Below are 275,789 nucleotides of genomic sequence, written 5' to 3'. Positions count from 1 at the left end.
AATAATGTAAACTGAAGCTAAGTTACCAATTTCTTATTCAAAATCATAGTGTGTGGCAGCAAATTATAAATGTGGCAGATTTAGTACACTCAGGTTATGTTATGAGAAGCTATTTCATACCACAAGACAAGGCAAAAATGAGAAAAGAAAATCCAGCCTTGCATAGCATAAAGAATACATGTAAAACCTTGCTTATGATTGAGTAGAAATTCAGCATCACTATCAAATCATTTTGCCATTCTATAGCCAGTTTCTATTTTGAGAACAGATTCCTGTTACATCTACTCTAACCACTACCTTTCCTATGTGGCTAAGGACCTTAAGCATGACAATAGTACCAGAGCTATCTAAAAAAAGAGCCTTCTCTCCCTTTGTCTGCCATTTAAAAAATTATTAACAGGACTATTTAGTTATGTGTCAAATGCCACTCACAAACTACCACCCTGTCCTGTTGTGGAGCCACAGAGCTTGAGATCTCACGTTGAAGATGCAGAAGCTGGACCTTCTGAAACATATTTGCCTTCTTTTGTACAAGTTTTGATTTTACCACACAATTAACCATTTGTATTTATTAACAATTCAGGTCCAGTCATTCTCCATTGGTAAATACAGAGAAGCTAAATAAATGCCAGAAAGACTTCCCTCTTTCTGAAGCCTCTTATTGTTTCTGCCTCAAGATTAGCCCATTAGCCCTGATTGACAGACAGCTCCTGAGGTGCTTGGGTATTGTTTAACTCCTTCCTCCTGGTGAACACTACCTTAGTCAGAAAACAGAATTAAAAAAAAATACCAGCCAGAAAAAGAAGCTCCCTTCTAAGGAGACACACACAGATCTTGCCTATTTAAAATGCTTTGTTATCCTTCTCTCTAATATGTACAGAGTAAGCAGCCTCAGGAAAAGGCAGTAAAAAATAGAGAGAAATTTAAGAAGATTAAGATGGAATTTTTTTTTTGCTCTAAAAACATCCAGAGGTGATTTACTTTACTGAAAACATCCAGAAGTGATTTATCTTCAAAGTATATTAAATTCTGACTTGTTTTACCGTAAACATACTCAAGTGAAGAAAAAGAAGATTCCTAAAAACAATGATATTTTCACTCCCAATATCAACATAAATTATCACAGAACTATGAAACATATTTCCCAGTCCTTTTCTTAGAATGCCTTTTATCAGGGAAACTATTTTCAGTGCTTTTTATGGTTCTGTCTAGGTGACTGCAGCTTCTTTATGGCTTTAGTGGAAGTGCATTTTTTTCTGCTGTCTTCTTGGTTAAATATTCTCTACCCTGTGTGATCTCCTTTTGTGAGATCAAAAAAGAAATCAATATTCCATTGAAGATTGATCTTGTTTCATTTTTCCAGTCCAAAACCTTACTTTATGTTTTGTTTTACTCCTTGGATTTTGTTTTGTTTGCCCTAAAATTCTTCACATTTTAAAATAAAGCAGAGGATTCTAGTGGTTTTTTTCAGTTGCCTGTTTTGGGGCAGGATCTCTCACACCTATCTGTATAATTCAATTTGAATTATGCAGACATACAATTAATTACTTCCAAGTTGGTGCAGGATAAACTAATCAATAGACTGCAGCAGATTTTTTGCCAAACAGCATCAAGAGAACAGGTAAATCCATAATTCCCAAGCCACAAGTGGAATAAATGTCATCATTCATTTGTGAGTCTATGGGCATGTTTTGTTCTTATGTGAGCTCATTTGAAAAAAGTCATATATGATATACCTCTGCCTTAACACATTTCCTCTCATGGATGGAATAGCACATTTTGACCATCCATACATCAGTTATCCACTACCTTTATTGGTTTGTCTTATTCATTGGATAGCTGGCCAAGTGCAAGGGCCTCTCTAAGTCTGGTATTTCTGAAGAGAGTGCAGACAGCTTCAGGACACTGTAAATTATATAAATTTCAAATGAGTTGATAAATGCTTTTCCACTTTTTCTAAACTGAAATGCTGTATTTCTACATAGGCTAATATTTACACACTAATGAAGTCTGGGTTTAGCTAGAAACTCCAGTTTTCATAAGCATACAGTAAAATGACAGTAATCTGCTGCTGAATAATACTGCTTTTTGCAACTACCATTTCTACATTTCATAATCCCTGTGTAATCTCTCTTAAGCACAGACTTCATTCTTTAATGTATGTGCCCCAAATGAGGTGAAAGGATCCAAATCTCTGTTATTCCTGTAGACTGCATCAGACTACTATTTCATTAGAACATATAATAGACCTAAGCCAGCCCAGCCCTGTAACTCCTGTTGCAGTTACCAGAAATAGCCCCAGAGCATTAGCCAAATGTTATATGATACACTGAGAACTACGTTCCTACTCTACACCAATTCTGGAATAAAAATTCCAGAAAAAATCCATCTCTTCTCAGCAGGGCAGCATGGAATGAGAGCATCTGAGGGACTAAATATGTCACATGTTTTCCAGTGGGAAAAAAAACCCAACCAAAACTGTAGGAAATTATTGGGGACATTGTAAAATTGATGCAGGAGCTAAAATATCACCCAAGAGAGGAGGTCACTGCAGCATGGAAGTTGTCACACAGTAGCTACAGACACTTCTTAGGGTAGTTAATCCAGAATATTGTAAGGAGGCAAATGTTGTTATAGATCATGTGAATTAGCAGCATCCAGGAGACTATGGACAGTATTGCCAGATGCAATTCCCAGACTGCTCAGGTGATTGTGCTGCATCTGAGACTCAAGCCCTTTTCTTGACTAGAGATGGGCACTGGGAGCATCACTGAAGACTCTGTGCTGTGATGGTGGAGTAAGACCCTTGCATGAGAACCCTATTCTTTCCTTCTGGCTTGATGTTGTGACCAAAGTACCCACACCTTCTTTATTTGCTGTAGAACTACATTAGAGTTGTTTTTCAAGGGGGATTAAACATGGACTCTTCAGTGCAGCAACTGCTGAAGACCCTGTGAATGCATGTGGAAAGAGCTGTACTGGCAGGTGTGAGTTTACCTTTGTACTGCACCAGGTAAAGACTCTCCCAGAGGCCTGCCAGCATTCAAGTGGACAAGGGCTGTGGTGCTGTGCATCTGGACAAACCTGGTACAGACAAGAACAAGTGGGTGGGAGTGATCTGGAGGCAGTCTAGGAGAGTCCAATAGACATGGAGTTAAGATGACCGTCCCACACTTATTACTGGAAAACACCTCCAGCAAAATCAACTCCCTGTCCCTATCCTCTGTACTCTAAAGAAGTATGTCACACTTTGGCAGCTCAGCAACAGCTCCTTGTCCTACCTATTCTAGCTCTGACCAACCAGTTTTCACTTCTTATTGAGCAGCTTCAAGGTTGTCTAATCCTAATAGATGTTTGCTGTGGTTCTTCTTGCCCTGTTACTAATTTACAAGAAGGCATGAGATTCACTTGGCAGCACACATGTAAAAAGCTGGTGCTCAGAGACCTAACAGACTGACTATTCTGTTCCAAAGGAGGATGTGCAAAAGCTAGGCACATAAAGATGGATTTAAAGCCTTTGTCTGGCTAAGACCTGTGTGTTTATTCATCTTCTCATTCTGTAATGGAAGAATGCTGGCCAGATTAACAAAGTACAACATGACCTATTGCTGTGTTTTAACAGAGTGTTCTATATTTTTTCTTTTAATCTGCAAAAATTGAGTACTGAAAGGTTAAGAGAACACAGATTCCAGACCTAATCACAACATTTTCTTCTCACCATAGCATAAACTCTATTCTGTATCTATTCACTATTTGCAGAACAAAGACAGGATATCCTAGAAAAATCAATATTTTCTCAGTGATGCTGGTTGTCCTCAGCTTGCCTCCAGGTAACGCAATGAAAGGTTTTAAGAAGCTGTCAGTTAGCAGAATTGATAGCAAATGCTTTTGATCAGGTACCTTGTTTGGAAAGTGACTACAGTAAGGACTCCCATTTGGTAAATGCGGTCTGTTGACTTTATATTGAGTTACCATAAAATGGATTGTAAAAAGCCAATTTTACTGGAGCAAAATTACACAATCTTTCACAAGCCTAGCCTGCTGATGCACATTTTTTCTTTTCTTGTAACAGTCTGCTATAAGATATAATATGTACTACAAAACTTTATTGTTCTACCCATGCAATTAGAGAAATTTTATTGAAACACAGAATCATAAAAGAGAAGTCTCCCCTCATATTTTTTCTTTCAAAAGCTATAATCAATAACCTGTAGTTTGTGTCACATTGTAGGCACAAAATAGTGAGACAGAGGCTGGTAACTTTTCTGTCCACTTCACCCTAGGCCATGCCACTTCATAAGTGTTGACAGTTTCCTGGCTTTGGAAAGGCCAAAGCATGCATTCTCAAGGGGCTGAAAGGAAAATGCTCCACAAATGCCAAGCTGGAACTTGGCACCGTGGTCATTTGGCAGATGAACAGCACTGTACATAAACAAGTAGAGAGAGGGAGCTTAAATTCTAAATACCCTCTTGAGAAAAGATAAAAACCAGTTCCTAGGAACAGTGAACAGAAGCTGTCAGAAAAACTAAGATCATTGATTTTTGTCATGAATGACTTATGATTATGGCTGTGTGGTTGGGATGGGAATGGAAGATTATGCAGTACAAAGTACCATGTTCTCCAATCTCATGAGAGATTCCACTTACACTCATTAGATAAGGCACTGTGTCACATCTGTTAGATCTTAGGGCTTAAATTCTGTATTTTACTCATTAATCCAATTATCTTTGTGTATCACCACATCTTTAGATGACATTAATGTATCATCATCAATTAATACAAACTTTTGCTATTTCTGTGCATATCTGTGCAGAGGGAAATACACAGCCTGTAGAATAGCCACTGATTTTCCACCCAAATGATCTACTTCAAAATGAAGCTGACCAAGCTGCAGTTTTATTTCCATACCTCTCATACCTTTATATGCAACGCACAAAAACTAAGAATATATATGGTTCAGAGTTTAGACTGCCAGCTGGCTATCTGACAAAAGAGCAGATTAGGCAAGGTAGCAGGATCTCTGATCCAGCAGATGAACAGGCTGTATTCTGCCTTCTGCATATTAACACTGTTCAGATCTGAAGGGGATCTACTGTCACCCTTGTGCACTTCAGCTCTGCACTGCACAGCACTAAGGATATTCAGTAATCTGTTACCTTACCCCACACCCTTGATATGTTTCACAGTCACCATCCAATACCAATTCAGGGTTTCATAATGCACTCTTACAAAAGCTTTCAAAACCTTACTCTGCACTGAAACAGTAGGCATCCTTCTCAGAGACCAAAGTACAGCCTTGCTCTTTACCTCCGAAGGACTTTAGTCCATATCCAGTCCCATTCTCTTAAAATAAAACCAAAGATTAACAGAAGGTGGGAAACGAACCTTCAAATTCCTCAAATAAGCATATTCAGTTTTAAATACTAACACAAAATTACTACTGTGCAATGTAGCATTCTGCTCTCTTCTTTTTCCCATGTCTTTTGCAGCTTTCCTTTACAGTCCATGACTTTCTCTTTGTGGGCCTGAACTACACCCTCCACCAAAAAAATCTATGCTTGTATTCTGCTTTTTCCTGCACTTACTTGTGGTTTGAAAGAAATCCAGTTGTGCAGTTGGGCCCAGATCCAGGAAAACACATGAGCACATGATTTGTAAATATGAATAGTACCATTGTGCAGGATGCAGGCACTTTCCCACTATTTGCCATCAGTCTTTTTCCTGCTATTGCCTCTTTGTTCCCCATTAGTGCATGTGGTGCCTTTCTGGTTTTTCCAAGATTTTCTTGTAAATTCAAAACCAGGTACAGTCTATGTATATGATCATGCTCAGAATGGAGGGGAATGGAGTCTCAGATGAACTGAGACATGAAATGCACATGCAACTGTGTTTAAAATGAGGTGTCAGTTCTCAGCACTGCTTTCCATCTCAACCAATTAACATGTATAAAAAAAAACTGTTGGATATCCTACTTGTTAAACTTGAACTTCAGGAAGCTCCTTCTGGTAGCTCATTTAGTTAGGGAAATACCATTAGAGAAGAAGTAGCAAAGGTTTATGAGTTACAATATAGTTGTGACATTAAGCACTAAATATTCTAAAATAAAACTACTTAAAACTAAATAGTGTGGATTCTGTGATATTGTGAACATTTTCATATTCTTTCACCTATGAGCAGTAGTGTGTTTTTTGAGGTGAGATATCAATATGTTTCAAACAGTCCCATAAGTAAAAGAAACATTTACAGTTAGGTATTAACTGATACTGATCACTAACATGAATTATCCTGGAAATAATGTCATATATTCAAGTCATTTCAGTTATCATGCTTTGGCTTAGGAATACCTCTTGGAGAGTCCCACATGTTGAACCAGGCATTTATAAGAGCTGCTGCAATATTTACTCTAGAATGCCAGACATGAACTCTTTGCATATGTGCCCAACATGGTGAAAGTTCACACTGGGTGATTTCAGTGTGAAGGTGTAGCATGGCCTGCTGTACTTCTTATAGTATAAGTATAGCAGAAATGCCAGTGCTGGTCAAACACTTTCATAAACCCCAATGGGAGTTAACAGCATAACTCAGGGAGGTGTTCACAACCTTGCAGAGTCAAAGTGCTGGTATTACATAGCAGATTTCTCAGCTTTCTAAAATTAAAATCAGGAAAGAAATTTGAAAGTTGAAAGATCAATTTAAAAAAATAATTGTACTGCATTAGTGACTTGTAATGCATGCAACATCATCTGTCTGGTTCTCAGAGAAAGGAATAATGCTTTTGGTGAGAGATTTTGGTTCAGGAAGGCATACAAGGTCAAGAACAAGAAGTTGATATTACTGTAAAAGTATATTCAATGCTGTTATCTTGATAAAATTAATTTCTAGTTGCTCAAAAATCCCTTTAATTCGGTATTGCTGGGATATTTTGAAAACACAGATGATAAGCTTTTGTGTTAGAGCTCATTCAAGTTGAATCTTAAGTCAGCTAATGCTTTGGCACTAACAGCTCACTAAATGTTTCCAGGCAACAGAAAGAAAGTAGCAAAAGGTAAACAATTCAAATATGCTAAAGAGGAACAAACTGATACAAAAATAAAATCTTCTTCTGTATGAAACTCCTCACTTCTAAGCAATGTTTACTCCTTCTCTGTTTCATGCATTAAGAGGAAGTACAGAATCCCACAATTTAAGGGTCAGTGTTTTTCAGAGTTTTTTCACTGTGTTATTTCCTCAAAAGTTTCACTGATTATTTTCAACACTTCCGTGGAAAATTGCTTCAACGCATGAAAACCACCACAGTCTCTAAAGGCTTGATAAAGTCACTGAGGTTGACTGAATGTCTCCCAGTGCTTTACATATCTCTGTTGTGTGTGTTGGGGGTTAAGTGTTTCCCTACAACCATTCTTGTGAGGCCTGCATGCTGGGGTGTGGAGACTGTATTTTGTGCCTTGTGATACTTATATTTTTTACAGCTCTGGCAAACCAGAGGTGCTGAAATTGCAATTTGTGCCAGCTGACAGCAGTTGCTGACTAATGAATTCCCCTTGGGCCAGCAAGGGTCCAAAAGTGCTCTCCAGTATTTTTCTGATTGTCAGTGAGTTCTGCCATCAACTCTAACCCATCACCAGAAAACCCTTCTTCTCTAGACACCAGTAACCCATGCTCTCAACCTGCTGCCCTTAGGATAAACTGCAGAACACACAGGCACTTGCTCCAACACCTCTGATGCCCTGGCCTATAGGTGTGATGGCTTTAGAGGCACCACAGTTCTGGGCATGGAATGTCTCCTCACTACACAGCTACTTCAAAATTACTCTTAGCACAAAGCAAGTTAAAGATGCACATAAAATCATCTTTCTACCTACACCTCTTTTTTCATTGTACAGTTGAATAGTTTGCAGATTTTTCTTGCAAATGGTTCCCTCATTTAGAGACACAGACATCTCGGGTAACAATCATTAAGAAGTGTCTTATCATGCTGGAGAATGATAGGCTCTATAAGCCACCTCCCATATAAAATCCAGCCAGTGGTCATAAGTCATATTTTTTTCCACCTTATCAGTTGACCATTTCCTCTTTGTTGAAATAAGCACTGTTTGATTACTTGGAGTGGAAAAAGACCTGTTTGCTAGACAAGGTATCATGTTCTATGCTTGACAGCATGTATTGGATTACGTGGCAAGATTTTGATAGCAGGGGGGCTACAGGGATGGCTTTCTGCAAGAAACTGCTGGAAGCATCTCCTGTGTCCCATAGAACCAAGGCCAGCCAACTCCAAGATGGGCCTGCTGCTGGCCAGGGTCAGGTCCATTGGTGATGGCAGTAATGCCTCTAAGACAACAAATTTAAGGGGGAAAGTTACTGTGCAATTTTAGCCAGAGAGGGGACAGAGAATATGTGAGAGCAAGAGCCCTGCAGACACTGAGGTCAGTGGAAAAGGAGGGAGAGGAGGTGCTCCAGGTACCAGAGCAAAGATTCTCTTGCAGCCCATGGTGCAGCCCATGGTGAGGCAGCTCCCTCCATGGAGAACCCCATGCTGGAGCACGTGGATGCCCAAAAGAGACTGTGATGCCATGGAGAGACTGTTGGCTCCTGGCAGGAGTAGCAGAGACAATGTGTAATGAACGGATCACAATCCCCACTCCCCCTCCATCTGCACTGCTGGTAAGGTGGAGGTAGAGAAAATTGGAAGTGAAGCTGAGCCTTGCATGCAAGGATGAGTGGCAGCAAGGTTTTTGAAGATTTCTTATTACTCTACTATGATTTGATTGCCAATAAAGTAAATTAATTTCCCCCATCTGAGTCTGCTTTGACCCAGATGGTAATTGCTGAGATGTCTCCCTTTCCTTATCTTGACCCAAGAGACTTTGATTATATTTTCTGTTCCCTGTCCAGCTGAGGAGGGGAGTGACAGAGCCATTTTGATGGGCACCTGGCATCCAGGTAGGGTCAATCCACTATACAGCCCCTTCAACAGCAAGGGGTAGAATTCTTCCCTTTCCCTGTTGGTGACTCACTAGATGTCTTAGTTTAAAGCATTTCTCAACTGAACTTTATGGTCCATGCTGCATATTTGTAGATTTTTATCATAAAAAATAACTATGTAGTTCATTACTAGCTTGATAGGGCAACCATGATAATAATGTCATCAATTTGGGCTCACAGTGGGCTTGGTATGATCTTTCCCATCTTCAAGCACCCTGTAAACTTACTACACTAAAACAGGAAGGCATTTTTCAGGAGGCTGATTTTACATTTCAGTTCCTTTACAAAACAGATATGCTCTTGCTCAACTTAATGCACTTTGAAAAGGAGTTCAACCAAAAATGAGAGTCATGCTAATTATGGAACAAGGATACCCACATATAGAGTTTCTCAGAAATAGCCATTCATGAACAGCATTGTATAACCAAGTATGGGACAGATTTTTAAGTTTTTCTTGATAATCATGGTAAATACAGCTTTAAGAATCTAGGGGTTTTTTTACTTTGTGTCCCTTTCTAATTTTTTTAAATTGGATCAGCATAGCCTAGTTTTTGGTAATGGGGGGCTGAGGGGAGGCACAGAGGTGGCTTCTGTGAGAAGTTGCTGGAAGCTTCCACCATGTCTGGAAGAGCCAGTCCCTCATGGTTCCAAAGGCAGACATGCCACTGGCCAAAACTGGGCCAATTGGAAATGGTGGTAATGCCCCTGTGATAGCATATTTAAGACTCAATCAAAACAAAGGTTATGTTGCAGCTGTAATCTTCCAGACAGAGAAGAGCAGAGTGAGACTATGTGAGAACAACTCTGCAAACAACAAGGTTAGTGAAGAAGGAGGGGGAGGAGGTGCTCCAGGTGCCTGAGCCGACATTCCTCTGCAGCCCACAGTGAAGACCTGTGAGAAGAAAACAAAAGAAAAAAGAAACAAACTTCTGGAAACTGTGGCAAAAAATTTGCTTCAGTTAAATTGTTGAAAAAGCACAGGAGTATTTGTATCTCCAAGTTCTATCCAAAATTTTAGTAAAAGACACCCATTACCATGCAACTAGGAACACGAAGTCTTACCAAAAAATTAGGTCCACAAAAATTTTCCACATTCCTAATAACAGAAAAAGTGATAAAAATTTAATTATATAAGGACGTATTTATTCAGCATGCAATGGGAAAAAGTTTCTGGTCTCTTATGTTAGCTTGGTGACTCAGGCACCATGGCAGGATTTCCTTGCCTATAAAAATTCTTTAATTGGAGTGGATGATGAGGCATCTGTTGCCACTCCTTTGGACCCAGTACAGCTGTCTACGGAAAGACACGACTGTTTTCGTAAACAGACAATGGAAAAAATCTTTTTGACAGAGTACAAAAGGCCAACAAGCAGTGGAGCCAAATCCATTCCTGAGATCCCTGAAGAATATCAGTGCCATCATGGCAGAGTTTATTATAGCCTATAGGCTGGATGCTCTGCAGCAAATGGAAAGCACTGGAATAAGCTCACAAACCTGTTCCACAGGAATAGCTTGCTGTTGGGACATCCGGTTGTGGGTTAATGTTCTGCTTCTTCTAGCTAATGTTGCTAACTTTTTTCTTAGGAATACAATTGACTATTTTGCCTTGCTCCTTCTTTCCCTGGCCCTTCAGAAAAAATCTGGGTGCATGTCTAAGGAATAGGATTATATTGTTGCAGTGATATTGCAATATAGTTATTGTTTCTGGCAAAAATAGGAAGTAATTTTTAAAGAAAGATAAGTTCAATTGCATAACTTTTGTCCCTCTGTATGTGCAGAGAGTTGCATAGGAGAGAGAGCAGGACAGGCATCTTTGAAAGCACTAAGGAGCACAGAAATAATTTGACCATATGTTTAATGGCTGCTTATTGGTAATTTTTATTAAAGGTATGAAGCCTTTTAGCTTCCACACATTCATAGTCCAGTGATGGATAACTGAAACTAAGGAGGAAAATCTCCCCATGCAAGTGCATGCACACACCTCTACCCCCATGTACAAGCACAGAAGAGAGGAATAATTCTAAGGGAGGAGGAGACACAGTCACTGTAAGAGCTGCCTTCCATTACCTACAACACACTGCAGTACTGACCTTGCCAGGAACTGCAGCAACAGCCAATTTACCAGCTCAGGAATCACTCAAGTGTTATTTTGCCAAGGACTCTGAAGCATTTTAAGGAGAGGTAAAATTCTTCTCTTCTCTTGTGTTCAGAAGAGTCAAGAATTCACACACACAAACATTATGAGGCCAAGCAAGAGCAACTATGAAATCATCCCCCTGAGATGATCAAAGGTGTCTGTGTTAAAGATACATTGTATTTTTGTGTACTAAAATATGGAAGCGTATGCATTCTTGTGAAATCTTGCATTGAAATTGGCAATAAAAAAGGAAGGTGGGAGTGTTGTAAGACAGACACGTTTACAGACTGCTCTACATTAGCTTTTTTCTGAACATGACAGTGCTGTTTGGAAACTGTATTAAAATTATTTTGGTAAAAATTTATTCTCAAACTTTTATTGGAAAAATTTTATAATCACAAACTGCAGGAGATAATACATAATGTTCAGGATCCTGAAGTCATAATCCTAAGGATAAATAATTTTGAAAATTCCTGCGAAAGCCTAATTTTAGCCAAAGTTTCAATAAAAAGAGATCAACAGAGAGCAAAGTAGAAGACAAAAAACCAGATCCATGCATAGTTCTCCATCACTACTGTTGTAAGTAGACTGAGGGATTAGACTGCATGGGATTTCAAGCAGGAGAGGATCTCTACAATATTATTCTCCACAAGCCCTATTAGGAATTAATGATGCTTCAAGTAGGATTAGCTCTTACAAATTTTGTCCTACTGCTGCTGCTACACAACTGTGGCAACATCATGGCTTCTGCCCAGGCTGTGCTCTTAGGGGAAGAGATCTGCAGCAGAAACAGAGAGGCACCAATTCCTTGGGGAGATCTTACTGCTCTGCACATCACTCAACTCCATTAACCACATAACTGGGATTCCCAGGCTTTAATGTTCCCACAGAGCTCTCCATCATCCCTAAAGCTCTGAGAGGACAGCAAATGTCATCTGAACCTCATGAAAACTCCTGCTTTGTTTCCCTTCCTGTGGGATATTGCTTTTGGGGTACAATGATAAATATGCATTTGCATACAACTTTAACTGAGCCTATATTCATCCTGTCAGCAAAATATTGGGCTTATCAGAATAAACGAGTGGGAAAACACTGCAGAATTAATGGAAGCACTCAACCTTTTCTAATTATACACTGCATTAAACTTTTATGAGAGAAACCATATTAAGATGCTTTGCTATGAGTGCATTCTCAGACTAGCTGATTTAGTTTGGTCAGTTGAACTGATCAGGCAAACAAAAGTTTAACCCAACAAAGTAAAAATATTCATGCAAGGGTGGAATCCCTCATTAATCTCTGAACAGTACAGAAACCAAGCTGAAAACTCATTGCCCACTCCAAAAGGTAATAAAGAAATGGTTCTGTATCACAAAAAAAACCCAAGTCTACAGCAAAAGGTTGATCTAAGGCACTGTTTCCAAGTGTTTGTCTTTTGTTCATGTTATTTATCTGCCTTTGATGCATCAGCTGATGCTGGATTTTATTTATATTACGCTATTTATTTCTTCAGCTCCAACTCAGATGCATGTCCCTGCTGTGCAGTACAAATATTCACATAACAAAACATCATCTTTGTTTCAGAAAGCAATGAACTTAAGGGCTAAACAGACAAGATGAGAAAATTGGCAGGGAAAAGGAAAACTCAGAACACCCATTTCACATGGTGCAGTTGAGGCACAAGATTATGATGTTACCCTGGTAAATGGCAGCTACGTTTTGTTTCTCGCACACATAGGGATAGGGTTACATTTGACATGTACCCAGGGAGACATGGAACATACATGGCAGAAGGGAGGACTGAGGCCCAGTCTGCTGCACGCTGTTCAGAGGGGCTGACATTCTTTCTTTTACTCTTTACCAACACTAAATACTTTTCATAGAATTGTGGACTCACAGAATGGTTTCAGCTGAAAGGGTCCATAAAGATCCTTTAGTTCCAATCTCCCTGCCATGAGTAGGGACACCTTTCACTAGACCAAGTTGCTCAAAGCCCTGTCCAACCTGGCCTTCAACATTGTCAAGGATGGGACTGACACAAATTCTCTGGGCAACCTGTTCAGAGAGAAGTGCCTCACCTCCCTTACAGTAAAGAATTTCTTCCTAATATCTAGTCCAAACCTACCCTCTGTCAGTTTAAAGACATTTTCCCTTGTCCTATCACTATATACAGCTCTGCTGTAGGCCCCCTTTAGATACTGGAAGGCTGCCTCTCTTCTCCAGGCTGAACAACCCTGGCTCTCATCTCTCCTCCAGTCTTCACAAGAGAGGTGCTCCAGCCCTCTGATCATCTTAATGGACTTTTTCTGGACTCACTCCAGGAGGTCCACATTCTTCTTTTGTTGGGGACCTCTGGACTCCGCATTGCAGGTGGGGTCTCATGAGAGCAGAGCAGTGGGGCAGAATCCCCTCCCTCACCCAGCTGGCAGCACTGCTTTGGATGCAGCCTAGGATATAGTTGGCTTTTTGGGCTGTAAGAGCACATTTGCTGGCTTATGTCCAACCTCTGATCCACCAACACCCTCAAGTCCATCTTCTCAGGGCTGCTCTAAATCCATTCTCCATCCAGCCTGTACTTGTGTTTGGGATTGCCCCACCTCAAGTGCAGTACTTTGCATTTGGCCTCATTGAACTTCCTGAGGTTTGCATGGATCAGTTTCTCAAGCCTGTCAAGGTTCCTCTGGATAGCATCCCTTCCCTCCAGCATGTCAGCTATAGCACACAGCTTGGTGGCATCAGCAAACTTGCTGAGGCTGTGCTCAGTCTCACATTCCATGTCAGCAACAAGGATGTTAAACAGTGCCAGTCCCAATACTGACCTCTGAGGGACCCTGCTCAGGGTTTCATTTTTCCTAACCTTATCCCTGGCTCCTCAATCTCCCTTGTTCATCCCAGACTGCCTGTTCTTGCTTTCCTGCCCTGCAGGGTTTCTTTTTGTGTTTGACAATCAGGTGTTCTTGCCTGATTTCCTCTGTTTTGGGAGGCATATACCTTTGTACACTCATTATATACACACTCTAGACACAGTATGGAAGAAAACACTATTTATGACAGTGTAAATGTCATTTTTACAGTACAACATACATTATACTTACCTCAAAAAATTAGCCCAACAACCTCAGAGCAGTTTGATGCCTGCTTGGTATTTATTAAAAAAACAGTCTGTGGCTTTGCCTAGTAATTTGTAGGTGTTAATACCTGCTGGTTGCCTTTTGAGAAAGAGATAATTTCATGTTACTGATTTATGACAGACACTAACAGGTTGGTGGGTGGACAGCCACACCTCCAGGTCTTTGATTTCAGCTCTTAAGAAATAGGAGGTGCGTGCACTAGAAGAGAATATGGGCTAAGCTGACCTGACCTCCATAGCCAAATCTGGCACACAGGGAAGTGGCTTTGAGGTCAAGGGGTGTCCTGCTTTACCAGCATGTGTGGTCATGCTGGGCAGATCCTTTCCAAAGTTACCTTGCTCAGCAGCTATTGGAAGAAGACAGCAATTGCAAGTAAAGACTAGACCTGGATGGAAAACAGAACTCTGCCTAACAAAATATGGTGATATTTCAAGTTTGGAAGAAGCCCTTAAACATTTTCAAAATTCTACACAGGACAATTTTATTTAAAGAGAATAACCCCCACATTTCTGCTCCAGCATTTTTGCTCTTGGAGTTTTTTAATAGAAGGTAAGAAATAAATTGAAATAGATATATGATTCCAAACAACACCACAAAAATCAAACCAAACTTATTATTCTAAATGTGTCAAAACTCTTTTTTTCAAAATTAACATAGACAAAACTAGCCTTTTAAAGACTTCCAAAGTCAATATTATCCCTGATGTCTTGCCAGTCAGCTCTAATAAAAATACCTACTGTTGTATAATTCTCTGAGAATCACAAATAAGAGGCAGTACATATACACAATTAATAATAATAATAGCCTTTGTAGATAAATACAGATTTAATATTTTTTTATTTTTGAGCTAAGCTATAAATTCATAGCAATAAAACAAGAACTCCAGTAAAATAAAGCTTATCTCTGTATTGGGATGTGATTGACAGAATAAAATGGTTACACTAAATACTATGTTAAATGCTGCTAGTCTGAATGGAGACCTTTCACAACATGTTGTATGGAGTTTTCTGATTCCTACTGCATTTTTCTGGGGAAAATACTCATTTGTTGATAGCTTCACTGTATGTACTGCAGCAATAATTTTAAGGGACATATACTGAAGCATCCAATCATATTTTGGAAGAACATATTCAGGCCTACATCCCTAGAAATCCCAGATCAACATCTGATATATTTCTAAAGAGATACACACATTTTTAAAGAGAAATGGGGCAGTCAGTGCAGAAACTACGTAAAGAAGATCTTCAGCTGTAGCATGTAGAACCTCAGTCTTGATGACCGTGTTGTGTTTTTCTTTATTAATATTCTATCTTTTACTCATATATCATGACGGAAATTGCTTAAAATGAAAACAGCTGCTTCCTTTTTGCAAACTTTGTGGTATTAGGCACAGTCTGAATTTTGTTTTGCAACAGCATGTGTCATTCTGCTGAGGGCAAGCAATGATTAGCAATTCTTTCCTGCAAACTTTATCAACTAACTTTACAAACTTCTTTGTGTGGTTTAGGGCAGGTGGCCATGAAAAACCTATGAAAACAATTTGTTTGTGCCTCACAGAAATGTCTGATTTGCCTGAGTGTTCAATCTCTATGGCACACAGTGCTTCATGCTTCAGATTCAGTGTCTGTGATTACAGACATATGCTAACCTTGTTCAGGAACAAAGACAGCACTTTACCAGCTGATAAAGTGTAAATTTCTACTTCATGACCAATTCAGACTTTTCCAGTGCTATCTGAAAGCACAAGCACTCAGCTTGAATGCCACAGCTCTAGCAGAGTGGAATACAAAGCACTGAATTTGTATTTCAAAAATTTGAGCCTTGTAACTGGTCTGGTGAGTAGACTAAAATCCTCTACTTTTGAAGCCACCATCCTTAAAAAAGGAAAAAGATGATCTATCCATGAAAAGTGTCATGGAAAGCCAGTTACAACATACTACTAACATGATAATGCAATTCTTCTATGAACTGGAGTTAGTCCAAGCAATGAAGTGTGGATCCTAATGCTCCATTTGCAAGTCAAACTTTACCTGCCTTATGTCTGAAAATATCCTCAGCACAAGCTTTATGTGTGAAAGGTAACAAAAATACCATTCCTTTTCTTCCAAGGCTTGTAACATTTTCTCTTAGAATTAAAACAACAGCCATTGCTTTAGTTTTTTGGGGTTTTTTGTTGTTGTTGAATTTGCTCACTAGAAAGCACTCACAAGTTTAGAGTAAAGGTAGGGGTACACCACACCAAAGGAAAAATTTCTGAGCAGTTATGAGTTACTAAACTAAAAGCACAGAAAAAGGAGAGCCTGGTTTGTTTTATTCCTTTACTAGTCAAATAGCCATAGAAAAACACAGAAGGTACATTATGTATATAATTCAGTGCCTTTAACTCCTCGATTTTCTTCTATAGCTGAGGCACTCATTTTCCAGGGACAAAAAAGTGTCATTTTGTCACACAGAAAGCACCTCGGATATTAAGATATGTTCTGCCTGCATCAAGACAGCAAAAGTTTATCCCAATTTCACATGATGATATAATTAGAATGGGAAAAGTTTGAAAAAAGATTAATCCATCAAATTAAAGAGTTTTCATTAAATTCTGATGGTGTAATACCATTAACAGTGCACACTTCTGGCTTAATCATAGATAAAGATGTGATTTTCCTCTATATCCAAGTTCATAGTTTTAATTGAGTCAGTAAAACCTATTTTTATATACATAAAAGAATTTTATAAGTAAGTGTTATTTAAGTTAAAGTGTTATTTAAGGTAAAGTGTTATTTAAGGTACTTAAACCTGTACACTTTTAACATTTCTGTGACTCCAGTCCAGCCTTTAAGAACTTGCCAATGCCAGGAATCGGAGTTTACAAGAGAACAAAATGTACTTTATAGAGAAATTAGTAGTAAAAGCAGATGAACTTGTTCTGAAGAAGGTTTCAGTATGTGCCCTTTGAAAAATACATGCCCCACCATTTACAGCTACAGTGAGTCAGAACTGGGCAAGGCCACCTCCTCAGAGAAAAGAATGACTCACCAAAATGTGTTTAGACTGAGCACCCTGGTCCTGACTTCCTTATAATAAGAAACAACACTATGGAAGACATGGAGGTGGTCAGATGAAGAAACATTTGCTCCAGTGGGACCACTTTGTCCTAGCCCTTAATCATCTGTCTTAATTGCTAACTTCATCTTCATATATAGAGCTGTAAGATGAGGAATTCTGACCTCACTGAAAAAGCAGGCACTTTTAGGGGAAGATAGAAATGATTCAAATGCAAGTAAATAAAATACAGATAAAATTAAGGATAAAGTCCCTTGAAAAAAATTAACAGTTACTTGATAGTCTCAGAGATGGTCCAACTTAGAAAGAACAGAGCTTAATATGTGGCCAGTTTTGTAATTAGCAATCTTTTACTCTGTGTGTGATCCTTTGTTCTCAGACAGACTAGAAGCTCTCACTGTGCTGCAATCAGAGATGGCCAAGGCTGGTCCTACATTTCTGTCCCCAGCTCAGCAGAGACACACTCATGGCAAAGAGCCCTTCAAAAGCCTGAATTATCAAAGCACTCAAACATATAAAAGGAGTCCTTGGGGACTTAGCAGTATCATGGAGTAGGACTGACAGTGAAATAAAATGAAGAGATAATTCTAATACCCTACTCTGTGGAGCAATGTGCACTTATCTCTGTAAAATGAATACCCAAAAACCTCTGCCCTAGAAAGAGCTCTGGCACTGTAGGGTGGGGAGCTTGATGGAGGGACTGATGCCCAGGTGGGCCTTTGGCTAAATACTGTATTGCACAGAGCTGAGCTGTCTGTGGCATGGCACAGCTTTCTGAGTCAGCACAGGGGCTGCCTAGGAGAGCAGAAAAAAAAGGTTCACTCCTTCCCAAGACATCCCACCAGGGCAAACATGACCATCCTCAATGTAAGTGGATTTAAACAGTCTCTAGGAACAAAAAATGATCCAAGAATTTTTGTTCACACTTTTTATAAGCTTTCTGTCCCATTCTCTGTCTATAATGATCCAGCTGTTGGATTTAATTTTATTTTAAACAGTACATGGTAAGAGAGTATCTCACAATTGCATATGAATCTTTCTTCATACTAATTTTTTAATACTTTAGTCTTGGTGAAATCCCATTCATTCCAAACACTTCCCCCAAATATTTCTTTCTTTGGCCTTTACCAAAGGACTATGCTTCTTCTTGATAGAAATGATTTGACAGTAACCAGAGTGAAGTTAATGCTTTCATTGTATAGAAGGGAATAAAAGCAAAGTTGCCATTCAATTTAGTGGCAGAATACTAGTGAGAGGCTTCCATAAGCTCCTGAAACCATGTTCTACAATAAAATTCAATCAAATTTGATATGATCCTGGTCATCTTGAGAAATGCTGCATATTTCAAGCTGCCAGTCAGCCCCAGCTAAAACCCAAAACTGGCCTTTCAATGCGCTTGGGTTTTATATTTACAGGTTTTTTGGGGGTGGTCTGAGGTTTCTGTGGGGCTTTCTTTTTTTCCTGAAGCAGTCAAAATTATTTATATGTTGCTTTCAGAGTTGACAGGTAGTTTATTTCATTATTAGCATTAACCATAGTTCTTGAATTTCCTGTCATTTAACAGTAACCTAATTGATTACAAGAGAAGAAAAGAGAACACTGAGTGTCTCTGCAGGAGACTATGAAACTAATGACAGATATCTGCTGACTTTCAATACTTTTCTAAAGAGGTTCACACAGACAGTGCCTGAAGAGAGCAGAGGCTTGAACTGAAAGGTGTTTCTCAGCTTTTTTCCTAGTTAATCCCCTTGTTCAGAGGTCACCTGTGATACTTTTTAAAGTCACAATTAAAAATTTTGTAACATCTCAGTAAATATTTGAGTAGAAACTGAGCCAACTACAAAACTAAAAATCCAATTAAAACATTATTTTAAAAAAATCTACCTTCCAGAAATATATGTGACTTTACAATCCATGTGTATGTATCACAATTAAAATGTGCTTTGATGTCGGATATGAATGCTCATTGTACCTCTAGAAATCCATGTGATTCTTGATCCACTTTTTCCCTGCCCTCTATATGACAAATAGTGGGCATAAATCTAAGAAACTAACTGTACCAAATAATCTACTGTCTTGGAAGCTAAGAAGGAAAAGAAAACATCAGCCTGTTTATTCAAGTTTTCTCTAGAGAAACTAATAAGGAAGTTCTGCCACCTTGGAAAGGCTATTCTTCCTTACTGCTATGTGTAAATATGGCTTGATAAAAAATGTTCTGATATGGAAATCTCAAATATTAAAAAAAGAAAATCAACTGTTTATCTCTGAGAGTTCTGAGTTGAGAGGTGGAGGTGAGAAGCCTAGGAGAGCAAAGTATGTTGTTTTATTACAGAAAAAAAGGAAATGGTCTCAAGTTGTGCCATGGGAGGTTTAGATGGGATATTAGAAAAAAATTCTTCACTGGAAGGGCTGTCAAGCACTGGCACAGGCTGGCCAGGGAAGTCATAGAATCACTGTCCATGGGAGGAATGAAAAACCATCTAGTTGTGGCACTTAGGGACATGCTTCAGTGGTGAAGGTGACAGTGCTAAGAATAGTTGGACTGGATGATTTTAGAGGTCCTTTCCATCCTTAACAATTCTATGATTCTATATATTCTATTGAAGCTGGGTATTTTTTATTTTTAAAACAAAACATGTAAAAGATTCATATGGGAAAAGGCAAAAAGGAAAAAATGCTTTGTTGCCTTCATGGAAAAAAAAAGGGGTTCATAGAATAAACATGAGATTTTTAATTACAGAACTGTTTTATTTAAAAGGCAAGTATTTTTTGACATTCAAGTGCAGTCTGCTTTTAAAAAAGGTGTGTGTTTCAATTTGTGGGCTCAGCATTTTTGCCACTCTCAGAAGAGGATGAAGAGTTGATTCTAGACCTGTTTTTGAAGCAGAGTGCTGTGAGGCACATAACGTGACACATAAGGTGTCTTTATCACTGTTCGATTTAATGCCAGTGACTCACAGCAGGAAGCTGAGCAGGAAGCAAAGGCTTAAAGGCCAAGCTCCAGTCATCTTTGCCATGTATGCAGAACAAGAAGAGCTTCAACCAGAGAAAGCATTTTTGTACCATTTGAGATTCTCCTGAAATAGCACTGGGAAAAGCTCCAGGGGAGCCCATGAAATTACACAAGGGGCTCATCTGTTTGACAAGCATCATCTCTGCAATCTTTACCATAGCAAACAGAAAGACACCCTTAATAAAAGTAAAAATATATTTCCAAACAGAAGTGTCAAAAAGGTCCATCAAAAAAAAGATCATGCAACCTCAAACTTAGCAGATTTTTGATAGTTTTTTAAATGCCCATCTGCTGTCAGGGCATTTACAATCACAAGCTTTCGAGCTTTTCTTCACAAAGGAAGATTCTTTCTTCACAGTTCCCATGGCCAGGAGCTTGCTTTAATGAAAAATAAACGCTCCCAGGCTATATATAAACCAAGTGGATCTTACAGACTGAAACCTCAGCAGTCACCCTGGGGGTGCTTGCCTAATCCACACAGCTTGGTTCACTTCCACTGAAAACTGACACAGAGAGGAGAGAGTGTGCAATAAAGTCTCATCCCAGCATGGAGCTAGGGTTCCTGCACGGCTCCCAGAATTAGGAAGTGCTTCCTAATAGAAGAACTATTGCATCTGGTAACAAATCAGTTCAAATCTCAGTCTCCAAGGTGACAATTTAAGGGAAATGTGCCAAATTAGATGAGATGGTGATTTAAGATACAAACGGACAGCACTCAAAATTACTATTTCTTTGCAACATTTTTATGGACTGTGCTATATAGCTGTAATGTGGAGTCACTGTCTGGCAAAGTGACAGCCTTCTATCAAATTTGGGCAAGTAATTCCAACTCAACTCCCATTATAAACATCAGGATTAGAGTAATTGACTAGACACCACTAAAAAAACTGAAAACCAAGGGTGAACAAAAAAGGAACTAATAAATCATTAGGCTGTATCAATTAATTTCCATGCTCTTTTCTATACTTAGACCAAACTCCAGTCAGCTCCACTGAAGAAGGTAAGAAGACTGTACTGTAAACCTTAGGAGATGCACTAAAGCTGTGTGAAGAACTTAGAGTTCTTCATTGCCAAAACTTTCACTGAAATAATTTTTCTAAGCATCAGTTACTGTACTATTGCAGTGAAAAACACGCTGTTTAAAAACAAAACAAAGCACCTCTGTTTTTCCTTTGGGTGCATTGTATGCTGTTCTTCTTAATCCAGTAACCTGTATCTGTTATTGCTAAGCTTTGTGCATCATTAAGAAAGCTGTTTATGAAAATGGTGTTGTTCTGTTTTGGTAGAGAATGAGAGTTATTTCAAGACATGGAAATTTTATTCAATCACAATTTCAGCTATTGGTAACTGAAGCATTGCTTCTATGTGTCCATCTTCCACAACAGCTCAATAAAATTTCCAATTAAAACGTTACAGCTTATGCTCTCTCCATCTATCAAGCAGCCTTCACAATTATATTTGCCAATGCTAACTGGCCTCCTGAATCATCAACACTGTAAAATTCCACTTTCTTCTACAGGCTGTTAGTCAGCCCTGATAATTCTTTTTGCTTTCAAAGATACATCAAAATGTAATGAAAATGTGCAAACTTTTTTGATAAAAAGTAAAACTGTCTATTTTGTACAGCTCATCTTGTTACATTCTAAAACTGCAGCTTCTTGTCCTGAGGGTATGGATCAGGTATCTGGTATTACTAAAATTTAGCAAAGGACTGTCACAATTTACTGACAGTTACTGACCTGAATAATTTGCAAATGTCCAAAAAGAACTGCATCCAAAAAATCCTTATCTGAATTCAACAGAACCACAAAGATAAAAGTACAAGATAAATAAAAAGAAACATAATTAAAGGAAACTGAAGAGAAAAAATAAATTATTTTCTTCATTGTTTTGTAAACCTTTTTCCTAACATTATCACTCATTTCCCACACTTCCTTTCTGTGCAACTACATCAGTGCAGCTCTGTGCGTGGCAGCTCTGGTCCAGTTTGGATCAGCAGCAGTACCATGTGTCATATGGCTGTGGCTGAACACCACAGTATTTGCTTTTATCATACTGAGGAAAAGCAACTTGACCACTTCTACCCTTTACCTCAGATTTCTGCTCTCATCTTACTCTCCAGGAAAAAAAAAAAAAAAGTATTGACTGAGTATTTTTCATATAGGTCTTTAAAACCATATATGCTACCAAGTATTAGAGGTAGAAAAGGTAAGTGCAGGAATTGCATATATAGATGCAGGACAGGGAGGTTTGTGTCAGTCTAATTTCTGTGGCCATTTAGTGCCACATCTGAGGGGCCGAAAACACATCTGAAATCTGAACATTTGAGTTTTACCTATAGAAAGCTGCATTGTGCCAAGCAAAGAAAGTTAGTGATGATTACCTTTATTTAAGGGTTTTAGTTGGGTGTGTAGGTATAACATAGAAAATATTGACTACTAGGGTCAAAGGAGTGATAGAATTCAAAATCCAGTGAGAATTTTACTCAAGAAAAATGAAGCTTGAGTGTGACACTGATTATCTGTGAGGCAGAACACCCTTCTAAGGAACATTTTCTACTTGGTGGTGGTGCTTAAGCGTGGCAGACATCCCAGATAGCACTGTTGTAACACTACTGAGAAAGTATAAAGGTGAAAATAATTGACGCCACATTAAGATAATGTCTTTTAGCTACTCACTGACAATATGGGCTTGCAGATGGGGATAACCTGCTGGTTTCTTGAAGGATCACAAAAACTGCTGTACAAAAAATATAATCCAATTATCATCCTACACTGAGTCTATTAAGCTGTGCAGTTAGTCTAACATCTTTGCCTCTATTCCAAATAGAGGAATAGAGGAATTTATGGAAACCAAATTACTTAAGTTATTCATAGTTCTCAATAATGCAAATAAGAATAAAATTCCACTTTACATGTAAACACTGGTGAACATACATGTGAATACAGTGCTATGCTATACATAAGTATCTCTAATTACTACAGTTCAGACTCAAAGCGTAGTAATTCTTTTCCCACCGCCCACCAATTGCAAAAAGAGACATAAAGGGAACACATTTTGACCCTCCTGCCAACAAAACAGCAATAGATGCATACTGAAGTAGGAACAATGTGCTTCACTTTTCTGGTGGTGTGCCAGTAACACATCAGCTGTGCTATGGAACAAATTCTACAAAGCCTGAACATTAGCGCTGGGGAAAAAGAAAAGAGAAATTGATATTTAATAAGACAACAATGTGACTGCAATGTTCCATACCAAGTATTAAGTGCTCAGCACAAGTTCCTCTGAAGTCAACAGCAAAATTCTCATAACTAAATGTTATGAAATGGGGTACAATGAGGTACAGCTACTTCTAAGGCACAGTCCTCTTTCTGACTTGGTCCCTAGTGAAAGAGAATAAAATACTATATGAAAATGAAAAAATCCTGTATGAAATCAGTTTTGACATTAAATTGTACCTGTACACATCAAATAGCTGATATTGCTTTCATCATATTATGTCAATCTCTATGTTAATTGGGACTGATTTGTAAGTACTTGCTTAAACATCTTTATTCCAGCGCAATGCTTCTACAAAAATGCTTTGGTAGCCCAAAAATAACTCTAAGCAGGTTATCTTTACTGCTTTTTTTTTCCCCTACTTTTTTTTAATGCAAAACTGGCAGTTCTTCAGGACTCCATGCTGTTGCCTCTCATATTCTCATCATTTATTGAAAATCTGCCTGAAGGATGAATTCAAAAGCATGGCAGTAGCACTATTTATTTTCTAGCCCCTTTACTCTGCTAATAGACTTTCAGCAGTAGCAAATCTAAACAATTTATAGTAAATGGAGAATCCCAGCTCTTCCAAATAAAACATGTGACTGAAAGGAGGTAGTATAAATGGTTTACAACCCACTTGGGAGGGTGTGACTAATGAGAGACTGTACTACTGCCTGTAGCTGGATAGAACTAAAACAGTTTGCTTTACATCTCTGGACCAGAAACTGCTGGTCAGACTCATCACCAAATCTGATTTCTCTATGCAGATATTTCAGGGAATTTATCTATACATCTATCTACCTAGCTGGTTTAAGGAGATTTTTTTCCCCAGGTTATTCTATTTCTGCATCCAATGGCACACAACACTACACTTGTGTTTTGCCTGGAAAGGAGTCCCAAAGTTTCTAAAGTCAGGGAATAACTGATCAGGAGTGCTGATATTACTGTGTATAGACACAGGCCCTAAGCACTACCCTCCTACAGAAAATTTCACTTAGCTGGGGTTGTAGTGAATTATTTACATCCTGCTTTCTATTTTAGAATTCAGCTAATCCTGGGGAGAAATAAAACTCTGCCCACTCAAGCAAAACCCTCTGAACCCTCTTTTTTTTTTCCTTTTTTCTTATTATTTGTACTGCTCATAAGTTATCACAAAATAACAGAACACTCAGAATTCAAGGATCATCAAACCCAACCCTTAAGTGAAGAGCCCATAGAGGAATCAAACCCACCTTGGCATTTACCTGCACAATGCTCTAACCAGCTCAGGTAATCTCAGTGGCATATGAAAGTTTCCATACAACACCTATAAATTCCCCCTCTACCCCTATTCTCTGTGCTGTATTCTAAAGCTGTTGTTTTCTAATACCCAGTTTGAAATTTCCAGCAACTGGGATACTTTTCTCTTCTTTTGTATTCTACTGACCTCCCATGCATTTTTTTTTATTCAGCTAAGTAAATGGTGTCATTCCACAGATTCAAGGTCTCAACTGGGCCAAACAATCTTCCCACTTTCTAGTTACTAGGTTTTTTTTTTTTCCTTTCCATTTAATAAATGTGACACTGTTTGTATATTTCTTATACTGCCTTTTGCTTTTTCAGCGCTTTACATCAATCATTCCAACTTAATATTTTTCATGGAATTTGTAGCTATGGCAAACTCTTGTGAGGCATGTGAGACATTAGGCCTCTGCTTGTTTTTGAAATCACAGGTAGGAATGGGCTGCCTGGATAGCCAGTATCACTAATCTAAAGTGCATAAATACACCTGCATTTAAACATCATTTCACATTCTGTCAGAAACATGAAGAATGCCTTCACTTAGAAGTCTCAGGTTGTGCTCAAAATTTGCTCAGTTCACCTATTTTGAATACCTGATATCAGCAGACACGTAAACCAAAAGCAGGCTTGGAATCTACCATCCTTAGTAAACCTAAATAAATATTCCAGTTTTGCCTGAAAGAATGCCTCTCAGACACTATCTCCAAGGCTTTAAAATTCTGATTCAAATGGAGCACATTGTGGGGTTTTAGTTCATATTCACCCTTTCTCTGAAGAACATCTGCATACAGCATTGTCTAACAAATTGCTGCAAGCAGATTATTATATATCTTAAATTGCAAAGCATTTAAAATAACAAGTGTCTCTAAATAGCCTTTAGACTTTTTAGATAATAAGAGACAAATGAAGACATTTGTAGAATAGCCAGAATTTCAGCAGCAATTATGAAATATTAAAAACCAAATGAGTTATTAAGCAATAACTGTTCTTCTTCTTGATATCCCATTATCATATCCTTTTCCTTATGTAGTTCTGTTTCTTTCATTGCCAACCAGTATTTGCTATTTCAAACACATGAATGTGGGCAGGCAAAGTGGAGGTGTCCCACTACAGGTAAGGGAAAAGTCTGACTGTATAGCCCTTATAGTTACTGATGATGTGTCTGCTACTGATTATTTAACCATGATGTAAGCATTGATGAGTGATTCTACAGGCAATTAGAAGAAATTTCTGGATTGGTAGCTCTGGACCTAATGAGAGATTTCAGACTTCCCAGACATCAGCTGAGAATATCACACTGCTGTGAAGAACAGGTGTTGGAAATTCTTTAATTTTTTAGGAGATAACTCCTTGCCAAAAGTACTCAGTGGCAACTAGGAAAGATCCTCCTAGACTTGCCTTCAGGAATACAAAAGGAGAACGCGATTGTAGGTGGCTCTTTTGGCCACAGGGAGCAGGAAATGGTTGAATGCACGCCCAGCAATGGCTATGCAGTGGAGAGAGAAGGAATCATCATTTCTGGGACAGAATAAAATTTTTCTCCATAAATACATTTTGTCTTACAGAAATCTTGACCTTTTCTTGCAAAGATCATTTTAGGTTAACAAAAGTGGAAATTAAATGAACAAAAATAAATCACTCAAACCCAACTGCATATATCTCTATAGGATACACAGAGCATAGATATGTATTACAATGCTTAATAGCAGATTTTGAAAAAGGAAATTAATTTTTATAGTATAAAAAGTTACTCTGATGCTCAGGGTTTGCTAGAAATAAAAGCTCTGGCTGTCTTTGGAAGAAAAATATGAATATATAATATTTCTCATCTTTAATCTGTATTTGGTAAAAATATTTTTCGCTATAGATGAAAAAATCCATAATAAAATATTCTAGTAGGACAGTTGAAGCAGTAAGGTAATAATCTGTTCCTTTGTTCAGTTTAGATACATCTTAGATTACATATTAAAAACTTATTGTTCCGAAACTGCACTTAGAACAATCCATTAATAAAAAGAGCATTTATGGCAAATGCTGTCTATGTGCTGTTTAAATCATTATTCTTGTTTATAAGTGTACAGGCAATTATTTTTCCTATTTTATGAAGTGTGAAAGAAACAGTTGCTTCTCTTTTATTAACTCATAACTATGAGTTAAGAAAATCAGAATGAGACAGCTAATGGTAATATATTCCATGTTCAGCTCCTTGAGAATGCAAGTGTTACAGAAAGATTCCAATTTTTCACTTAACAGCCAAAGACAAACCCAAATCCAATAAAAAATACAACCAGATTACAACTTGTTCCAGATAATTACATAAACCCATCACTGTTGAATATTTTTTCATTGTTAATATACCGTCCAAGCTATAAATTTGGGCTATTTTTTTTATTCCTTTTGACTCACTAGTCTACTGAAAAATTCTAGACACCAAGAAAGATACTGCCTCTAGCCCTCCTGAAGACCCTTGTGATTATAGCAAAATTTTCTTCCTGTTTTGTTGACCAAATCAAGTTATTCGCAAGGTCAAATCACATTTTCCTTTCAGTTCAAAGTGTCAATACTTCAGGGTAATCCTGTAGATAGTTCTAATATGCCTTTAGACTACTGGATGAGTATTTTAGGTACTGAAGCTTATTTTGAGTGGGTACATTTTAAGGCAGTATAGCATATAATTGTCTTTGCTTTTTGTGATGACTGGCTGTAGAAATATTGGACACACTACCAGATAATATTTATTGGCATTTTTAAACAGTTACCTATGATTTTTTTTCAGATGATTTAATTCTATCCAGATCATCCAAGTTAAGTTTTAAGAGGATTTCTCATATAAAATCTGCAATGAAATCCTGTCTGACAGTTTTTATGAGTTTCCTTTCAGAAATTCCAAACCATGGAAACACACCTCTGCGAGCACAGATGAGGACATTGCTAGAAGCTAACAGTTTGTATTTTGCCTCCTCATGCTCAAAGATGAATCTGGCACTCATTAAATTATTCAAATGTATGATAAAAAAATATCCACATGCCAGGCACTAGAAAACCACTGACCTGAAACAGACTGAAAAAACAACTGAGGGAGTCTCAGAAAAAGGGATATGAAAGAAAAAACAAATTAGTAGTTCAAAACCAGTGAGTCATCAAGTCTAAACAGTGTATGTGAGAGTGCAGAAGCAGTTTATATATATTACTGAATTACCAGAGGGATTGTGCTCTGCTGTATTAAAAAAAATAAATCAATTGAAAGGTGGCAAAATGTCATATCATACCAAGTTACTTGAGTTTGCACTGTCAGAGAATATTGCTGGAAAGTGCCAAAAGACCTCAGAGCATCATGATAGTGTAATTGAGTACTTATTATGCACACTGAAGAGCATACACACTACAGAGAAATATATAAGCCACCTGTGAAGTTTAATTGTATCCAAAGAAACCTGCATATTACTACAGAAAGCAAGATAAAACTGCATTAAAACTGGAGACAATGCCTTCATGTTTATAAACAGTAAAGTCTTATCTGGTATATTCTGTGCAGCTCTGAACCTACTCTTTAAAAATATGTATTAGAACGAGAAATGTCTGACTATCGACAAAGAAAAATGATGGGATGCTTTAAGGATTTGTACCTTACATCAGGAAGAGGAATACTAAGTGACATCAAATATATAACACATATAATGAGTGGAACACTGAGCAGCTATTGTCTCTGACCTGTGACAGAATAAGGACATATACAATCAAACAAAAAGAAAGTAAACACCCAGCTGATTAATTGTATTTTTACCCAATATAAATAAAGAAATAACATCAAGGAATTTACTGCCAAAAGCTGCCAAATACCTACCAACGTACTGAAAATTTGCATTTTACCGAAGGTCGTGGCATAAGACTGATCCTAGAAAGGATCCTAGACAGGTCATCAAACTGGTAAACTTTACAGACTTGGCCAACCTCTAAATAGAAACCAGAAGCCTCAGTACTTCAGTCTGCCAAGCTCTTACAACTTTCCTTGAAGAACCAGGCCCTCTTCACTCATTTGATGAAGACCTAACTGACATTGTGCCTAAATCTAAATTACAACTCTTGTATTCATTAGAGGAAAAATCAAACTTGATTAACTCGCCAAAATTCTCAACTCTGTCTATAAGGCACACTCATGGTCTTGCCCTTTGATCCAAGCACAGAAGGATATAAGAAATGGAAGAGAAAGAAATGGTCACCAAGCAAAGTATGTGGGAGTTTAGAAGTTTTGGTCTGAAGAAAGATCTGGTTTAGGTGTACCACCATGCCTAAAGGCTATAGGATGAACTTAGTCAGCATTAAATATTCTTCACTACAAACACAGACAGTGGTCTGGTTACAAGGGTGAACATTCCTATTGTCTCACTATTGCAGCTGAAACCAACACAGTTTTATTCCTGCAAAGACTGAAGGATCAAGTTCTCAATAATTAAGTACTTACAAATATGATTATGAGAGCACCTACATCAACAGGAGAGGCTGTGAAGTGTAGAGGATGGTTTTACATTGCAGCTGGTATTGGGGGATTATAAAGGAGAAGCAAGGTCAAACTGAGAAGCTGTGCATCCTTTCATCCTGGACTAGTCCAATCCTCCAGCAACACTGTTTAAAGAATTATCACTCTCACTTCTTCAGATCATTTGTGTTTTGGTTTGGAATGACCTAAAGAAGCCCAATGGAAAATACTTCAGAAGCACTGAAACTTTGAACATTATTTTAATTCCCCAATGAAACTGATTGTAGTCATCAGTTTACAGTCACATCTATCTTGACATGCTTGTGCACCTCCTTCCAGCTGGCTGCTTGTTTAGTTTGTTTTCCCAGTGGTTTTAGTGTTAATTAACAGAACACTGAATTTCTATGGCCTGTGAATTAATTTGCTCTCTTCCCAGGTCTTCAATCAACCAGAGCCACCTCTCTTTTAAATGAGGAAGAGAGAGTAAACCAAAGACCTTCAGTGCTCAAGTGAAAAAAAAAAAAACCAAAAACCAAATCCAAAATAAAACCACCAAAATAATTCAAAACCAACACCATCTTCCTAGCGGCAGGCTGGAACTGGCAGCTTTAAGCTAGAACAGTAAGTAGCACACACCTGAGCCTATGCTCACACAGTAGAAGGGCAATCTCTTTCAGTGAGGAAATATATTTCAGCTTCAAACTCTCCAAGGATTGCTCCAAGCAAATCTTTATTTTCAACATTAAAAAACAAACCTCTTGATACTATCTTTTGAAACAGCACTTTTACTCAGTGCAGCCTGAAAAGACTATGAGAGAAAGTCTCTACAACAGCTCAAGAAGGGGAAGGAAGAAACAACCCTAAGGAAAAAAAACCCTCAGAGTAGAAAACTCCCTCATAGTAGAGCCATCAAAGAAGCGATAGCAGAAAAAGCTGGCAGGGAGAGAAGGAATTGACCCACCTACAGATGCAGAGCATTCATTATTACTGTTAAACCAAGAAAATTAAGTACCAGCCACTGAGTCATCAAGTCCTGTGGATTTTTAATTAAAAGGACTCATCAAGCCCTTTTCATTTTTTAGCACCTGTGGTGCTACCGGTCTTTGTTGGAGTCGGCCTTGAATTCCAGTGATGCAGGCAAGAGGGACATCTACCCACTATGGGTAGATCTTCAAGTATCTCTGTCACACTGGACACACTTCTTAATCACATGATGGTCTTTCATTCTTTAATTTCACTTTTCCCTTTGCATTTCACCCTTTTCTTTCAATCACCTTTACTAAAGGCTAAGATGAGGGTTCTCATATTCTCCACATAAATGATTACCACTCAAGTAGGCTGCAATCACTAACCAGTAAGGGAAAAGATCAGAAGAAAGAAAGAAGAGGGCACAGTGCTTGGTGTTGGATCTATTCCAGAGGAATCCTCCTGATTCAGACTGTTCTCAGTTTGAGAACTGCTCATTGCAGCATAAAGAAGTCACAACAAGAGGCCAGGCATAGATTTACAGGACACATTAAGTTCCCCTCTTTAGAGGTATTTTCCTTCCTTTTCACAATACATCTAGAAAATCAAGTTTTCTTCTTGTTACCTGGGACAGAAGGTACACTTTTTAATTAAGAGCATTTAACACATAAAAGTTAGGAATTGTGCACTCCTGTGTCAAACAGGGTCAAAATATTTTGTGACAATTAGCAAAGAACAGATGAAATCATACTGACAAAGATATTTTGTCTGTAATCAAAAACTAAAGTTTAGTTTTAGCAAAGTCTATTTTTTCCTTTGCCATTAGATGTTGAAGTGTGATTTTTTTTTTCCATGTTGGTATCATGGCCAGTTTTCAAACTTAATTTCTTCTAAAATGTATTCTGAATTTGTGAAAATTCAACAATTTGTGAAATGTGTTCTCAGTGTATCAGCCACTAAATACATAGATGCTATTACCTGCTATTTCATTAGGCACATCTTTCAAGACTGAAAGGAAAAGTGAACCTCACTGCAGGGCAGCAAGATGCATTCATGTAGAAATTGCTTTGTTCATGTGTTTCATCTTCTCACCTCAGGGAGTGACATCTTTGCCAAGACGGCTGCCATCACCCCTCCCATCTGCATCCTCTTTGATGATTCCCTGGAGAGATGACTGCCAGTTACACACAGCCTTTCCAGGAGAGGAGATATGCACTGCAATATGATCCCATGGTTTCACATGACAAATTTTAGTGTTATCACCTTAGTATCAGACTATGCAACCAGATAGCTGGATGAGTTGATCTCACTGAGAGTACTGTGAAGATCAAACTAAGGCTCCAGGAGAAATAATGAAGAACAGATGCACTCCTAAAACTATTTTCAATACTTTTTAAAAAAATAGCTATAAAATCATGACAATCAGAACCCATTACAACTGAGAAATACACAAGATCTCCTTCCAAAAAGTATCTTTTTTTAAAATTATTGATTTTCACATGTACTATTGATTTTCAGGTTTGAGCTTGAATATTGTTCTTATTTTGGATAACAAATTATTCAACTTATTTGGGATTGCTGATGTTGAAAAACTAGCTAATGGAATTCAAATAGCAGCTTTCTAAAAATTTGAAACAGAATGAGATCAGTTATGAATATTCTGCTATCAGATCTCAGATTTATTTTTTATTATTCTTAACACCTACATTCTGTCATTGCTGGTTTTTCTACTTTTCTCTGTATCTACCCATGACTCACTTGTCACTTGCAAATCTGAAGCATTTAATTTTAGACATTTGTCTTCTGAGAATCAGTCATAAATACTCTAAGAGCTGACAGCCTTTTAAGACAAAAATGTCACCTCCCTCCAGAGATGTTGAGCCTTTTTCTCCATCCTCTTATCTTCCTATTCTTCCACGTATTTCTGCAGAGGTAGTCTTAATTCACATCAGCCCCAATGAAGAATTAATTAGATCACTTCAAGGCTTAGCAAAGAATACCAGTTAACTAGGAGCAATGGATTCAAAATACTCATTTGGGCTGTAGTAATGTATTTTCAGCAAATACTATTTTAAGAGAATTTGCACCTCTTGCAGTAGAAATGAATAAATGTCAGACCAAAGAGAAAATATAAAATCAGTACTCCCAGTTTTACTTTTAGAAGACTTCCAAGCAGGAATTAAATGTATATGATGACTGCTCCAACCATTTCCATCATTTGTCTTGTATATAATTTTAATTTTTCTATGTTGTTTTCTTTTCACTGCTTTAAAATTGAGCTAGTGAATTCTTGTTTTGCTGTTATATCCAGGAAAAAACCTGCTGGGATATCACAGCTATTGTGGAGCTCTGCCAAACAAGTGAGCCCACACAAACTAGCATGGGTCAAATGTTATCATATCAAACAATCTTGACACCTTTTAAAAAGGTACATTTTAGTCATATTGCTTGTGAAAAATTGCACATGGAATTTCTTTTATGGTATATAAACATGGTCAGGCTGGGGCTGTCTAGAAGAAACAGAACTCCATGAAAATCAAGCCCAAATCCTATTCATTCTCACAGAATCACATAATCATCTATGTTGACTGGGAAAGACCTTTGAGTCCAATCTATGATCTAACACTACCTTGTCAACTAGACCACAGCAGTGACTGCCACATCCAGTCTTCAACACTTCCAGGGATTATGACTCCACTATCTCCCTGTGCAGCCCATTCCAATGCCCAATCACTCTTTCTTGAAGAACTTCTTCCTAATGCCCAGCCAAAACCTCCCCTGGTGCAGTTTAAGACTGTGTCCTCTTGTCCTGTCACTGGGTGCCTGAGAGAAGAGGCTGACCCCCTCTCCCCCTCCAGCTACAACCTCCTTTTAGGTAATTGTAGAGTGTGATAAGGTCTCTCCTGAGCCTCCTCCAGGCTAAACAACCCCAGCTGCTCCTCACAGGACTTGTGCTCCAGACCCTTCACTAGCTCCATTGCCCTTCTCTGGACACACTCCAGCACCTCAATGTCCTTCTGAAGTTTTGGGGCACAGAACGGGACACAATACTCAAGGTGCGGCCTCACCAGTGCTGAGTACAGGGGAAGAATCCCTGCCCTGCTCCTGCTGGCTGCACTATTACTGAGAGAGGCCAGCATAGCATTGGCCTTGTTGGCCATGTGGACACCCTGCAGGCTCATGTTCAGTCACTGTCAGCCAGTACCTTTCTGCCTGGCCACTGTCCAGCCACTCCATCCCAGTCTGTAGTGCTCCATGGGGTTCTTGTGACCAAAGTGCAGGACTCGGCACCTGACCTGTTAAACCTCAGTGTTGGATTCTGCCCATCTACCCAGCCTGCCCAGGTCCCTCTGCAGAGCCCTCCTCCAAAAGATCAACACTTGCATCCAATTTGGTGTCATCTGCTACTGGTAAACTCAATCCCTTCATCCAGATCATCAATAAACTAGCACATCACAGATTATCCCACCTGATATTATACACACAGGTTTTTCTCAAGAAAGCATCATTTTCTTAAGAAAGTCTCCACAATTTTACTTAATAATTAAGTAATAACAATGCTTTGAGACCATAAGAAAGCAGCTTTTTCTTTCAAGTGAATTACCTTAGAAAAACATAAACCTTGAGGGCCATGGAAGACAATAACAACAACATCTGAGGAACTGAGAGAATGGCATCAAAGTGCATCTGTTGAGGTGCTTTCCACTATTCCCAGATAGCTACAGATGTGAAGATACTGAATTCAAAGTGTTGACAAAGGAAGGCAGAGAGATGCAAAAGAGTGGGAACATGGAAATATGGGAAAGCCAATTGTGGGCCTAGACAGGAGTATATAAACAAGCAAAAGAACTCCAGACAACAGGAATGAAATGCCATTAATAAGGGTTAAAACCAAATTCAGAAAGAAAGGCAAGGAAAGAGAGACTGGGAAGGTCAGCAATTTGCCCTTTATGTTGAGAGTAGTGAGAATGCACAGGGTTCTAGGGATGGACATGAGCCAGCAGGCAACTTTCACATTAGGACTGGTGGGCAGCCCATCATGGGTGACAATGCAGTGGGCCTCTGCTACAGCCCTCTTGTTCAAAAAGTAGACAACAAAGTGTTCTTAATGTAACTGGATGTTAGCCTGTGTGAAAATCTATGATGCCTTCAAAGGTCCTGGGTGTGTAAAATCTTGCAACTAAAGTACACTGACACATCCATTTGAGTCACCAGTGGTGACTACATTATAGTTATAAAAGTGATGACTACCAAGCATAAAAATAGGCCTTTTGTTCTTGCGCAGTAGTCAGGCACACTAAAGGCAGACTCAGACCTACTCCAAATGTCTTTACAGCCTCATGGGTATCTTTCCACTCACTCCAGCAAGAGCTGAATAATAAATATTGCACCAAAGATTTGCAAGGCAGGCATATCTTGCAATATATTCATAACAGTGACATTTGACTGAGCTGCAATGGGCCATGAGTCATATACTGCTAGATGTAACAGTCTGACAACAAAAAATGCTACACACATAATAAGAAGAGGGGGTGGGATAGGAATGCTGTGCAGGATAAGTAAAAGTTATGTGCCTCCAAAAGCCACAGAAACTAAAAGATTATCTGGCCATAAATGCACTTGAAGGTCTAAAAGCAGTGACATTTTAAAGACTCAGTAAATCAAGAATGCAGGAATTGCCCATCCAGCCACTTGAGGTTAGTTATGTGATGCCTAACTATTCTAAAGTTAAGAAACAACAGCCTGATAAAAGCTTCTTGTTTTGCAATAGATTTGAGTACTATCTATAAGTCTGCTAAGTACAGTCTCAAACAGATTCAATTCTCTGCTGCCTATGGCCAAGCTCAGCTCTGTAACAATTCCTTAACCACAGACTCATGAATGTAATCATTAAACAAATTTTTTTAGTTACCAGAGCTAAACTACTCTGCCTCAGATTTCACAGTACCCAGGCAAGGTGAGCAGGGCAGAACAGACCCAGAGATGGCAGCCAAACTCAACCAAGAGTGCAGATCATCAGGAAAATTCCTGGTGAGGAGGCAGGTCTGAGATCAAGCCATGAAAGCCGCCTTTGGTTAGGGTGTTGATCAACAGAGCCCACGGCCAGCAAGGGCTGTGGGTGAGCTAGAAACTAGCAGTGATAAAGCTCAGACAGGGACTGAAGGCCTGGGCTAAGCTGAAATCAGGCTTCCTGGCCCATGGACAGAGGCCCAACGGTCAGGACAATTAAAGTCTAGTAGTATGATCTAGTAGATTCTAGATCATAGAATCATAGAACATCCTGAGCTGGAAAGGACCCATAAAGATCACTGAAGTCTAAGTCCTGTTAAGAGCCTTCACTAGCAGCAATCAACTGAATGATTCCCCATGCAGTTAAGAATTGTACATAATGAACAATAATAAATTAGTATCTGCTGGAAACTTTTTGGTCAAAGGACTAAAAATTATGAGTATCATTTCAGCTTTCATTTAGCAATGACAGATGTGGGACCAGCTGTTGTCATCTTACTACAGGGGTTCCATACTGTTGTCTCCTATCACAAAAGTTTCATACCTTCTTGGGGTCTCTCATGGGCTGCTCCTCCAAGCACTGCCTCTTTCTTACTCACAAAGACACCAACTAACTCCAGTTCCCTTCACAACCAGCCACCCCACTCTTTTATAGCACTCTTCTTCTCATTGGTTACAGCTGTGGCCTGTTAAAGTCGGGCCTGTTCCTAATCTTTGCTAATTGGCCCAGCTGCAACTCCTTAGGGGTGAGAATACTTTCTACACTATCTTCATTTTCTTATATTCTATCCCCCTACAATCAGTTTTGTGACTATTATGAATTAGGAAGGCAGCTGAGACACAATTTATGTTTTACAAAGGTTGTTTTCTTCTGGGTTTTTTTTTTGGGGGTGATGTGTATTATAAAACACCATAAAACATTATGAGCCACTACACACGAGAGAATTGCAGTTTTTACGACTGCCTCTTACATGCTTAAAGATAATCTTGAATATGTATCAATTTTTATTTTGCTATTTCAATTGTTCAAATATAGATGCTCCATAAAATGCTGACCCTGTTAAAATCAATTATGATCATTGTATTTCCTCTTTTTTAGAATTAGGTTTTCAGATTTTCATTCCTAAATACTTTACTGAAAATCAATGGTTAAAATAGGCAACTCTTTCTACGTTGACATCTGGCTCAAAGTTTCATTAAAATATTGTTAAAATGTTGGACAGATGGATTAACTGAGACCAAACATTACCCCATATAAATTAACCCTACAAGTATAATGAAAGCCCTCTTTCACACATGCTACTATAAAGCTTTTGTTAATAAGATTTCCCCTTCTTGGATACTCAAAATGAAGTATTGTTCCTTGCCATGTGGCTCGCATTAAATACAAGGAAACAAACAAAAACACAGTAAGTCTTTGACATTTTAATGACTGTGGATCAGCTACTCCTACCAGAAGCTGCTCTATTAGCTAATTACACTCACTGGTAAAAACATTAATTTCAGCTCTTGCCCTTTTCTGCTAACTTTGGGTTCAGATCTGGGTGCTGGAAAAGGTTATATGCATTACCAATAGCCCTTAAAGACCTCAGCTGAGATGAGAGTCCCTTTGGCATTTCATAATTAGAATATGAAAGAAAGTTTTGAATAAGATTGCTTACACAAGACAAAAATAGAGAAATGCTAAAAGTGAATGGACACCAGAGGATCTCCATTTTTGGATAAGGAATTTTCTTCCATGGGGGAAAAGGCTTTTATAGTATCCATGCTGGTGGTCTAGCTGGCTCCAAGGGCCAGTCAATAAAATTTTGCACAAGCACAAGCTTCCCATTAATCTCAACTTTTAGAATTCAGGTGGGTTACTAAATGATGCCAGCTCCTACTGCTACCAGAAGCATTTGCAGGTTTGCAGTAGTTCATAGGATCTTCTCACCATCTTAATTTGAAAAGCACAGATTTGCTATTGAATATAGATGAGACAGAAAATATCTTTTCAGTACAGTATTGTGTTAAATGTAAATTAGCTCTCTTTAGAAGGAGAGACATAGTGATCAGACTTAAGAATCACCATCTGACTGAAGATGATGCTGGCTGACATAGAGTGAGAATAATTAAAGTATATGAAAGTTAAGTGAAAGACTGATGTATATGGTGAGAACCAAGACACCATTGGACTACTGCCTACCACGATGTCAGGGTACTACTTTGTACTAGAAGAGATGTCCAGTGAAAAGAGGACAAACCCACAAAGCAAAGTTATTATCTAATTTTGAACATTCTCCTGAGATCAAGCCAACCATGGCTGGCACCTTTGCCTCTAGTCAGTCTCATATTATATGGAGGGAAAATAATAAACCTTTGTGAATGGACAAACTGAGCTTGAGCATCATGGACTTATGGCAACATATCACAGTTGAAGAACTGGAGTACCATTAAAATATTTCTTACACTAAAACACTATTAAAGGAAAATATTTTAAGGCCCTAGGTGATCCCACATAAATATTTGGAAAGATTACAGATTCCAAGAGAAAAAATACAAAGCCATGCAAGGACAATGATTTTCCTAAATGTCAATGTTGAGAAAACAAGGAGTAGATGTCATGTGAATCTGACAGTGATGAAGACAGCTGCACAGACACATGGCTGGGGCTCCTAAAGGCTCAGACTCTGGGTAATACACTAACAATTCTGATGAGGAAGTCTGCCCCCACCATTCTCTGTACTCACATATTCACCCTGATAGATACACACAAAGAGAAAAAGATCTATTAGCTGTCTCCTTGGTCTCTACCAAAAGATGATTTTGCCTGTTTTTTTTCCCTAAATAACTTACAGTATTTAAAATAAAACCAGTGGAACTGGAAAAGATTACATCTGTACTTTGGAAATGTATTGAAAAGATAAGCATACACCTCCAAGGAACACAATTACTTTCAGCACTGACCTGCTCTGCATGGAATATTACTTGGACATGATGAAGGAAATGAGCACAAGAAATGCAAGGTAGCTAAGAAACTGCCTCAACAGAACATAGTGATATGTACAGTAGAACTACTCATTTGAGGGGCAAGTCTTAAAGATCTTCAAGGATCCATTTGAGGATGAGTTTTTTCTTAATATTTTCAGTGATGACCTGGACACAAAAAATTACATGCATTAATTACTCTTTGCTGATGTAAAACTGTAAAGCAGCAACAGTCTTGGCTGAGGACCAGAATATCATACACAAAGAGCTCTATGACCCTGAGGACTGAAGTAATAGAAACTGGATTAAATTTTAATACCACAAAATACAGTGTTATGTACTTGAGGGCTGCTATAAATACAGACAACTGGAAGCAGTAGAGAAAAAGGATGGCCATCATAGGATACCCAAGACACCCATTTGATACACCTTTGAAAAAGACAACTGAAATCATATGATGCATAAGGAAAACTATTTCCAGCAAAGAAAAGAAAATATAAATGCTATTGTATAAAGCACTTTTAGTGTTGCAACACAAATACAGTCTATACTTCTGAACATCTATGTTAAAAAAAGATACAAAGTGCATCAGGTGCAGAGAATTCTTCAAAGATAATCTAAGGAATAGACAGCTTCTCTGTCTACCGAAGGAAGACTTAGAGACACTGACATACACTGAGAAAAATAAAATTAGGCCAATTACGATACCACATATGCATTGGGCTTGCAGGGCAAGATTTTAATAGTGGTAGGGCTACAAGGATGGCTCCTGTGAGAGTCAGCCAGAAGCTTTCTCCATGTCCAACAGAGCCAAGACCAGCCAACTCCAAGACAGACAGGCCACTGGCCAAGGCCGAGCCTGTCAGCAATGGTGGTAACACATATGGGATAACAGATTTAAGAAGGAAAGAAAACAATTCTGCAGAAAAAACAGCAGCCAGAGTGAGCAACAGCTCTGCAGATACCAAGGGCAGTGGAGAAGGAGGGGATGGAAGTGCTGCAGGTGGCAGATCTGAGTTTCCTCTGCAATCAGTGATGAAGGGCATGGTGAGGCAGCTGGGCCCCTAAAACCCATGGAGGTCCATGGTGAAAAAAAGATCCACTTGCAAGATTATGCAAAACTCCACATCAGAGCAAGGGGATGCCCAAAGGAGGCTGTGATCCCTTGGGAAGCAGGCTTTTGTCAGGACCTGTGGACTCATGGAGAGAGGAGGCCACACTTTGCTGGGAGGACTTGTAACCCTGTAGGGGACGCATGCTGGAGCAGTCTGCTCCTGAAGGACTGCACACTGTGGAAGGGATTAATGTTGGAGAAGTTCATGAAGAACTGCAGTCCATGGGAGGAACTCACATCGGAGATGATAAAAGAGGGCCTTCTCCTAGGAGGGATCTCACACCAGAGGAGGTAAAGAATGTGAGGAATAACCACATCCCCCATTCCTTGTCCCTCTGCACTGTTTTGGGGGGAGAAGTAAAGAAAATGGGGAGCGAAGGTGAGCCCGATAAGACAGGGGACGTTCAGGACCGTTATTTTAAGATTTAGTAAGATTTCTCATTATTCTACTCTAAATTTTGGCACTAAATTAATTTCCCCAGGAAAGTCTGTTTTGTCTTTGACAGTAATTAGCGACTGAGCTCTCCCTGCCCTTATCTTGACCCATGAGCTTTTCATTACATTTTCTTTCCCTGTCCAGCTGATCAGAGGAGTGGTAGAGCCCTTTGGTGGGCACCTGGCATCCAGTCAGAATCAAACCACAACATCAGATAGGAAAGCACCAGCAAGGAGAGGTTAATCTAGGCTAAAGAATACTGGCAAAAGGACAAATGGATTCATAATGGCCACAAATACTTAGGCCAGAATTAGGAAGAGGCTCCTTGTTTAATCAGTAAAATGCATTTTTGCAAGAGCCTTCCAACCAAAGTAGTGAGCACTAGAAATATCATCCACTTCAAAACGCATCTTAAGCTGTCCATGAAAGGGACTCTAATATGTTCTATGATATGATTTCTGAAAACAGCTGGAGGCGAAACCTAGTGACACAGAGATCATTTCACTCCTCCTCCTATTTTCCTATGACTGTTCAACAATCCATACATATGCTCATGTTCCACCTTACAGGAGAGATTATGGACCATGCTTGTCATCATAGCTGGTGTAGCCATGAAAGAAACACCTGTGTTGTTCTTACAGCTTCACTTGACTGGTCAGCTAAGGGAGGTAAAAGGGTACCTCTCACCAGATGACATTTAGCACTTGTTTCTTCCCCCACCCAGAAGTCTCAGCCTATTTCAAATCACCTTATTGAATCAACATACATCAATTACCATTTTCTATAGCTTGGTGACAAAAAACAAAATTACAGGAACACTTTGAAATAAATAAGTTTTGTGTGAAGGCAAACTCTTTCTAGCCCTGCACTTAGCTCACTGCACAGAAAGCTAGATGACATAAAAATGCTATCCCAACAGTAACAATTCATAATGACAACAAAATTAAATTACTGTCTTTGTAAATTCAAAGGTCATTTGCAAGGTTTCACTAGCACCTTTTACGATCTTTACTGATGAAAACAATCCAGCCTTTGCAACATCAGGAGAGAGGGAATGAAAAGGCAAATGAAATTAGTCTAATTTCTGTGTATTGCCAGAATATTCTTTACAAATAAAGTTATTTCAGTTTAACTTTTTTATGAGGAACCTGCTTTCTAACAGATAATCTGTTACAGATCCAGAATACACTTTTCATTAATCCAAATCTGTTCTGTGTGTTGTGGTTCTGCCTCTATCATGGGATCTGAGAGCATCTGTTATTCCCTGGGTCCAAGTGCATGTGCCTGGGTCCACACCAGCATAAGCATTACTCATTTTGTATGTATTGTTTCCAAGGAGGAAGACATTTAAGGGAATGGTCTGGAGGACAAACACAGAGTACTGCTCTCTCTCTCGGCACCAGAAACCTAAATGTGCTTAACCTGGCCTTCCAATTCAGGGACTATCTCCTAATCATGGGAAACTTAGTAGAATCAATGTTTGCAAATTGTGGATTATTATACTGCTATTTCTAACTCAGAAATGTAAAATTTCTGTCATATGCATTATTGCATATATTTATATATATATATAATACAAGGTATGCTAAAATGATTTTATTGATGTATTGTGGAAGTGAATTCAGAGAACTTTTGCATGACTGCCTTAGTATAGCTATATAAAAGGATCAAAGGAACACAAATATTTTTTGTCACAGTAAAAAGATGATAAGCACACAGGACTGTATCATTTCCCAAGACATACCAATAACCCAAATATCTAGAACTGGTGGGTTCTAAGAGCTGCTAACATTATGAGAGTCTAAAAATGCAATTCATCAGTATAGAGAGAGTTGCTGACACCTAGGATTCAGGGTGAGAAACCAAGTACCTATGAAATTCCTGTTACACTGTGAGCCATCATATAGCAGAAAGGAATGATGAGAGTGCAACAGTATGTTACCGACAGATTCTGAAAGACACAATTTCATAGACTGCTTTCAGATGACCAAATATAAATGGGCAAAGGTCATTCATATCAGAGATCCAAAGGCACCTGGACTGATCAAATAATTTATTTCATGTGCTGGTAGCAACAGAATCTGGTTTGCAGACAGAAAGGGACATTACCATATGGATCTTGACACTGTAAATGTCATCAAGGATTGAAAGGAAAATGGGAAGATAAAAAGCTCTAGAAAAAATGAAGTAAAAAGAAAAAGTGCATTTTACCTACTGTTATTGTAACAACACATATTTTCATCAGACTTTTAACCTTGCATAAGATTTATTTCCCAGCTGGTATGCACCAGATGTGTTGCAACAGCACAGTCCATGGGAAGAGGACCTGACTGCTGGCATACAAGACAAGTAAGCAAGATGATTTTTACTATGACTGGAGTCAACATTTATTTCTACAATTCAGAAGTGGTAAGGACTAGCACAAAATAGATAAGCAGTGATAGAAGTATCTAATTCCCCCCACTACTCTACTTTTGGGGAAGTATTTAGCTTAATAATTTATGAATATTCATCAATTCCTTAGATATTGACAAAAGCTTAGAGTATCCATGTCTCAGATAACCAAAATGTCAAAGCCTAAGGCTACATTGCAAGCAATTTTCATTGCCAATATTGAATTCAGGGACCACCATAAAGTTACTGCTGCAGAAAGAATAAAATTTTAGCACAGCTTTTTTTGAATATTGATAGTGACAGAATCTTTCAACTGTACATCATAATTCAGAGCTGCTCTAGTAGTATGAATTTAATTTAGCAAAAACTAGCCTCTGTGAGATGAATATCATATTTCAAATATGACAAGATATCATATTTTAAAACTGAACAAAGTCACAGCTTTCCTACTGATAGGGAGTTCAACATATAAGAAGTGAGCTGAATCACTCCTTGAGACATGTTTCTTTAGCATCAACTCCCACAGAATACTCCTGCAGTGCTTCCTCATTCCTGTATCTAACTCCATAAGCCAAAAGGACATCTCTTCCTAGAATAGTGGTCACCAGAAACTAAGACAGGAATTAGAAAGCGTTGGAGAGCCTGAGTAAAATTTGAATTTATGTAAATTCTATTCAAATACCATATGCTAGAAGAGAGCCGTGTGGATTTTTACAAACACAATCAAGTTCTGCAAGACACAAGTAAACAAAAGAGATCTGCTCTACACAAATACTGGTGGGAGACACAAATATATAAATCTTTTGGACAAATAGATAATCAATTATGAGATTTTTTTACGTTCCCAGTCCATCATAAATTTTTATTGAACACATGGTAACATAGATAATATAACATAGGTAATATAGATAACATAGGTAATATAAAATCCTGATGTCTGTAAGACAGAAACTGATTTCCTGCAATAAACTGACGGGCTAAGGTCTAGGACTTACCACTGTGAAAAACATTTAAGTAGTTCTTTCTTATCACCCAAATAATTTTGACCCAGTTTATGCACAAGTGTCACAACTGCAATGCTTAAAATGTAAGCATTTTAAATTACGTTTTCTTCATTCTCTCCCAACACTCAATAAAATGATAATTGCTTCCCAGTTTGTAAATAGATAAGAAATTGTCTAAGGTCAACATTTTACATGGTACTTTTTTGGAAAACAAATCATAAGGATATCCCTTAATTTTTTTTTAATTGTTGAAGGTTAAAAATACAATAGTGAATACAGACAGAACAACATTCCAAAAGGACAGAGTCTCTGATCTGTGGTAGAAATAGCAGTATAGGTTTCCACAGTAATGATTCAGTCATTATATGACAGTGAACTGCTACTCTGTTCACATTAGTGAATTATGGTGCAGTTAGAATCATTCAGTGACTGGATCTATCTTGGGGGACATTTATTTCATGGCGGGGCTATTACCACAATTTATATAGAAGACATACCTGCTTTTAGCTCATTCAGATAACAAAGCAGTCTTTAAACAGGTTTGTAACCGGAAACAATCATCCATTCTAACACCTAAACCTTTCATGGGAGGACTAAATACTGTATTGAATTGTTATTTTTAATGCTCTGATGAGAGTAATAAGATACCACCTCACAAACTCTAACTGGTTTGTCCTGTAAAGGGCATGCATTTGAGTAAGAATAGCAAAAAAACAGACTCACATTGATCCTGAGTTAAGGCTAAACAGCAGGAATCCAGTCGATTTGTAGGTGAAGTCAAGACTTAGATTTTCACTTGATTATGTAAGTATCTAGGGGTCTTACAGATGCTTTAGACACCCTGTTAGACTACTTGTTCTCTTCAGAGATACAACACATCTGTATGCAGACCAGTGTTCTCAAAAGAGGAACAACTTGGCTATGTTTGTGGTTGCAGAGTTACCTTAACTCAACCATCAGAGAGATTGTTTCATGAATCTTTTACTCCCTGCAGAAAAATTACTTACAGAAGTAAATGCAGACTCTCTTCTCACTCTTCTTCAGCACCTGTGCAAAAATGATCCTCCACTCCATTATTTTCTGTTCACAAATGATATTTTTCTACTTAGTAAATATCTGTTTAAAGGAATATTATTTAGGGAGTCTTACAGAGTACCAACCACTTGACTGGATCCACTGATTTGCCTCATGCATGCAGATATTTGATCAAAATTGCGTAAGCATTAGCTTTGAAACCCAAATAGCAAAGTCCCTTCTTTTGGAAGCCCTATATATTTTTAGTACTTTGCTATTTTAAGTTTTGCACATAAAGGAGCTACAGTTCCTGCTTGACCCCATTTGCTCTGCACAGATTGATGTGCTCTCCATGTCATATTACAGAGGATGTGTTATGCTGTTCAACAGCACCCTTATTCACATCCTGACTGCATCCAGTCCTGCTGTATAGCAGTACTGTGGGAACAGATTGCTTTCATCACAGTTTTGAGACTCAGAGGGAGCCAGTTTGGATTGCAATTTTATTTTTAATCATCCTACAAGGGATGTCTACAATCTAAGACACAACTCTCTCCAACATGATGCCAGTGTAAATAACTGGATTCTTCTTAATGATTACCTTATATAGCTTTAAAAGGCAAGCCATGATCCTGGAGAGATTCAGAGTCCTAGCACCCATTTTTTAAAAAAAAAAAAGGCATTCTTTTCAGTTCCCAACTTCTTTTTCTTGTAGTAACTACATAAAATCATGATGAATTTGGGAAACTGCTCCAAAAACAATATGGAAGTATCCACGTTCTGCTTGAATTCTGAATTCCTAGATAACCAGAGTAGTATGACTCAGAGGACTGGATAAACTTCCCAATCATCTGTTTCACAGAAGTACTTCAAGTACTTTTTAAACATTTTCAACTACAATTGTGTGATTATTTTAGCCCTTTGCACTTGCACTGTGAAATGCTCAAATTAAACAAGACCAATTAAGCACATTCTTTTTGTACAGGATAACACTTATCTCAAGTGGTGTAATTGGCACTTTGGTTATGTGTACACTATGTAATGCAGTGCAATGCAGAGATATCCAGCTTAACAGGAAAGAACACAATCATGGTAATTAGAACAAGAGTGCAACAATGTGGAAGGGAGGAGAACTTTGAGCAAAATTAACTTCTGGAACAAAAGCTTCTTTAGCATCCACACTTGGGTTCCTCTAAACAGCTTTAGAATATTTTTACCAACGGATAAATGAAAGTGCCATGCAGTAATTGTCTTTGATAGACAAGAAAAAAATATCTGCATCTCATTACTGAGTCCTACTACAGCAGATCCATTTTAATCAACTGATTCCAGTCTCATTTCCTAGACAGACAGTCACATCTTCCAGAATAAATGGCCACCTGATTACACAGTCTCTATGGCCTTATAGCTCTGTCCAGGTAGTTATTATCCTATCAAGGTTTCCATGACAACTTTCTTTGGTCACAATGGCCACTAAGTAAAGCCATTCATTTAAATGAACACATTTTTGTTCAAAGCAACATGTCATGAGCTATCACTTTCCATCTTATCCTATGTATTCTGAAGGATACTCACAAGGGATTCGCAAGACCTTTAGCCACATGTTGTATTCTCCACTGAATTAAGGCTCCCACAAAGTGAAATCCACTTTTCACTTGCGGAACAGTTCAGTGAAATCCAAAGATGTTGTCAGGACTGAATGGAGAGAGGAAATAAACGAATTGCATGGAAATAAGATCACACCAGCTACATTATATTAAAAAAAAAAGATACCTCTTTTTTTGAAAAAGCACATGGACTCATTCACCAGCTGTGCTGCATCCCTCTTGAGGCAATATCATACCGGCAGAAAGAAAACATCATCTTGGAGAAGGACTTCTGAGAAATGCAAGGAGTTAGCAATTAGCTACAAATTGCTTAATTAATAAAGAACCAAATTATTATGCTAACTAATCTTGTGATTATAGACTGATTTAAGCATTGCTGATAAGTATTATTATTATTAGTCAGCAATGCAGCCATATCCTACAGTATTTCATTTGCATTAGAAAAGATGAAACTGTAAGAGGTTAATACTTTTTCTGATTTATGGAAATTTAACTGCTTGCCTCCTGTTACTGTAAGTAGCCATGTGGTTAAATCACCTTTCCTTATTTTAAAGAAACAAAAATAGAGATTTTTTTTTTAATTATTTCAATTCTTAACATCTCTCACGACAAAACTCTCCATTTTGTTGACATCTTGGTTTTTGTCTTATACCACAACAAAACAGTTGGTTACCAATATCAAGTTATACTAAGATGATTAGAGTGCCATCAGCTGTGGGACGATGGCAATGGTTCTTTGCGCTTTATATCTGTTTCCAGGTGTATGTACACACCACAATAATTGCCTTCTTCAAATTATACTTCTGGTTTGTTTGATTTACTCTGGATTTTTACATATTTTTCCCTGAAAAATAAAGCAAAATCGAAACTATTTTACATAGAATGTTAAATGTTGCAAGAGGGAAGTTGAAAAGGAGAAAAAACATATTAGTCATATCACAAAGCAAAGCTTAAATATTAATGGTGTGAATATGAGAGAAGACAATGGCAACATTAAATAATAGCTTGTTACAAAGTACAAATCAAATTTTGTATAATTTTCTTATGACTCTAGCAGATGGTCACCTTTCACATAACTGACTGAGCACAGAACCTGCTTTGCACTGCAGTCCCTGCCTGCTCTATGGGATGCTCTACTGAGCACACCCTCAGCATTTGCTTGTGACACCAAGCTGTGTGCTGCAGTTAACAGGCTGGAAGGAAGGGATGGTATCCAGAGGGACCTTGGACGGGTTTGAAAAGTGGGCCCATGAGAGCCCCACGAAATTCAACTGGGCCAGCTGCAAGGTCCTGCACCTGGGTTGGGGCAATTCAAAGCACAAATACAGGCTGGGCAAAAATGGATTGAGAGTAGTCCTGAGGAAAAGGACTTGGGAGTGTTTGTTGACATGACCTTGTAAACATGTGCTAGCAGCCCAGAAATCCAATCACATTGTGGGCTTCATCAAAAGCACAGTGGCCAGCAGGTCAAGGGAGCTGATTCTGTCTGTTTTGTTCTTCTGAAATGCCATCTGGAGTGCTGCATCCAGCTCGGGGGTCCTCAACATAAGAAGGACATAGACCTGTTGGAGCAAGTCTAGAGGAAGTCCATGAAGATGATAAGAGGGCTGGAGCACCTTTCCAATGAAGACAGGCTGAGAGAGTTGGGGTTGCTCAGGTTAGAAAACAGAAGGTTCCAGGGAGGCCTTAGAACAGCCTCCAAGTACCTAAAAGGGGCCTAGGCCTAGAAGAGAGACAGAGACCTTACAGGCATGTTGTGACAGGACAAGGGGGAATGGCTTCAAACAGACAGAAAGTAGGTTTACATTTCATATTAGGAAGAAATTGTTAACTGTGAGGGTGATGATCACTGGCACAGGCTGCTTAGAAATGCTGTGGATGCCCCATGTCTGGAAGTGTTCAAGTCCAGGTTGGATGGGTTTTGAGTCACCTAGCCTTGTGGAAGGCATCCCTGCCCATGGCAGGGGGATTGGAACTAGGTGATCTTGAAGGTCCTTCCAATGCAAACCATTCTGTGATTTGTCGTAGACATCTTTTTGTGAAAATCCTTTCCTTAGGATTTTTTCCCTTCTGAGAAGCTGAGGCCTCAGAAACAATCTGTGAACAATGGTTATCTGCTGCTGTGGAATGCAACAGGTGCGTCTGTGATTGGCCCATCCTGGATGTTCACAATTAATGGGCAACCACAGCCCAGTTAGCTTGGACTCTCTGTCCGAGACACAAACCTCTGTTATTCATTCCTTTCTATTCTTAGATTAGCTAGCCTTCTGAAATGAAATTTTCCCTTCTATTCTTTTTAGTATAGTTATAATGTAATATATATATCATAAAATAATAAATCAAGCCTTCTGAAATATGGAGTCAGAACCACATCTCTTCTCTCATCCTGAAAACCCCTGTGAACACTGTCACAGTGATTATATGAAAAAAATACTGTTGACCTTTTTTTTAAGAACACTTAGACAGCAAATGCTTTTCTACAGGGTTTCTGAGATTTCCACAATTATATATAACCAAGGTGTTTGACAAAGATTGTAGCCTATTACATTCAATGGCTTAATGCCAGGTGGTTGGCTGAAAGCCACAGCACTTTGCACAACTGAACAAAGGGTCTTGCTAGAACCTTCCAGAAATACAGGTGCCTACATTCTTTCTTAGACAATTAAAGTAGTTACTGATCACAATGATCACATACAGTAACGAATATAAAATGTCTTAAAATATGTTAGAAATAACTATTTTAACTCAATGCATTTTTCTGAGAAGTCTTATGACATTTTGTAAACTTGAACATGCATGACTGACAACAGAAACTGAGTACCTAACAGATACCAATTTGAAAAAAATCAGTGGTGCTTAAGTGATATATTTAGCTGTTTAAGTGGGTAGGTGGCACTCTGAAGACACTGAGACTTTAAAAAGTTTTCATTAAAAAGGAGTGGGATTTAGAACATTTTTGTAACATCCAAGATTTTTCTTCTTTACTATTAATGCACTAAGGTCCAATTATAGTGAAAGCACAATTAGCAGTAATTCAACAAGAGTTTCCACAAATCCTTCTTGCAACATCTATCCCATTTGCTGATCTTCCTTTTCCTTAATTAGCTCCCTCTAGTTACACAGAATTATTTGACTGATAGAATCAATGTAAGAAGTTTCACTATTATTTTAAGCCAGCCTTGTCACTGTAACAAAACAAGACCAGAGTTTTAACTCCCATATAAATGAATGCATTTTCTGTGATGAGGTCCCTGCCTAGCTTCTTCCTTTTCTTTTTCAAATGAACTTTTACACCTGTTACCTCTTCTGATAGGCAACAAATTGGAGAGCAGATAAATAAAAAAAGAAAAATGAACAATTAAGGGAAAAAATAAGAAACTCTGCAGGAGAAAAGCAGTTATGTTATGTTGTGTTTTGTGGGACACTCCAAATGCTTTAAGCTATGTCCTACTGAACAATCCAAAACCTTAAGCATTTTTTTGCATTTAGATCTGTTGAAAACTGGGACTAGAAAAACAGGGGTTAAATGGCCAGGAAGCAGGTACAGCTGAGACCCTGCAACCCAACAGCCAGTGCTGATACCTTGGAATGAGCACACTATAAAAGAGAACAAGGCACCTAGTAAGAAAGCATGCAGTTTTTTTCATAGAGCAACAGCTTTCTGGCCTACTTCAGCCTTGTTTGCTTTGTTTTTGTGACCTGCAATGGTAAGAATTTTCATTGGGAGTTGTTTGTTTTCTTAATCTGTTGGCACATGTAATTTAATAAGAGGGTTTTATTCCCTTTTGCTCTGAGAAAAGTAGAATAAGGAGCTTGTCTTACAATAGCTGGTGTATTTATCTTTTTGCTGAGAAAGCACCAACTGCTGATTAGCAGAGGTACTAGCTAAGTTGTCTTCAGATTGAGTACTGCAAAGTATGTAAAAAAAGTCACATATAAGGGAGCTGACTGGAAAGATTTGGGTTACTTGGTAGAACCGAAACAATTTGTCTCTAAACAAAAGACAAAATGGTTTGTGCCCTGAGGTATCTTGTATGTGGTGTTCCCAAGCTTAAAACATATTTTTAAATACAACAGGTAATTATCAAATTGTTTTCTTGTGTAAGTACAGAATAACATGCAAAAGGAATGAAGAGACACACTGTCTCTTCATAATTTTTCACCAATGCAACATGAATATTCTTCTCCTGTTTGTTGAAGAAGGTGGCATTGATAAACTTAAGACAGTTGTTGGTCTCTAAACTGGGAAACATCTCTCTAGATATGGAGATTTGCATTTGTGTAGTCCTGCATGAGACTCTTAACAACTTTGGCTTTTTCTGTGATGGGGTTTGTTTTGTGTGGTTTTTGGGGGGTTTTTTGTTGTGGTTTTGGGGGTGGTTTTTTGTTGTTCTTAGCTGGGGCTCTTTTTTTAAGTTTTTTTCTTTTTTAAGAGTGTTAAAGATTTTTCTTTGAGGGAGGTATGTGGGTTTTTTTTTTTAATGCCATCTTAGCTAGCCAGTACTACTGAATGTTACCTGAGGAGTCCCCAGGAGGGGTGCCATAGGAGCTTGCAAGACAGAGGCAATGCCTGTGTATTTTTGTCAGTATACTATGAAAAAAAAGTGCTTAAAGCTTGGATTGTGCTGGTAACTAAGTTGGTGGCATACAAAGCCATCAGACTACTATAAGTAGGTGATCAAATGCAGTTTCATTATATTCAAGAATTTCCCTAAGAGCTGTGGGTAATTGTGGCTTGTGAAAAGTAGCATTTCTTAACAGAGACAAAGCTTAAACTTACAAATCTCAACAAGGAACAGTGATGATGCTAAAGACAATATCTTACTGTGAAAGAAGTACTCATTACCTTCTGGGGCTATTAAGTAGGCTCCCTGAAGTTGAGGAAGCATTCCAGGACCATCCTGTGGTGTGAAATGTCTTTCGGGCATACCGTATTTGCAGCGTCCCAGTGGAACCTATCCTTGGGTTACTGCACTAAGAGCAGATTCAGCTCTGTGAAAGGAGCAGAAAGCCCAAGACTACAGCATCAAGGGGAAATGCCAGGCTCTGCCATCTCCCAGCACCATCCCAGTGCGAGAAGGGCTGTTTCCCAATACTGAGCATAAGCCTGCCTTAGCCAGAGTCATTGTCTTTGCCTGTGCTGTAACCATAGGTGAGGGCTTCAGACAGATTTTCCTGCTGTGGTACTTGTTTATGGTAGCTTCTAGTAACAAGGCAGATAAAAGGTGAATGGGATGACAGAAAACAGAGTAGGATGTTTTCTCAGTGCTCCCTATGTTGTGCAATGCCATGGCACAGCAATTCCAGGTGAGCATCACAGCTGACTGGTTTCAGACTGGAAAGAGTAGAGCTGTGGCAGCTTCAGTGCTGCACCTGAATTAATTAGTCATGCTTATAGACAGAAAGGGTAACTTATTTGGGAACAGACTGTGCTAATGCTACACAGCCCTAGGCACTGAAGCTGTTAGCTGGGAATGGCACGGTGAGAATATGTGGTGTTTTGTGTTACTAGCTAGCAGAAGTTTACTGTATTGCTACACTAGAAGCCATATGGAGTGGAAACATCTGAGCAGGTCTGAGGGAAGAATTTTAAATATGAACACAAGTCTAAAGTTGATGTTATACTTTAGTACTGCATTAAAGACTTACATAAAACCCAGTTTTTGTTGCTTTTAATGCTTGTGGTTGCCAGGTGCCCAGAAAAATGCAAGCAGAAAGGTTTCTTACAGAAGTTGCTAAATATAATTGGATTGTTCACCCTAAACCATATACTCAATCCTCAAGTTTAGAGACTCACAGCGATAATAGCTACAAAAGTTATGATTTGCAAATGGTTTATTGGAAAATCTAGACTACTGCCCCTCAGGATGTTAAAACACAAAACTGGATTTACCCTGCCCCTGAAGAATTTTGCCTGTCAGTTATAGCCAGCAATTCTGTGTCTCTCAGATAATAGGAATATGATCAATTCTCCCAACTGAGCTGTTGAGTTCCTGACTCCCTCTATCCTATGCTGAAGTGACTCAGAGCCACGATTTTCTAGCTCCTCACCACATTGTTTGTCGGGGAGGAAGCCAAAGCATACGTACTAGATAAAACGTTAATACCATCAGTCAGAGCTTAGGGGATGCATATTATTTCATTATTCATATTGACTGTCACACTAATATCCAGTTACAGTAGAATGTGACTTGCTCTTGATGTGAGGAAACTGTCCCATGAAAACAGGGTCCTGAGTTCTGACACTGAAGACTGGGAGGTGGTGTGTACTAATACAATATGAAACACATGCCAGTCTTAGGAGTTACTAATGGTAAAACAATGTATGAAGGGTTTGTCTTGCTGGTAAACATGTTTATCAGGTGGTTCTTCTTGCATATCAGAATTATGAAACCTCACAAAGGGTACCTACAAAGTAGTCATTGATTTTAAATTACTTGCTATTAGATTATTTTCATTTTTATGTATCAGACTAAAAACTTTCTTTTTCCATTTATTACTTCCAGTGGCACCAACCTGACTTGATACTTTTTTTCCTCCTTACCTGTATGCAGTATTTTGTACGTATGCAGGCAAGAGTTTAAAGTGAGACTTATAGATGAAGAGAACCAGAATACCTATATATGACAAAAAAACATACCCTCCCACCCCCCCCCCCCCCCCCCTCAAAAATATAGTACCTAGATTGCCTGGTTCAATCTATCCTGGCCTCAACAGCTGACCAGAAACAAAACTGGATTAGACGTACTAACTCTGTGGTTTACTTTCACAAGGGAAAACGTTGTTTTTGATAGGAATTCACATTAGCAGCCCTTTTCTAGGAGTAGATTCTTACAGGAAAACTCCTAACTTCCTGGGATAATGCATTCAGATGAGCTGTGCATCACTGTGCTTCAAACATACATGGCTGTACTTCCAAGTAAGCCAGGCAACTTGTAACAGTACATCTATGGCCATCTGTAAAATTTAACTGATGCCTATGGCAAGTGGCCCTACATAAATTGCAGTTCTGTACAACCACAGGACTAATAAGTAATTTTAATGCAGAATAGCGTAGATGTTTTGTGTTCCAAGCACTCATAACTTATGCAATCAGAATGGTTTCCCTGTATTCAAATTAGAGCAGCAAGAAAGGGTTTGGCTTGCAGTAAAATACTACTGCCACCATAAAATCATAGTCTACTGGTAGCTGCCAGATCTAAATAATAGTTGTTCAAATGCTGGACTATAGCAGTATCAAGCTGTCAGTTTACTCTCTTGTCAAGAGCAGTTATTGCAAGGCTCCCTGAATTGATGCCTAAATAATATTAATTTATATTCTAAAATATTTATCTAACTTCAAGTCCTTCACAGAAAGACTACTGTGTTATCTTCACCCGTATTCCTTTTTAAACATTCACAGCACAAAGTATCCTGAAGCCTCCAGGCTGTCTCAGGAAATACATGTCCTGCAGTATCCTGATCAATTTTCTCCCAGTTATGACTTCCCCTCTGCACTGTATTTTTTCATTTACCCTGGTGTGTATGTAGCCTTCCTTGCAGAACTGCAAGGGGAGCTGGCAGGGATCCAGGACAACCTGTCAGCACAAGCAGCAGTGAGGTGATGAGTCAGCAGAGGCACTGTGTGTCTTTGTGCTCTGCTGCAGCACTGCTCGCTCCCAACCCTCCCGGAGACAAGTCTTGGCTTTGACCTTGAAAAGTGTCCACAGCTCCTGCTCATCCTTATTTTGATGAAAGGGAGGATGTGTCCTTCAGTGAACCTGAAAATGTGGAGCTGCCCTACAGAAGCTAATAACCCAAGGAACAAGAGGCTCTGTGTGATCTGAGGATTATGTGAGGCTTAACCTGAGAACAAGGCTGGCAGTTTTGTAAAGCAATTCAGTAAGAACCATCACATAAACTTCAGTGGTAAAACAATTTTAAAATAGAATAATTTCACTGCTTTTGTGCCACACTGCATTCAGTACATCCCCAACATGATAGCTGTACACAGAAAAATCCAGCAGCTGCTACATACACTGTGATTACATAGAATAAGACAAAATTATCTAGGATTGAGAAATAAGATGTCCACAATGAAAGGACATCAATGTGGCCACGCGTGTATTCAGGTATTTTTGTCTTCATTTTTTATACTGCTTTTTTAAAAAAAGAATTAAAATGGCTCCCTCTTGTGTCAAGAGAAAGGCAGTATCATTTTGGCCAAAATCTAGTCCTTGAGCAGAAATGAGATTTTATCTATATTTATACTGCAGAGGCTAGTTATCAGTACATTGTGGTGACTGAGGAGACTGAACACATGTATCCCTTGCTGCTTAGGTACCCTTTGAAGCTACCTAAAATAAGTCACATAAACAGTTACCTTTCAGCTGCACGTGATGGAGGGCAGGGAAAAATAGCTTGTGAACCATATGTATTGCATCCCATCTAATTTGCTAATGCAGTCTAGACTAGATAGATATCTTGTCTTGGAGATCCCTTTTCTTAGAGATCTTTAACATCTCAGCACAGAATATCTGGATCAGTGTAGCTTAGTTTACTTGTGGTGTTTTTCACAGGTGAGCAAATCTTCACCTTGCAAGGGGTGGGAGGAAAGCAATGAACTCTGACAGAAAGCTCTGAGCATGAAAGAGTCAGTAAATGGCAGTGAGGAAGGAAAAACCTGATTTCAACAACCTGCAAGTCTTCTTTCCTTCTTTCTAGTACCTGCTAGCTGATAAAGTTTATTGTTCTGGCTTTTGAATCATGAAAGCTTTTTCCACAATAATTCATATCCATAAAACTCTGAAAACTGAGAGGGTTGATTTTTGGGGTTTTTTTTGTTTTTTTTTTTTTTGCATAGCATGGAGCATACTGTGGTAACTTTGGATATTAAGCACTAATCTTGGAAATGAACATAGAAGAGGAAAAAGTCTTGCTAACCTCAAGAGGCAAATAAAACGTATCAGGAAATATGTGTGTGTATACACAGGAAGTATCTACAATGGTTTTAGAGAAAGCAGGTCTGAAAAGCTTTGTTTCAAGGAAGCATGCTTCAGTTCTGTAGTTTCTCACAAAATCTCTTCCTGTAGTTATAAATTAACAAAACAAAAACAATCTAAATAAAAAGAAATTAGGCCCACTTCAGAGTGGGATTAATCATACTGATGACTGGAGAGCTTGATGAAGCTACTTTGCAGATAATTATCTTGAGATAATCTCAGTTTATCCTGATTCAGAAGTCTGGTTGCACATGCACAGGAGGCTATGTTTTCTAGCTTGAAGGGGAGGCTTTAAAATACTATCTTATGAATTCTGCTGTAGCTATTTATCCTTTGTAAAAAGTCTTCCTTGTTACAGCCTTACAGGTTGTTACCAGAATGAATGAAAATATGACTACCAATATCAAATTATATATTTTCAAATCTCGGATTTGTATCCTCCTATAAGAGGAGTAAGATAATTTATTCTTGCTTCTCATACAGAAGGAGTTACCACTTGTTCACAGAGAGGAAAAAGTTACTATGGTGGACAGAATAATCATTCGGTATCTTAGCATTTCTTGTTTAAGGGCCTCTACAGTGGCACCCCACAATCCATTTCCACGTTTCAGAGAAGAACTGCTCAGGGTAGACTCAGGGTAGACTCAACTTCAGAGAAACTGAAAGGGTTTATTGACCCTAAAGCACATACTTAGGCTCCAAACTGCTGTTTGGAAAAGATCTCATCAGCTGCCACCTGGGACTAGGTACATCTAAACTAAAAAATACTTTTTATCTATCCAGCCATGCAAAGTTACTTTTCCAAACACAACCACTGTGACAATCTTAATGGAACTGAGCTACCTGCCTTATATTCCAAGCCTGAAAAGACAGGATGAGGTAACTGGGCATTTCATTACCTATTTCTTTTGAGGTACTTGTTGCAAAATTGTTTGGAAGGTACTTAAAAAAGATTGAGTTGCACTATATACATACACACATAAGAGTATTTTAAAAATCACATTTTATCTTAAGTATGGCTGAACACTGGTACTCTTAATTAATAATCTAGTGGCTGGGGTACCTGCCTGGGAAGTGTAAGAGACCAGGATTCTCAGATCGAGAGCATTTTGTATCCTCCTCCCTGGATTATGCACTTTTTTCTTTCCTGGGTTATTTCCAAACTGTGGGTTGTTCTAGAAGAGAGGTGCTCTTGGAGTCTTTAATAGCTTGTGTGGACAAAAGAATAAACAAAAAAAAATTGATTGATCAATAAAGCTCATGAGCTGTATGTTCAGTGGTAAAATCACTCCACGTCAGGCTTTAGACACCTAGCACTAGTAGTAAATCAGCGTAGGGGTATTTTTCTAGTCAGTTTGCATTCTTCCTAGTAAGTAAGATATGCCTTGTGAGGTATTGGCATATCTAAAATGGGGGCCACTACAAATTTATTTGATGCTTACTTTACTTCCGTTTCAATGCTGTAATGCAAAATATTGTGAGAGGCAGAAGTCAATCTCTTTAAAGGTAGAAAACTTTGAAAAGCTGCTGTTTTCTTCTTGACTCAAAGTAAAGGTAAATGCTTTCATGCTGACCTTATTTACTTGTTTTTCCTTTGGGTGACATTTCCCCTAGCCTCCACTACTGCTAAGGTTTTGTAGAGTAGAAATTATGAGCGAGACTCATAATTTAATTCTATGAAGCATTTCCCAAGGAAACCTCAGGCTAGTACTCTTGACACTTTTCAGAAAAAAAATTAGGTTTGCGGTTTCTTAGTAAGCTTTTGTGCCTCGTTTCTACTTAACCTCAGGCAATGAAATGTAAATTGTTAAACAAGGTTTGAATGTGAAATTTAATATTCCTTCCTTGTGTATGCAGGATTTTCCTAAGCAAGCAACAGGTATGCTGTTTCAAACAATAATTTTTCCAACTGAGAGAGGAGACTTTGATGCAGTCTTTGTTCTGCATCTACATCATAGCAAACCTCACTGTTTTATGTACAGGCAGTACTATCCATCAGTCAGGATCAAGTTTCCTGTGACTTGTGTGTAACTCTTAAAAAACGAGTGCTGTAGCCTGAGTTAACATCATCGAGCTTTCGTGTGAGTCATACAGCTGTCAGGTGGCTGAAACGCACTGCAGCTTATTCCTGGACCTAAGCTAACAACCTTTACCACAGCAAATATTTACAGCCTTAACAGACTGCAGGATAAAAAGATCTAATGGTATTTATTTATGCCATACACGCATCTTTCGCTCTGGTAGGCACAGTGAGTTCACCAATTTCTGTAGCTTAACTACATAATGTTTCTTTAAATAAACTCACTGCGATCTCGCTTACTGAAACAAAAAAAGTGAAGGTTTATATATAACCAGCTTCCCACTCCGCCTCCTGTGCCGCTGGTTTTCCAGGCCCTCTCCTATGCAGAGCACTTGAGCGGCGTAAGCGGATGTTGCATAATGTGATTATGGGCTGCTCTAAACTCAGGAACGTGTCCCACTTGTGGCATCTTACACACGGCTGCCTCCGCTCTTTCACTGAACACAAGCTGTGATGCTGTTTTCATATATATTCCTGGCAGCTGTCAATTGCCAAAGCAGAAGATTAGGGGATTGGGGCTTTTTTTTTTTTTAATTTGTACTGAAAACCTGTAATGCTTCCTCTCTCATGCCTTTAGCTCTGAAGGAGATGATTACATTTCAGGTCATCTCTTCCTCTGTGTGATCTCAATACACCACCCTAACTCATATTACAGGAATTTGAACGTATATGTAAGCAAGATTTTTAAAGATCAGCCTCGAAAGCCTATCTATGCGATATATCTACCGCTGAGGGAACATGGCGGTGAGTTCCCGACGTGTCTCCAGCACTAGCCGCATTCGCCACCCGGGGTGAACTGCGCCCCTTGTCGTGCCCAGTCCCTGCCCCCGGGGTCGCCGCTGTGGCGGCGGCGCCAGAGCCGGGGCTGCCGGCGGCCCCCGCCCCTCAGAGCCCCTCATGCTCCCGGCCCCTCACGGCCCCTGGCGGCCGCCGCGCGGGGCCGGGGCTGCGCAGGCGCGGGGGCGCGCGGGATGCGGGCGGCGGGAGCGCATGGCAGGTGGCGGGAAGCGGAGGCCGCGCGGCGCGGCGGAACCGGCCGGAGAGCAGGTGGGGCGGCGGGCGGCGGGCCTGCACCGCGCGGCTGCCTTGTGATGTCTGTCGGCCCTCTGTCTCCTTGCCCCTTGTTCTGTTTGGCTTGGTGGCTTTGGGGACAGACTCAGGGCCCCGCGTTCTCCTGCGCGGCAGCCCCTCCTCGGCGCGGGGACCGCCGCGCTCGGGGTGCGCCGGGCCCGCCGGCCGCCGCATCATCCCGGCGGGACCGCGCTGCGAACGGCGACACACGCCGCGACCCGGCTTAGCTGGCAGCGGCCCTGCTTCAGAGATGCTCTCTCTAGCAACAGGCTTTCTTTCTTGTTCTTATGTATTTATTTTATTTTTTATGTTCTTTTAAATGGGGGGTAGCGATTCCTACCAATTCATGGAGACTTATGTGGGAATGCGGTGGTTGAGGCTACTGCCCCAGTAGAGTGTGCCCGTGGATCGTTTCCTAGCCTGCTTCAGCTCACGTTACATAATTTTTAAAAGTAACTTCACCTCTAAGCCGCTTCTAAAATGCTGCACTGAAAACTGCAGTAGTCGTGACGTTGCATAGCACAGTAGTTAAAATAGTAGAGACCAGAGGAGTTTAGCTGTATTATTTAGTTTCACAAAATAGTATTTCTACTTTGAACTGTCTTTAAAACACACAAACATATTGTATGCTGCCCACAGTGTGATCGGAAATGGTCATTTTAGAGCAATGTAGAATTAGATTAAGCTTTAGGATTGCCTGCTCCTTTGCTTAATTAACTAACAGAAGTGCTTCTGTTGATTATATTGACCCATTAATATCAAAGTAGCAGTTTGCTGCTGCAGACATGTTTAGTACATTTGTCAGACTGCACTTTTAATGGGTTCTGTCCAAAACAGATGTTCTAGGCTGTATATATACTGCTTTAACTAATGAACACATCCTAATGGATCTAATCCTTCTTCTTCCATTAGTATAAAAGCTTTGTAGACTCCTTTGGTAGAGCTGAGAGAAAGCAACTAAATTAACTTTTGGGTTGTTTTTTTGTTGGTTTTTTTTTCCAATCTTCAGAGTGAAAAAAATGGAGCTGTCAAGAAGAGAAGATCAAACCAGGCAGATATTCCTGATAGTCTTTGCCAAGAAGCAGAAACATGCTATCAGCTTAGACTGCCTGAGGACTTCTACCAGTTTTGGAAGTTTTGTGAGGAGCTAGATCCTGAGAAACCAAGTGGTGAGGTTTTAAATTTTTTCTCTTCTAACTTTCACTTCTGAAAGCAGGCAAACTGGAGTTGGTCAGATGCATTTTAGTGATCCTGCAGTTTCTCACTTGAGATGGAGGGTATTTATGTGAGTGTGAACTAAAACACTGGGTATAATCACCAAGATGTACACTTCAAGCTTTCTAAAATGTAACTACTGAAGTTGTGCAATGCAAAGGGACTAAATGTGGTCTCAATCTGCCTTTCTTGCAAGTGCATTTAAAATGTTTAGTATGGAACTCAAGTTTCCTCATGTATCATGGTTTAATCCCAGTCACCAACTAAGCACCACACAGGCACTTGCTCACTCCCCCTTGGTGAGAGAGAATTGAAAGGGTGAAGGTGAGAAAACATGTGGGTTGAGCTGAAGACAGTGTAATAGGGAAAGCAAAAGCCACCAGCAAAGCAAAACAAGGAATTAATTCACCACCTCCCATGTGCAGGCAGGTGTTCAGCCATCTCCAAGAAAGCAGGTCTTTGTCATGCTGAGCATGATGCCATATGCTGTGGAATATCCCTTTGGTCACTTGGAATCAGCTGCCTCCTCTCTCAGCTTCTTGTGCACCCACAGCCTCCTCACTGGTGGGATGAGAGGTTGAAAAGACTTTAGTGTAAGCACTACTAAATCTGGATTTCAACCTCTTCAAGTTTATTACATAACAGAATGTGGCATCCCTGTGTGCTCTAGAAATGACAGTGTCTTTCAGAGTCATAGAATGGTTTGGGACCTTGGAAGGACCTTTAAAGGTGATCTAGTTGAACCCCCTGCACTGAGCAGTAACATCTTCAACAGAGCCAGGTTGCTCAGAGCTGGGTCCAGCCCAGCCTTAAATGTTTTTAGGTCATCCAGTGTGTCTCTGGGCACACTGTTCCAGTGTTTCACCACCTGCATCATAACACTTGTTTTTGTTTCTTGTGTTTAGTCTGAATCTACCCTGTTTTAGTTAAGAACCATTACCCCTTGTCCTCTTGCTACAGGCCCTGCTAAAATGTTTGTCCTCACCTTCAATACCTAAAGTACTGAAAGGCTGCTGTAAAGTCCCTGGAGCCTTTTGGTCTCCAGACTGAACAACCAAAGCCCTCTCAGCTCATCTTTATAGGAGAGGTGCTCTAGGCCTCTGATCATCTTCATGACCCTGTTCTGGACCCACTCCAACTGGTCCATGACCTTGCTGTGCTGACAGCCCTGGAGCTGGATGCAGCCCTGCAGCTGGGGTCTGAGCAGAGCAGAGGGGCAGAATCCCCTCCCTGGCCCTGCTGCCCACCCTGCTTTGGATGCAGCCCAGGACATGTTTGGCTCTCTGGGCTGGGGGTGCCTGTGGCTGGGTCATGTCCAGCCTTTCACCCACCAGCACCCCCACGTCCTTCTGGGCAGGGCTGCTCTCCATCTGTTCATCCCCAGCCTGTGTTGATACCAGGGGTTGCCCCAGCCCAGGTGCAGAACTTTCCAAGACCGCTTGGTCTTGTTAAATATGAAGAGATTCCCGTGGGCCCAGTTCTTGAGGTTGTCCAGGTCCCTTGGGATGGCATCCCATCCTTCAGGAGTGTCATCTGCACCCCTCAGCTTGGTCATCTGCAAAGTTGCTGAAGTTTGCTGATCCAGTCTTGTGTAATTGATAAAGATGAATATTAAACAATACTGGTTCCAGTTCAGAGCCCTGAGGGAGACCACTCATCACCAGTCTCCATCCTGACATTGGACTGTGGCTGGATGGCTACTTTTTATTAGAATTGTAATAACTCTTGAATGAAAACTATCTGAACAAAAAAAATCTTAGCTTTCCTTGTCTAGTGAATAGTGTTTGACTATGGGAATTTGAATTTATGGGAGCTTTCGATACCTGAGCAACACCAGAACTTCCCAGTCTAGACGTGCACCTGATTCATGGTTTGCTTTTCAGATGCACTTGTGTCAAGTGTTGGACTTAAGCTGGTTGGACCATATGATATTCTTGCTGGAAAACACAAAAAAGCAAAATCAACAGATGTGAACTTCAATCTTCATTGGAGATTCTTCTATGATCCCCCAGAATTTCAGACTATACTTGTTGGGGATAGCAGAACACAGTATCACATGGGATATTTCAGGTATTTTATTTCCTGTGTGCCCTTGTCTCACTACAACTATGCATAGCTTTTGTTCTCTTTTTCCATGAAACATAACTTGTGTGCTATCACCAAGCAAGAATCTTCCTTTTTTTGTAATAAGACATTAACACGTGGCTTTATCTTTTTAATAAAAAAGTTTGCAGTAACAGGAGTTGAAGACTAGATTTAAATATTTATTAATCTACCTCCTCCAGCCATCCAAAGCACCTTCACTCACTAATCTTTAACTTTTGCCATGATGCTGAGAAGAAAATCAAGTTACCAAAAGGAAATGTGTGGCTGCAAGCTCTTTTCAAGGCTTGCTGTAAGATTTTAGAGCTTTGGATCTAAGGGCATTTCTTGGTGGGGTTCTGAAGGAGATGGCAGCATAGTGGGGAGGCAAATTTAGTTTTACCTTGAAATAGGAGAAATGGACACAGCTGGACTATTTTGTGTGTGCTTTTTCATCAATAGGGATGTGCCAGATGAGCTGCCAGTGTGGGTTGGTGCAAATGAAGCAAAGAAGGGTTGTGTGATTTCACAAGTTGGTGATAATGTCTTTGCTGCAGTCAAGTAAGGTTCATATTTACTTTTATTTGCAAAGAACAGAATAGAGAGAAGTTGTTAATTTCGGAGGTGGGATGTAGAATAATGAAGCTAACTTATTATATGGCTGTCTTAAGAAACCCTCACTTATTTTCTGCCTCTGTTGGCAAGTTTTAAGATTCTCTTTAAAACCTTTGTAGGCTTTTTAACAATATTTTCCTTTCAAAACTAAAATAAATAAGTGTTAATTACGTCATTCCTTAAATATATTGGCTGAGACATCCAGTGGATATTTTATCCAATTTAGAGGCTGTGTTAAAATTATGTTGTAAGTAGAGAAAGGGCATCTCAAACAGTGGTGAAGGAAATCTGAGTCTGATAGTAGATAATAGCATCTGTCTCTTGTTCTTGTCTACATAAAAATACATTATTTTTGTATATAATCAATATCTACAAGAAATACCATTTCTGCCCTGTGGCAGGATAACACTGATGTGGATATGTAGTTCAGTCTGATTCATGGAACTTTACATGTTCCTGTGTCAGGAAGGTAAATAACTGACATCATCCCTGCTGGTTAAAAATGGAAAGCTCTCTAAGAACAGGCACGTGTCAGTCAGTGAAAGCAGACTGAAGAATGGCTTCTGCAAAAGAACCCTTGTGCACTGCAGAGTTAAATGAGGACATATGTTTTGAAAGTAGCATGGGGAAGCTCATAAATATGTATTTATGTGCATGACTTGGATGACAAATGGTGTATATGGCACAGAAACAGCAAACTGAATTCTTAAGATAGAAAGATGAACAGTTACTGAGGCTGGGAGAACCTTGAGCACCTGCAGATTGCATAATTGTAATGCAGGTACAGATAAGAAAAGCCCAAGTACTGGATATGCCAAACTATTTTCTTGCCTCTTCTTAAGAGGGTGGCATTTTCAAGTCTGTGTGTGATTAAACACAGGACTGCTAATCTTTGTTGTTAAGATCTAGACGCTTAACATTTAAAAGGCTATTAATTTTTTTTTTTTTTTGTTTTCTTGACATGTTTAATCTATTTGCAGATTATTTTTGTCAAAGAAACTTAAGGAAGTGGCTGATAAAAAGAAAAATGCTGTTTTGAGAGACATAGATGAAAAGCTAACAAGAACAGCAAAAGAACTGGGTTATTCTCTGGAACAAAAAACCCTGAAGATGAAACAGAGAGATAAGAAAGTATGACTTTCCTCATCTACTGGAGAGAACTAAGTTCTGTTAAATTTTTTTTCATTTACTTCCTGTTTGTGTTTTTCCATCCTTCTAGTCAGTAAGGATGCTACGTTAGGAATTTCCCAAGGTAATCAGCTCTCTATAAAGCTTCAAAAGAGGGAAGATTACTACAAGTGTGTTTCAAATAATAGGATATAATAAAAAACACTTTACTCTTGTAAATCATAGCTTGGCATTCAATTAAAAATGAAACAAGAACAAACCACCACCAAAAACAACTCAGTAAGCACAGTAGTCTAGAAACTGGAACAAATAGAGGCCATGGAGAAAACTGCTTTAAATGGAAGATTGTTCTAAATAGTTGGGTTGGATCTGTTAAAAACAGGACCATTAAGGATGATATAGATGATAATAACAGAGATTGTTTGTATACCTGTTAAAAATAATTATGGTAGGGGACTAAGTAAATGCAGTATAGTGCAACACAAGTGACTACAAGGGTTCCTAGAATTCAGAATTCCACTGAAATTGCATTTCCAGTTATTTCAAACTTCAGTACTTGAAATTAACTGCAATATAATTTGAAACTAAGTTGTTGTCCTGGAGCCAGGACACCATGTTAGGTTTGACCACCAGCAGTCAGATGTTAGTGTTTAATGAGGTGAGTTATTTTTAGGTCACAGTACTGTCTCATGGTGCTATGTTCCATTTTCTGTCTCTCTTCAGGTGGTGACCAAAGCATTTCATGGAGCAGGCCTAGTGGTTCCTGTAGACAAAAATGATGTTGGATACAGAGAACTTCCTGAAACAAATGGTAAACATGTTGTTTACTGTATCCCTCTGCTTTTTTTAAGTAAACAACCCTCAGTAAAAAACAAACTGCATTTATGTTTTCTACTTAAAAAATTTGGCTGATAGGAGTAAAACATAGAGGTCCTAACCATCACACTTGACCTCAAAGTATTGTCATTAAAGGAACCAGGTGAGACTCAATGAAAAGTGCTAAATCTGTGAAAATACCTCAAGTAGTAGTTTAGATTCTTTTCTTTTGTGTTATCAAAGCCATGCAGGAAGTAGAGCAAAAAGCTGATCTACATTCAGGGATGTGTGGGCTTATCTTTTATCCACCACCTTCTTCTAGTGTCATTTGAAGCAAAATCAGTTCCTTGATGAAATTTCATCACACAAGTGCTTGTCTGCCTTTGTGAGGAACTGAGAGAGATGGGCATGGGGTAAGAATGAGCTTCCAAGGAAAGGGGGGAAAGCTTCACCAGCAGTTCAGGGTATGCCCACTTACCTTACGTGTAAGCATGGCACATGGGTATAGTTTTGCCACAGAATACTTCTGTGCAATATTAAATTTATTTATTTAAACATCTAAATATCTGCTGTTGGTTTTTTGCAGCTAATCTTAAAAAAATTTGTAAGGCCATTGTTGATGCTCCGACTGATGAGGAGAGAGTGAAGGCCTTTGCACCCATTCAAGAAATGCTGACCTTTGTCCAGTTTGCTAATGATGAATGTGATTATGGAATGGGATATGAGCTGGGCATGGACCTGTTTTGCTATGGATCACATGTGAGTAAATTAATGCATAATTTTATACATGGGCTAGAAGTGTTGAATTCATTCCATGTTGAATTTAAAATTGTGTGTGCAAAGGCCCAATCCTGCAGTCCAGAAGTGGAGTGTGAAGGGCCTGATCCAAATACACTGAACAGCTGGAGTCCCTTGTCCCCAGCTACTTGTATAGGCACCCATATTCACCCTGATCAGGAAACAGCCTGATGCTTGTAGTAACCCCAGCTGGGAGAATGTGAACCCAGGTGAGCTGCCTGGCTGTACTGCATAGGGCACCTGCCACCTGGTGTCTCCTCCCTAGTTCTCTGCCAACAGAGAACATTGTCAGTGAGGGGATTGAATTAATAGCACTTATTGCACATAAAAATTATGCTTAATGATTTTTATTCTATATTAGCTACTGGCCTGCTGATGAAAAGGGTCACAGCTGTAATTAGTCAATGGCTAGAAAATAACACATGAAGTTTCAACGTCAACCTAATATGAATGGATCATCATAGAAACCCCTGCAAAACTAGGGTTTTTTTTTTGCTAGCTGCTCCTAGCAAAACTATTATTGGCTAAGTGGTGCTCCAGAGTATCATGGGAAGGATTAAGTTTTTCAGTACTAAATGTAGGCCCAAAAGAGCTGTGCCGATTACTGGTTAAAATACTTAGCCATTGAAATGCATGAAAACTGACTGCTCTTGCCATACACTGTTAAATTACTAATGTGTTTCTTAGACTTATGCCCTGCTCTCTTAAGTTCCATACAGCATCTGAAAATGTGTGGTATTTTTTTTCAAAATCCTGCTCATTTAGAGCCCTTCTTTCAGACTAGGCTGCTTCAGCTGCTTACATTTTTTTTACAACTGGAAGGGCAGTGAAGGAAACTGTTCCTCCCATTTTTCTGAGTAGGTGGAGGCAAATACTCATCTTCCAAGCTTTGTGCTTCTCAGCACATGAGACTAACCACTGACAAAGTCCTGCAGTGAAAAATTGTGTTTACAGTACAGTAATGCGTCTTGTCTGTTTTACACTGCAGCTTGGAACACCTGTAACTTTGCAACTGGTTTCTAGAATTAGAAACTTCCATCTTCTAGTTTAGTAAATAGAAGAAACAGTGGCTTCACACATAAGTTTTACTCAGTTACGTCCCTGCCTTTCTTGGAGCTCCTACTTGGAGCTGTTTTCCAGTTCTGACTGGAGCCTTCCTGGCCATTTGCTTACAGAGCCAGAGAAACACTGACACATTATCTGTAGCCCAAGACATAGAAAAGAACGTCAATCATCCCCTTTGTTTGAGAGATACAATGGACTTACGTGTACAATAATGATTGCAAATGCTAAATATGCTCTGATGTTTATACATTTGAAGTTCTTAAATGGTTACTGTAAGTACCACTGTAATCCTCAAACTGTGGGGTGGGATGAGACATGGGACTGTGACAGGATAGGGGACTTCACCTGCAGGCTCCAGTTTGGGATGCTGTGGTGAGTGGGATCACCATCTGCTCGATTTCTCTCTCACTGCGGCAGCTCGGGCACCCCCCTGCCCTTGCTGTGAGTGTCCCAGCTGTAGCATGAGGATGTGCTCGGGCAGTTTGGGAGGGGTTGAAGGGCGCGGTGTGAATGGGGCAGAGCCAGGAGCTGGGGCTGCTCCCGGAATTAACCAAGCCACTGAGGCCGAGGGCGGCTCTTGTTTTTGCTTCTCCCCTACAGTACTTCCACAAGACGGTGGGCCAGCTGCTGCCCCTGGCTTACACCCTGCTGAAGAGGAACCTCTTTGCCGAAATCATCGAGCAGCACCTGGGCAGCCGGCGGGAGGAGGACCTGGATCAGCTGGAGCCCTGAGCCGGGCGCGGGGGCTGCAGCTGGGGGTGGCCCTGCGCGCCCGGGGCCGGGCTTGTCCGTGTGTCTGTGGGGCTTTTTGTACTCGGTGGCGGTGTTCCCTCGCTCAGTAAAGGTTTTCTAAGGAACGCGCTGCTTCCCGCTGCTGGCTGCACGGCGGGCCCGGGATGGGGAGCGGGGCTGCGGGGCTGAGGAGCTGCCGCGGGCGGGGCGGTGGGACCGACACGCCTGCCTGGCCCTGCCCTGCAGGCCCCGGGAGCCAGGCCCGGGCCGGGGCTGCTGCTCCAGGGCTGCTCAGAGCAGCGCGCCGGTGACTCAGGGCACGGCGGGGCCGCTGGGGCTCGGTCAGCACCCCCCGTGCCATATGCGAACCAATCCCCACGTCCCTGCTCCAGGGCGTGGTTCTGCCCTTCTCCGTTTCTGCAGTTGTGTCCTACCCCTCAGGTAAAGCATTCCCTTACTGCAGCTCCTGCGTTGCTGGGGCTGGTTCAAGTGGGACGAAACTGATGGGATGAAGGAAATGCTAACTGACATTACAAGAGAAATTAGGAATTCAACTGCAGTTGCTACCTTGCTAATAAAATAAGAAGCCATCTCCAAGTGATTTTGTACAAGGTGCAAATTAATTGCTTTCAAGGTCCTTAGTTCCTAGCTGAGTTCTTGTTACTGCATTTGGAGGTTTATTCTCTGACGATTAAAATAACAGTCCAGAAATAATGGAAAATAACATTTGCTCTTACTCAACAGCCCTGCCACCATCCAGTGACTTGACTTCCATTGTAGCAATTCACATCAGTACTAATGACAGCAATATTAATTACTACTGCTAAAAATTATAGGCCAGTAGCACTATGCTAAAATGTAAGTCATTCCAACTCTTTTAAGCAAAGGATTGCCAGTTACATGTTACTTTATGGTAGAAGGGAGCAATGGAGATAAAATGTAGGTTAGAGTGCTGCAAAAGTATTGTGAGTTTCAAATACACAAGAAAATCACATACTACAGCTACTAATGTAAATTTGACAACATTACCCCTTTCATTCAGCATATTAATGTCAAGCACAGTCTTGCAGATACTCATTCACAGGCCTAGAGGTTTTTTTTAATACATAAAAAAAACAGGTACTTTCCATCTCATTCTTGTTTTTGTTTCAAGTACAGGAGCCCTTAATCTCAGGGCCCTGTAAATCACACAAGTACTAAAACAGTAGAATCGTGGAAAGGTTTGAGTTGGAGAGGACCTTAAAAATTCAACTTTTTAACTGTTACTTAAATATGAACTTAGATGTGCCAAAATGAGGACCTGAGACTGGACATCCATATTTATGTATTAACCCCTGATGGAGAAGGGGTTAATACATGAATAATGCAATGTGAGTAATAGTCCCTGATGGAGAAATCTGTTACAGCAGCTGTAACATGACTGATGTGCTGTGTAATAAACTGGGCCAGACTCTTTAGCAGAGCCTGCTACACTAAACCAAGGAGTAATGGTTTTAAATAAAAAAGATTCAGACTAGATAGGGAGAATGCATTTTTTATTATGAGAATGGTGAAATATTGAAGTGGTTGCCCAGAGGGGTGGTACCTACCCCTCCCTCCAAGTGTTCAGTGGATGGGCCTCTGAGCAATGTGTCTCATGGAAGGTGTCCCTGCCCATGACAGGAGCGTTGGAATGAGGTGATCTCTAAGGTCCCTTCCAGCCCAGGCCATTCTATGATGTGTACATCATCAGCAGATGCTTTTCAGACAATAAAAGGATCATCCACTTTTAACTTCAAATAAAAAAGATTTTGTTTTAATTCTATAATTAGCTAGGCAATGCAAATACTGCATTTCCTACACTCTATTCTTTTTGACAAATCTTACTAGTTTTGTATGTAAAATTCCTAGCTGTTAATTTTCTCAGGGAAAATAAATGCAAAAATTAAGACAAATCTTGTTTGTGAAAACAGTGAGAAAGTATAACAAAACAATAAATGGTCATACAGAAGTTTTTAATGCTTGATTAAATCATCACAGTAATGAGAATTTTTACTGTAATGATATGCAGTTCTACCACACTATTATAAATAAAAACATTAAGATCAATATTAAATACAGCTCTAGGCAACATCACAGATTAACAAAGAATGCATTCTTCATGAACCAGTATCTGAATGATTTAAAAAATAAAAAAATGCTGACACTTTCCCCCTCCCATCCACCACCTTTTTTTTTTTTAATTAGTAACTTGAGTAAGGCGCTGCAAGTTTCACGTTAGAAATTTTTTGTTGCACAGCACAGGCACACATACTTCATTAACAGAACCTCTACTGCATGTTTACCAGAAGACATTTTAAATGTCAACAGGGAAAGCTTAGCAGGATAAGAGTAAACAGAGATGCACAATTTATATGCAGCTCTGGGGATCCACACAGAAATGAAACACAGCAGGAGTGTGAACTGTATTTTAATTGAGACAGCAGTCTCTAGAATTAGGTGCAAGTTAATACAGTACACACAGCAATGTTTTACAATAACACCAAACAGGGCAGAGATTTCAAACTGATTTAGAGTGATTTTTGTATGTGTAGTGAGTTTGTATTCTTCCGCTACAGAAAAAGAAATCAGACAACAGAAATCAGTGTCACAGACAACTTCCAGAGCTGCCTTCTGTAAATGGGCCTAATCCTGCTCTTTGTGAAGCTTCCTCTTCTTCAGGCTTATGTAATGTAACAGAGCAAATTTTTAACAACTAGCACTGGCTTCACATGGAAGAGTACAGGTGGTTGTTGCCATGCTCCCATTTTTATGTAGCCCAATTCCCTGTTTCATTTCCAAACCTGTTTTTAATACAGGGCCTGATCACTGTGATCCCCCTGGCAAATTTCACTTTCTACTGGTTCCAGTTGCTGCTGGAACTGAGATGATAAAATGTAGATGGCAGTTTTTTAGTAAGAAAAAGAAGTTCAAATTCAACAGTGCACTTACTTAGGCACAGCCATTTTTGTGCAGCTCAGCCAAAAGTGCCACAATTTTGGTTCATTGTGTTACTGTACTTAAGATAAAATCATACTGAGTACTTCATGAATAAAGATGTTTGAGGTAACTGTGATGAATGCCTTAGATTTAAGATGTTAGACTTTTAGTGTTTATATTCTGGCCATTTTTGCAGTCTTGTGAGCATAATTGTTAAAAGAAAGAAATTTTATCCAACCTCATATTACAAAACATGATTTTTGTCAGCCAGATTTAATCTTTTTCCTTCCTAATTTAGGCTTATAGCATATTGCCATTTTTCCTCTGCATGCAGTTCTGGTGATGGTCTGATAAAATGAATAGGAAACAAAACAATGTACTGTGAAGAAGTTAGGGGTCTGTCAGTTCACCTCCAAGTGTGTGTGTGTTGCTGCTGAATTTTAAAGTCCTGCCAAAGTTTCAAGTACTGGATTCAATTCTGCCCTGCTGCTCAGGTGTGACTACATATAATTTACACCTTTATATACTTGGGAGAAGAGTCAAAAGCAATTTAATAGTTGCTTTCTCCTATTACTTTTAAAACCCTGCAGGTTTGGGTTTTTTTAAAATAAAACCCTACTATTACTGTTCCAGTTATCTGCCAGTAAAGAAAAAAGGAAATCCAAGGTAACGGCAGTGAGAGTTACATTTGAAAATGATCTTGCATGTATGTTGGATCATAAAGAAGCCATTTTCTTGAAACCCTTCATCTAGTTGTAAACATTTGCTAATCCTCCATTACTTGCAGAGGATTATGAATTATTCTATAAAATCACATTAAAAAGGTAATTAGTTATGTGAGATATTAACTGATTCATATTTAATAGATTTTTTAAATCCATACAAATATAAATAAAGAATGGTAAAACTTCAAGAAAAATAATATACATTTAGTGCAAATTATGAGTTACATTTCTTCCAACCATGTCAGCAGTGGAACGTCTTTTGTGGAGAAGAAAAAATAAAAATGACCATTCTCAAATTTTACAGGGGGGGAAAAGATCTCCAGTGTTGAAGCATGCATTTTTTTACCAGATACACGTATACAGAATTGTTCCAGCTCTTAAACTAGTAGAATAGCAGTATTTTTCCTTATACTGCACAACATTGGTATATATCATAGTGTGTTCAATAATACAAAAATTGCATAAGACCAGGTCACGTTATTGATATTTTCTGCAGCAAAACCAGTATTTTTCTTTAAAATACTGGTTTCACCTGGTTTTAGTTTTCTCATATCATGACAGCACAAGGGTTGAAAGAAGTCTTGTGTGGTTCTTGGAAAGTATTACCTGCTCAACCTGGTTTTGTTGCAGTGCATCTGCACTGCCCCAAGCATTTCGTGATGTACGAACTTAGACATTTAATGGCACAAGAAAAACCTCCCTTCTTGTGATCACACCTCAGTAACTCACAGTACATCTCAATATGAGAAACAACTGCTTCAAAAGGGCACACCAATTTTAAAGAGGCTTTGTTACGGCTCAGGAGAGAGAGAAATAAAGCTCTTCTGGAATGTAGAAAGGTGACGAGTAATAGTTAATACGTTTCATGAAGGGCAAGACCTTTCAGTCTCCACAAGATGGCTCAATTCAGAATGATCCCTCCAGAAACAGGGATTAATAACACATCTCTTCAATGCTGAAGTACCAGGCTGGGCTGGAGAATGGCACCGCTTTGCACGGCTCACCCACTGCACTATCATGGCAGACCTGATGTCTCGGGACGCATCCAGTGCAGGACAGCAGCTCTCCCTTCCCACACTCCCATCAGCTCCCCCAGACTGACTCCTGATTGCCAGCAGCACTGTTATGTAAAAACCCAGCTCGTCTCTGATTTTAGAAGTTTCCCCAGACTACAGTGTTGTGCTATTCAACAAATGAACCTCCTCTTCCGTTTCCTCTCTCTCCTCAGCTATGGGTTTCAGTTGAACATTATGGAGGCGGGGTCTTGGTTTGCCGTCTGGGCCATATGACGGAGGATATCTTTTTTTGTTATAATGCCAAGGAGGCGCCTGAAAAGGATAAATGGAAGACTGATATTAATCCAAGCAGGAAAATAATGAAGTAGAACAAATCTGTAGCCAAGTCCTTTTTGTTGACAGGAATAGAGCAAAAGTAAACAGCCTGATTTTCTTATTTAAACAGAAACATTTTATTTATCAAAATGTTGAGGAACCACCAGTTTGATAAAACACAGCAATGCTGAGACGCTGTATCAAATGGTCTCTGACAGCTGTAGTCCGTTTTAATGAAATACAAGTCATACAAGTAGAGCCCATTACAATTTTTATTTAACTTTTTGTTTCTACAAAAATCAAATTTTCATTAGCATATGCCAACAAAAAAGTAACAAAGAGGGACAAAGAAAAGAGAGGTATGAAAAAGAAATGACAGTGATCCCACTTCATAAGGGAGGCATGTTCCAACCTAGCCATCAGAAGTGATGAACTGCTTGATGGCCCCAAATCAAACTCCCCTTCCCTCCTTTTTTAAACCAGAAGGATCCTTCCAGTCTGACACACTGGCTCAGATTGAATGTATTCATAGGAGCACACTGTACTGGCCATGAAACTTTTGTAAAATAAACAACAGTTAATTAGTTTTTGGAGTTCATGGCTTTAGAAAAAAAACAAACTGTGAATAATAAAATTTTCATTTTCCAATTTAGATACTGTGCTCTTATGACACGGTCTTTTAAAACTATAACTGCTAAACATCAAATAGAGTGAGACTGTCCAAAAGGATAATATCACAAGAGAAGCAAAGAGCAGAATGGATGAGCTGCTGCCCTTGTTATTCTGGTTAGTACATTTCAATTTGTCTTATTAAAGGACGCATGAAATACTTGTGAAATATTAGCATAAAATGAGAACATAATTAGCATGTTTTGCACATAAGCAGCTAAACATGGTGGGTATGTTTAGTAGACATGGAACTAGCAACCCATGTCTAAATTAAGACAAAGTGTACCACCTATCTAAGGGGTTAGTTCACAACATCATGGTTAAAATCATATCTAGATTCTGAAGTCAACAGACTACATAGTAGCAGGCCACTTGGTGGCTGGTATCACTGCACATTTTGTAAAGGATTACACTCACTGCTGTAGGTAACAGTGGCAGAATCACAGACTTTACATAAAATCACAGGACTTTGCTAAAAAATATTTTCAAAAACTCATGTTAATAAAGGGGGATTACAGGGAAGATCTAATGATGCAATTAAAACATGCTTATCTCTTCTTCTCAAAAGATGTGATACTTTGCTATTTAACAGCTATTTAAAGCTGTCCAAATCAGAAAAAGAAATTGGCATATATGAAAATCTTAATTTGCATTAGTCAGGGAAAAAGTATTTCTAGCTGCATGCCTTCCCACCTGGGGAATTCAAGAGATCAACCAGCTGGATGGATGTGATCTCATCAACACAAGTATCAGAAAGTTTACTGTTTACTTTCCTTTAATGTTGTGACTAACAGTATGTTCACATTTACAGCTTCTTTTCTACAAAAGGATTTTGCACATGTTGTTTTATGTTCAATACAAATTTTGAGCACAAGAAGATTTCATGGTTCAGCCGATACCATAAAAGCCCTGAACAGTTCACAAGTTTCATGCTTCCTGACTTCTAATGTGTCTAATTATGAGATCTGATATATCTAATCACCAAGGGTTCGACGTGCTGCTTTAGTTGCTCGAGATGCTCTAATATGTTCTTCTTTGTGATGATCCCCAAGACAATCCTGCAACAGATTATGTTATGCTAATAACTGTGTGAAATCAAATGAAAAAAAAATTCTAATCATAATGGAAAAGGATTAGAGCAAACTGAAAAAGAAAAAAAAAAAAAAAGAAATGGTTGCAGGAAAGCTAATGAGATAATTAAATGAGAATTTATTTGAAAGTCAGTACCCTTTCCCAGATTTTGCTTTTTTTCCTTTTTCTCCCAAAATGCTGAACACAATTGGCTCTACAACCACCCCAGAGCAGTATGTTTCTTGTATCAGGTACACATCAGGGTAGCAAACTTTATCCCTTCATCCTAAATTCACATATTTTTGGGTTTTAAAGGTACTGAAACTAAAATCTACTTTGTATTTCCTTCATTTAATAGTTATTTCTCCTCAGAAATACAGATAATTACTGACATTTTAACAAGCCACAGTAGATGAACAAAGTATTAATTTTGTAAAGTCATAGCAACTGAGCTTCAAAGCTGCTTACAGAGCTGGGCTATCTCGTGGCCTTAGAAACAGACAAATTCAGACAAATTTCTTGTTCATGACAGGACAAATCAAGAGCAACTCCCTGGAATGGATATTCTGATACAAATTTGGAGGAGTAAGGCTCAGTCTTCTCTCTGTCATCTGCACCAATTTCTGTACAATCCAGTCTGGACTGGAATTAGTATGTTGATGCAAGTCTTTAAACAGGTATATTCAGTTTGCAGGAAATCTGCCAGCGAAAATATAAAGTAGTCCTTGATGTCCACAAGGGTATATGCCATCGCTAAACACCACTAGTACTAATATTTATGATCTGTTCTTCTTGTAATGGACAGTGTGCTTGTGGAATGCCACAAATTTGTAAACTGAAGTAGTATAAAATAAATATTAAAGCCATTCCTGCTACTTTATCATAAAATAGTTTAAAATTTATAGTAGAACTTGACATAGTTTTGCAGAATCAAGCTTTCTCTAGAGAAGATTTTAGCATCAATGTCAATGCTTGAGCACTCAACCACAACAGAAACTATGAAAAAAAAATCATAGTAATTATTTTTCAGTGAAGTTCTATTGATTTGAATTTCCCTCCCCAAACAAGAATAATTGCATGCCCAGACTAACTTCTAAATGTCAGATCATTATGTCCTTTTGAAAGGCTTCTGGAAACACTACTTGCCATTCCATACACAGATGCATGGAAGGAAAAAAAAACAAAACAAAACAAAAAACAGACAGGAGAACATTTAAATAAATTTGTTTTAAAATACATCTGAAAAAAACCCCCAACTTGGAAACCAATGAAATATTTAAATATTCGCTACATACAGCAGCAGTCCTTTTGCCCACAGAAAAACCAAGAAAGTCCCAGTCATTTCAGATTTCTTGTCCCAAGGACACTGATCAATCCTAAACATGTCAATGAGCAGACAACATTTCACTCCCTGGGTGCCTTAAAAGACATGCTAAAGGGAAAGCAAGATACTATGGTAGGAGCTTCGATGTTGCATGTCAAGTGTTTAATGCAAGAGATACAGAAAAGCAGAATGTTAAAGGAACAGCTGCACAGAAAAAGATCATGTAAAAAAAAATAAGGAGCAGTTTAGATAAGAGGCAATTACAATGAACATTTATTTTTCATGCTGGGAGCTGATTTATTTAGTAGATAATCACAGGACAATTCCCAACAGTCTCATTTACAAACATTCTAAACCTTAAAACTACTTTCCTGAAGTATTTTGAATTGTAGAAACAAAAGTTGCAGATTGAAGTTCCAGAACTAGGAGCAGTTTAGTTGTTAGTATTCCAAAAATCGAAAGCTTGCTGGTAATCGCCATCACTAGACTCCAGAAGAAGAGATACTGACTAGATCATTTTCTGCTTTACTTTTTATGAACCCAGTATTTGTAAATGTTCAGTAACTGCTGGTACATTGCATGTTGCCAGAACACAGATAACAACCAGGAAATACAGGCCTTAGACTCTGCAGAGCACAAGACTAAATTTCTGCAAGACAAGTTGTGTCTCCTCCACAAGCAAGTTGCACAGACCAAGCTTGCTGAATGGCAGTAAATTTTTAACAGAACATCCTAAAATGACTGAAATCATCTGCCTGCTTACTTGGAATACAAAGAAGGCATAAGAATTTCAGAGAGGTGCTACAGCACAGCACATTCTTAATGAACAGCTGGGGTCCTCAGTTGCAATACCAAACCTACCATGGGTTCAAATACCATGATCCTGCTGTATATCCTGGTTCCAATACTCTGATCCTGGAAGTAAAAATTACTGTATCTAAAAAAATGCACAGCATTGCTGCCACTTTACTCACCCATTGTGTGTTACAAGGCACTGCCTCAGACCCAGCTTGCGGAAAATGTCCACCACTATTTCCATTGGTGTGTGGTCTGTCACGGTGAAAGGGCTCATATCAAGGATGCTTCTGAGCTTCAAGGGTCGAGGGCTTTCTGCTGGAAGCGATGGGGTATGCTGGGCAAAACATACCCTGGAACTGCCAACAATCCCCTCCTGCTTCTTTCTAGCACTTTCTTTAAGAAAGACAGGGAAGGGGGAAAAACAGCAGAGGAAGAGGAATTTATATTCTTGCAGTAAGATGTTAATGCAGACATACAGCTCAATCAACACTACCAGGCTCTTGCATATATATTTCCACAGCCACTGCTTTATCCCCAAGGAAGTGGTTGTGCAAAAATCACAAAAGCCATTTGCCATTCCGTTTTAGTCATTATTCAACTAATTGTCTCACCCAAATAAGTAACTTTTATTTACTATAAAGAGGTGGAAAGGCTAAAAAAATAACTACTCAGCTCCTGAAGAAACTGCCAGGGAAAAGTCAATGTCAACTGACAGCCCCCTGAACTTTGTCCTAATACCCAACTTAAACCTCCCTCAGTACAACTTCAGGCCATTCCCTCAGGTCTTATCAGTGGGCACCACAGAGCAGAGATCAGTGCCTGCCCCTCCCCTTGCCCTCATGAGGAAGTTGCAGATTGCAATGAGGTCTCCCCTCAGCCTCCTCCAGACTGAACAGACCAAGTGACTTCAGCCACTTCTCATATGGCTTCCCCTCAAGGCCCTTCACCATCCTTGTGGCTCTCCTTTGGATGATCTCTAATGGCTTTATAACCCTCTGATAATCTGGCACCAAAATTTGCACACAGGACTTGAGGTGAGGCTGTCCCAGACCAGAGCAGACCAGGACAATCCCCTCCCTTGCCTGGCTGGAGATGCAGTGCCTGATGCACCCCAGGATACAGCTGCCCTCCAGGCTGCCAGGGCACAGTGACTCTTAAGACAGACACAACTCAAGACTAAGCAACTTTCACTGTATAATCTCAGCAGCTGAAATGAGTCTTACCTGTGAAAGCATTTTCTAAGATTGTTCTGCTATTCCCCCATTACTCAAGTAAATGCAAACTTTAACTAGTATGGTGTTGGTAATAATATCCAAGTTTTGTACATTCATATACATCCTACATAATGTAATACCATGGTATACACAGTAGTAAAACCACAGGCAAAAATCTGACTGAAGTAAACAGTGTTATGTTCACAAAACATGTTTTAAAAAAGTTTCTGTAGACTTCTGTCCCTTTCTCAAGTGTCTTTGTTGAAGAGATATGTATATATAAAAAAAGTCGTTTAAGATGCAACTTCCATCACTTATTTCATGCACTAAATGTTACAGTTTTGTAACATTTTCTTACATAACAGTGTGTTTCCTCCTTTGGTTATGATAGTAGCCTCAAAATGCACAGAATTTTTCTTGCCAGTGCACAAAGCATTATCACAAGTATCACACAAGCACCAATAATATTCACCCAGAAAGAGATGTTCCAAACAGGGCTCGTATGCTCATGTGCCCAGGGACTAATTTCCCATTACACAAACAGATTGGAAAACATAAACCTAAAATAATTAATATTGCCCTTATCTCTCCATAATACAACCTTGGTTGTTATAACAAAAGTAAAAACCACACTGTTAGAAAGAAATAGGATATACATTTAAAAATTACTTGGACAGTAATTCTCAGAGAATACTAATGGTCAAAATAAGAATTACTCAATTTTGAAGAATGTTACTATAGCATTACTCAAGGAAATGGGGTACTATCAAAAGCCTCAAAAAACTAAAAAATACCAGATTAGATAATGTTTTGACCTACATGAGTATGACAACTTTTGTTTTTACAAGAGACAAAGAGATGAGGATTATCTTCATTTCAGAGCCTGCTACTGAAGATATATTATCATACAGTTAAATCAACCTGAAGTGTAAAAACATACAGAGTAAATTCTATTTTAAATATAAAATAATAGAAACCAATTTAAATTGGTGTATATAATAATGCAGTACTGAAAGTTAATTACCTATTGCAATAGTTAAATCTCTTCTTAGAGCAAACCCCACAAGTCTCTGTGATTCCTTTGACATAATAACAGGAAAACCATTGTAGCTGGTTTCGTTGATCAAGGTTTCTATGTCTTCGACAGTCATATTGTCCTGGGTCAGAACTGCTAAAGGGGGGTCGCTCCGCCGAGGCCTCATCACGTCAGCAGCCAGTGTTGTGTGAGTGAACTCTTCCTTTGCATCCAAGAAAGGATACCCGTTCAGTCGGATGTGTGCTTCATAGATGCCTTCCCTACCAAAGGCATCTCCTACCCACTTACTGGTCATCACCGCAGCCATTAGGGGCACAATATATTCCAGCCCTCCTGTTAGCTCAAAGACAATAACTACCAGGGACACAGTCATCCTTGTCACACCACCTGCAAGGAAAATGATAGCCAGTAACATCTGAGTATCAGATAACAATGATTTTAGAATTTTGTGCCTTCCTGTTGGGAGCTACAAACATAACTTTGACATGAAAGGTCATCTGACAAACATCCTTCTGCGTAATACCAACAGAAGCAGACAGAGAAAATTAACACAGAACTTCAAGAAGTGAAAAACAGAGTTTTAGGGAAAATTCATAGAAAGGGAGGTAATAAAGGGAAAATATGTACAGTTATTTAATGTAAGCTAAGAATAAAACTGTGTGTATCTCCATACCACATCAGGGTTAAAAGTACTGTGAAATGCAAGGAAATCCAGTGATGTAAGAATTTGAAAAAAGAATGGAACTAATGCAAAAATGTCATAGGTAGCAAACCAACAGCTATGTTGTCCAAAGGATTAGGAATTTAATGCTGTTGCTTAATCATAAAAGCTAAACAGAATTATGAGCTGATGAAAAGAAATCTCTTTCTTGGACAACAGAAGACAGGGATTATACTTCTCTTTTGTTATTATTTAAAATAATTATTTTCTGCTAAGGTTTCTGATGCTATATCTTCATTTAATAAAAGAATATGAACTGTTTTTTCGATTCAATCAAGAGTGATTCAATTTGCACTATTAAAAACCAGAACAACCTAAACAACTCTCCAAAACCTAAATTTGTATCACTAGTTTGATTGCCCAAACATAATTTTCCTTAAAGAAAAGTTCTACTTCTTGCAGAATCTGTGCTAAGAGTTTTTAAGTTTAATTGCTAAGGCCACCAAGTTATAAATGAGGACAAGTTTAGGTCCCCAATTTAAGCCTCTTTCCATGAAGCTGATTTTCAATAATTAGACTTGATAAAAATATCTTACACACTTCTAAAACTTTTGTTTGGAAAATGAGTTTCAGGAACAATTTTTTGCAATTCATGTAGTTGTAGAAGCTGATCACACCACTTCCTTCTAATAGTTTTAACTGTACTTGACACTGTAAATGCTCTACTTCATACATTTAAACAAACTGATTTCTCTGACCAATGTAGTGATGACATCTCTTGATACCAAAAAGAGAAAGCATACACTACTAAAATTTTCCTATTTCTCATAAATTTAGATTTCACATTATTTATCAGATCACAAGGATTTCAGGGTCTTGTGTAGAGATGTGAAAGTATTATTCTGGAGAGAAGACCCTATAAACAGATGTTCCAAAACTGCACGAGTTTATGCCTCCTTTCATTTTTTAATAATTATTTTGCTATAAGAAGAAACCAGATACTTATTTGTTATATTTTATTTACCTAAGCATGCAGCAGCACCAACCATGGCATAAAGACCAGGTGTAATACAGTCAGCTCCAACTTCACACCACTCCTTGAAAATGAACCAGTCATGATGGTAGTAAGCCAGCTGCTCCACTGCAATTCCTACAATCCTTCCTGCTATTGCTCCAATTGCCATACTAGGTATGAACAACCCAGATGGAACCTGCAACAAAAACAAAACTGTTGTCATGCTGCTGGGAACATACCTGACACATGACTTAAAAAGTATTTTCTGTATTTTTTTTCTGAAAGAGATGCAAATACTCAAACTGTCAGGTTAAAACCATGTTAAGTGACCTTGGAAGGTTAGTAGACAGAATTCTATTGATATCTCTGACTGAGCTGATTAGGAGAAACCATTTTATGAGCATGTTTGTTTATATCTTACTGTATTTAAGAGAAAATCTACCACCAATACAGGACCAAGAACTAGACTCAGTGCCAAGAGCACAATTCTCTACCATGTGCATGTCCAGTGTGAGCTGTGCTAATCATACAGGGAAGAGTTCCTTATCATTTCCTGTCTCCCTTATTCCTTCACGTTCCTCAGAGTCAACATTCACTTACTAAACAGGACTGCCTTCCTAAACTGCTTCCTGACACTGCTATAAATTAACTAAGCAGGTGAGTTTTAAAGGAGGCTTTGTATTATTATTGCTGTTTCCTGTAGAAATGAGGAATGAGTATATAGAATGCTAAACACACCAAGAGAGAAAAGGCAAGATAATCCCCACCACAAAAAATAGGTAACACAATAGGTTAAAAAAGAAAGAAGCTCCTACTGTCAGTTTAGTTACTTAAAATGTTTTTCTGCTACTAACTAAAGCCTTGTCACACAACCATGGCTTAGTAAAATATTAGTGCAAACTTCCTTTTATCAGCAGTTTCATATAAAGAAACTGTTGTACATCCTTTCTTCTCCTTACGAAGCCAATCTTTCCAAAAAACATACTGGTACCTAAATGTCTCATTAAACTGTAAATGCCTGCTGCTTCTCCTCACAGCAGTTGTTAACAGCAAGATATTTTGTACTGTGACTGAGGTACAGACGTGACTACAAAAAAGGAGCCGAACTTTTACTTTGTCTAAATGCATCTCATCCCATCTTGTTGAAATAACTTAATTAAATATTGCATTCCTGCTGTAACAGGAATCATGTAATTTTTCTTGTACTGTCCAACTGTGAAATTTAAGTACTGTGGAATTCCAAACTATAGATTTTGGTGTGGCATTCAATAGCTGTTGCAGAAATGTATTTCAGAATTGTTGTTGTTGTTAGTATTATTATATTTTGTCTGTATTTATGGTTGCAAAGATTTCTAACAACAAATGAAGGAAAAGCAAACATAGCTTATAATTATTATTACTTTATATTTTGTCTATATTTGGGTGTGCAAAGATGATTTCTAACCAAGAAACCAAGGGAAAACTAACTTTGTGCTGGACACTCAGTAGCATGGGTTTTGAGAAAAAGTTTAATAATCCTTAATTCCTATACTGAATTACCTAATATTTTGGTGTTTACAGAGGTAATATTCAATGATATCATTTTAGTATTTTAGTCTAGTATTCAAATTGTGCATTTATACCACTACTGTTATTACTCATAATTAATTATGCATCTAAGCCCCTTCCTAACTGCTAAAATCAATTTTTTTTCCTGTGTGAAATTCTTCCTCAGTGAACAGTGCAACAGTACCCTGACAAAATCCCCTATTTCCAACATAAAAGTAACTAAATAAACTATTAAAACTGCCTCAGATCCTACTGTGCTAGCAGTACGCAACAGAAATTCAGTCTCCATGTGGAAATTGCATCCAAATTATTTCTGGTCCTTTGGTAATATAACTTTTTATGCACTAGCTCCTTCTCTTCTTTCCATCATATGTGGATAATGGTTACAAGTCTAACTGTAATTATGATTTTACAGGTCCATTTGTTTGCATAAGCCTGTGAATCACAAATCACCAAGGGGAGAGGAATCTTCCCAGAGAAGTAGCAAGGGAAAACAGCTACGTTTTTCCTCTTCTCAGCTTTCTTCTCTGGGACAAGCTCAAATTACACTCCAGAGGAAAAGATTTGTTCTGTGTCATGTGTGTCATCTTTGGAAGAAGCAAGGATTAGGATATGGGTACAACTTTCCACCTCTTTGGTAGTGCAGCTGTGTACCAGTCATGTTCTGAGGCAAAACTGTAACTGCTTCCCACCTGTTGATCAGCATTTAGACACAGTAATGAGTCTACTGATAAAAAGCAGTACAGTATAGGTGCAAAAGCATGAAAGAAAAAAACAAAACAAAACAAAACAAAAAATGCTGCCATATCAGCCTCCTGGTAATGCATCTCCACAGCAGTATTAGCAGCAGGAATCCCTTTGCCTCACTGGCAGCAGCTGGGTAGCTTTGCTTACCTCACAGGAAAGCAGAAAGCAGTTCCTATGGGGAAGATGTGTGTTTGCAGATGGCTACAGCTCCAGGAATAGACCTGGAGAGCCCAGAGGATCTCTTATAATTATTTAAATGACAGTGTAATATTATTTCTTCTCTCTTTTTTTCCTTCTATTTTGAATTTCTTTATTTTATAGAGATAAAGCCTAAAGCAAATAAATATCATTAAAGTAACATCTACTTCTCCAGATCCTGGCTGACATTCTAACTAACCACATGCTTTAAAGCTTCCAAGAAATTAATGTAGCCCAGCTCCATCAATGACAGCAACATAACTCCTTGCCTATTGGCAGAGTAATAAATATATTGTCACAGCTTCACAAAAATACTTCCACACATGCTGAAATTCTGAGAAAATGAACCCAACTCAAATGAAGTATAAGCTCTCCCATTCTGTAAAGCAGTGAATTCTATCTAGTATGCAGTGTGACCTTGTGGTGGTAACCCCATGTTAAAGTGCCAGATGCACATAAACATGTGAATGGTAAAGTAATGTCCCAGATATAAATGAAACCCAGTAAGCGAATACAAAACTAAACAGACTGAAGTGGTCACATCACACAACAGTGCCTGAATTATGGACCTAAGGAAGACTAGCTTTTGAAACACACACTCTAAGGTTCCTCTCACCCACCAACCAACATACAGAACATAACTTCAAATAACAACCTGCAACATCTTCTAAAATATTGAAACATGAGAAACACAACATGATGTTATTGTTCTGTCAGTTACAGAACAGTTGAGGTTGAAGATGACTGCCCAAGACTGTCTGCCCCTGCTCGAGCAGGGTCACCCTCAGCAGGTTGCTCAGGCTTGCAACCAGTCAAGATCTGCGTACTTCCAAGGCTGTTCTCTGCACAGCATATTCCAATGATCAAACACCCTTACAGAAAGAAAGTGTTTTCTTATGCATGCTGTTACATGGAACAGCAACTTACACTGAAAAGTTAAGGCAAATTGAAACACAAATCTTGCTTAGTGAACATTCTATGGGAAGTTTTCACTAAGACACATTTGATTATGGTGTACTTGCAAAAAAAATGAAGGGAGACTGACAAGACAGAAAATGATGAAGTCGTGACAGTTATACATTATCACTCAGAAAACAGCCACAGACTGGGGAGAAGCTGAAGCCACCTCCAAAACAGATCTATCAAACAACTGGGAAAAACAAAAATTATGCTGCTTGTAATGGAAATTAAATTTCCAGTACAGTCACATGAACAAAGCCCACTTTCTCATCACAGGACGCAGTACTGGAAAATACAGCAGAAGAAATCATCATGGTCTCCTTTTAACATCAGTAGTAATTAGATTTATGTGAACAATGAGGAGAGTGGACATAAGAATTACCACCAATGAGTAGTGTAAAGGGTCCAGTCTGTTCTTATTCCAAGTAACAGGAAGATTAGGGAATCTGAGTGGTTATGCTCAAACTTTGCTCTTGGAAATTTTAGAATCATCCCTTATTGCTGAATCAGGCCCATACAAACAGACATCCATCCACACACACACAGTTACTGCTCCCTACTGCATTTAGCACATTTCTATTCAGCTGAACAAAGGATTATTCTGAATCTAATTAAAGTTATTACTGTTTGCTACAGTACTTGCTTACTAGCTAAAAGGAAAAAGACCTCTTTTTAAAAGAAATAACATGAAAAAAAAAAAAAACAAAGCTTCTAGCTTTGAGAGATGGGAAATGAGAAAGGCAATAATTAAATGATGACAGCAGATAAGAGAGCTACCGCATTCACACTTACCTTGATACCAAAAGTGAAGACTGTCATGATAATTTTAAATATGAGTGCTAAACACAACTGCCATATAGCTGAATAGACTCCAGTGCCTGCTGGGCGGTCAGGAATATCATCTACAATTTTGCTTGCATTCATATCATTTCTGTAGTCACACAGCGAGGAGGATTCCAATGGCCCACAGTCTGTGAAGAGCTCCTTAATAAGCTCACTGGTGTTTAGCCTTGTATATGGATTAGGAAATGCAATCACAGCTGTTATTGCTGCAACAATAATAACCTCCAGGACAGGATACTTCCCAAATTTTGTAGATTTGCGTCGACGACACCATGCAATATTTGCTCGGATGAAAAATGCTCCCCAGAGCCCACCAAATACTCCCAGAAGAATAAAAGGAAGCAGTTCAAAAAGGTACCAAGGAGTGTGATATTCCACATAAAAAAGGACTAGGCGGCTATTACCAAAAGGATTGATGGACCTTAGAACAAATGCAGCTACTAAAGCAGCAAAAAATGATCTCCATAAAGTTTTCAGTGGGAAATAGTAACTGACCTGCAAAAGACAATACATGAGAATTATTAGTGATTCAATTAAAGACCTGGAAAGACAGGCTTCTGCATGTGTTAGAACACTGCTGCTCACATGGTATAAGCTGAAAAAGCTGCTCTGCTTTATGTCTCTTACTAGCCTTCATGAGAACCAGTGTGTACCAGCTGTACTCTCAGATTTCCTGCTAATATTTTCATCTCCTTTCAACCTCTATTGAAATGTTTATCACAGATCTGTTATTTTTAAGATGTATGATTAAAACTAACAAAAAAAAATTAAAAAGCCTCAAAACAGAACATGCACTTTCATTTTTAAGCCCCACATAGCCTGATTTGAATTTTAAGACAGTTTTCTTCTTCATTTTCTGGAAACAGAGGAAGTCCTCAAAATACCCTAACAACATAACAAAATTACACATGAAAGAAATATCTTCCCAACTTTTAATTCAGAGATTTTTAGGGCTTTAATTGTCTTTAAAAATACCAATGATAGAAATAACATTCTTACATATTTTGAAAATTACAGTTAAAGCTAATTTAGCATAACACATTTTTTGGAGAAGAGAATTTCCTTCCTTTGGAGGTAAGTTTTATAGTATATTTGCCCTTTTAATAATTATCATATTTTTGTTAATTATCATATAATTGTGTTTAGTGTCTGAAACTTTAGGTATTGGTTAAAAACTTGCTTTACAAAACTGTCCAATAAGTCTTGAAAGCCTTTTTCAAAAATTAAGAGCCCTGTATTTTTTTTCCAGAATAAACTCCTAGACTGAAAAGCTGCTGTGTCTCTATCTGTATGTAAACTGTAGTAATTAACAGACTCAGCCCTTTTCCAGAATAAAATAACTGAGAATAAAGTAAGGCTGACATTCATTTAAAAAAAAAAATATATATCTTCGGGAGTTTGCTGGTAACAGGACTCTTTGCTTTGAAATATGGGTCAAAAAATAATTTCCTTCTTTGGAGAGACTCCATAGCTTAAAGGAGTCTGAAATTATTTTAGGTAAGAGAGATTTTTTAAAACATTTATTCTTCAATGCCATCTCTTGACATACCTCCTCCAGACTGAAAAGGACTCCACCAATTGGGGCACCAAAGGCTACAGAAACTCCTGCTGCTGAGGCAGCTGACAATACCTGGAAAACGATAAAAGGTGAGGGGTTTGTCACAGTCTATGTTGTAAACATGAACAACAAAATCTCACTATAGCTATAAACCAACTTCACTGATGACAGAGCAGAGCAGAGGCATGGCAGAGCAGATCTTCACCCTGCAGCCCTGGCAAACTCCTGGCAAGCTCCTGACAAGAGCCATGGCCTGTGAGAAGGAGCCCAAGCAGGAGCAAGTTTCTTGCAAGCACTGCAGCCTGTGGGTGATCCAGGCTGGGCAGTCCTGAATGGCTGTACCCTGTGGAAAGGACCCATGCTGAAGGTATTTGTGAAGGACTGTCTCCCATGGGTGGGGACCCACATTGGAACAGAGAAAGAGTATCAAGAGGAAGGAGCAGCAGAGACACAGTATCCCCTTGTGCCACTTTGGGACAGAAGAGTTAGGAGTGAAACTGAGCCTTTCAAGAAGGGACAGTGGGGGCAAGATACATTTAGTTTTGTTTTCATTTCTCGCTAGTCTACTGTTGGCAGTCAAGTAACTTTCCTCAGGTCTGGTCTGTAATGGTAACTGGTGAGCAATCTCCCAGTCCTCATCTTGACGTCTGAGCTTTTCATCTGACTCTCTCCTGCTGTCCTGCCAACACAGAGGGGTGAGAGAACTGCTTGGCTGGCACCAAGTCTAACCCACCACACTCTCGTTAACAACAGTGAAGTGAAACAGGGCAGCAAACACTGCTGTCACCAGGAACACTTTGTTCATGGGTTCAGAGTACTCTGCTGTCCTCACCATTGAAGACACCCATCAATTACCAAAGTTCAGAGACAAGCACAGAATTTTAATAAAACCAAATGGTCTCTGAAGGGGAGACCATTCTGGAGTGGAGACCAAACTGACACTGCCATAGAAATTATTTACCTGTCAGAATGCTGGGGATAATACATTGTTTTTAACATAATAAATAACAATTGATAATCACTAAACATTGTCCAAGAGAACAAAGATCATCTTTTAAACAAATCAGTGTAAATGCACCAATATTCAATACCTTCTAGAAATGCTTTTTCAAGAACTTACCTCTCTTTTTTTAGCTTCATTTGTACTGTATTTTGGAAAGAGGTAGGAAAAAATATTCCCACAGCAGCAGGCAACATGTACCAAAGGACCCTCTTTTCCTAAACTTAAACCTGATGCAACAGCCAAGACTAAAGTAATTGTTTTTATCATCAAAGTCCACTTCCCCAAGTAACCTCTGATGATGAAGCCGCTCAAAATAGTTTTTATCTGGAAGAAATAAAAAACTGTATCTGTTACTGCATTCTTCAATTTTCAGAAAATAATTCATCCATTAATTTTAGCTGCAGAACTTCAAAGCCAGCTGTTTGGAATGACTAACTTTGTCACACTTTAAAACATGTATCATTCAGATTGCCACACCAGGTCTATCTGCTTGCCAGAAGCTTTTCATTTGCAACTTACTCTAAAACACTGGGTAATAACATACAACTACAGTTTCAATTACATTTAGTAGAAAATTATCGGCAGCAGCTTCTAAGACTGGATTAATCAGTTTGTGATGCAAATTATGTAAAAAGGCAGAAAATTTCTAAAGGAAAAATAAATCTGCAAAAACTATACTCAAGATCAATCTATTGTAGCAATATCCCAACTTGCACCAATATCACCCCTGTTTTCTCTTTGTGTTTTACCATCACTACATAAAAAACAACAGTAGATTTCTCCACATAAAGATGGAAAAGATCAGCCTATGTCCACCAGAAAAATCCGTGACTTGCCAAAGGTATTGTCGGCTGGCTAAGCAAACCAATGCCACCTCTTTAGCACTTTCTAGCCTTTTGCTTAATGTTGATTCTATTCGCCATGCGACACTTCAAAATAGGGCTGCAATTGATTTTCTTTTACTTGCACAAGGCCGTGGTTGTGAAGAATTTGAGGGCATGTGTTGCATGAATCTTTCTGATCATTCACAGTCCGTTCACTCCCAACTCTCTGAGTTGCGGAGGTTAACTGGGAACCTACAGGTAGAATTGGGCCTTGGTATTGATGGATGGCTCAAATTGTTAGGCCTGGGATCATGGTTACACTCTATTGTTAAGGTCACCATTATAGTGGGAATTATAGCTTTGTTAGTAGTATTAATTTTGCCGTGCTTTTGCATATGCCTACAGAACATGGTGCAAAAGACGGTATCTGCCGCATTCCATCAGACCATGCTTGTTCAACAGAAAAACGGGGGAAATGTGGCGAGCTTTGTGGACAGTTGGCTAGCTGAGAAAGGTCATGTCGACATAATACTGTTGGCTAAGTTAGAAGGAGACAAGTTTAGGATTTAGCAGTCAGTGTCCAATCACTGACAAGGGCATTGTGCCCTTGCTGCAACAACAGGATAGAGGAGAGGATCTTTTGCCAGGAATATGAGGATAGTTTCAGCAGAATAACCACAAGAATGTAGAAGTAGTAACAAAATAACCATAAGAGTATAGAAGTAGGTGTGGTTGACCGATAAGTAATTAACCAATAATGAGCTCAGCTTTACAATATGTATAAGCTTCATTAACACCAATATAAATATGCGTGAACTATCAATAAACTTTGAGACTTGCTGATCACGTATATTGTGTGCCGCATTTCTTCCGCCGATCCGACAATTACTGTGCTTAAAAATGCTATATTATAAGCCTGGCAAATATGCCCATGCAGAGTAAATAATATACAGCTACCATATCACAACATGTCCCTAAATAGGATGTACATAAACACTGGACAGCTGTGTCTAGAAAGTAAAGACAGCTAGATTTGAAAACAAATTTAAGATGAAATTTCTTCTGGAATAATGGCACAGAACTACTCCAGGCTTAAACAGAGGTGGATAAAAAATATTTATAGAAAAACTGAAGAAGTAAGACTGACCAGATTGATTTGACTTTGGATTTTTCTCTCCCATTCTGTGGATAGTAGCAGACAGCAATTGTGAACAGTGAGTTTTTGAGGATACTACACATTTCACATTGTGACTGTTCATTGGTTTGTGCTAGTTAAGGCAGCTGAAGGCATTGCAACAAAATATTGATTGCTCTATCAAATGACCAAAATTGTGTCAATGAATCACTGCCCTCTTATCACCATAGGGAGGGTGTGGACTAGGGGAGGTTAGGAAATCATTCTTCAGAACTATACTAATCCAAATGCTTCCTTAAAAAGTGGTCCCAACAGAAGCAAAATCTACTAACTCAGGTGATTCTTTTAAGTTTGGGGTATTTTCTCAGAAACAATTAGCAAAATTACCATGTTTTCAGTTTGAATACTTGTATTAATATATTTCTTCAAAGACACAGGGTGCTTCCTCTTGCCTTTCCCCTGACCCACTAAGGCAGCAGTAATCTACACATTATTATGAAACACCTATTTTATATATATATATGTATATATATATATATATTAGTTAGACCTCACCTCAGGTATCCCTGAGCCACAGGCGTAGGGAGCAAATACCTTCACGAGAGAAACTGCTAAGAAGGCAAAGCTCAAAGCCCAGAAAATGTACATGATGTAGTTCATTATGTATGAACCTGGACCCTAAAAGCAAAAACAAAATGTCAAAAAATAGGTTTGATATAAGAGCAAAATCACTACTTAAAATACTCCAGAAGCACTTCTGCTGCAAGTACATTAATACACATATTTTGAGACACAGTAATTATTGCCAAGAGAGAGTTTTGTTTGAAAAGCATGAAGCCATGACACTTGCACATTAGCACAGACTTATAAAAGGTAGAAAGTGTTCTAACATTTCCTCTTGAAAAGAAAAAATAAACATTGAACAGGTATGTTTTTAATAGCTAATAGTTGCTAAAATCTAGTAAAATATTGAGTAAATCTTCCTTATTTAAAAAATGTGATAGAAAAAATCAAGCAAATCTATTCTTAGTTATCAGAGAATACCATAAATGGATTTAATTTACATACAGCTATGATCAAGAATAGAAATTCTTGTGTTATCAACAGCTCTATATTCTCATAACTTCCTTACATTTGCAAAACTCCAAGCTCCCTTGTAATTCATGAAATACACATTTATTACACTATAATCTAGTAATCAATTCAAATGCTGAAAAATGGCACAGACAGTACAACTTAAATTCATGTTTAGAATCCTAACCTTAAGACCATTATTTTTTTCCCTATTCAGCCAAGCTGTTGAACAAGGCATTCAAAGAATACTCACTTCTGCTTGCCCAATTATTAGCTCTGCCCATGTTTTCCACTGCGGACATTTATCTCTCTCTTCAAATGTGGTCTCATTTGAACCCCAACAACACTGCTCATGGTTAAACCACAAAGCACTAAGGCAAATGCCTTCCTTCAAGTCAGTCATCCAGTCAGCAGCTATGTCAATTAATCCTGCCAATGCCCCTGTTGTAGAAACAGTTTTGTATTAATGTTCTGGTAAACAGAAATAACACACACAGCTAAAATGAAGGAATGTGCTCATATTAACTGAAGTATTAGGTATTAAGTTAATTAAACGAACATTTAATATACTACTGGTTTCTAGGATTATATCCTGTTTTTTGTTACGGTAAGACTAATATTTGCTGAAGAATTAAGTACTTTGTATATTTCCCAAGTTAAATAGTTAAATGAGAGGTTTTTTTTGCCTTTTTTTTCCCTATACCACAGTTCTCCAACAGTCCACTGAAACCAAGGAGTTAAGAGTAAAAAGAGAACTGTTACTTTTTTGTGATGAAGCAGTTTATACAGCATCAAGCCTGCTGGAAAGAGATGGGATTCACCTGTCTAAAAGGTGGAAAAGGATTCTAGCCTATGTGTTGGCAAGTCAAAAGCAGTACTTCAGTAGAACAGAATTTCAACCAAATTATTAAAACAGGTAAACATAAGATCTCCTTGTGACTGAACTCAAGGTTGTACCATTTAAGATCCACTAGACATGCAAGAGAAGGCATCTGAGACTGAAAAACCTACCAGTGTGCAAGACCAGAATTTGCTCACTTTGTTACTCAGAAACAGAATAAAGGAATTTTAATAAACAGCAGCTTAAGGGGTTGAAAACACTACACTGCATGTTCCCACTGACATTATCATAAACAATTTCCAGTGATTATACAGATTATACACTCCTGGTTTGTGCACCCAGAAGTATATAAACATGCTACAAACTTTGCATATATATTAATTTATATGTGATTTGTGAAAGTGATTATGTATATACCTAAGCAGTAATTATACTGTTACCATGCTTTTTAATAAGCATAGCCTTACTCCACAACTAACTTTCCTAACATTTAATCTAATATGTTTAAACATCTATTTGAAGTACTTATTTTGAAAAACTGGGCACAAAGTTTGTGACCATTTCTTACTGCAGGTTTTAGTCACTTCAAACTATACTAACAGAAAAAGCAGCAGCACTGCCTGACCACTGGGCCACAAACTATTGGATGGTTTTAGCTGTAAAATCCATTCTAAAATACATTAAGAATGAAAGAGAGAATTGAAGTATAAGTCAACAAACTCTACCTGTTAAAGTCAATATTTTCTGTGGAAAAACCTCTGTAAAGGTACAACATAAACATATAGCTAAAATTCACTAGTCCATAAACACATGCTTTACAAGGAAGTGTGCTTGCCAAAACTACACTTATACCAGGGCTACTTTTACAATCCACACTTCCACAAGAAATCCTACAGGTAAAAACCAAAATTTTACAGAAAAGGAAAACATAAATCTCAATCACAGAATTAAAGAACATTGATAGCTTAGTAGGTGGAAGTTCAATAACTTGAGAAATTCTCTCTAAATTCAGTGAGGATTTTGGTTCCCATCTGATCAGTACACCCTCACCTCAAAATGGTAAAGCTTGTCAATTGAGATAGTCAACTTTTTTCTTCCCTTATGGAACTGTTGTAGTAGACTGAACCAGCTCTTAGCTGGGTTGGTGGAGAACAAAGGAAAAACACAACAACTATACTTGCTGACAAATAAGAAAAGAATCCTTTGTGTTTTCATTTACCTGATGCCAAGCCAGTTAATGTGACTACCAACCATCCTGACCATGCATCGTACAAACTTTTTGTCATCTCCCATGCTGATTCTTTCTTCTTGCTGTTAATCTGCAAAGAGAAATCAGTATATAGAGTTGTAAGTATTTCAGTAATATGAATAATGAAACAAAAAGAAGTATGACACACAAATTGTGTGATGCAAGCAAAGAAACCCTCTCCTGAAATCACAAGTGTTCTCCTTGTATTTAGTGCTTCACATAGATAAATCAGCTTAGTTATTCAGACATCAAGCAACTGACAGAGAAACATATATTTGCTTAATTTAAAGAACTAAAATCCAGGAAATACATTATTAGGATAATTAAATACCTTCTGTGGCATACACCTAAACTGTGAATTGTAATATTATTTCCCTCCTATACATTAAATATTTTTGAACTTCAATTGAAGTGTTAGCATACTAATAATAAGCTATTTCATATGATTCAAATTCCAAAACTTCTACTTCAAATACAAACATCTTTATGTTTAGACTAAAAAACACATAAAAGTAAAATAAAATAAAAAACTGGATAATTACCCTAAAGTACTTCTAGACAACTATTATTGTACTGAAAAAGTTGCTATTCTTATTTTATCCTTATTTACTCTGCACACTTAGCTGCAGTGGCAGAGACACTTGTGTCAGTACAAAAGCAATATACGTCACATCACGCTTCACTTTTCTGTACAAGTACCATCAAAACCACTATTGTACTATTACAAATATATCTACACTGGAAAATAGCCTTTAATATAATAGCATGAAAAAAATGCACAACTTTAAAAAAGGTATTTGGGTGACAGGGACCTATTCCCACTCTATTAAATTACTGCTTTTTTTTTTGAAGTTATAATAATGCTGCAAGACTGCAGGTACCCAGCTAAGCAGTGCTTTTTAAACAGTATTCAAGTAGTTCTAGCTGATGTAACTATGTACATATTTAAAGGACGTGCATATATTTGTATGTGTTACTGAATCAGACCTTAACTCCAACATCCAACCAAAAAGGTTTTATTATTTATCTCAAGTACCCGTCTATGCCTTTCTCTGTCTTTGCACTTCTCTCGAACCCAGTCAATGGTATGGAAGTCATCGTATGTTCCTACTCCAGGAATTGGCTCATCCAGAAGGTCCAGTAAATGTGTTGAACTGTTGATATTTCCTCCATTTGTCATTGTATAATGAGTTCCTGCAGAAGAGAAACACAGGAATCAATTAATTCTGTGATAAATTAAGTATTCAAACTGTGTTCATAGCACAGAAATTTATGAAGAAGTAATTAAGACACTTTCCATACTAAGCATATTGTATTGTCATTTAGGTTCTCCCAGTGCTGCATGCTACTCCTCTTTACTGTCATTCAGCTGTAAGTTAAATCTGTGTATTAGTGACTTTGTGTTTCCAGTGGTTAAATAGCAATGTCCTAGTCAAATTATTGTTCTGTTTTGTGTGAAGACTCCAGAAAAACTTCAATAGAAGCAAGTGGAAAAAAAAGAGCAACTATGACACACATTTAACTTGAAGTTTATTTCAGTCTATGAACTACCAGAGGAAAACCTGTTTGTACAAAAACAAAGCAAGGATGATTAGCTAGAAAGTTCACAGTACCTTCGTTTGTAACCAGTAATTTCTAAATATACATTCTATTGATTACCAATCTCTCCTACACATCTAAACCAAACCTAAAATACATTATTAACCGATTGCAAATGCATCTAAAAAGCAACAAGAAACCAAACAAATACTTGTATTTTTTTTTATGTATTTTTTTCAGGTAAATTACAGAGCAGTCCTCGGTAATGAAATTGGAAACATTGTATAAAGAAAATATCTTCTGCTAATTTGCCATCACTAGGTAGTTTCTTCCCAGGCAGCTGGCAGAGCAACAGCCCCACGAATATTTACTGCACTGATCAGAGTAAGAAGAGCAAGAGGGGGGTACTGAGAAGTTTTCCATTTTCAAAAGTGATAAAATAAAGTTTTCACTTTTTTTAAGCTTTCAAATGTCATAAATTCTGTAATATATCAGCTTTTTTTCTTAGTCCTCACTTGTTTGACTAAGAACAAAATATTTTGCCCAACAATATACAGCACACCACAGTAATCTCTATTCATAAAGACATAGGCTCAAGTTGACCAAGATTTCTATCACTTCAGACAGACACCAGAACTCATTTCAGTGTAGACTGACACTGGGATTTTTAGAGAGGTGGGGGGTTTTTTAACCTGGGGTGGGTTTTTTGGGTTGTTTTTGTGGTTTGTTTGTTTGTTTCCAGGCTTCTTTAACTGAGCTTCTTGGTATTGTCATCAGAAATTTCCAACTAACCAAAAACCAAAACTGACAAACATCAAAGGACCTACCTGTAAACTTCCAAATGCTATAAATGCTGAATTCACCAGCCCAAGCCCTCATAATAACTCACAATTACATTTAAACATTTAAACAAAGTAAAATGTGTCTTTTCCCTTTACAAATGTGAACTCTAAGATCTAGAAGAAGCAGTGTGACACCTGGCATTACACTATGACCAAAGAGGTGCCTCAGTCATCCATTGCTTAAGAGGTCATGTTGATGCCTACTATAACATATTGTTTACTCAGACATTTTCTTAGTGGTGAAAGACAAAACAAGAAAATAATACAAAATTCATATTAAGACAAAACACAATTATAATTTTCAAGATACACAAACAACTATTATTACAAATTCTATAAAGATTAAAAGAAAAGCACAGAAAACAATGCAAATGTAGCAGACAGTTCCCCAGTAACACCAATATTGTTCTCTTACGTGAGCCTGGCTGCCATCTTTACCTTAATACCTTTTTCCCCAGTCTATGCCATACTAAATTCCCCCTCATCTATTTCCCATAGCTAAGCCCTGTAAATCTCTTCCCAAAGCTGCTGCTAGTCTCTCTTAAAGAGATGTAAAGAAGCATTACCTATGCTTCCATTAATAAAAGACTAACAACAATTTAAATCAGGTTTGCTAATAGAGGTGATTGTGAAAACCTTGCTTTAGGATAAGGAATTCAATTCCCTTGCCACTTCCAATTCTCCTAACTAGAAGTCTAAAATACATGTCTGGATAGCTGAAAAGGCAAGGTGATCTTGTGGAAGAGACACTAACAAAATTCACAGTGTGATAACTAGTTTAGCTCTCAGAATTAAGACAGTAACAGAATCCATTATTAAAATATTATTTTTGCATGAAATCAGCTTCCTCTGGCAAAGCAAGGGGACATAAATTAACCTCACCCACAGCTTAATTATTAATCTCCTACAAAGCTCCAATGTGATGACACAGTTTCCTGAACCTGAGTGAGTAGGGTTGGGCAAAAGCTTGTCTTTGCTCTGGAGGAGTTGATTTTATGCCCTGCTATAAATGAAGCAGCACCTAACTACAAGGAGCATGCAATCCTATGCCACAGAAGGCAAAGAAAAGTTGAGAGTTATAAATGAATCACAAACAGTAAAAGATTATTTTATGCATATCACAAGGTGCTAAATTGGAATTTCCACCAGGGGATTATCAGAGATGCTATCATCAGAGATGGCACTATACTAATTGCACCTGACCCACAGCAGAACTTGGAGCAGATTACAAATGATGATGGTCATTGTCTAGATACAGTAAAAATCACACTGAAACTATGTCACATTCCTACTTTGCCAACAGTTGCTGGCACACCAAATACCGGAATATAAGTGATTATTGTATGATGGGGAAGAGACACAGAAGAAGATATGAAGCTGAAGAGGAGGTTTTGTTGAATACAGAGCTGCCATGAGTGCCTGATGCAACAACTGAATAGCTGTAATCTCGTACCAAGTGATAAAACAGGCAGCAGTGAGCGTGGTAGAAAGGCTTCCTTAGAGGACCATGAAGAGAACACCTCTACAAAATCTGCTGCTTGGTATCTAAGATACAGAACTCTGAGATAACATTCTCCTGCTAGCATTATGATCTATGTAGTATACAACTATTCTAAAGTGGATGTTAGAGAAAGATACTTTTACTAAGACTCAACATTTTTCCAACCTCTCTACCCTTCCTTCTCTAGAATTTCACACAGCAAGATGCTCCTTCCAGCTATGAAGATAATGATTCTCATCAGCATAAATGCACAAATTCTCACTATTTACTCCCAGTTCCAAAGTCTCATTAAATGTATTTTCAATGCAATGTTAAAACCCTTACCAGAACACAAATATTTCATCACAACATTCTAACCATCAGGCAGGAAATCATCATTACCTAGATAAATTGTAGAAATATTTCCCCTTCCGTCCTCTCCCTCTCCCACTCCTGAAGTTTCAAGATGCTTTCACAGGCTACGTGCTTTTCACCACAACAGAAGCAGTTTTGGTCTTAAAAACCACAACAAGCACTTAGCATACCAGATGTATAGGTATAGCTTCTAGCTATGATAAGAGAACACTTCTAAAGTTCGTATGAGGACACCCAAGCCATTTTGGAGCTGTAAAGAAAGTAAAGCCTTTTTGTTACATATGAGTTTGCTTAAGTTTTTATGAGATTGGAAGGTAATGGTAAAAGTGGCATGCAGAACTTTAATTAGTACTGCTATTCCAAACTAACCCATGTTACTAGAGAGAGGGAAACAGTAGATTGATGTTTTCGGAGACTTAGTACAATTCGTAAGAATCCTTATAAAGCAAACATAGTCATAATACACTTTGCAAAAATAAGGCAAAACCACAGAATAGTTTAGGTTCAAAGACCTTAAAGATCATCTAGCTCTTGGGCAAAGACACCTTTCACTAGACAGGCTGCTCAAAGTCCCATCCAACCTGGCCCTGAACACTTTCAGACATGGGGCATCTACAGCTTATCTGATGGGCATCCTGTTCCAGTGCCTCACCACCATCACAGTAAAGAATTTCTTCCAGTATCTAATCTAAACCTCCTCTCCATTTGAAGCCTTTCCCCCTCATCCTGTCACTATGCACCCTTATAAATAGTCTTTCTCCATCCCTCTTGTAGGCTCCTTTCAGGTACTGGAAGGCAACAATTACATCACCTCAAAACCTCTCTCCAGGCTGAACAAACCCAACTCTCTCAGCCTTTCCCCATAGGAGAGGTGCTTGGTGTCCCTCTGCTGGACTTGCTCCAACAGGTCAGGGTCCTTCCTGTGCTGGGGAAGGACAGCATTCTGCTCCTCAAGAGGAGAGGAGCAGAATCCCTCCCTGGCCCTGCTGCCCACCCTGCTTTGGATGCAACCCATGTTTGGCTTTCCTGGCTGCAAGTGCACATGGCCAGGTCATGTCCAACTTCTCATCCACCAACACCCCATTGCACTTGGTCTTGTTAAACATCATAAGATTCCCATGGGCTCACTACTGGAGCTTGTCCAGGCCCCTCTGGATGGTATCCCATCCTTCAGGAGTGTCAACAGCACCTCTTCGCTTGGTGTCATCTACAGATTTGCCAAGCATCACTCAATCCCTTCACCTATGTCATTAATGAAGATATTAAATAACACCAGTTTCAATATGGACCCCTGAGGGATACCACTTGTCACTTATCTCCATCAAAACTCTGAGCCATTTATACCCCTACCCTCTGGATGTGACCATCCGAGTAATTTCTTATCCATCTAGTGGCCTGTTCATGAAATCCATCTCTGTCCAGTTTAGAAAGAAGGATGTTGTGGGGCCCCATATCAAAGGCTTTACAGAAGCCCAGATAAACGATATCTGTAACCCTTCCCTTTTTCACTGATGGAATCACTTTCCCATAGAAGGCCACTGGGTTAGTCAGGCAGGAACCTTGGTGAAGCTGTGTGGCTATCCTGAATCTCAACATGGAACTGCTGTGAGCTGTTGCAATCACAGACTGCAAGCTTATAGACAGTAGGCTTCTAGACAATAAAAGCAACATTCTTCTTCAGAAAAAGGAAACTCTTTTGGGGAGTCAGTCACTCTAAGTCTTAAATGAACTACCTTCTAGAAAGGCAGCTGACTTTTGTTATCCTTCCATGCATGTAATTCCAAGCCTTGAGCACAATCCTTTCTCAGCAATCAGCTCTGGTATTGCGGGAGAACTGTTTCAACTGAAGTTGTTAAAAAAAAATGTGCAACATTAAAAGAAAAAAAACTGTAATAAGTACTAAGGTTAGCAGTTAAACACTGTACTTTGGGACACCTGATGAGAATGAAGGACGAGAAAAATAAAAATGCTACACAAAAGAAACCAGAAGAAAAGTGGATTCCAACACAATAAAAAGCTTTTATGTCTGAAGAAGTGAAGGATTTTTTTATTCTTTTTTTTTTTTTAATTTTAATGAGAACATAAAAAATACAATCCAAAATTGCTTGAGAAGATACTATGTCTGACAAAAAACCAACAGTCCTTACCATGCTGCTCTCCTGCATTTCTCTTTGAACATGAAGTTATACTCAGTGGCTGTTGGGTCTCAAGACTGATCCAACTTCCTGCTTTGCCTAGCTAGTTTCTGCCAATGGAACCACTAAGTAAAAAAATTAGAGATTTTGCTATACTCACAGAAGCTGCTTTATATACCAGGATTCCTCCCTGTCTTTTGTCCCTCGTTAAGGCAAGAAATATCTCTTCTTTCCTATTTTATAGGTGTGCCTCATATGAGCGGTATTCAATCTGGATTGATACTGGAACTATGCTAAACATGACAGAAAGCTGATTTATGCAGGTTACACACAGCAATTTTGAGGCCGTGCACAGTATTTTTAAAAGCTGCCTCACCTCCTGCAGGAGTAATCCTATACAGCTTTGTCTTTCTGCAACACAGGAGATTTCTTTCGAATTTGAAAATAACCCTGGAACACATGCAGCTGATGAAAAATGTGTTTTTAAATGAAAAATACCTGGTAAGTTTATAGCTAATTTATTTCACACAAGAAAGGGGTTTAAAAACATGCATGCTGCTCCAGATTCATGCGTAACTGTTCAACAATCCTCCCCAACTCTTTCCTTGTAGGCTGTGTTCCTTCTTTTCTCATGAAAATAATGAGAAGAGAAACAGTGAGATTTAAGACAAATGCTACATCCTGCGTAGTCAAACGATGCACGACAGATTTTTCTGTGGTAATCCACCACGTGATTATCTGAACAATTAGCCAGTATCACCTAGAGAACAAATCCCCACAGCTACACCCCCGCAGGAGAATAAGGTACAGAACTGAGACATGAACAGGCTTCTCAAGAGGGGGGCTATCAGAGTTAACAAGGGACCATAATCTTATGATAAAGCTTAAGACCCCTTCTATATGCTACACAGCACATGATATCCATCTTCTGAAGGCACATCATAAAATACACCATTGTCTCAAACTGAGCCTATATTACCTTATTCCATTTTAAGAAATGAGACATGTCCCTCTTGGGACATAATTACACAGTAAGACTGAGCTGATCTAATTGACTGCTGGCACACAAAGAGTAGATCTTGCTACCCCTATTTCTCCCCGCTGTTCTTGGTCACACACTCCCACTCTCACCCTTGGATCAGCTCTGTCACCCTTGATCTGACTGCACAGTAAACCAACCCAACGTGCTGATCAAACTAAGCAGACAAACTAACAACAACAAAAAAAAATCTGCCATTATAAGGAACTGGAATCAAGTTTCTGTGCTGCTGGAGAAGAAACAGAGCCAGTGCATGGGCAAAAACTGAGAGAATAGATGGGGAGCAACAAGTTCAGCCCCTTCCACAGCAAGGAACTGTCAGACTAGTTATCCTGAAATACATAAACGCACCCTTGGGCTCTTGTTAGATTTTAATTATAACTTTCTGCTGGAAACAACTCAAAACTATAAATATTAATGTCCAGACATCATACAGTAACATCTATTTCACAGAGCTCAAAAATCCCTAAGGTTTAGAAACATTCCAGAGTTGTGAAAACAACAACAGATAAACAATGCCAATGCTGTATTCAATGGCAAAGCAATAACAGGACCTAATTTCTCAAAGGTATTTCTCTACAAGCTATGTAATTGCCAACTCTTACAGCAAGAATAGTTGGTGCTGCTCACCCATCCCTTTTTCTAAACAACGCACAACTACATAGCATTGCCTCAGCTGCTGTTCTTATGGCTGACAGCAGGGCAACATATCTCCTTTGGGCTACTCCCAGTAGCTGAAAGGAAGAAGGAAAAAAATAAACACACTTCTGGGAGTGAAAATGAAGTTAGTCAGATTACAATAAAGGCTGAATAAGCTCCCCCTGACATGACCATCCAAATCTGCTGAGTGTTAAAATCAGCAGGGGCTGTAGCTTTCCAGAGGCCAGGTTCTAATCCAAGGCTTTGCTTCACCCGTGTGTCCTTGGGCATTAGGTGCCAAGGGGAGTGGAGGCAGGGAAGCACCCTGTGTGCAAGGCAGGCTGGAAGGATCACTTACGCTTGTAACAAAGAAGATTTGTATACACGAGGCATGTGTGAGCGCCTCAGCTTCTTTCTGTCACCATATTCAGACCTCAAAGTATGAGGCTTTCAATTAAAAAGACAAGAAACAATCATCAGTTTATTTTAATTTGTCTGTAACCACTCAAAAAGAATCATTAAGCATTATTTCCTTTTCCTGGCTAGAAGCAATTTTTACATTTCAGATCAGAAGCACAGCACAAAATGCCAGTGTTATTCGCTACTGTTGATGATTACTGATCTTAAAGTCTTTGTAATCAATTCATACATTCCACTTGCAACTTTGAATTTTCAGCATGTCTCTTCAGTTAGCTCTTCTAACTGCATCAAAGGCTTTCAAACAAAAACTGGTCTCTGCATTACAATCAAAATGCATATAAAATTGACACAACTATATATACACAAACAAAAAAAAAATCAGCTGGAAAAAATCTAATAAATGGGAAATAGGAAGATATGGAACAAGTTTTGAGGAACAAGGATAAGTTGCACTATTTACCAAAGTACTGCATGATAATATCATCTGCTCCCAAATAGGTCTGGGTTTAAAAATAATCTTTTAAAAAGTAGGAGTGAAATCAAAGTTCAATACCAGCACCTCTGAGTTAAACCAAGACTTTTGAAGATTTGTGTGCACCACAAATGGACATAGGGGAAAAAAAAAACCAAAACCAAAAAAACCCTGGGCTTTGATTTTTCACTTTAGGTTTCTATGATGCAGAACCAAAAAAAAAAGATTTACTGCTATAGATTTCTTTTCTTTTGTAGTCATAAAGGCAGATGTACTATGTTTATTTAATTATGTCTATGATGAATAGTGACTTCAGATATGCAAGTGAAAAGCTATTGAGATCCTCCCACTACTAAATTTACAACTTATATTTAAGATGAATAATGAGGAAGGAGATGAGAAAAATAGAAGGTATAAAAATATATAAAGTTAGAAAAAGCAAGCATTACAAAAGGGAAGTTATCTATGATCTAACAATGACCAAGGCCATCAGAGTCAGAATGCCAAGAATTTAGATAATTAGATTTCAAAGTGCTGCTGCTGCATTTCCATAAGAGCAACTTACTTATATGTTGTTTTAGAGGGCAAAGACAGGATTCAGCAAAAATAAGAATTCTGTTAGTATGATTATCCCAATCAGAGCACATTCAGGCCCAAGGAGGGCATAATCTTGGTCTGTTTATTAGCTTTCTAATATCTCAAATAATTATTAATAATTATCCAAATAATTATTTGGAAATAATCAAAAATTATTTCCAAAATTGAGAAACATATTCACAGAGAACCTTACCAGTTATACAGCACATGCAAACAGATAACCTGTAACTACCTAAATGAACTGCATTTACATCTGACAGTACTTCATGTTAATCACCAAAGTCAAATATGCTAAACTCATAATTGAAAATCCTTATCCCTCTTTTATACAAGGAACCTAAAAACAAAGCACAGCAGAAATACAGTGCCATAATTACACTGAGTTTCTCCAAGTTAGGTTTTTTCTCCAAGTACTTAGAGAATGATAATAAACTTGACCACATTTTCTGTTGTGAGCATCTAATTAACCTAGAAAAATAATTTTTTAACTCTCACTCTGCAACTAATATAATTTCAGGGTCAAGCTCTAGCTCTGAGCATGTGTACACAACTTTCTTACCCATTTATTTCAAAGGTCACACTGGTATTGACTTATTACTAATTCTTAAACATAAGAGGACCTTAACCAGAAATGCAGCCTAAAATGCCAAAGTATAAGTTTTATCACTTAAGAGCATCTGAACTGGCTCAATATACATCTGACTCAAAGTCTTCCTAGGCTATTATTAAACGCTCTCTGCCCCACAGTTTACAGTAACAGGTGAGGCTCCAGGTGGCTGAGAGGTTTCCCCTGTTACTATCAGTATTTTCTAAGCAAGAGAAGTTGCACCTTCATGGCTGGGGACTAGTGTATGATAAATGAAATAGTGACTTATTTTATCTTCCAAAAAAATTAGGTTTACGAAAACTAAGCCATCAGTACATCTGGCATGTTTTAATACATGTAGTTTTCACATCTCCTGGCTACTGACTCTATCAGAGATTATTAGTGAAAGAAAATTTCATTAATTTTGCTTGAGGACTTCCAATTTCTTAAATCTAAGACATGTTTATGTATATGCAGAAAATAACTAGGAGTCAACAAAGCCTGCGCCTACTAAAGATAAAGTCTTGCTTGATCTGGTAACCTGGCCACTATACATGTTCTGCTGTTGCTCAGATTTCAAATTTTTAAAGTGGGGTAAAATTAATGCTTATTTAGGAATAATAAAAAGAGGGTCAGGGGTAAGAGAATCAGTGTGAGCATGAATGTGAATGACTGGAAGACAAGCAGGATACTGATCATTCTGAACTTTCAAAAGGGTCAAGGTAGTAAAAACAATACAAAGATAAATCTGAGGGCAACACAAGTAATTTATTTAGATATGTTGTAGTATATGGTTTGGTATATGAAAAATTCTTACAAAAATGTACATGCCAGTTAATTGGGATATATGCAATCCTACATCAGAACTTTTAAACCCTTTCTGAGAAGTAGTATTTTTAACTCTTATTTAGTAGAGAATGGAGCAGAAGTGAACTGTGTTCCTGAATTTTTATTTGTGTGTCAGGGAGGATAAGTAGGTCTGGAATGATGCATTTGGTATCACATAAAAAGAAATATTAGGACAGCACAAGTCAAAGAAGCTCCTGGTAAGAAGTATTCAATAATATCTGTTTAGCTTTCTTTTTTTTTTAGAGACAGTAGTGAGTAATCAACATAAAAGACAAATACAATTAATAAATACATTTTTTAAATTTTTTTCCATTTGATGCTTCATCGTGTACTTGCACAGGGGAAAAAATCATCTTAATGCAAGTTAACAGATCAGGCCTTTAATAATAATGTATTATAATACTTTGTATTTCATCTCACTGAACATTAATGAAGGTCGTTAATTAAACCTCAAAGACCCCGGCTGATTTAAACAGTCATTTCATAATTGCTGAGGTACAGCTACTTTGGGTGAGCCACTGCAGTCAATTAGTGCAACAAATGCTTTGATGTTACACAGCAATTTTGCATGATGTGAACATTACTCTGCAGGACATATGAGTTGTGAGTATGTGAATAAGGGGAAAAATCACCAGCCTCTAACAAGTCTGCTTTCTTGGAATATCTTTACCCATGATCTCTGAGCTTGTTATCACAATGCTGTGAAATCTACATGAGAGGAAAATAAAAATCTTGGTAGCACACAAAGTAATGTGAAGAATTTACTTTCAATTTCTGGTTTTGTCTGCTAGCATTTTGAGCTTTATTTTAATAGCTGAATCACAATAACAGAGCACTGTGACATTGTAAACCAGCAGGAAATACTCACAAATTTTAGTTACATCTATTCAAACAAACTGGTCTGGAGTCATCTTCTTATGAGACATATTGTTGTGGTTTGATAAGCACTTGAAAAATTCAGAATTGCAAAAGATTTTGGTAACACTATTCAGGTCTTGGATTTTTTTTAATCTAAACTCACTAGAGCAAGCCCAAAAAGCACAAGTAACATTTGTTTTGAAATACAGTATTAGAATATGGGAAGCACAAGCCCTAATAGAATTCCGTGGAACTGCAAAAATGACAAGTCACAACTGGGAATTGTTTTGCTGGCCCCCAGCAGCGTCACCACAATGGAACTACCTAGCTGAATCCTCCACAGCCTTCATTACAGTATTTGCAAACATTATGTTTAACAGCAATACTCCAGTGTGGCACACGCCACTTTGCACTGCAAATATCTACTTTTTGTATTGTAAAAATCAACTAAAACCTGTTATTTTCCATACAGCTGATCACATTTCCATGTCTAACTGTAACTGCAGAGTCTGAAAGTGTCATGTTAGGACTGTTTTGCAGTTCTCATATTTAAATCTATCACAAATCTAAACTCACAGAATGGTTGAGGTTGGAAGGGATCTCTGGAGGTTACCTTGTCCAAACCCCCTACTCAAGCAGGGCCACCTAGAGCTGTTTTCCCAGGACCATGTCCACATGGCTTTTGAATATCTCTGAGGAAGGAAATTTCACAATCTGACCTGTTACAGTGCTCAGTAAGAACCTGTTTGCAGATGTTCAGAGGACACCTCCCATGTTCGTGTTCGGTCTGTGCCCATTGCCTCTGGTCCTGTCACGGGGCACTGCTCAGAAATGCCTGTCTGCACCTTCCTTGCACCTTCCCTTCAGGTATTTATATTCAGCCTTGATAAGATCCCAAATTCACGTTTTGCAAATCTTTTAAGAAAACACTCGCCTCAATTTCTCAGAAGTGGTTCCAAAATCTGACTTAGGTAGTGTAAAATTTGCTTGTGTAAAATAAACTGCATTGTAACTTGTTGATGTTCTTAAGATATGCTGAAAAACATTCTAAGAACCATAAAAAGACAACAAATAACCTTCGATGTAAACTACTAAAAAACAGATAAATTGTCAGATAAAAATAAATGAAAATAAATTTATTTACAGAAATAAGAGTTTGCATGGACATGCAAACCAATAAATTACATGTAGAGAAAAAAATCATTTTATGTAAATCATCTCTCTATTCTCAGCCTACTCCTCTCTAATGCTTACGCCAGCAGCTATAAATGTTGATAACTTTCTAATTTTAGATTGCCCAATTTAAACAAAAGTAGGAATTCACTACATTTATTGTTTTAAATACCACATTGTGACCCTCCAATCCAAACAAGAAAACATACTTATATTCTCATAATTTGAAGGCATAACTTTTATTCCTGCTACACCTTCTCAGAACAAATTAAAATCTTTACAGAAGGTATAATGCTTTGAATTTACAGTGAGAAACGAAATATAAGCTCAAAAGAGGATTTTTTTTTTTCCCCCTGAACACTGATAACACTTTTCGTTCTAGATCTGCTTCCTTACAAGCAACAGTGTAAAGAACCTCCCTCTAAAGTACCAGTTCCTTATGAGTTCATCAATATTTGCTGAGCTGACACATGACCATTGCAGAGCTTTCCCTTGGCATAGCAAAGGCGGCAACAACCAGTCAAGTCTTAAAACCAGGTACGGAAACTTCAAGGCCAGACAAACACTGCTCCTATTCATGCTAGTGGAAGGCAGGTAAATATTCTATTTAGTAACCCTAGCTAATTTGGTCGTAGTCAAAGACAAGCACAGTTTTTGGAAGGTTTCTTTTTCTCCACGAGATGGCTTTATTGATTTAAAAAAACACACACACACACAAAAACCCGGGAGGGAGCGAAAGGCAAGCCTGCCACATATCGAAGATGGAGTCACAGGGCGATGAGATGCGAAGCAGGACTGATCTGCCCGCAGAGAAAACAATCCCTGACAACACAGGAACCAGCCAGAACTGAATTCTCCTCCCACAAAAGGCATCGGGCAGGCGAAAAAAAGCAGTTCGATAATTAGCAAGCCTTTACGTCCCCGTTTCAAACGCGGACAGCGCTCCTGCACGTACAGCTATGCAAACAAGTAACCCAAACGCCAACCCGGCATACCTCGTTTATGCAACTCCCGGAGCGGAATGCCGTCTCCTCCCCCTCCATCGTAGGGCAAATACGGATCGGAAGAGACATCCATGGACGTGACGAACGCGAGGCCCGCCTGCCGGCTCAGGAGGGCCGCGGCATTCCTCACGCAAGGGCGGCCGCGGGGGCCGCTGCCATGTTCGGCCGGGCCCGGCCTGCGCCGCCGCCGTGGCTCTGCAGCGCCGGGCTCTGCGGAGCGGGCTCGGCCCCGCCGCTGATGTCAGCGCGGGGCGGCCCCGCCACCTGCGCCTCCCGCCCGCCACACGGACGGACGGACGCGGCTCCGGCCGCACGGCACCGCCACGGCGCGCACGGAATGCCCGGAGGCAGAGGGCGGAAAGCGGCCGCTGCAGCTCACGGCAGAGCCAGCCCCGCCGGCAGAACGGCGGGAGGGAGGCGATCGCACAGGTGAACCCAAAGCTGCCACCCCGTCAACAGGTGAACGGTGGGGCCCGCCTCAGAAAAACAGGCGAACCTGCCGCGACAGAGCTGCCCGTAGTTCCTGCACCTTCCTGGAACCACGCCCGCTGACACTTCTAAACACCTATAATCGCATTTTATCTGGAAGGGAAGATTCATGCATTGCTAGGGGCTGGGGAGAAGCCTCCTTCCTAGGCATTTTATTTACTCTTTTCTAACATTAAAATTATTACCTCAAAGGAACAACAACGTTAACCTGCCAAAAGCCAACCCCTCTGAGCCACAGGATCAGCTCACCCCACTTTCATCAACCTCCTATGCCCCATTCACGCAGAACTTTCAGTCCTATAGCAGTGACTGACAGATTTGAACATGTGTCATCAAAAAAAATTAAACAAGAATTTAATTACATATCTAACAGAAAAGGAATAGTGTCTCAATTTTTTGTGTGTGTGTGATTATTCTGGTATTACAACTGTGTAACATCCATACTCACACTATAAAGCTTGGGGTGGGGGTGGAAGAAAATGTAATAAACACAAGTCCACACTTAGCTTGCATTACTCTACACATTGATAAAATGGTCTGAGTCCCTTAAAAGTCACAGGCTCAAAATAGGCAACAGCCCACATGAATCTAACCAAGGCATTCATGTGATGCATCATCAAGCCGTGGCTGTTACAGCACTGGCAAAGCCCAAGCACTTCAAACAGCCGGGATCTAAAGACAGGAAATCCTACACTGACTGCATGCTTCCATTTGAAACAGATACTATTACATATTGAATCCATATACTATTTTATGTTTAATGTTTGATCTTGTCCTGGTCCTATCTTGCAATTGCTGATAAGAGCAATTGATAAGAAAGCTATTTTATATGAGATTTCCATAGCTGGTCCAGTGGTAATGAAATACATACAGAACGTATGCATAGTTTCTTCCTTTTTTTCTCCTTCAGCAGGTAGCAAAGTTAAATATATTGCATGCTTACGTCACAAGGCCAGCTTCCACTTGATTCACACAGCAAATGAGGAATTAATTTTATTGTGTATGCCTTTGCACCTCTGTAAGTGTGAATCAGTTATTTTAGTTTTCAAATGTATTCGTTTCTTAAATAATTTTCCATATATATTCTTAGGGAAAAAATTTCTCTTATAAGCCAATGTTACAAGCCAATGTGTACTGCAAATGATCATTTTGAGGACAGACTAGGACATAAAGAAATGTTATGTTTACTTCATAGGCTTCTAAATATACTAAATGTTAAAAACTATGTCTCTGATACAAACATTGAGAAAATGCTGGCATCTCTATAGGTGGAAAAACAAGTGAGAAAACGGGGGGGAAATGAGCATATAGTAAAATACGTTTCAAAATTTCATAGACTACCTTATCTCCAAGACAAAGGGAACCTTTTAGAACCTCAGTTCTAAAAGACAGCTCCATTTGCTATCACCTATACAAACAAATGCTTTTTTAAGTGGCCTCCCACAAACTTTTTAACAAAAAACCCAGAATCTTTAGGATCTTGCACATGCAAATCTTTCAGAGCCATTATGCATTACCACCACTTATTTTTGCCTGTGAAAAGACAAACCTAAGCACCTGTTATAACTTCAAATTATTCCTATCCCTTATTTCCAGAGAAATACAACAGAAATCCCTGAACATTCTTAATTCCTTACCTCAACAGAACCTGGAAGTAGTCGGTAATCTTATTGTAAGGTTCTAAATAAAAAGTCATTCACAGCAGGAAGAAATACAACAGTTTCTGTAACCTGAAGCAAGAATTATTACAGAATGAACCGTTAGTGCATTTATTATATGTCAATTATATATGACAACACTATAAATTCAACTTCATACTTGAGAGAATATGAAATAAAGGATATAAAGGACTTGCATGAATAAAGTCTGGAAGATCATCTCTACTTTAGGAGTTTGATGTGGTTACTGAAATTCTGGAATGTCTTAAAACTGATAACAAAAATCAGTCACAGCAAAGAAATGGCTCACTTGTTGGCCTAAACCTGTTCATTGGACTAAGGCAAATGCAAAATTTCTGCCCAAGATTGAAATCCAGTTTGAGCTGGAAAAGGTGAAGGATATAACTTGTTCAAGAGTATATCTGATCAACTGTGGGTACGAGGGAAAGTCATAACAAGTCATCTGCAGTGAAAAATAGATGACTTAATATTTGCTACATGAAATTTCAAGAGTCCACCTAATACTAAAAAAGTATTCAGCTTTCAAAGGTCACTGCTTATAGACTGGCTGCCAAATACGGCCCTTTGTCTACTCTTAAAAGGCAGAGCAGTGATTTTCCCTTCTCAGTTACCAGCAGCTTGTGTTATCATTGTTCATACCCATCATCACTGTGTGTATTCCCTTTCCTACAATACCACGAAAGGTGATTTTAGTTTTTGTGTTGTTTTGGTTTTCTTAAGAAAGAAAGATACTATGCACACTAACATGATAAGCAGTCTTTTTCTTTGTAAATATCTAAACACTTATGCAATTTAATCTTTCCAAATTACTCTTTTTCTACCTTTTCTGAAAAAGTGCATAGCTTGAACTGACAACTTTATATTCCAAAGAGTGTGTCAGTTATTTCTGTTGTGAAGTTCTGCAAATTCCAAAATTATAGTCATTCAAATGGTGTCTCTAGCTAACTATGTATTTTGGGTATTACGGAGTACAAAGTATTATGAACACTTGTTGTAAGGCCTAAAGCAAGTTTAACAATACCCTTATTTTAAGTGGCTGAGAGCCCCTTCAAATTGCCAATTTGCTACATATAACAGCTCACATGTAAACAGCAGGTTTGTATAGCAGCTTGTTTTCCAAATGTCATTGCAGTGATTATAGCCTAGGTCTGAATCCCAGAAATCCTCCATGCCCAAATAACTTCACACCTCGGAGTGCTGCCATTGTTCTCTGCAGGCACATGCTGTGGTTAACCATAACTCAGATGCACCTGTCTTTGCAGAAGTCCATTGTTCTGAAAATACTGGAATGTACGCAGGTGACACGCCTTTAAGGCATACTAAGAATGACAAAAGGCACTTTTATCCTCTCTCCACACTTTGTCTTCTCCAGTTTAGGGAAAGAATCATATTCAAGGCAAAGTATCTGACAACATAAAAACAAGTCAGAGGTTATACAAATCAGTTACACCCAGGGAAATATGTTTTGAAGGGACAAAACAAGGCCAATGAAAAGAAGGGAAGTACCACAGAGGTATGACAGCCTGCTTACCCAAGCCTGCTGGAGGGAAGACCTTAATTCTGAAGCACTTCCCACCATTTCATATTAAAAGGGAAGCTAGGTTTAAAGAAGACAGCCAAGCACTGTGCTACATATAAAATGAACATGCTCTTGCTTCTCCCAATTACTTGCTTTGTTTTGGTGACAGACTGTGTAACTTTGTCGTACCAGATAATGAAAATCAAAATCATGTCTTTTATGAAATTACAAATACAAGTTTTGGAATGCTGAATGGTTTCATCAGCATAAAAACAGATGCCAAAAACATGACTGATAATTACAAATGTTAGTGTGACTGATGCAAAAGATTTTGGTGATTCTTAACTGTCATTTTCTTTCCTATTATTATTCAAAATTAAAGCTTCTCTTTCAGCAGAGCTAGAAGATAATGTTCTCCTAAAAAATGCTACATATAGAGCACTCACCAAAGTAGCTACCATCTTCAACCATTCTAAAATACCTTCTCTTGAAGGGGGAGAAAGCATCTGTTTACAACGGAGTGCCCAAAGTATACATAAAATGTCTCAAAACCCTCTGTCCCTCATCATTACTTTTCCTTCCAGCTTTAGTCTCCTACCAATTTCTCCCAATTTCTTCTTTCATTAACCCTTTTCTCAAACCATGCAGCCAAATTAAGCCCAGGTCTAACCCCTCTACCAGACTGACTTCTCTTAATGTTTATTATCTTGCAGTCCCTTCAGCTTTACTTTGTTCATTCTGCATAAAACCATACAACTTTCTCAGATGGGTCACACAGAGCCTTCTGTTAGAATATGAAAGATGATGAAAGGACAAGCACCGTTCTCTCAGTTCTAATTCCCAGACATGGTCCAGGATGATATAAAAAGAAGCAAGCACAGAAGATGGGGAGGAAAGGAAGAGAGTGAAAAGAAAGTACAGTTATACATAGCTTCAGATTGATACATAGTAAAAAACAAGGATAAATTATTTTGAAGCATTGTAAATTAGAGTCTTGAACTTCATTCCTTCATTGGCAGTGTACAGAATTCTGTCCTTGATCAGTGTATCAGGCTATATATAGAAGACTCTGTTACCATTACCATCTCATTAAAAGCCTCAATAAGGCAGACAGATAACAAAATGAAAAAGTTTAGATCAAATGTAATGTAAAAGCAGAAGAAAACAAATTTATAGCATGTGCTGTTGAGTAGTTTAAGGAAGATGGGGTTTAAGCAACACAGAAGTAAAAAAAAAACCCAGAATAATGTGCAAAGCAGCAATACACAGTAAGATTTTTCCCTATTTCCATTTTATTATACAGAAAAAAATAGCTTCTTAATCACACTTTCTTTTTTCGTAATCACTTTCCCACAAATTTGTTACTTAATTTTGCTCACAATCATTTCACCCACTAGAGAACATTTTAGTTCAGGTTCACACCTAATAAACTCACTTTTTACTGGCTGACCACAGGTTTTTGTATTATACTCCTAAAGTTTTGTATAACTTCCAATGGTGCTTTTATTCACTGTCCAGACACAGAAGGTGGTAACTGAAGTCAAACCCAACCAGCAAACAGAATGCAGTAGAACAGGTCATATAGCCAAAAGCATGTTGTGTAATCAATTCTGAGACTGACTTCCCCTCAGGGAAGTTGAACCCTCACTGCCAACCAGGGAAACAGCAGTAAAAGTTTCCCACTGCTATGCAAAACTTCAGGACAGGAGAAAAAATAGACTTAAAAAGGGGGAAATAACAACATAATGATGCAGCACTAACACCAAAAACCAAAAATAAACTGTGGGGGAGGAAGAAAAAAAGTTTGGTCCCTAAAGACTGGTTTGACATCTTGGCCCAAAACACCCGAAGGCAAGGCTAGACTCTTTCCACTTCTTTCTGGGCCTGCCTGTAACACTGCCTAATGTAACCCAGTGAGGCTGGAAGAAAAGACTTGACATCAACAGACTACACATAGCTACCAGGTGTGAGAGGTGTGTGTTAGTCTTTTTAGTCTTTGGGGTTTTGTTTTGTTTGGGGGGTTTTTGTTTGTTTTGTTGGGGTTTTTTTCTTGGTTTTGGGGCTTTTTTTTTGGCTGGTTGGTTGGTTTTTGGTTTGTTTTTTGGTGGTTTGTTTTTTTTTTTTAATTGATCTGTTTTATACTGACATCAGAAATATCTACTTCTCTGTATTAATCATGTGAGGAGGACTTATAAGAAAAGCAAGCTATTTTCTACAAACAAATTGCTCTCTCTGATTCTCTAAGAGCCTCTTAACTACCACTAAGTTTTTTTTTTCCTCTACTTTTTGTTTACAGGATAGGCTTTTACTAAGAAAAAAAGTACTGCTGCATTTTCACCTTTGCAAACGTGTTCTCACACCCCAGTTTGCTAAAGCTGTACTTACAATGCATCACCAGGAAGATTTGGCATCCTTCCCTGAAGTTCACTTCTCCCCTTTCCCAGACTAGCCAAAATTCTGCTGCAGAGATTGTTCTATTTTTTCTCATACCTAGATGCATACAAGGATTTAGTGTTATCTGCTCCATTGCCCTTATTCTGTTTTAGGGCTGTTCACTGTTGGCCACTATTTCCAATGTGGTGTTTGAAGCATATTGAGGGGATAAAATTCCTCCCTAGGCACAGCACTGTCCTGGCTCTGGCCCCACTCAGTGGGAGGGCCACGACACAACATTGCGTTATTCCATAGCACCTCACACCATGGCCAGGGCAGGGAAATGGGACTCGCTCTAATTCCCAAGAAGGGTATTCCTTTCCAGTTGGGAAAACATGGCTGCAGTAGGGTTCAGTATGGTCAGGTGCTGAGGTGAGAATTTTTGCATGTGACTCATTCTCTTTTTTTGTACACATTTGTTATTACTATTGTTGCCGTCACTGTTCGTTTTCTTATCCCATTGCTGTTTCCATTAAATTGTTCTTATCTTAAGCTGTGATTTTTGCCTCTTGTTCCTCCAATTCTCCTCTTCATCCACCCACAGAGGTGGCAGGAATGAGGGGGAAGGTGGAGCAAGCAGTATGGTTTGGAAGGTCTCAGTGGAGAACTAAACTGAGGAGTACCACTCCTAAATCACAACAGCCATATATATATATATATATATATATATATATATATATATGTTAAGCTTACCTTCTATCTTTGAGAATATTACATCTTCCTCATAAATAACAAGCTTTGTGAACATAGTCTCAACAGCAATTCTGTATGTTGTTAATATATAATATTACATTATGCCAGGCATATTTGAATTCCATTAAACTATGGGCTCAGTACTTAGTAGTGGTCAGAATAAATTTATTTCTAGGATATGACCATCCTCCAAATGTTGTGTGAAGTTCTGACCTCTCCCTTAAATTAGAGATATTAGAAAGGGGCAGTGAAGAAGATCCAAAGGATGGGATAGCTACAAGGCTGGATCAAGCAAATAAGAAGACCTCAACCTGAAAAAGACATAACTGAGGAGAAGATAAAGTAAGTAGCAATGGAAATATAATTTTCAACATCTGTTCTAATAGCAGTGACAGCACCACGTAATTCATGTGTTAATCCCTGTTAATTTCTACATGCGTATGGCCACTGCGTGATAGGCTTATCGGAGTATGTGTATTTGGCACAACAATCCTAGTTTCAGGTCACCCTGTCCTAGTTTCATATCAAACCTTTTCCTATCAACAGCAGTTTCACTTCAATAAGCTAATAATACCCCCTAAAAATTTTGTATCAGCAGAAATATTTTCTGCAGTTATGACTGTAGATGAAAACTAAAAAACACAAAAGAGAGCTTAAGCATTTATGCCACACGGGTAAGTGACAAGGAGATCCACGTGTCAGCCCATGCTATCACATGGGCCAGTGTTAACCTAAGTAAGACTGGCACTTATATCTGTTCTCAGCAGTATTTATACCTGGATTTAGGTTCAAAATAAAGAAAATAAGGTGGTGCTTTACATAAAACATAGCTAAGCTGTGAGAGCCTGCAAGGGATGGTTTGGGTGCTAAAGAATTGCATTTGTGAGAAAAGCTCCGTTCAAGAAAAATACACTGATAAAGACTAAAATTAAAATTCACCACTTAGACAAGAGGGGCCATCAGCTAGACAAAAACTGCTCTACAAGTACTGTGGTGCCTATCTCTTACCCTGTTATTACTCTTCCTTAAGCACTGACTTTTAACCCCTGCCAGACAGGATGCTAAGCCAGGTAGATTTGTGGTTTGACTCAGTACAGCTGTTCTCATGTTTCAGAGATATATCATGATAGACTCTTTCAGAATAATATTTCTGTTTAATCCAAGCACATGAAAAGCTTTCATTTTAAAATGTTGGTAAGCAAGAATATTCTCAAAGGCAGAAAACAAGACTACAGCGCAACATCAATTTGGGTAAAATCCTATCTGCCCTTCTTTGGCTGACTTGAGAGAACAAATCAAAACTAAAATGAATAAATGAAATATTATCAAATCTCTATAAAAATTGTCTATTTAGTTCCTAAAGATTTTATAGACATATTATACTGAATTATTTTATTTTAAATTTCAGACTCATCTTTCCACATATATGCCATCACAATTCCTCTGTTTTCATTCCTCCACTTGACACTATTCACACCATTTGTCTGGGAGAGGGACATACACATACTAACACTACACCAAGCTGTCAAGTTGGGAACAACTTCCTCAGCAGCATCTGCTGACAAAGCCAATGTGCTTTAAGCACTTCAGGAGAGCTGCAGAAGGAAGCCAACAAAATTACATAATATCAGAAAGAAGGAAAGAATGGATTATTAGTACTATAATTCATCTTCTTCCAAGCATCAGGCTCATGTGCTAAATAAATCTTTGGCAGGAAGGACCAGTGAGCCCACTCAAGGACTGTTAGTAGGGTTGACAAACAAGTCCTTGAAGAGCTGACCATGGTATTTCTGAGATATTGAAATGATAATTACTTGTTTTCAAACATATAAGAGAACACAGAACTACTTGGTTACTAAAACTCTACATACACATTGCTGTGTATCTCCATCCCTCAGAAAGCCTAATGCCTGAACTAACGCTATAACATCATTACAGGCTGTTCAACTACAACAATATCAAGTGAATTTACATTTTGGACAATAACTACAAAGAAAAACCCAACCGAACAAACATTAGAGTTCAGGAAATCACTAGCATAATAAACTCACTGAAAAACTCACTGAAATTCACTCATTCGACTAATGACATCCCATTAACTAAGATAAAACTTTTTTTTTCTTAAACTAAGAATCTTCCAGTCAGCTGGGGAAGAGAAGGAGTGGGGGGGAGAGAAGGGGTGTTGACAATAATTTTTAAATCCTTGAAGAAGAATTGTGTTAATTAGCACAGTTACCCATTTAAACATAATGTATAACAATTTCTGTTCCAGAGAGGTGGGCAAAATCAACTTCATGCATTACCATTAAAGTAGAAGAAATCATGGTTTGATACTATCAGATACGCTGTGTTTAGCTGCATTAATACTATGGAACATGGGCAAAATGTCTGTAGCCTAACTACAATCCAAGAGAAAAAAAGTAAATTATAACTAGTTACTGACAATTTTATTTCATTTCCTTGCATTCTATCAATTAGCTGAGCCTCATGCTTGTCCTTGTGATCACAGCAAGTCATGCTACCTCATGCTTTGATCTGTACGGCATCATTTGGGGGTGAAAATACTTCTTACAGCTCAATGGCAATGAGCTCCTTAATGCACATATTGCTAACTTGGAAAATATGCTGTATGCAACTTAGGAAAGTGATATGTCAAACTGTCATAATGACTGTTCAGTCAAGTCAGTTTTATAAGACATGGATGGAATGAATGGATAATAAAAACAATGTCAAAGGTGCAAAATTACTTCAAAGGCTCTTCTTCATATCAGCTGTGAACAATAGGAAGAATCCATTAAGTCAATTTCCACATATAAAGAATACAACAGGAACAGTAAGCTATTTTATTCTTCTCTTTGTATTCTTCCTTCTATTTATAAAGAGCAATAGCTAAAATAGAAACAAGTATACATGTGAAACAACATTCACATGTTGCTGGAAAAGATAACTAGCTCTTGCTCAAAAAATTATCCCCCGCTGTGGTACAAATGTCTTGATTAGACTGAACTGCCTGCTCTTGCTGAAAGTTGCGTTCCTCAAATAATGCCATAATATTAGTTCTATAACTACTATAAGATTTTTTGTGTTGGTATTTAAGGCACCAAAAATGGACTGTTTAGGTCTCTCTCTTTAGGCAAGGGACTCCAAATCATGGTTAAGGAGGTTTTAGGGGAGATAGAGAGTTTTACACTATGACCTGTTGGCATATTCTTTTCTTTTTCAGTGGCAATGAGATAGTAGCAAGGAGCAGAGTAGCGGCTGTAGCAGCAGCTTTTGAATTGCCAGTTTACAGGTTGTCATACTAAGGTTAAGTATTGCCAATTTTATGCTAACACCATATGTCAAATTGTAAACTGTCTCCACACTGAACTCACAATATAAGCAACTAAGCTCCTTCAGCTGAAACAGGAATCTCTATAGCTACCAAGAAGAATGCAAGCTCATTCAGGACTCAGATTCCCATAGACAGATCAAAGTACATCGAGATGTAAATACCAATGAGGTCATTTGTTTGCAAACCATTTTTACTGCAAATAAGGTTTCATCATCTAATTTCAGGAAGTGCCTTGAAAAAACTGCAGTCTGACAACAGTACAAAAACCCACCTTCTAGTGAGCTTGACCTTCACTTAAATAAAAAACAGTCAAAACTGATGCAGTCCTCTCTTATCACATAAACAGCCCCCAGTTCTGAAAAAAATTATGGAGACCTCTGGGATGACAGGATGACAGGCAGCATCTCTTCAAGGCAGGGCTTTGGTACAGGCCATCCAAGCCTCCACATGCATGGCCATCTAATTATTTAGCATGTTAAAATACACTACCCTCAAAGAATTCACAATTTCATAATACCCATTTGTTCTCCATAACACTGCCACTGAAAATCTGTAGGATTGCAAAGAAAACAGCTACCAGGAAGCATAACAGGCATAGTACATATATAATTACTATACATATATATGTATTTGGTTTACAATGTTACATCATCACAATTTCTGTATTTTCCTCATATGAGACACTGAGAGACAGGTCACATACATGCTTTCAGATCGCATTAAGAAAAGCAAGATTGCTGCACAGCATCAGTTTTAAGATCATGGTGATTACCCAACAGAGAACTATCCACAACCTTCCAAATAAGATGATTCTAAAAAGACAAATTGCTATAAACTAAATATTAAAGAAACCTAAGAGTCCAGGTGACAGGAGTTTCTGATTACTCATTTCAGTTAATGTTCATTTGCTTAATCCAATATAGTATCAAGGAATTTCCCACATTAGAAGTATATGAGGCTAGCTTTCTTTCCCAACATCATCCAATTTCCACATGCTTTCAACAGAAGGCATATTCACCACTGTGTAAGAGCTTCAATGGCTTTCTAAACCTCAGTTAAGTACTTAATGTGAGTGGTAATGTGAATAGCAGTACAGTGCAGCTTTATAGAATTGCTGTCCTGAGAGCCAAGGGACTGAGCAAGCCTAGTGAAATAAGCAGACTTTTTCTGTTAACTTACTAGCCTCTGAATGAGGGGGAAAGACTACAATTACTTTAGAAATTCCACATAGTTCTATGCAGCTTTTAATTTATCCACATTATTTCCCCAATTCATTTGAACTAGAGATATACTGTTGTCATTTTGCTAATGTTGCTAAGATACCAGGCTTATAAATTCTTCCAGTCCCACAGACTTAAACCACACTATATTTTTTAAATAGGTGATCCTGATTTTGGCAGGGTTCACCTGCTAAAGCACAGAGTTAGACCCGAGGCCTCTGCATTCACATCATGCTCTAGAGAGCTGCAGGGCTGAGAAGCATGTAATCTTCCAGTTACTGGGGGAGTCCTGCCCGTCCTCAGGAGGTGAGAAATGTTCCATGTTGTCCATGTTGAATCCATCTGTACTTGGACTTAATGGAACAAAAATATGGCTAAAGAATAAGAGTATTTAAATAATAGTAATAATAATGCTAAGCAAGAATTACAAAATGGGCACATGCAAGAAAGCCCTTGTTTTGTCTTGTCAATGAGATTTGCTGTATAAAAAAACACAGAAGAAAAAACACCTATCTCATTTGGACACCTAAGGAATGAGAAACACAGATGTTCACCTCCTGAATGGAAGTTTATGTGTAACATTTTTCTAAGTATGTTCTTACCACCCAAAAAAGTAAACTAACATCAGATTCTGATCTACCAGTAAGATATTTATTATGATTTGCTGTACAATAAAACATTTTCCTTGTATGGAGACACATAAATCACCATTCACTTAAAGAAAATTATAGGGCTTATTGCTGCCTCTTCCAAGGAGTCCAGAACTGGGGCAAGCAGGGAAGTCATTAGCAAAAAATTCAAGTTCCAGGAAAGAAAATATATTCATATTTATGTACCAACCCACATTCTGTTACTTCAGGGTTAGAACAAGATGAGAGCTGCTGGCACGTGCAGCAATGAGCACTGATTTTGACAATGCAAACAAAACAACCACCTCATCTGTTTGGACTCAATTTATGGATCTGATTTCACAACAAGTAAAGGGCAGAACAGTGGCTCTGAAACTATTTATTTTACTGTAAACTCATTTCTCCTTCATGCTTGAAGTGATGGAAATTATTTTTATGAGCAATAACTGGAATAGCTTCAGAATAGTTTTCAGTGTAGGTTGTAAATATTATGATAGACAAGCAAGGCACTCACTTTATTAGAAGTGCCAGATACTTAGAATAAAGAATTATATACAGAAGCTAGCTGTTCACCTAATAATTTCCCAGCTCTTAAGCACTGGACTTTAGCATGCTGGTGTTCTCCAAGTAATGCACCAGAAGGAATATGGAGATTGAAGGTGTGCTGGCTTGTGATACCTGTATTGGTATAGAAGTTAAACCACTGCACATTCAAGATATCTAATTAGAAAGAAGGAATACAAGTGAGAAGGATGCTTATAATGATATGGCACAACCATCTAGTACAGTGCCAATATCCAACTGCTAAGTGCAGCAAAGGCAAAACATATGGAGGAAAAGACACTGCAGAGAAGGAAAACAACTAAATGCTAATGGGAGAAAAGGAAAAGGCAGTAAAAAAGAAAAAATTCAGGAAGCAGAGGTTGATTTTAAACAAAGTTAGAGGAAGTGACCAGAGTCTACATTTTACCAAGTTTAGTATCTTTAACAGGAATTACTTTCTTTCCCTCCTTCAGTTCACCTCTTTGACTATTGCTAAATGAATGTTAATACTTTCACTGCCTGAACTGTTTTCTTAAACTAAAAAATAAGAGCTCCCCAGTTCTTTCTTCTTTGTATCACTTTGGTGCTTTTATAGTGTTCACTGTTGAAAATTTTTTTACAACTTTTTATCTAGTCAAAAATTCAGCTCACATTGTGCTTTCTGTTGCTTCTAACAACACTCCTACTTTTGGCTTTTGCCTATGCTTTACAGAGGTGAAGCTGAATGAATCAGAAGAGATTTATCTCTAGAAGTAATGATTAAAACAGCCTGTTAATTTTTGCATCAAAGAAACATTGGAGACATGGAGACTTCCAAAAACCCACTGCAGAGAAGAAGGACCAGGTACCTGCAGAATAGCCATCCTTTTACCTGAGAGCAAGTTTTCATTTGTCACAGCATGTTAATATCTGCCCTGTATGAGAAGTCATCCCACACAATGTAATTGTTAGGCAAGCAGACAGAAGAATGTTCAACCCCTTTCAGGTTGAAAGCCTCTCTCTGAAGGACAGATTAGCTTAACAGAAAGGGTCAGATTTGCTCATATAAAAGCAAAACAAAATAAAACCAACAAAAAAAACCCCACCACGACACATAAAAACACAACCCAGAGAAACTTTTAAGCTGAGATTAACTTACCAATGGATGCATCACCATCCAAGAGATTGTCATCTTCAGAGGTCTGAAAATCCATAATTACACCTGCTCCATCTAAAAGCTCCTCATCGCTGCTTGCACTAGTTATACTGTTGTAACTGTTTCGATAGTAGCCTCTATGAAACAGCTGCTCAGACTCCATTTAGCTGCTTTAGAACCTGTATGTATACACAAAAAAAAGTTATTTCCTATTTGAATAGTCAAAAAACACTAAGAAATTTATATCAAAATAAAACAAGAGTATTTCATGTTTTGGGGAAAATCTTTTATGGTGACAGTACTACTACAAGTTACAAAAAGGTAGCAGCAATACAGAACAAATATAACCAAACAGAAGAACAGAGAGTAAAGCAGGATATCTTACCTGTTATGACTAGAGAGAGCAAAGAAAGCAATGAGCACTTGGGCATAGCATATAGTGGAAAAGCTAATTAAGTAGAGTGCAGGCAGGACGTACATTGGTAAAGGAGAACAGTGAACAAACAGCTACATTAACAGCAGAAAAAGCATGTAAGGCTGTGCAGTTTTCTGCAGTCTAGTACCACAGGCACTTTTCTGCTCTCCAACGTCAGACATCCTGCTTCTCTTTCAAGCTCTACAATTAAAAGGTCAAGCACAGAAGCGAGTCAGCTGAGGGAACCACTTCCAGTGCAGAGACATGTCTATGGAAAAGGCAAAATAGGCCAGTAAAACCCCAGATTTTCAAGACATTTGCTGACAGCTGATCCAAGCAATCAGTGAATCTCCAGAATGTGCTCTGTTATCCCACAAAAACACCTTTCTGTATCTCAAAGGAAAAACAAAAAAGGCAGCTAAGGCTTGTTATTTTCCCAGAAGGGGGGTAGAGTGAAAACTTTAAAGTACTCTTCCAGATTACAAATTTGCTTTAAATAGTTCAAAATCAAAAACAACTAAAAAACCCCAACAACAAAGAACCCCACAAACACAATCAACACAAAAAACCACAAACCAATAAAAAACCAGAATGATTGATCTTAACAAAAAAGCTCTTTTTCAAACTAAGAATCCTGATTACTTAAAAAAAATCAGTGTAAAATTCAATTTTTCTGTTCAGTACTAACTACTAAGCTAAAAGGCAGTAATCTGTCCTCTAACTCTCATACATCTTCCAACAAACCCTACTAGAGTACAGCACTTAGTGAGAACACTATGCACCCATGAAGCAAAAAGAGATGTAATGAACATTATCAACACAAGCTTTACACATAAGAATACAGGAGGGAAAAGTGGTGACAGGAACCAAAGAGTAATTTGCTGAAAAATTCTGAAAATAATACAGAATTTTAAATGGTTTAACTGTTGAGAACTTTCAAAAGTAACTATTTGTTATAAAATAGTCAGACTATATACATATAATCTTATTTTTAAGTATCCTTATAGTATATTTAAGTATACTTATTTAAGTATTTTATCCATATTCCAAGAACAGAAAAATAAAATGACAGAGATACTTCCCATACCCATTCTTAAATTAAAATTTTAACTTGTATCCATATATGTATGGGAGTCTATGCCAGAACACCTGCCCAAAAGATGAAAGCAGAATTAAGCTTTCATCACTAAATTCTAAACCTCCCATATTAAATTATTTTAAAATCCTGCATATTTTTTAGTTATTAAATAAACCTGCCCTTCAGAAAGAAATTTTAACCTCAGAAATTACAAGACTTTTACAATAGTTCTAAAACAAAGGCCATGTTTCGGCAACTCTTTCTCTTAGTCTCACCAGCGTGAAAATTACATTTCCATTTTTACCACAGACTCATCATATCTAGCTTTCATTTATTTATTCTGTCTGCAACATGAAAATATTTAAGCAGGATGAGACCATCACTCATCTTCCAAACTCTGGGTTTGGAAAATGGGTGAATGAGTTGTGAGGAATTTCTCACTGTATTTTTTAGACCACTAGCAGATTATTTCTTAGCAAAAAGGCACCAAAAAATCTTAACACTTCAAGTTAAGCTCTAACCACAAAAATTCTTAAGAATACTCAGTTATTCACTTGAAATTTAGGGAATGGTTATGCTAACCTTTACAGAAATACACAGGCAGATCATTCTTTGTAGCACTCAAAAAACCCCATCAAAACCTTTTTTTCTTTACTGTGATGCACTGAGACAGCTTGCCCAGAGAAACTGTAGATGCCCCTTTCCAGGAAGTGTATAAGACCAGGTTGGATGGGCTTTGAGCAGCCTGTCTAGTAGAAGGTGTCCCTGCCCATGGCAGGAGGGCTCCAACTGGATGATCTTTAAGGTCCCTTTCAACCCAAACCTTTCTTTGATCCTTAGGAAAGGATCTTGGTTAATTTTTAGGTCATCTTTGGAAAAACAAAGTTAGGAAGAAACACTGCCAGTTAACTGAAGCTATTTGAGTTTTAATAACAAAAAAAAAAAAAAAAAAAAAAAAAAAAAAAAAAAAAAAAAATTGAGTTTACGTAGTAGATTCCCAGTGCCTTGAAATAGAAGACAAATATCCATAGGTAAAGCTTAGATTAGTTTCACTCACAGCTGCTTCCAAAATAAAACCAACATGCATGGAGGAAAGAGACCTACTCAAATATGAACAGAACACAGATAACCACAGGAAAAGATAATACTTGTAAAGCACAGTCTTAGCTTTAAAACTGCAACAAAACCTCTCAGTATTCATATTTATGTTCTACTGAATCTTAACAATCTTAGTTAAAAACAATAGAACAACAGCCTGAAAAGTTTCTTCAGTTTTATGACAAATACCAGGAGAGAATATCATCACTATAGACCTGATCTTCACAAAAGCAGAACCTATAATAAATACTCATTTTGATACTTCTTTTTATCTCCTTAGCTTTAAAAAAAAAAAAAAAAAAAAAGCCAACAAAACACCAACTAAAACCTGAGAGTCAAATTACCGGATGAATACCGAACTCGTGCTCCTGGTCATATGATGACAAACATTAAGGGCATTGACTTTAGTTGGTATAAATTATTCAAAACCACTGCATCTACACTCCCTAAAATGTCATAACCAGAAAGATTATGGCTACCCATATTGTGACAGCTGAAGAATTGCACCCACTGGCACAAAGATATCAGCCTACCTGATGGAAGGCATTGCTTCTTTCACACCCAGTCACTAATGGGAGTACTTTTTAATGGCATTTCACATTTACCAAGTTACTAATGTGAATACTTTAATAGCATTCAGCCAAACTGGCTGGATTAGCTGAAAACTCCAACTTAAGCTCACTAAACTAACCCCATTTATGGATACATAAGAAAAAACTGCTATCAGAGTTGAAGAGTAGTCTCCTGCACAGGTACACTAAGTAACAAACAGCTCCATGAGTGGTAAAGTCTTGGAGGGGTTTTCAGCCAACAGTTTAAAAAGAAGGAGAGAAAAGAAAAAGAAAAGCTAACCACATAACCCTTAGCATGAACCTGAACTAAGTATGAAAGCAAGTATGAATCAAAAGCTTCAGCTTCACAGGCAGGTAGGTACTGGTCCTTAGTCAAATCACAGTAAACAACTGTGTCCACGGCTGCTGCTTTGGAGCAAGCCTAAAATACATGAAAGATACAGTACTAATTTCTAAACCAATGGGTCAGTACCTACAGGTGTAAATATTCAGTCCAAGAAAGAAAAGATCAAGAGTTCCCTCGACAAAAAAAAAATAAAAATCTCTGGTGTCCCTTCTGTGATCGTATTCAGATGAGAAACAACATTGCAACTCGTTAAAACAAATGAAAGGTAAAACCCATCCTCCTCTTTTGAAGGGCAGGAACTATGACTGCAGTTTCCATTGTAGACAATGTAACATCTGTTTGTTGAATCTTAGGTAATTTTCTGTTTGATGAAAAGACACTACAGCAGTGTCTCTTTACAGTTTTTAAAGGCTTTTGCTCCTTTTTAATGTGGACTTGTGTTGAAGTCATCTGAGGGTTATACAATGGAGCAGAGCTTTTACACATCACCAGAAATTTCATTAATCATACTACTTTTCTTCAACTTACCAGAAAAATGTACTGAGCAGTCCCTAACTATGTGCACAGATTCCTAAACTCAGGGTTACACCTGAGTTGAGAATCTTTCAGACAATTTCGTTCAAGTTCAATATAGTTCAGGATTGTCAAATTGGAATGTGAAAAAGCACCACTATCCTCAGCTTTACTCCAAGCATCTTCTCAATAACAACAGCAACCACTGATTTTTAAGGTCTGTATTAAAATGTCTTTGGAGACACAATAAAGCCCATGAGATCAAGGAAAAAATCCTATAGAGCTCTCCAAAACACAGCACAGGCACAGGACCACTACTTGTGAAATCTTGTGGGGACCCCTGGTGGTTCTTGGTCTTTACTCTCCCTACTAACAAATTTCCAGCTTAAAAGGAATGAGAAAGACACCAGGTAAACAGGAACATATCCCTTGTACTCTGTCAGAAGTGACAACCCTTTGGTCACCAGAAACAAAAAAGGCTGGGCACTCCTCTTGGTTTGTGCAACTGTTGAATCCCAGAAGATAAGGGCTAATGTGTTATGTCTCAAACAGTGATAACTGGATGGCTGTGGAGCCAGCCAGGGATCGTTGGTAATAACAGACAATTGTTGGTACTGGCATGAGTAATAACAAGCTTGGCTGGAGAAGAGGCCATGCAGAGGTAGGGCAGCACTTCCCCGGGACAAACATCCTCGGTCTAGTTCCAAGAGAGACGCACAACACAGTACAGTGCAAGCACAGGAATGAGGCCAAGGTGTGGGCACGGATTGTAGAGAGGGATCAAGACTATCCCAGACCCCTGAAGCTCTCCAGCCCATTTCCAGAAAGGTCTGAAGAAATGGACTGCACACAATGGGTAATTTGCACAGAAAACAAGAAACCTACCTTCCTGGTGAGGAAACCTATCTATTCAAAAGTACCCCCAGCAAGCCCAGGAGTGCCCCCAGGACCTTGGACATCTCATCAGCTGTACTGATGCTGGACTAGTGATCTCTTTTTCTCTCTTCCCTTTCACCCTATCCCTTTATCCAAAACCCAGTGCCATGCACTTATACTAACATTGCAACTTTCATGCCGAGTGTGTAATGCACTAACAAAACTTTCTGATTGTTTGCAGACTCTCTGACTTTTGTTGTTCCTTTTGACTACGAGCATTTATCAATCTTGAGTGCTTCCTTCCCATTAAGGGAGACACATCACAGTAGCAGAGTGATAAAGTGACAGATGCAGTAAGTACAGCTATTTAAACCTCAAGGCCAGGAGTGCTGACAACAGACTTACTTGGCTTCTTGCTCTGGATCCTCTCAAGCAACAGTGTTAAGAGGTGAGGAGGGACTGATCTGTAATCAACACCTGGCTATGCTCATGGATGACATCCTTTGCTTGACTACACAGAAGCCACCTCATTTTTTTAAAAACAGCTCTCCCAGCCATTACTGGTGGCCATTGTGGTAATTTTCAAAGGATGAAATAAATATATAAATATTTTCAGAGAGACCTGTGAACGTCTGATGTTAATAAACAAGACTGTTAATAGCCCGTTCCAGCTTTTTAATAAAAACATATTCTAACTAAAGGAGACGGGGAAAAAATCAAAAGGTAGTTAAGATTAACAAATGGCACCAAAGCAAAGGATTTCCTAAATCAAGTGTGTTAGCAGTTCAGAATGCACAGTAAGTTGCCCTTACTTGAATATTCTTCTCTCCAGCTGTAAAACTTAGTTGAAACGTTGGCAAGGGCATTGCCAAAATTATCTGTATTTCATCAGGGTCTACAAATGGTAGACAAGTTTCTGGCAGGAGTGTCTGGAGAGAAAATTACTGCTCAATAGTGCTATCAAGTTAAAAACAAGACTCATGGTGGGTATTTTATGAGGAAAAAAAGAAATTGGTTTCATGTGAGATTTTTAATATTACCAACAAAAAAAAATCACCTATAGTTTACTAAAAGGCTTTCAGCTAACAGACTGCAAAGAAGGTGAGTTATCCTAAATGTATTGTTATATAACCACAGAGATGAGGTCAGTTCACTGAGTTCATAGATCAAATTTATTAAAAATAGTCCATCCTCTACCTATCCAAAGATAAACATTCTTTAAAATTTCTTAGGAATAAAAACTGAGATTTTTCTAACTGTGGTAATGACATAAGCACTTAGTGCACAGATTGTTAGGTCTTCTCAGATGTCTTAGAAGCTTTACTGCCTAAGTTAAAAGAATATTCGTGTCTCAGCACAAAACAAATGAAAACTGCTAAGTCTGTAAAAGTGACAGTAACACAAAATTGTCTGCAAGACTAGAAGCAAAAAAAGTCAAATAACAGTTAAAGAAATCTTCAATTTTCTTTCCTAGATATACTCTGGGAATCTGTAGATTCAGTTTTCAAAATCGGAAAATGAATGTGTTTGGAAGCATATGGAGAACAGATTTTTTTCCCATCATATACATGAGACAAATTAAAAGCGGAAAACTCAGGGGAAAAAGCTGCAGTAGATCAAAAACTGCAGATAACACATCAAAATCGAAGAAATCTGGCAGAGAACACTAATTTGGAGATAAAAGTGGAAGGAACTCAAACACAAACTTATCTTTCAGGAAAACAAGTACTTGAATTTAAACTGGCAGGATGTCAAAATATTAAATCACCCCAGTAGCTCTATCTGGAATTTAAACAAAGTACTGAAGTGAAATGCCATTTTTACTATTTCAATTACGAAACATTTCTTCGTTGTACTTATTGCAGTATGAACATGCTAAATACACATTTGAGTACTTCATCTGCTCTGAAATTTTTAGAGAAATTTATCAAAATATATCAAAAATAAGGAGAAAAAATAACAAAGGTTATTTAACCTTAAGTGAAGGTTATTTTTATCAAAGGGTCTGTGCTTCAGGACTGAAGTTAATTCACTTTTTCATTTACTAGTCCTCCTTAGCCCCAAAAAGTAAGCACAATCTAATCCTGTAACTAGAAAGCCTAAGGAAAATGCTCAACAAACAAAACAGCTGAATGCCTAGAAAGTTCAAGGGGAAAACACCTGACTATAGACTACACTCTTTGCAAGTTATTAAAAGTAACTGCTGGTACCCACTATGAAGTTATAAACTCTTTTCTTTACATTTCCATTAATATATACTCAAGACTACCTACTACATAATACAAACTAATAAGGGTACTCCAGATGTAAACAGATTTGTAACCACTTTAACAGTTTTGCCTAGAATTCTTTCTATTATGCATGAAGCCTATGAATTACTTAATCAACTTCCTTCTCCAATAATAAAAAATATCAGTTCATTAAGTATGTATTTATTTCATTAGTATTTATTAATTACTATCTCAACAATTTACATTTTTCAGTTTCTATGTTTCTAAAGCAGAGCACATTTTCCAGCAGAAAAAAAAAATCTGTTGACAGCCCTCTTATCACAGTCAATTTAAATGAGTATTGTTCTGTCTAGACTTTATTCTCCGAGCTGACTTTTCATAAACGCTTCCAAAAATCAAAAACAAGCTTCAAGTTAACTCTAAAAATTTGTAATTGTCAACTTTCTACTATTCTGAGCATCTTCAGTTTGCAAAGCTTGGCATATACACAAGCACAAAGTACTGTATTGCAGAGCCTCCTCATCCACAAGCACAGTAAAAAGCTGAGCTGACACCTGAACAGCTTTGGCAAGTCAGACAACACAGAACCTGCACTTTAAAGTTATGACATAAGGGAACAACTGCAACGAGGAGGGCAGAACAGGGAAATTGCTCACAGGCATTAAGCTGAAATCTTAGTTTTGGGAAAATAAGCAGGGAGAGTACAAAAACAGTTCCATGCACATGATCACTGCCACTGCTGACAACTTTTGGAGTTTATTGGGTTACTGCTGCTCTCAAGGTGCCAAAGCATGAAATTTAGGAACGTGCAAAATAGTCTGAGAATCAGGAAATTAACTCAAATTGGCACAATCACTTCTGGCACAAATCTCTTCAGCAGTCAAGCTTCTACTCTACTTTTTTAATTTATGACCAAGTTAAAAATACCCCTACTGCCAAATTATTATAAGACTTTACCCTGAAATCTTGATTTGTACAGTTACACCTATTCACATGCATATGAAGTCAGCTAATTAAGAGCAGGAAAAAACTATCTCAAAGTTCCTAGAATGCCTTTTGGCAATGATTGTGAACTTGGAACAGTTGTCTCAGCTTTAGTGCTCACACTCAAGGAATCCAACTCTGCTGTTCAAGGTAAGACACACACACACAGATCCCAAAGCAAAGTGTGTGTGAGGGGGAAAGCCAAACTGTATATTCAGTGAACAGGAGAAGATATATTACACAGCCACTTGTTCATAGAATAACCAGCACAGTGGGTTTTCACTAGCAAGTTACTCAAACATCAATTTGCTACAAATGTTTGTGTGCAAGAGACCACAACAGGAAATATAAACATGGTCATGAGCAAAACGATGACAAATTCATAAAATAAAATGGTTCAGGGCAATGCAGTCACAAAGAGCAAAGGCCAGCAGCTTCAAGTGTCTTTCCTGGTCAAGAATTTGGATAAGCTTGCTCTACTACAAGGGGAGAAGAGAGAGGAAGGGGGGGAATTTTACCCAGGATAACTTGAAAGTCTGCACACAGAGAGAACAGTGGAATAGTAAATGACTCAAAGAGCGCACTTTAAAAATTTGGGCAAAGAAAACCTTGGAATACAACAAGTAAAATCTGTTTCTAGAAACATTACAAATACACATTCTGTATAATATCTACCATTATCAGGCAAAGAATTTTTAGGACTGACATACCACATACCAATACTAAACAGAAGTAAAGGAGAAACAAGCTCCATTTTTCTGAACACCATGTAAATTCTGTTTTCACATGTGTTGCAGAGAGATGCAGAGTCATTGTGTTTCAAGCTATAAGTTTCAAACTACCTGTAGTTTTCCCAGAGCAGAAGTCCTTCCCACTCTGACAACTTTGCAGCAAGTTTACATCTGCTTGCCAGCCAAAGAGACAAGACATCAATTTTACAGTAGTTAGTGAAAGACTTATTTTAGCAAAAGCGATAGCGACAGCTGGTGGTTCTCTTTTATTATTCTTCACAAAGGTATATTTCCTATAATGCACAAATATTTTTTAAAATTTTACATTACAGCATATTGACATTTCCTTAAATAGAGAAACAGTTTTGATGACTATCTGCTTTCAAATCTGTCATACCAACACATCCTTCATTCAAATAGCTGTATCTGCAAAGAAGTATCTCTGTTGCTAAGGGATACTGAAAATAAAATCCTTCACAGGTCCACCAAAAAGAAAAGCATCTAAAAGCAAAAAGCATACATTCACCTGACAATTTCTTCCACAAACTCTGCAACAGAAGCTTTAGAGGTCCCACAACCTCAAAAATGAGGTGCATATCCTCACACCCAAATGACTACCATTTACCAGTATGTTGCCAAAAATATTTAAGTATCTATTCTAACATAGGTTAGACCCAGAAACATTTTATATTTGGTTGCAAGGCCCTATTTTACCTAATTTAGTACTTTAAAGTGTGACACAGCAAATTTACTACACTACACAGAACATAGTTTACTATCAGCACACGATTTTCCACTATCATATTCATAGCCATTCATTTCAAGTGAGAATTGATACACACTTGTTTCACAGCCATTTCCACGGTACTGGCTAGGTCAGGGAAGAATTTTGGTCAAGTAGGGAAGATAATATGAAAGAATGCACTCAATATTCAGTTTTAACCTCAGTGACCTGCACGCCCAAATAATTATGAGGCTCCAACAAGAGCCTATGACCTCTCTCCCTTGTCTAAGAGCGGCCCTACTAGCCAAACCCGTGAGCCAACATAAAGCGAGTAACTCATGCAGAATAATCCTGGGGAGGAGACCCTGGACACTGCCAGCCGCAGAGCCCCCCGCTTTCCCTATGCTGCCCGGAAGAACACCGGGATGGGGTGACACGGTGTAAACATGCTGTGTTTACACTGTGTAAACACACGGGGCATTCCCCCCCTCATCCCGGCCTTTCGGGAGAGGCACACGGACGAGGTGAGGGATACGCGAGGAGCCACCACGTCCGTCCTTCCCAGCCCCGGCCGGCCGGAGCCGCCCCGCTGGCGGGGGCGCAGCAGCCGCTGGGCGGGCGGGGGGTGCCCGCTCCCCTCCTCCCGCCGCCTCGGCCCCGCTCGCTCCCCTGCCGTGTCCCCGGGCCGCGGGGGAGCCCGAGCCTGCCCCGCCGCGCCGCTGCCCGTACCTGCGCGGGCGGCGCCGCCCGCTGATCCCCGGGGAGGCGCTGGCTCATCCTCCCTGCGAGCGCCAGCGGGACACGGGCGCAGCCCCCGGACCCGCGGCCGCTCCGCCGCCCGGCACCGCCCCTCGGCCCGGGGAGGGCGGGGATTGCCAGCGCGCAGAATCGGCGCCCGTCGGGCCCCCGGGGTCAGCATCGCCGTCACTGCTGATTCTGCTTCCCGCGGTCCGCCCGGCGCGGGTCCGTCCCCCGCTCCCGCCCTGCCGCGGAGGGGCGCGGCTTCCCCGAGGCCCGGGAGGGGCCCCTGCCGGGCACCCTCGCTGCGAGGGCGGGCTGAGGGCCCAGGGGGAGGCAGGACAGTCCCGCGCTTCAGAACGGGGTGGAGGCGGTTTCCCAGGTAAAGGAGGCAGAGAGAAGCCGGGTACATCCTTCGGCTTCGGGCTAAACCGCGCCGCCTCTAAATTCCAGGCGCTGCGAAGGCCCGAGAGCCTGAGGGTTTTACCTGCGGAGAAAATGCAGGTGTCGGGCTGAGCACGGAGCTCCTGGGTACTGCTAGCCGAGGTGCTAAGGCCCGTCTGGGGTCCACTTAACACACAGAGAATGCAAGTTCCACCAAAACGTGTCAAGTCAAGGGGTGGATTTTTTTTTTTTTCCCCCTAAGGAAAATGCCCGCTGGTCCGCTTATGTGCAAGGCTAACAAGCCCGCAGGGCGCCGTGCCCTGTGGCACTCGGACTGAGGAGGCGCGTTGTGAATCGCGAGGCTCTTTGCCCATAGGTGCTACTAAGGAGCGCTTTGGAGTCGAGAACGGAGGAGCCACAGGTGCAGCCCGACCCTCCCCGGTAAGCGCTGCGCTCAGCCCCGCCGCGGCACGCTTCCCCACGGAGCCCCGCCCCGGGGCTGTCCTGGGGCAGACACGTACCGCCGGAGCCGGGCTGTACGGCGCTGTGGGTTGCGGCTCCTTGGTGAAACACCCGTAGCTGTTTTGGGGGTTTCCCCCAAAAACGCTGACACCCGCGCGCGCCCCGCCCGTCACGTGACCGCGACCGCGCGTTACCAGGGTGAAGTGCCGCTAACGCGGGCAGGGCCGCGGCCCCGCCCCGGTGCGGGCTCGCCCAATGGGAGCCGAACTGCGGGGCGGGGCCGCCAATAGGGGCGGATGGGGGCGGGGCCTTGCCCGGCGCGAGGCCAGGTTGGGCAGTCGTGGCCGCGGCGGGCAGGTATGGCGGGGTGGGGCCGGCGGGCGCGGGGAAAGCAGAGGCGGGGCCGGGCCGGGCCGGGCCGGGCCGGGCTGGGCCGGGCCGCCCTGCCCTGCCGGGAGCCGGGCAGATAGCGGGTGACCTCTTCCAGCCACCCTGGGGCTGGCTGTTCTGGCCGCGCCTCTCGCCCCGGTGCTGGGCTTGCTCTGGCTGTGCGGGGGCGGCGGCCTGGCGGGGCCCGCTGCGGAGCGCGGCCCAGCCCGGCCCCGCCCGGCCCCTGCCCTGCCCCTCCCGGTACGAGAGGCCCGGGCCTGGCCGTGGGCTCCGGTCGGGCGGGCTGCCTCGGGATGTGACTTGCGCCTCTCTCCTGCGTGTCCAATGAACTGACTTGCTCCCCTGGGCTTGAAAAGACAACGCCCTGTCAGCGCTGATGTCCTTCTTCTGGACGCCTGTTTTTCCCGTGCCACATGGGAAAATAAGCGATCTAACTCATGGAAGATGATATACCCGCTTTGACTGAACTGTGACTTCTCGCCCAAAGGCTGGGTACTGCCCATTTATATTTGCACGGAGCAGCATGCAGAGGCAGCCCTAAGCTACGCCTAATGCAGCTGTTTGAACTGTAGAGCAACTCTGGTTATTTCATAGAGTAGGAAGAGAACTTCAGTAGAGTCATGCAGAGTTCAAATTGTATCCCATCTGCTGTGCTTTTACTCTTGCCTGAAAGAGAATATTGAAGTTAGTACCAAGACTTTCTTATGTTTAGAAGTGCAACTTTATATTAAACTATCTTTATGTACTGTAAGAAAATAAAAAACCAACCTTACCAAAACACTGCAGGCCTGTAATTTTAACTTTTTACTTTCCTGGTAGTTATGCTTAGTCTTAGTAAGCTTTGCATCTCCTCTTTTGCAGAACAGATTACTTTAGATCTCTCTCGTTTTGTCTTGCTATGCTTATCAGGCTTATTAATTTTGGTCTCCTTTCATGGTATAGGTCCTGTTAAGCAGCATCTGTGTCTAGTACATGGTAATTCTGTTTAAAAAAAAATCTCAAATTGAGGAGAGACCCTGATTGTGAGACGTGTGATGTGTGTGAAGTTTGGCTCTAAGCTACTAGGACCTCCTGATGGAAGGAAGCTGGATACAGCAAAGCAGAAATGCTATTAGTTCTTGCAAGTGAGGCTTAAGTGAAGAAAATTCTAGGACACTTTTGTCTTTTTCATCTTATAGAAACTTTCTCAGGGTATGGAAGCTCTTTTTGCTTTAAAAAATATAATCTTTTAGTCTACTGTGAATTTGCTCGGATATTTGTCACTTTGGTCTTTGTTTTGCCCTTTCACTGTGCTGTTCTGACACATCTGTATATTGCCATAGCTTCTGCTTGCAGCTCCCTAGTGTCCTGTTTTTACCAAAGTATTTTTTAATATGGAACCTTAAACACCATAAAAATTCAACTGAGTACTCCTTTTAATCTGAAAAGGTAGTCTGAATGGTCAGATAGTACATGGAAAATAGTGATGTGTGCCATTTTGTGATTATATGTTTTATATGCAATGTGAAAAGAGTCTTTCAGTCAGGCTTAAGGCCACACCTCTGTATTGAATAATGATTTGAAACATGATGGGGATCTGTTGAATTCAGGTCATTTTTGGCTTCATTATGGTGATAAAAAAAGCTGGATTTAGTGCTTCTTAAGAAACAATGCATGGGAATTCCCCTTGCCTCCATTGTGTTTCTTCCAAGTAAAGTTGAACTAAACATTTTTAATCAAGTGCTATAGCTCTATGATGTTTGTGTGCCAGCTCAATCAGAAGCCTTGGCACTGATTGCACTGGTTTATTTCAAGACAAAACAGATCCTTTTTAGTCAAAATTAAGGATGAAACAGGTTTTAGTTATGCAGCCCTTGTTGGCCCAAATGAGCCAACTGTACCAGAATAGAGTTGAGACTAAGAGTAGATGATTTACAGAAAATCAGCTGAAGAGACAAATGGATCGACATTTTGAGTTAGAGAAAAATACCATGATCAGGTTAAATCACTAAGTACACCTAATTAAACATGCTCATGTTTTTTTTGTGTTTTTTGGTTTGTTTTTCCAGTACTCAAGTAAGGATGCCTTAAGACGAGAACTATGGATAAATACATCAAAGTACGGAAGATTGGAGAAGGATCCTTCGGGAAAGCAATTCTTGTCAAAGCTAAAGAAAATGGCCAACAGTATGTCATCAAAGAAATAAACATCTCTAAGGTAAGTGATTGTTATTAATAAATTCCTGAGCCATTCTTTTTGTACTTCTGTTCTCACAAATCATTATTTTCCTTCTGAAGATGTCAAATAAGGAGAGAGAAGAATCAAGGAGAGAAGTTGCTGTTTTGGCTAACATGAAACACCCAAATATTGTCCTGTATAGGGAGTCATTTGAAGGTAAGATGAACTAATACTGTAAAACCTGAAGTAACGTGAGTGACTCTGTGCACTTCTTACTGCACATAGTCTAAAAGTCAGGGAGTTTTCTCTCTTTAATCAGTATTTTTCATACCTTTATTACTTACTTCAGTTATTTTCCATATTTTTTCAGAATTCCTATCCACATTTAAAAATAATTTTCCTGATTTTGTAATTCAGGAGAAAGGGGAACAAATAAACAAATATTCATGGCTATGCCTTATATAGTATTTGTTTTGGTTGATACTTAAATGAAAGATATTCTCTTGTTTCTCTGGAGCATAAGTCTCCTTGAATACAACTGGAATGCTTGTGTAGGTTAAATTTGTGTAGGTTAAATTACAGTCTAAATTTGGATATTGATAACCTAGCAAGAGCAGTTTTATGTCCAAGTCTATTGTCTTAGAGTGCAGTCTTCAGTAACTTCACCATATATTTGCTTTCAGAGCTGGGAAAATAGATGGGACTGTTTACTTCATCATGCAGTGAAGGAAGGAGAAATATAATTCTACATTGTCTTCACAGTGAATGTCTTGGGAAATGGGCAGAACAGAAAAAAGATTCCAAAAGCCTATTATAAAAGTTAAAATATTATTAAAGGTCCCTAAATATTATTTGAACTGCTGTTTAGAGATTTTGGTCTCTTCTTTCCTTCCTTTCTGCTGACTTTCTTATGTCTTTTGCCTGGGGCTTTCACTTTGTCTTTTCATTAAATTAGATTTTTGTGACATAATCATATTACACAGCCTCACTTCTGGTTTATAAATACACACTGCTTTCTTCCTTGTGGTAGAGGCTGTTCTTTAAGACTGCTTTTTTCTTACAAGGTAGATCCTGTAATCCATAATACACAAGAATTTGTGTTGCATCTTTATTGGCAGAACACATTGACTTTGAATACCTTGAATATAAAGTTCACAGAAGAAAATTATTTCAGCAATAGATATGCAAGAAATCTAGACTCTTAGAATCATGTTTTAAAATTACACTAATTAAAGATGATAATAAAATACCCAAACAGAGAACTTTAAGGATTTGATGTTTTGAAAGGCAGATTTCAGAAGCATTTTACGGGAGTGAAATTTAAGTGACTTAGATGATTCAATTTGTTTTAATTCAAAGGTTTTTAAGTGTTGTGACTAACTTTTTCATAAAATAGGAGTTCTTTTTCCTTTGACCAGCATGTGACTGATTTTCTGCAGTTATTCATCTCTTCTCAAAATCATGCCTAGTATGTGAGTAGTGTAGTTCTTATGCTTTTGGCAACTTGCAATTTGCTTCTGCCTAATCTGTTTTTTCATCAGTAACTGAGAAAACCATAACTTTGAATGAAATGTATTATGTTTGTTCATACCTCCTACTGGAAACTTGCATGGGATTTTTTTGAAGTCTCCTGAGATGTCATTCAAAAAAGAGAAAATAATTGTTTCCATCTCTCATTGTTTGCTGGAGGTTCTCTTATTGTTCTTCAGACTGAAATAAACTGCATGTCTAGTATGAAAGCTGATGGCTGTCATGTTCTGGCAAGTCCAGGTAAAATTCCAAGAAAGAAGAAGGCAAATACAGGCAACTTAAGATTCCTTTAGGGTAGGGAGATCTATAGGATGTTTGAAAAAAGTTTAAAGATTGGTTTTATATTGTGTTCATAAAATGACACCTTTAGTTTCATAGTGGTTTTGAGGACCATGTTGGAACATTGGTTCAGTACGTGTAATTCTTCTCCCTCCCTATCAAAATAGTCCAATGTTACCAAAATGGAAAAATTAGGTTTTGAAACTCAAAATAATAAACATACTTTTGCTTGAAGTTTGAAAAAAATAGACTAATAAATTATATCTAAAGCTGCATGTGAAAAAGTAAATTTTTTGTTGCTTTTTCTGTGACTGTGTAAAGATATTTAGAAAGTTATGTAAAGAAGAGTCTTGCTTTTGTCTTTTTGAAATACTTTGTCTTTTACTTTACAGAAAATGGTTGTCTGTACATAGTGATGGATTACTGTGAAGGAGGAGATCTATTTAAAAAGATAAATGCCCAGAAAGGAATCCTGTTCTCTGAAGATCAGGTAACAGCAAACTGCTGTTATAGTGTTTTGTTGCAGGATACTTTTTCATGAATTTGAAATTATTTTGGTTCATGTTATAAGTATGGTTGCTTAATCTAAAAGGAGATTCTCAAACAGTCATTCTTGTTGCTATTGGTCAATGTAGTATCATTAAAAAGCAAAATCAAACCAAAACACAGACAAAAAAAAACAACTGCACAAAGGAAAAAAAAAAAAAAAAACAGAAAGAAAATATGGTTGGAAGTCCGGAAGTCCTGGGTATGTTACTTGAGATTTTGTCTCTATGTGTAAGATGCTTTTAGAAGTTGGATCTCTTGTGAAGTAAACCAAATCTGAGACATGAAAAATACTGAAAGACAACATGAATATCCTTAAACCTCTGAAATAATTTTTAAAGTTTTTTAAGATGTAGTGGCATAGGATTTTTGTATTGTAATACTGATTTTCATGTGTCATAAGTATAAAATAATATACTTTCTAAGTATAATAATATGAAATATGGAAATATGGAGTTGGCATCATTTAAAAGTTCATTTTGCCAGTAATAAAAATTTAATATTCTGCTGATACACTTCCAATACATTTTGTTTTGCCACAAAACTGGTTATAAAGCAATTTTTAGTGAAGGAGAAGTGACATAGTTTGGAATAAATGAGAGGATTTTAAGTACAGATTTGATTAAATTAAGTAAAAATAAATTATGTAGGATTCAGGGTGGATTTTTTGTTAGGATTTATATGTTTCTTTGTTTATAAATTGTTTCTATGCTTTTGTGTCTGTGTCCAGTAGGATCTCAGTTTACCTGGGATTGGAAAGTCTTAGTAGTATATGAAGCATTTGGGAAATAATTTGTAAAACTTTTAATTTTCTAATTTGATTTCACTTTTTACAAGAAGGACTTCAAATGGAAAAGTGAAAATTATGTCTTGCATTATACTATAATTTTGTTGTGTATGTACTTCTAAGTAGTGAATATAAAACTACTACTCACATGGCAAAGTTTTTGTCATTAGTCACTTCTTAAATTGTGATTTTTGCAGATTTACCCAAAAAAGGGCATTGTGGCTTGTTCATAATCTTTAAGTTAGATGTTTGTTGCTTTTCTCATCAAAGTCTACTTTGTAACATTTTTCTTTTAAGACACACAGAATTACTATAAGTAAAATAATTTCTGAGAGCATCAGTAGGCTTCCTAGGACTCTTGGTGGATTAACTGAGTGCAAGAAGACTTGTATTGGCTACAGCAAAAGTGCAATCTTTTAATTTGCAAGTGTCACATCTTAGGCATTTTAGCCAATCAGATCCATGTTGCATTCCTCTGCTAGGTTTATAATAGGTAATTAAAATAGTAGTCTCAAGCTTAATAACAAATTTGGGTAATAAGCATTCTTCATTAAAAGGTTTGCCTTATAGTGACAGTACTATTAAGTTTTTAATTATTCTTTGGTATAAATGAAGTGGGTAAGAGAGGGAGGAGGGTAAAATCCAGTTATAATTAAAGTCTGATTTGATAATATCTTGTAAGAGGGAAGTTTTTAGATAAATGATGAAGTTGATGTTGCATTTTCTTTTATTAATAGATTCTGGATTGGTTTGTACAAATCTGTTTAGCACTAAAACACATACATGATAGAAAAATCTTGCATCGGGACATAAAGTCACAGGTATGTAGGTGGCTGTTTTTCAACTGAATTGTCTTTCAAAGTGATTGCATTCATATCTTCCTAGTTTGTGTATGGAAACATTTCTAATACTGGAAACATTTCTTCAGTCTGCTGGAGATTTCTGTATTTGTACAAACAGATGAGGCTATTAGATGAAGCTACAGGTGTTACTCATTTATTTATGTGTGGGGAAAGAGAAGATTATGTTTGATAGTGTGAAGTAGTGGTTTTTCATTTTAATAAAGTAGGAGTTATATAAGTCTGGTGTTCCATAGCAGTAAGTAACAATGACTTCAGGGGGATTAAATGGTAAAAAACTTTCTTCTTCTCAAAACATGTAGAGAACAAAAAGTGTGCAATTGTATGAATATTTTAATTAACAGACTTCTTAACATTTCTATGTCAAGAATATATTTTTAACCAAAGATGGAACAATACAGCTGGGAGATTTCGGAATTGCCAGAGTTCTGAACAGGTAACTCCTTTTTGATGCTGTTTTTCCTCTGACTTAATTTAAATTGCTTTGATTAAGGAAAACACAACCTGTGCACTTCATGTGAGTTAACCAGTTAACATCCATCCTTATTTTTCTCTCAGTACTGCAGAGCTGGCACGCACTTGCATAGGAACACCGTACTATTTGTCACCTGAAATATGTCAGAACAAGCCTTACAACAATAAAAGGTACTAGTAAGGATTTTATTAAACATCTTTAGTAAAAAGAAAAAAAGAAGCTTTTTTAGGAAATTAAAGCTGTTCTAGTCAAATGATGGTGAGCATCTATTAGCTTGTCTCTTACCCGAGTAGGTACTGAGCTTCACTGTAGAGGTTGTACCTCTACAGGTAGGTCTGAAGTAGAAAGCAATATCATGGAGAGATGACTTAGCTTAATGCTTCAAGCTCTAGATCTAGTTGTGTTCTTAATTGTGGCTCTACTTTTGCCTGTCTGCACATTGGTTGTACTGCCTTTGTATATGCACTACCAAGGTGAAACTCTCTTTAAGGATGAAACACAGCAATTTGATTATCTGCACACGTGATGTGCATACAAGGGTGGCTCAGCTCCAGCTACCTCGCTTACACCTTTTCTGCCCTGGCAGCAGCCTGTGCCTGGTACCAGTGTCCCCATTGTAATTAAATGGTAATAATTAAGTGTTAATAATTAAATGTTAATAAGTTACCCTTCCACAGTACCAAGCGATTGCATTCATTGCTGTGAGTGCCTTATCATTTCCATTATTTTCTTAAGAGATAAAAATTGTTACAATTACTTCCCTTTAATTTCTTCTACATGGGGTTTATTATCCAATGGTGTTCTAACCAAATCCTGTAATGAATGAGGGTAAGTTTAGTTGCTGCTAAACAGAATAAATTGACTTTGAGAATTTTTTTCAGTGTTTGCTGAATTAAGTGATGAGGGTTTTTTGGATTTTGTTTGTTTAATTACAAGACCTCAGGGAAATGTATATATTTAAACAAAAAAAAGCCTTTGTCCATTTTTGTCTGATTTCTGTGGCTGGCTGAGATGGTTCTAAATCAGAAATCAAAATAGCTTAATCTGATTTTCAAGATGGCCTTATTTTGGTTGATGAAATTAGTTTGGGGATTTTTGTTTCCTTAGGGTTTTGCAGGGTCAGAGAAGTCCGTAGAGGGGAGCTTGTGCGTACTCAAAAATCCACCCTTTTCCTCTTCGGAGATACAAGTTAACTGGCAATGTTAACCTAGAACTAAGTGTTAAAATAATGTATTCTCTTTGATTTAGTGATATCTGGGCCCTCGGTTGTGTTCTCTATGAAATGTGTACACTTAAACATGCGGTGAGTAGAAACTTTGTGTCTATAAAAGAATAGTGATTTCAAACAGGATTTATTTCTGATGTCATGCAGATTTATTTTAGTTGATGAAATGCTTTCATGGTAGCTGTTTGAAAGTTACCTTCAACATTTTCATCTCCACTTTCTGTGCCAAGCAACACTTCATTGATGTTTTGCTCCATGCCAGTCTCTCAGCTGTGTTGGCACTTTTGTTTTTAATGGATTGTATTAGCTGAAAAAATTGTTAGGTGTTATAATAAAGGATACTAGGAATAGTGGGGGCATTTGTAGGGTTTTTTGTTTGGTTGGTTTGGGGATTTTGTTGGTGGTGTTGTTGTTGTTGTTGTTTGGGATTTTTGGTTGGTTGGGTTAGGTTTTATTCCAAAAAAGCTTGAATTCATTGAAAGCTTCATTGAAAATCTGAATTTGTATTCTGCTTTTTTGCAGATGGATTAATGTATTTCTGTTTAGAACAGAAATAGTGCTTACAAAAAACTCCCAATGTGGAAGAGTTGCCTTTTTCCAGTTTTTTTTTTCTTCTATCTATGTGTGTTATAGTTTAAAGAGTATGTCTTCATCATCCATTTTTCAGTTATGAAGGGAAGAAAATGTTTGGGGTTTTTTCTGTCCTTTCCACAGATTTTTTTGTGGATTTTGTTTTGTTTGGAGCTTCTTAGTAGCTGTTTTTATTAAAAGAAAAAGATTGTAACAACATGAAAATGGAAAGAACTATTTTCAAGGGATAAGGATTTCATTTCATTTCAAGCTTTTGTAATTTCTTCTTGCTTGATCTTTTATGTGGCAGTACTGCTGACAGTGTTTAATTTCAGAGAGTTGATGTCAACAATTTGTTTTCTGTAAGCTGGGTAATACATATTGTTTTCTTTTTATTGTACAAAGGAATTGAAATGGTGCTATCTGTTACCTGAGCTTAAACTGAAGTCTGAGCATTCCCTTGGATTTCACTCTGAATGAGTGTGAATACCTCACATTCTCTAATTTGTAATGGGGGGTTGCTAAAAAAGGCAGAAGGCATGTTGTGGTTCAAAGCCTTTGGAAGGGGAGATCAAGCAGATAATTATTTTTTCCTTAGTTATATATCATTGTCAGTCTAGATCTGGAGGCAAGTAATTACTTGATAGCAACATTATGTCTCCATAGTATGAAGTACCTGTATTGTGATGTATTTTTAATTAGAATTTTAATTTGGATGCATGGCAACAGATTATTTTGAACTGCTGGTGTTGACCCTGGAAGTGTGTGTGTTGCCTTGAAAATGTGTGTGTTGAGGCAAAGGAAGGTGCACACTGTTAGCTTGGTTTCCTCATCATCTGTATGTGCAGCCTTGCATGAGGACAGGTGATAAGAGTAACTGTTCTGTTCCTTGTGTGATACAGTTTGAAGCCGGTAACATGAAGAACTTGGTCCTGAAGATAATCTCTGGGCCTTTTCCTCCTGTTTCTATGCATTACTCCTACGACCTACGTAATCTGCTGTCACAGCTATTTAAAAGGAATCCCAGGAATAGACCATCAGTAAACTCCATATTGGAGAAAAACTTTATAGCCAAACGGGTTGAAAAATTTCTCACACCAGAGGTATGGAGTCAGTTTGAATTCTAACTTTGCTAATAAAAACATCATAGGACTTTCCTTTTTCTTTATCTTAATGTTAGTATATTACATGGAAAACTAGAGTAATAGTTTTCCCTAGAATAGTTTTCTTATAGACAGGGTCAGTTGAGGAAAAACTAGTTTTACAATGGACTGTAAAGAAAAGTCTCAAATTATTAAGTGTTTTGTAGTTTCCATAAGTAAATCCAAAGTGATATTTTCTGAAGTGTATTGTTCTGTGTGTTTTTCTATAGCATGAGGAATCACTACTGAGATGATTTTTTAGATATGTATCTTTTCATAAAATGCTGCTGTCAATTATTTCAGCATTGTTGCTGTATAGAATCTCTTGAATTTATTTTTTTGTTTGTAATTTGGAATGGCCTGAGGGCCTGTTGTGGAAAATAATGCTAAGTAAAATAATCTTTGAATTTCTTGAGGTTTAAATGTATCATGTGTATGTACCCTCAAAGAAGTTGCTTCCTATTCTGTTTAAAATCTATTAATATAATTTTATATCTAATAATGTCATTTTAATATGAATCTAGTCAAAAGAGATCAAGATTAACAAATGAATAATAGTACTGATATGAGGTAAATAAATATAGAAGAGAAAGGACATGGAGGAAGTGCAGTATAAATAATTCTAATGGATTCTAACTCAAAACTAAAGAAATGTCTTGAAAAAGGCCATATATAATTTGAATTTCTGTGTTGAAATAAACTTTCAGCTTACTTCAGATTGAAGTCCCAAAGAAAGGTAAAATTCAGCAATCTTTACAGATAAGTTTGTTCTAACATTTACAACAGTAATAGTTTGATCTGGTCTTGTTTCCAGTAGCTGGAATGGATATGAAATTTTTATTTGGAGTTAGTCAGTCAAAGTATAATTAGTAATAGGCTGTGTCTATCTCCAGATGGTGATACTAATTTGTCCTAGATGGAGTATGAATACTTAGATGCAATTTTTCCAACTGTACTGCTGCTGTGTGTGACTTAGAAGTGTTATCTAATCTTTGAAACAACCAAAAAAACCCCACACAGAAAGCACCTTTTACGAAATGTATCAGTCTGGTACATTCATATTCAGCAGGAGGTGGTCATTCTGTGATACAGCTGTAATGCTTATTTTATTGCAGTATCATCCATGGCTAGTGCTGTTGTCCTCTGTTTTCCTTAGTCTAAGCTTAAAAGTTATTTCATAGTTGACATCTTCAGGATGTTGCAACTGTTGCTGAAATCCCATTTTTAAATATCGAGAAATCAATCTTCCAGTTTTATGTAAATTCTTTCTTTAGTTTCATAGTTACTAAGTTGGATTAAAGAGCAGATCTAAATTAGCATCAATTTTTAAAAAGGAGAGGGGGCACTTTGGAAGATACTAAAGAGTCAGGTTTCTTTTCTGTCAGTAAAGGTGTTATCGTGGAAACATCATAATTCAGTTGCTACAGCTTACCACTCAAATAAAAGCTTCAAGACCATTACTAAGGAACTGTAGGAAACTGTGTGCCTTCTGGTTTACAAAATCTTTGATGCCAGACTCTCCAGATTAAAAATTTATTTTGCCATTATGTGCAGAGCCCTAAGTTCTGCATTTTCGTTCTTGTTTTGGGGTTTTTTTTAAGCTTTAACTCCTCAGCATTGTAACTGACTGGTACAAATCAAAGGAATCTCAGTAGTTCAAGATTCTGTGAAGACTATTCCTGAACTGACACTTTTCATTTATCCTTGCTGCTCTTCCTTGAATACTTTTCACTTCTACTATATAGGTTTTGAGGTGTTTGGTTCAGAACTACCTACAGTATTTAAGATGATAGCCTATTAATATTTGAATATTCTTTGTCTTGTCTCAAATTTTTCACCTCAGTAGGACTGCTTTCCATATTTTATTATTCTAATTTTATATGCCTTACAGCACACCATATGTGTTTTTCCAGATACCCACATATGTGGTCATCTTCCCATCTTGAAAACGATAGCAACACTTTAAAACTGCAAGCATTTTTAAAGAACTATTTTTTGACACTAGCTGTATGAGAAATTGAGGTGAACTTTGGCAGCTACTCAGAAATCTAAAATTAATTATGCATAAAAATTGTGTTGATGCTCACATTAACTTTTTTCCTAGATTCTTAGCTAGCTCATAAATGAGATAACGTGTGCCACCCAGAAGTCAGGCTAAATTGCTTTTTAAAATTACTTGAGTAATTATGCCAAAAATGTTTGAAAATACTCCAGCTCCATATTGGTAATACTAGATTCTAGTAATACTAGATTCAATGCATAGAGTTGAGTATTTATTTTTATGTAATTTACAGTAAATGCTCTTATTAGATGCTTACTGCTAATGGCATGCTTGTCTGAAAATGAGTTATTCCTAGCTTTGGTCACAAGTACTATTGACTAATTCTTCCACTTGTTTAGCTTATTGCAGAAGAATTCAGTCACAAAATTTTCCACAAGTTTGGACCACATGCTTCACCAGGTAAGCTGATGTCTACACTACTTTTCCTTTCAGCTCTGTCAAGATCATGTATGTAGCTTTGTTCTTTTACTAGGTTTTTTTTGTTTGTTTTTTTTTTTTGTGTGTGTGCTCTCATACCTGACTGTAGGATTTTCAGGAAAAAAGGAGAGAAGAAGGAATTTTCTCCCCTCCCCTGGGGAGCTGGATGTATGTTGGGTACAAATGATGCAAATACAAGCTATGGGCCTGTAATTTAAGGAGACAGTGTAGACTGCAAATAATGGAACTAATTCATATGCAATGATTGTATGACTTATTTTTATCCCTTAGTAATGAAAAATGGCTAATGAGAAGTATGATTTCTTCCAAAAAAAATGTGGGATGCTTCATTAGAGATTCCAAGATAAAGCCCTGGCTTCAGTCTAATTCAGTAAAATTTCTGCTAGTGTTAACAAAGATTAATTCTGTGAAGATGGTGTTAATTCATTTTACTGCATTAGTTTGCCTTTTTTCCCCTAGATTTCCTTCCCAGGTATTTTATTTCCCTGTAATTAACTGATGCTCTGGCAAGGGCTTTGGTATCTTTTGATAGTGTTGCTGACCTCCTATTCTGTTGTAAGAGAGCCCTGCTAACCCAGAATCAAACCCACAATATTGGTGTATGTTCAGGAACTCTATGGGGAAAGCAATATCCCTGAAGGCCATTGAAGCTCTTTTAGAACTCATCTTCTGTGAGTGACATTAGCATTCCAGGTTTCAGTTCAGTATTGTTAGTGGAGAAGGGCCTGTCTCTCCATTCCATTAGGAGACCTCTTCCCTGTGTACATGAGCACTGTGCAGTTAAACAAGGCAACTGAATGAAGTGTCTGTTATACAGCTTGAAGGATTAAGAAGTAAAAGCACAGGAATTGTTTTCTTCTATTTCCTATCAAACATTAAATTTAGACAAGCTAATACATCAGGTTATGTGAATGAAGTGTTAGTGATTTGTTACAGGTTCAGGAGGGTGCCCACGCACACCAAACCCAAGACCCAGCTGTGACTGCAGAGCAAGTTTGCTTTTATTGCTAGCAGTAGCAAATAATACATACCAACCCCTGATTCCTGCAAAGCCACTGGGCAGGCAGAGGACATGGAGAGCATGGGGCTCATACAGGGGGGCAGGCAGGCAGTGCACCTTCAGGGCATCCCCTGGATCCACAGTGTGCATCCAATCCTTGTCACACCTCCAGCCCAGACCCACACCTCAAGGCTTCTCCTCAGGAGTGGAATTTTTCCAGCTACAGCACGTGAGATGAGGCCAGACTGGCTCGTGATCCCACCTCCATGCTACCAACAGCTCCATTGCTCCTCTCTCACAGATTAAGTTCCCACTGATGGACCAATGCATTGTTTCTTTTTCAAGGGTCAAGTTCCCACCAGTTACACATTAAAGTTTTCCTTATTGTCTTGTGGATGTGCACAACAGCAGACCAAATATTGCAGGGCCTCAGACACAGATCTGGTCCCTGACACATGGTTCACCTATTTTTCTCTAGTTTTGCTTTCTAAGACTTTGGGAAAGGGAAATACCATACACTGGCCAGCCTGGGTAGCTCAAAACCAGTTTTTTTTTATTGTGGGGTTTTTCTTCTTTTCAGCTCAAAGACCAGTTCAAGAACCAACACTGACTTCAGTTGTACCAGCTCAGAAAATTACCAAACCTGCTGCAAAATATGGAGTGCCTTTAACTATCAGGAAGTCTTGTGGTGCACCTAAAAAGCCTAATGAGAAGAAGCCATTGACTAAAATTAGACAGGTAAGAAGCCAATTTAGTTAAATTGAGCTGTTTTGTTCATACCTTATTTAAATACTGTGCCTTCCTTTTCAAAATGTCTTGGTATGTGGACATGCCTCATGCACCTGCAGAGAAAGTAGAACTAGTAGTTTAAATGCTTGGCTTGCTTCATTATTGATTGTTTGTTTAGTTGGTTTTAATATAATTTTTGTAAACTCCTAATTAGGCTTGGGTTTTAATTCCAAGGCTGAATTACATTTGTGTGTTTTCATTTGCTTTGTTGGTGTTAACCACTCATAGGAATATTGGAAGGCTGTCAGGTATACCAAGATCATTGACACTGGAACCTTTGCATCTTTTTTCTTTGTTCCAAAATAATTTCAAATTTTTTTAAAAGTAGGCAAACTTTTTCTAGCCATTTTACAAAGTGTTATTAGGCAGAGAAACTATGTAATTGAAAGAGAAGTTTCCCAGATGTAATTTCATGAGCTAATGAGAAAGTTTTCTCTATACTGTCATAGAGTACTTCTAATATTTCTTTCTGTTGTCTTCTTTGTATTCCTGATTACATAAAACTTTTATTTTCTCTCTTTATTCCATTAATTACTGCATAGTCAGGAGTTGTTTTTGCTGCAGCTAGTTTTGAGCTATATGCACATGCCAGACAACTAGAACCAAGAGGCTGCTGCTTCAGCAAGAGAACTAGTTGAGATTTTCCTCTGAATAAGTCACATGGTTGTTGTTGTGGGGTTTATTTTGGTTGTTTTGGTTTTTTTTTCCTTTCTCCCATGGCACTCCAGGGAACATAGCACTAAGACCTCTATCCATCTGTGGAAGTTGTTGGTGGATAGAAAATTATCCTGGAGATCCAAATTAACTGTGAAGTTCAACAGTTATGAGAGGTTTAGAGAGAAGCTCAGTGATCACACAAGCCTTGTTGGCTCTTGAAACACAGTTTGAAAAAGCAAGAAAGGGAGAGTGCAGACTTCTTGTGTGTCCTTATGAAATCACAAGGTTTATGTGTTTCAAGGCTTGGTTGCAAAGCCATCTATGGGTCTTTGTCATGGGTTTCACCAGCCAACACTTACCCAACTTACCCTGAGACTTAATGTGGCAGGGGAGAGACTGAGGAAATACCCTCTTCCCACATGGAAGGAATCAGTAATGCTACTTTAGGACAGTCTTTTTGTGAGCTGTACTTAGTGATGATACCCCATAAGATGCAGGATAGAAACAGTGGCTACAACTTACAATATAAATTTTCTTCTCTGAGTCTGAGTTTGCAGCTCTTAGCTGGCTTTTCAGAGGAGCATGTAACAATTATCTCCTTTAATTAGTAATACTACATTAACATTATATTATTACAAGTCTCTAAAGGTTTCCAACATCTGCAATATTTGATTTTAAATTATCCATTTGACAGGATTGCATGTTGTCAAAAGAAAGTGCTGTGAAGCTCTGTGTGTTCTAGTATGGTCAGAAAAAAAAGCTTTAAAAGTAATGATGGCTTTTTTAAGATTAAACAGCACATTTTGTTAACTATAGCTGCCTCTTTAACAGGTATTCAGTGGTGACTGTGTTGTCATAGGTGACAAGAACCTTGGTTAGAGTTGGAACCAATGAAGTATCAAGCAAAAGACCCCCAGGATAACCTTCCAAATTAGAGACTCTTAATATCTAGACCCCCTCAAAGAGTTTCTATAAAGAAAGCATTGTAATGAAGAGTGATACTACCAGAGAAGAAACATTAAGACAAAACAGATTTAAAAATCATTGCCTTCAGGTTTTGAAGAACTTTTAGTACAGGATGAACAAGTACCCCTATATCCTAGCAGTGCTTTTCACTTCAAACCTCCTGAATATCAAGTATTTTAAACCCCAATTAGTGCACACTCAGTTGTGACTTAAGAATATGTTTTCTGATGGAATTTTTCTCTCATTCTGGCATCATGCTGTCTAATATGAAGTTTCACCTTTTATGCAGGCATTTCCAACCCCACTGATGAAAATTATTCCAGTAGAAAAAAGGAGCAAAAATGTTTGGGGTATCATGAAATCATCTGTTTTCAAACTGAGCAAAAGCCAAGTCCACAGAAAGAATGACAAAATACAACTTTCAAACCTTTCCTCCTCATCTTTTTTGCCAAACATTATATAGCAGTGATTTCTTTTTTTTTAATCTTCATGGACAGCAATTGGATCAATAACCCATCTTGACAGAGACTTGACAGAGTAATGGCTCAGTAATAAATACCAAATTATATGCTTATTTTTCAGGAACCTTCAAAAAAGAAAAGGTTAGAATTGCCTGAAAAAGAAAAACGCCAGAGAGAGCAGGTAGACAAGAGTCTTCAGATTTTTCTTTATTCCCCCATAGAAATTTTCATGAAATACCTTGTGGTATGGTGTGTTGTGTAAGAACATGCAGTAGTTTCATTTCCCAGTTCCTTAACATGTTTAATCCTTACACATTGCAGATCAGTTTACCGAAGGCAGATGAAATGAGAAGATTGGAAAAAGAAAGGGTAAAATATGTTTAAAATGTGTTAAGAGTGAAGTTCCATTTTTACTTAGTGGTTCCTTGAATTTTGTTTTCCTGTATTGTTTTCTCCTTCAGATGGAACGAATAAACAGAGCCAGGGAACAAGGATGGAGGAATGTGCTTGGTTCAGGTGGAAGTGGTGTTAAGGTTGGCAGCAGATGCAGAAATGTGGTGCAGTGTGTTTCCCCCACCTTTGATTGTATGAAATGGTCTTCTCTTTTCAGAAGGATTTGCTCTTGGAGGTCAACTCTTGAGGCTGTCCATTATAAATCTGTGGATAATTTGAGATAGACTGTAACAGCTCCTCCCTGGCCTTTTGGAGATTACATGCAATTTTCATTTTTAATGTTTCTTAATTTCTGAATCTCTTCTCTTTCTGCTAGTAATGGTTTTTTATGCACCACTTTCTTATTTCTACACCTGCTTTTGCTACTTTCCTGTGCTGAGTGTATGCATGAGCAGCTTCTTTCACATTCAAGTTTGTTCTTAAATTTTTTTTTCCCAGGTTTTCATATTATAGTAATGGACCTCTTTCCCAATATTAAACACTTGTTTCTAAACATTCCTTGTAATTTAGCAATGTAAGTGTTTCTATATATCAATAAGGTGTTCAGGAGGGGGGTAAAACTTTCTGAGTAAATCTAATTATTTTTAATGCAGTGTGCTGTTTAGCCATTCACTTTGAACATAATTTAATCTGATTCCCATGACTGTTTCCTTTTCTCTATTTGGGCATGTCATAGTTTTGTGGAAATGTAACTGTCCTGGAAAGTAGTCTCATCAATTTAGTTGATTATAAGGGTCTGGGTATCAGACAGAGCCAGTGCAGGAATTTCAGTAGTACTATGGTAAGTCTATCTGACAATAGAAAGTGGATTGAAACACAGGGATTTGTTGTGGTGAAAATACTGGGCATAAACATGTTCAGTAGGGTTTTTGTAAGCAAGCTTTGAGCAATAAAGTCAGAATGGATAGAGGTTTTATTACTATTCTCTGTACAAAAATGAGGAATACACAAACACCAACCAGGTTTCAGTAGCTGCCTATTAAATATTTCCTTTCAAAATAGATATCATCTTTGGATGTGTGCCACACATCATATAAGTAAAGCTTAAATATAAACACAAACTTAAGCACACTAGACTTTAAAAACTACCAAGTGCTGATTTAATGGAAAAATAAAAGGAAAAATGTAATTTGCTTCCTATGTTGTCCTCCTCTCCTTCAAGATCAAGCTGGCAGGCACCAGTACAAGCTCCCATACAACATGGTATGCATGCATCCTCACATTTGGACAAGAGCTGTGTGTGTTCCTGAACACAGTGTTCCTGTTAACTCAGAGTTTTGCTGTGAACATATGAGCTGTTCTGTTGTAGCTCCAGATGCATTGTTAGCTGTATTCTCAGTTATCTAGGGAAACTGAGGCCAGTGAGTGTATTTGTTTTCACCAAGTGTCATTGGTGTAAAACATCTTGGTCGGTGGAAAAATCATTGAGATGTCTTCTTCAAATTGGATAGTTGAGTGCAAATCATACTACAGGCTGCTAGTTTGCCATCATTTCAGGTTTATACTATTATAATATTCTTGACTTAATTATCTTTTTCCTTTCTCCAGCATGCAAGGAGTATATCCAGCAACTTGCTGACAGTGCCATTGAATAGCATTGGTCAAGCTTTCCTATAACATAAGCCATACAGCCCCTTACAAAGGCACAACAGTCATGCACTGCATGATTCTGCATTCTCTTATTTTTGGTCTGATTGCTGGCACCTGTTTCTGAGGAAGAGTAGAGAAAGACGTGGCATGTGTTTGGCTTTGGGTTTGTGGTTCTAGCAGGTGCTGTAACTTTTCTCTAGACTGTTGATGAGTGCCTGCTTCATATCATTTGCCTGGAGAATGATGATCATTCTCTAGAATTTCTTTAGATTTTGGAAACTGAACTCTAATAATGATACATGAAACCTTGAATAGTGTCTAAAGTTGAGACTTTTCCCTCATTTTTAGAAATCACAGTCTTGTATAGTTATTTTTATTCAGACCAACAGTCTACCTGCATATTTGTTTGAATGCCTAGATAAATCCTTGATTTAGTACTCTCATTTGGATTATGGGGAGCCATTGATGGTACTGAACAACTGAAACTCAGAATGTGAGATAAATTCCATGGTCACATATAGTGTCTTCAAGAACGTCTAAACAGGCAGTCTTAAACCTGTCACATCTGTACTCACCTTCTGAATTGATATTAAATACTTCAGATCACTCTGGAAGGTAGACTGACACTGTTGGTGAAACAAATTCCATAGATTTACTACCATGGGCTATTTGACTGCTTCCCCCAGGCATAAAGGAAACATTTTTATGCATGTGCTGACAACCTTAACCTTGTTTTGCCAGTTTCACATTTTCTGCATCCATCCTTGGCTATTACTGTACACAGCTGCTTGAAACATTATTTTTTTCATTATTTTCACTTGAAATTTCTGCAGGAATTCTACTACTTTGAGAATTACATATATTTTGCACAAAGCAGTGCCTTGTGGTAGGTGTTCTCCTGGTCTGAACTTTAGTAGAGAAGCATCTCAAGTCTAGTGATGGAAATTAAGTGATAGGCTGGGTGGCAATGGGGGTTCTCAGATAAATCTGCACATAGTGCCATTCAGCAAACTTAAAACTGTGCTCAACTTTTTCCAGCTTCATGAAAAAAATGTGTGCTTGGCTATAAGTCACTTGTTACTACTTCAGTTGGAATGTATCACTTTTTTTTTGCTAAAACTTTGATTTTGGCCATGTAATATTATCTATCTCTGTTTCACTTCAATGGAGTCATTTTCAGTGACTTCCAAAATGTGTGAGAGGTAACTCATGTATAACTGTACTATTTTTAAAGGAAGCTAAAGTGGTGTTTTATTCTGGACTCCTAATAAAAAAAAAATTTATCTATCTTGTAATTTGTTAAAATAGGAGCATGCCAGGGATAAAACTAGGACCAATTTATAATTGTTGCAGAATATGTTAGTATTATTACTTTGCTGAAGAGTTAAAAATTGGAAGAGCCTATTAAAAGCAGTATTTGTGATTTCCACCCTACCCCTTTTGGCTTCCAGGCACCATATTATGTCGGTGGAGGTGGTGTTGGTCCTTTTCCTGTGTCTTCCAGAGGACGCTATGAACACTATCATGCTATTTTTGACCAGATGCAACAGCAAAAGGAAAATGTCTTCAGAATAGCTGAAGAGAGGGAAGCCAAGTTGAGAGCTAAACTACAAGACCGAGGAGTTGTTGAAAGGTATGGCTACCTTCCATTAGAAGCTACATGTGTTCTGCTTTAGATGAAAGTAATGAAAGTTACTGTACATATTTATCTACAGAGGAATTCCACCTGGAACACGTCCAGGAGTTCCTAAGGGATCTGCAGGTCATCACCATTTACCCGATGTTGGTGCAGTTAGGAAAAAAGTGAAAAGATTGAAGGAGGTGTCTAAACAAGCCAATGCAAACAGGTTGGACTATGATAATCTGTGAATCTGTCCCTCCATGTTAGATTCTTGTTCTGTGTCTGGTTTCATTTAGTAGTTGAGCATGTCTCAGAATCACTTCTATTCATTGGTATTGTGCTGTCTGTTTGTGTGTTAGACCCTCACAGACCACAATTCTTTTAGAGCCAATGGAGATCTTGACTTTTCCAATAATGGAAAAAATAGTTTACTAAGCAATTGTACCTAAAGTAGATTTCAGACAAAATTGTTGGCTTCATGTAGTGGCAGATAATAACATAAGCCTCCTCCTTTGCTTTGTTCATGGTTTGACTTTTTGTGTTACCTGACAAGATGCTTCTTTCTTCCCATCATCTTATTCTTCCTGCCTTCTGTGCACCTTAGTGTCTGTAGTACTGCAAAGCATCTAGAATGATCCCAGAATTGTTGGTGGAAAACTTCTAGGAGCTTTCTTCACTGAGATGTGAATGCCAGGTGTTGTAATGGTGTACAGCCTCTAATTTGGTATTCAAATAGTGGATTAGAAGACCTGAGTCTAATTACTGTAAATAGGGTGTTTTTATATATAAAAAGATTGTAAGCAAGTACTGATTTTCTTTTTAATGTTTTCACTTTTTCAAATAGCTTCTTCAAAAATTATTTGCTCTCCTTTAGATCTCATAATATTGCCCAAGGAACTCTGTTTGCGGCTGTGACTAGGAAATGGGAAAATACCATTTTCTTGGAAGTTTAGTACTGTGAACATTACTAACTGACTTTCCTAGAGGCACAAATTTTCCTCTTTATTATTTAAACTTCTGCAGAGCCAATCATGTGTTCCCTGGAGGAAGAAATAAATGAAGTTAATGTGAGAAAAAGGAAGTGGCCAAAGAAACTATTTATTCTTGTAAACTAAATTCATTCAATTTTATGATATGTATTTGCAATTATAGGTTTTTTGTTATTTTAAAATTTACAGGAATAACATTGTGCTTAACATTGATATTACAGTTCTGAAAGCTCTGAGGTGTATTTTATGTTCCCTATAGTAGGTTGGACTGTTGTGAGGTAATTAAAATTCTACCTGGTACAACCCAGTACTGGAAGGCATCTTTTGCCAGCAGTAGTTAAATGTATTTCCTCCTCTGTTTATTCTCAGTGCTTTGCACAAAGCACACAGTCCCCAGCTCTTGCCTAGATTAGGAAGCAGTTTGACTCGTACATTTGAAAATATTAGATCATATTTGTCTGTACCTGGATAAACTGTTTTAAATGTTTCAAAATTGAGAGAAACTATAGCAGAGTACTGCAGATTATAAATAACACAGACTGGGAAGAGAAACCAATTCAGCATTTCTCAAATACATGAATTCGGAAGCACTCAATGAAAACACTGTCCAGAAGTTTCAAAATAGGTAGAGATTTGGGTTTTTTCTCTTTATAGACTGGATTACTGTTAGCTGTAAATTGAAGTGCTGTTTCTTAGCATCTTAAGTGTGTTAAGAATTTGTAGGTTACCTAGAAGCAATTTTATTATCATAGCCAGCCTAGCTGTATTTCCATCCTGGACTTAATTCTTCCTGCTGAAGGCAAATGATCATGATATTCTGCTCAAAGAAAGAATTTAAATTACAAGAACTTTGTTAAAAATAGTCAATTTAGGGCATATATTGAAGAAGCTGAGAAATCTTCAAGTTGAAGTCTTTCATTGTACTACCACTTTTGTAAAGCTAAATATATTCAGTGTCAACAGTCTTGAAAAATTGTCTCAGGCAGAAGTGAAGCCCAGAAGAAATCTAGTTGAAATGTTTTAGGAAAATGAGTTGCTCATCTTTGGAGTAAGAAAAACCATTTTTATAAAATTTTGAGATAAGCTGTTCCTGTGAATTTGGTTTGAGACTAATAGGACTGTCTTGGTTTGGGTATTTTTGGAAAGACCTCTCCTCCAACACTGTAAGGTTCATGATGTGTGGCAGACTTCAGCTGCATGACAGGCCTTTGCTCAGATTTCATATCCACCAATTGAGTTCATAGGTAGTTAAAAGGTAGAGTAAAAATCTTTTGGTGAATCAGGTATGTGTACACAAGGATTGGCAAGTGTTTGTTTCTTTACCAGTAACACCTGTGTGGATTGTCTTGCCTTTTTAGAGCAGTGTTTGTTTTATTGTATCAAAGTGGTTTTATCTCTGGCTTCCTTTTAATGAATTATAGCATCTGGAAAAAAATTCATTTCCTTTTTGATTGGGGTGTGAAGGGTCAAAATAATAAAATGGGAGTATTTTAATTAGTGTGCTAATTATTTATGAATTACTAGAGCTTCCTGTATTGCAAAAGGATTCTTTCTTTAAGTGCTTCAGTCTAATGGGTTATTGCTGTCAGCATATTCCAGTTTCTTCCTGACTGTTGCCAAACCCTCAATTGTCCCCAGTTAAAGGAGGCTCAGGGAACCTTGGAAAGGCCTTATCGTTCTACCAATTGTAGAATATCTTAAACCATTTCTCAGTGTTTTGGTTTTATTTTAGTACTTAACTTCTCTGGGTCTACTTCTGACAAATTTGTCAGAATCTGGTTTCTCTATGATGTTATAAATGTACTCATAGAGTTGCAGGATGCTCAGTAATGGTAAACTAAATGTAGCCTTCTTGTCTTCCCAAGCAGGTCCCTGACCTGGGGTGAAACTTGTCAAAAAACAATCATCTTGTTACGGCTAATTCTAGGGTAGGAAAATTCCTTCATGGACCCTTTGAAAACAAACAAAAAATATCCCCCAAGATTCTCTAAAAGGAATTGCGAGAACACTGAGCGCTGTAGTAATTCCCTAAGTGGTAGAAACTCTTACTGCAAATATAGGACAGTCTTGAAAGGCTGTCACAGTATTGACCTTACTGATTGGCTTGTGTGATGAGTTCTTGCTCATCTCTGAAGGGAAATCTTGAAGGAATCTTCTTTTTCACAAATCATAACAGTAATGAAACAAGCTGAGATACTTCCAGAAACAATCATACCAAGACTGTGTTTTGACATTCATTTTTCTTTCAATGACAAGGATCTGGAAGGACAACAATACAGTGGTTTGGATTTATTTTTTTAATAGTTCTTCTCACTTTTACTAAGCCTGTTTTCCTCCATTTTGTGCAAGTGTGACTTGTATTTTGGCTGATGAAAGGCATTTTTTGAAGATGTCTTACTCATATAAAGTTACTTTTTTCCCCTGCGTGTTCTAGTTAGAATAAGTGCAGGGGGGAGGACAGTGGGGGTGGTGGTGTTTACAGTGTCATATTTCAGAGACTTTCATCTTGCTGTGTTGAAATTACTCAGGCAAAAAGGATGGATAGCTGCAGATAGAGCAAAGCAAGTTGAAGAATTCTGGCAACGAAAGAGAGAAGCCATGGAAAACAAAGCTCGAGCTCAGGGACACATGGTATGAAATCTGGTCTTCCTGTGTGTATTACTGTTTCAGCATGCTTTGTGAGTCTTTGAAGTAGCATCATAAGTGAAATGCTGACTAAATATTTTCCTTAAGTGTTGAAAAAACCAGAGAGAATGGGAGATAAGTTTTCTGCATTTTCTTGCTAATTTTATTGAAATGTAACATAGTCATGTAGTACATTTCTCATTACTTCAAGCTTATTAACAGATTATCTTTGTTTGAACGTGTCTAACTTGCTATTGTCAATTTTAGAAGATTTACATTCTTTTTCTGTTTATACTTTAGAGTCTTGGTTAAAATTAAACTTCCTATTATACAGTAGCTTGAACCAAAAATGAAGTTTGATTAAACTGATACAGCTAATGATCAGACATAGTGGTGCATGCTAGGGAAACACATTCTGCTTATTGAAAAGGTATTATAAATTCATCCATATCTGTCAATGTTGAATCTTATAAAACCTTTACTCTTTAGAAATTAAGTAGAAGATAGTATCATAAAATGATCTTTATGCTTCTGGTTCTAAATTCACTATTCCTTTAGGAAGTTTGTTTAAAATAAATATTGGAAATGACTATGTATTTTGATAACAAGGAGGGTTTTACTTTTTGAGTGCTTCTCCACACTATTCATATCCAATTCAGTGACAATATCTTTGTCAGCTGCTGAAATTGAACTGACTGTGCTGGAGTAGCAGTGAGATGAGACCAACAGCAGATTTATAGCAGCATCTCCTGAGTTATACCTGATAATCAGATTATGATTTAAAGCCAGGTCTTAATGTCAGGGATTATTTCACTTAGAGTGAGCAATTTTTAGGTGCTTTGATTCACTGCTTTCGTGGCAAAGTATCCTTAGATTAGTATATATGTTGTAAAATGAGTCTTCCTCTCTAAAACTATGGTTCTGTTTTTTAAAACCTTCAAGACCAGTAAATAATTTTGAAAAAAAAAATGAGCAATTCTTGTGACTACCTCTTCTTGGGCAAGTTGTTGTTAGTACCATTCCCTCTTGGAAAGTTGTTAGCAGTACCAGTACTGCTTCCATTTTGTTCTTGATTTTGTTCGCATTGATATGAATTTATGAGATCAGTTAATTTAAGATACCCAACTATTCATGTTAATGTTTTTCAGTTTTCTCTAATGTGTTCAATGAGCCTAAATGTTTTAATCTTAGATGGTTCCCATAATAAAACAGGGAGGTTACTGAACAGTTAAAGTAACTTCCAGATGTTTAAGACTTAGAACTTGAAGTCAGAGTACCAAGTCCTTCTCTGGATTTGTCATTGAAAGTGGAAGTTATCAGCAGCTTCCTTCTATTTGTGCAGGAAATTAATTTGATTAGCTGGCAGTTGTTCTCATATAGGGATGGGACTGTTGTTTGGACTATGTTGATCTGAAAGGAGAAATCATCAGCTAATAGTCAGCCTTTTGTCTGATGACTGGCACTAATTTACCCAGCTTCTATAAAATATAATTGCTGTCAATTTTAATTTTCAACTGACAGTCTAAATTTGACTCAGTAGTTGAGTTGATGGTACTTAGAGACATCTGTTTTTTAAGACAGCTGCTGACCTAATTTGCTACTTCACTGTAGCTGTGTGGCATTGCAAAACATGAGTCCCGGTCTTTGAAAATTTAATGTAGCAGATGAGTAAAATAAACAATCTACAAAGAAAATCAGTTCTCAAAAATCTTGCTTCCAGTTTCTTCCTTAAGAGCAGTGATATAAATCACCATCAGTGATGGAAATACCTAAAATAACTTCAATGCTAGAACCAAGAACAAGGAAATTCCTTCAACAGTGCCAGTAAGCTTTTGTAAAGCTCAGGAATATGTATTAAAAAGTTAAAAATAAAACCAAATATTTTCTGAAAAGATGAATATGGAAAATATTCTTTTACATTTAATGCTCAGGCTGAAACCAGCATTCATGGGGCCCTTATGAATGTATAGGAACTACTCTTGCACAAAATTCCTTAATTTGTTCTCCGATCCCCTGATTGCTAAACCACTGAAGTGCAGTAGTGTGCTATTTCCTTGAGCTATTAATTTTTCTCAATCTGAGGGATTATTTAACCAGAATATTTGGATTCAGTCAATAACCTCACTGGACTATTTACTTACTGATGGCTCTCTACCCACAAGCTTGAGAAGGCCAAAGTCCCAGGCATTTTATGAGACAGAAGGTCTATCATATGTTTGTGTGCTTGCTGTCTTTATTGTATGTTGCACTAACAAATCAAGGAATTTTTAACCTGTTCAGAAAAAAAAAAGTGTTATGTCATTAGTAAAATAATTAAAGTATTATTGATTTTAATCCAAGCAGAAAACATGAAGTCAAATGATTCTTATACTGTTCTATACAGAACTTTCTTAAAGGTTGAAATCCTTTTGTTGACAAGTCACAGAGTACATCACATGAACCAAGTCTATACACTGCATGTGTATTAGACATTTAGCACAGCTTGTTAGGTGTAATGACTGCATTTAAGTGCTTTTTTAGATTTTTGAGTCATCATTGTTAAAAAAGCTTAATCTAAGAACGTAAAAAGATTGCACTTTCTATTTTAGGCTTAACTCAGCAATGGCAGAAATCCCAACGCTGTGCCACCATTTTTATATAATCCAGATGTAGAAAACTCATACCCATCACAATTTAGGTTTTCTAACCTAAAGTTTCTATGAGAAAATCAGAATTGAAGGGAGACAGCAACTATATTCTTAAAGCTCTTATCTCTCTCTTTGGCTGCTCAGAGTTTTTAGTTACTGCTGTCATATGTTTCATGGAAGTGAAAAAGGTTTATTGATTAACTGCAGAACATCTGCAGATCTTTGATGGATTTGGTTTCTTATAAGTGAACAGTTATTGGATAAAGCACATAATTTTCCTGCCCCAGCCACCTTAAATTTGATACCATTAAATGGTAAACAGGGTACACTGCAAAACCTGGCAGATACCTATGGAGGCAGGTCCATTTCTGCAAGAGGAAGGAAATCCAGAAACAAGGAGGAAGAGGTATGCTTGCTGCATGTTTGCCACTTTGCTCATCACAAAAATAGCATTATTTTGACCTTAACTGTGCCCAGTTTCCCTGCATGGTTCCATCTGCGTAACAAAATTAAAGGACTTTCTTAATTTTTAGGAAATAATTTACTGTTAATGTGCTAAAGTTTGGGTGTGTTTAATTGTTTTTGTTTTTAAAATAATCAAAATAATAGTTGCTTACATCAGTCTTTCTCAGAGAGGTTCTAGAATTTGATACACATAGGTATAGATATCCTAATCCTCTTGTGATAAATGCAGCCTTTCCTAGCTTTCAGTAAAATGTAGTTATAATTAATACTGATAAACATACATTCCAATTTTCTATATTTTAATTACATGAGAATTTTTCTGGAGATTAGTATATGCTGGTGAAGTGATAACAATAGTGTTGTGGGGTGGTTTGCTCATTTTATTTCTTTGTGGTATCTGATATATTTTAAGTTAACCTTACTGGAGAGAGTTTTCATAGAGCTGAAACTTGTTTCATTTCTTTGTGTTAGGAATATTTGGCAAGATTGAGACAGATCCGGCTACAAAACTTTAATGAACGTCAACAGATTAGAGCAAAACTTCGTGGAGATAAGGTTGGTTTAAAAATAATCTTCAATACTTATGGAAGTTGAATGTAAGGTGTGTTCTTTTACCCCTGGTGGAAGACTTTTGTTTTAGGCAGTTTTATATAGATATATATTTTAGACAGTATATATTGGGAAAAAAACCTGGAATTCTAGAGCATCAAACCTTTCTTGTATCCTCACCTGCAGAACATGGAGCAGTGATGAGGGGTAGCAGGTGAGAGCCCAGCATTGTAGGCTACTTTCCTTTGCAACAAGAAGCACATTACTTTTTTCCTGACTTATTAAAGCTTCACATCTTTTAAAACCAATCCTCCCTGAAAAACCAAACAAATAAAACCCCCGCTGATCTCAGAGATGAAGCTCTGTTCAAGTAAACATTGCATTTAAGAAGGGAGTTAGTGAAACTGACCCATGTTAGTCATATAGTCAGTTAAAATATTCTGACTAGGCACTCATATCACTCAGTGTTTAAATACATGCACTGATGATAACTCCATGAAGACTTTCACTTTGCAGAGTGAAGCTGCCAGTTCTGATGGACAGGACTCTAGTGAGGAAGCAGAGCTGAAACGCAAGAAGATAGAATCACAGAAGGTAAGCATGGAGCAGGAGGAGATGGAAGTTACTGTTGTCAAATATGCTTTATATCTCATGAATTTTCTTATATTTCATCTTGCTATTAATAGTTTGTACAAGGGAAATGGGGGAAGTTTAACAGTATAGAGCAAACAACTGTGTTCAGCTGCTTTATCTTGGTAATTTTAAAACATACTGAGACATAGTGTAGTCTATGCTTGCAAGTCAAGGATTTTCTGTATCCCAGTCTTTGAGATTTATCTCTAGGGTAGCTTTAGTCCTAATGGCAATTTGGTATAACTAAAACCACATTTTGACACTGAAAGGGTAAGGGAGAGGTACCTTAGACAACACCTTTATTTTAGTTAAAGAATAAAGGGAGGCAAAACTCCTTAAATGGGCTGACATGGGTTATGTGTGGATTGGAATGAGAGTTATATAACCATGTGATGAATTACATTTAAAACAAACACATTTCATAGAAATACAGTGTTTAATTAGAACTTTATTCCCTGTGGTGGTTTTAAATCAATAACTGGTTCACAATACTATACATAGCAACTATTGCTCTTATCTATTCTATGAAGTTCCCCCCACCATCTGCAAAGTACAGTGTAAAAACAAGCTAACCCTATGCCTAACCTAAAACTTGAAGTGAAGCAGCAAGTGAAGCTTTTTGTGTATGAGTAAGTTGGTAAAATTTAAACATAATATTTAATATTTTTTGATTAATACATTTGTCTTCAAAGATAATTTTAAGTAGAGTTTCTAATTTTACATTAGTCTCTTTAAGATTACTATGTATACTAAAAATAGAACCATGCAAATCAAGAACTGCAATTAAATTTTGAGGAGCTGCCATTATTTCAACATAGATGATCAGTTATTATACATATGGTGTGATGATTTTGTCAGTGGAGTCCTCCTTTCATAGTCTATACAGTACTGAGAGAAAAGGAGATGAGGATTCCAAGAATATTCCTTCTTAAAATGTTCCATGAAATAGGCTGCTGATGATTTTAAGTTGATCTTTTTTTGCTTGTTTACTGTAGGCCCAAGCAAATGCTCGTGCAGCAGTTCTGAAGGAACAGTTGGAGCGAAAGAGAAAGGAAGCATATGAAAGAGAGAAAAGAGCCTGGGAAGAACATGTAAGAAAATAAATCTGTTACATGCAGTCAAAGTATGTAGGGCCATATCTTTGTATAAATAAAATCCTATACTGTGATTTTTCAAGACAAGTAGTTCTGAAATTGGAGAGAGTATCCTGTGTCAGTCAGAATTCCCTAATTAGAAGCCTAATCTTAGGTATGCTTGCAGGGAGACTTCTGAACATCCTACCTAAGAATCATTAGGATTATCCCAATTATTTTAATAATTGTCTGTTAATGACCAAAACTTATTTTATTTTCTTTTACTTGCATGTGCTATGGAACAAGTCCAACTAGTAATATTGTGAATAGAAAAAGCAGGATGTGAAGCTGGCAAACTGGCATACAGTGGGCAGTTGTCCTTTGTATGAATGTGTGGCATTATTGTCCTTCTGTAAGGATTACATGAACCTAATTGATAATACTGTGTTTAATGTGTAAAGTCCTGAAGTAGATTTTTGATTTAACTTTTTTTAATTCCATCTATACAGCTGATTGCAAAAGGGGTAAAGAATCCTAACGTGCCTTTTCATGTGGAAGCTACAGAACATAGTCCTATGAATGGACTACAAGAGCCTGGAGCAGCTCTTCCTAAGCCACAACTTCCAGTGAAGCCTGGTGTACCTGTCATCTCCATGACTTCTGCTTTGAAGGAAGTGGGTGTGGTAGGTACTTTTGCAAACAGGGTAAAATGAATGGAAAGGCAATAAATACTGACTGGAAAGAGAATGTTTAGAGAAAATGTATAGGTTAGCTAGAAAAAAATTGTTAAGGATGTTTGTTCCTTCTAATTAGGGAAAAGAAATTTTAAAAAAATATAAAAAGAAACCAAAGCTTGAAAGCTGTTGAAAACGCATCTGTACGCTGAAACTGAAATTCATGTTCTGAGCAAACTAGCTTATGATGAGCCCTAGGTGGCAGCTTCCATTTTGATCAGGGCAGTTATGTTCAGTTGAACAAGACATCAACTTCCAGCATTTTCATCAGCCCCTTGAAGAGAAGAGTTAATGAGTTGGTTACTTGGTGGAAGTGAGCAGATAAATTTTGAATGATAGGACTATGTTATATTAATGATTGATTGTTTTCAGTGAGCTTGAAAGTGCTGAATATTACAGAGAAGACAAAGCTTAAGATTCTTGAATCTGTTAGTGCTGTCTCTTCTTGTTGTCTAAAAGAGTATCCTAATTTCTATTCTGCATGTTCTCGGTCCTGATATTGTAAAAACTTGTATGTTTACCTCAACTGCTTTATGTTACAATTGTGAAGCTGAGCACACGAGTGTAACCTTGTACAATTTAATTAAATTTTTAACACAATCTATGTTAAATTGAATGCTAGCTTTTGTACATATGCCTCAGCTCTTTGTAAATTTCAGTGTAGTGTGGTACTTCATACTGTATTCAGCCCTGAAGGCTATAGCTGTGGGAATAGAGTGAAACTTACACTAAAGAATATATGTAAAATATAAAATGTTATACCCTGAAAGATGTCAGTTGATAGCTGGAAAAATAAATCATATTTTGGACAAATACCTAAATCATATTTTTTTAATAAATCGTATTTTTTCCACATGGACAGTTTGTCTCACAGTAATGCAAGACAGTGACTATAACAGACTAAAAAATAGCACACAGAGCAATTTGAGTTGGAGAATACAAGCCTTGTACACAGATTATAAATTCTACATTTTGCCTTCAGTATGTAGTTTGCTTATTTACATACCACTAAATTTGTCTCTTTTCCCTTCTGTTTTTTCTTCATAAATTATCCTTGACTCTGTGCTTGCCACTTTTTTGGTTCAATTGTAGAATTTGTAGCATAGGAATTCAGTGTTATCTTGCTGTAGAGGTCATATCTGGCTTTATCTCTACATGTTTCATTCTCTAAAGTCTCATTTGTCTGTTTAAATTGAGTGATTCACTTGCTCATCGCTTTTAGATAGTGATTGGTTCAAAGATGGAAGGTGCCCTTGAAATTGTGTCTTTGGGACAGAATAAAACAGAATAATCAAGCATTCTGTTTCAGTCTACCTGCAGTTGTCATTGGAAAGGTTTTATTATGTCTATTACTATTCTCAAGATAATTTTTTTCTGACATGTTCTTATGCTTTCTATTTCATGCTTCTGGGACTTAAAGGATGAACATGTAATAACTGCTGTCCAGGAGTCTGAGGAGGAATTAAAAAAGCCAGATTTTGCAGTACAAGTATGTCAAATTATATAGTGTCATTTAGGTATCCTTTCAAGAAAGGCACTATTTTAATACATATGTTGGTCCTTTCAGAACAAGAGAGAAATTCTGAGAAGATTAAATCAAAATCTTAAAGCTCAAGAAGATGAGAAAGGAAAAAAGGAGAGTAAAAATACCTCTGAATCAGCTGGATCTGAAGATGGTAAGGAGCAACAAGGTGACCAGCCACTTCTGGGAGATCGCAAAAAATGGGAATCTGGTGCCTCTGAATTGGTCGTTCCTCTAGCTCAGCTGTCAATGGAAGATTCTTTCTCTGGAACAGAGTGTAAGTTATTGGGTTTTTTTGTCACTGTGGTATTACTAAATCAGTTTGCCATGTGTAGTGTGTGTTTTTATAAACCAGGTACTCTTTATTATTATCATCTTGTTATCAGTTACATGTCATGCACTTCTAAAAAGTGGGTGGTTATGTATTCCCTTAAATAAGGAATAAGGCACAGGCTGAGTAGTTAAAAGTCTGCAGGAGATTCAATAAATAATTTCATAATTTCAACAACAAACAGTTACATAACTAATTAAAAAAGTATTTAAAATATATGAAAGATTCTTATTTAACTTGAAAATCCTGTTGTGTTATCAGTAGTGAAAAAACAACTGAGGGTTTTTCTCGATTTAGATCTGTAACTTATGTTAAGCCTTTCTTAGTATTTTCCTTTCTTAAATCGAGATTGTTATTCCAGATTTTCCACTTTCCTTCTCTGGTTTTTTGGTTGAAACCTCTTTTTCCTGGTTTCACTATATCTTACTAAAAGTCTGTTTTACATTGTAGAAGGAAATAATCATTGAGAATGTGACAGACTTGCATCTTTGCATAGTGGTTTTATAGTGCTAGAATCAAGAAACTTTTTACTCTGGTTTTCTTTGATGCTTTGTATCTTGTTTTCCTTGGAGGGAGAATTGACAGAAATAAATGTCAAAGGATAGCAAGACGAGAAACTTTCTCGTTGACCATTTCAAGTAAAGTTCAAGACCATTCCGTGCCAATGAAACATTTCTCATACTGCTTTCTTTTGGAGTGTCTGAATTTCTGAAAAGAGCTGCTGCTGCTGCTATTAAGTTGCATATGTCAACTGATATTGAATAACTGTTACTGATTAGAATTGGCAGAAGAAAAAATCTAGATAAGCAAAGTCTTTGGGCTCTCTGATTTGTGGTGAGGTGACCTGACTTCTGGCTTTGTCACCTTTTTAGTTTTAAGTTTTGTGGAAGTTGTTTGTTTGATTATTTATTATACAGAAAATTATTAAAAATTTCTAATTTAAAAAAGTTTTTCTATTTGTGTTTGTGTCCCAACAGGTCAAACTCTGGGAGAAGTAATTAAGTTAGATATTGGTGAACCTCACAGGAAAGTCTGGGGCAAAAGCCCAACTGATTCAGTTCTGAGGATCCTAGGAGAAGCAGAGCTGCAGCTGCAAACTGACATCCTTGAGGAACAAGATGAGATAAATGGTAAGCACAGTGGGTAATTATCTGCACTGCAAGTGTAGTGACAGTTTATCTACAGAGAAAGATTTTGAAGTAATAGAAGCATATTCTTATACTCTCTCTTGCTTTCTACTTCTGGGTGTTGCCTCAGTTCTGAATGTATGCACAAGCTGATACTGGAGGACACCAAAATATTTCAAACTCAGTGGAGTGGTAAGAAATGAACCAGGGTGTGCTGAAAGGAAAGGATCTTCATTTCGCTGAAAAGTCTTAAACTTTGCCTTTTAATAGAAACAATCCTATTTTTTGGAAGGATGTCATCATCTGAATATTTCATTAGATGCTTCCTGTAACTTTGTTGCCAGCATGTGACTTACATATCAGTTGATTTTATTTCATTTTTTCTGCCTGGTCAACTCCTGCCCTTAGTCCTTTGTAAGGACAAAAGGACTTACATTTATTCCAAATATAAACTTGTACTAATGATAACGTAACATAAGTAATTAGGATTTTAATATTTCTAGCTGTCTTCTTTATATAGTTGTACTAAAAGCATGCAAATTTTTTCTTCTGTTTTCCTTTAAAGAAACAAAAATCCCCAATTTACCTTATTAGCCACATTGCAGTTTATTATCCAAATATAGTAAAACACTGTTTACATAATAGAATCGTTTTCTGTTAGGTACTGCAGAACTTCTTGAAGGAGATCATCAGTCTTTATCAGAGGAGAAGGAAGAGAAGACTTTTTCTCCTGTTGGAACTCAGTCTGCATCACCAGTTGGTGTTACAAAGTCTGTCATAACTGTACCAGAAGAATCTCAAAGAACTGGACCCACCTTGGTGCAGAGCAAAGCTATTATGCTGGATGGTAACTCATTTAATCAGTAATTCTACTTAAAATCTGCTTATTGAACGCAATAAGTGAAGTAACGATCCTGTATACTTTTATATCTTCCCATAATTAATGTGCAGGTTTTTATCAACACATTTTAGGTAGGACCAGGTGCTCTCTATGCCTGTGTTGTAATCAGATTCAGTAATGTATTTACTAGATTTCCTGAAACATTTTTGTGTGCTTATAGAAAACTTCAGAGAACAAGTAGAATTCCAAAGTGCTTCAAATTTTTTGTTGTTAATTTGATGGGGTTTTGGTTTATTTCTCCCCATCAATTGTGCTGGAATCTTTTCTCCTATGATATCAGCATCCTTTTGATCTCTGGGGGCATGTTGCTGAGGTTTTTGGAAGACATGGTTCATTGGAGCTTTAAGACACTCTTCTGGTATCAGAAAAAAACCAAAACTTTTAGCTCTGGGATTACAAAACTTCTGCTGTTTCTGAAAAATTATTTAAGATGAAGGATTTAAGTGTAATCTTAAAATGTATACTTCCCCATCTTTTTGCTTGATTGGAATTAATTTTTAATGAGGTAAATGACTATTAATTTTAGAGCCTGATGATTTGGAAGCAGAGGTGCTGGAAGAAATGGAAGATAAAATGCACCAGAGTAAGGAGAATAAGGAGTTCCCTAGCACTGTGAATGAAGTGTGGGTAAAAGAGAAAGAAGATGTGTAAGTACTCTCTTCTGACCTCTCTCTCCAGTTCAAAGAACTGAGCCCTAACTGAGTTTTATTTGGACATGTCAGTTAAAATTACACTTAGCTAAAGCTTCATTGCTTGCTGCTATGTTAGTTTTACTGCACTTGATGACTTCAATAGATTAATGACCATTTTTTACATGGCATTTCCCCTTGATGTGATGCATTGTAATAGGGCACAACATGACAGAATGAATGGGGCAGCTTCAGAGAAAGAAGCACTCAACAAGGTGCAACCACAGAAGGAAGCTCCAGCAGGTCAGTGCCAGTCTCATGTTCCATGGCTTGGCAGTGTGGGGTGCTTGAGTCACCCCTCCTCGCATCATTAACCCCAAATGAGCAAGTTTTTATTCATTTCTTCAGTTCTTTCTTCTAAAAAGGAAATTTCTCATGGATTAGGAAGACAAATTATGGGTATTATGTTTGTCACTTTGGAGGAAACCATGTTGCAAGAAAGCTACACTGTGTATAGATCAACAGGACAGTGGCCCATACTGATGAACATCAACTTTCTGAGTGTTACAGTTTTTTCACATGAATATTTAGGATGTTATAAGATCTGATTATTTACTTAATAGAAGTGTTGCTTTGTTTATACACATTTCAAATGAATACTGAGCTGCAGCTCAATGTTTTAAGTGGCTGCTGATGACAATATTTTATCTTTATTGCATAGAAGAATTGCTTGTTCTTGGAGGCCTGGGAGGTAACTTCAGAAAAAACATTGTCAGTGCTGCAAAGTTTCATTGGTGATACTCTTGCATCTAGTTAAGGGTGGCTTAAGCAAACTAGATAGGTTTTTCCCCCTGTTTGGGCAAATTATTTTGAGATAACTTTAAAGGGATCTAGTATAAGGTGATAAGCAATGGCTGAAAATGGATGACACAGTATCAGACATGGACTGGATAATGAGAAAACAGAAGACCTGAGAACAGAGCAGGCTATAGCTGAGGGTTGTATATTCTCCAAAAGTTAAAATGTGAAAATTCACATTGTAATTGCACTTAATAGAATGATCAAAAATATTTTAATACTTTTAAAGTGCTATCTACTTTTCTCTTTAATTGTATAAGAGAAATTAGTTAGGTAAATTCACCTTTTCCTTAAATATCTTGGGGTTTTAATCTGGTTGGACTTGTAACAGACTTTCTTTTACCACATCAGAAACTTGTTCCAGTGACTCTCAGCAAGCTGAACTCTTATTCCAGAGGGTAATACAGCCCACAGCTGTACCAACAGCCTCACCAGTTCTATCAGCTCAGTCTTCACAGGAAGAGTCTTTTGTACCTCGTTCACGTTCCATATCACCAGCAAGAAATAAAGGCAAAAATTCCTTGTTGATTGGACTTTCTACAGGACTTTTTGATGCAAATGACCCAAAGGCAAGTTTTAAATAACAAAAAAGAAATACTTTTTTGTTCTATAGTATTATTCTTACTTTCTTATTGAAGTTGAATGAGGCCAGAAAGATGGCACAACTCTTTCAGCTGGTGTTTGTATTTGTCAGGCTATGTCTGCCCTGTAGTTCAACTGCACTGTGCTCATGATATCAGCACAGTCTCATGCAGCAGTGAAAGTCTCTGGTTTCACTATTCAACAGTCTATGTTCCAGGTGTTTGTGGAGGAATTCCACTCTTTTTCTGAGACATTACTGAGGGAGTTCATGAAGACATTCCTAACTTGCCCTACCTGCTTTCTTCCTATTGTGCAGTCTTTTAGAACGATCACTACCTTGCCATCATAAACAATCACTGAACAGGGCAGCAAAGATATCTTGTCATTTCTGCCAACCAAGTGATTTTTTCCTGTAGGATCCAATCTACTAGCACAGCTTCTGGCTGTAAAGCAGGAAGCCTGAAGAACAGTGAAATCTCATTTTAAAGTATTTTGTAAACTCAAGCTGTCTTTAATATTGTTACCAACCAAGCTTTCCATTGTCTTTGTAGATGTTGAGAACATGTTCACTCCCAGATCTTTACAAACTGTACAGAACTTTAGTTGATGTTCCCAGTGTAGCAGATGTGCAGCATCAACATAATCTTGAAACAGATGATACAGAAGATGAGCAAGCCAAAGAAGGACCCTCTGACTCTGAGGACATGTGAGTGTATCAAGTTTATCAAGCATTTTAACAGACATCTTAGTTCGAGAATGTTTTTGGTTAGACACTGTTATACACACTATACCAGCATGGAGTTTTTACCCAGATTTTAAATATTTTGTATTGGATCACCATTTACTTTAAGTCTTGTTCCAGAGAATTGAGAAGCTAATGGGGTACACTGCATACAATAGCTATCTAAATTTCCTTTCCAAAATCTATCCAAGGTCTGTCTGGTGTCTGCAACTTGCACTTTGCTCAAGCAATTCAAAGTTGATTGCTATTGCTCTTCTAGAACTAAAAATTTCTTGAATATTTCCTTTCTTTCTGTGTTCTGGGAATCTTGCTCATTTATCTCCTCTACTGTTTAATTAGAATGTTCTTCAAGTCCCTCAAAATCTGACCCTGGAATTGACTATTCCCCACAGCTTTGATAGTCTGGTGTATCTAGTCTGCTTAGATCTAGATCATATTTTGCTCCAGACACATTTTTATCTGGATTGAAAATGTTATATTTGCCAGGGTTCTATAATAGTGCACAAATAGAAGGATTTTGAAATTACCTTACTAATAAGGTTGAATTGAGGACTATGAGACTGTGGGATATCTGTTTATTTATTCCCTGTGTGTTGCATGATACAAAGGTATCAATGCTGTAGTCATATTGGACTGAGGTCATAAATAGCTGGGGGAGGAGGGTGGAGAGTGTCTCTTTTTTTCCCCTCCAGCTAGACTGGCTTTTCAATTTGCTGCTAACAAAAGAAATGACCTCTTTCTACAGTGTTTGTCTTGCAAAGTATTAATTATATAAACTTTATCTCACATTCCTTCAGTATGTTTGGAGAGACAGACACAGATTTGCAGGAGCTCCGGGATTCAATGGAGCAGTTGCTTAGGGAGCAGCCTGGTGAGGAACTGAGTGAAGAAGAGGAGTCGACTTTAAAGGCTAATGCCATGGAATGCATAACAAATGGTACTGAGCTGGATGAAGGAGATGAAAATAACCCCAGCAGTGAAAGTGCTCTTAATGAAGAATGGCAGTCAGGTATAATTTCTGTTATACCTGTTTTATAAGTTAGTTATTCATGTTAAAAATTCAGATACAGAATAATTTTTTAGCTTGGTTAACTTATAACAAAGTAAAGTTCTAATTGATAATTTTTATACATAAGTTAAAAAAAAAGAGATTATATTCAGAGGTTCTGAGTGTTAAGGTCAACATCTAAGCAACATTGCATGTTGCAAATTAAAGCTTGGCTGTTTGTGGAGTAGGGATGGTAAGGGCCTTTTTCTCTAAATTGTCTAAAACTTGGCTTCAAGGAAGATCAAAGACAGAATGCATCGTATGTCTTGAATAATTCATGGCTGTAAGTGTGAAAAAGAAATAGCAATTGACATGACTGGAGTATCTGGGATTCAGCTTAAATTACAGTTAAGTAATTTAACAGGCAATCAGAAGGAACATGAAATTGTTCACCTTGTCCTTAGCCAAAATTAGGTATTAATGCAGTCAGACTAGAAGTGAGACAGATAAATTAATTACCGATTTTAGCATTTTGCATTAGCTATGCACAACTTCCTGAAGTCTCATTTCTGTATTTTAAATTCTTCTGGAAATGGAAGTATTTTACTCTTGCTGGAAAATGAAGTGCAACTAGAAATATAGTTATGAAAAGATGCAGAAAATCAGTAACTCATCTAAAACAAAGCTTTTGTGTACTTTTTATTGAAGAAAATTTTCAACAAATTGAACATCTAATAATACATTCCAATAATTATTTTAAGGTAAAATAAACTTTGTTAATGTCTTTAATTTTGTGGCATGCTGATGTTATACTGATAACATGCAACACTATCTGTAAATGTGATTCTGCTGTTGTTGTAAGTGCTGGAGTTTAATACCTACCTTCTAGATATTCTAGTGTCCTACCTTCTAGATATTCTATAAGAATTTCAAGTTTCATTGTTGGGGCAGGGAGGAAGGCAGGGCAGCCTTCAAAGGGTGACAGATAGAACTTGAGACAAAATCTATTCAAGATCTAGATGTTAAATAGAGGATTAGAAATAACCTAATGGGTTTTTAACCCATATACAACTTTTTATTTTATTGATACTTTCTTATTGATTTGACTGTTGATACTTGAATGAAGGATGTGATTTGGCCAGGACTATACCTTAGACTAGTCATATATAAGAATTGCAAGTAGTAGAGTTCTAATACTACCTCATGAAGTCTGTGATCCACCAGGTAATAGTATTTAAAGGTTTGATATACACTCTGAAGTGGATGAAGTTTTTCCATGGGAGACAAGTTCTCTCCAAATTTGAATGCTTATTTAAGAAAGTATTTTTTGCTGCATTTTACAGTGGAATTTTACATAAGGATTCTGTCTTGTATTTTTTAAACCATCCTTTTTGTTAGATTTACCCCTTTTACCATTACAAACCTATTTTCAAGGTTTCTGAAGCCTATAAGCAAAATTATCTTGATTTCTCTTCTGTATGTTATTGCACCACTTGGCATACTTAATTTGCTACACAAAGGAGATGCACTTATAAAAGAACAAGGAACTCTGTAGCTAAATTAGTACTGGGTTTTTTAGACTTGCTCCATGGAACAAGATGCATCTCAGGGCAGAAAGCAATGGATGGGTAACATGCATGTCCTCATTTTTTGCTAGACGACAGCTGCTTCATTAATGAACTCCTTTCCCTTGTGTGGGGCAGCCACCAACCTTTCATGAGTTTCACCTCAGAAATTTATAGAGTGGTGGTATGGAACTTGACCTACTTTGCTAACTAAAATTCTGCTTTAAGACCATATCATGTTTTCCTTCAGGCTGAATACCCCTATGGCTAATTGTCACAGTGGGGATTTCATGGGGATAGCTGGATGCTTCCCATTTGGGATTCAGGATTTTTTTTTCAAAAAAGAGACTATTCCTATTTTCTTGCACATTGTCAGAACATCTGCCAACATCATCCAGTGTTCCTGAGCTTACCTGTTTTGTTGCTTTTAAAGGGTATTTGTTTTAGAGATTTAGAAACAACATTAAGAATGTAGAACTGAGGGGGTTTTACTGTTGTTTTCTTTCTTTCTAGATAATAGTGATGGAGAGATTGCCAGCGAATGTGAAGAATGTGATAGTATCTTCAGCCATTTAGAAGAGTTGAGATATAACCTGGAGCAGGAAATAGGCTTTGATAAATTAATTGAAGTTTATGAGAAAATAAAGGTTTGTGGAATAAGCTCAAGTGGAAATATTTGAAGAAACAAGCACCTAGGACTGTTTGCTGTGCCAGTTAACTAATTACTTTGTGTAACTAGAGTAAGAGGTTTTTCTACAGTCTTTTAATCTGTTTTGGCACACTAAACTATTATCAGAGAAAATGCCTGGCCAGTGGATTAAAGAGAAAATCTTTTGGTTTAACCATGAATAGCATTTAATAGATTTGAACTACTTAATTTTATAACCATTTTCATTTTGGCAACGTGGTTTGTTCTTTCTATTAGGCTATACTTGAAGATGAAGATGAAGATATTGATGTTTGTTCAACTGTAGTTCAGACTGTTCTTGGAAATGAACACAAACACCTGTATGCCAAAATACTTCATCTGGTAATGGCAGACGGAGCCTACCAAGAAGGTAATCTCAATGTATCCTGGCAATTATGGGTTGTCTTATCTTCTTTCTTGGTCATATACAATATAGGTTCTAATATACTTTTAAAACATCATAGTATCACAGAGTTTAGAAAATGTCTGTGTTTTGGTATATTGATTGACTAAGTTAATTAAAGTTGTCCACAAAGGTTATTTTTATTCCTGCAACAAAATGTGGCAAACTTTGCTGACTACTCTGATTTAACAGAATTTGCATGTACAGTCAACTGTAACTATAATTGGCCTACAAAAGGTACAAATTAATGAACTTGTAGCTAAAATAGTATTATGCTTTCTATAATGTTACTTTTAATAGGTTGCACCATCACTCCTTTTCTGAAAATTTCATGGAGCTCTTTATGCTATAATTAGCATTTTTCAGAAGACCTTGATGTGTATGTACCATCCATTTTATTTGGTGTCTCAGTAATACATGAAAATAATTCATTTTGCCCTGGAGCCCTGCCCAGCTTAGCAGAGGTTACAAGGCAGATGGATGTTGCTCCATCTTTCAGAGTCACGCTTATGAGAAACCATACAGACCACCATCAGCAACGGAATGGTTTTGGGTTTTTTTTCATTTCTCTCATGTCAGTAATTTCATTGCAGTTATGTATTTTTAGATTTCTAATGGTGAAAGTCTTCACTGGAGAGGAGAAAAAGAAGAAATCTAAAAATTTTAGTTTTATAGTAATCAGAAGCATCATATATTGGCTTTAGAAGTATGTGCAATGATCACTATTTAATGCATTTCAATTTTCAAAAAAATATTCTAATGTATGTTAACCAATAAGTACTTTCTGCATCTTTTAAATTCTTTTACAAATGTGTTGCATTGGTAGTGCAAGGTCAAGTAGGGGTACAGCTTTTTATGACTTTCATGTGAATACTTGGGAGGTGTCTTAAAACTAGGTAGAAAAACATAATTGTTTTTTTTAAATTCTAATCCAAATTATGTTTTCCCAATTTTTTTTTTCTACTGATCTAGAACTGCTAGGTAAGAACAATAATTTCCATGTTGTTTTCATGCTGTGTTAGACAACAGTGACAGAGAAATGTCTGAAAATTATTTTTCAGGCACAATTTCTTGATTTAGTGGCAGATTTGGAAAGATGCACTGCAGTAGTCCATTTTTCAAGTGTCCAAAAGACTGGCAATGTAAAATAATAGGAAAATGGTTACTATAGTGTCACCATTTTCTTTTGCTTGCTACTCTGCTTTAAGGATAGTTTAAAACTAGTACTAAGAGACTTAAATGAAAATTTGCTGAAATGTTGGTATATAAATTATAAGCTGTTGTCTGAGTGAATCCTATTTAAAAAAAGCTGACTTTCATCTGGCAAAATGCTGATTAACAAGTGGCTATTTTATTAGATTCAGTTCTAATTCTGTATTTTACAAATCTGTGGTAGCATCCAAAAATGATAAGAAAAAGTAATTCTATACATTTCAGACACTTGAATTAAAAAGTCCTATGCTAATAGGGGTGAATAGAGGACAAGTGACAGAATGATCTTCATGAGCTTCTGTCTCAAAAGTCTTATACTCTTCAAATAAGAAATGTTGGGAGAAAATCTCTGTTCCTCTTTCCTAAGAGGATTGTTCTAACTGAAGCAGGCCACTTGAGGTGCAACTATCTTAAATTCACTAATCCAAGCTGACACAATTTTCAATATTTGTGTGTAGTGCTTTAAGGCAGCTTTGGTCATGGTCACCTCATTGGTGACAGACTCAGTGTATTCTTGTGTTATTGCTTACCCAGTTGTGGTTTCAGATTGTTTTGTAACCCTAGCTTCCCTTGTGTGTCCGTTTCACAATGTCTCTCCCCCTCTTCTGCTTTGTACAGGTAATGATGAATAAACCTGACTCAGGAAATTTTTAGTGCTTACTACACACCGGTGTCCAAGGTCCGCACAGCTGAACAGCAAATTGTAGTGGAGAATGTGACATGGAGCAGGAGAGGCAAGACTTCAAAAAAGAATGCTGATTGTATGAAAAAGAGAAAAAACATGCCTTTTAAACTGAGATATCTTTAGAGTTCTCTTGTGTGGATTTGCATACGTGTTCCTTAAATATTAGGTGCCCAAAATTTTAAAAAACCCACACCAACCCCACAACCAACAACAACAACAAAAAAATCAACAAAACCCAAAAACCTCAACAAACCAAACAAAAAAACCCCAAACCTGTAACCTCTCAAATTTCAAAAGAAACAGAGAAAGAAATACCTGTATATATTCTGATACAAAACTGAGACCTATAATTAAAACAGAATTTCTGCCATATGAACAGATAGCTGGTATGGTTGAACAGTTAGAAGCATTACTGTGTTGTGGAAGTACTTACATCTAACTATTCACTTACATACTTCAAATAGCTTTTCCTTACACCTACACAAAGAAATTGCTTTGTTTTTATTGACCCTCATGGATTTTTAATAGTATCTTAGTCTATTGGTCCAGTTCAAGCATTTCACTTTTATTGTATTTTGAAGCTGAAGGCTTCTGTCACATCTGAAATATCTTGATGGTGTTTCTTAATTAGGGCAAACTGCTACATAAGTCATCATTGAAATGTCTGGGGATGGGTTGGGATTGTAAAATCCATTTGGACCTAGAATATTTTCCACAATTTTTCTTCTTATTTTTCTTCTTCCCCTTTCCTATCCCCTTCCCAAAAATCCTAGTTGTTTACCTCTCTTAAATTTTGTAATCTGGTCAATGATGATGTACTACACTGTTGAACTGAAAAGGGGGAGGGGGTTTGCAGTTTGGCCTTGAAGTCTGAGTGTTCTAGTCATTGCTCCAGCAGCCACAGGGGAAAATGAAACATTGGAGCCACAAGTGCTGTGTAATACTTCACATCTTCTGGCTCCTGTATTGTACAGCTTGGTTTCCACCACCCTACAAGCAAAACCAGGTTTCTTCTGACACACATTTTCTCATTCCTTGTGTCGAAGCAGTGCTATACAGGGCAGACATTAGGGATTCTGTTGTTTTCCAGTCATCATCTCTGCATCAGCTTTACTGATTTATCCATTACAGTAAGTCTCTTGTTATGAATTTGATGAACTGTCAAACTTCCAAGTGCCCTATTGAAGAGAAATAGGTTTGGTTTCTTTTTTTTTCAGCTACAACCAGTCTCAATCTAAAACTGTTGAAACTTGCTTTTCCACAAAGTAAAAACAAGTATATCTATATATATATATATTTATTGTTTAAACTGTCAAAATATGTATATGTTTTTTGTATAATTGCTTTATGGTGTCATTATTAAAATTTTGCCCACTGAAAAGGGTTAAATTTTTTTAGATACCAAACTTACTCTAGTTCAGCAGTATCGTGGGAATCTGCGGTGAGAATAAAATTATTAATAATAAGAATAAAAAATTGCCTTTAATAGATTATTCTTTATATCCTTATTTCTTTGATAAACACCTCTTAGTTTATCTGATGAGAAACTATGATTAGTTCTTGGAAACAGTGTTGGTTCTGGGCTATGCTGCTTCTTTTCTCATGCCTTTTCCTTCATTATTTCCTTTTTCTTAACTTCCCACAGTACACTTTTTACCAGGTTTCTCATCCGTTTCACTTTCCACTGCTGCATAATCTATTCAGAGAGATGATCTTCATGAGCTACATCACTCATGACTTTTAGCAAATGCACCCTAAAGACTGAATTATTTTCTTTTTTCAGGTTTGATTTTTCAAATCATACTTTGCCCATCTTTTGGAGGAAGGAAGGACTCAAAACCTTTAGATTTAAGATAATATAGAATAACTGTATGGAAACAACAAAATGCACAACTGGTATATTCTGTCCTCTAGGGTTTTGAATCCTCTTAAGGTGTGAAGTTAAGGATTGGGCCCTGTTCACTTCTTTTAAATTGAAATTGTGTCATTATTGACAGTCTTCATTTCTAATGCAGTGTACTGGCTTCCTTCTGGTGAGAAACATGGCATAAGCTACAGACTGCAAGATTTGAAAACAGAGCTTTTTACCAATTAATAATTTGAAAAATACATGTAGATAGTGGACAGCTTTTTAAGAATAATCTTCAAACCTGCCACTCAAGACTGAATATCCTTGAAATCCCTCAAAAGCTAACTTAAAACTGACACAGTAAATAAGTTTGTCAGCAAAAGAAATACTTTCATCTGAAATGTTAAATCCATATTTAATGTATTCTATAATGACATCAAGAATGGTGTGGCTGCAAGATAATTAATTGGTCTGTATGCAATTTACTGAAATTAGTTGAGCATTTGGCTTGTGTTCATATGACATTCACCTTGAAGAATTTTCTGTTATAGTTCTAGTAGCAAATTGAGATAGGGAATGGTATTTTTCACACAAAACATATTCTGTGAACTATGTAACACTGATGTCTCTCGGTCTTCAGGCTTGCTTCTTGACCCTTGAAGCCAACTCTTAAGTTCAGTTGAGAAAAGTTTTAAAAAAACCAAAACCACCAAACAAGGAAAAATCCATCAGCAGAAAGGAGTAAGACCCCCAGCAGTGAGCTGCTTTGAGCTGAATGGGTACAGTACTCTACTGGGAGCACCACTGCCTAAAACCTCCTTTGAAGAACAGAGCTTAAAGAGGGTTTTGTTCTTCAATTTGCTGAATTCTGATAAGTGCACATTTGAAGTTACTACAAGAAGAAACTTCAGAAAAATGTGTTACCTGGATGGGCAGCGTGAACCAAAGCAGAGCACAGGTTTTTCTGTGGTCTGGTAAGTGAATGGCTGACTTAAATCAAGTTCCAGTCTACCACATTCCTAGCAAGGCTCTTCGTGCTCTTGAGAAATCTGCATTGTTTATTAGTAACTCCTACTTCAGCTTTTGCTACTTCTGTGTCCCTCTTGCTCTCATGTGAGCATAAATGAGCTGTATGTTTACTCAAACATTCATTGTTCTAAAGCTTCAAAACTTTGCCCGAATTGGCAGGAAGGTAGAGCTGCGGGTGTTGTGCCGGCCCTGGAGCCGCCAGGTGGCAGCGCTCGGGCGGGCGCCACGGCCCCGTGCGGCTGGAAAGGTGCGGCCGCCCGGCCCTGGGGGTCCTGCGGGGGGGACACCGCCAGGCTGAGCCGGGACGGGAATTCGCAATTTATTTATTCCCTTGTACAAGGCCATTTTCTGAAAATACCCATAGATACAGTTCTCTGTCTGTTTACAAATCTTTACATTCTTTTTCCTGGAGGATAGGAGAATATCCTGAGTTGGAAGGGACCTACAAGCATTCAGCCCAACAATCACAAACCATGAACCTGAGAGCATTGTCCAAATGCTCCTTGAACTCTGATCACTCTGTAACCACTTCCCTGGGGAGCCTGCTCAGTGCCCAACCACCCTCTGGGGTGCCCAACCACCCCCTTTTTCTAATATCTGACCTAAACCTCCCCGACACAACTTCAGGCCCTTCCCTCAGGTCCTGTCACCGGTCACCACAGAGCAGAGATCAGTGCCTGCCCCTCCTCTTTCCCTCACCAGGAAGTTGTAACTGCAGTGAGGTCTCCCTTCAGTCTCCTCCAGGCTGAGCAGACCAAGTGATCTGAGCTGTTCCTCGTATGACTTCCCTTCACAGTCCTTCACCATCTTTGTAGCCCTGCTTTGGATGCTCTCTTATAGCTTTATGGCAGGGTATGTCCAGTTTCCCCAAATGACTAGATGCAAATTTAAATAAGATACCACACTTTTAGCCCATTTGAAATGTATATTTGGGCTCAGTATAATCTTCCCCTTTGCCAGAGGCTGGGGTAGAAGCATGCCCTGACTAAATTACTGATTTGACTTCTGTCTCCACTAGAAGCACCACATCAAAGCTCAAATAAGGCTACACTCTACATAATTTTATTAGCTGTGATAAACCAAAGACAAATATAGAAATTTAACTTTTCAATCCTTTTAAATGTTTTTTTTCAAATAACTTTGTGCTTTCTCAAGTCTTATTTTACCATTTGTTCATTCATGAACTGCGTAGACTCAAATTTAGTGTGAAATAGAAATCAATGGTTACCATTCCTAAAACATTTTTTTGCCATTTTTATCATAGCAGTTTAAATGGAGCAATTTGTATAGTTTAAGTAGTAGTTTTAAAATCCATAAAGAGCTTCCTGTAAATTAAATTTGTGTGTTAATGCAATTTGCACTTCAAATGCATTTTCAAATTGATATGTTTTCCAGCTGAGCTGATGAGTTCATCAATTCAAATTGTAGCACTTAGAATGGTTGGCTTGTGCAAGAGTCTTGAAAACACTTCTTCATCAACTAAAGCCTTAATTGAGCTGCTTCCACAAAGATATATTAATTTGCATTTTCTTGTGAGACACGTATATATACGTATATGTGTGTGTGTATATATATATATACATATATATATGTGTGTGTGTGTTTATATGTATGAGTTCAGCTGCTGCTCCTAAATTGCTTGCCTTGAGCATCTCTGATGCGGTGCACTCTTCCAGATTTTATTTCCAAGACGTTTTTAAATGAAGATGGGATTTAGCCAATTCCATTCACTCTCTTTTTAACAATACAGTTTAGAGAATTCACAGAGCCAAAGACTTGGAGAGTTTTTTCAATGAGCTGCACAACACAAGCCAAAGCCATGGGCAGGTTGCAGAGTGGGAATACTCCAACATTTGCTTAGTTTCAGGATGGCTGTGACAGTTCTTTCCCAAGTCATCCCTGAGGTTGACTGTATCAAGTGTGAGGCTGGGGCGTTGCGTGATTCACTTCTGCTTGGCTGATGGATGTTCCCTTAGGGACTGAAGTCAGCCAGGAAAAAATACAGTTCAGATTTAAATAGGACTGTGGCTTGAGCTGATGCAGACATGCTCTGAGGAGAAGAGAACCAGTAGGGTCTTTGACATTCCCTAACTTTTGCTGTATCCTGCACGCAGTCCTGACAGTAATATCTCCCCTAGGGGAAGGGATGAAGTATGCACTTTGGCTGTGTCCTTTATGTAGAATAAAACTTCCCTCAATTCAAATTGTAGGCTAAAAGACTGTGGTTCTATCTCTCTTGAAAAATTTTAAATCTCAAGCAATAGTTTTCAGGGATGCCATACTTTCCTCCTATTGGCATCCCCACCAGCAGTCAAATGTTCTTATTGTTGTTTGTTTTATTGCTGCTACAATTATTCTGAATGCTATCAGAGAAGTTTTGTAAAACTAAGGTATGTAGCCTTTTTCTGAAGGGATTGATTTGATGTGGATAGAGAAAGGACAGAAAACCTGAGGTGCATTAATGATGAGCCACAACTCTGTCTATTGTGGAGCTCTACTGACTTGAGCCCTGTATAAAACTGCTTTTTATAAACTGCTGTTGCTGTTATATTTCCTCTAAATTCTGTTTCTTTCTTTGTAAGGAAGTGTTTAAGAAAAGACTGGACATGACAGTTACTGCCATGGCCTAGCTGACATGGTGATATTCAGTTAAAGGTTGGAGTCTATGATCTCAAGAGGTCTTTTCCAACCTCACTTATTCTGGGAATTTGTAACAATTCTTGATAAAGATGTCTGAAAGATAGAAATAAAATGCAATAATCTGCCATAATTATAGCACCTTGAATTGAGCCTTTCCCAGTGACATTAATTTTGATAACTTACAGAGCCATTTGGAGTATTTTAATCCTCTTCTTTAAACATTGTAAGAGGAACCTAAAAGATTAAGTCTATGGCAGTTGAGCTCAAAAGCATATATTTGGACATAACATTTGTCATACTTTTATATCTTTTAATTATTAGAAATAGGAGTGTACTTTTTTTAATACTCAGTAGTTTAAAGCCTTCTTTAGTAGACCTTATTTATTGTTACATATATGAGAATTATTTCAATAGCACTAAAATATCTGATGTGATATTTAGCTTAGTAATATAGCACTTTTTTTTCCAGCTGTGGAAAAAGCCCGATTGCACTAACCTCTGTATCCAGTTCCACTGTGGCCTTTAGTACATTAGTTAATGATCACAATGCCCTGAGTAACCTAACTCACTGTGTTCACTTAATACTGCTTTGTCACCTTTCCTCAGATGACCACTATTGCTTTCTCTACATTGGACAATCCTCTTTGTCCAGAAACTTCAGCAAATTCTCACTCCACTGACCATGAGGTCAAACATTGCCAGGTGGGAAAGGAAGCACAGCTCAGTCCTGGCCCACAACCTTTGTTAACCAAGCAGTGATACTGTAGTAACTCTTTTGCTCAAATCCATAATGGGCAGACTTTCCACCACAAACCCCCAGTATCTCACTGTACATAACAATAGTGGAGCGTGGATGAGTGCTGTAAAATGCCTCCTTCCTCCCAGTAAAATTAAAGAGAGCTTGAGTCAGATCCCATTGTGGTTTGTTAAGCTTCTCCTGTTCAGCATAGTCTGTTCTTTCCCTCTGCTGATGATTATCAGGACCAGCAGAAGGAAATGTTCGCCCACCCTCATAGTTGGGCACGAAGCAGAGCGTCATTGATGAAACTGCTGAGAAGATGGGTGTGAGCCAAGGCACCAGACTCTGAGCTGCACTTGGTGAGGATATGAACACTTCTTCCATTCTGCTCATTCTGCCACAGTGAACACAATCTCCATCAGAAGGATGGGATATAACAGATGGAGCTATAACTTAAACCACTTTGTAACAGTTCCTAAAGCTCATCTGTCAAGGATGGTGCCAGACTGCTTGTGCAGTGTTAGAAAGAGAAATTTATGTATGAACATACAATGTGGAATAGGCCTGCTGAGGAGCAAAAGCTGTGTAGCCTATAGTGTTTATCTTGCATTAATCAAGTTGTAATGTATTTACTTAGCACTATTTTTGTTTTCACTTGCTGGCAAAATCCCCACAGATATTTTATTCTACCTTATAGCAGTTAAAAAGGTGAGAAATGTATAACTGAAATAATTCACTAATTGTGTAATTTCGTGGCTTATCACACACTAAACCATGGGGGTTTTTTAGAAGATCACAATAATCCAAAGTATGACACAGGTCAGATCACTTCCTACAGTCACTAGCTTTAATAAAGCTATCTATGACACTTAAACACAGGTATTTTCAGCTGAAATTCAGAAGACTGGCAAGATGTGGGGTTTCCCCTATCCCTCCATTCTGCATTTTACCATTCTTAGTGGTATCTGAAGAATATGTTGCTCACAGCTACACTGATGGTCATGGAAATTGCAGGTACCTCATTTCTGGAAATCTTGATGCTTTTGCAGTCTCAGGGAACTGTATTTTCTTGCCATAGGATAACAGAGAGGTCAGAAGTATTTGTGATCGTTGGCCAGAAGACTGTGGAATAATAGAATGAACTGGGGAAAAAAAAAGCAGTTTTGGGAGTTCTTGTGCATACTAGACAATATATTCTATACTAATTTTCTGTGGCTAAGTTTACTGTTACTGAGGCCTAGAAGTAGCCAAATAAAACAGCAGGGAGGCTTTTTCTATGTTTCTTTTTCTATGTTTCTTGCCTCCATTTCTCACTAACATTTTTACATTTGCTCACTCCCTCTTCCAATGGAAGCGGGGGGGAAAGTGCCGAGTACAGCACTGACATGAAGAAAAATACTGAAGGAGGCAGCATGGAGGCCATGGTTTCAGCCCTTCTCCCTCCTTTGCCCAGGAGAATTTCGGTGACCTCTTGACACCTCCCATGGGAAACTTTAAATTGACAAGGGTATTTGCCAAGTAAATACAAAAAATGGCATTAAAATAGTATTGTTTCTGACTTAATCCTCCTAAGTCAATGCAAGTGAGCTAAGGTTCCCAGAGCAGCTATAATGCACTAACCTCAATCTTGATGGCTGGGTATGTGAATGTGTATCAGGACTGATTAAAAAACACTTCCAGGCACTCACTAATAGACACAGGGGAAACTGAAAATAACAATGCCAAAAATTAAGTTACAACTTACTTCTGGCTTGTGCTGGTATATTGGTTAAATCTAATACGTTTCATGTTATGCAACACTACCTAGAGTCAAAACATTAATTTGTCCTATCAAAACAAAGGGGAAGGCATTTCATGTTCATTATAAGCTGATTGGTTATTCTGCCGTGTTTTTGCTGGGGTAAGCTACTCAAGAATGATTGTTGTGACTCTTGGAAAATATTCTGGCTTTATTATAAGCCAGTTGCCACTTTTTCCTCTGAAATCTGAAATAGAGAAACAGGAGAGTATGTTGTACCTCAAGTGTCTCCATACCATACTCCCCCACACCCAGAGAATACATTTGCTGCCCAGTAACACTTGCTGATCATTATTAACTCTGATCCTGCTTGTTAATAGTAGGATTAATAGTAGGATTAATTCTACTCCAGGAGACAGGTTGCTAAACTGGAGATCTGTAGTTTAGTACTTGGAATTGTTCCTTCGCTTCCTCCCCAGCATATTTTTTAATTGACCCTGTAGAGATAAATACATCTGTGCCAGTCCTTGCCTCGTTTGCCTTACCTTCTCTTATCTTTCCAGTCTTTTTTGCCACAAGTTGCCAAGTCTTCCATGTATGAGGTAACTGGGCCTTCATGTTCCCCATGCCTGTCATACAGAAGAGGATCAGCACAATAAATCCCATAAATAAGAATGTTTCCAGGAGACAATACCAGAAAAAATGCTCACCAATATGAACTAGTATGCAGTAAAAGACCTAGTACATGCCATTTGCTGACAGTTCTTTAGAGCACAGCTGCCTTAGCTATATGTAAGGACTATGATGTGGATTAAAAAGACATCAGTTTTTTAGCACAGGTGTGACCTTAGAGAAGAATTCTGGTAGAACTGCATTAGCAGTTTGCAGGTTTTTGGCACACTTACCCATTGTCAGTGCCCCAGTCCATCCACACACAGGGTTGCTGTTTGCATTTTCTGGGACATGTGGGAAAACATTACTCGAAAATGAATTTGACTATAGCTCATATAAAGTGTCTTTTTAAGAGGTATTTAAGGGTTGATTCTTAGCTGGGGGATGGAATCCAGCTGCCTGTTTTCTTTGGCCCCAAGAGCTAGTTTCATGTGATTTACATTTTCAAAGCTGACTTCACAATGAAAGAGCTTGAGGCTTGGTTTTGAGGCATGACGTGGTTTTTTTGGGATTGGGGTTTCTTTTGGTGGTGGGGGCATGCTAGTGAGTAAATATTTTACAGCCCACATTCCTAGTTCTACAAAATCAGTGACTCCAGGCTCTGGGACAATATAAGTAAGCACAAAGGCTGGAATTTATTGCTAGTAATGATCTATGAGATAAGATTTTTCAGCTAAGCCAGTGCAGAGTTCTCTTGCCAGATGTGTGGGAGTGAAAGTGACACAAATCTTAAAAAAAAAAAAAGATAAATCTTTGGCAATCCCAGAGTGATTATATAGCCTTGTAGCAATAGCAGCCTCAGAGAATTCATTTTGTGTCTCAATGTCCTTATTGACTTAGAAGCCAAGTCTCAAGCTTTATGAAAGGAATCCAAAGTAGTGCCATGAATACTCCATAAATTCATCTCACTTCCTTAATCTTATTTTGAACAAAGATAGTTTTGGGGTCCTTTTTCCTACATTTCTCTGTTTATAAAGAACTATGGTAGCAGAATGATAGTGATTCTGCAAAAAAAATCACTAGGGAACTTGTCCCATTACTCCCTTACTTTCATCCCAATGTAATTTAAAACTTTTCTTCATAGTCAAGCTACATCATAAATCGTTGGTTTTTGCTTCCAAAATATCATGGACAAAAGCATGCTATATGGCTGGTACACAGATCACATCCAAACCTCTGCCTACATCCTTTCACAAGTGTACCAGAAAATGCAGAGAACCAAAGCTGAAAAGGAGCTTCTGAACCTTTTAGACAACCAAGAGGCCTAATTTGTGCTAATGGGCTGCAACTTTCCTTGGAGCAGAGGGTACATTCCAAAAAGGGACACTAAAGTCAAAGAAAATGCTTTCCCTTGTATAAGGATACTGCTTTGACTAGTTTGGAATTAAAATGGTTGTGCACTTTAAATGCTGTAACACATTTAAATTTTTTATATCCTAGTACACAAACTCTTACACAATCTATCTCATCACTTATGTATGACACCGCAGCAGAACTGTTCAAGTGTGGCAGAGATGTTTGAAAAGTAAACATGCTGATAATCCTACTTGCCTGTCACTTAGTTCTGCCCAGCAGGCACTTTTAGTAAGAAAACGCTATTTTAGGGAAATAAATCTCTCTGAAAAAAAGCTAGCTGTGCATGCTTTTAAGAGCTAATATGACAACTTTTTTTTTCTTTTTTCTTTTTTTTTGCAAACTATCAAACTGTTGCAGCACTTGAAATTCTAAAATAACTTAGTTTAGAATTTAATCTTCTTGTAGATTTTGCTGTAAAAACACATGAATTTAATGAAATTCATGAATCTGTGAATCATGAATCCATGTGACATGGAAAGATATCACATATTTATCCTGGAGCATCTTACCAGTCCCTGCTCCTAAGTCTGAGAGTGAAACAGCTACAGACTCTCCTGGGACAAAATCCAAACCAACTCTCTCTGCAGAAGAGATGCAGGTGAAGGGATTATGGTACTTTTCAACAGATTGCCTGATTTGGACAGTAGGAGGAACTGCAGGACTCATAAAACGACAGGAACCACACTACAGATACATTATTGCTACACATTTGTCACACTTTAGCTTTCACAAAAGCAAAAGTGGTTTTAAAGAGTTAAGCCTCTGTAAATGCTCTTCCAATATCTTCTCTTGGAATAAGACACTCAGGATAAGGTGTTTCTTAAGACCTGCAGAAAGTTCTGAATTTTCATTATGTTGTCATGCAGTTACCCAAAGGAGAAATAAAATCCTCTACATCACCTTGTTGTAGAGCCTATGCTCTGAGTTGACCTGAAAATTTCTCATCTAGAAAGACTGAAAAGAATGCTTAATATGCTCTAAGGATTTATTGGTGAGAAAGTATGAATAAATCTGAGGTTCCACCCTGTTACTGACTGGAGGCACCCCAAGGCTTTGGCCATGGATGTTTGATCTTGAAGGGTTAATTTGACTGAAGGACCCCTCTAGATAAAATAGCACAGTATTGTGAATTCTTCCCTGTATGTGAAACTCACTGACTAGCTTTGTCTTCTCACAGGACATTAGAGAGTGAAGCTGTAGTGTATTTCTAGAAGTACGAAGTATAACAAAAGGCAGAATCTAGGAATTGTAGACCTGACATGATGGATCATCTCCTGAAACCCAAAATCTCCTTCTCTCTCTGCAGCCCAGATGCAAAAGTGCCACTGACTTTCCTTTCCTTCTCCTATCTAAAATTGCAACTTTTAATATTTTTTAATTTTTTTTTTTTTGTCAAAAAATTCATGTGCCAAGTATTCAGTCTCCAAACATTTGATTTCTTTCAGACACTTTGGTAATGAGGTGTGGTAATGAAGACTAAGTAAACTTTGATGAATGTTGAATATCCTCCATGATATTTTTGCTTATTTAAAAAGAATTGTTTGGGCCCTGCAACTCATCTCATCTGTGTGTTTGAACACATTTGGGTGTCCAAACCTCCAGACACTTGTCACAGTGTTCCTCAAAGATAAAACTCGACTTTAGTCATTCCAGCTCACTATCACTGGAAGTGGTTTATTACAGTTCTGCCTCATCTCAGTCTGGAGTCAGTAACATGATAATTTTAATTCAATATTTATATGTTTAGTGGTTTACTCTTCATATGAAAGAGCTTTACCCTGTGACTGGAATGCAGCCCTTGCAAGTGGGGAAAATACTAATAGCTTTTTAATAGCTTACAATTTGCTAACAATATAGCAAACTATTAAAACAGCATGTAAGCATTCCAAAATGTCTAGGGCAGTCAATAATTCTAACACTACATTCTGAATCACTTACAAATCTGTGGGACACCAGACCTTAATGAGGCTGGGAGATACCAAGAGTAGAACTGAACACATAATCTGGTATGCTCTGTCCCCACCAAAATCTCCCCTGTGGAGAGAGCACTAATTCTAGAGGAGGAAAGAAGTGTTGGAATCAATTCTGCAGCCTCACAGATTAGGTCTGTAGTTTTTCAGCTGTATGCAAGGAAGGGAAAAGATATTCTGATTTTGGAATAAACTTAGTAAGAATGTATTCTAACATTTCTGCTCCTCTTCTAAAATCTTCACAGTTGTACCATCTGCCTTGATTTCTTCAAACATGCATTCTCCTTTGTTTTTCCTTTAACCTTATTTGTAGTAAGGGCAAATTCAACCTTACTGGTTAATGAGATGCAGGCACAATGTTCCCATTAGCATAATGAACATTTAAATCAAGTCCTTGACCAACTACATAACCCAACACCTTATTGCATTTCTGCAAGGTACAGCACTGAATGATGCAGCTAGGTTATGGGGATCATAAGCACCCACAAACCCAGCATTTTCCTGTGACTAACCTGGTGGGAATGTCCTGTAACAAGAAGCTCACCCAAATACTGAGTAGTTGTAACATGTTTATTTTTTAATGGCATGGACACTTTTTGTATTGCACATTTCCTCCCTGTGACTCAAATCAAGTTATTGCAATAACAGCAATATGTACAAAGTTACAATCCCAGGTTCACCTTATCAGGGAGAACCGCTTGCAACATGAATGCACAAATGATACTGTTCTCAAGGAGGCTGGATGCCTAGAGCAGAGCATAAAAAATGTACTATTGGTACATTTGGGCTTCTAGTTTTTCAACTCATTTCTCCCAAGTCCTCACAAATACCAGAACAGCAGAGATTCTTCTGTGGCAGGATGCAAAAGCCTTAGAAGTACATTTGTCATTGATGCAGTTAAAACTAGTTCCCAGCCCAGAAAGTGCATTAAGGATAGCACAAAACTCAGTTTGCCAGCAAATCAACTGGACAAGTATCAACCATGCTGAGGTCCTTGCTGCTAGAATTGTTGCCAACAGTAACTGAGCTAGATAATTTAAAGCTGGTACTAACTGAAAAAAACCAAAAACAACAACAAAAAACCCACCCAAAAAACCGAGACAGCAAAGCAAAAACAAATGGCAACCCCCCTTACCTCCCTGAAAAACCTGAAAACAAAACCACAAACAACAACAACAACAACAACAAAAAATCAGCTCTTTAGTGGAAAAGGAATGAAGCCATTGAAGAACACCTTTGCTCATTTCCACCAGGGACCAAAGAAAGTTGGCCATGGGCCATCCTTCATGATGTGTACTTTCCAATGTAAAGCCAGCAACATCAGTGTGGCCATCAGCAGTAAACTTTCACTAAAGGGATGGCAGTGGGAATTTTGCATGGCCTTTGAAAGGGGATGGCCACCATATCTCCAGGGGTTGTTTTACAAAGAAATAACATTAACCTTTTTAGCTTGAGATCCAAATTGCATGGGAAAGACAGGCTAATGTGGACATTACAAATGAAAAAACACGATCCTTTCTGACTAAATTAACAAAAAAAAGCTTTAAAAATATTTTAGTACAAAAATGTAGCTCAAAACAAAAAGATGCTTATGAACCTACAAATAAAATTATTCAGACTATGACTGCCACAAGACACTGTTGTGTTCTCTTTCTGATAGGACATAACACATCTTTTCCATGAGTCTTATTATGTTTGAGCCTTTTGCAGTTATCTGAAGTCTTTCAGGATGGAATTCACAAATAAATTAATTATGCCTTCATATGTTTATTCTTGCAAGCCTGCATTTCTCTACATGGCACTCAGTTTTGTTTTATTACTTTAAATATATATAGTGCTAACATGACTTTTTCAGGCACATGGATTATCCCTGCTGTCAAGGGTAACAATCTTCAGGGACATTTTGTACGTTTAGAAGGAAGATTGGATATGGTGTTGTTCTGTAGTGTGTTAGTGTATTTAGGGCATTAGTTACCGAATGTCTTTATTTTTAAGATTTGCATGTTGAAAAATGTGCAATTCTGAAATATCCCATATGACTTATCCATTAAATTTCCTAAGAAACTAGATGCAGATAACTATAGAGTGCATCTTCTAGCCCATCTTCCCAATAATTCATTGGCAAAACCTGATGGAATATCTGGAAAGATTTTAAGATTCTAGAGGTTTTATAGAAAACAGTAGTCATATAAAAATTAAGCTAATATTGAATGTCCCTCATACAGCAAAGGGTGCAGCAGATGTTGTTCTCTCTTCTTGTGAGCTGCCAACTTATCAATTAACCAGTGCTGGTCAAAGCCAGGAACGGTATAGACTGTCTCACATTTTAAAGACAGAGGAAAACTAAGGGTACTTGGAAATGTGCGAGAAACAGGAATTAATGCAGTAAGGGTCAGTTAAAATAGAAAGTGTGACTGTTTCAACAGAGTGGGCTGAAGACATGGGGAGTGGCCTTTAGGCTGCTCAGTCCAGAGAGGAAAAAAAAGGTATTGGTGAAAGAGGAGTGCAGAGACCACAGAGGGTTTACTGCACTAAGGATGCAGGCACAGAAAAAAGGAAAGAAAATGGTGTTACCAGTTCTTTCTGCTACTGACATTGTCTTTTGCTGTTCTTCCTATTGTCCTTTGCTTCTTCCTTTACTCAACAGCTACCAAGTGAAAAGAAACAACATACATTGGAGGAAAAAAAAAAGTGCCTGAAACCCAGTGACAAAAGTACAATTCATTACACAAAAATGTGTAAAATACAAACAAATATTAATAGACATTATAATTGTAGAAATCTAGGTGGTCAAGTAACTGGAGGGCCTCATCTTTCAGATCTGTGTTTTTAAGGGATTTCTGCCCTTTGCATCATGTACTCAGTAAAAGCTGTACAAGGAACTAATGAAGTGTGCATAAGGATGGGAAAATTTCAAGAAGTGAGGCCTCCTCACGTAAAGATGTCCGAAGAGTGCAATTCCCTGCTTACAGTTGGCAGCAAGAAAGAATAAATTCTTCAGTGTATCAGCAATTCTGTTCCTTTCAGTGCTGCACCAGAGTATTCCAGGCTCTCTGAGTCAAACACTTAGTGCGTAAGAGGGCAGTGGCAGACAGCTGCACACACCCCCACATTTTTTTACATGGATGATAATTGTTTGAAAATTAATTACAGCTACTGCTCAGGAAGTAACATATTTACCTGATACTCTTAAGAGTGTTTACTGCTTTGGTTTGTATTCCACAACGTATTTAGTATTTTACAGACTTTACATAAAACACTATCAAAGACCAGCCCTGATAAAGGGGTAATCTTTTTATCCTGCTTCCCTGAACTTTCATCTTGCTTCCCTGGTGCACCACTTGTGTTGTAAATTCCTTTACTATTGTAATAGATATTTTACATTCCTTAGGCAGCAAACTAAGTTTAGACAACAGTAATTGTCTTGCTTACAAAACTATGCTAGAAAGGCTGGCAAATTATGAGATCTTTTGAGGAAGCTAAGTCCAAAAGTGAAATCCAATTGTGAGATGAGACTTTGTTTAGATTCAACAAGTCTCTGTTTCAAATGTGCTGATTATTCTTTTTTCTGTAGTGACAGCACTGACATGGCAAGATAGAGGAATACTATGAGACATAGAATATTCTTATGTATCAGATGTTTATACCCTTCTATTTATGTTACAATACTCCCTGGAAAGCACAGACATAGACCAGAAACCCATCTGTATCAGTTTTCCTAAACTCCAGAATTCATGGGGGAGGAAACCTTATTTCTTAATGAACTGTACATATTTAGCAGCTTCGATATTTCCACTACTACAAATAAAAAATAAAATAAAATATTAGAGATGCAGTGTGATGAGTACTTACTTGGAAATCCTAATAATCAGAGAATATAATTACCATTGGAAACAACCAAGTTAGCATATCCAGGAAGTAAGACAGAAAAGACTGTCACACTATCAGCTTATCCAAAGCTACACAATCCATGTGTGAAAAAGGAAAAGAAAAAAAAAAAAGCAGCAGCATTTTTACATATACACACAGAATTCAAGTAAGGATGACAGCAAATTTAAAGCTATAGAATATCCTGAATTGGAGGGGACCCACAAGGATCATCAAGTTCAGCTCCTGACCCTGCATGGGACAGCCCCAAGAATCACAGCACATGCCTGAGAGCCTTATCCAAATGCTTCTTGAACTCTGTCAGTCTTTTGCTGTGACAACTTCCCTGGGAACACTGTTCCAATGCCCAACCACCCTCTGGGTGAAGAAATTTTCCCTAATATCCAACCTAAACCTCCCCTGACACAGTTTCATACCATTCCTTAGGGTCAACTTGAAAGCTAGAGCTACACACAAACTTTTGTATTGCTTTCTTTTTTGAGTTGCAGTTGGTGAGATAACTGGAACTTAAACATTTGTCTACTTTTTCATCACCCATAAACAAGGGGTCGCATTTCATTTAAAAAGAACAGACTTTAACTTCTTTTTGGTTTATGCCAATTTGTATGTATCCTAGGGTTTACTTCCTCCTTCATTCCCACAGTCTTGCAGAGAAGTATCTCACACAAAACACCCCACAAGCAAGTGCATCATATCCTGAATACAGAGGTGTGTGGTTGTGTGTGTGGGGGGAGTGTGTGAAGAGAGGCACTCACCAATTTTCTGGCATCATTTATTTAATTAAGCAGTCACAAAACCGTCTAGTTTGGAACAGACCTCCAAGATCAGCGAATCCAACTGTTAATCCAGCACTGCCAAGTCCAGCACTGACCATGCCCATGACCTCACCACAAGCGTGCTGCAAGGGCCCGAGGGAGCAGAGCCGCCCCCGAGGGCAGCGACGGACGTGACCCGGCAGCCCCGTCTCCTTCCCGGCCCGTGCCCAGCGCGGCGGCCCCGGACCCCCGGAGCGGGAACCACGCGGCCTCACCGCGTCCCCCCGAGGCGCCGGGAGCTGCGGCCGCACCGCCGGGGGAGGCTCAGGGAGGGTCCCCCGCCCCGCACAAGCCCGCCCAGCATGAGGAGTCTCCTTGGGCGGGCCGCCGTGGGCTCCGGGCACCGCGGCTCCTCCTTCTGTGGGGCCTGGCAGCCGCAGGCCGGAGCTCCGGGTACGACTTACCACAGACAGCGAGCGGGGGCACCCCTGCAAGGAGCGAGCGAGCAAGAGACCACCCACCCTCGTTCCCTCCCTCCGTCCCTCTTGCTCGTTCGCCGCCGCCGCCGCCGCCCCCAGGCAGACGGATGGCAGCCCCAGGTGCCCGTCCGGGCTGCCCCCAAGGCACAAGGCAGGGGGAAGCGCCTGTTCCTCCCGTCCCGGGAAGCCGCCTGCGCGCTCCCACCGCCCCAGCCACTGCCCGAGGCACCTAGCGAGGTGCGGATGGCGGGGAGGACGAGGCGGCCCCGCGCCCCGTCCCCGCCCGCGAGGGGCGGTGCTGCCGCTGGGCACCCGCCGGGCCCGCCCCCGCTCCCTGCCCGCGGCCCCTCGGCGGGGCGGTGCCGGGCGGGGCGGTGCCGCGCCTCGCGTCAGCGGCCCCTGCGCGGCCGGGCGGGGAGGGCACGGGAGTCTCGGCGCTGCCGCGGCGGGAGAGTCAGCGGTGGGGCCGGCGGCGGCGGCGTCTCCTCACGGGAACAAAGCGGGGGGCGGCGCGGCCACACGGTGAGAGCTGGGTGAGGGACGGGGAAGGGGCGGCGCTCGAGCTCCCCCGGGACCCCTGCGCTCCCCGAGGGGCGGCTCGGCGCGGTGCGGCGGAGGGGCCGCGGGCCCGACCCCTCCCTCCCTCTGCCCAGTGCCTTGGGGCGGGGTGACAGCGCCGTGCCCCCCGCCCGCCCCCGCCTCCCGGGGAGCCGTCCCCGCTCGCCCCGTGTCCCCGCAGGGACCCCTGCGCTCCGCCGCCGCCGCGGTGTCCGCCCGCCTGCGGGTCGCTGTTCCCCCGGGGAGCAGGGGAATATAAAGCAGTGGATCGGGGAGGCGGTCCGGGCGCGGAGCCCGAGAGCAGGTAGGTGCGGGACGGGTGCCCGGGGAGCCGGGGGCGCCGCTCCCGCAGGCGGCTGCGGGGGCTGGCGGGAGGCGCTCAATTTCGCCCGGCGCTGGGCACTGCCGAGGTCAGCGAGCCTTTTTCTGCCCGCGAAGCATCCTGGTGTGACTTCTCGCAGAATGCTTTTTTTTAGGGGGGCTCTTTAGTGGTGTTTGGGGTTTTTTTTTTCCCTCTCCTTTGCCAGCCCGTCGCTACATAGGCTGGAGCTGGCCGGGGGCTCGCCCCTGCCTCTGTGGTTGCATACGCAGCGCTCGTGTTGTCCTAACGATATGGCAGTAGCACTTCCTGCTGTAAATCACTTCGCGATAGTTTTTGAAGCGCTTCTTTAAGGCGGCACTGTAATGAACCCTCTTGTCAGTGCTTGCGGTGAGCTTAAAACCCTGTGAGCTGGAGGCTGTTTTTAAGGCTGAGCTGTGTAATGTGCTGCAGTAGTTTTCATAGAAAGGGTAGAAACGTAGTTCACTGCTGGTTTAGTGTTGGCATAAATGTAATTCCCCTTGCTCTGCCCTGTTGGTGTAGGCTGTGGTTTTGGACCCCGTTGTAGTTACCTTTGTCATCTTCTTGTTGTGAAAGAAAGCTAATCTCAGATGTTCAGAGAGACTGATGTATTAAGAACTATGAAAAGTAAGCTTTATTAATACTGCTGTACTGGGGATAGCTCTTTGTTCTAGAATAATTTGAGTAAATAAAACCACTCCGACTGAAATTTATGGGGACTTGAATTTAAAAGCCTTAGCTGTTAGCATTTGTTAAAATATTTTAAATAAATAGATACATTGATGTCGATTGCTATTACTGTATTTGTGTTTCATTTATTTAATTAGTCTAGTGATCTTCTATTTTGCACTTTGTATGAACATCATCATATAAAATGATCTTGCTGACTTTTTCCAGCTTATTAATGCCTTTTTCCCTCAAAAAATTTTAGAGCCCAGTCAGAAGAGGAATGGATGTAACATGATACCCTTGCAGTGCTCAAAACACACAAATTCTGCAAAGATTTGTTTTTTGGTTAAATAATCCAAGGAAAATGGATGAATCAGCTTTGCTGGATCTGTTGGAGTGTCCTGTTTGCTTAGAGCGCCTTGACGCTTCTGCGAAAGTCTTGCCTTGCCAACACACGTTTTGTAAGCGCTGCCTGCTGGGCATCGTGAGCTCTCGCAGTGAGCTGCGATGTCCCGAGTGCCGGACTTTAGTGGACTGCGGTGTTGACGAGCTCCCCAGCAATATTTTGCTGGTTAGACTCCTGGATGGCATCAAACAGAGGCCTCGCAAACCCAGCGCCGGCGGTGGCACTGCCGGCACAAACGCGCTGAGGGTCCCCATCACCACTGGAGCTAACTGCGGATCAAAGGACCTGCAGAGCTCACAAGCTGGACAGCAGCAAAGGGTGCAAGCACGGAGCCCTCCCGTTAGGGTAAGTACCACGTGGGGACAGTATTTTGTTGCATTCCTGTCTTTTCCAAAATGGTTGATGGCCTCTGCTTTGGGATAAGGGCAGTTGGACAGTTAATACAGCAAAACAATGTAATTCTGAGGATTTCTGCAGATACCTTGCAAAGCATGTTGGTATTCCTATCAGTGTTGGTTTAATCTTGCATAAATATTAATAATGCTTCCTTATTGAAACTCTCAGTTTTTGAGGCGAGAAGAAGAAATCCTTAACTGTCCAATTCAAAGACAGTCAAATAGAGCAAGGTAACTTATGTGGAAAGCTTGAGTTAAGTTATTATTAAGGATAGAGATCTTGTGAAGAGCATTGGGAATCGTTTTTAGTTTGTCAGCTGCAAGACTAGAGATTTCATTTTGGCTCATGCACTTTCTGAAATGATTCTTACAATCACTGAATTTCCTTTAAGTTAGACATAACAAATGTTAAACATGACCAGAGAAGTTTTGCCACTGGCTTCTTAGTATCTAAATTTTTACTTTCTTTCATTCAAAAATAAATTTTTTTAATTTGTGCAATCTGCTAAGTTGTTTGTACTCTTAGTCCTCATATTTTCTTTATTAGTTTTTCCTCAAGTATTTTTTTAGGGGATTTGGAAGTTGTATGTATCATGATGGGAAGACATTGCCTTCTTTATATACTCTAGTTCCTTCCTAAGAGCTATGCAACCTGCAGACTTTGTCATACCTTATAATCAAGACTCGGTAGCCTCATTTATGATTATTCATTCTAGAACCTGTGTCAGGAAATGTAATTTTATGAGATGATAGACCTTGCTCTGTTTTATCTAATGACAAAGCAAGACAGCTTCTCTGAAAGGTTTCGCTGCCCAGTTTGTTTGAGTTCCTGTGTGAGAAGTGGAGTTTCTGAATGGTTTAGGTGGTTTCTGCCCTGTGGAGTTTATTAGATTTTTATGAAATGTCTTAAGGAGTTTCCAGAAGAGGACTTCAACCTATTTTTGGCAGGACTAGTCTTTATTTTGAAGGGTATCTAAATTATTTAGTTTACTTACCCAGTGAAGGAAGCCTAACACTGATTTTCCTCAGATGTACTTGACATGATTGGAATCTCTCCAAAAGATCTTCGATACACCTTTTAAGTTTACATAAGGATTTAAAATACAATTGATTTTCCACTAGTTGATATTGCTTTCTCTGCTTGCTAGAGATCTCATTAGGTTCTTTATTTTTGAATATATAAATTATAATTATCAACTCACTTCCTGCTAATGAGTTTTATTTTGTATATACATTAATTGGTGAGAAGGTGATCTGTGGGGTTTTCTGTTAGTGGTTTGTTTTTGTGGTTTTGGTGAGTTTTCTTTCCAGAATGTAGAATCCTTAAAAAGTAATGCAAAGAAGCATCAGGAATATCAAAACCAGTCTGGTCTTCTCCAGAACTTTAAAGTGTTTATCATGATACCTTGCATTTGCAAATGCTCTTCAACTTAAAACAAAAAACCCTTATTATTTGTTTGTATATTTTTGTGCTGACCTCTGTAAATAACTGTATTTTCAGTGACTGCTTCTCCTCCAAAAAGGTTTCCGGTGCAGTGCTGTGCATGAAAGACTGTACTTCAGAGTTTCTCAAAGCCATGTTAGACAAAATAACTTGAATATGGAATATTTTATCTTTTTTTGGTTTTTTTTTAATGTTCTATAATATCCTGTTTTGCAACATTTGCATTTCCAGATGTTGTGCAGAGTAGAAAGTGATAACACATGGAAGGTTGCTTCAGCTTATCCTGTACCGTGTGCCACTATAAATGTGACCATATGCATTCCTCATGCAGTAACTGATACTCATTGTATATTAGTGATAGTTTTTAGTGTTCTACAGTAAGTCTTATTCCATCTTTGGTTTCGGAGTTTCACGGGCATTCTTGTGCCTTCTTTCCTTTGGGAGACAGGGAAAGATGATGATGTCATCATTTGTCCACTTTGTCCAGAGCCTTTTTTACTAGGAAGCCAGTACCTTTAAGAACATGAACCAACTTTGATGGGTAAGAAGGTGGAGATATGAACTACTTTTCTGTTTTCTATATGAAAAGTGGTTTTGGGAAAAAAAAAAACCAGTCCAGAAAGCAAAATGCCACTTTAATGGACAGTGTTGAAATGAATGCCCTGTTTGTTTTGCTAACTCTAACATAAAGATGCTTGCAAATACAGTTCCTCCCTGGGAATTGAAGAGGAAAATCTGTTTCTAGATGAGTGGCAGAGTCAGATTTCCTAAACTAATTTTGCTGAAGGGGAACTAGTAAATGAAAGTTGCTGTTATGTTAAATGAAGTGAATGTGGATGAAGTCTGTCAAGTCATAAACATTCTGCTTATACCCTGAAGTAATACTAAGCTCATAAATGCCCTTTCAGAGAATGCCATAATTTTCAGAAAAGGTTAATACAGTATGTACTGCAGTGTGATTTCCTGAACTGTATCAATGACTGTGGAGTGGCCAGCCCTGTAATTGCACACTATATTGCATTCTCTGTATGTATGTGGTGACACATGGCAATAAACAAACAAATGGTTCCTTGACTCTTAAAACTAATGGAGCTGGGTGGGTGGTGGGGATTAACAAATTTTGTGCCTAGTATGTCCCCCACTAGAGTAACCTCTTTCTTTCTGTAACCTCTCTAAGCTTTCACTCCTGTAACAAGGGCAATTTCTCTGTGCAAGTTAGTAACCTATTTTGTTCCCCTGCTGTTTTGATGTATAAAGCCTCCTGTGCCTTTCTCTGGTACTGGCGGGACGGCACCTGATGGAAAACTTGTGTTTGCTGTCTGCCCAGCAGTTCTGTCCCAGGCAGCCAGCTTGCCAGGGACAACAGTTATATACATACTGCAGCTTCCTCTCTGGTATGGATGCAAATGTAATGCTTTTCTACTTGTTTTTGAGTGAAAATCTTCAGGTAGATTGACAGCTTGGAAGAGCTGTAAGAGCCCCAGCCTACTGTCAAATCCGCTTGCAGCTGGTCATCAGGAGCAAGTTGGGCTGTTGAGGGACTGCATGATCACATGAGCCTTGTTTCCTTCAAAAGAGCATTCAAAAGTGATAGGGTCCATCCTTTTATGCTTGTGCTCATGTTATTAATTTTTTCATTTTCAAAGAATATGTCAAACAAGAATTATCCTAAGTTCCTTATGGCAGTTTTACAAGGATATGCTTATTGCAGGAGTCTTACATGTAGCTATGTGCATGAGTTGCTGGATGTTGGAGAGCTGTTCTCTCCTGGACAGATTTAAGATGATACACGTTTAACTTTTCCTTGGAATTTGTATTTGCCTAAGACATACTAAGTCTCCTTCTAGTTTGTTTATAGACCAACTTTCTGAAGTTAGGGCTATCTTTTCCACAGAACCTAGAGGAGAGTTGTCTAGATAGTCTGAAACCTCATCACTGTTGGAAATATTTTGTAATAAGGTTTTCAGCTATTTTCTGGACCAAATGTAGGCGGGAAGAGCTAAGAGAAGAATACAAATGATCTCCATTAACAAGAGAAAAGCATGAATAGCTCAAAAGTTGGTCATTCCTGATGCAGTTGATGCTTATGCTGAGTAAGAATTGATAGTGTAATGTTGAAAGCAAGTGGTGCTGAGGTGGGATGGTTACACATCCAATTTGAATATATTTCACTGTATGTCAGTAGAAAATCTTATCAAGAAATGTTACAGTGCAATGTGAAAGTCCTGAAGCTATCCCCTTTTTGGTTATTTTTATTCTGGAAAGCCCCTAGAAACTCTGGAGATCCCATTCTCGGTGAAGTTGACTTGAAATGAGGGAAAAGAATCATTACAGGCTATTGGAAAATGCTCCTTTAGGTGTTAAAGGGGGCTAGAGCCACTAGTATCTGAGCATCTGAGTTGTTTGTGATAAATTCTTTTGCACTGAAGAGGAAAGAAGGACTCACTAACAGGAGATTGTTTCATGAGTTTCTGCTAATACTTGCTGTGTCATGTAAATCCATGCATCCATTTTCAGGGTTGTTTAACAAGGAGAGCAATACTAAAATTTTAAATTCCTGTATCTCTACTGCTGCAGCAGTTGTCATTTGTGGTCCAGTAGGCTTGTCTGGGAACTGCTGAAACAGTTGTAATGGCAGAAGGGAAAATAAATGGAGCAGGTTTTCCACCCGAAGCCGTGGTGTTTGACCTTGCCACACATCTTGGGGCAGTAGGGACAGTGGGCCACCTTCTTGTCTGTGTGGATTTAAGCAGGTTGGGCTTCTCTCTCAGACTCAATGGATGATGTAAGCAATCCATTTTCTTTTATCCTAACCACCCTGGAGAAGAGAGTTTAGAGTGCACCTCTCACAATTTGGCTGTTGAGCATGTTGCAAAAATCTGACAGGAGCCAAAACAACTTCTGCTTTTGTAGTCATGGTGCTTGCTGGACTTTGAAGATCCTGGCAGAACTTAAGTATCAAAAGAAACCTTTTAGACTAGAAGATAACAATAGGATGAAAGATGTGGATTCATGGATCAATAACTTTATTACATTATTGTAAATAAATATGGGGATTGCCAAGCATAGCAACAGGTGTAGATTGGAACAGATGTTTAAATCATGTTGGAACAAGAGTTAGTGGAATACAATAATACAAAGAATTGTATCAGTAAAAGTCTGCTGGAGGAGTACTCTTAGAGGAGGTTCCCATTGTCATAATAGATCAGATTGTCAAGTATACCCATTTAAAGGAAAAAGCAGTTGTAGAAATTTGCAAAAAACAGTGGCTAATGCAGTTAGCTTCATGACTGTTATTTGTGATCATAGACTGGAGAATCATTGCTTGATGGTACCTGATTTTGAGCTGACCCCTCCAACCAAAAGGTTATTCCATACCATATGGCATCATGCTCAGCATATAAATCTGGGGAAAGAAGAAGGAATGGGGGGGAATTTCTCAGGTAATATTTGAGAATCTGGAGATAGACACCTATTCATGCTCTGGAGTGATCATTAGAAAATATTTTGTGAAGTCTTTGCAAATCATATATGCATGCTTTTGTTTTATATCATGCTTGATGAGATACCAGATTCTGCTTTTATGTTTACAGTTTCTTGTACAGTTTTAATTAGTTCTGTGTAACACTGTTGTATCCTATGTGAAACTAGAGAAAATTTAATGGAGATCATAAATATGAAAGAAAAGAGACTGACTCTCATGGTGTTTGTGTGTTCCCTTTCAGAGATAAATAATTAGGTAGAGAAGGAGGATAAGCAAAAGGAAGAGCTGTCTCTGTATCCAAAGGCATTGAGAGCTTCCGGGCTCAGTTCCTGGCTTTGCTACAGACATCCTTTATGACCTTGCACAGAGTCACTCAAAGCTCTTTGTGCCTCTGTTTCCCATCTGCAGATATGACTGATAGTACTTTCTTTGTGTGACTCACTATTTAGACTTTATGCTCTCCAGGGCAGACACTGACTTTTTTAAAATATTGGATGTATCCATGGTTGTTTTACAATCGTTCCACAGTCTCAGTTGAGGTCACTATATCCTGCTGTTAACTCTAAATCATTGACTTCCACATTACTGGAGAACTGTTCATAATCCATTCCCTGTCCCAAAGACGGTGCAATGCTTAGTGTCACATTGTTAAAAGGATTTAATTTTGTTTGGTGTTTAATAGGAAATCACATGAATACCTCAGTGAGGAAAAGCCAGACACTTGAAACATCTGTGGAAGTCATAGTCCACCCTTCAGCTAGGGAAATCTGCATCTAACTGGCACACTGGTGTGTAGATTTGAGTCTGTTTTGAAAAGAATAAGAATAGAATATCCAGTGTAAATTGTGTTGATAATGCAGAAATGTTTAATTCCATATTTTGAACCTGCATAGCTATCTTGAACCTGCCAATTAACATTAATCTGCTTGATAAAATAGCAGTCAAATTAGTGTAATCCCCTTTTTTAGAAAACAATTAGGTTTTGAAATAAACTAATCTATAAACTAAAGAAGAAGTCCACATTATTTACATGTGATACTGAAATCTGAAATCCCTTTTTAATTTGTTTACAAGCTTTTATTTTTTGTCTTCATGTGGAAGAGAGGGCTGTCTCTATTTCCCTTCATTTTCCAGTTTAATATTCCTCCATTTATGTAGATTTGTTTAAAACCACCTACATGAAATGAAATGGTGTCTTTTTTTCCTCCACTTTAATGTGGCCAGTGAGTTGCTCTACTTGAAAAGCTTTGATCATTCAGAAAATTTAAACTTTTGCATAAAAAGGGAAGTCTCAAGCCATTACTTTTAATGGGCTTGTGAAGGGAAGCAGTTTTTTAGAGAGAATAAAAATCCTTGAATTTTTTTCTCATATTACCAAAAAAATCAAATACCAATAAAATTGCTTTATGTAGGTGATCCAGGATCTGGTTAGAAAAGTCAGTCAGTAGTGCTGTTGCTGTGTGTCTCTGTGCATAGTGTCTGGCTTTCTGCAATGCATTTGGTGGCTTAATAGGCATCATGCACAGTATGAAGAGCTGGTTGGGATGGCATCAGCTAGAAATCCTTCTCCCCTCTCCTTTAACTGAGTGAAATGGTTTTTAATGGAACTTCAGTGTTTAGTGCATGGATAGGAACTGCAGAAAACAGAAAGCTTTTAACTGCAGCTGTGATAATAAAACTGGAAACTTGTTATGATCAGTTGTTTGTCTTTCTTTTGGTGAACTTCCCCTTGCAGTGCATTTGGCCTTCTCCCTATGATACGCTTAACACCTTCCTTGGTCTTTTCTTTGGCTCCATTGTTGTCCTTTATTCAAACAATCTCCTGCCTCTGATATTACTGTACCACTTCCAAGAAAAAGAAAACATCTAGTTTTCTTACCTCTTGTGTCCCATTTGTCCATGACTGTGTCAGACATAAGGAACAAAAAATAAACAATAAGAAAGAAATTTTTCTATTGAGGTATGTGGATTATGTACAACCTTTTAGTATATTCAACTAAGATCTGCCAAATACACGAAGAGCATAAAGTATAAGTTAATATTACTGTATTGCCTAGCCTCCTGGGATTATTCTTTCTTTTTGCTTTTTCTTCTTCTCCTTTAAATCACTGACTATATCCTCATTCTAGTGTGGGCAAGAGTGGGTCTCAGTAATTAAAGCTGAAATATCATCTGGTCAGCCCTGTTCATGCATACACCTCGTTACTGCCTTGACAGAGGAAAAGTGTGCATCTGTTAAACCTCATTTCCTGTCAGATCCCTCTGTATTAGACAGAAAAACTTGTCTTGGAAAATCAGCAGTGAATTCTTGAGTCAGTTGAACTAGATCAAATCCTTTACTTTTCACATCACTAAATCAGAGTCTTTTTGGAGAGCAGGTTTTTGGGTTTGTTTTTTTTTTTGGATTGAGAATTGCTGCTGTGAGGTGAGCTGGATTAGTTTTAGAAAGCAAGTGGTCCTGAGGTGGGACCACATCCAAGTGCTCTTTTCTGCTCTCCTTATCTCTCTTAAGTATGGAGGGGAAGATGGTAGAACTGTCCTTTGGCAGTCAGACTGAATGCTGGGAGCTTAGAGCTTTGCTGCACTGAACACCTTATCCCTTTCCCATGGATATTGCCAGAGTTGCCATGCAGTTTGGGTGCAGAACCCGAGCTGGTCAGAACACTGGCAATTGGATAAGTCTGTTTTCACATTTGCATCCTCTAAAATGTCAGGAAATTGTTGGGACTCAGAAAGATGCTCTGGAGAGAAGGGAAATCACTCCAAAGAGGGAAATCAAGTCCAGTATTTTTAATTCTTTAGACATGTGATGCTTATATACATATCTTCAAAATGTCATTCAATGTTGCCTGGAAACCTACAGATTTGGATTCTCCAGTTGAAGGAAGAGCAAAACACAGAAGTCAGTGTTTCATTTATGGACACTGTTGCCCAAAGTGTCTCAGAATCTGAGCCTGCTAGGTACACCAAAGTCAGCTGTGGTGTGTGTATGAGCAATCTGCTGTACCTTAGAAACGTAGGGTTGTGGATCTCATTTTACACTTGTGGCACCCAATATGAGATTTATTGTCCAAATAAAGTTTTTGTAGTGTAAGAGTATAAACACTTAAGAATTTTAAGTAATATCTTGTCTAGGTCTTTGTTCCCCTCTTATTTCGCTCTAGATTAATCTCCTCTACCCCCTGCCCCTCCCTCCCCCAGCATAAGCACTTAAATTTTCAAGTATTAAAAAGCCAGCACCTGCAAGGATGTGTCTGATCTCCTGCAAGTGAGGACAAGATTCTGTTGTGCGCCATCCCTCTCACACAGTAATTCTGTTTGAAATATTGCTCATATGCTTGGCCTTCCACATCTCATTTTTTGAATATGGTGTGAATTTCTGTTTGGGTTTTGTTTGTTTTTAATTGAACTAAAAGCTCTGTTCTGGTGTTTACCTGTTCTTTCTATCTTTCTTGATTTTTCAGAGTCAAATTTAGATAGTCCATTTTTATATTCTGTAAATGTGCAAAGTATAATTTTCTAGTTTCTAGCTGGGAAGTATGCTATTAATCATAAATGCATTTTGATCAAAGGTAAGCATTTCAGTGTTGTTTAAATATTAATACAGATAACATTCTCCTCCTCTCTGAAGTAGAGGACTGCTGCCAGTGCTGTTCAGAAGATAAGCCTGGCATCAAGTGTCCTGTTGGATTTCGTCACACCTGAAGTGCTCCTCAGTCTTCAGCATGTCTTTGTAAATAAAACTGATTTTATTTCATGGCATTAGTGTTGCAGAAAGATGAGATAACTCTCCTTTCCTCTTCTTGTAAAGGAAAGATTGCATATTACCTCTCTTGACTTTCTCTTTTCAGCATCTAAGCTTTCAAAATATACATGTGCCTTGAAAGCTTTTTAAAGAACTGAACCACTGTTTTACCTTGTGTGAACCGCAGTTCTACAAGACAAGCTTTTGAAATCTCTGATTAAAGACAAAAGTATGCATTTCCTCCAGACTGTCAAGCTGCTGAACCCAAGAGAAGGAATGTAGTCTTACTTGCACAGGGGTGACAGAACATCAATACTGAATAATTTGAAGCATGTCTCTTCAATTATTCTTTTTTGGTATGCTATCTTAGCCCTTTAGATTATAGTCTTTGTTTTATTATATTAAAAATGGGTAAGAATTAAGCACTTCTGACTTTTAAAAGTGTTAAAATGGAAAATAGTCAAAGATAATCAGATGACAATCTGAGTTGGCATATATAGGGCATAGCTGTTCTAGAAGCTTATTTTAAACAAATCCAGTAAAGTTGAGTTCACTGCACTGTGGTAAAGTGCCCCTGAGTAGTGAAGAAGCTTTTATTCTGAAGCTAAGAGCTTGCTAAAAGAAAATCAGTGTCTCGTGGACCTTCACTTGTTCATGTGTGCCAGTGCCCTTCTATCTCACATGGTCTTTCTCAGGAGCTAGATAAAGAAAGGAGACTCTTAAATCTTATCCACTCTAGCAGACTTAAGCCATTTTCAAAACCTGTTTAATGTAACACAGTTTTAAATCCACAGCCTTATTAAGTTAACAAGCCTTCAGCCTTGCCACCAGGTTCTGTAATCCTCTTAGGTCTTGGGACTAAGCAGGGCAGGGATAGTCAATAAGCAGATGAATAGATAATCTTGCAGAAGACAGATAGATCTTAAAGTTGAGAAACGCTGATCTGAATTTCCATTCAGCATATGCATTACCACTAGTACTTACCGCTTGAGGAAAAAGTTGAAATGACTATCACTTTGTCTGGGGGGAGGAAGAGTGAATAAAGGATTTTTTTTACAAAATGCATTAATTCCTGGTTTGCAACCCAATAAAATTAGGTTAAATTTTAAATATAGAGTAAGGTAGACAAAAATAGCAGTTTTGTTTCCTTGCTATTGTGCATATGCAGATTAAAATCTTCTTATGGTTGTTTCACAAGTTATTTTTGCAAATCTTTCAGGCAATCAGGAGTCCAGAATTAAAGACCACAAAGAACATTATGCTGATAATGTGGCCATGGCCACCACTGCAGTCTGCATATTGCTTCTGTTCAGTTTTCACTCTTCTAACATTACTGAGCTAAAGCTGTGTCTGTTTTCTGGGCATAACTCCTGAGGTAGTGGAATTGGAGGAATTTAAAAAGAGCCATATGTAGTGGAAGAATTCAGCCTAACAGGAGGATTCCTGCCAGACATGTTCACACAGCACCAGAGTAGGAACAGAGGAAGTGGATCATAGAATCATTAATGTTAGAAAAGTCCTCCAAGATCATCAAGTCAAACTTTTGACTGAATATCACTATGACCACTAAACCATATAATGAAGTGCCACATCTACTTATTTTTTGAACACTTCCAGGAATGGTGATTCTACCACTTCCCTGGAGAACTTGTTCCAATGTAGGATTCAAAGCAAGTCCAGGAGTTGGAGAGGGTGGCAGAAGAGCTGAACACACATCTAGCCTTGAGGCATGAAAGCAATCACTTATCTCATTGAAAGGGTGGGAGAAGGCTTCTGGGAGGAGATGGCTGAAAAGCAGAGAAATTTCAGTACTGATGGGTGATAAAGACCCAAATGGTCAAGTAATAAGGGAGGAAGAAGGACAGTGGTTCTGAAAGAAAACAAACTGTGGTAGTAGGCTTGGAACATAGCAATAGACCAATTAGATAAAATACTGGAGAGGAAATGGGATCGAGCAAATGACTCTTGGCTCACTGGAATTGAATTAGAGACTTGGTGAGGGGGAAGTGCTGCAGGAGCAAGCTGAAGAGGTAGCTTGATGTTTGAGGAAGGTTTTGGAGAGCACCAAAATAGAAAAGTTGCTATGGAGGTGTTGGCTAGACAAGAGGTGAGAAAGAAATGTAAATGTGTTGACTCACATGCCATCTCGTTTCCTTCAGTATGTGTGTGTATTTCAATACTGTGTCTTTTATTTTTCATTGTTTATTTTGTAATAGTGTGTCATATATTATGTGACATTTAGACTAGTACAGTTACAAAATGGTCAAAGAACTTCCATTCAGAGCTTTGAAGATTACTTCTGCTGTCTCTCTCAAGCACTTTAAGATTCTTCACAGCATTCTGAAAATGTCTATTTTACTACTAATAATGTGTTCTCATTGTTCTTATAGAACAAACAAAGCTGCAAATTCTATATTTCATTAAATGAACTCAAAAAGAACATACGAAAAGGGGGGCTAGTGTCCTAGGAATTGATGGGAAATTCAAAAAGATTCTCAAAGAATGGAGAAAAAATAAACATAATCTGTGACTGTTTTGATTTGATGTCATTTTCTTTCATCTTACTTCCATATTTCCTAAGTCTTTTGTCTATTCCTTCAGTTAGTAATAAATGAAAATAAGGATTTAAAGACCATGCTGGCATTACAGAGCATGGTCACAATCTATTATTTTGAATTCAGTCATGATGATAAGACTAATGGATTTTATGGTACATGTTCTCCAAGAAAAACAATTTAATATTTTCAGTATGTTTTCAATCTCTTGGAGCAGCTCACCTTTCTGTAATAATTTTAAAAGAACTATCTTTCCAGAACTATTGTTTCAAAATACATTGGTTTCTGTAAGGGAGATTTTGTTTACTTTAACTAATAAGGGAATTGGATTTTCAGTGCAGAACTAGAATAACTAGTGGGCTGTTTCTGGAAATTGGTTCCCAAGGTAGTTTAAAATTTCAATAAATGTTTATCTTCTTGTACTGAAACCTCTGGACCCAGAAAGAAACATTTGGGTCAAGGAAACTTCAGCTCCTGTTGTGGGTTTATGCTCTTTTCTCAGGAAATCATACTTTTTCATATATTCAATTCAGAATTGTGTTGCTTGCAACAGGAACTGATGTCCTTTATGCTTTCCTATTTGTTTTTTATCACCCTACCAATTAATGGAACAGCATGAAAGACCTAAAAATTCGTTTTAAGTGGTGTAGAAGAGAAACCGACTATCCTCTGCAGTCCATACACAGGTGGTGTGGGTTTTTCCATTTAAAAATAAAATATTAAGTACTATGTCTTAAACAGTTAAATAAGGAATATTCCTAATTGCATGTATAGTGTTTGATAGGGAGCCTTTTTTTTTTGAAGTGTAATACTGGTTTCAAATTTTCTGAGTTTGCACTAAAAGAATCCAAGGAAACTGGGAGTATGAGTTAAACCAGCTCACGTGTCAGGAAGTGTTTGTTCCGTTTTTTCCCTGCGGCAATCAGAATTTTACGTAAAAAGTGCCATTTTTAAAATATTCTCTGAGTAAAACTTTATGTAATGTGGCATCCTTATTCCTTTTAGAGATTTTGAAATGTGTGCAATTACGCTCTACCACGCTTATTTTTTGATGTTGTTGGGAGTTACATGAGTTACTGAGATGGACAGGTGGATGAAGTTTGTGCCTGTTTTCTTGGGGTTTGTAGGTTGTGGTTGCCTAGGTGGGTGTATATTTTTGTCTGTAGTGTACTGCTCAGTTCACAGTAAGAGCTTATATTAGAAATGGTTAAAAAAGAAATAAAATTATTTTAGAGACAGTTTTGTACTTGCAATCGTGGAAGATATGGACTTCCAATATTCAGAGGTACAGTCCCTGGAAGAAATCTCTGAATGTATGAAATTTTTCTTCCTCTCTTCAAGGGATTTCAGTGCTGCTTCACTTAGATACTGTCAGATGGGAGCCAGTTGCACATAGGAGGTTTGAAGTTCAAGGTAATTTATCTGAATCAAACCACAGCTAACTTGGTCATTGTAGTCAGGCATGTCTTACAGCTTGAAAAACCTTTTAGCCCAGTATGCAGTAACCACAGCATAGTCTCACCTACTGTAAATGGAAAACAAAGTATTCCAGTATTCCACATTCTGTACTTCAAGCCAACCTTCAAGTTGTTGCTTTCAGGAATTGGTAAGTTTTGACTTAAGTAAGTAAGATAGCTTGTGCTGTCAGAGAATTCTTCCTTGTGCTTAAAAGATATCTTAACCCTCAGGTCCGGACACTGGCTGCAATTTCATTTTGGAAATATCTTGCTCTCTTTTCTAACTACTGCTATTTGCACTGTAAGGCTAGCACCCTGCATCTTCCTGGGAACAGCATCTAATTCTTGGGAAATCAGGTACTTCTGGTGCTCAAAACTAGAACATAAGTAAAAAATTTTAAGATTTCATATAAACCAAAATCAAGTTATGCACTAGTTCTCTAGACTTGAATGCATAAATATGTTTAAAACCTGAGATTCATACTCTTTTTGCATGTTTCATGTTTGGGTAAGAGGTAGAGGCAATGAAATTTTTGTGAGATGTGGCTTTTTTAACTTAAGGAAAACCCTTTTCTTTTGCAAAAGAAGACCAAACTTAACACCAAATTGTTGGGGCTTTGTCATTACCACAGAGCTCTGGTTTTGGGTGTGGATTCCAATTATTGAAATTTAGGCTGAACATACCATTAGATGCCAAACTGTGCTTTCTTTTTGGAGAAGGTAGTTGATTTTTATAGGATAAATGAATTTGAATATCTTAGTGGAGTACTTGGTGTATGAAATAGCATTTGATTTGTTCTGTGTTGTGAAACAAGAATACTTCTTGCAGATTTCTTTTGTCTGTTCAGCATATAAAATTTAATGGATGAAATCTATCCAAAGTGGTCTTATGTAAACACTCACTATGTTTATATTTTTCAGGATCTTGTAACTATAGAAATAAAATTGCAGTTTTGAACTTTGCTATTAAAATATACATTGGAAAATATTCTGTTGGAATACAGAGGAGTGTTAATGGCTTCCATAAAAACAGATCTGGTAAAAATCAGTAAGTGCAGTAGATATCCTTCATTAGAGGGACACTGGTCTTAGTGTTCCTTTGGTAGCTGAAACAATAAAGCTGCTGCTTAAGCATAATAAGTCTGGAACAGGGAAGACTACTCTATGAAGACTGATAAAATTGACCATAAATAGCAGAGCTAGGTCATTGGTGCATGCCTGAAGAGAAATGGAATTTTTGAGAGAGTGTTAACAAGAAGGAAGAAATGCATCAGAGCTTTGCATGAACCATCAAGGAAATAGATGACACTCTAGGGAGCATAGTAATTTCTGATAGCACCAACCAATTGCAAAGGGTGCTGTTTCTTGGTCGTGTTAGTTTTGGATAAAATCATGATTTTATGAATGTTCTTGGTAAATATTATTTTGAATTTCATTTTGTCTTTCTAATGAAGGTGAGTCAGCAAGGACCTAGGAATGTTGGCTAGCTGTTTAGATTGAGGGCTAACAGATTTTGTACTTGATCTCTCTGATTTTTGTTTGTCTTTGCATACAGCGTTTTCAAAAAAACATTGAAAAATTTGTACTGGATGTAGAAATCCCATGTTTTCTCTGTTTTGTCATTTTGTCAGTATGCCTTAAATGTGCATTAAGTGAATCACCTTAATTAAGGTAAGTCAGCCTTTGGTTCAGTATTTAATGTGCTGTGAAGATTGGTACCAGTGATTGTAGTGGCTTAATTATGTAGACTTTTGGCCCCCTTCCTAAAGGGGAACAACTGAAGTTGTTCCACTCTGTGAAAATAAAATATTCACTGGAAAAAGGATTAAAACCCAACTGTTCACATCCCAGGCAAGTTCTGGGGTCATTGAGCCAGAGAATTGTTTTGTCATCACTTTCAGTGCTCCAGTAGAGGTTAGAGGAAATCCATGCCAAGACGTCTGTGGTTTGGTGGTTAGAGCTCATGCTGTGTTGGATCATGTATTGCAGGTATGAATGAAGCTTTTTATGGAAATAGAACCTTTTTTTTTCCTAGTCTCCTTGGTTGTATCCACAGTGAATAATTTGATGAGATAAAATAATTCTGATTGCATATTTTGTCTAGAAAGCACTTAATTAACCATGGCTCTAAGTGTGGTTTTCCTCACTTTTTGATTATCAGATGGGGAACATAACATTTTGTTGTTTGTGTTGGCTTAGCTGTGATATTTCTCTTCTCAATTTCCTCATGTAAAGATGAGATTAATTTAGGAGAAATTTGTTTGTTTCTGACTTCTGTTTTATGAGAAAATAGTACCTCTTGGGATAAGCTTTCAGATGTTGGAGCATTATTGTTTTGAAAGAAACTAATATTTGGCAAATCATAAATAAAGGGGTCGTTTTACAAGTTAAATTGCTTTTAAAATGGCAGCATTAGAAGCATAGGTTGAATAATAATTTGAATATTATGTTTCAGGTGTGCTGTATCTCTGTGATCCTGTGGGGATTATATGACTGCTATTGAATTTGAAGGAAAAAATAACAAAAGCACTAATTTTAGTTTACTGTTATTCCCTTAATACTAGTAACAAATACTAATATCAAAGTACATTGAGATGTATGTGGACTTCAGTTTTTCATATGACCTTGCACACTATCTAGCCTTTTTCCTATTCAAGTAGCTTCTTTCTAAGTGGTAGAAAAAGAAAAAAAAAAGATAAAATTTTGTGTGCTTTATGTTACTGCACAAAATGTTTGAAAGCTTAGTAAATCTGTATTTGAGAAGAATCGCTGAGCAGTGTAATATTACTGTGTTTCTTTTTTGAAAAAGTAAAATAGAACCTCAGTCTTCTACCTCCAAGGAGAGAGAACAACTGAGGCTCTACAAACGTAGTATTATTGAGAAGTACAAGTACATACTCATCATGGCTCTAGATGAAGAATAACTGTTCTACTTGATGCATGCAGATGAGGGAATAAAAGGGCCTGTAATGGGCCATATAAAATGTTGGCACTACAAAACTGAACTACTGGTGTGTAGAAACCATCCCTTTGTTCCCTTTGCACATTCTCCATTTACTCTGTGCAATACTTCAAATAAAATGGAAAACTAGGGTTTTCATGGGTGTGTTTTACTGCTTGCCTTCTACTTTTTAATTTATCACTTGATTATTTTTTATTTATGTGAATTACTTTTATGCATTCCTTGAGTTTATGTATTTTTAATCTCTTGTAATCAGGGTGCATCAGTGATGATTGTCTTAATGTAGCTATAATGATTTTTAAACTCATGGCTTTGTTGCAATTTCTGTTGGTGTGAACCATTTAATATAATTTTGAATTTGGAAATGCAGTCACCCAGCAGAGTGTGCACAGAAAGGACTGCTGGACTGGCTTGGCACTCTGTGGTCTAATCTACTCAGGGATAATTAGTACAAGCATTACAGATAGTTCCAGTCAGGCAGCATTAACACAAAGTTTCTAAGGAACCTCTTGCGTCTAGTTTTGTTTCATTAGTGTTGGCAGTGCTGGAAGCACAGGAGAGTGCTGCCAAGGTTATTACCAGTGCATGGCCCAGCCTGTCCTTGGCTGGAGGTGGGACCCAAAACACTGGAGTCTAGCTTACATCACTGCTCTGCTTTGGATGCTGCTTAGTCCAAGGCCGACAAAATTGGGAGAAATTCTTATTCCAAGTGACATTGTGCTGGAAGCTTCTCTGAAGTGAATCATCCTTGAATAGACAAGACTGTTAAATGCTAAGCATATCCACCAGCATTTTCCTGTGTGTGCTTTCAGTGTTTGGATTTTCCAGTTTGTAGAGATAACATAGCAATGAAATGTGCCACCAAGGCACATCAGAGCTGCTGTCACTGTCAAAAACTAAATTTAGCCTCCAGGATTTTAACAGTAAAAATAAGCTGTTCATCTATCTCTTAAGCTAATATGTTGCTACAATGAGAAAGATCTGTTAATAAGCAGTAGCCTTTGTGAGTGTAGACTTAATCATGGTAGATTTAATGATAAGGTTTATTAATGGAACCCTCGCCTCACACTTGCTCTTGTTGAAATTCACTGTGCTTTCCATGACAATTACTTGTGAGAGATCTTAATTTAAATGCTAGTTTCTGAAATAATTTTAGGCATATTTTTTGCAGCAGGAAGTGTATGTATCCTGCAAGACTCTTCTGCAGAAATCTGTTTTTACCGTTGGTGGGGCAACATCAATTTTTTTCTCTCCGACCCAATTGTGTTTATATTCTTACTGTCTTTTGCTAGACTGGCAAAGACTTGACTGTTAAGATGCTAGATACTGCAGCTTTGATCACATACATGAACTGTGATTTTGGTTTTCCAATGACTGGTATTCCACAGGGATCCACTGCAAGTAGCCCATAGGTACCTCTGAAAAATAGTAAGTGTCTGAAATCCTGCCTCTTCACAGCTGAGTGAAACTAATCCTGAACTGCAGACTAGTTCACTGGTGTTCACTAGTATTCACAGTATGCAATCCTCTCTAGAGTGAAATGGTTACTTTGAGGATTCCTTCAAAAGTTGTTTTTTCTTCAAAAACAAAAAGCTCCCCTTAAAATAGGACAGTCAATTAAAATAACAACAGCAAAAACCCCCTACCCAGTATTTCAGTGCAGTGTCTTGAGTACTTCCCAAAATACATAGGACTTTTATTCTCTATATAGGGCTATGGACTTTTCCGCTCTTGTTTGTGGGAAGTGGGCACTATCCACCCAGCTACAGGCTGAAGAGCTCTAAGTCACCTCTACTCTTGTGCAGGCCAGGCCAGGAAAAGAAACACAGTTATTTGAGTCAATTGCAAAAGGTCAGTAGAAAATAAAGAAGGGAGTAAAACAGCTACCAGGGCTACTATGCATCTCGGATTCAAGAAGATCAGCTACATTTAGTATTATTTTACAACAGATGCCTCCAAATCAGCATGAAGGGTGGTCTTTTCTCCTTAATCTCTCAAAAGTGAAATTGCTTTAAATGCTCAATGTGGTGAGCATTTTAAGTGCCATTGGTGGCAGCATGCTAAAATTAAGCTATAATAGTATTGGAATAGATATGAAGTAAGTAAAAAGTGAAATTTTTCATTGGGCACAAAAGTCTTTAGCCATAGCTAAAGATCATCTGTAGACTGAGTTGTAATTGTAGGTTAAATGTTTCCAAAATTCCTTGTATGTTAAGCAGGTTTTTACTCACAGTAAGAAATTATTATTTTTTTTTAATTTGAAAATTTTGAGCTTTTTATTGTTCTTGCTTCTTAAAAAGCATCTCAGTGACCTTAGAGGGCACAATTTTAAGAAAACAAATTTTCAATGGATGACTGTTGGTGCGAAGATGAACCTGGATTTCTCAGATGAAGATCAGTCTATTTCATTAACTCAAAGAGAAGGTGGAAGGGAAAACTGTCAGTGTGCTGGCTAGGTGAACAAGTCAGTGCCATGTGGCACTTTGAGTTCCTGTACCATCTTATTTTTTTTAAAGGTGATTTATATTTGTTATCAATATTGTGTTTGTATTCCAAAAGAATTTGTAGTTTCAATATTCAAAATTGATTTAAGATTATTTTACTATAAACCTTTTAAAACTCAATACTGGATAGTGTCAAATAATGTGAGATTAAATATTCATTGACAGATGTGGAGGAGAAATCTTTCATTTATGAAAACCTGATGTGTCAGACGGGGAGAGCTTAGGATTCCAAGCTACTGTAGAAATTGCTTCTTTTAGTACTATTTTTGACTCACAGATTATTTTGGAAATTACTGGGACAGAAGTAATGAGCTATCCTGTAGTTCCTGCCCTTAAATTATTTTTGGGTGCAGCAGTGATTGATGAGGCAAATTGCTGCCTTCATCTTGAATGGACTGGTCTTATTTATAAATAAATATGTGGATGAAGAAGGCTGTAAAATAGGTTTAATAGTAGTCTTCATTGGTATAAATAAGGAGAGAACCACTGGATCCTTCAGGATTTCAGGTCTTTGTTACATGTTAGTAATTTAAATGTGGCTCTTAAAAATGTATAACTTCAGTAGTAGTTGGAAAGTATTAAGTACTAATTTCTGTTGTTGCAAAATTAGTATTTCTTGTTTTCTGTAGGTATATAAGTGAAGATACTGAAAATTAGTTTCAGTGTAGACATTCTGTAAACAACTGTGGAAAAGGCTAATAAGTTATCATCAAATAAGAAGTTTTTGGTTTCTTAACAGTCATTCACTTGGTGGATAAACTTATGGCAAATTATATTTCTTTATAAAAGAGGTGATCCGAACATGTGGAAGTTTTTGTGGAGAAGAGTGACAACAAATAATCTTTTATTAGTTTCCCCATTTTTTCTTTGTGTATTTTTTCTTGCCATTGAAGTCTGAGCTCTTAGTGGAAAGATTATATTATGACACAAAAGTACTTTCTGAAATTCAGTGTATTCAGTGAATTGGATTATCATTTAGATCCTGTTTCCAGCAGACAGGGAGCTGAGGCCTGTAATTCTCAACAAGTACATTTGAGTGGATCAAGGAGAGTTGATTGAATCTGATTCACAAGACAGTCTCCTGTAGTCATCATGCATTTTACACACCACTCATTTGTTTTTGCCTTCTCTGCTAATGTTTCTTACCTGAGTAGCTTATCCTACTGTCCACTGCAGTAAGTGTAGCAAGCTGTGAAAATAACATGTTTTCAGAGGAAGGATGACACTCGTTTCCTTTTGAACAAATTATGGCTTGTACTGGGAAGTTGTTTTCACTTCAGCCTGTAGGTGAAGATGAAGGCACAGCAACACCATCAGTATGCTGCTATATTTAGTAACCATTGTATTTATACATTCATAAATATTGATCAGTGTATTATGTGTTCAGCCAGTGTTACATATTCAAGGTACCTGTGATGAATTCACACTTTTTAAAAGAAATCAAAATAAGCATACTACAGTGGGTAAAAGAATAAACTCCAGCTGAATTTGAAAGAGATGGGCTTGCATCAGTGTTCTAGACCAAATCTAGAAGTATTTTTTCAGTTCAGGTTCCTGTGGTCAAGGTTCCTCCCCAGCTCAGCCATATGAAAATATTACAGTATGTAAATTTTAAAAATTTCTATATTGCAAGAGAGAATATTCTTAGTAAGCTGTGGAGTTTTTCTATCTCTTTGTAGGTTTGGGCAGAGTTGGACATTATAGAAAAGAAGGAAGGACAGGAAGCACTCAGAAAAAACCTGAAATGTATGGGATAAATTCAGGAACTTCATTTTTTGCCTCAGTAATAAAGTGCGTTAATGAGAGCTGTCTTTTAGTTATGACTGTAAGCTACTGTTAAGTTCCAGCTCTTAAGCTGAATATATGACATTGGGCAGATCACTTTTTGTGCTGAATCATGATCTTTGATAGGTTTATCTGTAGCAATTCCAACTGTTACCACTCCTGTCTTCTGCTGAAGGTTACTGATAAAGTCAGCCTAGGCTAATGGGCAGGTTATGAACTGTGCCTGCTGATGAGCTAGCACGTGGGGTTTTTTCCTATTGTCCTTGCCAAACAGACTGTAATCTTCAGCAGGAAAGTGGAGTAGAAAATAGAAGCAATAACATTTTAGGTGCTGTAGTAATGTCTTCCAGAGAGCTTGAATTAGTCTTTAGTCCTTGATCTGTGAAACTGATATAATAATATTTCTTTCCTTAAAAAAAAAAAAAAAAAAAAAAATTGTCCACTGCTTATTTACTTGGTACCTAAGATTAAGGAGAGTCAGAAATCATCTTGTGCTTCATTTAGATATTGGAATGAGGAATCATCCATGTATCCTAAAGTAGAAATAATGCAGTTCTCTAGCTTGTGCAACTAGGTAAGTCAGTTGTTGTAACTTACAGAAAGCTTGCCAAAGCAAACTATTTTTCATTTATTCAATACATTAAATATGGCTTGTTTCATTCTAAACTTTTAGCAGAAAATTACTATACCTGAGACAAGGATTAAAAGTAGTACTGTTTCACACAAGCAGGTATTTATTTTTTTATGATCAGAGGAGTAAAAGACCTTTCCTTTAAAGATAAGCTGAGAGAGTTGCAGTTGTTCAGTCTGAAGAAGAGATGGCTCCAGGGAGTCCTTAGAGCAACCTTCCAGTACCTGAAGGGAGCCTGCAAGAGAGCTGGAGAGGGACTTTTTACAAGGATGTGGAGTGATAGGACATGGGGAAGTGGCTTCAGAGTGGAAGAAGGTCAATTTACATTAGATATTAGGAAAAACTCTCTTCTGTGAGGGAGGTGAGGCACTGGAACGGGTTGCCCAGAAAAGCTGCAGATGACTCAGCCCTGGAAGTGTTCAGGGACGGGTTGGGATGGGGCTGTGAGCAATCTGGTCTACTGAAGGTGTCCCTGCCCTTGGCAAAGGGTTGCAGGTAAATGATCTTGAAGGTCTCCTCTAACCCAAAGCATTCTGTGATTCTACGGTTTCTTATGGAATTTACAGATTACTGATTTCAGTAGTGGACTTGCATGGCTATGAGTTAGCTAGTAGCAGCAAACAGAGCTGTTTTTTGGACATGATATATCTAACTGTATTTTGAGGCCTAATTTGATTTTTAAAAAATAATTTTTTTAAGTAATGAGTGATGCAGGTCTGTTCTCTATTGTATTTTTTTTCTTTCCAGAAACCCTGCATATATCTTTTTTTTTAAATGAAATGAGCATGTGTCATTTGTGCACTTACAAAACATTTGGTTTCTAACACATTTAGATCATACCCACTTTGTGGGTATGATAAGAAATCTCAAACATGGAAGTACTGCATAGTGATGGCGTTTTGCACTAGAATATTGTGTGGTATTATTAAAATTATCTGTGTTGCTCTTGAAGTCTGTAATACAAGAAATTAAGGTTGCTTACTCATAAATGAGTTTTTTAAGATTGTATCTACACACTTGTTGAAATGCAGATCATTGTACTGATGAAATGGAATGAATAGAAATTTCCCAATGGCAAACAGAATATTAACAGAACCTAGACAAATCTTGGCAAAATTGGTTACAAACTCCCTGTAGATTACAGCAATATAAATCAGATATTTTTTAGCATAAACTAGTTTACCTGTGTAGCATGCTGTGTTTGTGATTTTTTTCTTTTAAGTTAATGTTTAGTATTTTTATTATGCATTCAGTAAACAAAAAATGGTCTTTTCCTTATTCTAGCTGTATGTATGCAGCTTTAGTAATACACAGTTGAGTATTCACTTCAGAAAGCTGTAATTAAACTAGCATAGAATCTTGTCTTTAGTCTTTTTCATGTGCAGTCCTTAATTACTTGCATTATGCTATCTTATAATACAGTTTTTAAAACCTTAGATACATGTGTGTTTCTGAGATGGATAAAAGCTTAGAGAAGTACATACTAAATCACTACAGAGCATCCTGTGAGTGAAGTATAGTAACTATAGTTTCAACATTAGGTTTTCTATGTTATAATGCATATTAGAATAAAATCAAACTTCTGTTTAATTTCTTCATGTTTTTTAAAATTTTGTTGTATGAATTTCACTTTATAATGAATGTTTCCTAAGATTTGTGGTATTTTATAGCTTTCTTCTGCCTGGTTTTCTACCAAGTACACAAGTAGGACTTTTTTCTCTTTAGCATGATGCTTTTTTTGAAGTCTAGCTATCCTTGAATTGATTGCTAATAAGCATGATATCCCCACAGAGCTCAATGCTTTACTTTGGGCTAATTAGTGAAATCTGGAGGTTAAGTGTAGAAAGCCTTATCAGTGGAGTAGAAAGTGTTGAATTAACCAATTGTGTACATTAGCATCCTAGTTGGAAAAATTCTGTAGTAATATGCTTGCTAAAATTCAGTGTGTATGCATCATTTTAGAGTGTGATGTTAAACATCCTGTCAAATTTTGTTTAAGTGATCAGAGAAGTAGCATTATGTTTTGGTGCTACTAATAGTCCCAAATGTTAAAATTCAGAGGTTTTGCACTCCTTGTTTGAAATCTCTTAGCATCTCAGGCTGTTAAGAGTTGCTACAATTATCTAAAATAGGAATAGTATAACATGTTTTTGGGTTGCTTTAGGCAAATTTTGATACAGCAAATGTAAACCATGAACTGTGGCATCCAGTATTTTTGTCCGAAACTGAGGATATTTTTTTAAGTGGATTTGCTACTTGAAATAAAGCCCCATAATAACCAAAATGCACAACTTTTTCAATGGCTGCTACATTTGATGACATTTTTTAAGGTAAATATCACTTTTAAAATAAGAAATCTAAATATTTAGAGGGGTTTTTGTAAAATTTATTCTTATTTTTATTGAAATATGGGAAAAGTGTATGATCTATCATGTATGTATGATGTTACCATCTTGATCTTTAGAAGCAGACCTGTTTTGTACCTTTTGGGGACATGTAGTGAGAAGGTCTAAAATACATTGACTTTTTCAATTATTTTTTCAAGTTTTAATTTGTTAGCTATTATAAGTATACTATATATAAGTAAAATCTTGTGACACAGTAAATTTAATCTTTACTCCTCTCCAGTGTTTTACTCTTTAGAAACTGCCTATTTTAGTAAAAGAGTAAGGCAAACTGAAGTTGATTTTATTGTTTTCCAGTTCTTATTAATTAGATATTCTTGTGGTTTTAGTTTACATTTGTCATCTGGTGTTAGCCAGAAACCTTTCATTATATGTAGTTAGAATAGATGGTACATTTTAATGATAAAACTGTATAAATTGTCTATAGCTAATGCAGTTGAAAAATTGAGTGGTGCTTAAATTACACTAAATATGATTGGAATTGCTGGTCTGATAGATGGTGTATAACTTACCTCACAGGCTGAGTTGTGCAGAGATGAATTTATAATATTTTTTTTAAGCATAAGGACTGTCATATCTAATGCTAAATGATCACATATGAACGTAAAATTTAGGACTGTAATTGTAAAATGTAAAATGATTTTTTTCCCCTTTTAATCTGAATTCTGAAATCTGAAACCATGCTTTAAATAGAGTGACTCACATTATTATGTTCCAGCATTGAAATGCTGAACAGTTTTCCAGCAAGAAAAGTCATGGCAGAGCAGGTTTGTGTGCTGCCAGCAGCTGGGCTCTGGAGAAGACACTCACTCACTGTTAGACTGTTGACTGCTTCTCCTCTGAAGTGGCTGGAGATTTTCACTGTTGCATCTAAAAGATTAAAGCTGCTCTTAACGCTCAGTTTTGGTGAGTACGTGGGAGGCTATTTGAATTTTTTCCCTGAAGACAGTAGTTCAAATACTTCTGCAGGAATGGAATTGGTCCCCTTTTAACTCATGCTGTTATTTGTTGCTTCTGATTGAAGAGTAAGACGGTAAATATTGCTCATCCCAGCAGGCAGCTGGAAGGCAGACAAGAGCATCTCTGCCAAACTGCCAAGGATTTCAGCCTGAGGAATGAGGAGCCAGTTGGCAAAGTGGTAAATGATTTGGGCTGATCTTTGCACTTATTTGTTTGCAAAAGTTGAGAAAGTTCTGTATTGAGGGATGGATTGCAGGAGGGTCCATTTCAAATCCTGATGTTAGACAGGAACTGCCTACTGTGTGAAACTGGTTACTGGCATGGTGACTGGCAGCTGGGTTATTAAGTAGGATTGAAAAAAAAACAGTAAAGAAAAAATATAAAAAATGAAATACCATATGTAACATATCAGCTATTCTTTTATAGGAGAGAGCTCTGGTTTTCCACAGTTGGATGTGATGTGGAAGTAACTGTGTGATTTGACACGATGTTGCAATGTTTCCAGTGGCAGTTTTCATTGCGTGAGGCTGTGAGCTCTGGGAGGCACAGAACTGTAAATAAAAGGAAAACTGGAAACAAAGACTTCATTTTTCTTGCTAGTGTGTAGCACCAGCATGGGGAGAAATAATTTGGTAAATTAAAATAAAGGAGAAGATATTTTTTTCCTGCTGGGTTGCTGGTTCACAGTAGATAGTTGTAATTTTGAATCATTTTAGTGTCGCCTCAACCATATCCTCTTGAAACCTTTTCTGTTTTGGCAATGGCTTAAATTGTGCCTGTCTCATTGGGTTAACTGAATTGTCATGTGTTGTTTATAATGTTCTGTATCATTTTTGTAACAGTAAATTTTTGTAAATGTTGCCTTGTAATGCTTGTTTTTTAGAAGAATTATTCAAGCTGCTCATTTTTATAAGCTTTGTGTTCCCTCTTTATGTATTTCTGAAAGTTAGGTTTGATTGCCAAAGTATATTTCAATATGTAGGACTTCTAAAGTAGTTCAAAATTTTGCACTTTTGCAGCTACCACTTTCCTGTAATCTTTGGATACTTTTATGTTTTATTACCAGTATTTTTACTACTCCTAGGCAAAGAACTATGGCCAAACAAAGTGTTATTAGTCTATTGCTGACTGTGAAAATGATGTTGTATAGTTGTTGGGGAAGTTGAGTCATTTATGCCTTTAAGTTGAAATTTTCTTTTCAGGTACTTTTTCAAAGAAATTTTCAAAGAAACATATTGTACCTCTATATGTGTGAGGAATGATTATTTAAAGTTCAGTCTCTTCTGATATTCAGCTGCACAGGTGTGTCACAAAAGCAGGAGGTCTGCCTTTGTTCCTCTGTGTCTGTGTATCAGAAGAAGCAATAGAAACAGTGAGAATATGTTGTGAAAACTATGAGTGTAGATAAGGATTATGCCTCTCCTAAACAAATTCAGGTTTTCTAAGGAAAGGTGTGAGTATACGAAGATCACATAAAGACTGGTTTGAGATGGGTGGGGGTGCAACCTCTTTTCCCTTACAAATGCATGATGAAATGTTGATGAAGATATGGGAGCAATGACAGAGAATAGATAATGAAGAAAAATAGAAGTATCCTTAAATTTTGTATTTAATGTGGTAATTAGTTATGTCTACACTAACTACTTTTAGTAAATTTATGGGTTAAAACTCAGATTACATTGAAGTACCACGTGAATATTTGTCTCTGGACATTCTCCCAAGTACTAATGATTTCCTTTTCATTTTTTTTCCCCCTTAGATTGAAACAGTGTATATGTTGTGTTTTAAAGACCAGAACAAAAGTGGCAGGAAAAAGTAAGGCAATAATGAGTTGCAAAGTGTTACAAAAGGATGAATGACATTCCTAAGGGAAACAAAGTAGGAGGGCAGGGCAAAGGTCATTTAAACGCTGGACAGTAGCAGCTATTGTCTGCTGGGAAAAATGAGGGCCAACAGAAAAGCATATTTTTTCTCAAGAGCCTGTACTCCCTGCAACAAATATTCAGAGAAAACAAAACAAAATCTAACCTTCAGCATTCTCCAAAGTGCTTCCTTCTAAGACTCCAAGCCTTCAATGCATCTGCAAAATAGAAAGCTATTCCCAAGTAAATTAGTTCTACTTTGACTGCATGTGTTTGTTTATCTAATGCATTCAATTACATGTTTTGAGGCATCATAAGGAAAAGTTGTCATATGATTTAATATTCCCTTTTTTTTCTTTCTTGAGTGTCCAAAACATGCTTCATATTAAAATAACACAGTAGATTGTTATTGCAGAAAGCTGCTGTTCTGCTTTAATGTAAAGCTGCTAATGAACAAACTTGTGCCAAAATATGGATGGGTACTAGCACTCATTCACCCAAAGGAGAATGTTTTGCCTGATTTCTGGTAACACTGGCTAGCTAAACTGTAACTTTACATTGCTGATTGGTTTTGGGAAACAGAAGAATAAGAGATTAATTTTTTTTTGTTGTTACAGGTGTGATACCATGCACACAATCTGCTGTAGTAGGGATGCTGACTACCAATCTAATGAGCAATTCCTAAGAGGAGTCTGTGTGCATTGCCAGAAGTGTGTTTGTGAGCATTTTAAAATCATCACTTGTGATTTTAAAAAGCATTTTGCAAGCTATAATAACATAGTCATTAACAGTGTATTAAATAATTTGGAAGTACTGATTACTTTTTCTTGGATTTCCTGACATAATTCGTGAGGTTTTTTGAAGTAACTGGAGTCCCACTGCACATCTGGAGACAGCTGATTTCTAATTCATAGATCCTTTGAAATGCTAATACGAAAATGGTATATAGAAAACATCTAGGCTGATGGACATTAGCTTTTCCATTTGCCTGCCTCACTTACTGCAATCCAAACTATGAGTCAGGCTTCAAAATGCTCTGTCAGAATGAGAAAGTATTGGGCACAATGAATTTAAATGATGCATTTAAGTTTGGAGAGTTTTTTTCTAATATTAACTGCAGTAGTTTTCTGGAGTTTGTTGATTATTCAACACTGGAAAATACATTTATGGAACATAGTTTTGCAATAATATTTGCTTTCAAGTAGGATGTGGAGGATGAAAGGAGAGATGTACACATTCACTTTTTGTATCAGTTATTCTTTTTGACAACTAGGAAGGGTCTGCAGTTGAAGGCTTTAAGTCTTAGTGCTTCCACTTTGAAGTTTAGTTTGTGCCTGAGTTTTTACTGTTGAGAGTCCAATGATGTGAGTATGTCCGGTCACGGTGTTTGAATCAAGTCTCAGTCACTCACATGAGGAAGTGCAGCTCAGTCCATCTTGAGGAAGGAATCAGTGAGATTGTCTGGGAAGGGGCAGCTAGAAAATAATACCCCAAATGTTTTCCATTCAGTAAAATGTACATATTGCAGCTGGTTTCTCTGGGGCCAGATGTATTTATATGAGATTATCTCTAGCTAACTAAAAATAAAAGTCTAAGAGGAGAACAGATGTTGTAGGTCTTAAAGCAAGGGACATTCAATATGTGCCCATGGGATAGAAATGATGCTTTGTTCTAAAAATTTGTTTTTGTTTTATTCCTAAAATTGCTTGTAAGCCTTCTTTTCTCCTTCTCCAAGGTATTTAAGGGTAATTTAGCTGATCCACTCAGGTAGGCAGGGCCAGAAAAGCGCTGTGAACCAGAAATGCAAGGAAGGAACAGTTCTTTTTTTTTCCCTGCAAAAGCCAATACTTTCATCTCTTTCCATTTTAAAACAAGATTGAGTTTAAAGCTCACATTTGACAACCACAGTGCAAAGCTTGATATGGCAATGCTAATTTTTGTGATACCATCAATATACTGTCTCAAGAATTCTTGATAGATTTGCTCTCCTCATCTGTTTTTGCTTGTGAGTGTTTGGAAAGGAAGTGTTCCTCCTGTTTACATACAGATAAAGCATCATTTGGTGTCTTGGCTAGCTGACTACTTTAGGTGTTCTATCTGAATTAGTGGTTGCATGATGTCTTTCTTTTCCCCAGATTTCTTAGATGTTTCAATATTAAATCATAACATGTTATCCATTCCTAAGTCTACAGGAGTTTCCAATATAGAAAAATCCATTTTTGTTTGTTCTACCATGTTGATGCTTGCCATCACTGGTACCTCTTGTATGAAACTCTGAAGTACAAAGCTGAATGTTCTGTATTCTAGAAAGCAAAGCTAGACAGAAAGGAGCAAGGCAAGTCTCTGCTAGAGGGAATGAGGACTTTAGGTTGTTAACTTTTTGTCTCTCTCTGCAAAATGGAAGTTTCACCACTCTGTCATCTCATTGAAGCAATTTTGAATATTTAAGATTAATTTAATTTTGTTTAATTTAATTAAAACTTTAGTAAGGGAAACTGAAAATTGAGTATGCTGAGTTAGTCAAATGAGTAAGACATGGAGATTTATGATCACTGACTAATGATAAGAAAACAATGTCATACAGTCTCCTCTCAAGAAAGTTAAAAGAGTGATCATATAATATGATCAGTGATCATAATAGAGACTGTGTTATGCTAGGGGGATTATGTGAAGTTCTGCAAGCATTCTCTGAATTGGAGGACTTGATATGTAATGTTACTGGCTTTTAATCTAAATTTTATTTGAAAGGGAGAGACAATAGAACTACCTTGTGTCTAAATTTAAGTTGGTTCCAGTAATGAGGTAATGAGACCAGCTTTTCTGTATTGCTGGAGGGGTTGCTTTGTTGTTCAACTAAAATGCTTTTCTTCTTCAGATCCCAGTATGACACCAATAGATAAAATATAATCCCTCTGTTATATGTATTTCCTCTGTATTAAGAGAGTGGGCTTTTTTTGAGTTATTAGTTTTCCCCTGTTGCCTGAACACATAAAGTTAAGCATGATATCTTACAAATATTCTGCTGGGTTTTTTATCCCTTTGGTAAAAAGGGAGTGTGTGGGTGCGTGGGGGAAGATACTGAGATGGTCTGTGGGATGACACTTGTTGAGCCAGTTACTTGGCTGTCAGAAATTGGGGTTCTTATCGGTCCAGTTAATGCAAATTATTAAATCTTTGCATGATTTTTCAGTCTGAAACCAAGACAAAACACTAACACTTGCTGAAGCTAATCAGAGAAGTTTTCTTTAAATTCAAATCCTAATTTTTGTTCAAATGTGTTTTAGCAATGCACTTACTCTTAAATATAAAAAGAGTGTATTAACTCTGTGGAGGGATTTCATAACTTGCCCTAGGGCATGCCTTTCCTGTTGTCACTCTCTCATTTTTCCTACTACCTTTTCCATCCTTCATTGCTTCAAGTTCTGGATTAAGTTCCTTAGATTGTAAATATTTTAGTAAAATATATTCAAATGCTTTTTGGCATAAAGTTTTCTCTGTTCATAGTGCAGTTTTCTGTGGCTCTGTGGCATCACTTCACCTTTGGATGAAACACAACAAAATTGAGCTTTTGATGCTTCTGGAAGGGACTAGTTGAGTGGGTTGTTAGCTATTACTTTGTCAGAGCAATTGCTGAACTCTGAGGTGATGGATTGCTGCTCAGTTGGTCTGGGTATGGAGTTCTGCTATGGAAGCCTCTTCTGGTCTCAGATTGTTCAAAGCCTTTCCCCACTCCACTTAGCTTGATCTACCCGTGTACCTGGAAACAATCGAGGTTCCAAGGGATTTAAATAAACAATATTTGTAAGTAGTAATAAATGCAAGGCAGTAGGGAACAGCAAATATTTGGAGTGTTATTGATGCAGAACTATTGTCTTTGCTGGAATAAACTAATTGCTGGATATAGTAAAAAAAAAAAGGCAAAAAACAAAACAAAAAAAACCCCTACACCCAAATCCAAAACACTACTTTATTTGTTTGGTAAATGTTAAAAAAAAAAAAAAAAAAAAGTAAGTTAATTCATATCTTTAAAAGGCAGAGGGCTAAATGAACACCTTTAGAAGTTTAATAGGGCTTTGTTTAGTTTTTGTGGTTTTTTTAAATAATACTGCATTTTTTGAACCCTTAATCAGAATGGGGTATAAGGACAAGTTGTTCTTTCTCAAAGACTGGAAGTGAGCAGGCTGAAGTTTATGGAGAGCAGAAGATAAAATTGAAGACAGGAGAAGCATAAAACTCTTAACTTGTAAAGTATTTAACTATTCCAGGAGTGACCAGTTGTAGCAAAGATGTGAAGAGGAGAGCAAAAGTCCTTGTAGTCACAGTGATAGTATTTAAACAGAGTTAGAGATATATATAATTTTTTATCTACTAAGCAGCAAACAACCATACAAAAGGAATCTTGTTGCTTGAAATAATTTGTGGAGGTCTAAAACTCTTGGAACAGTGCAGATTTATTCAACTTCTAATGTTAAAAGGTGAAATTTCATTGCTCTGTTACTACATTCAGATTTTCAAGCCAATTTTTTACATTATAAGCTCGGTGTATGCATAACTATATAAAAACCCAACAAAAGCCCCCAAGGCAAAGTGTCTCTATAGACATAGATGCATGTCATGTTTTATTTTATACAGTCCAAATATATTCAAATTTGTTCTGACTAATTTTTCTTTTGACTTTATATTTTACTGATACAATCTCTGAGGACTAAAGCTGAGAAACTATATTAGCATTCTATATATTAGCATAATTTAATTTTTAAATTTAATAATATACAGTAAAAAAGGCTTAGTTTTGAGTTCTTATTGGGCTAACTAGCTTTGAGTTCTTACTTACTGGGCTAACTTGGGTATCAAAATCTCATCTAAAGAGAAAAAAAGCTAACTTCTAGGAGGCCTTTTAGTTGAACCTTTGTTAATGAAGTATCATTAAAATGACCTTTTGGGAGTGATGTAATGGGAGAAAAATCTCTCTATGGTTATGTAAAACAAGTAGTTTGGGACATTTTCTGTTCCAAAACACCAGCTTCATTTCTGGAAAATCTGAAATTTGTCTCATGGATGAACCAATAGATTATCACCTCTTTGAAGAGAAGCCAGACTGGGATCCTTCACCTTCCTGTTTTTATGTGAGACCTTTCCCTAGAGGGGCATTTTGAGTGCAGGAAACAGTCCATTCTCGTAGAAGACTTTAGGTATCTCATGTAGGTAAGATTTTAAATGCTGTATTTCTGTGTTTGTTCTTGAATTTCATTGGTGTGATAAGACACAATGTTTCAGAAACCATTACAGCCTGTCTGGTTTTTTTGGATGCCAGCCTGCTTCACTGACTGTGAAGCCACACTGATGTAATTGAAGGTAACAGTTCAGAAGGAGCAGTAAATTATTTCAGGTGAATGAGTGACAAATTTGAAGCCTTTAGCTACAGCTTGTGAATACAAACCAAGCTAAAGTCAAAATTATGTCAAATGTACCAAAAGCTGTTAAAATGAGCTTTTACTTGTGAGTGTGTGTGTAGTCCTGGTCCTTACTAAGAGTCAGGTAAATAATGCGTTGCTCCTAGTTCTTCTGATCTGCAAGTGTTGAGCGGTCACCCTGTAACATGTTCCACAAACTGAGAACTTGCTTAGGATAGGATAGGATAGGATAGGATAGGATAGGATAGGATAGGATAGGATAGGATAGGATAGGATAGGATAGGATAGGATGTGTGCTTTTCCCCTTTGTAGGGAAGTGGAGCAGTCATTGTTCAAGGAGCTGCAGGGTAGCTGCAGTCTGGATTTTGATGGCTGTCTTACACAGCTGGGTCTGCCTGTTACTGTCCTCTCAGCTTGGTGCTTTTTCATTAGAAATCCAGATTTGTAACTCCCTATCAAGGCAGATAATTTTATTTAACAAAGAGAATATAAGATACTGGACATTTGTCAGTAAATAAAGTGGTTGGTCTGTGTGGGCTGATCTGGAAGCACAGGCAGAGAACTTTCTTCCCTAGAAATGCCAGGTGAATCCCATTAACTCAGTTTGTGTGTTGCTGAAGCTGTGGTTATACTGTAATTGTTAGTTTGGTACCCTGCCTGTATGTTTGCTTTCTAGCAATTTTCCCTTTACTGGCTGATTGGTCTTTGTTCAACATGTTGAATATTAGCTAGTGATAAACTGCAGCAGTCAAACCACTGAACCCAAGCAAAGGGAAAACCTGATCCTGTTCCTTTGTTCCTTTGGCTGGGGAAGAGTAGAAGACCACCTACCTTATTTCTCCAACTCGTGTACACATAACTTTCTTGAAAGGCATTTCAGCTTTCAGTCTCCTTTTTAAGGAGGTTGCTGACTTTCATTAGTTTAAGATTTAGGCCAGTACCAATACTGGAGTAACCTGTGATGCCTCTTCATGTCCTGTGTGTTAACTGGCCCCGTAGTGTTTGGGGTTTGCCAGTGTCCCTTACCACTGGTATGTCCCCTAGCAGCCATCTGGAACAGGGACTCTTGTTGCTAGTGTCAGATTATCCATGTGCTCAGTGAGCAGCCAGCAGCCACAGAGAGCCAGGCAGAGGATGGCACTAATGTGGCACTCTGCCTTTTTTTGTTCCTGCTTGTTTTAATGCAGCTTGATAGAGAGAGGAGTGGAGCTGGCCAAGACCGCAGGGATTCCTATTCAGATGTAACCAAGCTAAAAATTGCCTTTGGCTCCACAAGACACATGGAACATTTCATACAAATCAGGGTTTTTTCAGTAAAGTCGTATTGGATCTTGGAATTTTCATCCACATTATTAAGGTTTATATTCTAGCTCATGTTTAGAGCAGATGTTAACAATAAGTGTTGCCATTGAGAACAAGATTCCAAAGTTTGTGGGGCTTTTTTATTGTTGTCTTTAATATTTTAAAAGAAAATCAATTACATGCTCTTAAAATACATCCTGATTCATAATGATGACAACGCTGATTTCTAAAATGCCATTCTTTTGGATATGTTTTTATGCTAAACTCCTCTGTACAGTGTTCAAAGACTCATGTTGAATTTAACAAAAAACATTTGAGTATGGGTAATTTTAGGGACAATGTTAGAGATATAAGTAAAAGAAATTTAGGAAACCAAGCTGTACTACCTTTTACAAATCTGGAGAAGCTTTTACTTGTAACTATTTAGCAATGTAATTGCAAGGGCAATTTAATACAGTGCTTTGTTTACTTGCCCCAAACAATGTAAGTACATTCCAGAAATGTCTTTTTTTGTTTGGTTGGTTGGTTTTGGTTTGTTTTTTTTTTTTTTTAAGGAAGGGAGAGGAGAGGCCATGTCTGACATTTCATAACTAAATGATTTAATTGGAGCACCCAGGAGTCAAACCTTATATTACCAAACTCTTGAGCAGTATAGCTCTGCAAAAACAAATAGGAAGATGTATTAATCACTCCCAGGCTGAAGGTTTGAAAACTGCAAAAACAGTGTGATGCAAGGAGCACAGGAGATCCTCTCTTGCCATCTTTATGAAGAGCTAATTATTTACTGTTTATCTGGAAGTTTAAACTTAATGTAAGCTGCTAATGTAGACTTAAAAACTGAAAGGAAATTAAATTTGAACACCTGAATAATGAGATATTGTGTTTTATTTCCTTTAGGCAATATAATAAATTTGCAATGTATTTTGCCTGATGTGTGGATGATAAATGAGGTTTGCAGAAGTGTGTGCATGTACACAGCAGAATACTGACACCATGGTGCTGTCACACCAATTTTTTTCTGAAGGGTAGAATTTTGTTTGTACTGTGGGATGATCACATTCATGTCTAACCAAAATGGAGAAATTTTATAAGAAAGTACCTTGATATGTGCCAGAAGACACTTTTCTTGGTGTTCCCCAAAAATGTAAAAAAAAAAATGAAGACATGCTTAAGACACTATTTTAGGTATTTTTTCTTGCTAGACCTTATGTATTCTTATTTTTTTTAACATTGCCAGCAAATAACAGACTAAAGTTTCCATGAGTGCACAAGTGCATTAAGAAGCATCTAAATCATTGTAGCATGGGGATGCCAGTGAAAATCTCCTAATGGATAAATTGTTTGTCTATCAATGTTTTCAGTTAAACACTTGGTGCCTTTCTGGAAGAAGTGATCTTCTGCATCACAGCCTCAATGGGCTCTTAAGAAACAACATTAAATACCTGCTTAGAGGCAGTTTGGGTGCAGACTTGTGAGTTGGCTCTGTTGAAGGCTGCAGATTTTGGACAGAATGTCACGATATACATTGGTATTGCTATGCGATGCTTTCCAAAACTGTGTCTAGGATCACATCAAATCCTAAGCCTCAGCCATCCTAAAAAGAGAACACATTTGAGTGAATAGAGAAAAACTGGAACCTCAAGAAAACCTGACAGGAAGGTTAGTTAGGAGAAACATGGAGGGGGGTTTTGCTTATAAGATGATTTGTTTCACTTTGAGCTGAAGTCAGTGGCTGAAGAGTATTTACCTTGCAGGATCGCTGAAAGTGTGTAATGACAGCACATACCAATACCTAATATAAGTATTGTTTCACCATATGCAGGTTTTGTACCTACAGGAATAAATATTCAGGGCCTTATTCAGGTCTGTATTTCTGTGTCAGTACCAATTCACATAAACGTGCTGAGTGGAACAGTTACAAAGCTGAGGGCTGTGTTCATGTTGTTGTGATTTGTAGAGCTTTTCCTGTGTATTTGTGTTTCTTTTAAGAGAAGTTGATCTGTTTGATTCTGTATAAATAAGCTACAGTCTCATACAAGAGCTAGACAAAACCAACTCCATTAGCAGTGGGCCTTGAGGTGCAGGCTCTCCTACCATGGTGACAAAAAGAGGTGGAGTTTCACTTTATTTTAAGAGTCCTGCTCCAGGAGTTGTCTTTCCATCAGGCCTTAGTGGCGTCTGAGTCCAAGAACTAGGAAGCAGAATGACTGAATTCTGCTTTCCTAATATATCTCAACCAGTTGAGTAGCATGAATAGTTAAGAGAGAGAATTAAAGAGCTGTCAGCCTTTCATTATCCTATCTGATTCTTAACTCTTGGCTCCAGAGCAGTGCTTTCCCATAATAATGCATTATGGTTGCACTTGCTTAATTAAAATACTTTTTATTTAAATGAGAAAGTTGTACTTCTTGTAAGCTGTTCTTGAGTATTTATTTATGGAACATAATTATTCTGTGCAATCCCTGTTAATGTAAGTAGATGGTTATTAATTTGCTTGCTGTGGAGTCTCAAAGACAGGAAGCCCTTGTAGAGGAAGAATATCATGAAATTAACTTCCATGGAATAAACTTTTAATGAGATTAACCTGGCTGGAGTAAGAGCTGCTTTAAGTATTTCAAAGAAAACACATTGAGATCACGGCATCTATCATGTTTTACAACCAAAGGACTAAAAACTTCTTTAGGCTCGGAAAAGTTTGGCTGGATCTATATTACAAGTAATCTGTAGTGGGAATGGATCCATAGAAGCAAACAGTGGATGCTGAGGACCTGGTGGCCACAGGCTGTATTTCTTCAGAGGTAATACTTTGAATGAATTCTACTCTGATTCCAGGGAATGTTTGGATGAGTAGACCACTGTTGGAGAACACCTTCCATTTTAATTTCATCAAAAAAGGAGTGTAGTTCATATACATTATGTTAAGGCCGCTCCAAAATGAAAAAAGAGAAAAGTGTACCAGAATATGCTACTTACTAAATATTTTCATTCATATAGCTATTTGATAAAAATCATTATATAGAAGCATAAGTTTTCATTTATGGCATGAACACAAATGAAAACTATAAGCAGATCTGAAACAGTTCATGGTATAAATATAAACCCTCTTTGCTGTGAAAGTAAAATAGTAAAATTTTTTTTCAACTAGATGAAAGAATGGATTGTTTCCTTTGTGATTGTATCATAGAAAAATGGAAAAAAAATACTTTCCTTTTTCAAATATTTGAGAGTAAAAAAGCCCAACTCTTGTATAAATTTGTTTTTTATAGATACAGAGACTCATGAATTGTGGTGTAAGTCCAGGAGATAATTCAGATGTTGGTTTACAAAGTGACTATGAACTTTCTCATAACATTTGAAGAAGTTAAAGGCTTTTAGTAAAATGCATATGAAAATAGAGTAGAATTGCTAATAAATTGTTGCTTGAAGTAGAAAGGATGTATATTTTGAAGTAGAGGACTACCTGCAAGAAGCAGCTTTGTGTGTGTAAGACTCAAAGGTTGCAATTTATAGGCAGTGTCTAATAAATATGAAAAAAAGATGGTGGAAGATTTCCTGATGGAATCATATGTAAACATAGAGGTTTAATCTGTGTTATGACTGCATAGTAATGATCAACCTGTTAGTGTCAAATTTCCTCTTCCACAATGCATGCAGACACAGTTGCTGGAACATCCTTCATTTAACTAGTTTGGCAGTTTCTAGTTTCTATGTCACAGAGCATTCTGTTCTGTTTATTGTAACTGGCTATTAATAAAATGGTAACAGTGCAAGTGGACTAGAGGAGCAGAACTGGTGTAAGTCAAATCAGACTGTGACCTCCTTGGGTCCAAGTTCTGGTAACTTTTTCTGCAATAAAAGACTGAGAGGTGAACAGGTTATCCTTGCAATGTAAGCCTCCTGTTGCCCAGCATTTCTAACCCTTCCTCACATCTCATGCTTAAATCCACAACAGAAGTTTTGGAGAAACAATTGCATTGAAAAGCTAAATGGAAAATCTTTATCTGTCTACCCTGAATTATCTAGTTGTACTTTGTGTATTGCTTATGCAGCTCTCCCTGCCTCTGATGGTGGAGTTAGAGTGCTGAGAGGTTTTGCTTCATTTGAGCTGATAGTTTTTGTAAGAATTAGGCATCCTGTACAGTGCAGGACAGTCTGGGCTAGAGCAGCCTGGGAGAAAACCTGGCCAGGATGTGCTGGAGTTCACCGTCTTGCTTCATTACTAGCTGCCATGTAAAACCAGTGGCAACTTTTAATGGAATAAGAGGTTAATTAAGATAAACACGTGGAATATGGCTCTCTGCACTACTGACAGGGCAGAGCCAATTCATCTCCAGGGATAGGGAGAGCAGGAGCAGTGGGACAGGCTTGCAGAAGGGCTTGGGGAGCTGAATGCAGAGCTCCTCACTGACCTCCCCTGCAGAAAGGAAGCCTGGGGAAGGTGGAAGTGAGGATGAAGGATGCTGAAGGAATTGAGCAACTCTGAGCATGAAGGTGCAGGATAAAAAAACCACAACTCAGGGAGGGCTTGTACAGTGACAGTGACAGTGACAGCAGATGGGAGGGTGGTGATGCAATGTACCAATTCAGACCTCATAACTCAAGACATGCAGATTGGTTTGGGTTTTTACAGTAATGCTTTTATGCTAAAAGAGATCCATTTGAACAGTATGAAATGTGAAGCATAATCCTTTCTTGTAGGCACTATGTGTTCAAGCCTGTTTGACTATACTAAACTGAGCAGAAGGCTCATTTGCTGTTTGTCTACTTCTACAGACTGGATGGGAATAACCAGGAAGTGCAAACTCCAGCTTGTCACTGCACAAGAGATAAATGTTAATGTAGCATTCTTCTGGCTCTTTTGTTACAATAAAGAGCATACAAGAACTTTATCTTAAAAAAGATGCATCATTTCAGCTAGGATTAGTTGCCTTTTCAAAATGCTGACCAGCTGCTTCAAGTAAAAAAAAAAAAATCTTTTGCTTTGAAACATGAAAAATTTAAAAGATGAGTAAGAATAAATTGCAAATAGTTTATTTATTCTGTGCATGCAGTGAATGTGTATTTGTGTGTGCTACAGTGACAGCCTAAGATTAGCACCTTTTCTTTTATGCAATGGGCAAGAAGCTGTTTGAAGTCAGGATATGAAAAGAATCAAATTGATTCCAAATGAATTTCAAGAGAGTGAGTTTTAAGGGTTTTAAGAGAAAGAGGACATGATACCAGTCCTAAACCAAGCTTAGCCAAGTCCCTCCAGTTTCTGGCAACAAAAGTTTGCAGGGAATGCCTGAGAAGGACGTGTGATGGTGATGTTGGATTCATTCAAAAGGTTGAACAAGCACCTGAGCATTTACAAAATAGTTGAAGTAATGGTAAATAAACCTAGAAACACTCTCAGAAGGTAATGGAATGTCAGATGCTATCTCCAGGACTGTAAAATCAAATTCAGACAGAAGAGATGCCTGTGGTTACTCTCATTTTAAATACCATTAACAGTGCCTTTGTAATTTTAGAGCTTGTACTGTTTTGGTGGGGAACAAATTCACACTTGATCGTAGTGGAAAGCAAAGCGTGCTCAGATAAAAAGTCAGGCCTGTCAACCTTGATAGGTTTTCATCAAAAAATGCAGCAACCTCTTAATTTGCAGCTCTGTGTTTTCCCATTGCCCAAGTTTTGGCAGCAAAGTATTTGAGAGATTAAAGGAACATTTCTTCATGCTGATCTCACCAAGAATAATCTCACCAAGTCACTTATTCAGAGTCATTTGCCCGCTTTGCTCCTCCTGTATCATGTTCTAACTCCTCGCCTTCAAAGCTCAGTAAGATTTTGCTTTTAGCAATCTCATTTCTCATTTATTCTTCTCAGATTTGTTTTTTAAGTCTGTCTTCTTGTCTGGAATTCCCTCACCTTTTCTTGGTGCAAGAGGCAAACATATTCATTTGCACATCACATTGAGGGAAGCTTCTTTATGTTCGTTTTCAAAGTGTAAAAACCTTTAGAAGAGTACAGAGCATTACTCTTAAATTTTTATATTGTTGGTAAACCTTCTGGAACTTCTGAAGCTTGTGTTAAAATATCAGCTCCCTGAAAGAGGGACAAGGGCCTCCTGTGTCCCAGGGATTTGTTGAGAAACTGTGTTCCAGTCTTCTACACTAAGTAGATTAATGGGGTTTTTATCTTGTAAAGTAAGCAAGCAGAATGTGTTTTGTGAAGTGCTGCTGTAAAGTTCAGTTTGTGAGAGAATTTGATATGTGCTCGGTAAAATGCATCTACTTTTCCAGTGTTTATGGCTTCTGTTTAATGCAAAAAAGGAAATAAGCTAATGTATCCTGATTAGCCATGCAAAGACTGGCAGATGACATGGTTCAATTTGTTCCCACTACTCCATCATAGCACAGCCTGGTAGTATGGCATTAATCATGGAATCTTTTTCTAGGTGTTAGCAATGCCCTGTGGCTTTATGTAGATTCCCTTTTATTTCTTCTAATGTGGTGAGATTTTGTGTTAATATATGAAAAAAAGAAAATTGTTAAACCAAATGGAGATGTTTCTAAGCATTGCAAGATGGTTTCTTTCTTTGAGATTGCTGTTGACTGTATCCCTTTAACTACTGCATATGATACAGAAATCACAACAGCTGTCATGTATGGTATGTCTGCCCTACTGACTGTGTAGATTACAGAAACATGTTTTCTGGATGTTTAGGTGATTTTTTTCCCCCTTTCTGGTGACTGATAGAAGCTGTTATAAGGTTAGATGGCTGTTCAGTTGGTAGGGCAGATTTGAATTATAACAGTTGCAGTTATTGATGCTTTATTTGTGGAAGGGCATATGAAGGTCTGTGGCTTCTCTAGCTGCCTCCCATTAAGCCAAAAGGAAAGAAAAGCATTCTGAGTTTGTGTGAAAATTTCTCTTTGTTCTGGACTTGGAGCTCAGAATGGCACACATCTTGCTTGGGAATTAATTATTTTGCTGTTTAGGCAATTGCATTTATGGCTTTCGACAGTGAAAGTAAATTCTAAATCACTGTATTAGAAGGATAAGTATTAATTTAGGCAGCAGCAAAAGAATGCCAAAGATGTGTAATTTCCAGATTATGTGGAAACTAAAATGAATGAAAGGAAGGGCTATGTATTAGCCATGTAAGAAGGAATTTAGGGAAAGTGTTTAACACTGAGATGAGGTCTGTATTTTGGTAGTGGTCAGAAGGTTTTCTTTTCTCTTGTTTTGTGATTTTATGTTCATATAATAAGCAAAAAAAAAGCAAGTTATATTTAAGAAACTATTCACACCAGAAAGTTGTCACAGTTCCTGCAACAGATTTTGGATGGGAGTGAGTAGTTGTGAAAGGCATTTACTAGATAACTGTGCAAAATGAGGCTTCTTGATAAACACAAAAGTACTGTCTTATAATTAGGTATTTTGTACTCTGAGCTTCAGGGATATATTTATCTTAGAAAAGTACTCAAGACATACTATTTCAAAGTCTTTTGCTAGGTCTTTGTCAGGCTCCTGACCTTCATAGACTTTATTCTGATATTTTTAAATTTGTTTGCTTCTTTTCTTGCTGTGGTTTTCTACTTCACTTACTTTTCTCCCCCCACCAAAAAAAAGTTTGTCTTACCATTATAAAGACACTTTTTTCAAAGTGTCTAGAGCTAGAAAATAATAAAGTGGATTAGTAATCAGCTGCATCTATTTTTCTTTTTCCAAACTGTTCTCCAAAAAGATGAAATTAATAACTGGGAGGTAATTTTCTGCAGTTTTATAGGGGTAGAGGAATTTGGAACAACAAAACTTTCAAAGCAGTTGGTGTTCCTGCCTTTCTAACTTGGGATATTCATGGGGCTTTTAATAATGAGAAATTGGATATGACTGGGGAACATTAGATATATTCTAACATCCACACTGAGACTTCTTCAGGGATGTACAGAAGCTAGAGGCACTTCAGAGTAGGACTAGTAAGTCCAACTATGCAGTCTCAGAGTTGTAGATGTATCCTTGCCAAGAGGGATGGATGTCTTTCTCTTTCCTTATTCTTGCGGTATGCAGTGTTCTTGTCTGAGAAGCCATGGGTGATATCACCTGAAAAGAGAACACATTGGAAGTTACACTGCTAGGAGAATCTGAGTGCTGGGGGAACCTGTGCTGCTGTGCTGATATTAACTTGATGTGCTAAAAGAGATTAGGAGATCTATGCTGCTGTATGGTGGCACTGGGACAAGAAAAGTGAAGTTTGGTGGAGACATCAAATGCCCTTGAGTCAGAACATACCAAGAGAATACCAATGAAGATAGTGGCACTTTCAGTTTGAGCAGTGGTGTTGGTGTAACAGCTTATCAGAGCTGATCTTTCAAACAAATCATTGCTTTTGGAAGTAGCTATTTTATATAAACATTCTAGCTCTATGCAGTGCACAATTTAAGGTTTTGTTTAGATTCTTAAAAGGATCTGGTGTTTTTCAAAGCAAAAATCTTTTGTAGTAAACAATTAATCGAAAGGTTTTTAAAGATTCAAAATGGAATTGTTTGATATGCAAATCAACAGCAATACAGACCTGCGTTCTCTTCTGCATCTTGAAAGTTACCTCCTCAGTCTTTCCTGTGCAGAGCAGTTTTCTCATAATTCATTTTGTTTGCTTGTGGAAGAAGCAATCTTGAACATGTCAGGTGCATACAGTTAAAATATTTGGGGACATGCTGTGTGCAGGATATAATTATTTTCTCTTCCACTTTCTTCTATTTTTTGCTTACTTATTTTATTAACTTAGAGGTTTAGTTCAGTGGAAAGTGTTCAGAATTTTCTTTACTTAATAAACTTTGGGAAAGGAAGTAGCTAAGAACTTTGCATTTTGACTAGGCAAAGAAAAAAAGGCAGCATTCTGAAAACACACTTTTTATTTGAAAAAAAAAAGTGTTTATGAAGGTGTGACACAGAAAGGGACTGGGAGAAGTGCCTTTGGAAAGCTTTGTAAATGTCCCTTCCTAACCTTCCGTATTATTAGTGTGATTGCTTAGGCCTTAAGGCAACATCTTTAAATTCCTTTCATTCTCCTGTATTCCAGCTTTTAATTTCAAAACAACTTTGTGGGAAAGAGTTGCTCATACTTACATTAAACAACCTTATACTTATTTCTGAACATCAGACAAGAAAAAAAAAGCCAAAATGTTTTCTCCTAAAAGCTGTTAAGACAGAGGAAGCAAAAAGGGCTTTAATAAAATGGCTACTTTAAGTAGACCATTGAGAATTTACCTTAAAAGAGCACATAAGAATTGCTTACATGAATAAAGGAGCTACCCATCTGCTCTAAAATATAAGTTTCTCTGAGTCTGTGCTGTGAAATTCTTCTGCAAGTTACCAAGAGCAAAGTTAGCTGGTAAAGTCCTGAACAGAGTCAGGCAAAGGGCTCTAGGAGTGATTGGTGTGTCAACCTGCATTAGATGGATGAAACCTTGAAAATTAGTAAAGTCTATTAAAGAATTTTTAACTTCAGTTAATTAAACAACAGTAAAAATGTTTCCTCATTTATCAAGATCCTAAAATTTTTACTGATTGCAAAAGTATAATAAATATGTTGGCTTGATTATTTTTTTTATTATACACCCTGATATTTTTCCTAAAGTAATCTTTCTTCAAAACTATGATTGTTATATGGGTTAAGTTACGCACAGTTGGGTTTCAAACCCTGATCTCTTTGATCAGGGCAACCTGGCTAGCTAGTTTCCTCTTGATGCTAAACTTCTACTTTCATTAAAATTAGAAGCTGTATAGCAAGTAACTATATTTGAATACAGCATTTCAAAACAACTACAAATTTGCACTTTTTAAAGTCAAATGTTTGGCCTTTTGCTTTATGTGTGCAGAGAAAAATTATATTTAGTACAACTGTATTGTAGGAAACCAGTAGAAATGAATATACTTACCAACATTAACATTGCTCACTTCTTTAATCTAATGAACTATTATAACCCCAAAGCCTGGTTTACTGTATTCAGTGCAGCAGTAGTAATTTATATCAGATGTTACCAAAGGTTTGTTTTTATGGTTATTACAGTATACTGGCAGTTTGATGCAGCCTCCTGACATTAAAATATCTTACTTTTTTGTCATCCAGATAGTAGGACCTCAGAGACACTTTATCTGAAAAAAATTTGTCTGTATTGATGACCTCTGCAGGCTTCTGAGATAGTTCTGATGGCAGAAGTACGTAAGGTTGATTACGCTAACAAGTCACTGTTGGGTACAGATGAATAACACTCAAGTCACCCTTTCTTTGCACAAACCTGACCTTGTTTGAATTGTTCCTTAGATGACAAAAGTAAATGCAGGGAGCCAGCTTTTAACATTCTTCTTGGATTATGGAAACACTTTGTGTTCTGGAGCTCAAAAAGAAACAGGGAGATTTAGTTTCAAATGTTATCATCTCTAGGTTGCTCTGTCCTACAAAACTAAATATTTAATTTCTCAGGCCAAAGCAATGTACCTGTATCTTAACACAGGGAATATGTGTCCTTCCTTTAGAAAGAAATCCAACTTGAGAAAACACATCTTTTAATATAAGCAGTTTAAGAAGGTCTTTGGTAAAGTATTTTCATATGCTCTATGACTCAAAATACATGGAAAGTTAAATGCAAGCAGAGAAGGAGCAAAGCAGGCTGAAACAAAGAAAATTGAATTACACAGATCAGGTGGCTATAAATTAAGACTTGAAACTACTTATTTGAGCCAGTGAGATGAAAGAGACATTAAAAAAATACAGATGTGAAAGGGGATGTTCTTGCAGGACTGGACAGCTTAGTAAAGCTAAAGAAGGCAAGAAAGCAAAAATACACTTTAAAAAAAGTAATAGGAAGGATGCATTTGAAAGATTTGAATCAAGAAAGCAATAATATGAAATAGAATACACCAGAAGATTAAAAGAAGCAATATTGTCCTTGAAAAGGTTTGAATGACTAAGTGTCTGAAGAGGAAATCTCAGGTTTGCCTGTACCTACTGGAGGATGTACATATTAAGAACCACTTTACACAAATCTGCCTTGCAAACAAGTTTTGGCTGCAAACATTTGCATTATGTTATCCTTATGTAAAAGCACCTTTCACAGGCAATCAAGTATCAGTCTTACAATACTGATGGTTTTGGAAAAAACAAAAAAAGAATTGACTGAAAAAAGTACCTCTGAATCACTAGACTTACTGGACTTTCAATTGCTGTGTAATTTGAGATTTTTTTGTGGTACTTTCTCAACTTGTTCTGGTCATTAATGTGACTCTTGGTTTGATTTAGGAACTGCATGGAAAGAAAAAAAAAGTGTAGGTGAAGAAAAATCAATTTTCTGTCTTTCCTTGTAAGAAAGTTGCAAATAATGGATGTTAAAAATCCCCTCATGACATGGATCAACTTCCTGTTTTCAGATTTTCTGTAAATAAAGGTAGGCCTAAAAACTGCTGCTGAGGTACCTGAACAAGCTGGATTTTTCTGGAAGCTGATAGAGCATGTAGCCAGTTTCAGAAAATTGTTTTTGTCTGTCTTATTATCAACATAAGCAGTACTCCTATAAAAGGCACTACTTCCTGGCCCCTTGAAAACACTCAGTGTCTAAGAAACTCAGGCAGGTGAAACCAGTGTAATTATTCTGGGTAAATTCAGCTGGCTCATGGGGAAGCCCAGGCCACTTCCCAATCTTGCAGCCAGGGAACAGGGAATGCCTTGCTTGCTTGGCAAAGGGACAGCCAGCAGCACCGTGTCCGGGAGGCTTTGAAGAAACAGAGCTGCGGCTGATCTTGTGTCTGTTCCATTCATTTCCTTGAGAGAGGGTGTACTATTTTTTGCCACTTTAGCTAATGGTGGTTCTTCAAGTGCAGTATGTACAAACTGAGCACTGTTTTGTGCCAGTGTAAGCATATTTACATTTGGGCTTCTGCCGCCAAAACTCCTTTTTTAAAGGAAATCAGATCTCGTGTTTCTTCACAGGCATAAGTTTCTCTTGGCTTAAGCTGATGAAAAATACATACAGTTGCATATTGCCCATTAAAAAAATAAAAGTAAAGTTCGAAATAAGGTGACTGAAAACAAAAGTATAATTCCAAAGAGCAAAATAGTGCATTCTGTAGGTTTCTAAGACAAAATATCTGGGTTAGGAGAAGAAAACTGAGAAACCTGAGCCTCATGTATATGAATGCATATGCATTTTTTCATATTCTTTTTAAGCCATTTGTTTTGATGTCATCATGTATTATTTTCTTTAAAGGAATCTGGCATCTGAAATTTATGTGTAGATCCATGCCTTTGCTAAAAATTAATTTAAACACTTTGTCTATCATCAGTAGCACTAGAAATTCAGATATTTTTGCATAAGGACTAAGGAAATAATTCTAAGAGCCTGTCATTTGGAGTCGTTCTGAATTTTATATTTTAACTTCCTAAAATGGTTTTTGTCTTTGTTTTGTTGTTGTTGTTGTTGCTTACTCAAAGAGCTGCAAGGGTAAGTGGCAGCTGTAAACTTAAGGGTAGGCTGCAAAGTTTTTCTTCCAAAGCCTTTCTTTCATGTTTAGCCAAGTGAGAGGCATGGAGTGAAATGTAAACTCTGGCTCGGCGTGTCCTCATGGCCATCTCTGCTGGTGAGCAGCCAGAGGGGCAGAGGGGGGCTGGAGCTGCCTGACCACAAGGACCCGGAAGGCGCCGGCTGTGAGCCATGGCTCCAGGTTGCTCAGAGGAGCAGGAATGTGAAAATGGTGCTCGAGGGCTCTTGATCCTGTACCCCTGAAAGCAGCCCTCCCCATTGCACCCGCTCTTTCTCACTTCATCCTCCCTCTGGGACAGAAGGGAAAGTCATCCACTTCTCCTCTCAGTCATTTAACTACTTCTCTTTAATCCCTGGGAGTCCAACTGGAACTGTGTGTTTTGTTGAACTTTGTTTTATTTGGAATTACGGACTGGAACCATTTCTATTTAATGTGGGAAACAAGCTTTGCACAAACTCAACCTTTACACTGGGAAAAGAACTTCCTATAAAGCATAAACACATGTTTGTACTTTTGTATGGAGATTTGTTTGTGGGAGCCTTTGTGATAAACTGCATAAATTCAATATGGAGTTCTAACAATTAAATTATGGCAAATGAGTTTGATTGCTTTGACATGATCTGCACTGGTACTTCTGGCTTGTTTTGTTTGTTTTTAAAGAGATTTTTTTTCCAACTGTATTTTATTAAAAAAAGATGACCTAAAACCTCTTCCTCAGCGTGGGCACATAGAAAGCATTCTCCCAGGACAATGGTGAGATTCCTGGGAGAAGTCAAACTATTACCTCCAGTGCAAGAGAGATTTCTGTATCCTGTAGTAGCCATAATTGCTCGGGGCCCGCTTTCTGTCAAGTAATTCTTGGCTCCTAATCCTTTTGTTTGTGTATTTGTTTGCTTGTTTGTTATTGTGATGGAAAGGGATAAGCAAGCAGTGTTTCCTCTCTTGTTTAGAGGTCTGTTTCTTTTTGCTTCCTCTCCCCCAAAGTTCTCTCTTTGCACTTGTTCATACTCCATCTACACTGACTGCTTCCTTCATTCTGTCTGTGTACTCTGCAGAGAACATAAAACTAAAAAATACACACACAAACACACACACACACACACATATATATATATGATTTTTTAATTCTTCTGTTCTGACCATTAATTTTCCCCTCACTTGGCTGAGGCCCACAAATTCCCTACTTGGTGCCTTTTTCATATCCGGGTTTGTACAGAGTGTGGCATCATAGTGCACTGATGCAATTAAGTGTGATCATGAAGAAAAATATTATTTGGAGATCACCAATTGTGAACAATTGCTTGGATACTGCTAATATGATATTTTTCATATTAATCCTGGAGACAATAGAATGAACTTTGATTTTCCTGTATTCATATGTAAATCATACTCCTCTGTACCTATGTATATACACACATGGTTCTCCTTTGACTGTTTGGCATAGAAAAAAGGTTACTAGAGAAGTTAATCTTTAAGATATTTTTTATACATTTGAGACATTAATATGCATGGACAAAAGTTAAAGCTGACCAAAAAAAATTGATTATATTGAAAGATAAAATTTTGTTCAATGTGGTATACATTATCAAAACTCTGTCTTCTGCCCAATGGACAGACTCAAAGTGATAAATCCTTCTGAGAATTTCCTTACATTGTGTGTGACTTCTTGAGATATTGCAAGTGCAACTCCAATTTACAATCTGAGCTGGTGGAAGATTTGAGAGGAGAGACATACCATAGGGTAGATGTGGCAAATAGTATCAGCAACCTTGAATTTCATTAAACTTTGCTTTTTCCATACGGGCTTGCATCAAAGATGTGAAATACTGTGCTCCATGTGACTATAAAGGCTGCCTTTGCTTTGGAAAGACTCTATTAGTAATGCAAGTTATTGCTGTTTGCGCCATTAAGGGGGGTAAGCACCCCTCCAGGTATTTAAATTTGCAGAAAAGAGAGTTTTGAAGGCAGTAGCCCTAATACTAGAGTTGTAGAGTTTTACAGCTCTCTCTTGCAAAATTTGGAGATACAGGCTGAGTAATTAAAAAATAATACCTGCAATGTATATAAGGGAGGGTGACAGTGTTAAATGGCAATCCTTCTGATCTGCATTCATGAGCAGCACCAATGATCTACAGTTTTCAGATATTATGGAGGAATCGAGTTCAGGAAACCCAAGGCTGCACACCTTCAACAGATCTTTTCCACTAATTCTTATTAGCTGCGGTTTTAAATAAATAATCTAAATAAAAGAGTTGCTCCAGGATGAAATTTTTCATTTTTAATAAACTGAAATTTGTTTTTCAAGCTGGAAAACACCTCCTTTATGTCCTCATCTTTATTATTCTCTGCCCATGAAGTAAATAAGATGAGGAAGATAATAAGAAAGTCAGGCAGGAAAACCACCTTAAAGGCCTTATAGGAAATTTTTTATTCCAGTGTTGTATTTTCTTGCAGCATTTTTCTGCCAGTGGTCTCTCAAGTGGTCAGGTTGCTTTCCAGTTTGCTTGCTTTGTTTTTTTAATGTTTAATCTTACTGAATTAGTACATGAAGGTTAAAGTATTATGTTTTTCTGTCTTTTCTGTATCTAGAAACTTTGTATGTTTAAAATCATAATGAAACTTAGAGGGATTTTGAGACTGCCAAGAACTGAAGCTCTTCCCACTTGTGTGGGTAAAAATCAGTAGAATCATTGCAGTAAAATATGTGTATAATTTTACTTTGCAATTTCATACTTTGCAGCTTCATTCATACTCTTCAAAAATAGAATATAAATTCTGTTTAGTAATGCTCATCTAATTCTAATGATCTATTATTTTTTTCTTTTTCTTTAGGGTGTACCTCAGTTACCATGTGCTAAAGCATTGTATAACTACGAGGGAAAAGAACCTGGAGATCTTAAATTCAGTAAAGGAGACATCATCATTTTACGTCGACAGGTGGATGAAAATTGGTATCATGGAGAAGTCAATGGCATCCATGGCTTTTTTCCTACCAATTTTGTTCAAATTATTAAACCTTTACCTCAACCTCCGCCTCAGTGCAAAGCACTTTATGATTTTGAAGTAAAAGACAAGGAAGCAGATAAAGACTGTTTACCATTTGCAAAGGTAAAAAGAGAATACAATTACTATTTTCTTCTAATGATTTCATTTTTTTGGATAAGAAATGATATAACTGTTTTGTAGAATTATTTGCATTTCTTATTGGAGCTGTGCACATATGAAAAGGACAGGTAATTGTGCAAGTATTTCTCCTATATTGATTAGTTTCACATTCTCTTTCTAAATTACATATAATTTCTCTGATGTTTTATTTCTGAGAATGCATTTTTGCATACTTGCAGTAGTGATGTTCCTAATTGATGAGAAATAACCTATGTTGTGAATTTAAAACATTCCATCTTCTAAAGAAACACTCAAATTGCAGATACGAAAGAAGTCATATCACTAGCAATGTTCTTAATTACTTAAGTAGAAAAACAACATCTAGGGAAGGTTAGGTAATGAGTCAGTTGAGAAGGAAAATGGTTGTGGTTCTGTTGAATAATGCCAAGGAATTAAAGGAGGGCTGGTGAGTAACATGGACTGAACATGACAGGAAGACTGGCACTAAGCACAAAGTCAGATCGCTGAGATGTGGGCACTTAGTTGAGCTCTGACAAAATAGGAAAAAGAACAGCTTGAACTGACTTCAACCCCCAAAGCAGCATATTCCTCTTACAGAGTGCCTTCTCTGCAGTTCTTGTCCATGTCCTGCCTTCTCTGATTACTCCTGTGTTATGGAGGAAAATTAAATGAGAAGTTAAATTAGAGCTGGGAGACATAATCACTGCATGTTCACACAGGATGATGTTCTGACTGTAATTCGCCGTGTGGATGAAAACTGGGCAGAAGGAATGCTGGCTGACAAGATAGGAATATTTCCAATTTCCTATGTTGAGGTGAGTAAAACTGGGTCCTCAGTAAGACTGTGCCCACTGTATATTTAATTTTCTGAAAGGAAAAATAATCAGTACTGGTGATGATTCTAAAATAACCTGAGATACAAATAATCTTAGACCTAAAATTCTCTTTGGGAAAGTTAATGGCCTCAGCAGCTGAACCAGTGATTTTCACTTGGCTATTTGATACCTATTTTTATTGAATGGAATTGAAATGAGTGTAATTGGAGGCAGTCACTGTGTTTTCTTGTTAATACTGGAGTCATGCAGTCAATCCAAACCACACTTAGCCACAAAATGAAAGCAATCAGCAAGTCAGAGAAATAGTTAGCTTTGGACTGTCCCTAATATCCATCCTTCAAAACCAAATTAGCACAACTAGGATGTCAAAGGGTATAGTTTGTTGTTGAACAGGTAAAGGATCAACTTTTTCATCAACAGAGCCATATATAAAATCTTCTCCATCTTCCTGCATTTGTCATGTGTTACAGCAATTTACAGTAAAAGGTTGCAGTTGAGAAAATTTCTCCAACCCTTTAAATTTTAAGAGTTGAAAGCTGTATCTTTTATATAGAAAGACATCAGTGATTAGGAACAGTGTGTACAGCCACAGCGACTATTCAAATTTGCATTACAGAAAGATACAAAGGTTTGGAGCAGTGTTTGTCCTTTTCTGATAGATATGCTGTGAATACTTGGTAAGATACATTTCCCTGCACCAACAGTATTTCATTTAAATAATTGAGGCTGAATGATGAAAGAAAAAAGTATTTTCACATTATCTCTGGGATGAGAAATATGTACTTCAGGTCACAGAAGAAATGTGTAGCCATACTAAGAATCAAGTCAGGTTTTATTAATTCAATTTCTGAATCCTGTGATGAGATGGGAACTTCAAAAGCCATTACTGCCTTCAACTGAAATAGAATTTGATATTTTTAAAAGGAAAAAATATATATTTATTTTTATAGCTTGATGTAAGGATCTGTAAATCTGGAGGTAAAAAATTTCACGACTGTAAAAAAAAGAACACCAAAAAGTTTCAACTTGCTTAGTGCAATTTTGGCTTCAGTTTAAGATGGTTTAAAAGGCCAATTTAATGATTTCTTGCCCTTGGGTATTCTTTCCTAGCTTCTTGCAATTAACTGCCCCTTCAATTCAGCCAGTAAAGCTTTTTGTAGTGTTTTTTCAAACTAAATTACTTAGCCTTGTTAGAAAAAGCCCTTTCCTAGGGCAGCCACTTGAGCTATTTAGCTAACAACTACATTCCTATCTCTGCAAAAGTTGCAAAAAGGATATATGGCCTTGAAAAAAATATGTAAAAATGAAAGTCACAAAATATATTTCTGTTAATGTTTTTAGAGTGATTCCATCAACTAAGAAAATGTATTTTCAATAAACCCTTTTAGAACAGGCATCAACACTTAAGTAAGTACATTTTCTCAAATCCCTACTAAAGTGGAATGGAAAGTCTAGAATGATAAATTATACCCTAAGAGTTACTTCAAATCAGATAGGTGGGTTTTTTTCACTATATACTAAACTGAAATGCATGCTGTGGTGGAGGGCATGAGATGTGCAGTAAAGTATGGGTTGAATTTTGAAATGCCTGGTTTCTGAGAGTATATAACTATTGTTCTGGAAAATATACAGACAACTGATAGAAACAAGTATAGCAAACCATTCTTACCAATTTTATGAAAGAAAATGAAGATGAAAAGTAATAAATATTTTTGAAAGATTTTTATATGGTAGTTTTCATTGCATTTCCCAATCCTGTAATCATTGCCTATTTTAAGGGAATTCTATCATGTTATAATGACAGACATAGCTTTTACCTTGTATATGTTAGTCCACATCCTTTTGTTTGAAAATGTGAATTGTAGCTCCATTTACTAGAGGTTATTTGAAGTCATTAACTATAAAATGGGCGTAGTCTGTGATGTTTATTCTGTAGTATAGGTGTAATAATTGAGATATTTCTTGTACAGTGAGGATAAAATTTTAGATAATGTTGAAGTCCATGAAAATCTCTGATTGTATTTGAGGACAATTTTGTCCTATTATGATTCAATGTTCACTACTCTGATCCTTTCTTTTCTAACTTTCACGTATTAAATTTGTGTTAGTAATAAAAGTGAGACTGAACACATTTTGAGAGAAATTTTAAGTGATTCTTTTAAATCAGTTAACACCTATAGTCATTGCTGTTCCAAGAACAAAAATTATTCATAACTGAACAGATATTATTAGATTTTTTTTTGAAAATTTGCAGTTCTGGGTACAATATACATTTCTTAGACCTCAAATTGGATGATCTGACCTAGTTTAACACTTCATAAACAAATACAAATGCACAGAACGGAACAAAAATCAGGGAAAAGAAATCACTCTTCAGTCAAATTGCCAGTAGAAAATAATATCAGCTTTTGTTTACTTTTGTGCAAGTAAAGAACACCTGAGTTAGTTTTTAAAATAAGTGTAGCAAAGCAGCACTCTTAGAGCCCTTGCAGTAGTGGTAATTCCTGCAGACATCTGCAGGCAGAGGAAAGCTGCGTGCTGACCTCAGCCCTGCTGCAGCACTGAGACGTAGCTCAGCCAGCTGCCTCTGTCCTGCCCTGCTTGGAAAGTTCTTCAGTTTCCTGGAGTTTGGTGGGAAAGGGAATTGGATTTCAAGCTTTCTGCTGCAGCAAAGATTTTGTTGAATGAGAAAAAAAGAAAAAAAGTGAATGTAAAGATTGAAGTAAAGAAGCCTCAATGAAAATATGTCTGTTAAGGAAAACAACTGATGTAGGAACTGCAGGCCTAGGTACATATGTATTTGTTGCAGAAACGAATGCTAGATGGAAACACTTCATAGCGTGACTTGGGTTCAGTCCCTTGGTGACCCTGAATGTCTGTTAGCCATTTCATTGGAGAATGCATGCAGGTGCTTAATTTCTCTTCTCAAGGAGGAGAAGTAAACTGCACTCTACAAAATATTGTGCAGCTGTTGCTGTCCCCAAGTTACTTCAAAGAGGAGGCCAGTAATCAGTTCTCTTCCATCTTCAGATTCATGCAACTGTTGTTTGCTTGCTTCTCTGCCTAAAAAAGCACAGAATGCTGCTTTTATTTGAATCCATCTTGAATTGATCCCATGGGCAAGCCTTAACTTCTCCCTAATAGGTTATTCACTGTACAGAGTAATCAGATTCTGCAGGCATTGATAGCTTCTGGAGGTAAACAAATATAATTAGGTGTAACAGGTACCTTGGGGTGCTATTAGCAAAGTGGCTTTTGGTATTCCTTTTCATTCCTCTGTGATCCCTTAACTTCTCTGATTAGCTAGTTCTTTGCAAATAAGGATGTAGATTATATAAGAATGGAAACAGTTGCAGCCATTGTATCAACAGTATGGAGTACTGAGATTCTCAGGAAGGATGTGAAGAATTTCAATCTGAGTTGAAAAAAAATAAAATGCGCAAAATAGATAAAATTATTAGACCTTGAAAAACCTGCATGTTTGTTGTGATGACAAATAAGACCCTGACAAGCTGAACAGCAGAGTAGGCTTTTTTTGGTCTTATTTTCTACTTGTTTCATATCCTCCAGCCTCATGTTTTCTAATGAAATAATGTTTTCACTGGTCTGTTTAAAGTATGTTTGATCTAAATTTAAAATTCAATAATCATCTAAATAATGGGCTTCATTGGAGAAAATGATGTGTTTATATCTTCTGTTATATGCAAGTAATACAATATTATTTTGATCCATATGATCCATCTTGAGTAATAGCAGGAAGGAAAATCTAGCATCCACCTTTTTCATAGGATTGTTTACTGCCCTGACATTGTCTTCTCCTATCCTTCCTTCTTACAAGAAAGATTGAGAGGAACTTTTTACAAGAGTATGTAGTGACAGCACAAGGGGGAGTGGACTCAAACTGGAAGAAGATAGGTTATGATTAGGTATTAGGAAGAATTCTTTACTGTGAGGGTGGTGAGGCACTGGAACAGGGTGCCCCATCCCTGGAAGTGTTCAACACCAGGTCGGGTGGGACTCTGAGCAAACTGGTCTAGTGGAAGATGTCCCTGTCCATGGCAGAGGGGTTGGAACTGATGATCTTGAAGGTCCCTTCCAACCCAAATGATTCTGTGATTCCAGTTCTCTTCAGTTGCATTCTAAACAATAAGAACATTTAGGAAAAGATTCTGTATTCTTGACTTAATATCCTTTTTCAAAGCCCCCATTATGCTCTTCCTCCACTGCAGTGTATTCCATGTAGTTCTTATTCTTCTGTAGAAGGTTTTTATGTCTACCCCTCATTGTTCCAGTAGTTCTGGTTTTGAACTTCATCTTTTTTTTTTCTGTATATACATGAAATTTTCTTCCAGATGACATCTTTCAAATATCACTTGCCAGCCTCTTCTATTTAAAAAAAAAAAATCCTTTTTCTTTTAAACTACCTTATATATATCTGTATCTGTAGACATGTTGTGTTCGGAATATAAGCTGGTCATCTGTGGGAGTTGCATTTAAATCAATGTTGATACTATCATAATAAATGGTTTGTTGTTTGTCTGGTAAAGGTTTGATGGGGTAAAATACTACTTTAAAACTCTTCAGGAGCATAGTAGGTATCTCAAGACTTGCAGGAAAATGGTACAATAAATAGAAGAAATAATGTGCTGAAGAATAGAAATAAAATTCCACAGTAACTAATTTCATTCTTTCCTCCTGATGTTCTTCAGAAAAGATTTTTTCTTTCTTCATAATCACCTACACTTTTCAAGTAACAGTATTCATATTTAGTGGTACATGTTCAAAAAACTGGTGCTGGTGTTATTTCAGCTCATGATTACATGAGAGTTCTGACGTTATTATTTCTAATAGTGCTAAGACTTTCTAAAAATAAAGGGCGTTTGAAAGATGTGGAGGGTTTGTTTGTTGGTTTCCTCTCCTCCTCTCCATTATATAGCTTACATTTCATTGTAAGAAGAAAATGTGTCAGATTCCTCATTTCTTCATTGGAAAGGAAGGATTTGTTTGCATTTAATGTAGTATTGTTGTTACAAATTAGCAGATAGAAAATCTCATTTGAACAGAAATTCTTTAGGTAAGCTTAAAGAAAGAGAAAATAGCACAGAGATGGTGCCTCTACATTAGAAAATTCAGAAGCTGAGAAGGTATTTCCACAAAATTGCCTGTATATGTTTCTTTTCTCCTTATGCTATCTTATGCCTGTATAGGTGCCTGTTGCCAGGCAGTATACTGATATAGCTGGGTATTTAGTCTGTCCTACTGTGTTCTTAAACCTGCATTGAGGAAGCCTGTGTTTTCATTGCTGGTAGTGTTAAAGATGTGCACAAGTACAAAAGGATATAAAGGAGGAATATCTTCAAGAGCCCACATGCAAATGTGCAGGATTGTGTCATAGACAAAACAAAAAAATGGCTGAAAATGACATAAATATCCAAGAAGTTTTGTAGCACAGTTTTTTCTGTTATAAGGTCAAAGGGGACCACTGTGTTTTAGTCTGACTTCTAGATGATACAGGCAGTGGTTACTGCTGAATTAATCCATGTCTGGACTATGGCATTATGTACTTATTGATTGAAATTTTACCTCTGATGGTAAAATTTCATACCAGCCCAGCAGTAAGTGTGTTGAGTTTGTAGTGAATGATTTGTCACTCTCTACTGACAGATTGGTAGAGTAGGTTGGTATGCCACAGTTTTAAGTTGCATGGTTGAGATTATCTTATGAATAAAAGGAAAAGAGATGGTTTTTTACATTCAGGTGACTTTTATAAATAAAAAACACACTAACATGTTACTGGTTTTTGTAGTTTAACACAGCAGCCAAACAGTTGATAGAGCTGGACAAGCCCTCAGGTTCTGCTGTTGACTCTGGAGAAGGTACCTCTGGGGCAGCCCACAACAATTCAACCCAAAAGCACACCGATACCAAGAAAAACACCAAAAAACGACACTCTTTTACCTCCCTCACCATGTCCAACAAGGCTTCTCAGTCTTCTCAGAACCGCCACTCCATGGAAATCAGTCCTCCTGTCCTCATCAGCTCCAGCAACCCCACGGCTGCAGCCCGCATCAGTGAGCTGACCGGGCTGTCCTGTAGTGCCCCCTCTCAGGTAATTCACAGGGCATCAGCTATAGCTATAAAGGCCTCTGATCTTGTCAGATTACTTATTTCAAGTTATTAATTGTGTCTAATTAGTAATAAATGTGCACTTTCAAAAAACTTACCTTCCAACATGAGAACATTTAAAGAAAATGTTCTCTAACACTTCTGATATGATAGCAAATAGTTTTGGTCTTATAGACTAGTTTGTTTTTTTTTTGCAGTTGATATATTCTAAAGTGCCACAAAGATTTTTATTAAACTGTGGAAACTAGAAACTGGAGTGATGTAATTTTTTAATTTATTTTTTCTAAATTGAATATAATAATGAATATTAGCAAAGTGCATCCTATAAAAGTAAAATATTCAACTTGAAGATTATACGAATTCCAGATATTTAGCATATTAATCTGGTTGTGGTAAGTAGAAATATTTATTTGACTTTATTTATTTGTTCAGCAGTTTGTGAAAAATTGGCTGTTTCATATAGTGATTATGCTTTGGGAAAAGAGAGAGCAATGGAGCCCAAGAGGTATTGGTGATGTTTTACCTGAGCTCATAAATATGCTTTATTTGCACATCTTAGGGATCTGACAGCCTTTTATGGAAAAAAAAGAAAGCTGACACTGGTTAAAAGTGTGTTTCATGTAACTGGTTCAGTGTATCTCCAAACATTGAGAAATGTCAGAAAAAAAAAAGTGAGCAGTGTGATCCAACACTGTTTATGTGAGTATCTAACTAAAAATTAGGTTTAGTTTAAGGTTACAAGGGGTAGAATACTGGTGATTTTGACCATGAAGCTTACAGCTCTGTCAATACCAGCTGTTACTAAAGTACACAGAACTGACCCTTTTTTCTCTCTCCCAGGTTCATATTGGCACTACAGGGCTGATTGTGACTCCACCCCCCAGCAGCCCAGTCACAACAGGGCCTTCCTTCACCTTCCCCTCGGAAGTTACCTACCAAGCTGCTCTTGGTGTAAGTACTGCTTAAGAAAACTCAGCATTTCCATTTTCCTTTGGTCTTGTATAATTTTGGGGTTTTTTTCCCTCAAGTTCCAATATACTGATTTGAAATGATGGTTCTGTGGAATTGTGTCCATGTGATAGACAGTGGTATGAATTTAACTATAGCAAAAGCCCTATTGCTAAAATGTTTGCATCTTGTCATGTATATCCATTTCTCCAGCTTTCCTCTGTAATTTCTCCTTAGTAAACATGAGAAGCACACTTCCTTCCAGAAAAGCCTTTCTTTTAAGCATGAGTAGAAAAGAAATCATGCTTGGGGGAAAGTCTGGGGAAACGAGCAGGTTCTTACAAAAAACAGCAACTTGGGACCACAGCTGCCAGGTGTTTCTGTCTTACTTAAGATTTTCAAGATTATCTGAAATAACTTCAAAAGTCTGCTGTCTCCTTATTAAATAAGGTGATTTTAGTTGCATGTACACCTGTGGCAGATGAAGAACATGTCTAGCATTTTGAAGTTAGGCTCTTGGGGATCAATAGGAAAACATGTAGCAAATGGCCATCTTTTAAAGGAAGAAATACATTGCAATGATGTTTCCTTTGAACAATTGATATGATATTTCCTTCAAAAAGTGCAGGTATTCTTTCTAAAACCTGCTGGAATTCCTTAGTTTCCTATGCTTATGTTAGAAAAGCTATGGAATGCCATAAATCATACTGTACTCATGAGAGCCTTACTGCAATAAAGATTATGGATACCAGTTTTCAGAGATCTTTAAGGGATCTTAATGTGACTTTATTTAGAGTTCTTGAAATTAAGTTCATTCAGTCTAAAGTTGTGCCCCTAATTTTTAAGGGGTGGGGCACAGTTGAATAATAGATCTTCACTTCAAAAAACCAAACAAACAAGCCAAAAAAAAAAAATCCCCGAGACTTGATCTTGTTCAGGTGTCTATCCTTGAAGTCTTTAAACCAACTAAAATATAATGAATAGCCTTGCTGCTAAATAGGTCTAGTTTTGTTTTCAACTTGTTGGCATTTGCATCATTTTACATATTTTTCTGAAAAATTTAAGGCACAATTGTCTGTCTTGTGGTATCAACTTTCTGTTGTTTACGAAAATGCTGTGGAGGGGCTTGGTTGCTTTGTTGCTTGGTTTGCTTCTTTCTTTGGAACTCCAAAGTTACAGTTTTCAGTCCTTTAAATTATGATGCTGTTGTTTTCTGGATTATCTCCAGTACTTTCTTTTGGCATGGTACACACATGGTGGCACATGCCAGAAGTCGGTGCAATACTGCACAGTCTTTTTCAGTGGAGAAGATATTGATAGTGTAACCCTTTTATCTTTTTAGCCTGATTCTTATATCTTGAAAATTTGCCTGAATGTAGCATAAAGTTTATGTCCAGCTAAATATCCAGCCTGATGCCACAAATTTTTGTCATCTTTTGTGAACTAGTAATTGCTCTCATCCAAGTAAATGTATTTCACATTCTTTGCTCTTCAGACAGACAACTTTATTACTCACAGTTATATGGACCATGTTCTTTTGCCCTGCCTTACTGTGTAAGGCAGATTGAGCTGTAGCTGTGCTTTGTCTTACTTTGGTTAAATTTTGACTCCTTCTGTCTGTGGATTATCTGTGTAATCCTCCTGTTAAATGAATGCTAATCTGGAAACAGTTAATAATCTCATTATATTTAGGTTCATATTTTAATGTCATGGAGCAGATGAGTTTAGAAAGGCCTCTTGAGGTTGTCTGGTCTAACCTCCCCTGCTCAAGCAAGGCTGCCTAGAGCCAGTTGCCCAGGACTGTGTCCAAATAGCTTTTGAATATCTCCAAGGATGGAAACTTCACAACCTCTCTGGGCAATCTATGTACGTTGTGGGCTCTTGTTGAAGTTGGTGTCCACCAGGAAGAACCCTCAGGTCTTTTTTTGCCTATGAGGTGTTCATCTTATACTAGAAACAATTAGCTGCTTATATACTAATCCACTTAGTCTTTTATACTTCTTTCAACCCATCCTCCAGAAAATACCTGTGAGAACTGAGCAAACAGAATCAAGGTGTTGTTAAGCAGAATGTAAGTCTAGCTAACATATATGCTGCAAACATTGAGTAATTGATTTGATTTATGAGATACTTTTGGAGAGGATTGAGGAGACAGCATTCAATGCATACTTTCAGAAGTTCTGTCAGAAGCTGGTTTTTTTTTTTTTTCTTTCAATAACAAACACTTCTGTTTGGTATTAAGAGTCAGGAGTTCTTTATTTGATGCCAACATGGAAAAATACTTTAGTTTGGTGGTGGTGCAAAGTCATTAAACCACCCTGGGTGCTTTAGTTGCTTAAGCTTGTTCAAAGGCGATCTCACCATGGGTATTCAGAGGAATTAAATTGCAGTGCTAAATGCAGCATGGAGAGAAACTCCTGCCATTGATTGTCCCATATCTTGGGGTGCTACTTTCTCTTTGTGATAACCATGTTCCTGCTTATTTTTCCAATTAGGCACATAATTCCCATTGAGAATCTGAATTATTCTCTGCCACCCTCTTTAAAAGTCAATAGCCTTCTGTACATCATGTTCTGTTTCTTGACTTGTTTTCAGCATGACTAAAATGCAAGCTGGCAGCTCAGGTTAGAGTCAGGTTATTCCTCTGTTCTTTTATGATAGATAATATTAGATGATGATGCAGTTTGTAAAGTCACAGACTGTGAGGTATATCTTTTACTTACACTTTTCCTCTTGCTTCATCAGCTCTTGTTTTCATTTTAGAAATGTGCAAAATAGTTCTGACCAGCCAAGAGAGAAAGTGATGTTCTTGTTTATCTAGATGTTTCCCTTCTGAAAGGGAAACATCTAGATAAACAAGAACATCATTCTTCCTTCCTGACATTCTGAACATTAATTTTAAGCTGTGGAACAATTGTGATTGTTTAATACATTAGAGTGGTTGGCTTGAGTACTCTTGCTCTTGTTTTTTTTTTTTTTTGCTTTTGTAAGTAGAAGTTCCTGTATTTCTCTGAGTTTCTCCCTTTAGCTTTTTTCCTAATTTCTGAATAATAAGCAACTGACAAGGAAATTGGATGGGAACAGGATGAGTTTCTCTTTAGCATGAAGGTCATTTATTTCATGTCCTTCCTATCAGTTGTTTTGGTGTTTATAACACTATTGAAAGTAATTGTTCTTTGAAAGCAAGGTGTTTATACACGTTTTTTATATAATTCTAAACTCAGATGAGAGAGAAGAAAGAAATCTGAGAGGATGAGCATGATTACCCATCAGCGAAGAAGAGAATCATGTATTCCTTTACAGTAATTCTGAATTTGTGCATCTTTGCTACATTTATCTGTCCTGAATCTCAAAGCAAGGAAAAGCTAGTGTCTTCTCTTATCTCCTGCAAGAAAGATGGCATTTTTATTGTCAACAGGAGATAATTTTGAGCTGTCTTGTTATCTAACAAGTTTCTCTAAGACAGTTTGGATTAATTCCTAGCCCAAGGGAGTCTGTGACTCTTTTATTTGTGTACATGTATAGGATTGCATTTTAGTTTTTTATGTTTCTCTGATGGTTCAAAAATGCCAATTGTATTAATTTTGTTTTGTCCATAATAATGTCTTGTAGATGCTCTTTGGTACCCAGTATTGTATGAAGTAAATAATTTACAAAGTTTCAGCCAAAATTGGCACAAATAAGCTTTAGGAATGAGAGTGCTCTTGTCAAGTGACCATATATGCTCTCTACTGCCTGTATCATTTAAGCAAATTTTAATTTTCCTTCAGAAAACTTGTGATAACTTATTTCAAAGTTTTATTTTGCATCAGGGGTTCTTTAGACAGCAGCATTAATTCTTGGCTTGTGATTTGAGGTTTGATTCTTTGAAATTGAAGAAGCTATGAACTGAGACAGACTTCTCACAGCCAGAGCTTTTGGCTGTGATATTATCTCTTACACTGTTCTTTGGGACTTCCAACCACAGCTTTACCTCTAATTAGGGCATTAATTGGTCTGCTTATCTTGGCCACTGGCATTTTTGAACCTTGTAGGTGTTTAGTATATTTAAAGTTCTTTGCAAAATAAAAATAACAGACGTCAAGTCCAGCAGTAGTTGGGTGAAAATATGCACGTACAATTATGTAAGGTTCATTCACTTGGAAGGAAATTCTTGGATGTAATTTATAAGGTTGTTATCTAATGGAGTAGATCTAGTTGCCATAGATTTTATTGAAAAATAATCTTAAAGTATGTGATTTGAACCATGATATGGGAAAAACAAACTAAATGTACCACAGCAAAGTTAGAATTACATTCAAAAGCAGCAGCAGAAAAACAATCTAGCAATAAGAGATAACTTATCTTCCTTTCAGTCTGCCTTTACAGTCTCTTGGGAAGTGAAAAGTGTTTTGGATTGCAATCAACCTAAATGTCCATACTGCTACTTCTACAGATTGGAAATGTTGACTTTGAAATGGTGTCTTGGTGTGTGCACTAAATTAGCAGAAAGAGGTGGTGTATATTTGGATGGTTTGCATTCACTTACGTGCTGAAGGTTTCAAAAATTAAAAAATAGCTAATTTTTCTGGTCTTGTTCTCTCATGCACAAAAGAGAAATTGCTCTTTATGTTGAAGAATATAAGGTAGTTTGAATTATGATTAATGAGGCACAAGCTGTGGGGGTTATATAATACACTGATGACATTTAGCTCTTTTATGTAGTTCCAGTGTAAGTTCAATAGTGTAAGTCAGGAGGTTTTAATAAAATTGTCCTAATTTTAATCAACCAAAATTCAAATCAACTTTTGTTCTGAAGAGGAAGCAGCAGGAAGAAACAATGAGGTTTTGTATGAGAGACCTGTTTTTGATAACATATAGTTTAGGAATTTTGTTAAACATAAGCCTTAATTTGTTAGCCCTCAGGGAATTTTGCAAGCCATATATTTTTTCCTAGACATTGTGGGAGTGAAGACTGTTAATGAATGTTCTTTTCCACTGCTGTGCCTTTTATTATTCTTTGAGCGAGGTGATTACTGATCTTCAATTAACTGATATGGGAATGCAGCCTAATTATATTTAAGTTTAGTAATATGCATGTGTTTCTAGAGCATGACTACAGATACTTTTTGAAGTTGTAACATACATTAATTATCAAATAATGTAATTTTTCATCTTTCAATTAAAAAAATAATTTATCACTTATTTGCTGCTTTATATGTTTGAAAGTACACCTGGTGTCTGAAAAGTAGTTGCAGAAACATTCAATTTTTTCCCCTCACCTACCTAAAATACTCTTAATTATTGCTGAGCATACTTTATTGAATCACATGTGGCTTGTGTATATTCTTTCATGGAATGTTGACTATGGGAACCATCAAAACTAACAAGTGTCCTGGAGGTAGGTATGTTTCTCAACAGCTAGAAAAATGCTTACATGCCAGAAAAACTTCTTGAAAACTTTGCTAGATCATTTGGGTCTATTTTACCAAGTTGTAGCAGTGCAAGCTGTGGAGTGTTAGTCCTCTAAAGTCTATGAAGTAGTTTATTTAGATTTCTTGCCAAGTCTTTGGGAGTTTAATTGTGCTGTGGCTCACTGCTGGTCTCATTACCATATTGATAGACATGGTGAGGGGAGCAGAACCTGAATAAAGCAGAATAAAATAGAGCTGTGAAGGTGCCTTTATTGCAGCTAAAGCTTCAGTGTATATTATGTGTTCAAATGAATAAAATGCAATGTTCAGCATCTTTAGAGATGCAGGAAGTAGGGAACTGTGACAACCTTGATATTGTGCATGAATAGGTTTAATTTCAAAGAATTCCAACTAATCATCTCCTAATGTGAATTTACAAGTTCTACTATATACAAAGTAATCTAGACGCCTAAAAAAGATTAAAATTGTTATTCTTTTAATAGGTTACATGAAAGTCAGATGCTCACATTCAGCTTGGACTGAACTAAGACATTTGTTGAATGTCTAACTGGGAGGGACAAATAACTTCAGCTGTAAAACAGCTGAGAGAGAAATGTTGGTATTTCAGTGTGAATTATCTGGATGCTTTAAAAAATGGTTGGAATGAATATGAAGCAAATGCAATTGTCATTTTTATAAAAAATACCCTATTAGTATCAAAGCTCTCAGTGATGTTTCTCCAGCAGGTCATTTGTGTTTAGTATTGGATACAGAGGGCCTACTTGGTCTTAAGAATGTGTTAATGTATGACCAGAAAAAAAGCTTGAAATAAAATAGGAATATTTCATTATATATTAAATAACATGCAATTTATACCATAGCTAAGCATAACAATTTTGACTGAAACTCTGTAAGAGTTGGATCAGTTTTCTCTAGATTTGAAAGTCTTTAATTATGCAGTTCTTTACTGTGACCTGGCAGTGTAAAACTGGTTTAAAGAGCTGTCTTTTTATTAACATTTCCACCAAATGTAAAAGAGTAATAATCACACAGTGTAGAACTAAAACTCTGTTTCCATATAGGTTTTTGTTTAGAAAAACAGAAAAAAAGGGCAAAACCCTTTAGAAATGAAGTGTTTGAGGGGAATTAAAATGATTTTCAATTACATATTTTCCAAACTGATAATGCAATGCTGTGCATTCATATGCTGATGTATTGAAAGTGCCAGGAACTACTTCAGGATATTTTGATAATTAATTTTCTAGTTCTGTGGGTTTTAGGAAGATTATGTTTGAAATTAATTCAGTTTCACTTTTTCAAAGGTAGGAGGTTTTTTATTACTCTTTTCCTGTGTGTTGTAACACAAATAGTTATTTTTGGAAAGGGGGAAGGAAAAGCTCTCTCTTTGTGAGTGCCTTTTCCCAGGAGTGTCAGTACACAAGGTCCTAAAGAATTGTCTGAGGCCTTACAGAGCAGAAGGTAACAATTGCTCCATTGATTCTAAAACGCACAGAAGTCTGTAGGCAGGACCCCCATTACGATCTGTGGTGCCTTTTTACTGGGGTATTTGTTAAAGATTACCAATCTTGATAATACTGAATTTCAAAAGCTAATTCTTTAGACTAGAAGAATAGGAGAAAGAAGTAACAATAGCTCAGTGATTATGGTCTCATATTGTGCTTGCTTTTGTAACCCATACATCAAAAGAAAATTTCCCCCAGAAGGGGTGCTTTTGGGTGCACTGCAGCTGAGTTGTATATTATGTTTCAACTTCAGGTTACAAAAACAATCATGTTATGAAATAAAGTCAGCAGCAGGATGCAAAATCTACCTCCTGGAAGGCTTCTGAATTTTTGTCGAGCCCTATCCTAAACATGTTATAACTAGAAACACCTTTTTTGCTGTGCTGAGAAATTGTTTGTCATTTGCTTAATTAGCTGCCAAAACTTCAAGATTTTAAATTGAAAGAAAAAGAAATAGAGAGAAAGCTAACTCTCCAGTTATATTGTAACAGTAGGTAAAGCAACAGTGGACTCAGTTGCTTTTTTCCACTTCCTTGGAATATCATGCCTTTTCTTTTTTTTTCCAGCTTATTGAACTCATCAAACAATATTGTTCATCTGTTGCTGTTTTTTTTGTTCTTATAAAATCAGAATATGAATCCTCCACTTCCGCCACCACCTCTCTTGTCTGCTGCAATCATTGCTTCGGCCACTTCTGGACCTCAGTCTACAAGTGTCATACAAAGGTCTGCATCAGGATCAGCTGACCAAGTGGCACATTTACGACAGCAAACTCGTCCAAGTGTGTAAGTAAAATTGAATCTTTTCTCCAGACAGAAAAATGGAACGGGATCACCAACTTCACCTGTACATTTAGCACGGCAACTGGCTCTGTTCTGCTGGAATTGCCAAAAAACCAAACCTGCACCTTAGAAAAAAAACATGCAGAAAGGTGATATCCCCAGACAGGTCCCACACTGAACATTGTTTATGTCTTACATAAATATAATCACCTGTTGCTGTGTATGGAAAGAACTCACTTCAAAATATATTTATCATGCAGAAGATGAATGAATCGTTGCGTTAGCACTGAATACTGGATAACTCAAAAGCGTCATTTCACTGGAGTGAATTTATTCAATGTTTTCCATTATGTATGGTATGAAAAGGCTATTCTCATATGGAATAATTTATGCCAAAACACAGAAAGTGCTGTATTTAATTTAGACTGTTAAACGTGTTACTGTCAGACTACTTGTGTCAGTTGCAATTGAAATTTGACTGAAGATTCTACAGTGCACTTAATTAGTGGGTGGCAATTTGGAGTGAAGGCAGAAAGCTGCTAGTTAGCATTATGTCTTCACACTTGCAATACAAGCAAACGTGCGTCATCCTTTCGGGTGAAAATATTTGGTATATTAACATGTGTTCCTAACAACATCTCTCCTCTTGAAAACTTCTTTGTGTGCAGCTTGGGGAATAAGAACGATAAAAGAAAATGTTAAATTCAGGAGATGCTGAATCTAATGGGACAAGTTTGAATAAGGACTGCTTTTGTTCTGTCCTTGTTATCTTCCCACCAGGTTTCCTCCCACTCCAGAAAAGCACCCTTCTTGTATAGCAGATGCATCTGGATTTGGGCTGTTTCTTGGTGTCAGGCATTTTAACATTGCTTCTTATGGATTATTGCACCTAGTACAGTTAATCAAGTTCCCATCTCATTTACTCCCATCTTCCACCTTCAAAGGGTTGCTCTATATGAGGATACTAATGAAATTTGGAATAAATTAACTGAAAGGGACTAATGAACATCAATTAAAGCAGATCAATTGCTTTTCCATAGAGCTTCAGTGTGTGGCTTTGTAGATCACGCTAAATCATGTACCAGTGAAGCCTTCTGCTGCCAGTGTTGCCTTTAAAGTGAATTTATTGCTTGCTTTGGGTACCTATCTTGCTTTTAAAGGATTTTTGTAGATACTGCAAATTTTCTTGGGTGAACAGCAAGGAATAAAAATGTAATAAAAATGCAAAAAGGAGAAGCATGCAGTTAATGCTATTGTTACTGTGCACTAGAGAAATATTTTGATGAAAGAATGTTTTCTAAAGCCACTTTTTTGTCCTTGGGGTTACAAGGGGAGTGGGACAGACTAGCACTGCAAGTAACTGTGGATCCTTTTTCATAAAAGGGGATAGTCTAGCCAACTACTTAATTGGCTGCCCCTTGTGAAAAGTACATTTTAGAGAAAATGGGATTTATTGGAATGCTGTTTTCTGTAGGCCTGGTTCAGTAATTGTATACATGGTTCAAATAGTTTTTTTAGGTTCAAACGTGGCAGTAAATAGAATACTGTGGTAGTTAAAACAGTATCACTTTCTAATAATAGAGAACTGTGCAACCCTATTTGAAAATTTCCCTAGGAACAATCCAAGATGCAACTACAAGAGCTTCAGCTTTTTTTTAAATCTTTTTTCCTAAGAATATTTTTTTAAGAAAAAATGCAAATGTTTCTGAACTCTCAGTATGATTTCAAATGCACTGTATTATGCTTTAGTGTTGCTTAGAAAACATAAAAGGAAATAAACTTTACAAGTGAGTTAGCTGCTAACCACCTTACCCATAGGCTTCAGTCACACATCTTTTTCTGTTGCACTGAAGTTTGCACAGGATCTTCTAGTTTTGCAGTTTGAAATGTAGTTCTTGACACTGATCTTTCACTCCCAGCTGTCAGAACTTCTCCATTCTCCCCAGCTCTCCAAATAAAAAAGAAATTGATGTGTCACACAGTGTGAGAGATACGAGAAGCAGGTGTAGGGAAAGAAAAGTGGGATACACTGGGATGTGTAGTTGATAAACACCTACTTAACTAAGATCACTGACTTCATTAAGAAGATGAACAGTCCTATTACAAGTCTTTTGCATTCCATTTAAGTGCACTTCAGAGGATATTCCTAACTTTCATTAGGAATGACAGTTTCCTCTTAATATTACCATAACTTCTGTTTCAATATTGTAATGGTATGATGGATTATCACAGTCATTTCTGCCATGCCTTCTCATCTCTGACTGAACTCTCTGTGCCAGAAAACACAAGTGATGTTTTGAACTGTTTTAGTTTTATCATTTGCATCTCTTTTTCTGTCTTTCAGGTATATTGCTATCTACCCCTACACTCCTCGAAAAGAAGATGAACTGGAACTGCGGAAAGGAGAAATGTTCCTGGTATTTGAACGCTGCCAAGATGGCTGGTTCAAGGGAACTTCCATGCACACAAGCAAGATTGGTGTTTTTCCTGGAAATTATGTGGCTCCAGTTACAAGGTACAGTATTATACAGGTGTCTAAACAGTTTAGCTAGTTTCAAATCCAAAATTATTCTGTTCTTGTATTAAATGCTACAACTGCATAATAAAAGACCTATGGGTTTTAGTAACTGGCTGATTTTTTTCAGTTGTGTTTTATTGTTTGCTTTAAATTTTGGCAGGACAGTGACAAGTGCATCACAAACAAAAGTTCCCATGTCTACTGCTGGCCAAACAGGACGAGTGGTGACTATGGTCAGCCCTTCCACTGCTAGTGGAACATCCCAGAAGCTCCAGGGGAATGGTGTGGCAGTGAACTCCAGCACAGTGCCCACAGCAGTGGTTTCTGCAGCACATATCCAAACCAGCCCACAAACCAAGGTCCTTATGCATGTCACAGGACAAATGACAGTCAACCAGGCTCGAAATGCAGTTAGAACAGGTAAAGAAAAACCCACAAAATTTGTTACCTGTGGTAGACAAACTGTAGAGTCCATCTTGACAAATGACTGGAGTGAGGGTCTGTGTAAGTATATGCTGAGGTTTTTTAAAGCTTTTCTTAATGTCATTGTTTATAGTTGAATGTTTTCTGAAACAGCAGTCTGAGTTGTTCCATCTTTTATTATTCTTCTCTAAGCAACTGTGTATACGTACATACTCCCACTATTGAGAATTTATATGCAAGTACTTCAGGTGGAATTTTTCTTTTTTTTGTTGTTCCAGCAGTATCTGGGATGGGGACATTCTTTGAGCTTTCCTACTCATATGCAATTCATATAGTAATAAAAGTGATAAGAACATCTGAGTCATACTTATTTTTTATGTGTTAACTGCATAAGAGCTACAGAGCGCTCTAATTTAGCATTCACTTTTAAATTATCTTCTAACATCTTTGAATACCTTTAGTGTTCCTTTTCAGGTCTCTGGCTCAGGGTTGGTCCTTAGGCATTCCAGCTTGTTCTCTAACCTTGACTGCAGCTTCTTTCAGCTTTGACTCCGAAATGCTGAGGTGATACTGGCATCAAGATCCATTACGATCTATAAAATTCTGTATTTCTGAAAGGTGTAACTCTTCATTTACTGTCTGGGGCAGGCCACATCATAGTGAAACATGCCTTCTTGTTATTTAAATGCAGAGCCAAAAAGACTGATAGTAGTGTTTTCAAGAGGTTTTTGTTTACCAAATCCATGCACTCCTCTGTGGATTTGCCAGGCTAAGAAAATACCACACAACTGGAGCTGAATCTCTTCCAGCTGCTTCAAGGACCTCAAAGGAAAAATTAAAAAAGGAAAGCTCCCATTTCAGACTATCCCAATGCTTCCCCTTTCAGCCTTGAATTTAGGGTCTGTGATCTCCTGGCTGAGCATCATGACAAAAGGGGTTTTTTTAATCACAGGATTCTTATTGGCAGAGTAAAGGAGAAAGCAAAAAATGGTAATGGTATGCTCTGTTATCCCCATAAGAAGGGCATTTCTTATGGGCTCAACATCCATGGATTAGCCCACTTTTCAGAGTCATGCATCTCCTAAAACACCCTGTGCATGGTCAGATGTCAGCACCAGGTTTGCATTTGAAAGTAGGATATGTACATATGTCTTTACTTATCTTATTTCCTTAATTGGCCCCATCTTCCTCCAGTCTGATCTGAAGCTGGAGCAGGTGTGTTAGTCCTAACAACTTTATTCTTTGCCTTTAAATAAAAATAACCAGATGCTGCTGGCAACTGCTAAGAGAAACTAAGCAAAGCATCTGTACTTTTCTGCCTCTTAGGCACAGGTGGTTTCTACTCAAAAGCCTTCTCTTGAGCTGCCTAGGAGCTTGCAAGTGACAACACAAAGGAGAAATCTCCTGTGGGCTCCGGAGGCGTTTCTGTCCCTGCTTCTCTGCACCACTGTCAAGATGAATAAGCTTTTACACTTCCATTCAGCTGAGAATGTGACAACATACTGCCCACTGACTTTTCAGGTCCAAAATGAAAAATAAGAAGGGGCTGGACTCTCATCACAGAGACCCTAACATTGGATTGTGCAAAGGTGTGCTCTTAGTCACAAACACAGATCTGTCCCTTACAAGGACCTGAGCACTGAAGCAATTGTGGCTGCTTTATGTTCAAATTGTTACAGAGAAGTTTGTAGTAAACATCTGAAACGTGATCCCCTTGAGCTTTCCTTAGCACATTTGCTGAGTGCTAATCTTTGGGTGAGGCTTCACAGGATAATGCAGGGCTCCAGCTTCAGTTTAGCTCAAGGCTTCAAGGACCATTCTTCAAATGACCTTAGTGAGACATTGCTTGACATCACCTTTGCTGAGGGAGTATGCATCCTTTGATTGGAAGGATCTATAATGAAAATATATATTTTGCTTACTTCATTAAAGGATAATCTGTATGAAAACAGGGTGACTTGAAGCAGTTTTCCTATCAATTCCATCAGCAATAAGAAAACAAAACCAGAAGGCTCTTCCATGCTTGTCATACATAAATTGCATGTGAGTGTAGACATATCTTGAAGAATAGCAGCTATTTCTAGGAAAACTGATGTGGTCTTATGAACAAAAGCCAGCATTAATAATTGTTTGTTGACCCAAAAAAGTCTTTCTACAATCTCCTTATCTTTCTTTTGAAATGTTGATGCTACTCAAGAGTTGGGAAGGATCAACTACAGAAGAGGTTATCAAAAAACTAGATATAGCATATAAGTGATGTCCCTTTTTTTAATAAAAAAAGAGAGAATTTGTGTTTCTTACTGCATAGATTGTAATTGGGTATAATACTGTAGGATTGTTATATAAAATTTGGGACCTTTTTCAGTCTTCTCTAATACACTGTTGCTGCAATCTAATCAAATTACCAGAGAAATTTGCAGAAAGCAGAATCAAGAGAGCAAGTGCTGGAGGTTTGGCTCCAGGATTTCACTTAAAACAAGTCTGAAACTCTATTAGTATCTGAAAAATCAAAAGTTGATAAAATTGAGATGCACATGCATCAAGCTAGAGGGATGACCCCTTCTTAGATGGAAAGTTTCAAAGTATTTGAAGGAGAGAGGGTGTGCAGCACTAGGGTGTTAAATTTTGGCTCATACTGTTTGGTTATATCTGCATTTCATACCACCCAGTGGTGCAGAGATGCCCAAGCTGTTGAAATGGTCTAACAGCATGCATATATGACTGAGCACATGACTTGAACAGCAGTGTTACTTCTTGAAAGGAATCAATTAGTCCATGCAAAGCTCTGTGCTTACAGTTTTGCACTGCAACCCAGGTTAATATACTCAGCCCTATGCTATTCTGCAGCTTCCAGTGTAGATGTTCCTTTCATTTCACAGGGGTATGAGTAAATCCACTTTCTATATTTAAACATCCCAAGAGACAATAGCTTACATTTTCAGAGAAAGCACTCACAGTAATTGCCACTGTGCTTATTGTTTGAAAGACCTGTGAAATCTGTTGTGGATTTTGTGAATAGTTCAGGGAAACAATCTAATTACATTTTTAGCAGCTTCTATAAGGTGTGTTTCTTCCTACTTTCCTTTATATGTCCTGACAACTACATGTGGTATTAAAAGGAGCAAACAAGTTCCAGGCAGTATTTAGCTAGCTCTTAGGTACTAAAGTGTAATCTTCACTTTGCATCTGTTTGTATGTGAAGCATTTGATTTAGCAGCTTGGATTTCTCCACAACAGAGAAGTTGCAGTGCTGTTATTCTTCTGTTGCACACTGGTGCAAGTAGGGAACCATTTGCAACTGCTTTATTTAGGTGAAATAGATTTGGTGGTGGGTATCATGTCATTATAGGAGTATAAATGGAAGTTTAAAAGGTAAGAAGAAAACTTCTCGTGATTGATAAGCTGTAACACAGTAACTGTACCTCACTTTGTGTGTCTTGTGAAAAGGTGAACTCTCACATTTCATTCTTTTATTCCAGTTGCCTCACATAGTCAAGAAAGACCTACGGCAGCAGTCACACCCATACAAGCACAAAGTCCAACCTGCCTTATTCCTGCAGCTGTGATCATTCCCCACCACTCTGTTGCCTCCCAGCAGCTCCAGCCCCAGCTTCCAAATACTGCTGCTTATGTCACAGCTGTGAATGTGAGCCGCTCAACCATCCCACTGGCATGTACAGCAGCTTCTCTGAATTCTCCCAACATTGCTGCTTCATCTTTGGAAGGAGATAGCAGTGGAAAAACTGCAAACACTCACCCTGGAGCTCCTGCATCTCCAGAGAGTGCTTTAACAGCTGGTGGAAATGCTGCTGTCAGTAAAACAGACAAGGATGGCAAGGTGGGTAGAGAATAAAATCATTCCCTTGAGTTTTCCTATTTTCATCATACAATCTTTTAAGAAATTTAAGAGCACGACCTAAAAAACCCACATGAACTTGCAGGAACGTAAAAATTTCAGTCTAACAAAATGATATGAAAATCAGAATTCTTTTAGGTTACCTTTGTTATTAAGCAGGCACACTGAGATATTATGGAAAACACATTACCAGCAACGTTTATTGGACAAAGAAAGAATGCACATAACCATCTTTTTTAAATGTAGGACAGTGGAGCCTGTAAAGATTCTGCTTTCCTTCCTTCTATTTGAAGTATTCCCTATGTGTGTCAACTCATTCTCACTGTTCACCAAGCCATGTGATTATATTGTTGTCAGAAAAATTCTTCTAGCTTTGTAATTGATTTTGTTTTATAGTTGTGATGTAGTTAGGAAACTTTTTTCTCCTTGTGACAACTATCTTTGTATCTCAAATATTTTAGACTTAACCTTACTACTCTTCAACCACAAGTACTCCTTAGTGAAGTTTATGAAGATTTTAATGTTAAACTGTACACTAATGTCAGCCACTTTTTAGTTACTTTTTTTTATTATTGTTGAATGGATATGCCTCAAACTTTATTTTAAAATTACTTTAGCCATAGACATTGAAACCAGACTGAGGTGCCCTTAGAGAAAACTTATTTGTAGTTTAAGGTGAATGATGCTAATACAGGATTGTTTTAATTTCTCTGATTTTCTCTTTATCTTTGATATTTTCTCTTTATCTTTGACAGTAGATTGTTGGTGAAATGGCTCTAAGTTATTGGAGATTTGGAAAAAGGACTGAGGATTTTTATTCACTAAATCCACTGCATCCCATATAAAAAAAAAAATTCACATTGCTCTTGCTTTTCTCTGTCTATGGATAAATATTATTTTTGTCTCCAGGGATTACAATCTGGCACTTCTCATAAGCACTAAATTCACTCAGTCAAAGGGTTGGTAAGAAGATCACTGCCACACCCTTAAAAAAAAATACAAGAAACACAAAAGCTACTTAAATAATTCTCTTCAGGCTAGGTAATAGTCTTCAGGGATTCTTGTCTGGACAAGCAAAAAGAATGTTTACAATTCTCCCCTTTAGCAGAACAGCAGAACACAATGCATTCCCCTTGGGGCGAATTTTTGTTAGATCATGAAGGTCTTCCATTATTAAAGAAGGATAAATAAAAGAAACTTACCTAAACAGCAGCTTCCAGAGCAGACTTTTCTCCCTGCTTAGTTTGAAGGGATTCTTTGTCTTCCCAGAAACATCCATGTTGATGAAATATTTTTCTTCATAGATTCCTGCCTTTCTCTACACAACCTTTTGTGACAGAGCCATTTCAATTAAAGTTAAACTTTAACCTAACAAAGTGAAAGGATTTAGCTAGTTTATGATCTAAATTACTTGCTGTTTTTCTCTTTAGAATGTTAATAATTTTCTTTTATAATTTTCATAATCTCTCTAACGTCAAGTATGTCCTCATAATTTACTGAGTCCTCTCTGAGCACGATGTCATCTATCAGAAGGAAGTGTTCAACTCTTTATGGGACAGCTTTGTTCTAAAACGGGGCACTGCTTTTGGTTTACAGAAAGAAAAGAAAGGTTTGCTGAAGCTGCTTTCCGGAGCATCCACCAAACGCAAGCCCCGGCTGTCACCTCCAGCGTCACCCACCCTGGAGGCTGAGCAGGCTGCGGCAGAGCTGGCCCTGCAAGGTGCAGTGGGGCCCGAGCTTCCCTCGGCAGGGGCTCACAGCAAGGCCGGCTCCTGTGCCACGGAGGGCGAGGCCCCGGGGCTGGCTCAGGAGCCGCTGCAGCGCAAGGGCGCTGCCCTGGACGCCGCTGTCCCCATTGCGCCGCCGCCCCGGCAGCCCTGCTCCTCGCTGGGACCCGTCCTCAATGAGTCCAGGCCTCTCGTGTGTGAAAGGTAAATTCTCCCACACAGCTACACTTGGGCACACCAAGAAAAAATCCTTGCTCTGATGCTTGTAGCGTGTGTTAGAACTGCTTCAAAATGCTGAGATTTTATAGCAAGATGAAACTTACTTTTTAACAATTCTTTATTTACTTATCAACCAATACTCGTGTTTATGTTTGTTTACTTTTCATGTTAAAGTTTTTGAATGAATAGACACTCAAATATGATGATCACAGGTTTGGTAGACAAAAGAGGCCTCCTATTTTTCAAAACAGAAGCACATTATGTTCTTGAACTTATTAGTATTAGGTTAGTTCTTATTATTAGCAGTGTATAACTGCCAAACTAAATATATGGTGAATGAGACCTTTATCTGTCTAGGTGTTGACTTCTTAATATTTGATTTCTTGAGCTTTTGCAAAGATACTTTTCACTGCCTGAATGCCCCATGGCTGTGCATCCACACAGGCTCCAGGGTGGCCTCTGTGCTCTAGTAAGTGAGTCTGAACAACATACAGATGTCTGGACTCTCAGATTGACAGGCAGTTGCTTAAATGTTCTGTGACTTTCGTGTCCACCTATAGTTTTTCAAGTTTCAAGTCCTCAGTAAAATGTGAAGGAAGTGGCAGTTTTCTAACTACAGGATCTTTTCTTTTTCCTGGTAGCAGACAAGCAGTATGAGGAGTGTCATAGGACTTCTTTTGCAGCAGCTACAGGATTGTGTGCTGTACTGAGAAAAAATAGTAGAGTTACAATATTAACAGCTCTAGGACTGAACTGATTGAAGCTGACTATTGTAGACTTCGTTCTGATGCTATTAACTCATGGTGTGTGGGCATCCCGTTGTACTTCCAGAAATCCACTATCCTAAGCTATACCCGTGTCTTAAAATCCAGACAGTATAGAACTTTCTGCTTGTCTTTTAGTTCACTTCTGTCATACCTCTAATATTTTTTAAAAGGTTATTTCTGTTCCTACACAATTTCCTTGCAGGAGGTTTCTATTTCATACTGAATTTGTGAAGCAGATTTACATTTATACATGGAAAATAAAACCTGAAAGACTCTTCTTTAAGAATAACATAATTCATTTTCACATTATCATAAGTCTGTTTGGCACATTAATATGTTTTTATGCTTTAAACGTGAAAATAATATTAAATTCATTGTGAAAATAATAATAAATTCATTCTGGCATAACCAGTGCTTATTAGCATAAAGCTCTTTCTGTCATCACAAAAAGTAGTTTTTTCACTTCCATGATGGAATTTTTTTTCTCAGAACTACTTACAGAAAATGATGCTATATATTTTTATTGATCTAGTGATAACATATACTCAAACATTCTCTCTATCCTTACTATTATTTAAGTGATAATTGCTACTGATAGAAGTACTACATGATAATTCTCAGTGGTAGTCAAGCATGCTTGTCAGTGTATTTAGACAGAATTTCAACTGAGTTCCCTTTGTCATTTTCAGGACAGAGCTAATTTTTTTTTCCTGCTGATGTGCCCTTGCACATTTCCTTTGGCTGCATTTCTTAAAATGTGATGGTTAATAATACTTAAAATTTACATTGTACTCAATATCTTTGAAGTAATTTATAAGCATTGATTGCTCTTCAGCAGTCTGGAAGATGTGGTGGGTAAGAATCATGTGGCATCTGCAGTGAAAATTTGAGCTGGGGAGGGAAATATTCATGAGGATAAGCTCAACAAAAAGCTGAAGAACAGAGAAATCTCCTGCTAGGATTATTCTGCTCTTACATCTCGCAATTCCAGTCACAGATCACAGTGGAACTGTAGAATTCCGGTCACCTGAGACTCTGCAGTGGGGCTCACTCATGTCTTCTGATTCTCCAGCCAATACCCAGGTTGTCTTGGAGTGATTTCTTGTATTGATGCAGTGCTGACAAGGCCAAGGATCATTATGTTTTCTTTACAAAGATAGACCCAACTCCCTGCAATTCCCAGAGTGAGACATGCTATGCTATGAATATACAGGAATTTAGTTACCTGAGGAGTTTAATTTTTCCATAAAAGCTACAAGAAAACTTCCAGCTTTTTTTGTGAGCTTTCTCTTTTAGAGGGAAATGTTGCTTAAATAGCCTTAAATTTTACAGTAAATATACAGGATTGTAACAATAAACTACCCAGTACTCCACAATGGTGTTAGAGACTTGAAGTTGAACCTAAATACACATCACTGCATATCCTAAATTATAAAATGAATCTTTCATCCAGTTAGAGGGAAAGAAAAGCAGTAATTTTGTTCTGTGATTAAAGTGACCCTAAGTAATTTCATCTACCACAGAATGACTGGTGTAACATCTGCTCCCAGAGAGCAGGCCAGTGGCTTTCCAGGGCAGCAAGCCTTCCCACATCTGGCACCATTTAATGCTGGTAATTAAATACTGAGAATCACTCTGCCCTCGATGGGCGGTGGTGATCCGGAGGAGTCAAGGCACCCACTCAGAAGACACAAGATCTGCACAACAGCAGGGCACACTTGACCTGGAAAGTAAAAATTCTAAAGGCAAGGAACAAAAGCTAAATCAAGAAGCTGAGTAATAATTGTTCATTTAACTTGTGTAATGGTAGTAATTCCAGCTTTCTGTGTTTCTCTCAGCTAAAATTTTCTGCATGTGAGAAAATATTATTATCCACTTGTTGATCAGGAAAACTACAAATAATTGTCCAAAAATCAACCACAACTAAGTGGGCATAAAAGCAGTATTTTGTGTCCAGTGAAACAGAAGCAACAAAGAAGTGGAGAAACACATGAAAGATATAATCTTTTCCATGTTACTGAAAAGTGTGAGAAATGCTAATATTAAAAATTAAAATCAGAATGAAGAAATGGGAAGACAGACCACCACCCTTTTCAAAATAAAAAATAAATTCATGAATACAAAGCAAAAGCACCGTGGGATATTGCCAGACATATTAAGAATATCAGCAAACAACCAGTAGCAAATATATTGGCTACTCCTGGGAAGCTAAAGTACTTTTATTTTTATAATAATTATATTTTGTCACTAGCTGACTAAAAATAATTAATATAATATTTGGAAAATTAATGAAAAATGTTATAAGGCAATCAAAGGAAAATAAAAGAAAGGAAAAACATCATAGTTTTACAGCTTAGGTGCGTGTAAAATATTAAGTGACCACAAAAGATCTACAAATTTGACTTTCAGTCATTGAAAACATTTGCAAATACTGAATAGGGAGACAAACAAGGAAGTGTTTTGGAAGATTCAAACATGTGGGAATGAACATGTTTTTCCAAAACATAGGTCATGCTTAGTAAATATGATTATTTTTCTTCAGGGACCTTGCAATGAACTTCTGAGCTGAAGCATAAGCTTTCTATTCTGCATGAAATTGGTAGTTTTGGCAATATGTTGTAGATGATGAAATAAGTAATGGAAAAACAGTTTCTGTTCCATAGATAATCCAGGGTGATCTGGATAGACAGCTGTGTGAATGTGTGATGGGTCTGTGATCACCTCTCTTTGGGCAAGTAGGATTTGTAAAATGTGGCAGAAAATTTGAAGAAGGACACATGATTTACAGGTGCAAAGCCTGATGGGTTTCTTCTCATTAAAAATTGAAAAATACAGTAAAATAGCACTTTAAAACCAAGGTTGTTGTGCTCTGTTTTAGACACTAGATTTCAAGATGAATATCAAAATAGCTGGGACACTAAAATTTAATAAGAAATACCAAATTACTGCAGAGGTCGTTGGACACTGTATGGAAAGCTCAAGACAACTGTTTCTGTGCTAGCTGGTGATCCTCTAGGGAGGACAAAGAGATGATGGGAGCAAGCAGCAGCAGGGAGCAGACTTGTCTGTCAATTCAGGGGAGCACAGAGGTTACTGGCAGACAGAATTAGAAACTAAAAACAAGCATATTTCAAGTCAAACATTTACAAGGCAGTGTTTGACAGACTGCAAGATGAGGCAGGCATTTTGAAACTCATTTTTTTAACAGACTACGAAGTGTGCTGGATAATTTTCAGCCTGGGAGCAACTGGCTTGTTAACAGTAGAAATTCTTCATAGCTTTACTGCAGTTCTTTATGCTTCACTATCTTGTCCTTGTCTTGCCTGAGTAGAGGCTGTTGTTTTAACTCAAGCAGTTTACAGTCTCAATTTAACTTACAGTCTATTATTTAAGTCAGTATTAAAACCCAAGTTGCCCAAAGCAGAAGTTAGTGCAGGTCTAGGTTGGATGCAGGGCATTCTGGAGCTGCACACTAATAAATCTTGTAATTGGCTTGGTAGCTTTTATGAAGCATGAATCTAATAATTCCTGTGCTCTGAAATCTGGGGATTGCCATCACTGAAACAAAGTCGTGGCTTATAAGTCACTAATAAATAACATTTGACAACTAATTAAGTCCAAATATGTTTTGCTATACTTAGAGTTCCTAAGAGACTTCAATTATTTACAAAGTGCAGCTACTCTTTTCTGAGTATTTTTAACTGTATGGACAGACTTAATTTTTGCTTCATATGTTCTTAAGCAAAACATTCTAGTATAACACAGTATCTTTCTCTGCTTCAATATTACAAAATTAACTTGTTTTATTATGTGTGTATTGAGCTACAACTGCCATTCCATCCTTTACTAGACTGTATCCTATTACCTTGTCTTTTCATCAGATTGTTCATTTATTTTAATCTATTAAAATAATAAATTATTTTAAGCTTATTAAGATAATCGTTATCTTAATTTATGAAGTAATAGAGTTGTGAAACTATGGAAGAAGAGACTGAGTGGTGTTATGCATGTTAAAAACAGAGAAGTGTAGCCTCTTTAATGCACTCATATTTGAAAAGTGATTTTACTGTGAGAGACTCAAAAAATATACTTCATGCCAAGTGCTTAAGAAAATTGTTGAGTTGAAAATAGTTTTTAATGTAGGAGTGCACAAGTTGAGCAGCTGTGTTCAAGAATATGTTCTAACTTGAAGAGTTTCTAAGGAAAATGCAAATTATTTAAAACAGCAAATCAAATTTATAGGTTTTGTTGGTTTCCTCCTTTTGTTCTTTGCCTTTCCTTAAGAGCCATCACTGGAATAATAAGAAATTAAACAGACACTTGTAAAATTATGCCTAGCTACTGCTGTGAATGCTTTGATTCTTGCTGAATCACAATGACTGAAAGAGTCTGCAAATTTATACTGGAAAAAATGTTTACAATTTTCTCCTGGTATTTAACCATTTTCTGTATTTTACAGGGATCTTGATAAAAAAAAAATCATGGGAGAGGCATGAATTTGCTTTAAATTTATTATGTTGCTACTGTTATTATCTGTTCAAGACATACTTTTAAGTTGTTGTTACATACTCAGCAAACAGTTCCAGACAGTTTCCTGTGTTGATAAGCTTCAACAGGCACAGAAATATTTTTTAAAGTATCAGGTTAAAAAAAGGGGAGGGGGGAGAGAGTGAGGCAAAAAAAAAGAACCTAAATGTAGGTGTTTTTTTTAATTACACAGGTACAGAGTTGTGGTATCCTATCCTCCTCAGAGCGAAGCAGAACTTGAACTGAAGGAAGGTGACATTGTTTTTGTGCACAAGAAACGTGAGGATGGCTGGTTCAAAGGCACTCTGCAACGAAATGGAAAGACTGGCCTTTTCCCTGGCAGCTTTGTAGAGAACATTTGAGGAGATTCATTCCAAGAGCTTCAAATCTTACTGTACTGTAAAATAGCACAAATATTTTGCCAGAAAAAGCACAGTCATGAAATATTTTCAAATGACTGTAATGTAAACAAGAATCTACATATTTTTACAGTGTCTATAGCACAATTACACCAGCGAACAAAGGAGATGAAGGCATCTGCTGGTTTTATCACTTTGAATTCTTAAGTGTGATGTGTGCCTTGTACTGTCTGATTTATTATATAGAGGAATTTTTTCCCCAAGTATGTTACATAAATGAGCAATTGTTTACAAGGCTGTAACTAATTTATTCTTGGTTTTTTTTAAACTTGAATTTTGTGTAATAGCTAAAATTCTTGTGACTATGATTTTAACAAATTATTAATTTATGAAAGAATAACAAAGGGGAAGCTGGATTCTCTCCTTATGAGCAAGCAATTATATCTGATAAAGAGCCTCCCATTTATCCTCTGGACATTTTTCCCCTGCTGTGTCTGACAGTGGAGTAAGTCTCTGTTGTATGAGTTAATGTTGAGTGGTGGTGATGTGGCGTCAAATAGAATTTGCCAAATGGGGAAAAAATGTGTATTTTCTTCTTTGGACAGAGAAAAAAAAAAAAAGTCAGTGGTGTTCTTGAGTCTAGTTTTACTTCTTCATGAATCACCTAAGTAGAGTAATGTTTCCAGGAGGCAAAGATGTATGTGAACAACTGAACAAAACCATCTCGAGGTTAGGATCATCTCAAGGTTAGGAAAGAAGAAATTAGGAGTGCCAACAAGAAATTCCCTATATACCTTCTGTTCATGTAATAACTTGGCCATTTGAACAAAGGTTACCTTTGTATATTTGGCCGGTTCTTTGGGCATTTAGCGCTCAGGATCCAACAAAATTGGAAGGAATGTTAAAGCCCAACACTTAGAATAAATATAACTTGAAAACATCTGTTTGATAAGACTGAATATAAAAATAAAACTATAAGTTGTACTTCATGTCTAAAAATGCCTAAGATGTGTAATTTGCTGTTTTCTTCTCAAAATGATCTGCATGGCCAAGAGATGTTTTAAAATGTCTGAGCAGTAGTGGTGGTAAGTGATGCACTTGTGTTAAAGTAAAAGGCTGTATGAAACACTGTGAAAACTTTACTAACTTCTTAACCATTGCTACTTTGCTATGTTCTGACTTTTTCTTTGTCTTGCATGTGTTACTCAATTCCTGCAGTAATGTAACTGTGCATGGTTGGCATTTTCCATTCCAATTTCCTGTTGCTGGGTTATTTTGCTCTGAAAGTTTCCCAAAAGCCACTTGACCAAAACTAGTGAGCAACTCGCCTTCAACCAGAGAAGGTATCCAGTGTTTGAATCATTAATAAAATTTTTTAATGTCCTTGCAGCTGATGGATAGAAAGAATGCAGCCTGCAAGAAATACATTGTTAGTCTTTCAGGGTTTTTTTAGAGATTTGACACTGGGGAACACACGCGCTACTCAGCTGAACCTGTTTTTTTATTTTATCATTTGATTATAGCAGTTTAATGGTGATTTTTTTTTCTAAGACACTGAGCACCATCATCTCCATTTAAATCTGATGTAATTTGGCTGTTACTCAGCACTTTGCAAAGGGAATCCAGTAAGGTGATTCAGTGTCACACAGAAACTGTCACACAGATCTGTTAAATCCTTATAATTTTCTTCAAGTTATGCATTGAAAAATACCAAATGTTGATGACAGAGATTTCTTGCAATATCAGGTAGTATCATGATGGTCTTAAAAATTAAAAAAAATATATCTATAAATATATATAGTTGGACATGACAGCATTCCCAAATTAACCATCTCTCTTAAACACTGTATCATTCAGTTTTTGCATTTTTAAATCTTTTAAATAGTTTACTTGAATATTCATGTAATATATAAAGGTTTTGTGAAATGAATTTTAGTTAGAAAGACGCTGATATCAGCTTTTGTCAGCATAAATTGGCACTAGTGTGTCGTAATCTTATTTTGGAAAATTTAGTGCATTTTATATTAAAGACTACTAAAGGTTAATTTTTTCTATCTCTACTCTCCATATTTTAAACTAAGTGACTAAGGTACCTCTATTAATAGAATTTCATGATGTAAAGTCAGTTAAAAATCAGCTGTTAATCCAATAGTTCTGTTAGATGGAATACATTTTTAATTGATTTTTTTAACATTGAGTAAACGTTTGTAAAAAGGGCTTATTACATAGCAGTGCAACAATGACAAAAATGCAGTTTATCATGCCTTTTTTTGTGATTTTTTGGGGGTTATTTTTTGGTTTTGGCTTGGGATTAATTCAGTGTAGAAACAGACAAACCCTGTGCATTTGCTTTGTGTAATTCCATTAAAAATTTTTGTAAGGTATTTTATATCTATGTTCGAAGTCCAGTGAATGTTAAGTGTTTGATTTATTATGTTAAACTTCCAATCCTAATAAATATTTTCTTAGCAAACAGCTACAGCAAATAGCGTATGCAAACATTAAACATAAATCACTTGTAAAGAATTTGCCAATAAAATTCCCAGAACTTAATTTTCGAATTCCTAGGAGGGTATTTCTGCTCACGGAGAAAAAGTCTGCAGATTCCATAATGTAAGAAGTTTGGAATGATGGCTATAATGCAAAAACTGTAGAGAGAACTGAGGACCTGGCTGATCTTTTCCCAACTCCTTATTTCAGCGAGTAACTTCAGAAAAGGGTAGGTAACTCCATCTCAGTGTGTTTGTGATGGAACTACAGTCTCATCAACAGCACAGCAGGTGCACAGTGTAACTGCTTTCCCTAGAGGAAGAATGTCTGATGCAAGGGACCTGTGGATATATTGGGAGAGGTTGAAGCATCTGCCTGAACCTCCACTGTGGGCAGAAGTGTTGGGTGGCCAGAGACTCGTTTGCCTGAAGGAGTTTTCTGTGCACGGCTGTCAGGCAGCAACTGGCTAACAAGGAGACCTTGATTTGCATGTGGTCACATGTCTGCTATATACACATGGCTTCTGGGAAAATTGGTGGAAATTGATCCTAAAAGTGTTTGCCAATGTTGGAGACTTGGTAAATGTTGCAGCTACTGCGATAAGCTCAGTGTTAGTTAAGGTTGACAAGCAGCACCTAAATTGTGCTGGCAGTGAATGGTGCAGCACTGGGTGCTCTCTGAAAGAATGAGCATCTCATCTGACCTTCCTTAATTAAGGGGGATGAGGGGAGGGAGCAAGGCAACATGATTTGTAGAAATGCAGAATGGAGACTATAGAAAAGCAAGATTTACTTGGTTTTTCAGAATTGTGGTCTGACACCAGTGCATCCATAGGAGAAAAGTATAGACAAACATTGTGGCTGTGTAGCAGAAGACTGTTTCTTTGGGTTGGTTTTTTTTGTTTGTTTGCTTGTTTTGTACTGTAATTACTGAGTAATTCTAATAATGTGTTTAATATTTGGCTTGCCAAAGGTATAAGAAACCCTGTTCACCCTCACTTCATTACCTTTGCCTTATAGCAGTAATGACAATTATGATAGTTTTGCATAGGCTTAAAAATATGGCTTGTGAGCATTCTGGCTTTTTTCAGAGAGCTGGCAAAATATTTTGTCTAGCTTGTTCTTTCCAGTAGCTTTAAGCAAATGTGTTTAAAGGTGCACATTGACCTTAATGAAACACTAGAATCCACTTGTCTAGTTAAAGAGATTTGTGTCTGGCATTACTAAAACTCCTACAGTGTAGTCACTGCTTTCTGTAGGATACACCGATATTCCTTGGATTTCTACCGTGCTTTTGCAATGTGTACTTCTCAAATCAGGCTCAGATGCTCATTCCCTGCACTTGGTTAATTATGATAAAACTTAAGCAGATTTAAGCTTGACTTGAACAAAACCAGTGTCATAAATCTTTCAAATAACAGCAACAACAACAACGGCATTCATAATAATTCTTTTTACATGGAATACTTGCAATATTTGTATATAGGAACAAAAGAGCTGAGAATGCTGATGATGAATGATGAGAACATGGACATAGATGTGGGGAAAAATGGGAAAGAGAAAAGGATTTGGAAGACCTGTATATGGGACCTGAATCTTAACTAACTTATTAGTGATTTTACCTTAGTTACTAGAGTCAAGCTCTGTGAAAGGACCTGAGAGGAACTTGGATGTCTAAGGCTGAAGATGCAGCCCTCAGTCTTTGTCCAGTCTTTCAGCTTGTATTTGTTTGGTGCTTGTGTTTAGAACAACTGCTGTTCTCCTGTCAAATACATTTGAAATCCAAAACTAAGCATCTGTATTTCTGCAGGTTTGCATTAATAAACAGTGGTAGTGTCCACTTTCTACATATTTTATGCAGTAGCACTAACATTAGAGGACTGAATGTCTTGAGAAATGCATACCAAGATGAAATGCATTCTTCTTCCACAGTGTCATCCCAATAGCTCTTACTTTCTGGGAGACAAACTTGTTGACAACCTTGAGGTAAGCACCTGCTCTTGAAAACTTGAGGTGTCACCTTTTTGCATCTGTTTCCTGCTTTGCCAACTGATGATTCCTGTGCTTCTGAGGTATGTGGTGTAAAATTCACTTTCAAAGTAAAGGCTGACTGTTTTTTGTGAGTTTGAAGATAGATTCTGATGGATCAGATCTGCCTCCAAATGTGATCATCAGCATCTAAACTTTTCTAGGAGAAGTCTCCTCCAGCCTGCCTTCTGTGGGTGAGGGACTTAACTGATCCATTTTAACAGCTGAAGAGCACTTTGTTCACAATCACACTGGTACAAGGAACAAAACAAAATAGATTTGCTATACCCAATCTGCAATATGCAAAATCTCTTCAAAATAATGAGCATTTCATTAGTGTGCATATCAAATCAGGGTGGCTACACTCTACATAATATTCTGAGCAGATCTCAGAAAATATTATCTATCTGCTCCTTCTACTATGCTCTTTTCTGTCAGCTGTATTATTTTGCTAAAAAGTGGCAAAATCAGTTCTTAACTGCTCTACTGTTCCTACTCAGTGGAGTAAAGAAAATTTAGACACAGTGACATTAGCCCCAGATTTCAATTACTCACAGTTTTAACAAGCTTGTAAAAATTCCCCTTAGCACATGTAAATGAGCAGAACTTGGCTGCACCGTGCACCCAGCTCCAGTGCCCACATGGTTCAGGTTACATGGCCCAGAGGCCTTCTGATGTTTGCATCTAGTAGTCATTCAGATCAAAACCAGGGCACAGGACGTCCAAACACTAGCTACATTCTCATTTCACAGTGGTGAGAACAGCCTGTACAGGAGTGTAGAGAGTGGAAATTTGGCTGGCACATCAAGACAAAATACACTTCAATTACAAAGGCAGAAAGAAAAATGTCAGGATTTTAAAATATCTGTGCAGGTGTTTTCTCGTCCCTGCTACCTTAGATGGAACCCCCTTTCACAAAGCAAATGGACTTTAATTCCCAACTCCCTCAAGCCCCCCCCTTCCCAATCCCCCCCCTTCCTAGACAGGAAAGCAATATAAGCCCTTAGAAATATCCAGATTCTTTGGCATTAGAACACATGGTTGGATTCTCAATTACTCCAAATCAGTGCTACTTCATTGATTTCATTAAACTTTGCTGGCATACACTGAATATGCCCCCTACTGTTAAATAGTGAAGGAAAATATCTCATCTGCCCTAAAGGAATGAATATGTTTGAAAGAAACTGAGTTGGATGATTTTCATACTTGGAAAATACAGAGCTATTCTGGCTGTGTTATGCTTCTCTCAAAAAACATTTGTCCCACTGGTACAGCTGAGGCACTAGATCAAAGATGATGCCTTTTAGCAGCACTGTGAAGCACAGAAGACTTACTCAGTTTTCAATCAAACCTATAAATTTCCAGATCCACAATTGCATACTGGGCCTTGGTTTGCTAACAGCTGCTAGCCCCAGAATCTTTTGTGGTCAGTTGCTGCTGTATTTTCTCATGGTGTATCTGCAAATGCTTGGGAGGGAAGATGAGTCAGCAGTAGAATAACTTTAAAGTAGTCATCGACTTTGTTCTCCACAACAAGGGACGTGCCCTAGGTCAAATTTCTTATTTCAGCTGGTTGAACTTGTGAATAAGCTGAAGAATGTTAACTCTAAAAAGTTTACAGTTCAAAGAATTTCTCTCCTCTGGTAGGCAGCCTT

At 37.9% G+C, this 275,789-nt stretch overlaps 4 protein-coding genes across 25 annotated transcripts; 3 read left to right on the top strand and 1 right to left on the bottom strand.

The window, feature by feature from the left end:
* Window positions 1-57,632: 57,632 nt before the first annotated feature.
* HPF1 (histone PARylation factor 1) lies at window positions 57,633-67,033 on the top strand. 2 transcript variants are annotated; one of them, XM_077177317.1, is made up of 8 exons: window positions 57,633-57,654; window positions 58,991-59,150; window positions 61,080-61,266; window positions 61,741-61,839; window positions 62,874-63,024; window positions 63,745-63,832; window positions 64,424-64,596; window positions 66,301-67,033. In XM_077177317.1, exons 1-8 carry the CDS (start codon window positions 57,649-57,651, stop codon window positions 66,430-66,432), a joined length of 996 nt encoding a protein of 331 aa, XP_077033432.1. In that variant the 5' UTR covers window positions 57,633-57,648; the 3' UTR covers window positions 66,433-67,033. The 2 variants fall into 2 exon arrangements, with proteins under 2 accessions (XP_077033432.1, XP_054489751.2); XM_054633776.2 differs by lacking the exon at window positions 57,633-57,654 and adding an exon at window positions 57,793-57,957.
* A 1,374-nt stretch (window positions 67,034-68,407) lies between these two features.
* CLCN3 (chloride voltage-gated channel 3) lies at window positions 68,408-130,211 on the bottom strand. Of its 5 annotated transcripts, XM_077177316.1 has the most exons (14): window positions 129,194-129,348; window positions 118,900-119,075; window positions 92,251-92,408; window positions 91,185-91,284; window positions 89,378-89,565; window positions 88,606-88,728; window positions 86,209-86,415; window positions 85,080-85,160; window positions 83,480-84,025; window positions 79,244-79,430; window positions 77,547-77,945; window positions 75,485-75,701; window positions 73,098-73,173; window positions 68,408-71,443 (listed from the first exon to the last, which is right to left on the bottom strand). In XM_077177316.1, exons 2-14 carry the CDS (start codon window positions 119,057-119,059, stop codon window positions 71,285-71,287), a joined length of 2,601 nt encoding a protein of 866 aa, XP_077033431.1. In that variant the 5' UTR covers window positions 119,060-119,075; window positions 129,194-129,348; the 3' UTR covers window positions 68,408-71,284. The 5 variants fall into 5 exon arrangements, with proteins under 5 accessions (XP_077033431.1, XP_077033429.1, XP_054489750.1 ...); XM_077177314.1 differs by lacking the exon at window positions 73,098-73,173; XM_077177313.1 differs by lacking the exons at window positions 68,408-71,443; window positions 129,194-129,348 and adding an exon at window positions 130,108-130,211 and having other exon boundaries at window positions 71,705-73,173.
* NEK1 (NIMA related kinase 1) lies at window positions 129,376-172,180 on the top strand. 16 transcript variants are annotated; one of them, XM_077177298.1, is made up of 35 exons: window positions 129,380-129,584; window positions 129,963-130,027; window positions 132,487-132,635; window positions 132,716-132,812; window positions 134,798-134,895; window positions 136,476-136,559; window positions 136,967-137,034; window positions 137,157-137,243; window positions 138,322-138,376; window positions 139,771-139,971; window positions 142,411-142,471; window positions 144,091-144,248; window positions 146,505-146,564; window positions 146,705-146,752; window positions 146,845-146,916; window positions 149,878-150,059; window positions 150,142-150,273; window positions 153,565-153,667; window positions 156,611-156,694; window positions 157,225-157,308; window positions 157,804-157,896; window positions 158,931-159,026; window positions 159,518-159,691; window positions 161,163-161,231; window positions 161,310-161,541; window positions 162,573-162,725; window positions 163,384-163,569; window positions 164,150-164,270; window positions 164,473-164,555; window positions 165,462-165,679; window positions 166,244-166,398; window positions 167,232-167,443; window positions 169,501-169,634; window positions 169,913-170,045; window positions 171,909-172,180. In XM_077177298.1, exons 3-35 carry the CDS (start codon window positions 132,519-132,521, stop codon window positions 171,920-171,922), a joined length of 3,864 nt encoding a protein of 1,287 aa, XP_077033413.1. In that variant the 5' UTR covers window positions 129,380-129,584; window positions 129,963-130,027; window positions 132,487-132,518; the 3' UTR covers window positions 171,923-172,180. The 16 variants fall into 16 exon arrangements, with proteins under 16 accessions (XP_077033426.1, XP_077033420.1, XP_077033418.1 ...); XM_077177301.1 differs by having other exon boundaries at window positions 129,849-130,027; window positions 157,819-157,896; XM_077177296.1 differs by having other exon boundaries at window positions 129,849-130,027.
* A 17,295-nt stretch (window positions 172,181-189,475) lies between these two features.
* SH3RF1 (SH3 domain containing ring finger 1) lies at window positions 189,476-272,103 on the top strand. Of its 2 annotated transcripts, none has more exons than XM_077177294.1 (12): window positions 189,476-189,612; window positions 190,920-191,408; window positions 239,320-239,595; window positions 240,333-240,428; window positions 246,256-246,558; window positions 247,416-247,526; window positions 255,070-255,224; window positions 257,566-257,736; window positions 257,900-258,159; window positions 261,642-262,000; window positions 263,615-263,949; window positions 269,452-272,103. In XM_077177294.1, exons 2-12 carry the CDS (start codon window positions 191,022-191,024, stop codon window positions 269,618-269,620), a joined length of 2,622 nt encoding a protein of 873 aa, XP_077033409.1. In that variant the 5' UTR covers window positions 189,476-189,612; window positions 190,920-191,021; the 3' UTR covers window positions 269,621-272,103. The 2 variants fall into 2 exon arrangements, with proteins under 2 accessions (XP_077033409.1, XP_054489484.1); XM_054633509.2 differs by lacking the exon at window positions 189,476-189,612 and adding an exon at window positions 189,809-189,952.
* Window positions 272,104-275,789: the final 3,686 nt, after the last annotated feature.

This window comes from Agelaius phoeniceus, chromosome 4, assembly GCF_051311805.1.
Source record: "Agelaius phoeniceus isolate bAgePho1 chromosome 4, bAgePho1.hap1, whole genome shotgun sequence".
Classification (NCBI taxonomy): domain Eukaryota; kingdom Metazoa; phylum Chordata; class Aves; order Passeriformes; family Icteridae; genus Agelaius; species Agelaius phoeniceus.
Note: the sequence above shows the minus strand (reverse complement) of the source record. Positions and strands in the feature narration are given on the sequence as shown.

Bases quoted from the DNA above. Each gene is read 5' to 3' on its own strand.
- HPF1 (XM_054633776.2), top strand. From the start codon at position 57,808: ATGCTCCCGGCCCCTCACGGCCCCTGGCGGCCGCCGCGCGGGGCCGGG. The intron at 57,958-58,990 runs GTGGGGCGGCGG...TCCAATCTTCAG, and splicing joins CGGAACCGGCCGGAGAGCAG to AGTGAAAAAAATGGAGCTGT. The intron at 61,840-62,873 runs GTAAGGTTCATA...ATCTATTTGCAG, and splicing joins AATGTCTTTGCTGCAGTCAA to ATTATTTTTGTCAAAGAAAC.
- CLCN3 (XM_077177316.1), bottom strand. From the start codon at position 119,059: ATGGAGTCTGAGCAGCTGTTTCATAGAGGCTACTATCGAAACAGTTAC. The intron at 91,285-92,250 runs GTACTTGAGATA...TTCTCTTTGCAG, and splicing joins ACAGAGAAAGGCATAGACGG to ATTAACAGCAAGAAGAAAGA. The intron at 86,416-88,605 runs GTGAGGTCTAAC...TATTTCTTCCAG, and splicing joins GTGGCTCAGGGATACCTGAG to ATAAAAACTATTTTGAGCGG.
- NEK1 (XM_077177297.1), top strand. From the start codon at position 132,519: ATGGATAAATACATCAAAGTACGGAAGATTGGAGAAGGATCCTTCGGG. The intron at 137,244-138,321 runs GTACTAGTAAGG...TCTTTGATTTAG, and splicing joins AAGCCTTACAACAATAAAAG to TGATATCTGGGCCCTCGGTT. The intron at 157,309-157,803 runs GTTGGTTTAAAA...AACTCCATGAAG, and splicing joins CAAAACTTCGTGGAGATAAG to ACTTTCACTTTGCAGAGTGA.
- SH3RF1 (XM_077177294.1), top strand. From the start codon at position 191,022: ATGGATGAATCAGCTTTGCTGGATCTGTTGGAGTGTCCTGTTTGCTTA. The intron at 246,559-247,415 runs GTAATTCACAGG...TCTCTCTCCCAG, and splicing joins CCTGTAGTGCCCCCTCTCAG to GTTCATATTGGCACTACAGG. The intron at 258,160-261,641 runs GTAAAGAAAAAC...CTTTTATTCCAG, and splicing joins TCGAAATGCAGTTAGAACAG to TTGCCTCACATAGTCAAGAA.